Raw genomic sequence first — 288,358 nt, 5'->3', positions numbered from 1 at the left:
GTGATCTCTTGGGTGAATTTGCGTAGTGTGGCCTGTTGACGTTGTGCCCACTCTTCGTACTGTTCTTCGTAAGTCTCCGCGTCTCCTTCCTGCTGTTTTTGTTCCTTGTTTCGCTCTTGCGTGTACTTTCTCATTTTGTCCCAGTCTGTTATTCTGGCTTTGCCGAACACTGCCTTGTACTGGGGTCCGTGAACTTCCAAGCTAATTATCTTGTGGTCTGACCCGAGATCCACGTCTTCGCATCTCCACGCGATTTCCAGCGGCCCTGAAGCCCACGTGAGGTCCGGTGTTGTGTCGTTACTAACGCTGTTACCGGTGTTCCGTTAGCCGCACTGAGAGCAACACAACCAACCCAGCGGCGACGCGGCGGAGGTCGCCGTGTCTTCGCTTCATGTAGTTGAGCTCGACGAACATACGGCGTCCTGCCGTGGCGCATTTTCCGACGCGCGAACTTCGTCGTGAAAGTTCGCTAAATGTATTCTGGCCTTAATGTGTTAAAAGAAGACGTGAACTCCCCCGTCTAATGACGACAATGGTTGAGAACGTGAAGTTTCATCATGACGGATTCTTTGGTTGTCGTTTTAATTTTCCAAACCACTTCGACCATGTTGAAATGCAGCAATCGAATATACGCCGGGTTCATAACGCAAGGTGTCCAGATTCGATTCCGGCTACCGCAAGCGCTTTTTTCTTTCACTTAACCCGCAATCATTCATCCTCATCGTCAGAGAAAGTTGGCTTTCCTGCAGGGCGTTTTCGCGTTACAGACGCATCAGTGTGAACACTAAAGCTTCACTTAAATACCAAGCTAGAGTCGACAGCGCGTGCCTCGCGGGGATCGCCGAATGTCCCAGAATCACGCAGGGGCTTTAGAAAACAAACGAAGGAAGCTCCCAGTAACGCGTAAGATTTGAAGGTAGCGAAGCTGGACGCAAGCTTCAGGCCGGGTTCAGACTGTTGCCGCCACTGTCGTAATGACTTTAGGAATGACGTCATTTCACATCTCAGCGAACCGGACCGCGTAACACGTCGTTTTTTTACGTCCATAGATCATGATATGGCTTTTGCCTGGGTAATCTGAACATAGCCTCACGACCATAACGACGGTTTAAGTCTACGATTGTAGCCTATTTGCTACTTCCTCGCAGCCGCAACTACATTTACTCAATCTTGGTTGCTATAAGTTTGAGCTTCTTTCATTTTTTTTTTTGGAAGCGATAATCATTGGACATCACCTTGGAGGGGCGTACGCTATGACGTGTTTTTGTCGACCCAGCAAGCGTCGCCACAATTACGGCCAACACTGGAGTTTTTTTTTTTTTTTTGCCAATCTATGCCAATTTTCTTAAGTGGGCATGCTTGGCTTGCGCCGAGGACGCTGGGCGGTCACGCGAGGCATGCACACACGAGCGCTCGGCAGTTTCTTGGTTTTGCTAACTGCCGAATGGTCCGCGCCCACGTGCGCGCATTCGGCAATTTTTTGATACTTTTAACTGCGGAGATGAAAAATTAAGATTTGATAAACAGCTTTACTGTTTAAACAAATTGTCTCGAATCCACGCTGTGAAGATGGTTGGAAAGCAAAGCTTTAAACGACACCCACAACAATTGCCCAAGCGAGGTCACTTGAATTCAAACACGTGGCTCTACAAAGAGTGAAGCGAGAGATTCTGCCAGCCGTTACCTGGACTTGGCGTGGGCGGCGTCCCGAACGCAGCAGCAGCGTCGGCCACGGCCGGGTTAGGGCGGCGGACGTCGCTGCTTGTAGCCCGGCCGTTAGTCGGGAGAAAGAAAACGGAGAGGAGCGTCTTCCGAAGGGTGAGACAGCGGAACCTAGCCATCCTGATGTGCTAGCTTGGGACTGCACTAGCGCGCAACACAAGCGCAGACACCGAAACCATTCGGCATGTGAGCTTAGTGATTCCCATTCATACCGATTTAAACTAGTTAGTTTAGTAAGCTTGAGAATGGCGAGAAAGGTGAGGGAACTTTCATAATCGCTATTTATGAGAACCAGTTGCTACTTTCGCCTTTTGTTATACCTCTTAAGACACAACAGAATTTGTATTCACCACGGAGTTCCATTCGTGGCAAGCAGTGCGCAAAAAATACCGTTTATCCAGCGGCCGGATGTCTGCAAACCAATCATTAACGTATGTTTGCCGTACGACCACTTAATTCTGTCGGGTGCGGGTTACCCTGGAGGTGTTGTCAAATAAGTTAATCAAGCCGTGCGAAGCCCGCGCGGAATGGACGCGAAGCTGCGCCAAAACAGGCCCAAAACTTCCCTAAAGCAGACGACAAAGCCATACCACTGACGCCGCCGCCGGCAAGCGGGCACGTCCGCCGGGGAACACTGGGTAAATTCGCCGCGCCATCTACAGTGTGCTCTGTGAGTGATTTGTGATTTGTGATTTGTGATCACTGTGGTTTGTGATAGAGGGTAGAGCGTTTATACGCTTGTCCATGATCGAAAAGGGGTAAATGCGTGATGGATAAGGATGTTGAGGATACGTCAAATAGAAAGGCTAAAATGACATTGGCCGCGCATTATCAACTGCGCATGGTCAAATCCTTTCGTCGTGAAGGAATACCGGTGATTTAATTTCTCAGTTAAGCTACGGTTTATGTGGTGATTAAATTCGGGCAAAAATACGGGCTCAGTTCCGCTTATAGGTTCGAGTTCGGTTCCGGCTAAAGAATCGGATTGTTGTTAAGGCAGCTTGGCGATTTCTATACAATGAAACCGCATTTTCAAGCAAACTGTCGCGCTCAGCGTTTTGCGTACACTGCAATGCTTGTATTAGTGTTCACGACTGGCTACGTGTCACGAAGGTGCCAGCCTCATTACGCGTCTAAACATTTGTTTTTTTCTGAAGAGTATTCGCCAATTCAGAAGTCGTCACCCTCAACTTAAGTAAAACAATACTGGGATGTGGAAAGAAGGCTGTGAAGAATAGACGCCCAAATTGAGGCACACGAAATCCCCTCTATCTCAAGAGAACTGTCATTTGGGAGAGTTGGGGAACGGCCATGGTCGACTTTCATGACCAGCGCTGTCCTGTCTACTTTTCGTCCTTCTTTCTGCACTGTTTTTTTTTTCCAGCGCTTATTTTTAATCATGAACTCTCTATCTTCCAAACACTTTCATTGAAATTTGAAAAAAAAAAGAACAAATGCAGCGACGGGAGCCCATCAAATTACTACAGCATCATGCGTGTCTAACCGCATTTTCCACCGGTGTCGCGATGTTGAACATTGCTTAACAATAAAGAGCAGCAGCTAAGTATTTGCGGTTGTAAAAGCGCCCCAAACTTTACTGCTATCAGCAAAGCAATCCAGACACCAAGCGGCCTCTTCAATAAACACGGCGCACGTTGGCCGCATGCTCCTCGCTTGTTTTTTTACACGGAGCCACGCGCCGTCTACTGTAAACAGGGGTGTTTTTCTGGTCGAACGCTGCAGCACGCATAGCGTGAACCATTGCGTCTGGCGAAGGACGTGCAAGCGCATCGTCAGAACGCACCATGGCGCACCGGCACGCACAATAACTTTGCACGCCCGCAACTGTGTTGGGCTCTCCTCCGCACTAAAAAAAAAGAAAAAGAAAGGGCAAAGTAAAAGTAAACTATCGGGTGGTTAAAAGAAGGCAAAACGAAAGCCTGGTACGCTGTGGGCCCTCTCCTAGAGCTGGAAAAGACCGAAGAATCCCTTCTCCCTCCCCGGGCCGCAGATCGGCTTCCACTGCAACAGAATGTGACCGTTTTCTCTTTCCCCATTATACAGAGCGCACATGCACCTACGCGCGCACGAACAAACAGGAGCGCCGAAGAAGCGGATGGTGTAGCCCCGGCACCGCGCTCTCCCAGGATCCCGATAAGAGTTGTTACGGGCGGGCATTCCCGGGCGCCCTGAGAGCGGCGCTTTTGCTCGATCAAACGCCACGGACGACGGAGCAGGTTTTTTTTATTATTATTTTTTTCGCGCGAGCGTTACCGCTCGCGCGCAGGCGGGCAGACGGGGAGGAAGAAGAGCAAGAGAAGCGTTCAAAATGTAGATTCGGTGAACAAGCCAGCAGCGGCGGCGTCGGCGCGCGGTGTCATTACCGCAACGGGGGCCTTACCGCCATTAAACGCGGCAGCGCTCGGCATAATGCGAGCCCGACCAAAAAGCTCCCCCTCCCCGCCGCTCCCTCATGTTCTGCCGTCATCGCAACCGCCGCAACTCAACGTGTGTCCGCCGCCACCGTTCGCTGGAAGAGGCTGCGGAGGAGGAGGAAGCAGCAGCGGCGGCTGTAGGCGGCGGTTGCCGCTTTGTTTCTTCCGCCAGGCGATAACCCAGCAGCGCGCGGCGGCGCTCAGGTCGTAAACGAACCATAAAGTCGCGATATGAGACGGAGCCCTCTCAAAAACGAACGCTCGTGCGCGCTCGCACGGGGCGGCTGCTCCGACTAAACCATTTTCGCCGAAATTGCGTGCAGGGATGCACGAAATGTGCGTGTGCGTGTGTGTGCCGCGGTACGTGTGAATGGGGCAAGTGGAGCTTAACATGCCCCAGGTAACTCGCACATCAACGGTATTTGACAGTTTAGCACGATACAGCGAGATTACTAACCACGGTAACAGGGAAGTGAATGTTGATCATTCAAAACAGTTCAACTTGAAGTAGTTTCCCAGTTTCCCGCATGGCTTTCAGGTTTTCTGCAATTTGATCTGGCTGTATTGAAAGACAATCCGTTATGCTTTTGAGCCTTAATTTATCATGATGAGGTGCTTAAGAAGTTTTCAAAGGTGTCCCTATTATCTCCTTACGTGCTTTGAATGCGATTCTATTTTGACTTCCCCTGGGGAAAACAAAGACTTTGTTACTCGTACATCGTGTTTGTGTACCTTTCTTTCCTTTCCTCTGGTGAGAAAGACACAGACAGTCAGACTTGCCACACTTCACGCTTCAGTTTCCCCAGAATTGAGGTTCGCCGTGACTTGGGTGCACCTCTTCGACCAACGTGCCGTAACGTTCAACACTCACGTGGTATGACGGCAGCATCGCACGCACTAGCTAAACACTTATTCCGCCGAACGTGCTGAAAATATCGGGGTGGTTACACACTCTTCTCCTACTTCGGAGATCCGGGTTGGAATCTTACCCGATCTCCAAAGTACCCATTATCTTTTCTAAACTAATTTATTTACCTATTCACAATTGATCTACTTACTTCTGGCACACTTTTGCGAGTGCTGTTCACTCCTTGCAGCAGTGGCCATCTTTTGCATGAAAAACGCTGATTTTCCCCGCTATGAGACACTCAAGTTTCGCCGTAAAAGAAAAGAGTTGAAGTCCGCCCGTCTGGCTGCAAGAGTGATCATAGAAGAAATCATTACCCACCTGTTGATTGCATCGAACCAAGGCATGAAAACTGCCGTTATGAAACGTTTCATGCTGTAGTTGCGACCGCGGTATATTGCCTCAGTTTTATTGCAGCCATACGGAGAACATACAGTGTATATATATATATATATATATATATATATATATATATATATAGAAGAATAAAACTTCGAAGATGGTACAGACCCCAAGAAAAAGAGAACTTCGAACAAGGTAGCGACCGCGATTGTTGCCAAAGTTTCAGCAACGAGGCTTGCCTTCGTCACGGCAAACTGTTGCCCAGGTTTGCAGTTTGCCCTGACGACGGCAAGTCTCTTTGCTGAAACATTGGCAACAACCGTGGTCGCTACCTTGTTCGAAGTTTTCTTATGTATATATATATATATATATATATATATATATATATATATATATATATATATATATATATATATATATATATATATATATATATACAGAAAGATAGGGCAGCAGTCTACAACGCCAAAGGAGGCATAGGGGTGTGGTTAGGCTCTTTTCTTTTTCACTACGGGTAATGAAGTAAACATTTTTTTTAATATACAGAAGAAAGAAAGAAAGAAAAACACGCGCCCAGAGTGGGGACCGAACCCACATGTAATCGAAAGGCGTGGGTTCGGTCCCCACTCTGGGCGCGTGTTTTTCTTTCTTTCTTTCTTCTGTATATTAAAAAAAAATGTTTACTTCATTAACCGTAGTGAAAAAGAAAAGAGCCTAACCACACCCCTATGCCTCCTTTGGCGTTGTAGACTGCTGCCCTATCTTTCTGTATTTCCTCAACGAGCCCCTCATTTCCTTACTATATATATATATATATATATATATATATATATATATATATATATATATATATATATATATATATATATATATATATATATATATATATATATATATATATATATATATATATATATATATATATATATATATATATATATATATATATATATATATATATATATATATATATATATATATATATAAATATTGGCGCCACGCTGCACCAAACCTGTCTTAGCTAAAGTGCACAATGTGGCGGCAGCGGCTATTTGAGAGGCCGGGAAGCGTTAGAGCTTGTTACAGCAGCAGCAAACCCTTCGAATGTTACCGTTGCGTGATGGAAAAAACGCCGACCCTTCAAGGAGTACTGACACGAAATTTCAAAGCTGAGATAACTATGTAAAACGCTTCCTTTTCATCAGGAAATATCTCCCAGCAAGTTTCAACAGCAACCGTTCAGCGAAACATATTTAAAATCCATTTTAATCTTCGCCCGCACGAGAAAGCCCAGAGCGGGCCGACGTGACATCATCTGCTACGTGCCCCAAACTGCCGACGTCGGGGCTCCCGTGACGAAGCCGACGCGCTGGCTGTGGTTGGCGCGCGCTGCTCGGGCGTGTGTACACGTCATGGTTTTGGGACTGACGTCATGCTGCCCGGGCCTGTGGGGACGGCGAAAACCTCGGCCGGTCTGGGCGCGCGCGGGCGCTCGCTCGCGCGCGCTTCTAGAGAGGCAGCGATACGGCAAGAATGGTGACGTCATGTTATACATGCTGTCATGGCGGCCACTCGGCGTTTTTCAGTCGAAACCGAAACTGGCACGAATAAACGACGCCGTAAATGAATGTTTACGCTGCACTCGACCGTCTAATCTGTCATTCTATGATTAGTGGGCTGGTAGGCACGCATAGCAGCGAAAAAAACGTAACATAAAAATTTCGTGTCAGTACTCCTTTAAGCATGATTTTGTTCCCGTCTTCCTATTGCGCATAGGACCGGGAGAGAGCCCGGACTAACCCGGCGGCGGGGCTCTCACAGAGAAAAAAAGGAAGAATGAAGGGATAGTTGTTACGCAAGCATTCTAAGTGGGTACGAACGAGAGGAGACGTGGAGAGAATTGGCAAGAAACGCAGTTTGTGCAACGTTGCCAGTGCGTCTTGCGTCGAGGCCTAGTCCCTGTGAGGCTTGACAAGCAAAAAAAGAAAAAGAGGAAATCGGAAACGACTGGTTACGTTTAAGCAAGAGTGGCTACGGAAGCAGGCGGATAGTAATGCAACTGAATGGTTATTGCCTCCTCCAAGGATTGAACCCAATCGAAGGAATTTACTTTTCCTTTCTGAACATTTCGTTGTTGTTTCCTTTCTTTCGCCAGAAGAGCTGGGGCGATTTCGGCGAAGAGGTCTATGACCTGATGGTGTTGGCTTGGATATAACTGCAGAGCGAAGATGCTTCGCAGATTCCAAGGTTTTTTTTTTTAAGGTTGCCGACTGAAGAATCAAAAAAGTAGTCATCGTACCGTAGTTCCAATTCGGTTGCAGCAATAGTGTGGCCGAAAACGCTGAAGATGCCTGGCGCTAGTTTTTTTAGTAACCAGGAAAAATGACTGATATTGGCCATAAAACAGGAGTGCGAGTTGGTGAAACATTCTTGATAAGTAGCACCGTAAGCTTCCAATACAAATTTCGAATGCTGGCGATGATGGCCCGCGCTCAGAGCCCTTGTCACACCACAAGGACGCAAACAACCTGTATATCCCTTAGCAACGGCTCTAAAAACAGGAGGACAAAGGTGTTGCACATGGAACCTCCCATAAAGAAACTATTTTGTGCACTGAGACTTACCTTAGAAGCCCTTTGAGTAGTACCTTACCTACATGGAAAAAGTATTTACATTTTTTTAGCGAAAAGGGTGTTAAAAAATTGGCGCCAATCCACGCTGTGAAGGTGGTTGGAAAGCAAAGCTTTAAACGACGCCCACAACAATTGTCCATGCGACGTCCCTTGAATTCACACACGTGGCTCTTCAAAGAGTGAAACCAGAGATCCAGCTGGCCGTTACCTGGATTTTGCGTTAGCGGCGTCCCGAACGCTGCAGCAGCGTCGGCCACGGCCGGGCTGGGGCGGCGGACGCCTCCGCTCTAGCGACAGCGGAACCTAACCATTCTGAGGTGCTGGCTTGGGGCTACACCACCGCGCGACACAAGCGCAGACAACGAAATAATTCGGCATGTGAGCTTAGTGATTCCAATTTGTACCGATTTAAACAAGTTAGCTTAGTAAGCTTGAGAACTGCGAGAAAGCTGAGGGAACTTCTATAATCGCTATTTATGAGAACCAGTTGCTACTTTCGTCTTTTGTAATACCAGTTAAAACACAACAGAAGTGGTATTCACCAATTTCGAAAACCGAGTCCATTTGTGGCAACCAGTGCGCAAAAGGTAGCGTTTCTTTAGCGGCCAGATGTCTGTATGTGGTTTGTACGTTTTGTTTCCCCGCCCTGAAAATTATTCCTTAATGTATGTTTGCCGTAAGACCACTTAATTCCGTCGGGTGCGGGTTACCCCGGAGGTGCTGTCGATCAAGTTTATCAAGCCGTGCGAAGGCGGCGCGCAGTGGATGCGAAGCAGCGCCAAAACAGGCCCAAAACAACCGTCACTAAAGCAGACGACAAAGCGGTAACGCCGACACCACCGCCGGCGAGGAGGCACTTCCGCGCGGGGAACGCTGGGTAAATTCGCCGCGCCATCTACAGTGTGCTCCGCGAGTGAAACACATCGCCCCCCCCCCCCCCCCCCAACGGGCGAATGCTTACGCACATCTCATACCATTTTAAAAAGGCGAGAGTCTTTTTCGCGCTACTAAAACGCAAGAGATTGGCGCAGCTTGTACCAGTCGTGCAAGGCCGGAGAAACAGCGGAACTGGGGATCGACCTAGCTTCTTACCCCGTGGGATCCGCTGTCAGCGTGTGGGACCGACCGGAACAGCCCCGGAAAATAGGGCTAAACTTGGCCTCGCCCCTCAGCACTTAGCCTAGCCAGCAAGACCATCGCAAAATCTCGCAAAACTTAGAAAAATCGGAAGAAGTTAGGTCGAGCACTAGCTCCGCTGTTTATTTTGCATCTGAGCTCCCATTTCACCCCTTTTCGACACCCTACAGAAAACAGAGGGGTTTGCAGTCAATCAACGCCTTTGTTAGCACACAAAAAGGGTGTAAGGCTACAAATTAGGGTGTTTAAACCTACAAAAAAGGGTGTAATGGCTTCCCAGCACCCTTATTCCAATTGTACTACACCTTTTTTAGGCTATAAAGGTTTAAACAAATTTAGTGTGTAGTTTATATTTTATGTATATGTGAACGAAGAGCAACATCGACGCGACACTAACTCAGAAATAAGCTAGGCAATGGCCCATGTTTACATAAGCAATAAATACTACAGATGAAAGAAAATTACCGGTGAAGTCAAAAGACCTACTTTAAAGTTTACGAGACAAGAATACTATGGTTGCAGAAGTGCTAATATTTACAAGAGCCGAACAAAACACTGCTGCCAAGGCTTGAAATTACAAACAGCCGTAGACTCCCAAACATTTCATGCTTACGGTGACAAAGGAGCGTAGTGTAGAACCCCATACCGTGCTCTTCCGTTTGTGCACAACGGATCCCCGCCATGCCTCAGTGAACGCTTTAGTTTCGACCGCACAGTTTCTCGCTGTTACAGTGAGTCACCGGATAGGATTCTGCAGCAGGACCTTTTCAAGTGGGTCAAACGGAGGCCGAGTAAACGTGCCTTTTTGAACTTTCACGGCTCTCTCACTACCTTAAAAAGTGTGGCACTCTCCTAGCACTAATATATAGGTAGATCTGAGAGGAGAAAATGACTCCGTGTGGGAGAGGCCGCCGTCATCAGAATGTTGGACCTTGTAAAGTGCCGCGGGTCTTTTAAATAGCCCTGTAAATACGCCGGGAGGAAGCTGATAAGTACCACAAACTAAACAGCAAGGGGATGAGGTCTATGTAACGTAGAAGCTAGGTGGCCAGGAAGCACAGCATACAGATGCGAATCATTTATCGTGACGCGACGCTCGGGATGCGGCCTCTGCTGCCTCACCTCACCCATAGCTCACCTCCCGCTGCAGATGCAACGCCCAAATTAAAGGAGACCGAGTAGAAAGCCCGAATAAAGATTAACATACCCACCACTTGGCAGATGCTGATTGTGTCGCGGAAAAAAATGTGGGCATCGGTGCATATGCGGCTTGGATGGAGGCGACTGCTGCGCAGGCTATGAAGAATAATCTTTCGCCGTGGCCTAGGTCAAAGCATCACCTTGGTACCAATAACAAATTGAGCACAACTTTTCACATCTCAGCCTCCTGCACTCGATGCACCCTGCAGTCTACCCATCAAATCAATGCCTTCTATGCGGGCGAGAAAAAGCTATTCTTTACCACGTCACATGGCTCTGTCCCGAAACTAAGACAGCGCCCCTGAACGACAATCCAACGTCCGAACAATGAAAGCCGTGATGTCCATCTCGGCCTTGGGAGATCAGCGCAGACTGGTCGAGGGGGCACTGGCGACAGCTAAAGCTACAGGGGCTCTGGAATGAGAGCGCCTCTCGATTGGGAGGACAAAGATCTATTTTTTGCCATCAATAAAGTTCTTCCTCGTACTCCGCAAGGAAACTTTCGTGCAAACTTAAAATTCTATAACATATTTATTAATTTAAACGTTCTCAATTGGGTACGACTTCTGTCTTAGCTTAGAGTGACGTCCGAAACGGTGAAGAAAAAAAAAGAGGGGGGCGGGCGGAATCAGGCAGCAGGATTGGTATAAAAAGTTACAAAAGTCATTGTATGCCGGTGTTTCCCATACATTCCAAGAAGCCGCCCGGAATCATCTTCATATGTTCAATAGTCCCCGAACTCTTGACTCTGGAGGCCAATGATGTGGGTTGGAGCAATGGGGAGGATTCTCGCAGGGACGCTGGACAGATATTGTCAGTGGCTTGATAGCCACATATGAGGTCGAAGGTGGTGGCTGCTGATCTTGGGCTACACACTTTAGAATCGCCAGTTGGCATGCTCGTTTGGTGATCTGATTGTCCGGCATTCACGTTCTTTGCAGAATTGAACATGGCCTCTGCCGCCCGTAGTATGGCCCAACCCTTCGGAGGATGACGCAGACCCTCCTGTTATAAGTTATGGGGACCGGAGCCTCTTGTTCTTGCGGACGGGGTCTACGAGGGCGTCTCGTGGCCTTCTCCAGGGACTTCAATACATGTGGGTTTGTATCTCAAGGGGCTCACTGGGGTCACTGCGCTTTTAATCCTTCTTCATAAAACAAACCATACAAAATAATGATACAGTGCTGTTTCAGCAAAATATCGTAGTAAGCACGTAAGCATTACAATGATCTTCTAAGCGGCACACAGTGGCACATTGTACTTTACCGGAAAGTGAAATATGCCCTTTTGGGGCTTACCGTAACGCCGAGGGAAGCCAAAGTCCCCATAATAAGTGCGGCCGCTCAGCAATAGTAATACACCGTTACTCTCTTTCTTCCCGCGGAAAGCTTAGAGAAAAGAAAAAAAAAAAGTACCGTGAACGGGCTCCTTAAGCTTCATGGTGGGACTTAGCTTGTAATCTCATTTTTCACCCTTCTATGTTTATCAGTGCCATCTTCCCCGCTAAGTCGCCCGTGAACTCCACATTTACTTTTTCGGTACAGTGAACTACAAAGCTACGAAAACAAAATGGGAGCGTAGTTCCGTTCAGCGCAAGATCTTCCACGCGCATATACATCAGGAATGCGCAAATATTATCTCAAAACGCACGGTAAGTGCCGGGGCTTATGGTGAACGATGATTCCAAAATCGATGGCCTTTCTTGGCGGCAGCAAGAGACGCAAAGCACGAGCCGGGGCATGGCAAAGCAGGCTGGCTGAACGGACTGAAGGGAAAAAGGGAAGACGGCTCGATGAGGCTGCTAGATGAATGACGTATTCGCCCGACCTTATTTCCACTGTCTTGTATTCATTTATTTTGTTTCCTATATACGGGCGTGTGCCAAAGAGTTAGATAGTAGCGCGGCTGCCGGGAACTTTCCATATGGTCTAGCGAAGGCGGTGCCCCGGTGAGGCCTAAGAAGATGAAAGGTGCTCCTAAAACAGTGGGGGCTTGGCGGCGCGGCAGCGCTTTGCAGCTAATGGCTGCCTCGCTAAGCATCGCGTAGGGGGACTCGGAGCAGCGGCTGGGGTACTTTTGGGATACTGGAAGAGCCCTCCCGCTGGGCTCGCCTTCCTCGCTTCCCGCCGCCTTGATCTCGGCGCACTACAGCGATGGCTCCTTCGGGGAATATCATCGCTCAGGCATCATCTCCCACGCGACGGTCGCCTGTCACTTGGGTGGCCTGACCGTCGTGTGTGGCGATACGCCGCTGCTGGACCTTGGGCTAGTCCCGCTCGGCCATTTTCCTCGGGCTGCTGTTATAAGAATTTGAGCTCATAAAAGAAGAAGCTAGGAAGAGCTGGAATTTCGGATGGGTCTGCAGCGAGCTCGGAGTTTTTGTCTTCACTAGAACTACGAGAATGAACTTCTTGAAGAAAGACAGCTTTTTGAGGCTTGAGCTCTAGTCCGTCTGGGGCATCCCAACGCCAGAGGGTGCAGTTTTTGAAGCTATCTGACAAATTACTTGCAGGTAGCGAGTATTTAATTGCTCAGGCTGTAACGTACTGTTGTAAGATTGGCGGGCCACCATTCCGATGTATGCAGCAAGGTCTGCGCTGGCAATACGATTGAGGTTGTGTGGCATATTTGGGTTGGATAGAATTTGTTGAAAACACCTCAGCAACAGCAGTGCTTATGAGCGGTTATCTCACGAACTTGTAATACAACTGCAATGGGTGCGACGGGGCATATTTCCAAATATATGTTTTAACAAGAAGTAACCATTGGGAAGAACGCCATTGCGCAAACAAGGGGGTCAAAGTAAGATCAGTTCACTGTATTCCATGTTCAATAATAGACTGAAGCCTCTGCCTGCCGTCTGTCGTGTCAGCGCTATAAACAGCCCGAAACGAGATGCCTCTTGATTTGGTCATGCTGTCATCAGTTCTATCAAAAATATCCCGAAACAAACTGTATGAAAATTCTCCGTAATGATGACTCTTACCTTAAAGCAAGTTTCATCTACATTTTATAATTATGTAGTCCACAGCGAAGTTGTAAAAATTTAGCAGTGGCTTAGCTCGGCTATGCCAGCATATACGTAGCGTGAGCTAAGGTTCAGCTGGTTATTGTTAGCTTTCGTGGTTGTCTATGATTAGCTTGATTATCATGCTTACTGCTGCTTCAATGACACAGACACACGGTATACGGATTATGTGACACATATATATTTATAAAGCGGCTCCTGCGTAGCGTCACCAATCGCCCCAGAGCTAATCTGGTTCCACAGGTACACGCCGGTGTTGCTGCGACGCACGAGCCATCGGTTCTACACCCGGCCACCCCTCGCATGATCATCAAGTGGACCGTGCCGCCACGTGCGGAACGGAGGTCGGCGAAGATGTTGGGCGCTTTGGATGTTTGACGGACGCCGGACAGCGAGCAACGTTCTGTGCGCCGTGTGACGTCACTGCTCCTCGCGGTTGCGCAGCACCGCTCTCCAGGAGCCACGCGATACTGCTTAACTTCGGCCAGTGTAGCTCACGCTACAATATTCTGGAATTCCCTTCTGCTCTCATTACGTGGGCTCACGGGAGGGAAACGGATAGCCCCATGTTTCTTTCTAGGATAAAACTCTAGTCAATCCAGCTTTTATTCTGCTAATTAGCTAGAAAGTATTCTCAATCGCAAATTACAAACAAACGTGTTTTGTTTCATGCACTCCGTGCACTGCGTCCAGCTCCGCTGGTAACCTTCTTCACTTAGTGGAAGGGCAGTAAATGTTTCCTTAATGCTGCAGCCAGAGGGACTAACCTAATTCTCTGCTGCACAGTTTGTTATGTAACCTTCCCCTTTCTAATTCGTCCTGTTCTTCCTTAACGCAGTACCAACAACCGTGGGAGGACTGATTTTCGATCCTTCTTTATTTATCCAAACGGCTCAGCAGCCATTCCTTAAATGTCAGACTGATAAAGCGGACCCGTGTGTATTAGCTCGTTGCTGATTACCTGTGCGAGGCCGAACTAACGCCAACGCCCAACAAGCAACGCTTCGGGCTGGCGTGAGACCCTCGCACCGCGCACTCCCTCCTCTCATTCTCCTAAGCCAGCAGCATCGAAATCACACTGAATTTTCTCCCGTATAGGCGGGAGCTCGTTTTAACACCTTCGCACGAGCAGGAGTATATATATCGAGCGTGTTCGGGCAAGCCAACCCGCATGCGACGTGCTTCGCATCTATCCCGCCGACGCATATATCTTCCGCCGCGAAGAGAGAACACCGTGGCATTTATCGCGGAACGGAAATTGGCTCGATTGATTGCGCCATGGTGGGGGAAGGGCTTGCTCATACGGCGACAATGTGAAACACCTTCAAGATGAAGCAAGCGCCTCCTGGTAGACTCCCTATCTCAATTTTTCAGGAAAATTGATTATTCGTTATCTATCTTCCCGTAGTTTTCCTTTCAGAACCTCGGCTGTTACCAAGAATAGTAAGTGCATAGCTACAAGTTCGCGCGCTGAAGGCGTGCGCAGGCCTGGCATCTACCTAGAAGGTGTTCCTGCTTGCAGCAGCGCGGGCACGCGAATCAGTCGCCCTGCCAACCCATCTTCTCGTGCACGGACCCGATTAAGTTACGCCGGTGCCAGAAAGCCCGCAAACGCGCGGGGCCGCCGCCCAATTTCACGACCTTATCGGGGCCGCTCCTTCTCCCGGATAGCGCGCGTGCGGAAAATTCTCCGCCACGGTGGAAGGCGCCGGATTTGAGTCGGCTGCGGACTTAATGACCGCTTTCATTAGGCCTAAGTCAACAACGCGGGCATGCGGGGGAACAGATTGAAATGGCGCGAGGGGAGAGAACGCGCAGGACTCCCGGCAGTTCATGCGTCGCCGGTATTCCTGCAGGTCGAGAGCTCTGACAGCAATCCTGCAGGGCGCGGGGTCGCTGCGACGCGGGGTCACGACGGCTGGAACTGCGCTGTGACTGGGAGCGTAAGGTCCGTATGCAGCTCCGCAAAATGTTTGCGCTAGCAGTACCATGTCAGCAGAAATAACATCCGCTACGGAATTACCGTTTTACAACCTTTCTCCTCACAAACTTCCCAATTAAATTTAGAAAAATATTCCGATCGATCATCTGGAAAGATGTAGCCGAGATTAGTGTAACGGTTTCGCACGTTCTTACGCATGTTCCGCAAACAAAGCCAGTACAGCACGAGCGACGTGGAGAAGCCGTCGTCCCCAACCCGTTTATTTATTTATTTATTTATTTATTTATTTATTTATTTATTTATTTATTTATTTATTTATTTATTTATCAAAATACTCTGAATGTCTCGAAGGGCGTTATAAAGAGGAGTTGGTAAAGTTAATGTTTAATATGGCCGCCTTAAACGGTGATGGATTAGAGTTGGAGGTTATAGTGGCGAAAGGTGGTTCGAGTCGGTGGCTGTCTTCGGTACAAACGAAGTAAAATCCACAGTTGTTCGACAACAAGGCACGTTACCTTTAAATATGTGGTCCATGCTTTCTGAAATGTAAGTAGGTGGTTAGAGGCGGCCGTGTTTGATATCAGGATTCGTGAAGTAGAATTTGGGAAAAAGACGGACGCCAGAGAGTTTCTTCCGATCGAGAAGTGAGGACGCCCAAGCTTAGATTTAATAGTAGACACGCTTGCCGGTGCGAGAGTAGTTAGAGACAATCAAACGAGCTGAGCGGTTCGGGATCGATTCTATTAAAGAAGAAATAGGTAGCTGGAGCGGCTCCCAAATTGCAGAAGCGTATTGAAGCTTATTTCTAATGACCGTTTTATGTAAAAGTACCTTTAAGTGCACTGGAGTTAACTAAAAATTTCGACACCAGAAGCCAAGCACGCGGTTATCCGTGTTAGCTTAAGTAGGTTTGCTTATGCCATGACAAATCGTTAATAATGCCGAGCATTCTGCTAATGCGAACACCGAGGCATTTGTAAGAAAGAACGGATCCTAATTCCTTCGAATTAAGAAAATATTCAGACAGGTTACAGCGCTTAAAGTGTTAGACATCCATATCTGTTTGCACTTATTTGGGTTAAGGTTCATGGGCCAGTTGTCACACAATGACGACGCTCTACTGCGGTCACACTGCAGGAAAAAGTGTTAATAAGGGTTGGTTATTTTGGGATAGATTTCATTGTTGTCCGGAACAATCCGAATTCACGAAAAAAACGTGGTCAGCAAAGTCATTTACTTAAATCAAAGAAAGGAAGGGTCCCAAGACAGAACCTTGTGGAACCTCAGATGTTGCATTGGCCGTACGTGAATTGTAGTTATTGGCACTGGCATACTGCGCTCGGTCTGCTAAAGAAAAAAGCTTCGACCCATTTTGGTAGGCTGCGGTCTAAGTTACGCTTGCTCAATTTATGAAGAAGTTGGTGTTACACAAAATCAAAATCGAAAGATACAGTCAGTAATTGAAGCCTGATCAAAGGTAGAATACAGATCACGAGCAAAAAGTAGTATCTGTGTTCCTGATTAGTAATGCGTTCCGAACCCAAGTTGGTGGGTAGTAAAAATGGACGGAACTCGGTGCTTAACCTTGTCGAGTTCTGGTGGTCTTCTTGCGGCCTTCAGATTGGTTTCGGTTGGGCATATAAACCTGCAAAGCTGCGCGAAAAATGCGAGGCAAGAAACAGAAAAGACGCATTCATTTTTCGTCTCCTGTCTAGCGCTCATTGCGCTAATTTTAAGCATAGTCTTGAGCGAACGGCACGAGTGGCAGATACCCAGGAAAACAACATTACGCTGGCAATCAGCGCAGCCTATCGGGATTTTTTTTTCACCCTTAAACGAGCCGTAACCACGAAGCGCAATGGCAGCTTTGCGACCCGTCATTGTTGTCGTACACTCAAGCTTCAGGGCCCCAACCTACACCCTCAAAGGCTTTTGAAGTCCACTGCAGAACCGCAGCTTCCTTTTCTCGAGCCTTTATTTCGTTCGCGGGTGCGCTGCCGCTTGAGCATCCACGAGAAAAAAAAATACCGTTCCATCTTTCAAAACAAAACAAAACGTGAATCAAGAAGCAGGAGGCAGCGCACATTCTCGAATTGTGTTTTCTATTTGCTCCGAGTCGGGGCAATCGCAGGTCACTGCTCACATGGACGAGACCTCTCGCGTGCGCTGAGGCCATGCGTCTTCCCTGAAAAGGAACAGAGCAAGACGGGAAAACGTTCTTTACAGGGACAGCGCGCGATCTGGAAGCGCCCGCACCGAAACAAAGGAGTCCTTTTAGCCGACGTTCCAGGCCCAGTGAGGACGAGAGATACGGCGGCAGATGGAAAAAAAGAGAGATGGCGGTAAGGGTATGAAACGAGAGCAAACGCTGTGATGGGCTAGAGAAGCGCACAAGAAGCCTACCGTCCGGGCGACCACGCGTGGGTTAATCCGGGGGAATCAAATATTCAGGCGGAAACCGCCGCTGCCTGGCTACCTTTTTGTCCCGTGCTCCCGCCGTCAGCGGAGGAGACGCTCTCTGCGTGTTTACGTGCCCGTGTCGCGAGAAGGAGGACGGCGCCATTAGGAGGAGAACCCGCACCCCGAGCGAACCTCACCGGGTCCTCCAACGACGGCCCCGAATGTAGGGCATTTTTCAAGTCAACCGTTCGTGTCCGGAACAATGAATTCGCGAGGGCGTACCGCCGCCGCCGCCGCCACCTGGCAAATTAAGGACGCAGAGAGCGATGGCTTCGTGCGGAAGCGACCGCCCCGCCGATTGGGAATCGGAGTGCTCCGCCAGCTCCCGGCAAAAAAAGAAGCGGCGCTCACGAAACAGCACCGGCCCACTGACGCAGTAAAAAAGGAGGTACAGTACATAAGCAGCGCCTTCACCCGAGGCTCTCTATCGAATTCGCGTTAAGGCCCCCCCTCCCTCCCTGCTTAGCCCCGCTGTGTGAGTGGGGCTTAAAAGAGAGGAATGGGGAAAAAGCGAGGCATATGGAAGAAGTAATGACACATATTGACACTTGCCCCACAGAGAGGCGAGGTATACTCAGGAATTCAAGCTCCGCTGAACTATTCAGGGCCGCTCGTGTAGAAGGACGATTAAAGGTAAAAAAGAGAGCTGAATCGGACGCCAAGTGACAACGACTATGGGCTTTTTGCGGAGTTGACGCGCATCCGTGCAGCCGATGAATTCGCGACGTTCAATAATATGGTCTGATAGTCGTGCATCGACAAAGTGCATAGCAGATACTTTGATTGTCCGCGACAGAGAAGAGTGTGCTACTTGCAGCGTATGAATTGAAAAAGAAAAGTTGTTTTAAATGTAAGCGCAGTGTCTACAAAGGGCCTTATTTGCTCACAACACCCGCAACCTATAGCTACTTGTGTGCACCAGAAAAGGAATTTCCTTTCTTTAGACGCACTTATTTATGGCTACTAATGGAACCTTTCGAGGTCAAATAAGTAAGAGAAACATTAAATCCATATATACGAAGGAATACTTCAGGCGGTCAGGTGTCAAGAGTTGGCAAGAAATAACATGAGAAATTGTTTTTTCTGTAGTTCATGAACGGAAAGACCCGGATATGCAAACTTAAGCATCTGGGTATGTCCGGCTAGACAACCTGCACAAGGTTGTCCTCAAACACTGCTTAGGTCTTCATTTAGAGACCATTTCTCTACTAATTCTTGATTCCTTAGCGCACATAACAAAGAAGTACGAAAGGGGCAGCGCGACACACAAGCGCTGACTTACAACTGAAGTTTATTGCTGTGACAGCTGGCATATAAATACAGCATAAATCTTAGCAACAAAGAACACGCGACAACAAAATAACAAATCTGCCACGACATCGCCGCCGTGATGTCTCTTTACTTAAGTCGAAGACACAGTGCACTCTTAAATTTGAAATTACGAAAGAAGCACCAACGTAAAAAAAGTCGACCGTATTTTTTCAGCTACAACCCTTTTCTCTGAGATATTGCAATTTGTGACCAATAAACGTCCTTAACTTTCTTTCAATGTGTCCAATTCATTCTGCTAACATAAAACATGCCCCTTTTTTATCGACTTCAACTGAGCGAAGTTTTACTTAAACGTAACTTTTCTTCAATGCCCTCAAGATTCTTCTTCAACTGAACCTTTTTTGTACTGGACACCTAGGCCTTACGCAAGTATCTTAAGCACAACTGCTTCAGAACAAAAAGCGCAAAAAAAGGCAGTCACTGCAACTCAGGGTCTTAAAAAGGAATTGCCTCACCCATTTCAATGTTCTCTTAGCTTGTTTTGCCGTCTTTAAGCATAAAAAAGATCGCGGTAATGCATCGGGTGTTTCGAACACGCGAAGGGGCACTTTACGTATTTTCTACCGTACAGGCAAATCTGCTATTGAGCAACTTCTACTAGCGAGCAAAGCGCGGGAGAAACAAAACGAAGACCACTTGGTGCCTACATTCGCCTGTTTGCTTGTCTGCCTTTTGGGATATCCAGCTTCGCTTACTTTGCCTGAAGACGAAGAGGAGCGCTAGCTTTCGCTAGGACATCCACTGCTTCGTTCCCAAAGGCAGGTGGAAGAAGGAGACGCAGCGGAAACAAAAGCATGATCCTGACAGGCGTCGGAAATTGGAAAAACGGACTCCTTGCCCGGATGTCGGGGCGAGGCCCAGAAGATGGAGCGCAATGAACTTGAGACACAACTACACGGGCCAGAGATGCGGGTAAAAGCGTAGATGAAGCCTTAGTAGGCGAAAAAGAAGGCAAAGGAAGCGAGCGGCATGAACTCTGCTATGGATTGCACACCAAGACCCCCTTACGCCCACTCTATATTTGTTCGGTGGTCGTTGTTTTACCATTTTTGTATGAAACTGCACAAGTCATTTATTCTAGAGAAGCTGCTGATGTGCTTTTAGTGCGAAATCCCTACCAGACTGCCGACCCGGATTTCTCCTCTGTTTGTATTAGGCGTTTTCTCGGACAGTGAGAATTAAAAATAGCGGTGACCGGGCCGGCGTCGAACCTGAGACGTCTCGGTTGCGAAACCGATGGCTTACCACCTATGTCATGTTGGGCGTTATTTCTTCACGGTATTTCTCGCGTAAATGAATAGATGCTTACAAAATTATGTATAAATCGTAGCGAAAGCTGAAATCAGGCGAATAAAATAAACAGTGATATTATTACAATGTAGTAAAGGGGCAATGATGGACATCGAAGGAGAACAACATTCCACTGAGGTGGGAAATAACTTTTGTCAGAGTAACCTTTTAAACGAATTATCCTTGGACTAAAGGTGACTTCGAGGATAGCATCGATTAACGCTAAACGATTAAAAAAATCTGGTCGATCCCTCTTTTATAGGAATCAGTACAACACAAAGGTGAAATGTGCCTTCACGGGAGCAGTTGAATGTTTATTGTGCATCGATGTGAACTCGCACATCGCTATTAATATTTCATCGGTATGGCACCGTTAGACGCATCAAAATTAAACACTGGATTACAAGCGCCGAATCATTGCGTAAATCCGATTAAAACCCTCTGGTACTCGCAAACGTGCGAACGAAACCGAACTGGTTGTCAGCGAATCGTTTGGTGAAGTCACGTTCCACTGCAGCGAAAGGAGCATGATTTGCGGTTCGGCAGCTGTCTTGTGGGTGTGCTTTGACACCTAAGTCTTGCTGGCGGGTAGCTTCGGCAACGGTGCGACCACTTCAGTCATGCTGCGTGGCGCTTACGGCAGTCGTTAAGTTGCGAAGAGGTCAGCTTGTGGAACGCGAGAGGCAGAGTTCACGGCCCGCAGTAGTGGCGTCAACTATCGGCGCTCATTAGCGTCACAACCCACTACTCCGATTCACCTCTCCTAGACAACTAACTACAACACCTGAATAGAGATTCTTATAGGGAAGGATATAAGGCGCGTTCGTAGAGCTACACAGGCTTGAGTCATTGCCCAGTTGGCAGAGCGTCTCACACGTCCCGTTGCGGCCAGAGTTATCGTAGACCCGCCGCGGTGGCTCAGTGGCTAAGGCGTCGTGCTGCTGAGCACGAGGTCGTGGGTTCGATTCCCGACCGAGGTGTCCGCTGTTCTGATGGAGGTGAAAAGCGAAAACGCCCGTGTGTACGAGATTTCGGCGCATGTTTAAGATCCCCAGGTGGTCAAAATTAATCCGGAGCCCTTCACTACGGAGCGCCTCATCACCTGCGTTGCGTCGGCGTGTTTAAAACACTACAATCAATCAAGAGTTACCGTGGGCTGGAAACCTAGCGCCGCCGCGTAAGCGTAACTTTTTCTGGTGATGTCATCTCCGTGACGAATATGGCGTAGGTGAGGTCTTGCTGTACCCCGGAATAAAACACTTTCGTGTTAAAAATTAGACAGCTTGCACAACAGTGCAAGCCTGATGTCACAGCAGAGCTGTGTTCGCCTCACTAAGCTAAACTCGACGGTGCCATATAAGTCACTGAGAGCCATTTACCCTGTGTATTGTTCAGCATTGGAATTGTGAATACATTGTATTTCCAAGCTTATGCCTCGTAATGATATTATGGCTCTCGTCAGCAGAAGACCAAATGAAACGCCACTTAAATTTTTAGTGCTTTATTTGTACATCGCCCTCTTCAGTCTTAATATACTTCATCGCCCGCCTCAGCAAAGTGCTCGTCGAACGCTCCCTCGCCGTTGAAGACCTGCACTTCTCTTCTCTCATGGGCGATTGCATTCTCGCCTGGCAGCGCGGCGCGCTTCCTGATGAGCCGCCTGTTTTTCGGGCGCCCGCACATTCTTTGGTCGCCCCATGCCCCATGTGCGTGGCACAGCGTCGGAGGGAGCTCAGTCGCCGTGGCCGCCGCGTCGGTTGCGAGTTTTATGAGCACAGATGGTTGCACCTAGCAACGCCGAGTTAGTGACGTCAGGAGCAGACAACCGTCATTCTGTCACCAACGCTGTTTGCTCAATCGCTTGTGATTGTATGCTCTTTCTCATTCAAATGCTAAAGTTTCAAATTTACAGATTTGCGTAGCGGGCGCATTAGCCATCCGTACGCCCGATTCCTGGCCGGTCCCCCATGTCGGAACGTGCTACCGGGCGCACTCACGAGACGCAAAGATCATTATTTTGATCAACCTCGACTTATGATTTTTTTACCGACTCTCGCTTGTGATGATATGCTCCTTTTTCATTCAAATGTTTAAGTTTCTGAATTGATGATGATGATGGTTTGATTTTATTGGCGCAAGGCCGACATGGGCAAAGAGCGCCAAACACAAAGTTCTTTGATGAGGAGAGAACACGAAATAAAACCAGTTAAAAGACTATGAGCACGGCTGGTGTAAAGGGCCAGGGTGAAGAACAAGAGTGGTTAAAAGATAAATAAGGTGGCTGGTGTATAGGACCAGGGGTAAAACTATGAGTGGTATGAGATGAGTTGTAAAAAGTGAACTTATAATAGTAACTTAAAGGTGCGCTGAACAGAAAACATGGCATTGTCTTCTAAGAAGTATGACGGGTGTGGTAGAATATGTCGTGTGTGTAGTTGTGGGAAGTGTTTGCGTCGTGTAATGTCGAGTGCCTTACATTGTATGAGGATGTGGATCACGGTTAGGGCCTCTCCGCACGTGCTGCACAGAGGTCTTGGAGATCCTGTGAGCAGGTGGGAGTGTGTTATATGAGTGTGGCCTATCCGTAACCTAGCAAGGGCAACTTCAGTGTGTCTGTTGTGTGTGTCAGTCGTGTATGGTCCCAAGAGTGGCTTTATTATGTGTAGTTTGTTGTCTGTCTGTTGATTCCATAGTGCTTGCCATGTTTCGCGAAGGTGTTGTCTGATGTGTGGCTTGAGGTCAGTGTAGGGTACTGTTGCTATGTCCGGTGTATTTGTATGTGCAGCAGCAGCGGCCATCTGATCAGCGGTCTCATTTCCCGCAATCCCAGAGTGGCCTGGAACCCAACACAAGATCACCTCGAGATTTAATGCATACGCTGACATAATGGTTTTATACACTACATTAAGAATATGGTTTTTAGAAGACTTGTTGGATGACAATGCATGTACAACACTCGGTGAATCTGTGAAAATGATAGACTTGGGTATTTCATGTTGCACTATGTGATTTAAAACAAGCGAAACTCCATGGGCTTCCGCCGTAAAAATGCTGGTCTTCGAGTTCAGGGTCTTAGAGACTCTAAAATCGGGTCCGTGCGCCGCACACGACACAATAAGGGCAGTTTTTGATGCGTCACTGTAAAACTCTGCACATTCATACTTAGACTGCAGGGACAAGAAGTGCTGCAAAATAGCAGTTTGTGGTACCCTGGTTTTATGAATTTTCACGAAGGACAAGTCACAACACACAGGTTGAAGCTGCCAGGGTGGTAAGACGTCAGTAAAAGAAGATGTGTAAATGTCTAAAAAGGAGACGTCGAAATTTGAAGCTTCCTGTCTCACTCTAAGTGAGAACGGCAAAGGAACAGACGGGCGATTTACAAACAGTGGCGATGTGGATGTATCATTAAAACAGGTTTAAAAGGATGGTTATTCAAAGATGAAATTTTAAAAGCGTAGAGAAAGTCCACATGCGTTGGTTGGTACTCAAGGCAGCGCAGACCCAAGTGGAGTACTGGATCAAGACTTTTTAGGGTTGTTTTCGATGCTGACCCATACACGACACTGCCGTAGTCTAATCGAGACCCGACTAACGCGGTAAAGACCCGGAGAAGCAGTTCTTTGTCTGCACCATAGGATTGGTGGGAGAGGACCTTGAGAATGTTTAGTGTTTTGAGGCATTTATGTTTAAGTGCTTTGATTTGTGGGATGAACGTGAGCTTTTCGTCAAATATGACACCTAAAAACTTGTGCTCCCGTTTAACAGGAATAGGTGCACGGTTAAGCGTAATCTCAGGGTCCGCGTTAATCCCGCGCTTGCGGGAAAACACAACACAAGTACTTTTGGCCGGGTTTAGTTTAAACCCGTTAAGGTCCGCCCAGCCAGCAAGTTTCTTAACACCGAGCTGTACTTGACGTTCGCATATTGACAGGTTACAGGATTTAAAAGATATTTGCACATCGTCTACATAGATGGAACAGGAAATGGTCGGCGGCAATGCCTTTCGGAGGGAGTTCATCTTAACTATAAACAACGTGCAGCTTAGAACTCCACCTTGCGGCACACCGTCTTCCTGCAAATATACATTGGAAAGTGCACTGCCAACCCTTACTCGAAAGGTTCGTTCGGCCAAATAACTACAAAGAGTGTTCATCATGTTGCCAGAGACATCAAATGACTTAAGGTCCCTGAGGATGCCGTAGCGCCTGGCTGTATTATAAGCTTTTTCAATATCAAAAAATACAGTAAGGCAGAACTGGTTATGGACAAATGCATCTTTTATGGAGGATTCCAGTGCAACAAGTTGGTCATTGGTAGATCGCCCCACCCTGAAGCCTGCCTGGCAGCCCTCGAGAAGACCGTTGTACTCCAGAAAGTACACGAGCCTACGGTTTATCATCTTCTCGAGGAGCTTACACAGGCAGCTTGTCAGGGCGATGGGACGATAACTTGCGGGAGAGGAAGGGTCCTTCCCCTCCTTCAGAAAGGCCACAACTATGGCCTCCTTCCAAGACCTTGGAAGCTGCCCCGAAAGCCATACTCTGTTGTAGAGGTGCAGGAGTGTCTCAAGAGTGTCTGCGTGTAGGTGTTGTATCATGGTGTATGTAATGCTGTCTGCCCCTGGAGCTGAGAGCTTACAAGTGGAGAGAGCAACCTTCAGCTTATGCAGTGTGAATTCAGAGTTGTAAGCAGAATTCCACTTGTTCTTGTCTCGTAAGGGCTTCTTTTCTGCAGATGTTTTGTGTTGCATGAAAGTATTAGTGTAGTGTGCTGAGCTGGACACGTGTTGGAAGTGTTGTGCGAGTGTGTTAGCCTGGTCTTCCAGTGTGTCCCCTATTGTACTAACCAGGGGCAGGCTGTGTGTCTGTTGTCCTTTTAGTTTTCGTATTCGTGTCCAGACTTTGTGTGTATCAGTGTATGAATTGATGGAAGTGAGGATGATGATGATGATGGTTGGATGTTTATGGCGCAAGGCCAACTGGGGCAAAGAGCGCCAAAACAATAGTCATACATGATGATGATGATGATGGTTAGAGTTTTTTGGCGCAAGGCCAGCTGGGGCAAAGAGCGCCAAACAAAAGTATCTAAAATAAAATAGTAGCTACTAAAGCCAAAATAACAATAAAGTCAATTAACGGCAATGGTGATGGCTGGTGTATAGGGCCAGATATGATTATGCGTGATAGGAGATGAGGTTTAAAAACTTCACGTCTGACAAGTACTCAAACACACGTTTCACGGAAAACATGGCATCGTCACCTAGAAACAGCGATGGATGTAGTGGAATATGTTGTCTGTAGAGTTCTCTGAAGTGTTTGTGACGTGTTGTGTGAAGTGCCTTGCATGTGATTAGTATGTGCACTACGGATAGGGCCTCTCCGCACCTGCTGCACTGGGGTCTAGAAGATCCCGTCAGCAGATACGAGTGCGTCGCATGGGTGTGCCCTATCCGCAGCCTACCCAAGGCGACTTCCGCGTGTCAGTTGTGTGAGTCAGATGTGTACCGTCCCAAGTGCGGCTTTATTACATGTAGTTTGTTGTCTGTCTGTTCATTCCAGTGTGTTTGCCATGTTCTGCGCAGGTGTTGTCTTATGTGTGGCTTGAGGTCTGTGTAGGGTACCGTTGTAATGTCCACAGTGTTCCTGAGTGCAGCAGCACCGGCCCTCTCGTCTGCCAACTCGTTCCCAGAGATCCCTGCGTGTCCTGGGACCCAGCAGAGGACCAGCTCATGCTTTTGTGCATACACAGACATGATAGTGCAGAATACAAGATTAACTATGCGGTTTTTGGGGGGTGTATGCGATGACAGTGCGCGAACAACACTCAAAGAATCTGTATATATGATGGAATTGGGAATGTGATTTTCAAGGATGTGTCGTACAATCAGTAAAATTCCATACGCTTCTGCTGAAAAAATTGATGTGTGCATGTTCATGGTTCTGGCTGCATTGAAATTAGGACCATGAGCAGCGCACGACACCATACTGGAGGTTTTAGAAGCGTCACTATAAAATTCTGCACATGTGTATTTAAAATGCAAAGACAGAAAGTGCTGCAGTATTGCAGCTCGTGGTACACGATTTTTGTCAAGTCTCATAAAAGAAAGGTCGCACGACACAGGGCGAACTTGCCAAGGCGGTAAACTGTTAGAAAAGGATGACCTGTACACATCTAAAAACGAAGCACTCAAATCCGAGGCTCGCTCTCTCACTCTAAGTGAAAAGGGCAGAGGAATGGATGGGCGATTTGCAAAGAGCAGATATGTTGATGTATCGTTAAAGACAGTATAAAAAGGATGATTATTCAGTGATGAAATTTTAAAAGCATATAGCAAGTCCATGTACGTTCGTTGGTTCTCAAGGCTCCACTTATCACACTCGACATACAAACTCTCGAATGGGCTAGTGCGAAAAGCACCCGAGGCGAGACGAAGCCCCAAGTGTAGCACTGGGTCAAGCATTCGCAATGCTGTTTTAGTCGCCGACCCATATACCACACTGCCATAGTCTAAACGAGACCCACCCAAAGCAGTATAGAGCCGTAGTAGGAGTTCTTTGTCCGAACCATAAGATTGATGGGAGAGAACCTTAAGTATATTCATTGTTTTCAGACATTTATGTTTAAGTCCCTGATGTGTGGAATGAATGTGAGTTTCTGGTCAAACACAACACCTAAGAACTTGTGCTCCTTGTTCACAGGAAGTGACACGCCATTAAGAGTAATGTCTGGGTCCATATGGACCCCGCGCTTCCTGGAGAACACAACGCAGGAGCTTTTTACAGGATTTAATTTAAAACCATTCTTGTCTGCCCAGCCGGCAAGTTTCTTTACACCAAGCTGGACTTGACGTTCGCAGATTGACAGATTGCATGATTTATAGGATATCTGCACGTCATCTACATACATGGAATAAGAGATTGTAGGTGGCAGTGCCTTACCAAGAGAGTTCATTTTTACTATGAAGAGAGTGCAGCTCAACACGCCACCCTGTGGCACGCCATTTTCTTGCACGTAAACGTTTGAGAATGCAAAACCAACTCTTACTCGAAACGTTCTGTCTGACAAGTAACTAACAAGAGTGTTTAACATGTTACCCGATACACCGAATGACTTGAGGTCCCTAAGGATCCCATAACGCCAAGCGGTGTCGTATGCCTTTTCAAGGTCGAAAAAGACAGTTAAACAGTACTGCTTATGCGCGAAGGCATCCTTGATGTATGAATCAAGAGCAACCAGTTGATCGTTCGTCGATCGCCCCACCCTAAAGCCTGCCTGGCAGCCCTCGAGAAGACCGTTGTACTCGAGGAAGTACACGAGCCTGCGATTTACCATCTTCTCGAAGAGCTTGCACAGGCAGCTCGTCAGGGCTATAGGACGGTAGCTAGAGGGGGACGACGGGTCCTTTCCCTCCTTCAGGAAAGCTACAACTATAGCCTCCTTCCAAGAGTTTGGAATGTGCCCCGAAAGCCAAATCTTGTTATAGAGGTGTAAGAGTGTTAGAAGTGTGTCTGCGTGCAGGTGTTGTATCATTGTGTATGTGATGTTGTCTGGGCCTGGAGCTGAGGGTTTACACGTGCTTAGAGCAGCCCTCAGCTCATGTAGTGAAAACAGGGAGTTGTAAGAAGTCTGTGATTTGTTGCGGTCGCGTAGGGACTTCTTTTCACCACAGGCTTTATGTTTCAGGAAAGTGTTTGTGTAGTGTGCTGAACTGGACACGTGTTGGAAGTGTTGTGCGAGTGTGTCAGCCTGGTCTTCGAGTGTGTCCCCTGTAGTGCTGACCAGAGGCAGGCTGTGTGTTTGTTGTCCCTTGAGTTTACGTATTCGTGTCCATACTTTCCTTGTGTCTGTGTAAGAGTTTATTGATGTTATGAATGTACGCCAACTCTCTCGTTTTGCCCCACGGCGCACACGTTTTCCTAACGCCTTGGCCCGTTTGAACAAGAGGAGGTTTCCCGACGTGGGGTACCGACGGAGGATACCCCACGCCTTGTTCTGGGCCTCTCGCGCCCGCCTACAGTCCTCATTCCACCACGGCCTCCGCTGGTTGCGCGGGGCACCAGAGGCGTGGGGAATGGACCTTTCGGCGGCGTCGAGGATGTGCGCCGTGAGGAGTTGTGCGGCTTCATCTACGTGTAGGTGTCCTATGGATGTGTGGTGTAGTTTGGATGTCTCTGTAAATGTATTCCAGTTAGCTCGTGCTTAATTGAACCTATTATGGGAAGATGGACTGCATGGGCCTTTACTTATGTATGTAAGTGAGGTGGGGAAGTGGTCACTACCGTATGGGTCAGTTCCCACACCCCACTCCAGAAGAGGAAAGAGAACTGCGGAGCCAATAGCCAAGTCAAGACATGAGTATGTGTTGTGTCCTATGTTATGATATGTAGGCTGTTTATTGTTGAAAAGGCATGCTCCTGAAGATGTAAGGAATTTCTCTATAAGGCGACCTCGGGCATCCGTGCGAGAAGAGCCCCAAAGAGTGTTGTGAGCATTAAGGTCGCCTGTCAGGATGTATGGTTCGGGCAGCTGGTCAACCAGCGCCTCGAAGTCAGAGCTTAAAAGTGAAACATCAGGAGGAATGTATATGGAGCATACCGTTATCAACCTATTAAATATTATCAAGCGTATTGCTACAGCCTCAAGGATAGTGTTCAGAGTGACAGGGTGGCATGCTAAGGATTTCCGGACCATTAAGGCCACACCGCCAGAAGAGTGTGTGCAGCCATCCCTGTCTTTCCTGTATACCAGGTAACTATTCAAGAAATTTGTGTGTTTAGAATTCAAATGTGTTTCCTGAACACACATTACAGTTGGCTGATTGGTATGCAGAATCTCATACACGTCGTCAAGATTATTCATAAGGCTTCTGCAGTTCCATTGAACAATATTTTCTTTTCCCATTATTTAGTGTGAGAGCTACTGGAGTGTGTATGTTTATGTGTCGTCTTTCGGGGCGGTGACTCTTGGATTGGGCTTTTTGGGCGGCCTATCTGTAGGCTTGGACGACGGAGGCCGCTCCTTGCGCTGCGTTGCAGGCAAGAACGGCACGACGTCCATCTCGTCGTCCGATGTCCTGGGTGTGCCCGTCGAACCGGGCCCCCCGGACTTGGCCCCCCTTCGGGGGCCCTTCGTTTGACCCGCCACCGCCGCTGGTGTCGGGGGCACCAGAAGTGGCACGGGCGGTGCGGTGGTGGTGGGAGCCGGTCCGGGGCCCGTGGTGTCCATGGCACCCTCCAACGCACTGGACGATGGGGAGGCACGGACGGGAGCGGCACCGGTCCCGACGGAAGAGGTTGCCACCACAACCGCTGCTGGCTCAGCGAGCGGTGTGGAGGCGGGCTGGGCTGCCAGAGGCAACCCAGGGGGGGGGGGCGGCGGGGGCGGGACCAAGTCCGACTCGCGGTACTGGGTCCCCGCCGAAACCAGACGCCCCTCCGCCCCCCGGCGAGCTGCGTCGGCGTACCTCCCCAGGGGAAAAGAGGCGAACCTCTTTCGCGCCTCGGGGAAGGTGATGTTTTCTGTCACTTTTAGATGGATTATTTTCTTTTTCACTTGGAATTTCTCACACTTCCTGGAGTAGGCGGCATGAGGGCCCCTGCAGTTTGCACATGTGAGGTTGTCAGAATTGCAATTGTCAGTGGGGTGGTCCTGCGCTGCACATTTCGCACAAGTTGTTTTGCCGCGGCAAGAGGTTGTGCTGTGCCCGAACCGCTGGCACTTAAAGCAGCGGCGCGGGTTCGGTATGTACGGGCGAATAGAGCATCGAATGTAGCCTGCATTTATATATTGCGGAAGTGTCGAACGGTCGAAGGTCAGGATGATGTGTTTGGTAGGGATTATCTTATCGTCCCTGCGCATCGTGATGCGGCGCACAGCTGTGACGCCCTGGTCTTTTAACCCTCTAAGAAGGTCGGAATCTGTTTCTGTAAGGAGATCCGACTCTGAAATCACACCCTGGGAGCTGTTCAGGCTACGGTGGGTCGTGATCTTGATGTCGAGATCATGGATGCGAGTTTGGGCAAGAAGTGTGCGGGATTGTTTTTCATTGTTGAGTTCGACAAGGATTTCTCCTGTCCTGAGCTTTTTGGCTTCATACTTTTCACCTAATGTGCTTTGCAGAAATTTCGAGACAAGGAATACCGACAGTGAAGCGACGGGTCTCGTTGGGTCAGCTGACTCGATCACAAGAAAACGAGAATAACTATTCATGTTTGTTGAAAGGACAGTTGTTGACAGAGGTGGGAATGAAACTTCGGTGCGGCCCCTTTTCGGGGGCCGATCCCGTCTGGGGGGGGGGGTTTGGAAAATGCCATATGATACATTGAAAAGCAGGGAGACGGGGGTACTTTCTCCTTTGACCTTACCCTGGTAGTCAAAGAGGTCCCGGAGCTCCCTGCCTGGTAGACAGGCAGGGAGCCCATCAGCCGGAGCTTGACCAAGGCTCCGACGGCCACCGTTTACGGCTTCTACCCTTCACCTTTAAACACCTCGCCACGGTTGGACACGGCTTATGTTGGGAGCTCGGGGTCCGCGGTGTCGCTGCTCACCGTCACCATGAATACTCAAGGTGCCCCGTGCGGGGGATGGAAGTGAGGAAGGTGCGCCAACTCTCCCTATTCGCCTCACGACGCACTCGCTTCCCAAAAGCCTTTGCCCGTTTAAAAGAAATGAGGTTATCTGACGTGGGGTACCAGCGAAGGACACCCCACGCCTTGTTCTGGGCCTCTCGCGCCCGCCTACAGTCCTCATTCCACCACGGCCTGCTCTGGTTGCGCGGAGCGCTGGAGGCGTGGGGAATGGACTTTTCGGCAGCGTCGAGGATGTGCGCCGTGACCAGTTGGGCGGCTTCCTCCACGTGTAGGTGTTTTATGGATGTGTGCTGTAGTTGAGATGTTTGTGTGAATGTGCTCCAGTTTGCTTTTGATTCATTAAACTTTTTATGGGAAGATGGACTGCTCGGGCCTATACCTATATACGTTAATGAAGTGGGGAAATGGTCACTACCATATGGGTCTGTGCCCACACCCCACTCAAGACATGGAAAGAGAACTGCGGAACCAATAGCCAAGTCAAGATGCGAGTATGTATTGTGTCCTAAGTTATGGTATGTAGGCTGTTTTTTGTTGAAAAGGCATGCTCCGGAGGATGTAAGAAACTTCTCTATCAGGCGACCTCGGGCATCCGTTCTGGAGGAGCCCCAAAGAGAGTTGTGCGCATTAAGGTCGCCTGTTAGTATGTATGGTTCGGGCAGCTGGTCAACTAGTGCCTCCAAATTAGAGCTCAGAAGTGCAAAATCGGGAGAGATGTAAATGGTGCATACCGTTATTAACCTATTAAATATTATCGTACGGATTGCTACAGCCTCAAGGACAGTGTTCAGAGTGACAGGGTGGCAGGCTAAGGATTTCCGGGCGACAATTGCCACACCTCCTGAAGAGTGTGTGCAGCATACCCTGTCCTTTCTGAATACCATGTACCTATTTAAGAAATTTGTTTGTTTAGAATTGAGGTGGGTTTCCTGGAGACACATGATACTTGGCTGACTGGCATGCAGAATCTCATACACATCGTCAAGATTTTTAAGGAGGCCTCTGCAGTTCCATTGGATGATGTTTTCTGTTACCATTATTTAAGTTTAAGAATTACTGGTGTGTGTGTGTGTGTGTTTGTTCATGTGTCGTCTTTCGGGGCTGTTATTCTAGCATTTTTAGGCTTTCTGTCGGCTTGGACATCGGAGGCCGCTCCTTGCGCTGCGTTGCAGGCAGGAACGGCGTGACATCCATCTCCTCGTCGGATGCCAGAAGGGTGCCCGGCGGACCAGGCCCCCCGGACTTGGCCCCCTTTCGGGAGCCCTTCGTTTGAGCCGCCACCGCCGAGGGCGTCCGGGGCACCAGAGGTGGCACGGGAGGTGCGGTGGCGGTGGGAGCCGATGCGGGGCCCCCGGTGTCCATCCGGTCGGCACCCTCCAACGCACTGGAGGACGGGGAGGCAGAGGCGGGAGCGGCACCGGTCCCCACAGAAGAGGTTGTCACCACAACCGCTGCTGTCTCAGCAAGCGGCGTGGCAACGGATTTGGATGCCTGAGGCACCCCAGGTGGGGGGGCGGAGGGACCAGGTCAGACTCGCTGAACTGGGTCCCTGTGGACACCAGACGCCGCTCCGCCCCCCGGCGAGCCGCGTCGGCGTACCTCCCCAGGGGGAAAGAGGTGAACCTCTTCCGCGCCTCTGGTAAGGTGATGTTCTCTGTTACTTTGACATGGATTTTCTTTTCTTGTTGGAATTTCTCACAGGTGCGGGAGTACGCCGCGTGCGATCCCCCGCAGTTAACACAAGTGAAGGTGGTGGAGTTGCAGTTATCTGTCGGGTGGTCCTGTGCGGCGCATTTGGCACAGGTCGTTTTGCCGCGGCAAGAGTTGGTACCATGCCCGAACCGCTGGCATTTGAAGCAGCGGCGCGGGTTTGGTATGTACGGTCGGACTGGACATCGTATGAAGCCTGCATTGACCGACTCGGGGAGCGTTGAGCAGTCAAATGTCAAGATCAAGTGTTTTGTACGAATTTCGGTGTCATTTCGACGCATGATTATCCTTCGCACTGCCGTCCCGCCCTGATCTCGAAGGCCATCGAGCAGATCTGTCTCTGTTTCGTTCATCAGGTCAGGATCGGAGATGACGCCCTGGGAACTGTTCAGCGTACGGTGGGGTGTGATCTTTATGTCTGTATCTACCATGCGGGTTTGTTTGAGGAGGTTGATAGATTGCTGCCTGTTGTTAATTTCGATCAGGATTTCCCCTGTTCTGAGTTTCTTGGCTTTGTAGGATTTCCCTACAATGCCCTCAAGGAACTTGGAGATGAGAAAAACAGACTGTGCAGTGACGGGCTTTGACTTGTCAAGAGATTCCATTATTAGAAAGCGGGAAAAATTGTCAGGTTTTGGAAATGTCAACTCTGTCAAGGGAGGAAAGGAGACTTCGGTGCGGCCCCTTTTCGGGGGCCGATCACGTTTTTTTTCTTGAGGGGGGGGGGGGGGTTGAATTATCCATATAGCATAGGAAAAAGCAGGGAGATGGGGGTACTTTCTTCTTTGACCTTACCCTGGTAGTCAAAGAGGTCCCGGAGCTCCCTGCCTGGTAGACAGGCAGGGAGCCCATCGGCCGGAGCTTGACCACGGCTCCGACGGCCACCGTTAGAGGTTTCTACCCTTCACCTTAAAAACACATCACCACGGTAGGTCACAGCTTATGTTGGGGGGCTCGGGGTCCGCGGTATCGCCAGTACTGTCACCAAGATTTCTCAAGGTGCCCCGTGCGGGGTAAGTTTCTGAATTACTGTGTTATGTAGCGGGCGCGTTAGCCCTACTTACGCCCGATTCCAAGCCAATTACCGATGTGAGTACATGCCGCCGGGAACTCACACGGGATGCACGATCACATGCGCTGGGAATTTTCTCGCTATTTCTTTTGTTCCTAACAGCCAACGCTCTCGCCATGACGCAAACTAAAGACGAAGTAATCATCACAGATTTGCAGCAAGCGCACCGTGTTGACGCCATTGAAAGCAGTTATGGCCTATATATGACTTTATTGCCTTTTTCTGTTCTGCACAAACTACAACTAGTGCTACGCCTGTCGTACACTTTTTTCCAGTGTGTACTTTGTCATTTACATGCCAAATCGTACTGTTACGAACTTGTTCCTCACACATTACAGTATTAAGAAATATTTGTTTTTTTTTGTTTTTATCGTTCTTTGAATATTCAGCATATTTGTGTTATATGTCTAAGTTATCTCTTGTTCCTCTAGCAAAATCCATTTTACTGCTTTGTACACTCCTGCCTTTGCTGCTAAAAGGCTGCTGGCAGTATTGACCAAATAAAATAAATAAATAACTTCTCGGGCGGGCGAATTCACCGCAGAACCCACCAAATAATCTGCCAGTGTCCACCAGACAGATACACCATGATCATATGGGCATCCGTCCACTCTGCCGTACCGGGCAACGAAACCGCCCACCTGTTGGCGCGAGAGTTATACCGCCGGGTCCTGGGAAGCGAGCAGGAGAGGCGAACCCCATTGATCACGTATCGCGAAATAACTCTACAGTATACGCCTCGAGCTTCGCGATCGCTGCGCCATCTGCCGCCGCTTCTCCGCGGAGTTTACGGGATTTGCGCTGCGTGGCTGATAGGGGCTCGAACAGTGTTTTGGTTCTGTTATGCTTCTTTTCGCCTTTCCGCGCCCCAAAAAAACTTGTTATGGTGACGTATATGAGCAAAGAGTACGTTTAGTTCACTTAAAAAGCAGCTGCGTGTTCGTAGAGTACGCGATCGCCTGCAAGAGCTACCCGGGGACGCGGTTCTGCGCACTTCGTCGCCGCTCTTCCGGGCGTCGGCGACGGTATACCCGCATATCACCACTGTCACCTCCAAAGACGACAAGTACAAATGAATTCTACTGTCGCCTCGTTTAGACCTGATACTGGCGCAGTGAGAGGTTAACTTCATTTTGCAGCGAGGACAACGAATGCGGCTTCGTTTCGAATATATACGTAACAGAAAAATATGTTTTAGGGATATGATTACCCGACCCCGAACAATAACGTATGCCTTTTATAAGAATATAAACAATGCGAAGATGTTAAGTATATTCCAAGCCTGTGCGTCATTAAATATTTGCCCACACACGCCTTATAGCAAGAATCAAGGCAAGTTAATAAAACCACAGAAAAAAACGATGTGCAAGTGCGGAAGAAACATAATAGCTCTAACGTAAATGAAAAAAAAAAAAGTGCAGCTTCTGACATGCTAAAGACATTCGTCGAAACGTAAGCCAGGTAGGCTTCACCAGACCAACTATACGCGAAATGCACTGCTATTTCGCGAAACATAGGTGGGGGGGTGAGGAGGGGGACGCTGTGTACAAATGCGGAGCGGAATCAAGCAATGAACGCTTTAGTAATCACACACAGAAATCTCGCGTTCACCGTCCTTTTGTTTTTCGACTTAAACGAACAGCTGATCGTACGACGGACGCATTTTTGGAAGTATACCGGGTAGGTAGTTCAACAAGCGATGAAAGGGGTCGTTGGAAGATTGTGGCATGTGATAAGGCCCTCTGATTTCCGTTTCTGCTTTATTCACAGGCTCCCTGTGCCATATGACGATATTTCGAAGAAGCATTTAGTCGCGGACGGGGATTATATTCTAAGCCCGTCTCCGCGCTGCTCGCAGAGAATATATGTAGCAGATGAATGTTTGCGGGCGCTCACCTCACGACAAGATGGTTCTGTCGTGTGCAGATCCCCGCGTATAATTATGCATTGTCCATCGTACTTTTGTTGAATATTCCCGGAATTCACACAGACTGGCTTGTAAATGGTGTTGATCAATATCATAGGTATAATATTGGCAAACGTAACTGGCTTACTGTCAGGTATGAGTGCTCCACTGAATATGTAAGCGCACAAAACTGATTTACATCGTAGTGTATACCCGTAGCATGAACATCTGAGGAACCGGTTGTTACGGAGACAATCCTAGTAAATTCAGGGCAGTGTAGCTACGATCGGCTCCATCATACGCCGGTTCCGCGACGCTGGCCTGTGACACACACCTGGCGCTTACACAGACCGAATAAACCACACTAAGATCGCGTCAGAAAGATTTACACTCACTTAAACACACCCCATTTGCGAACAGAGTGACTGCTCCACATAAACATAGATTTCAAACGCCCGCAAACGGTAAATCTCGGTCGTGAACGTGCCACAAACGCAGCGGCGACAGTGGGGAGCGGGACGCGGACTCCCGCGGCTGCTTTCGAAACGGGCCGCTAGGGGGATTTCAGTGGCGCCCCTACAGGCCGCGCTCGAGGCGTATAAGCGTCATCTATCCAGCACCGCATTAACACCTAACGAAAGAGGAGGAATGGCAGCTCCGTGCACTCCAGACGAATACCTTTCCCCATCCCACCAAAATGCCATATATTGCACCCCAGCGTATATTCCCCACTACGCCTCTTCTTTGAAGCCCCAGGGACGCTCTTTCACATGGTAGTGGCTGCGCCCACGCCCCACTACATTCGCGTAACCCCTCGCTTTTTTCTTACGAGTTTTTGGAAAGAGATCTGACCAGCTCCGACCTCAATGACCAGCGTCTGCTGGTGTTGAGGGCTGTTGAGGCTGGGAAAGCTCAAGGGGTCTTGGACTGAGGACTCCTCCCCATTGGTTTTCGTCCACGCATATTGCTGAGGAACTGGCCATCGCACTCGCACTTGTTCACACCAAGAGCGCGGTCATCTTAACCGACTCCCAAGCTGCCTGTCGGAGTTTCTTGGCGGGGAGGGTGGCCCCACCAACTTTCCGCCTCCTCTCGCAACATCAGCCACAAAGAAACGTCGCCCTCGTCTGGACACCCGCCCACTGTACATTGACAGGCAATTATTTTGCCCATCATCAAGCCTCCCAGGCCCCAGAAGAACAAGCGGAGTCCACACCCCTGGTTACGTTTCAGGACATCACACAGTACTATCGACTCGACAGGCAACAATTCCCTCAACCTCACTCCAAGCTGTCCAAATCAGAAGAAACGACTCTTCGTCGCATCCAAACGAATACCTTCGTTCATCCAACTCGCTTACACCACATGTTTCCTAATCAATTTACCGCCCAATGCACTTTTTGCTCCAAGCCTGGCACACTCGTCCACATTTTATTAGAGTGTACGCATAACCCTGACCTCCCACCCTTTCCTTCCCCCCCCCCCCCTCCATGAGCTGTGGGAGAACCTGATCACCAGCGACCACCTCGACGTCCAGCAACTACTGGCATCTAGGGCATCGGTCGCCCGGTCGTCACTTGGATTCCCGGACTAGGGAACCACTCCTACTTTATAAGGCTCATTAAAGTTTCATACTACTACTACTACTACTCACTTGACGGCACAACCAACAGCTTAAACAGCTCTGCTGTTAAAAATCAGGTTATAAGGCGCATCATGTAACAAAACTATAAATTAGTAAAGCTGTTGACTGGGCTATTATTTGGTTATTAATTGTGGTGGTATGTAGCGCAGAAAAAAACACGCGGGGACCAAAAGTATACACACAGACACGCGCTAACTTCTGATTCTTTAGTCTCTAGTCACGTTACGGTAAATATATATGCATTTGCCTTTGCAGGAACTATAAAAACAGGAAAAAATACTGACAGATAAAGAGCGCCGAAATTTTTTTATAGTCTGCGAAACTATAAAGTTTCGCAGACTGGAGGGTGCAAATTATAGTACTTTTGGGGTGTTGTGGCTAGTTGGGAAACTTGGTACGTATTCATAGCATACATTCAGCGGGACAGAGAAGACATAGAGGAAAATAGAGAAGATGCCGAGCTCGGCTTGTGCATCTTTCCGTGTGTCTTGCCCTTTGCGCTGGATTTATACAATGGATACTTTTGTGGTATCATGTGATGGAGACTTCTGAGCAGTATAACATATTTAAACTAATGACACCGTGTTCAGTCATTTCCGAGATAACACAAGGCCTACAATTTCCAGATGACAAGAAAACTTTGCTACTATCCTGTCATGTCTCAACGGGCATCATTCCAGTATGAAGCTTGAAAAAGGTGGTTTTGAACATGATGAAAGATGCACTTTCACAAACACGCATGAGAACGACCTGTCCGGCTAGACCGTCGTAAAGAGATCTATGATGGAAGAAGAAGACAGAAGAAGGGTGGCGAATCGCAAGCTGCTTTTCTGGACTGAACATGCGACAATATTTACACTGGCACGACTGCCGGCTGATGTCATGCAAAATTGAAACAGTTTACGGAATTACAGCGTTAGTTCATAATGTTTAAAATAAAACTATTGTTATGTTGTACGATAATACGATTAACAAGTGGCTACAGTGAAACAACGCCAGAGGATTCAACGGGAAGTTTTAGCAAACTCTTTGAGGGGCTCTCCAAGGCAGGGTGACACTGCGCCATCATTTAAGCGGCTTTCGCTCGCAACGGCCTAATAAGTTTTCAAGTGTAAAGAATTGCAAACAAATTGTGTTCTCTGTTTGCTTCCAGGTGCACTAAATGTTTAGGTGGGCTCAAGTGGTCCAGCTCTAGTCATTTTCATAGCTCGAAGTAAGAACAAAGTCTACACTGCACTGTTATGGGGCTCTATGCTGAATCGGCCTACTATGTCGGCTGCACACTCATCCCTTCGCGGCAATCGAGCGGCGCACGGTCACGCGCGAGAACTTGCTCGCCGGGCACCGCAAGATGATGGCGAGAGGACCAGTCACCGACGCGTCACATACGACGACATCACCCAACACTACATGCTCACACGACGCACCTTCCCATCACCCGCTGACCAGCTAACAAAAGAATAACAAGTCACCCTTCCAGGGCTTCAAACTAACACATTTCCACACCCCACGCGGCTACACACCATCCACCCCACATTATACTAAACCCTATGCAGGCACTGCGGCTGCGCAGCTACGCTCTACCATATGGATTGGGCACGCCAGTCAAACCCAGTCCTTGATCCAATCCCTAATGCAGCTCACGAGCAGTGGGAGAGTGAGCTTGCCAGCTCAGACCTGAGTAAGCACCTTTGGCTCGCCGAAAGGGTGAAGACGGCCAGCCGGAACAACGGTGTCTTGGACTGAGGACCCCGCCCATGAACCCACTCGTCTTCACTGTATATAAAGTTTTGCTCCTTCTCCTTCCCATCCTATGTTTTTTTACTGGTTGTACTGACTATTTCCAAACTTCCCGTTTCTTCACGACGGTGCTGAGTCAGTCACTGGTCAACTCTTTTTCTCTGCTCCCCGACGTACGTCACAGGGCGTTTGTGACGTCGTAGAATGGTCTAGAAAGCGGGTAACTTGAAACCTACTCCGCTAAACACTGATTCCCGGTTGATGGCAGACACATTTCCTGCGGAAGGAGATTCTGGCGATGTAGCTGCGCCACTTTTAGAACAAATGAACTTATGTGCTGTCTTCATGGCAGTTGTACCTGTGTTGACAAACCAAGGGATAATTGAAGGATTGATTAGGTCTTTTTTCCGCACCACGGATTGTTATTGCCGACTTTCATACAGAATACGGGATTGTTGATGGCGAAGACAAGACTAGATACTTTCGTCTCGGAACAAAAGGGTTTTCTGCTGTACGAATACTCTGTGTCCATATCGACGATGATGGCTCGGGCATATCGTCTGAGGAGCGGGACGCAAAGGACGTACGTTCAGTCAGTTGAAAATAACTTCTGTTCCTTTCGGGCTGCATACGGCTACAGCTCATACCAACTCAGCGGGAGTAACATGAAACTCTAAACCACGAGGTAATGTGGCTTAGTGGCTAATCTTCCTAAACTCAGATGGTAAGTTGAAACGTAACTGACAGCAGACGCTAACCATCTTTCCCATCTAGCCCTCTGGCAGTCGCTGTCCTAGTAACGCACCGCTTGCGCTTCTTTGTCACTTTTTAAAACGAAAATGTTTTATGCTCGGGTACACCAAGATCTCACTCCCGTCATATCCGTCACTGAAGTGACGCCACCTGAAAATGTGAAATTGACGCTGCGGCGCCCGGATTCGAGCCCATGCTCTCTCGAGCCCTCTAGCCGCAACGGGAGGTACGTGGCGCTCTACCGGCTGCCCTATGAGCAGAGACGTGAGCACTCTACCAACGCGCCTTCTGTCCTTCCCTATGACTCATTCAGATGGTGCTGCCGTCTAGGAGAGGCGAATCATGAGGGTAATGAGCGCCGACAGCCTTCGTGTACCGGGGACACGCATGAACTGACGCACCCACCGCTGTGGCGTTGTTCCCACGACCGTCGTGTTCAAAGCTGCTGTTTCTGTGCACGTCACTTTTGGTTTTGTTGTGCGGAATAAACCGCTTATTTTTTGTTGTTGTTTCTTGCGAGCCGGCGTAACTTAACCCGGTGGGGTCAGGCTCATGAACCCTTCGCACATGAAAGAGGTTCCTTTAACATTCAACCGCTCCTGTGAAAGCACCTTTTAATTTCGTGTTCTACCGATTCCTATCAAAGAGGGATCAAACACATTTTTTGCGACCACCCCACCAACGTATTACTTGAGGCGCGTACAGGGATGTGCGTTCTTGACAGGATTCATGGCTGCACCGCGTAACACTCCAGTGCCCAATCCTTCTCGGCAGATGAAATAGATAACGCAGGCCTCCTACTAGTGCAAGACATCTATATCTACGCCGTTCTCTCAAACTATCCATTCGTTCATCCATTTATTGCCAAGACGCTGGCCCATGTAGAAGCGGCAATGCATAATGAATGACTCACAAAGCGCATTATCAGGTTGCTTCTACAGCCTGTCACTAAAACGCTTAAACGCTAACCTAGTAGAACAACCATAAAACCATACAACAGCCACCGCAGGATGCATCTGTGGCGGGATACTGCTGCCTGTCAATGTCCATACAGACGTATTCCGCCGTGTGGCCTCCGTATGCTGCCATATGGCACCTCCTCGTGTCCGGCCCGGAGCCCGTAACACCTAAATTAGAAGCAATACGCTGCGCCTCCGAGGGGATTTGATTAGGGCCGTTTGACAAGCGTGCAACCGACTCTACGCATACGGACAGTCGAGCAGCAACAATGGTTGAGACAGTATAGGCTCCCACAACACGATTTTCATCGGCCGTCGCAGAATTCGTGCAGCTTAAATACGGCGCCACATTCTCAACCTTTGCACGACGCCATGCTGTTCCGTTATTCAAGCAATGGTGGGCTGCAACAGTATTGCTGCGTGGGTGACTCACACAACAAGGCAACTATACGATTGACTCGCTGACAATGGAGCTTTTTTCCTGCGCCTCAGCGAGCCAGCCAGCCATTCCTGAACTCTCCCCTATCAACACGAACCCCAACAAATACAGCGATGAATAGCAAACCCAAAGGTGGGCGTGTTCCGTAGCGAAACGCAAGAGAATTCGCACCAGTGCTTGAAAACTTTCTAGAGAATCTGCAAAAAGGTCGGTGTGTATTATCAAAGGAACTGTATGCACACCAGCCAGTTGTGGAATAAGAATGACCCCGGCTTTGCGTGTACGCTGCACGCCTTCTGTAAGCTCTCTAGGAATAGTGTGAATTGCACTCTCTGTCTATGCCATGGCCGATCCCGCCACCGAAAATAAATAGTTTACACACTTTTTTTTTTCTCGTCAACCATAAAACCACTCTGATTGTCGCCACATGCGGTACCACCGGATGAAATATCATAGTTTTTCTGATGGAATTTTACCGTTTCTCAGCTGTGCACACCTCACCAGTCTAAGCTGGCTAAGCTCAGTATAACGAACACGTGCGGTTACACCCCCACAAAGTCTACATTAGCCTGGCCCTATAATTATTTCAACAAGAAAACCGGTGGCCTGGCAGCACCGAAAAGGAAGCTCCTCGTAGATTTTTTTCTACACTTACGCGTTTGGTAATCGCGAAGGAAAGTTTGACATCCACCTAAATGCAGCCGTACAACTACAAAGGAAAGCTATACAGCTTCCTCAGAAATTTCGCAGTTGAAAAAACAGGATTCGAACCCCGGAACCACCGCTTAATCGGAGCAGTCGCTCTACCAACGGAGCTAACCAGGAGGCTAGTTGTTTGTAGCGCGAAAGCGAATTGATCAACAACTCGAAGTGAAGGAAAGGTGTTAATCGACTTTCAAACTTTGCTGGTTAAAGAAAAGTCGAAGGAAGGCGAAACTTTCTTTCGCAGAAACCTACTTCACCTTGGGGATTTCTCCTAGATCTGGTCGATTAACGCGTTTGGTAATCGTAACTGACTGATAATGACGTTTAACGCGCCGAAACTTCACAGGCGATGAGGCGCGCCATGTTCCGGATGAATTTTGACCACCTGGCGATCTTTAACTTCGCCGAAATCTGGAACACGTTTGACAGTCCTCTTACTCGCGAGAAACATGACGGCAGTTAGCCGACCTTCTGAACACGAGGCCGGCCTCTGACCCCTGCTGGAGTGCCACCAAAGTTGGGCGATCCGCCAAACCTGTCTGCGCTCAGTTTCTGTCATCTTAGGCCCAAAATAAACCCTCTACCGTGAGCGCAGCAGGACATCTTAGTCTTCAGCTACCCACGCAAGTAATCCGTGTTGACACCGACGCTGCGAAGTTCGATTCGGGTTAAAGGCAGGGAGAGGGAAGCACGTGAAGATTCGCTTCCTTCTCAGATTTTGTACCAGCGGTGGCACGTCAGGTAGGCGTGCAGTTTCAATTTGCTCGGGGGTGAAAAGCCGCACGCGGTAATGTACACAGACATCCCTTCGGTAAACTACCACACGTGCCGGGCCAATCTCTTGCCTCAGACATCGCCAGCATGCAAAAAAGCCGAGTTTGCTGGCGCGTGCCCCGCGGGCTTATAGTTCTTTTTTTTTTATTTCTTCTACGAAGGCATGCCTTCTCAACTTTCAAGCCAGGAACACAAGCAGCCTAAACACACATTTCCAGATAGAAGGCGGGAGACAGTTTGCTTCTGCCCCCTGGAAAACCTCCGCGCATTTTTAATGTTTACACGCAAGTCTTCCTTTCAGCAGCAAAATGTGCTTCCAGGAAGAAATAGAACACGGTATCGGCTTTGTCAGAATAAAAGCACTTCAAAGGGGTTTCCTGTTGTGCGCAAATCTAAAAAGAAAGAGTGAGACACGAATTGGAAGCCCGGAGCGAAAGAGACCAGATACGGGCGCGGCGGTGTTTACGTCCGCAAGGCAATCCCGGAACCAATTGCTCTTTTTCTGCGTTTTAGGCTTCAGTAGGTATAAGTAGAAGGACCAGCACATGCAAACAAGAAAAATACCAAGGAAAGAGGAAGAACTTTGTAAACAACCACGATAAGAGTTGCTTTGCTTGCTCTCTATTGCACACGAAGAGGGACCTCGAATCAACATGCACGCCAAACTTTCTTATTCTGGGCTGTTTCTTGCGCTGTCGGCTCTGGCAGCTCAAAAAAGAAAGCACTTGATCTGGTTAGCTTGAAGGTACCGCTACAAGTTCGTTGGCTGTGTACAACCGAGGATTTAGATTGGAAACGTACAGTTGCATCAAGAGACGAAGTGGAAAAAAGAAAGCAGATGAAGGAGGCGATTCAGTCGAAATCTCTTTTTTTCCCTAAATCCTGCTCTAAGAATCTTTGTCAAGCGCTGGGAAGGCTCAATATTTTTCGTACTACACTGCAGAAACAATATACATTGTCAATGTGCCAATTTAGTTATATGCTAACTTGGGAATATCGCTGTCTGCAATGCACGTCGGGGAAGAAACTGAATTTCCACAGTTGTGTATGAATTCTATTTTCTTAAGTCTCCAGATGTAGCTAGCTACTTTGAGTATGGAAGTGTACTGCAACGTAAGTAACTACACACGCGTAACGGTGGCCACAGCCTACAAAGAAAGAGAGCGAGATAATATGATCATGCGCAAAAAAGTTTCCGAGGACATCAGCGGTAATGTGTTAGGATGTCAGATGCTATCACGTTACTTTGTCGTTGAAAGAGACTCCTAAAACGAAGCTGGTGCTTTCACCATTCACGCACTCCAAGCGCCGTGGGTTAACCGATTTACCGAGATATCCAAACATGTTTTTTTTTTTGCCTTCATGCGTAATGGGCGCGGTTTCACAACGTTTCGCCATACCGCACATTTGCCTCCCAATGACCGAACGCTTTTCCAGAGGCCGCCGAATGCCAGCCATTCAGCTAGTTAAAAGTCTGGCCTGGTGTGATCACTGCACCAACAGGATGTGCTTCGCGTCTCTTGACGAGTCCTAGGAGTGACCTCTTAGAATGTACCGTTTATTTATTTGAGAATATTTACAACTAAATTTAATATCAACTTCATCTCCCGCTGAATCGTTTAGCCTCAATAAGTGGAAGTCCTCAATATTAAAGCGAAGCTTTCAGCTTACTCCTGATGTTGTTTTAAGTCCACCCAAAACGTACTGCGCAAGGCCAACTTTCCCTGACGCTGAAGATGATTGTGGGTGAACTGAAGAAAACATTAAAACGCTTCCCGTGGTCGGATCGAACCCGGGTCCTTCGCGTTCTGAAGCCAATGTCTATCTGACTGTGACATTCCGGAACGGTCGAAGCAGTTTGAACTTGGAGAGGGGTGCATGGACACAAAAATTAGATAGAAAATACACACCTCCGTCTAACGAGAACAATGGTTGAACGCCTGGAAAAGCCAGCAATGCCCGTATTAATAAAGCATTAGAGAGCCCAACCGCAGTACAGTAAACTGTCCCGATAAGAAATTCCTTGTGTGTATTGTAAGGGGGCCTGATGTGGGTTCGCTCGCTACTGGGTAGGTTCGTTTGGTGTTGGAATTGAGTTTAGAAAGCTTCGAGTCCCCCATCGTTGTCGGTTCGACAGAAGGGTAGTTGAATTTGTTTTGTCTAAACAAGAATAACCAAGTGCGGCTGGACCTTCCCCATTGTGTTTCCCTCGGCTTTAAAATTCGATATCGGAGGTGTTCGCCTGGACCTACACACTACTGTTTAGCGGGAAATAGTTAACAAGCAGCGAGAACATCTGGCGTTCGCATAGAAATTGCCATTTCTGTTGGGCATGAGCTATGACCTCCAGCAGTCCTCCGTAAGCGCTTTCCTTCACACGCTTAAAACACCGGGCTCTCTTTGTGTCTTGAATTTCTTTTCTGCACTTCATTCGCGTACGTGAAACAACTAAACTTTTTTGTAGACGCAAGTCCCATCTCTATCTATGGCGGTGTCAACGTTGAGCACATGAGTAAGAATAAAAATTCTTCTTGCGTACGAATCTTCTTTGGCATTACTGAGTGCTTTTTTTGCCATTATATTCATCTTTACAAAAAAAAAAAAACTAAACACAAAAATAGTGTAAACAACTCTTTATACCTGCATAACAATATTGTGCATTTGCCGTCCTCATATCTATTTTGTCCGGCAACCACTTGCCCCACTCTCAGCTACATTTACTGCGTCACATTTTCCTCAATCGAGCCACCAAAAGCGAATAATCGTATCTCCTCGCGCTGCTGCTAATTCGTGGAAGCCCGCAGAATCCACAGAGCAGTAGGCGCGTTGCGGCGGTTCTGGCACGCGCGAATTACGCCACTTCCGTAAAATGCCGACTTTCGCGTACGACCGAAGCAATAACGAAGTAAGGAGCTGGTGCGCTGCCCAATTTCTGCCCGAGAGCTGTCAGGAATTCGTGCCGTGTTTGAGTGCCGTGCTTTGGAGCGCTGCCTGCAGCCGGCGTTTCCATTTGTCTTCGGTAACGCCGACAGCGCACGCCACGGACGACCGTAAACTCAATTGAAGACACGCCCACCTTCCTGTGCCACGCGTAGAAAAAAAAAAAAAAAAGAAAATGATTTCTGCACGCTAGCGACACGTTCTGAAGTCATTTGTCACAATGGTTTCTCTCTGCGGTGTGATTGATCCAAGCTCCATTCGCAGGCTTGCGTAGCTTTGGTCATAAAGATTTGCGACCTTCAACGCGTAGTTGTTAGTACCGCTTACGGCCTTCTACAGTAGAGCTTGAGAAAACGTTCGTTAGCGCTCGTTCATGGCATGCAAAGCCTATAACTGAGTGCATCCACGCGCCAATGAGAGATATATGCGTTTGGTGGGCGGCACGATACGCATGTCTTGGTTTAACCGAAATTCCACTCTCTTTCTCTGCTTCTCAACGGCGGGAGATACAAACGGTCCCCGCGCCGTCACTATGACCACATGGGCACTGAACACCTTTGGAGTATAGGCATGGTTTATGGTGGTCTTTTTGCAGAAGTTTTTTTTTTTTTTTTCAGAATACGCGGAACTTTTTTTACAAATGTCGGACCTGAATGCCCCTTCAAGTCATGACGTGCAGAAAACATTTTACACCCAAAGAACTTTGAGGTGCGTTGGCCTGGACCTTAAATTATTAAGGAACACTGCCTTGCCCGTGCCTCCAGTGCGCTTTTTCGAAGCTGTCGACACAAGCCGATTTCCCAATCGGCCTGTCTGATACGTACAGGGTGTAGCAGAAATAAAGAGGAATTCGCGCAGCGAAGAACACGCAAACCCCCAAGCGCCTAAGTCGATGAGCCAGCAGATTGGCTAGTAGCGCCATCTCGCGGCGCTCAGAGGAGTTGTTCAGTCAACAGAGCTTGAGAACCACAAGTCTGAGCATACGGCCTCGGCGACGGTCTCCTGCGGGGATAATAGCGCAAAGAATTTAGCATCGTGTTTGTTTACTTATTTGGGTATAAGGTCGTAACCGCCGCCAAGCCATGGCCTTCTTCATTCCTCTCTAACGCCCACCCGGCACGAAGTTACCCGTGCAATCCGCCCTAAGCCATGCCAAACAAGGAAACAGGCTCGCTTAATTTTGTTGCCAGTAAATCATTTCGCCTTGGCATCGGGTCGATGTATATATAGAGACGGTGAATGGTGTGAGATAGAATTATGTGCCAATTATACCCAGTTTCCCGTTCGCCGTGACCATTGCCGGAAGGTAGGAGGGCGGGGGTGAAAGAATAGCAGGAATGGTAGCGAGAAGAACTCATTGTTCTGCGTCCGGAAACTGAGAAAATCTGGCAACAAGATAAACCATAAACCGAAAGGCGGAAAAGACAGAAAAGCCTACTTTCTTTAGGCTAGACATGAGTGTCAAGAGAATCTGGTAATGTGATTCGGTGCCAACGCGTTTACGGTCTCTACCTGCTCGTTCTAGCCTTTCTTCGGCCCCAGTATCTATCTGATTCTCACCCGCTGCTGCTTCACTGCCATAAGCTGCGTTTAAATCATGGTTGTTGACGCAACTCTAGTAAAAGTGGAGTCGCTATCCGAAATAACATTAAACTCACCCACGGCACCCACGGCGCTAGCAGTACCGTTATTTCAGCTTGTTGTGATGTTACTTCATGGAATTGCATGTGGGTTCTTTATCTGCACAACCATGGCGTGTCATATGGCAGACTCGGACACGTCGATTACGGACGCACATACAGACGCGCGCGTGTTGCTTCGCCATTTCTATCGTTGGGTTAAATCTAATTTTAGGTAGAATGTTGGCGTGCGTTCAGTCGATATCCACCTTCCTGTCCACGCCTTGAAATTATCTGCACCGATGAGCTCCAGGACACGTTATTGGTGAGCGCGAGAGCACCGGTTGTATTTGTTTTTGTTGTTGACAGACAACGCCGAAGAGACCAACTAAATCGCAATGGGATCCCAAAAAATCGTCTATAAAAAGATAATAAAAGAAAAGAAATGGTAGGCGGAGCGAAATATGCGCAGCAGACACTACTGTAAGTTAAAGTGTAGTGAGCGCCACCACTTGCGCGCCATTCCATTATTGGGGGGAAGCTTCTGAGCGCCTTCGCTGCCTTGGACTCTGAAGACGCAAGATGCAAATTCCCAAGATCTCCGAAAACTTCCGTCGAGAGTACAGAATCGGCCGATTCGGCGGGCGTTCTCGTTCTTGTGGCAAAAAAACGGGGGCACCCACCCCCAAAAATGCGGCGTTAAGGCGAAATTTGTGGAGCATTCACTCTATCTCGTTTCATGCTTCCGGGAAAGACTGCGCAGTAAAATCACCTCCAGCTGATGATATACCGTGTCTATACACACCCTTCTTTGTTAATAAATGCTTCTTCAGCGCGTGCTTCTTTTGAGTGCTTATATCAGAGAGCGCAGGTTTGCTGGATCGTGTATAATATGACCATCCAAGTTCTTCAAAGATAAAGTATAGATAACACAGTACTTAGTGGACACGGATCACGTAGATGAGCGCGAGTTGCGGTAGTACAAGGTCAAAGCACCCCAAGCATCTAGAGCGGGCTTATCAGCGCATGCAGGCTCTTTTGCTACCTCTCGTTCCCACGCAAAGTGAGCGTAAGCAGGGGAAAACAGCGAACTAGAGCGAGTAGAGCCCCTAAAAGCAATACAGGCAGGTTCAGCTAATCTGCTTTCCCTTCAAACCGACCCTCACCGCGGGGCGGCCCGCATCGAGCTCTGGCGCGTAGTTTATCAAGACGTTAGCGTGCAAAGGGCGGCCTGAGGAAACCTGGGCGGTATCCCCTGGCCGGGCTGTTTCCGCGCGCGCGGGTAATTAGCCCCGTCTTTAATCGATTCGCCTGATCGATGGAGCTTGTTCCCGGACATTGAACACAACCCAACGAAATCCCCAACAAGGCACGCGGGCTTTATGGCCGCCACTAGAGATGGCGGCGCAACTACAGCGCGCGGCAGGAAAGGGGTGAGGGGGCGCGCTGACTCCCTTTCCGGCCGGAGGTCGAGGCCACCCGGGGATTGAAGTCGCGACGCCGCGACGAAGGCCACGCGGGGAGGAAGAAATAAGGGAAGCGGGTTAAATGCGAGAGGGAGAGAGAGAGAGCCTTTGTTTGACAGCCCTTTGTTTTCACAAAACCCGCGCGAAGGAGCACCAAGCCGTCTCTTTACGGCCTAATTTCTAGCCTGGTCGGAGCAAAGCGAGAGTGATTAATGACGCCTATGCTTCCGCCGGAGACCCGCTATGGGGCCTTTTTAGGGGCTTGTAAAGGAGGAGAAGTGGATGAGTGTGTGCATGTCTAATAGATAGTCGCCGGTCCAACCAGCGCCGTTGTTGGGATAAAAATTGATGGCTTCTTGGAAAAAATCCCCGCACTCCCGCGTTGTTATCGTCATTGAAGATACTACACGGAGGGGCAATTTTTTACGCTAAGCCTCGTTGAAGCGGCGTTTTCATTTTCAGCAAAAGAAGTTGAGCGTCGAGCATTTTTGGTTGTTAGTGGCAAACCATTCTGGGTCCTCCGTTGCGGTTCCTTACGTCAGTAGTGCCATAATAGAATTTTTTTTTTAACTCTATATAGTAGCAGTCTGGAGTGAACCGTACTGCTTGTGCACGGTTAGCTATGCCCGTCGTATTAAAGTTATAGTACGGTCTAAATAAAACGTGAAAGAGAAGGCCCCGAAAAAGTGACGGCAGAGGAGTAACACGACGGCCGGCAGATCTAAAAGCGCTGGCACCCTGTGTCTGGTGGAGCACACAGGAGGCGATGTATTTGTTACTGTAAAAAATTATAGTTTCTCGCCCTAGTTAAGCCATTCGATTATGTATCCAGGCGTGAGATTGTCGACGCCACTGCGGCTCCGAAGAAAAGCCCCGGTGAAGAACTTGACTCAGTCTAACGTTCCCTACAGGCGGTAAGCTACAGTCTCGCGAACACAGGAGGACGCAGAGATCGGTCGGACGACGGGGCGACGCTGCACTTCGCCCCACGTTTCCTAGATGTACTAAATAGCCCAACCAGCGCCCCCACCGGAGACTGAAACACCATGCTCCAGCTACGCTGGGAAGGGGAAGGGGGTGGGCGGTGGGTGCACAATTCCGGTTAACATTCCCTAAACTTCCGAGTCTAAAGTGCCTAGTGGGTATCCACCTAACAAACTCTACAGAGTGCAGTGCTAACCTGAACCTCGCTCCAGCCGCACCAACTTCTTTCCAAAGATGGCAACGAACACAGGAGGATATAGAAAGTGAGGGTGTTATCAGGAATCACTATCTATGCATCGTGCAAAGGGCTCAAGTGGCAGAGTACTCACACTGCAGATTAGAAATGTTACGACAAAGAATGCATTTAACCAGAGTGGAGCGCAAGTATGCGCCTAACCAAAGACAAATATATCCAGATGGCAGTACTCGCCGCCCTAAATCCCCAAAGTTGCACGCATTGTACATTTCTGAGAAGCCCGGACCTCTTTTTAGTATGCGGGCAGCAACGCAAAAGCTGCCACCGCATCCGCACACAATTATACCCACCATGAAATTTTGACAATCAGCCTGCAACCAAGTGAAGCGCACACCGACAACTTCCAAGACATGCCATTTTGTGAAAGCACTGAAGAACCCGCATGCAACGCAAACAATGACTCAGTGTAGGATTCAGAATATGGTGCAGGCTTCGGCGTGTTGATATTCCACGATGTACTTCCCTTGCGGAAAATGACTAAGATAGATGAGAGACGACGGTTTAACATTGCAAAACGTCGTGTAACGATACAAAGCGTTTTGTGTCCCCTCAGTCGTAGTCTTTTTGCGCGCGTGATGTACAGGATTCACAAGCCCGTTAAGCAATACGCTGATTCTCATGCAATTCCTCGAAGTACACAACGCATATAAGACTTCTTGTTTTAACAGCAACACGCGTACAGAGACCGCTAAAACTCTGCACACAGATATCTAGATTTGAAGCCCATGATGAAAGAACGCTAGCTTGTTCATTTGAGTGTAAAGGCATCAAAGCGCTAGGAGCAGTCGGAATAGCATAGACTAGTCCCAGAAACCTGTACACCATGAACAAAATCACTCTTTTCCCAGCAACAACAACACCTCTATGAAACAGTCACTCAGCCAACTTCTGGAATAATGCAATATGGTCTCCTACAGAAATCGGCCAAATTAGTACAACTCTACAATGTACTCCCCGTGACGCTCACATCTCACGTAGAATAGCTGTTGAAGTGCATGGCCTTACGCCGCCTCTGCGCCAATTTAGAGTATGTTGGAGACATTGCATAATTCACGGTTGAATATTAGCAGCACCTTTACATACAAGACGCACTGCTACAGATCTACGAGGACAGTCACAAGACATAAGCAAGTCTTAACTTAGGAACGCTTATCCATCGATCTCAGGAAACCCTTCGATCACGCTCATTATGACGTCATGCTCTAAGAGCTGGCGAGTAATGTAATTGCATACAGGGCTTTCTACTGCTCCATGAAGTAGAGGGCTGTTAATCGTAATCCTCCTCCCCCCCCCCCTTTATCTAGAACAAGAAATTTCACTGCAGTTCATAGAACATTCACTCCAATAAATTCAGCGACGTGCAAAGTCCACCCCAGCTTGGTCTCAATACCGGCATTCCTTTTGTCTACACATTGAAAACACGATGTTCGCATAACTTCGGAAAATTACGGACATATCCGAATTACCCTGCATGAAACGCTCGGAGCAGGGAACATGCCTGCGCGGGCTATCGGCCTAGAATGCCGCACAAACAAAAAAAATTGATCCTACTAGCGCACAGCCACGGCCCGAAAGCATCGAATATAAATCTTGTCCATCGTTACAGCTTCATCGGGCTGCTGCAACATTCCAACAAAATGCCTGGTCTTTATGCCCAAAAGGCCGGTGTAGGCTACGCGGCAGCCAGCAATATACTTCAACAAGCTGAGCAAGTCATATTATGTTATGCGTCGTTTTAAAACGCGGCCCAACGGAGCCAGACCTGCTGTGTAGGTGGGTCCCCCTAGCCCATTCCATGTCAGTGCGAGGCCTTCCAAAAGGCATCCAATGCACAAATGCGAGAGTACGTACGGGTGTAGGTGCGGACATGAACATGCTGTAATAATAGTTACGCAACATCTGGCAAATAAACTCGGGAGTTTGTACAACTGTTTACCTATAATTACGCCGAACAGCACATTTACTTGGTACGTTTCGCAATCAGAAAGTTTATGTGGTTTCGTCGTACCGAAATGAGACAATTGATTTCTCCTATACAGCGTGCTTTACCTGCATCGCGGGCAGGCAATACAGGAAAATTACTTAAAGGAGCAAAAAAAAAATTAAGGTTATTCTATTAGGTTGCAGAGTACGCTCTAAGAAATCGGCGCAGGTGGGCTTGACGACAACGCCCCAGAACGACGATTCAGCGTGCTTAAATGTGCGAATTTGGCGAATAACGAGGCCCAGCATGCGATTAAAGTAAAAGCTTGGATCTGCGATGGGACAACTGCGTAAGGCGTGCGTGTGCGCCGTTGTCCCAGCGCAGATCCTAGTTTTTGCTTTAATCGCATGCTGGGTCTCGTCATTCGCCTAATTCACACATTTAAGCACGCTGAATCGTCGTTCTCGGGTGTTGTCGTCAAGCCCACCTGCGCCGATTTCTTGGAGTGTAGGTAGGATTTAGTTAAAAAAAACATCTCCCAGTCTAAAGAAAGTATACAGATATATCAGGAATCGCGCAAGGCGTTTTTGCGAAAAAGAAGGACAAGATAAAGGGCCAAGATTTATGACGGAAACAAAGACCCAAAAGCAAGAGAAAGCTATTGGCGAATGTTTTCTCGTCTCACAAGAAACGAGCATTTTAATAAAGGCAAATGTATAATGAAAACAACTGTTTTGATACCACTGGGTTTGAGAGAAGTTTTATTTCTGAGCGTCTAATCACCAAAACCACCGTGAACTTATCAAGCCGAGGCTTGCTAAGAGAGATTTTACGATATATGGATACCAATTTTCGGTAGAGAAACCATAAAAAGCTCAAGACAGATAACTACAAACAGCTTATAACACAATCTCCCGCATTGTAAACATTGCTGCTTTTGGCAAAAAAAGTCCCCGTCATGTAAAACCACGAACTACTACTGTGAGAATTTCGCAGATGTGGAATCAATCCCGGTTGAAAAACTACTCATAACCGATATTGTCAGGCTACAAAGCGTCGGGCTCATTATGTTCAATCAAACGTAACTATACAACGAAGGTTGTTTAGTTGCCCCTTGATTATCCTCATCGTGGGTCAAAATCTCGATCGTTCAGATGCTTTTTGTTCATTTGCAACATAAAAGAAACCGACGAGGCTGAGCATACAACCGCCGACCTCGGAAAAAGGTGCACGACGCATTAGCCTCTAAGTTTCCGCTGCGGGTAGCCGAGAGATCTGCTCCACATCTACCAATGCTGCGTGCTTTCTGTGCCATTTTTTCATTCCCATTTCCAAGCACGGCGTTTTCATTCCGCATGAGGTACAAGCATATACTCAATTGTTCACGTAGTGCAAACACCGCCACAGCCGATGGGATCAATTTTTTTTTTTACTTTCAGATTAGTTCCACACCCGAAACCAATTTTACCGCAAAAGTCTCCGAATTTTCCGCAAAGAAAAAAAATTGTCGCTCCAGCTCAGGCTTCAACATGCAAGGCCGAAGACGAGGCTGAACGACAGGACCTGAAAGTGGGTGCCTGCTACCAGGTAGCATCGAATATCCCAACGAGAGAAGGGGGTGCAGACCCCGAGGCTACGCCTGCCGCACACAAGGACGACTCAGAAGCTGAAGTCCAAACAGACAACGAAAACCCTGGAGATTTCAAGGATGAGAGAGAGAAGGCAGAGCCACCACCGTGCGATATCGAGTGTATCTTCCTTTCAGACAAAGTGAAGAGCAAACGCTTACTGGAAGTAATGAAAAGCCGACGAACTCTAGCCAACGGAGGATTGCGACACGTTGTACCCAGGCCTGAATCTGAGGTGTTCCGTCTCAGCGAAGTTAGGATAGCCGAGAAACCTTGGCGTGTTACGTCTGCCCCATGCGAGGAGGCAGCAAGGCCCTGTGGAGAACCATCATAACCGTACAATGAGCTGACAAGAAGCAGGAAAACGATCTCGTTAGGAGAGGAAAAACAAACGGAAGGCAAGAACGAAGCCGGCATGAGAACACCACTAGACTCCCTGCGCAACAGCTACCATTTCACCAAAATATTAGGACTTGCAAGACATCGAATTCGCCACAATAACTGCAAGGCTAAAGGACTGCAACCTTCTGAGGCAGCTGGACCCACAGTCTGGTTGTCGTCGGCATTACATTGTCGGCCCTTGGCTGTCGTGAGATCTGCTCGACGGCGCAAGCACCGGTGGAAACGAAAGATGGGATAGCATTCCCCGACCGCGTCGCAAGGATTGACCTTATGGACAGAAAAAACAAAATGTTGGGATTACAGATTTATTGTGCACCCATCGATTATCTCGGGCGCGGGAGGATGTTAAATCTCCAGCTGGGTATGCACCATTCATCATAATCATCATGAAAGCACCCCTGTCATTAAATCTTTCGTCCCCGCTAAGGGAAGCCATGGCCCAGGTCTGCCTTGCGTCGTTCTTCCGTAACAGGGGGTTCAAGGGATAAAAGAGGGGAAAGGCGAGGAGGAGGAGATAGGTGGGGGAACGTGGGCACTCATGAGCCTTTTCTGTCACACTAAATGCGTTCGTATGAACATGTGTCATTCAAAAAACGGAGAAAGGTTTGAGCCGCCTTCTGTGTATTTGGCGGAGGGGACCGATGTCCTAGGATTGTCTTTACCGTGAACGGACGGTCGTGCAATCGGCTGAGTTTGGTGAACAATGATGTTACTATCCGGTGAATATTTGGGGCTATAGGCTCCGTGCAGTCAAGTTTGCCGAGCGGGCGTAGCGCCATCTACCGCGCCTCCGCGCAACACTGGGTAGGCCGAGCCGCACCATCCTGGCCGGCCGCCCGCTTTAGGCACTATTCAAGTCTATCAAGGCGTCTATCAAGTGGTTAGGTGCGCTTAAGTGGCTCAAGTTTGCGGAATACGCTGCAACGGCGACAGGATAGAGTGTTATCGACCGAGAGGCTTTAAAAAGAAACAAAGCACAGAAGGAAAGCTACTGCCTTCGCTGCCCTGAATCGTCCGAGTTAGGAAGGCTGGTCACAGCCTCACAGGCGGCACAATTCCGTGAAATTTTTAGAAAATACAATGGCGATGACTAACAAACAGATTACATGCTGCTGTCAAAGTATAGTATATCGGTTTGCCAGCTGTTAATACTCGTGAGCTTACAATAAATTTCCCCTCTTAGCGAATACCGCGCGCATTGGCAGTATTTGCACGAAGGTTGGTTTTTCTGCTTTGTGCATGTGTCTTCCGCGGCGTTTATAATGAAAATTCATGCGGCACGTAACACTCAGCTTTCGTTTTAACGGGGCTCACAACAGCAACTTCAGAGAACAATAAAAAATAAACGGAGTTTATGTTGATTCTAATATTTAGAGGCCCTGCTTACCCCGTAAAAAGGAAGAGGTAGTCTTGCAGCGAAACCCGTGTACATTGTGAATGTATTCACGGAAAAGGCGACGGAAGGCACAGAGGTTGTAGGCTTTCGCTCCTGAGGCGATAATTGACTTCGTGCACGGAGCAAGGATACGTGCTCCTCCGTGTTCTCGGGGTGGGACGAACTGGCACCAGCGGAAACGAACTGTCAGGGGCGAGGAGCAAGACGCATTCTGGGAATGTTTGGCAATAATTCAAGCCGTGAAATTGAAAATCGTCGTCAGGTTCATTTCCCGGCCGCAGCGGCCGCTTTTCTGATATAGGCGAAAAGCGAAAACGCCCGCGTGTTCGAGATTCTGGCCACGTGAAAGATGTCCAGGTGGTCAAAATTAATCCCGATCCCTCCACTACGGCGCGCCTCATCGCCTGTCTGGTGTCGGCGAGTCGAACCGCACAATCAATCGAAAATCTCCGCCATTTGGTGCGCAGTTCTCTATGATTCCCACCGGCATGATCCACACTGGAGCCCGCGTATTTAAGGTAGTTATACTTGCTTTGAACTCAATGCTACTAGCACGTAGCGCAGCGTACACACCGCACTAACAATCGATCCTGTGAGACGGGCGCCGTACTCGCGAAACCACGGCTGTCCGATTTCAAGTATGCGAACAAAACGGCTTCTTCTCAATGTTGTGAACAGCTAATTAATTTGTGCTTTCTAGTGGAAACACAAATTCACTGAAAAAACTATGTGGAAACGTGAAAACGTGCGCACAAAAGGCTCCACCTGCATTCTGGCTATGCATGGCAAAGTCAATGTAACTTGCCCTCCTCCTCCGTAAGCGTAGTCAACAGTTCAGTCCTTCAGTCTATTCCTAGCCCGGTGCGGTGGAATTACTGTAGTATGTTTTAATTAATATAAAACTCAAAAATTGCGTATACTACATTTGATCCGGTGCCGCCAAGCAGGAGCGCAACCGAAACCCGAGCACGCTGGCGAGCGGTGGCCGACCCAGTGTTTTTCTTATTCCCCGATGGCGGCGCTGGGTGTCTCGGCTCAGTGTCGCCATCTGTTCACTGCACGGCGCCTATGAGAACTTCTGGATAATCTAAGATGAAGTTTTCTTTCTGCCGTAAACTATTGGGGCACACTTTACGACTGGTTCTTGCTACGACTCTGTTACAAAAACCTTTTTGCGTCTTTGAGAGCGTATGCGATATGTAAAATGCATACTTGCAAGAAAATAGAGTTACGAACCGGTGCACAATACCAGCGCCACTGATCTCAGGAACTAGGTCAAAGATATACCAGCTTTAATGTTTGTTGGTAGTTCACACTAACAATTCGTTTTCATGAGCGAAGCGTTGTGAAAAAACACGATGTAATCCGGGCCCTCTACGGATATCACTCATACCCTTGATAACCACACTGGTCAAAATTATTACGAAAAAACTTCGACTACTGCTTGGTATGTTTGGAATCAGTAGTAAGGCGTTTATTGCCCCCAGCTCACAAAATAGTACCCTAATTGACCATTCTTCAAAGAACTTTCCGATTGCGTTATCCGACAAGTTTCATGCGCAGTAGTTTCGCAGAAGGGGTGTTTTCGCAACTGGATGGCGAGCACGTGCACCAATTTGAGGTCATAAATTGCTGACTCCCTCGCACGTAGCAAGCAGCTAAGTAAGATCATTTGTCCCACGTTTAACTTTTAAGTGCAGGTTCGCGCAGAGAGGCAGCACCTGGGCCACAAAATAAGAGCATTCGAAGGTAGAGAAACGGCTGTCTGCGTAGTGCGGATCGGGAGATTAAGCAACACCACAAACAAAAAAGGGCAACGCGCCGCTACGCAACAATGGAGGCGAAGGAAGTGGAGGCGCCTTGCCACACGCAGTAAAACCCGTTTAACTTCATCGTATTGAAGATAGAAAGAAAAACTTTTGCGCCGGGACTCGCTCATTTCAGCATGCGAAACCACAGCCTCCCGCCAGTCTGCTGTATTTCGTAGTTGCCGACAATGTGCAATACTTTCATAGCATAAACATGTGTTACGATATCTTGGAGACCGCCTCCGGCTGCAGTGCAGCTGTGCACCCGGGAATGAGTAAGAAAACGGTGAAAGTGTGTTGCCGAAACCGCCCCCATACGGGGGCCGTATGCCAAAGGCTCTTCGTTTGTAGACCGCCATCTGTCGTCTCCCATAAGTTGTCGCTAAGGCGAAATCAGTGGGTCTCTCGGAGTTTTTTGGTTATCTTGAGGTTTGTGAGATGACACCCGGTCAGGAAGTGACGCGGAAGTTAGCGGGTGTGGTAAGCACAGTGGTTGGCACTCCCAGTAGACGCGGTGTGCTGAAAAGGGGGTGAGGTAGTCAGGTTTGTTAGCAAGTGGGACGTGACAGGATCCATGTATATCAGTGGAAAAAATGAGTACGGATTGTTTGAGCTTGTAACAGAGATGTGTCACGGGGATAGCCCAATGATAACCCAGTGAATGATAGCCCAGTACTGGTACTTTAAACTCGTACACGTTCATTTGTTTTGAAGGTGTTTTATCGGCCAAACCTAGCCATATCTAACCAAATCTAGCCGAATCTGCCCACTTGGATGCAGCCATATCCGCAATGTCTGTGAGTGCTTTAGCACTGCGATGGCGCAGCTGAACCCGTTGGGCGTGCGGCCAAACGGCAACACGGATAAAAAATAGGGTGCACGTTTTCACACCAAAAGACGCCACCATGCTCCTACTTCTGTCGCGTAATAGGTCATATATACAAGTAAACGGCGGAGTTCTCGTTTACACAGCGTGGGCTTATTACGACGAAAGTAACGTCGTGAATATGATATGTCTTGCCCCCACTGTAGAACTACCAGCGGCCAGCCCTTGTTCTAAGCCAAGGACCTACCTTTAACAAACAGGACTCCATGATCGTAAATTGCAAGGTCTGTAATCATTTCTGCTTACATCTCGCGTTACCTGAAGCCATCACTACAAGCTCAATTTTTCTATTACATCATGTGTTTACGATATAAAAAAAGATTTGCTTACCTTGGCTGTTGTGATGTATTGCGTCATCTCTGCAAAATAAAAGAGAGAAAAAGAAATTTGAGCACTACAAGTATATTACAAGTATTTTATGGCCCAGTGCTAATCCTATGACCCTTTATTACAGCATTTTATAGATTGACCAAAACTAAGAATAAACTTCATAGACAAATCATAGGAGGTGTACGTGCGCCCGGCATGCTGCACAAATCACATCAAACAGTGGATAACGCGAAGCGTGGGAGCTTCTGTTGGTCTACGAAAAACGACCAGACGTTCGCCGACGATAGCAGCTAGGAGAGTGAGGAGAAGTTTGACGAAAAGGCTCACGATAAATGTGGCGAATGTATTTTAGTTGACACGGGGAAGCGTCTGGGGTGAGTCGAAAACGACGCACACCACAGACAGCCAGTAGCAAAAAAACGCGAGGGCTGGAATACCTCGTCTAGGCTATCGCATTGAGATGTTCGTGTTTCGTATAAAACAAACCTGTCCTGTTTACCGGAAAACACAACAGCAAGCAAAACAAATTTACTACAACGGTTTTCTCCGGAATCACATGCAAAAACGCCATAACTATAGCGACTGCTTCTAACAAAAAGGAAAGCCAAGCATAGGTCGCTACATTTCTGACGAAGAAACTAAAAAGTGTCCAGAAACACAAACTGCGCACCGCGAACAACATGCACCTTCTGTTAACATTAGTATCCCTTTCGCAGGAAAACATTACAAAATAGCCGTAAATTGCAAAGCCCACATACTCGTACGCTTTACTAAAACAATACAAGAACAGAGACTTGCACGGAAGTCACGCTGACTCGAAACATCCGGTTCCCCCGTACGTGACTAACCGGTAGCGCAACTTTACGACCATCAAGGGGAAAGCCACCCCAGCTTTCTTGGAAGCCAGCAAGAATCAGAAGAAAATAAAACTAGAAGCATAAGAAGACAGGTTGAAGAGGAAAGAGAGAGGTTGGAAAAAGCAGTTGGCCAACAGCTACCAAAAGACTGTTCTCTTTATACCTTTTAACACGTTCCCTCACGTGCAGTTTTAAGTCACCTGCGCGACCGTCCCGTCCAAAGAGACCCATTTTACGCGTTCGCTTGCATTGTTTAGTTTCATTGCAGAATAAAAGACAAAAGCGCAATGCGTTTGAGTATAGACATTCCTTGGGGAAAGGACGGGCGCCGTTGCTTCGTCACCGGACGGAAAAAGAAGTCAGGAACGGCAGCGAAAACATGTCGCTTCGAGAGCGGCGAGTCACAAACACGTCTACTCGTGCTCCTTCTAGACAAAGAAGCCACTGAGACAAAGATAAACGTACAAAACAGGAAGCAAAAAATGGGAAGAATAAGCGAACAGGCTGCAGGCACAAACACACCGCGAACGCCGTCGCGCGCTTTTTTTGTTTGCCAGCAGTCGTGGAAGAGACGACAGAAACCAACCATCTTCTATTTAAAAATAATAAATACGAAAAAGCGCAAAGGCTGAGAAAAACGCTGATCGGGGGTCGGTGTATTTAGGACAAAAGGGCAACGATTCCCGTTTCTCTTCTCAAGCAGGCCGTGAAGAAGAACAACGAAAACAGGAAGAAGGAATAAAAAGCCGTAACCTTTGGAACGAAAATTCGGAATAGCAAAAGAGGAGCTGCAGCCCAAAAGCAGGAGGACGATCGGACGGTTTCCCCATAAAAAGGGCGGCCGAGAGGAATACGGCCTCCCCTGGGACTGTCCCCAAGTGTAAAGAACGAGCCGGCCACGTGATTTTTGCGCGGCGGTGAAGAATCGAAAGCTAAATAGCGCGCGCCTAAACGCGGCTTGAGAGAGTGAAATATTTTTTTCTGCTCTGTGCTCCTCTCATCTACGGCTTCTTTCTGTTTCGGCCTTTTTTAAGGGCCGAGGAATGAGGCCTTTTTTTTTAAGAAATAAGGAAATTCGAGATACGCCGGCCAAGCCATGCGGTGCTCAAAATGGTGCCAGCAGCCGCAGGAGCTCAGAGACGCAGCGAGAAACTTGCTAGCCGGCCAAGCGAGAAAAAGTGTGGAGAGGGTAAGAGTAGAGAGACAGGAAAGCGAGTGAGGGAGAGAATGGAAAAAAAATTCGGGAAGAAAAAGATTCGAGATAAAGCGAAAAGAAGAGTGGATGGTGCGAAAGGAAGACAGCTTGATTTTTCGCCACCGATACGGCTGGGAGGTCACAAGTAGTGCACGAAATGCTAAAAGGTAGCTTTTCAGGTCAGAAGAAGAGGGAATGTATTGCGAGCACTGCAGGGAAAGCCACATAAAACAAAAGGCGGCCCGATGGAAATGTAATTCGAGGCTGGTTGCTCGTATCTGGAACCGAATCGACCCTGTCCCGCGGGAATGTCACGGCGCTACCGGTGAGGTCATGCAGGGAGAGTCCTGCTTCCGGCGCTTTCTGTTTTCTTTTTTTTTAATCGCTCACCCTTTCTTTCTGAGTGGCAATCGAAGCCTAAAAGAAGGTTTGGTGACGCTGCCGCTTTTTAGTTGGCATCTTTGTAAACTGATTTACTTGTATTTGCTTCATACCCCGTCGCACACAGGACCTGTGGAATGTGCCGATGTTTGCGGTCGTCGGTAGCCACCATCTTCTGCCGTTGTATTCTCAGGGTTCCTTACTTGGTAAGATGAAGCGTTAGCGTTGAAATTTAGCCAGCTCAACGAGATGGCTCGACCTTAAACGGAAGACATTACAAATGGTTTAGTATATGGTAGCTTGGAGGCAGAAATTGTCAGCATGTCAGCTCAGAAAAATTACTAAAATAAAAAAAACTATTCATCGGGATCATTTCAGTATGCTTGCGCGCTTTGAATGCAAAAGCAGTACAGCTTCAACTGGCAATACGCTTCCTAGCTTCTTCATCCTGTGGGCCCTTCTTTCCTTCCCTTTGCCGTCCTCATTGGCCACCGAACCCCGGGCCGTTTCGAACTCTCTACTAAGAAATTTCGATTCTGTCTTATGATACCTTAATAAAACTGGCACGACACCCGCGATGTAGAAGTACAGTACTGACAAAGAATTCATAATGCATTAGCACTTGAAGCACGTAAGCAGACTTAGGTTCAACGAGGTGCATTGCTTCATCCAGGCAGCCAATAAAAAATTGGCCGCGTATCTGCTCCTTTCGTTGCAAATGTCATCAAAAGACGAGTCTTTATCGACTTTTGTCAAGTAAATGCCTCCCTTCGCTTTCCCGCTCACCTCTCATGCTCCTCTTGCGTCGCGCTCCTCCCAAGGTAAAGACGTCAAAGGTTTGCTTAAATCATTTTAAATTTCCCGCGTTCCACTGCTCTAAACCGCGTGTCCTGATGCCAACGCTGCCGTACGGCGAAGACGCGCGTAAATTGAGGCGCCCTACTTCAACGTTTATAGAACCGCGTTTCTCTACTCCACGTGCGTTGCAAGCAGAGCGTGGAATCTATCTAGTGGAACCTTTGGTAACTGTTGCCGGTTGATTTCTTAAATTCCGCCAGAAGCTGTAGTGGCGCGGGCGAGAGCAGGCGACGGCAGAGGGATTTTTTTCTGCAGTTGATGGAGTATTTAATCTCGCACAAATAGAACAGGTACAATTTTTTTTAAAGGAACGCTGCAAATATCACTTCTGTATAACTTTATTGCCTTATATTTGCGTAATATCTTGTTGTTCTTCACCAATATTGACAAGTATGAACATTACACCGGACTTAGACGGGCACATTTAGCTGTGACTATATAAGACGATTGCGCAGGCCTTGTTTTATTTTGGCCGGGTCGCTGAATCGGGTCACAGACAGACAGACTGACAGACATACAGACAGACCAAAATTTCTGGGTTGAAGTGGCCCAAGAAGGGCTATCGTCTTTAATAAATGTTCTGGGCTATGGAGGGCAACCCGGCTGCAGTGCGACGGAAAACCAAAACTTGTGCAGTTGTTTCAGAAGCAGCCAGAGATCACCATACGAGGAAGTCGGGAGGTGGAGTGCGGGAAGCGGCACAACAGAGATCTACAGAAACAGATATTTTGGGGATTTCGCTTTATTTTAGCCCGTTTCCACACTGTTTTTTTTTTTCTTTCTTTGGCTTCGCCAAGGAGGTCACTGGAGGGTAGCTTTATGGCATTTTCCTTTTTTTCCTTCTAGTTGGCGAAGACGAACATCAGCTTTCTGCCAAATATTTTATTCCCTGTCGAGTGGATTACCGGGTAATTTTGCAGCGTTTTGGCAGGTTTCGCGATTTGAAGGGCTTCCATGAGGGACGTTTTAGGAGGCCCACGGTTTGATTGGGGGAATGGACCTTTTCCGCAACCTTCCACTGCGCATGCGCTTGCAGGCGCCGCCATTACTTTTTTGGTGGCTCGCTGTTATCCGATTTCCGCTTCTTACAAATGCGGTGGGCACGACCGGTGTTAACTTCAAACAGTGTAAGATTGGAATTCGGTGGTCACTGCCTAATCGCCAAGTCACTGCGCGGCCAAATACATATCGACACCGGGAAATGTGCTAAACCTCGCTAACAGCGCACACAAAGGACAACGTCAGCGCAAGCAGTTAAGAAACCGCAGCGAGATGTACGCGTAAAGCAGCTGGATCAAGCTTGACCAAGGGCCCGACGGACATATTTTGTGGTTTCTACCCGTCATAGCTAAATACACCGCCCGTGTTAGACACAGCCTATAGACCTTTTTATTTTCTTCGTCCTGGGAGCTTCCATTTCGTCAGTGGGCTGTGCCAGCGGGCCTACAATTGGCGCAGTCGACAGGAAGATGAAGGTGCGCATGCGCAACACAGCCCAGAACATGCTCTGATCTTAAATAAAGATTAACGAATGAAAACGTTTATATTTTGGTCATGGGATGCGTGGCCTCACCACCCTCCTTCAACATTACGAGGGAGTTTCCGCCCCCCACCCCCTTCCCGGAATTTGGTGACGCTGTCATGCACGGCGACCAAGACAACTACGTGCGCCTGAAACTACCCTAGGATAGGGACGTGTTCCTTTGCATCCTATTTCTACCTTTCCAGTGATTTTAGGAGGTCCGTTGCATTTGTATTGCCTTTTGTAGGTGGCCAGTTGACGCGGCCAATGAATGAAATCTGTGACTTCCTTGAGCGTGTCCCGTCTAGAAACGATAACTCAATCGGAGACCAAAGCCTGACGACTCCTAGATAACTGGTGCAAACTCGCGGCACGTGAACATATTTAGCAGGCACGCTGTCAACCAGCCACGCTTGTGCGGCTCTTCCGAACCACCCCGCGCGCGAAAGGAATAAGCCCTCGTATTTACCGACAGCGCCGTAAAATGAGTTTAGTATTTTGAGCCTGGTCAGGGATTAGCGCCTCTTTGCACGCGCCGCTGCTTGCACAGGTGCTACGGCATCAATGTGTTTGTTTGTGTGTGTGTGTTTCTGGCTGCGCCCCAACATTACTCTAACCATTCATCAATACCTTTGCTATCTTATTTGGCCCAGTGACTTCGACTATCGCCTGTCCAAAGATTCGTTAATACTTATTTTTCACCAGCTGGGTGCCTTCCTGGCCTGGGCGTTGTGCGAGATAACACGAGGAGAGAGCTTATACGAACGAACGAACGAACGAACGAACGAACGAACGAATGAATGAATGAATGAATGAATGAATGAATGAATGAATGAATGAATGTGAGTAAAATATACCACCGCACATGGTTACAATGATTAAGGTCAATATAATGAATCTATTTAATGTGATTGCTCGATTCTTTGTTGGTCATGACTCATGACAACATCGAAAGGTGTGGCTGCATTTTATTGCTTCTTAAAAGAGAAAACAACACTTCCTTCTTCTCTCTTTCCCTGTAAGCAAGTGAGAACGAGTATTCGAGAAAGTCGAAGCGAACGCACTGGGAAGATCGGGCAGGTGAAATGCCTCTACGGGATGCTTTTTTGTGTATATTTGATGTGTGAGCTTTCTTGCTTGTGTAAAACTTGCGAAACAAAACCAAACCCGGAGAAAACACAGAGCACACAAGTGCTGTCTTTTGCCATTCACGACACGCCGAGAGGCCGGTTGTTAAGGAGGCATGAACGACGCTTTCAGCGCCGCCTACCGGGGCAATAACACCAGTAGGCTGACAATGCTTTTGCCTATGGAGGACACTTCCCAATAGCATCCAAGACAAGGATGAGAGCGCGTGATGCGAGCGGGTTCACGCCGAGTTTGTTCACTTCTGCTGGAAGCCCTTTCGGAGCCTAAGGCTGGCTCTACAAAATAACAGGGAAGAGGTGGTTACCAGTGATGTGCGCCTACACGCTTTGATGGAGAACTGTCGCTGGTTCCGGCGTGCCTAAATAATAGGCTTTCAAACGCGCTTGAGTTCAGATCTCCCGCACGGCTTGCACAAAAAAATTGTGACCGCGTTTGTTTGAAGTTTCTTTCTCTTGTGATCGTAGTACTCTGTGCTGCCGGAACGGAACGCTTTCGGATATGTTTCTACGGGTTAGCCTGGAAATCGCACAGCAAGCGTTTAACGCATGTGAAACAACATCAACTTGCACCCTCTTTTTTACAAATGTAATTAAAAAGGGATTAGCATTTCTGGCTCTTGATCTCACGTCGTCGGTCGCTTCAGTCGGTGTACGTGAATAGTGGGAGCTGGCATCCATTTTTTTTTTTTAAATTATGACTGAATTAGGACATTACTTTTTTCTAGTATCCTTATTATTGTACACTCACATATGTCATTACTTTTTCAATCCACGTCTGACGTGTATGTATTTAAGCGTTTATAAAATATAGAAGAGACCCTGCCGATTCTGCTAACTGCAACGTCCGAAGCAGAACTCGAGCCAAAGCGTAAACAGTTTAGATGAATGCCCTTCGATGCACTTTACACATATCATTGGAGCAAGTGAGGCATATGCTGCAACGAGCAGTGCAATGCGTCCCCCTTTATAGATTTCATGCAGGATTTTACCAACAAATTCGTAATTAGGAATTTGAGCAATAATCAAACTAGCGCCATTTTTATCGCCAGGCCGTTTTGCATTGAAATTATTTTGAGACATTGCCAAGCACGACACAACAAAGTATCTTTTTTGCGTTCCTTCTAGCACATTCGGAGCAGGCGTATCTTAATAATATCTCCATAATTAGGAAATGATGATAGCGATAATGCTAGATGTAGGCCTTAAATCTCAGTTGTCGAAACAAAAAAACGTTACGCGTCAGTATTTGGAGATGCACTGCATGCAGCAATGACAAAAATGAATAACAAGAACAACCGCGTGTGGAAAGGATTACTAGTCCAAATTTCTTTTTGCGCGGTACCGTACATTGTAAAACATAATTACCTCGTTGTGGCGCCATATTTCGAGCGTACGACATAGTTAGGCGCTCTTAAAAACCAGTACAGCTATACGCCTCTCCTACAGAAACTGCACGTGTTAAGCAAACACCCACTCCAGTCGAATGCGAACTGGTACACACAAAGCATTCCCGCATTCTTTCAAGAGTCACCACTTCATTGTTTATTAAAAAGATATGAAAGCGGCGCTGTCACGCTATCCAATGATCTCCCTTCAATCCACGTCATGCCTTAAGTCGACTGAACGAAACAGCGCAGCGGAACAGGTAAAAGGGGGGAGGAGCACGTTTCGGTGAAATGGCAGAGATTGATAGTCACACAAAAATAACAACCCCCTATTGCGAATTTTTGGGGAGTGGAAGCTCAGGCCGTACCTCTTCCAAGAAAGGCGCTTCGAAGGAGAGGAAACTCGAAGCAGTAGTAAGGATTTCAAAATGCACGAAACATGAAGCGCCAGTACATTGTAAGATGACACACTTCACATTTTTCACGTTTGGGAGAAACTCTTCACCACTGAGAGATGCTATGAAATATCCAGAGCATTACACCCTTCGAAGAATAAAAAAAAACATAGACCCATGCATGCAGTCTTTGACAAGTCTTTGTGGCACAAAGCTGCAAGCACGATTGGTCGCAAAATCTTACGAAAATACTTTATTTCGAGGAGTCAGAAGCCTTGTTCGCCACGAAAGTTTGTAGTTCGTTTTCTAACATTATCTTTGCTTTTTCTTCAAGTACTAATTCAGTCTATTCAGCGGAAACTCGCTGCATTAAAAACAATCCTAGCAGCAGTGTAAAGCACAGTGGGTGACAAATTTCAGGAGGTGACTGTACAGGTTCTAGCTGCACTGATTTTAGGGGCTCGGGATATCGGTGTCTCCTGTCGTCGTGATCGTTTCATGTAGTCACCGGGGCACTCGTTTTCCAACGCATCGCGCTACAACGTTTCAGCTCCGTGGGCAGAAACGCCAAGGCGAGAATAAGGCACTTATACACTACATGCTTCACCCCTGCCCAGGTTTAACGTTTGTGGAGATGGCCCGGGATTTCTTTTAATATCGAGAGCAGCAGCTGGTAGAGACTGGATTAAGACACTCTGCAAGCTTTTATACGTTCGCGGTTGCTTCAACTTCAGAAAGCAACGAGAAAAGCCTTCGCGCCATGCTTTACCTGACTTCCTCGAGTGATTACGGTCAAGCTGTCTGTGGCCAATATCCAGTACAAAGCGTAGACTAACAACTTTAAGGGTATAAAATATCGTAAAAAGATAAAATACCTCCTAGGGCTACCATACTTTGATACACGAACAACTATATTGCCTTAAAAAAATGTATTCCAAGCTGGACATTTGTGTCCGGAGGTGAAGCCAAATTAAAGGATAAGCTTGGTCTTTGGAAGCTGGCATTCCCCAATCGTGGGTGCACTTGGAGCGTGGCCATCCACGAAGGCAGAATGGTTACAGACCCACGTTTACCGCTCTGCGCCCCCTCCGATTCTTTCCAAGTTGTGTATTATCCTCGCCACGCACGGCGTCTCCCGCCCTCCTCACCGACATTGCGCCATGCCGCGCGGCCTTCGGCGGCTAGCTGTGCGGCGCACAAGAGCCTGCGCCACAATTGTCGTAGTGCGCTATAATAAAACCTCAGTGTCTGTAACCACCAACCATGTGTGTCCTCAGTCTCTGACGCAGAGATAACGCCACTGTCCTTACAATTCAACATAACAAATCAATGTTGTTTACTCCAACATAGCAAATCCCTCTAGAGCCCCAGCTTCGCTGTACTTCCCTCTTGACAGAGTATACAAGCTCTGTACCACACGGTATGGGAATGCCAAGTTAACCCCCACATCGACCCTATCCCAAACTCCTGCCGAGAGCAGTGGGAGAGAGAACTCGCTAGCTCCTACCCCAGCAGACAGCTGCAGCTGACCGGACGGGCGAAGATGACGCGTTGCTCCAATGGTGCCCTGGACTAAGGGCTCCACCCACAAGAATTTTCGAAACAATAAAAGCTGCACTCCTCCTTCTCCTGCGCTTTAGCAGCGTAGCTGTTGTAGGTCGAGCCTTTATGTAACTGTGCTGAAGAGCGTGCGTTACGCAGCGGTAGGAGCAGGTACCCAGACCCCCCGGCGGCCTTGAAGAGAACTATTAACAGGCCCACCGATAGAGGGCGCAGTGGTGTCGCAGGACCGGGTTCCTGTCCCGCCTTCTAGGGGAGGTAGCCGCCCGCTGCTGACGTTTAGCTGGCGATTCCTCTGCGGGAACCGTAGAATTTTTGCGGCACCGCACTGCCGTTCGAACCGACGCAAGAGAACCACAGCTTCCAAGTTTCAGCCGATTTCAATCTGGGTGGAACTGAGTTTGATTTGCTCGAACGTATTATCCCATACATATAGTATCCGTCCTCAGTACCACAATAAATCATAAAGATTTCGGTTGGGAAACCCAATTTGTTGGCTGGACCACGCAACTCGCTGCAACGCATAGCTCCATATCAAGTTTGACACCATACTAGGTCTTTCAGCCTCATCCGGAATCTCAAACATACCTGCGCGTATAAACAATGCCACCGTGCAAAATGCAGCCGCAGCGGACGGGAAAATGACCCGCTACATAGCAGAGCACCTTAGCCGCTGTGCGACCTTGGCAGGATTTCTGGTTTCTGCATTGACCCTTCTGAAAAGACGGCTTTTAGCAGAGCCCCTGAATTAACTGATATGCAACCATGACAGGCTTTAACGTGCACCGTTATGAGCACAGTGTCACAGAAACGCCGGTGTCGTCGGGGACGTTGACCGTAAGTAAAAAATTGGCGGGAGCAAGAAATCCCGTAGCGCCACCTTGCGGCGCCACACTTAAGCATTCGGGATCGTAAGGCGTTGTCCCTACAGATCGCGTGCAAGCAGGAGCAGAAAGTTACCACTCCTCGTAGACACCACTAAAGGGTACGATGACGTCAGCGCTAAGGTGTAATACGCCGTAGTGCGCGCTCGTTCTTGATACAACTGTGGAGGATGCCCTGTGATATATTTGTTCTGTTGCGGGCGTTCTACGGACTCCTCCTCAACGCCGAGTACGATAGCGCTATCGTATTCCATGCCTAAGGGCAAAATTTGAGCGTCCTCTGTATTTTAACGGCGAAACTGTTCTTGGTCTAGGCTCTTATGGGAAGAAACGTGGTAACGTGGTCGCAGCGATGTAGAGAGGGCATAGCCTTGCGAGGAGGAGAGCAAGCGCCACTTGAACCAGACACTTATATAGGTAAAACGTTGTTAAGCTACTAAATCTGGTGGCACTATTTATACTCGTGCACATTGTTGAGCAAAAAGAAAACATTAAACCTATTTAATGCAAGAGATGAATACATAAGCGATATTTGCAGTTTTAATTTAATTAAAAATACACGGCTGTTTGATTTTTGCGATAGCAAGTAAAAAATACGCCGTGAAAAAACAAAAAGCTCTCGCGGCGCCCCTTCGTGGCAGTGTTTCAAGTTCAAAATAAAAAAAAGGCTCTGGTAGATGGCGCGAGCAGTGAAACACGGCAAAAATGAACTGGCGTGCACTGGAATCGATATGCTTGTTTTGAGAAGTTTATGAAACTTAAGCCTCGCGATAAGGGAACGCCAGGTAGCCCCCCCTGTGTACAGCAGCGTTCGCGACCTTCAGCCACGGAGGGTGGGCTAATTTTTTTTAATCTGCATTGAACCCATACCCAAAAGCAAGCTCGAACTAGACCATTTTACCGGCTATGTTACCAGGACGTGTTTTAGTTTACGTTGATGCCCTAGCGAAACCAAAGCTGGCAGCAACCAGGCATCGCTCGAATATGTTTGTGTGTTTGTGCTCACAACAATCTGGCCTACACAGGACGCCTATCGTACCCTGAGTGAATTTACAAGACCCTTCAGAGAAGCACTGTTGCAAAAAAAAAAAAAAAAAAAAATGGCGGCACCGCACAAATTATACGTTTCTGGAGTATTCTAGATCCAGGCCCTAGAGAGACGAGTCGGGCTTGGCTGGTGTTTTACAGTGAAGCTGCTAGCCTCTCGTTGGTCGGAAAATTTTGTGTCGTAAACAAAAAAAAAATATTGGTCGCCATGCCGCCCCGAGAAAATAAAAGCGCAGAAAAGCTGTTACAGACCACCGCAAATGGTGGTGGAGGAGGGTATGAAATGTTTCTCCCCGTCTCGGCGGGCTTGTTGGTCGCATTCGGCTACTGTCACTAGATAAGGGCACACAGATTGTCACTCCACTCTTTTCTCCTGTTGTTCCGTGCCGCCACCCTGATCATTGGCCAGTTCGCATAACGTGACATTGGTTTACACTACCACAGTGCATGGGCGCGGCCATTTTATTGTTGATGCATTTTGGTGGGTGAACTCTGGTAGGCTTACCTTGGCCTCCCTTCTCTGTGGCTTCGCGCGACTGCCGTCGTTCCGAATGCCAATCAAAGAAACAGCGTGTAACAAACAGCCTTTCAGCATCATAAGCGTGTCCAAAGAGGCGGCAAATGCTGGGCCCTGCCTAACTTGACGCATGCGCTCGGCGTATTGGGCACGCACTGCTCTATTTAGTGACACTAGTCCTGCCTAGTCTTCAAAGATAATCTGAAAACGTAATCTTTACCAGGGGCGGTATTCCCGTGTTCTGTCCCTTTTGTGTCCCTTTCAAAAGTGTCCCTTTTGAGCGAGCCCTGATTGGCTAAAAGCGAACACCCGGATGTGACGCCATGCAAGCACGGCGGAGCTATGAGCCGTGGCTACTCGGAGCAGACGATTTGGAGCAGACGATTTTTCGTCGCGGTTCGCTCGCGGCACAATAAACACATAAAAGATACTCTGATACGTTTTCAGCTCTTTAAAATGCGTTTGCGAGAACAGTTACGCAATTTGAATAAAAGGCCCACTGCTTAACCGGAAGTACGTCACGATGAAAGGGACGTAAAAGGGACGTTTTCGAAAGGGACAGTTACGAGAATACCGCCCCAGGAACACATGGGGGGGGGAGGGCAGTCACATTGTTCATAGGCGCGTTATCATCCATAACACGGTTTTGATGGTTCTTTTGTGGTTCCCTTGAACGCATTTTCGGCTCTATGTTGCATGCCTGATTAGCCTGACGCCTGCACTCAACTCCTTGGCGTTTTCGCCCTCCTGGGCCACTTTTGCCCACAGGACCCAACATTTCTCGCCCAGGACGCCGACGGCATGCGCCAACCTAATCAGTATTCGTGTAAAGAAAAAAAAACGCACGAAACATGCATCGAAACCACATGATGGATAATGAGACGCCGGTGAACAATGGGAACCCCCTCCATGCGTTACGATAAATTTTTGTTTGCAGCTGCTGTCGAAAGGGGAAGTGGTTGACGTCATTCGAGAGCTAGCGTACGCGACATGCCAGCACAGGACGCAACAGTTCTCGTTCAAGACGCCGAGCTTGTGCGTCAGGACACAGCATTCGCCGCCAGAGAGGCCGAGCGCAAGCAACAAGCCCGCTTAGACAGCGAGGAACATTTTATACCCACCACCATAAGCATGTTGGCGACTTGAAGCGACTCTCGCATGACATTTCGCTCAGACTTTATTAACAAAAGACATTGTCTGTTAACAAGCCCAAAAACTGGCTTATTCATTGCACTTTTATTGTCGAAAAGAGCATTAGATATGAGTAAAAAAGCATGAATACTCCAGTTAGTTTCGTGCTTTGCACCCTTTGCGTTTCTTTTCAGAGCTTAATCTGTTTCGTAGCAAAGTGCAGTGGCACTCAAAACATTAGCAGACGATCCAATTAGATTTCCTTTTGTGCGAGCGTGTGTGGGCGTGCGACGAATTCAAGGCTATTTCTGCTGCTTTTGGAAAAGGTTAAGCTATTCTTCAAACCGCCGTCAGCACTTCCGCCGCGTAGACAATGACGGAAGGACATCATAAAAAGAAAATCTCTCTCTGCTCCGAACGGAGAATAATTTATTAGAGCAGTACGCCGAAAGATTCATTAGTGCGGACGGCCGCCGTTTAGCTTCAAAAGCGCCCGGCGCGCACGGAACAAATAGTTGACAAAGCACTTCAAAGACAACGGGCAAAAATACGATGAACTGTTTAAGAGCGCAAAAAAAAAAAAGGTTTCTATCTTTCTAATTTTGTTTGTCACCGTGAACATTTTTACTCTGCTGACAGGTCCCCTGGACGGGAGACTAATGAACTTACTTTTCAGTCGTACTTTGAGAGGGTATGGGGAAGTGACGCCACTCGTGGGATTATTAAACTAGCATTAGCGCTATTTCCAAATACCGCTTCCGACAAAGGAACACTATTCCCTTCAAAATATTACCGGAAATCGTTTAAAACAGGGACGAAAAAATTCCTCGTGGCCCTGAAGTCCGCCTACGTGCTTTGAAGGCGACAGCCTGGCGGTATTTTATTAACAACTGCTTTACTGCTACATGGTATGTTGTATCTTTCCTCGCTTTTATTTCTTCTTCCTCGGGCACTAATTAGTTCGATAGGGTGCTTTTCGGCAACATTTTGTTTGCGTCGCTTTCTAGGCTTTCGTTTCTTCGTCTTCCGGCTCCAAGTTCGTCAGCAAGCAGGCTGGCGCATGCCACAGCTTCCCTAGAATCAGGGTCCTGCGTTGCTGGTGTCCACCTGGTCTACTCACGCGCCATCACGTTCATGTGTCACGTGGCACGCACTGTTCTTCAACTTTGCGTTTCCCATTCCTACATTTGTAAATTTTTGAAGCGCGTGCATTGGTTCCTCAGAGCTGCCGATCCCTGACCAATCTCCACACCTGGCAACGTGCAATGGTATAGCCCATCGAACTGCTATTGAGGAAGCCGAGTTAAATGTTATGGGACTATATATTAAAGACGATGGACTTTCTTGGGCTATTTAAACGCAGAAATTTTGGTCTGTCTGGATGTCTGTCTGCACGTCTGTGACTCGATTCAGCCACCCGGCCAAAGGGAAACAGAAACTGCGCAATAGTCATATATACCCACCGGGAAATCTAAACTTCTAAGTCCCATGTTAATGTTAATACGTGTCAACGCTGTCGGACAAACGCAAGACGTTGCGCAAATATAAGGCAGAAAATCAATAAATAAAGCATACTTGTAAGGTTCCTGTATTTAAAAATTTGTGGATGCTTGGTTTTTGGGATAGCAAATGAAATACTACATTAACTGCAGAAAACCGTCGCCTGCTGTTGCCAGCGCTACTATTGCTCCTGGCGGCATTTAAAGGGGCCCTGAAAGGCGTTTTGAGCACACTAAATTGACTAGCGCAATCGTTAGATTGGGTCATCAACATCATCTGTGCCACGTATTACTCTTTTACGCGCAGCGGAAAGCTCACACTTTTGTTGCAAAGTGTGTCGCTTTTTTCTCACCCTTTCCTTCGTGTTTTTGGACGCCGCCATCTTCACATGTCTACATCATCGATTCCCAGATGTTCGTCATGAGCTAGACATCCTGCTATTGGGCGGCTTTTTCACGCACTTCCGGCAAAGAGATGAGTCGTCTGCTTAGCGTCGGCTCGCCGGCTGATCTGCCAGCGGAGTGCCGGAGTGCTTGGACATTTTACGACAAACGAAACAAGTGTAAACAAACGCTTAACCGTTTGTATTGAATGCAACAGGGCCATAACACGACATGAATATTCTCTTACTTGAGTACGTTCCATAAAGAAAGCGTTGAAGTCCCGTGGCACTTCTTTCTTGCAATCGCAGAGAACGCCCTGAGCCGAATGCCCGGGTTTGACGCATTTTTATTCAACTTCCAAACAATCCAGAGATGCGTTTCGAACGAACACAACGTCACAACATGCGTTGAAAGTCTGAACCGCGATTGACAGACGATGGGTTGACTCCTCCTGCCCCTCGTAAATTCGGCACTCACCTCGCGCGCGGTTTGCGGGGACGAACAGCAAGTCACTTAACTCTGGCGCACAAGCCAAGATGGCTTTTAGCCACGCACACTGCACATACCCCATGCGAGGTTGAGTCGTACGCCGCTTGAGAAAGATAATCCAGACCATAGGAAGCACTATCCACCCGCAGAAGCACAACGTCGCATTTCATCGCGAAACAAAGGCGTCCACAACACACACACCATCGCCTCCTGTAATGCCAAACACATCTCGCACTTCCCAATGAGAGTGAGTGGTACGCCTACAGTGCCCACATGTCGCGAAGTGGAGCCCCAAGCTGAACCGGGATCACGCAACTGTAACTGACTTCTGGAGCGGTTTGTGCCTTGTTGCCAAGGCAAACAATGTTTGAGATTGTCAAAGAAATGGTGCTCACTCCAGCGCTAGAAAGCTCAGAGCCGTGGCGGAGCATGTTTTGCCAACGTTGCCGCACTCCACCACGCGTCGCCCCAAGCTGAACTGGCGTTTCGTGCACGGGTTCTGTATCGGTTTAAAATGTCTTTTTCACATGCCGCCGGCAGGAATTACCACCGCCACAAAATAAGACCCGGCACCACCGGGGCCACATCTGATACGGCGCTTTTTGAATAAACAGTGCGCTGTGCATCCAAGGGAGCGAGGGCAGGATCCTCCCCGTGCGGCTGCGAGTTCGCCGCCGATAAAAAGTCGCGTGCCGCCGATAGCAAAGTTCTGCAGCAACGTACACCGCGAAAGGGCAAGGCCAGGCCGCCGCACACATGGGGCCAGATTTTTCGTTCGCTTTTCCAGCCTTGAGCGGATTGCGGGATTCATGGTGTCAACAAAGCTTGCCTGTAGCAGACGGCTGTGTGAGCAGCGCCATAGCGGAAGTACGTCACCGCCGAGGAGCGCAGCATCATGGGAGGGAAGGTTCGCTCGCCGTCAACAGCGGAGAGTAAGTTGAAAGGAGGAGGAAACGCGGCGCGACGATAATGCGCGGTTTTTGATTTACGATTTCTCAGCTAATACTGATCGCTTCAACAAAATTCTTGCGGGAGGAGATTGCTAATACATTGCTTTATTTGGTTACATGTACATCCACGCATCGGCGGAAGGTATTTCAGGACCCCTTTAAGAAATCAAACTGCAAACGCAACGAAATGTCCACTAGATATGTTCCGCGTTCCGCTTGGCACGCCCATGGAGTAGAGCACCGTGGTTCAATAAAGGTTGCAGTAAGGGGCCTCGATTCACTCGCGTCTCCACCGTACGACAGTGCTGGCACCGAGGCACACGACTTGGAGCAGTAGAACGCGGTGAATTTAAATTGACTTGAGGAAACCTCCAGCGCGTTGTCTTGGGAGTAACGAGACCGGAGAAGAACAGCATGAGATGTCAGTGCGAAAGAGAAGGGAGGCAGTTACTTGGAAGGGGCACCAGTGGACTATCGTCTTTCGTCAACATTTGCAAAGCGAGGAGAAGATACGAGGCCTTTTTTACTATTTTACACCGAAGGCCATTTGATCGAATAGAGAACTTAATGCGTTCGCCCTAAAAGACGTTACTGCCAACCTGAATGTTCTCCTTTTAAACGTAGGACCATTTACGGAGCTGCGCTACAATAAACAGGTGCGATTGAGAATTTAATGCTGTGTGGAAAAGAGGACAAATAGAGAATCGTACTGAATCTTGTGCACAGTACAATTAACTCCCCAAGTAGATATCACAGACACCAATCGTAGTGCTTGTGGAGTGTAATTATTGACATATGCACTGCTTGTATTTACACGGGCGTTTATTTTCGTGGCATCACAGTTCTAAGAACACTTTCGTTAGCGTATTTTTGCTCTTCCCCTTGCGTTTCGGTTATGGCAGCGAGGGGAAATGAGTTATTTGGAAAAACAGGGGACTCACCAACTAATATATTTTAAATACCTAGTTAACGAGTCCAACTTATTAGTTAAGGTTGCAACTACCAAAGGGATTATGATTGGTCAAGAACACGGACACCACGGAATAAGCAAGAAAATGTCGCAGACATTTCGGGATCAATAATCTCGCACAATCTATCTTGTAAACAAATAATGTTGTGGAAAAAGAGCGATAGTGAAGTGATGTCAGTGTCCCCGCTTACCGTTATGCATAACTAGCGTTATCAATGTTTAGAGTTTTTTCTGTCCCATTTCTGAATGAGCTTTATATCTACGGATCTGTGGTAGACACCAGTTCTGCTTTGTGGTATGTGATGGTGGCAACAGTATCAACCTCGCCTACCCTATGAATACCGTGGTTCTTTTTTTTAAGCTTTTGAAGTTTTTTTTTTCTTTTTCATTACTCGGCCGGTGCCCTCTTTCTCTCTCAAGTGTGGTTCTTACGCTTTTCTTTCAGCAAGTTTAATTTCTGGATGAATTGTTTTGTTTTTAACACCGGGCCCACGTTATCTAGCGCGTCAGTACTGGTGGCAGGTGAATAAAACTATTCCTGAAAATGTTCTTTTACGTAATCACAAGAAAGATGGCAAGAGATATTTCTCTCCCCTTAATCAGGCATTTATGATCTCCGGAGGGAAAAGCAAACACAGATTGGTAACTTCTAAGAACCTCTTTCTGCTCTGCTTAGGAGCACTTAAGTTATCTCTGTCTTCGAATACTATACATAAGACAGCGCACTCATTTAATTTCGTTGGCACGTCGACAACAACGCGAACTTCGAACAAACAAAAAGCAAGGAGCCTTGCTCCTTCCTTTTAACCAAATGTCCCAAAAATGTCAACGCGTTTACGGGCCATGAGTGTGGTTCAAGAGCAGCCATGCCTTAAGATTAGAGTGCGGCTAAATGACCCATCTGCGGCCCTCCAAGAATAATAAGCCTGATGCATTCATAACGACGAGTGTTCATTTTCTGCTTTTTTGACAAGTTAAATTCTCAGACGTTTAACGCCTTTATGCGCACACATTTGGGCCCCGTGTTCTTTGTTTTTTAGGCAATACATGACTATACTGCTAATTTAAATAGAGCTCTTCACTGACCTATATGACAAATTGTTCCTTCTCAAGAAAACGAAACGAGAAACAAGTAAACTAAAGCGGGAAACATATTCTAGAGCGCACAATGCCCAGTTTTACATCTCCCTCGTGCGTTTCTTTTCTTCCAGCAGCCGAAACAACAACCCCAAACACCGCGAATAAATTCGGTACAACCTTGGGTGCATGGAAAGACAGGATTTAGCTATCCAAGAATGCAGATATGTTCGCAAAGAAAATTTCATTTCTAACGGCGACACTGTCCCAACGATTAAACTGATGAACAGTTCTTGACGCCTTAATGTTTATTTTCCTTCCGACAATTGCAACGGTGCTTCCCCTCTTAGCATAAACAAACTGTAGAATGTTCAAAGACGATTTGAATCAACGTGTAACGCCTCCTGAGTAGTAACAAAGGGCAGCTCATCCCAGGCGATATTGTTTCGTTGCATTTATGGCGGAGCAGAAAACAAAGCGTCTTTGTCTTTCAATACCCCTGTTTGTGTTTTAAACAGGGGGATTACCCCTTTGTTTAAAACACTAACTGAGGAAGCAGAAAATACCTGAGGTGTCGTAGTTCCTGCATGCCACAAAAACTGCGCCGAGAGTGGGAGGGCGGAATATTGTCTGATTCTCTTCGAAGCGTTTTAGTGGGATCGAAACCCCGTTGCGACGCTGTACCGATGGGAACGAAGTTAATCCAAAGCCATGTGTTTTATCATACTTAGAAAGAGGCTCGAAATGTGATCTTAAAACGGTCGCATTGGTGGGCTTCCAAGGTGCCAGGCGTTGCCACTTTTAGTGCGACCGCCAATTCGTATTTGTGAAATACCTAACTGATAACTCGGTCCCCAACTCACTACAGTTTGACCGATGTGACCGAACCTCGAAGAGAAGCTTATATGGCTAGGTTTCATGACTTTTTTCCTGTCCGCCACCAAAAACTCACGAAGTTCACGCTCCTTTGACGCGTAAGGCATTCGACGGCGCGAAGCGTTGCAAAATGAACGTCTTGGTGTGTGTGCTATTAGCGCGCGGTCACACGTCGTTCAAAACGGAACTTACACCTCAGGCTGATGCGTCTAATCATGTGTAGATGCATTTCGAGTAGACACCACTTTAAAGATCAGCATAGTCAAAATAAAACGGTATGCGCGTCTGTACGTGTCTTTCTTAGGGATGACAGCCGTCAACGCCAAAGATAGAGAGAGAGAGAGAGAGAGAGAGAGAGAGAGAGAGAGAGAGAGAGAGAGAGAGAGAGAGAGAGAGAGAGAGAGAGAGAGAGAGAGAGAGAGAGAGAGAGAAAACGTTTATTGAAAAGCAGGGACGGGGTAGGGGAGAAAAAGAGTTAGGAGCTGTGGGCGGCCATCCTATGATAAAAAAAATATTTTTTCATACTTTCCATCGAAATTCTGCGCCACCCCTTGGAAGTGAGCAAAAAAGGGCCCATCTCCCCGCGAGGGCGACTCGAGTAAATGCGTCGCATAGGGGGTGGGTGTATTGCGTTAACGTTTAGTGTTTGGGGAGTTGGTGGTAGTGAATGCGTTGTATCAGCAGCTTCTTGACGTAGTTTGAATGAGTCAAGGGTATAAGGCGCGTTCGTAGCCTTTCATTCTGTGTCGGTTTTGTGGCGCAGTGGGAAGAGCACATGTACCTCGCGTTCCGCCCACAGGTAGTGAATGCGTTGTATCAGCAGCTTCTTGACGTAGTTTGAATGAGTCAAGGATATAAGGCGCGTTCGTAGCCTTCCATTCTGTGTCGGCTTTGTGGCGCAGTGGGTAGAGCACCATGTACCTTGCGTTCCGCCCGCAGGGTCGTGGGATCGAAACCAGGCGCCGGTAAGTATTATTTTTTTATATAGTGTAGGGGGAGGGGTGCGGACTGTTGTTGAGAGCGAGGAGGGTAGCGTGATGCGGGAGAGGAGGAGTGGGGGAGAGGGCGCACCTGAAACGGCTGTTGCGGACGCCGAGGCATGCCGACAACGCCGGGTGACATCGTGAGTTAAAGAAATGCTCTGCATTTAAAAGCTTAGCCGGTCATCCGGCTTCACAGGGTGGAATGGCTCGGGATCTTTTTAATTAAGGAAGTGTGGTCGCTGCCGTTCTTTACCGCCTCCGCCAACGTGTTATCAGGGTTTCTTTCCAGATCCCAAGAAAGTGGCCGGCGCAAAGTGGGTCCTCATCTCCGAGAGTCACTACGGCTGACCTGAAGAATATGCGTCGCACGAATACACGGAAACCATGCATGGTCACGTCTCGAGTCTTAAAGAGTACATACACAGTGTGTCTTGTTTCGGGTCAAATATTCGAAGCATGCGTGCTGTACAAAACCTCTGAGCGAATTGGCTAAAATCGCTACCAGAGAGACGAAAGATGTATTCTCGCCAGTGCGCCTATTACAGAGCCCAGCAAATTACAAAAACAAAATAAAACGGGAGCTGGGCACTGTTTCAGGCTTGCGGGGCGTTATTCTGTTGTCTCCTATGAAGAGACGAAGTTTTTCAGGAGCACAAAAAGGGAACACTACTTGATTTCCTTGAAGGGAACATTACGGACTGATTTCCTTAGTCACACAAGTTTTTCTTTTCCTTTTCTCCAGAAAGAGCAGATTACTGATAAATTGCCAGAATATAAATAAGAACGTTGTCGTCTACCCGACGATAGCTCGTTTCGCTCAAAATTTATTCTCGACTCCCGTATGGATTTGCCACGCCTAGAGGGACCGTTAAGGCAAATACAAGCATGCACGCACGCGTGCGTGCCCGATGCGCGTTTGACGCTACCGGCAGCTTCTATGACATATTCAAACGAACTGTGCATGCTTTTGCAGCCAGGAGGGAAGCGGTAGCCGGAGGATGCTTAAAATTTAAATTAGGCTCCCACTGACACTGGGCGGGGAGCATGCAGGTTGTTTTGATCAATGGTTCTTACCGCGGGCAGGGTTAAGCGGCGTAGCGTTAGGTAGTTAGTCTGGGTGGGATCGTGTGCCACTTCAGACAGACGCCAGCAGCGTGGGTCTACGGCAGCGCGAGAAAATCGTGCTTTTTATTGATGGGGGGGGGGGGGGGGGGATTTTGTGGTTCACGGTGCATCCCATCCCTTTTTACGTGCAGAACACTTTAGGCGCTCGCCTTGTCGTCGTAGCTCGCTCGCTGTATCCAAGTAGAGCAACAGGGCGTTCCGCTATAGCACTGTCGTCGCGGCGTACCCCAGAGGCTATATAGTCCTATGCGTTCAAAACTCGTGAACCGCTGGCGCTTGTCCTACATCTCCCCGTTGTTTCAAGCAAACAAAACTATAGGTACATTTGAGATTTGAGGCAAAATACACGTACCTAACCGGCAGCGACCGCGTTCATTTAGTTAGCAACGCTGGTTGGGTTGCTTTTTACGATACGCGAGAAAAGCGGCCGTGCAAGAAAAAAATGGCGTGCTCGAAGTGACGCAGACAGGCTTCACGCGCAAGAAGAAAATGGCGCGTTCGAGATGATGAAAAACAGCTTCAGCATACGAAATCAAAGCAAGCACAAAAATAGCAGAACTCCCGTTGGCGTCGTTTCAGGCAGGGGGTGCGTGACTTCAGCGAAGGCGGGATATTTGAATTGCATGGGGTGGTAGCAGCGAGCGGATAACGGTGGTACAGCCCATTATGGCTAATCACTGCTCTGCACTTCTAGCAGCTTTCACATTGAGTGGAACGGCTTTCATTTTTCTGTTTGTGCTTTGTCTCCCGTGTGGTCTATTTTACAGTTCACCCTTTCTTTAAAGAATGTTGACATGCATGTACTGTGCGAACAGTGCTAGTAGTTTGCAAACGTCCCTTAATATATATACTCCCTATTAGATGCGACTGCATCTCATTCACTCGTATTGTCCCTCTATACGTCGTCGTTGTCCGTCCACCCCCCTCCCCCATTCTCCTCGCCGCGCGAGCTGCGCTCTCCGCCGCTCACCCCCTCTCCTCTCTGATAGCGAACACTCTCTCGCGAGGGGCATTGGATTGGATTCGATTGGATTGGCTTGGCTTGGCTTGGATTGGATTGGATTTGGATTGGATTGGATTAAAGTGGATTGTGTTGCGTCATAGCCGCGCCACGTTGCGTCATAGCCGCGGCAGGGGGTTCAAGGCACGTTTCACGCGATGGGAGAATCAACCTAACGGAAGCAACAACGGAACCCCCTATGCGTCGCATCTACACAGGGTTCCCGCGAGGGGAGGTGGGAGTAATTTTTGTTACCTCAATGGTGATGCTTACGAGGCTAGACATTTCAGATCAGAAAAGTAAGCAGGAATGGGGTACAGAAAGAGCGCTTCGCTCTGAAATATTGCGGTGCATCCTCGCTAGGTGAAAGGTGCTTACACGCCCGAAAATTACACTCACGCATCCACCATCGGGGACTCGCTACGAAGCGCGCCTTGGTTACAGCGAAACAGTAAAAACGCAAGAGCCCCCGCACGGCGAACTTGAAATACAAATTGCATTGGATTCTCTGCGCTAGACGTGTGTGACTTGAGCCTACCTAGAAACTTTTGCAAGCATGACCCAACGCTACCGTAGAAATACTCTCCCCAGGGTACGAAAGCCGCCACAATGTGAGTTCAGCGGGTCCGTGTCGCAACGTGTCAAGCCGAGTTTCGCTGACGGCGCCACAGTGCCAAGCGCAAGATCTCGTTCCCGACAAACGCGCAACTTTTTCGAAAACCGAGGCGCCGCGCGTGTTGTTGACATTGTCTCAATTGGCGCTTTTCTCCTACAGGCTGAATTTACCCTGTGCCTTGTTGGTGATATTGCCTGCAAACAGCAGGGCGCAAGTTTGCCCTGCGCAGAGCCGTGAATTGCGCGTTTAGGTAACACGAGTGTATGTGTATGATGAAAGTCAGGTAGACTGCGCAATGTTTAAAAAAATACTCGACCTTGAGCGGGGTGGAAAGGTTGCTGCCGATAATGCGATAGCGGGAAAAAAATTCATACTAACAACGTCCCCACCGAGACAGAAAGCAAACGCAATGCTTTTAACTGCAACTGGGTGTGAAACATTTCCGTACGCCAACTAAGCAATCCAGGCTAGAAGCCTCCTGAATAGAAATATCATGCAAAAGGAAAATAAATTTTATGTATTCTTAGCCCCTTAAGTTTCCTGACCTCAAGATGTGAAAACTTCAGACATCTGGCTTAAAGCCGCTTGATACGCCCTTGGATCCAAGCTCTACGTGGAACGTGTGTGACATACGTTTGCTAGTTTTATCTTTACATTTAAAATTTGACCGTGGGTGTGTGTGAGAGAGTTAAGCGTACGAATGCGCACTTCGGTTTTATTAATGATGAAATCGCCCGTTAGGAGGATTGTCACGAAACGCTCCCTCGGTTTTCTCGTCGAACTTGAATGAATTTGCAGCCCAAAGGAATTTGCAGCGCTCGCTGCGAAATAAAAGCAGCAAAAGACGAATGGTTGGCGCAAACCAACGAAAAAAGTATAACATATAGACTGTCTTGACCAATCCCCGCGGCAAACAGGACGAAAAAAAGAATACGAATTTTGTGGGCACATACTGGAAAAAAGTCTACATCGAGGCTGCATGCGGTCAGTTTGGGAACTACATTTGACAATGCAGCAGGCGGGGTGATACAACGTTAGGCACAGAGTAGCATGCTTCAAGCGTACACCATCGACGACCAAATAACCCACAATCAATCAATCAATCAATCAATCAATCAATCAATCAATCAATCAATCAATCAATCAATCAATCAATCAATCAATCAATCAATCAATCAATCAATCAATCAATCAATCAATCAATCTCATTTTCCATTTTGAAATGTACCAATCATGGCAAAGGCTTACTCTTGTCGCTATTTTTTAGTGTAATTAGATTTCAAGCTGCTGCACAGCCTTAAATTTAGCCGAGGTCTGCTGTTGTTGAGCATGTATTCTTTAAACAGACAGACAGACAAACGTTTTTATTTGGATGGCTCGAGGCCGCAGGCTTAAGGGAGGGGGTTAATAATGTCCGGCCATGGCTGCCTCGCAAACGAAGTGCCACAACGCAGCCAACGTAGCTTGGTGTCGATCACGTGGCCTGATCCAGTCCTCATAGGAGAGGACCCAGGCGGGACGATATTTGGCGCGAAGCCGATCGAATGCCCCACACTCCCAGACGAGATGGCGGATTGTGGGGGTCACTTCTGTGTTGCAGGCAAAGCAACGGACTGGTCTAGGAAACGTTGCAGCGGAACCACTGTTAGAGAGGTTTCCATCGTGGGATGCAGGTTGGGGAGCGCAATTCCGCCATCGAGAAACCACGTCATCTGTATATGCGTACCCCGACCGCGCCCGGTTGAGGAACACCTGAGCACCTCGGGGTAGACCAGGGGGTGTGGGGTCGTCACATGGGGGAATAGTAGTGGCCAATTCCTGCCTCCTTCGATTACGGCGACGGCGGCGCTCCACATCTGGATCAGTAAGCAGCGTATATGGTCTTACAGGCAGCATGAACTGGGAACGGTGTAAAGAAGCCTCGCTCGCAAGTTCATGAGCCTTCTCGTTTCCTGGGTGCCCTTGATGGGCAGGAATCCAGCGTACCGTTACCAGTACTCCAGAGTCAGCCCTAAGTTCCTCGCATTTCTGCTTGATAGCGTGGGCGGTGCTGTTTTGCCTGGGTGGACCAATGAGGCATTTCAGTGCCTCAGTGCAGTCAGTCAATATTTCCACCCGGTCGTGACGCCGTTCTGGATGGTCGGTGACAACCTGGAGTGCAAGGTGAATACCTTCCTCGATGGCAAAAAGCTCAAGTTCCGTTATATCGGGGTCGTCGTCCAGCGAAATTAGTCGAATGCTTTGGAGTTCATCGGAGTTGGACACAGCGGCTACTGCCGCCATACAGGACTCGGCCCGCAAAGACGCGTCCACAGCTATCTCGAGTGTTAAACTGCTCCGAGAAGTTGCACCGGCTACAACCAGCGAGGTCCGCTGCGATGTGTGCCTCCGACGCTGAGTTTTAGAGGGTGCAGGTTGTTGCGATGTAACAAGCGTGTCCTCCCATGGCGGGATATGCTTCTTGATAAGCGGCGTGTCCGCCGGTGCAATATGGCCATCAGCGGTCAGTAATCGGCGCCCTTGCGGTGTGAGCTCGTGGCGATCCGAGACTCCTCGGGACCGGGCAAGGACCGTTTCTTCGAGAGTAGGAAGGCCAGCATAGCGGTACAGTTCAGTGACCTTCGTGTGTCGGGGAAGCCCCGTGATGACACGAAGGGCTGCCCTGTAAAGCGTCTCGAGCTGTTCCGTCTCACGTTTCGTGAGACGGAAGCACAGAGCCCCGTAGCAGGCTTTGCTCACCAGAATGGCTTGAACTAGTCGGCGGGCGATGTTTTGGGACGCTCCACCGAAGGTATTAGAAATTCTTCGGATTACACTTAGTAGAGGAGTCCATTGCGCCTTCAACTGTCGAAGCCATTCTGAAGCTCCTCCGGACTCGTGGATTGGAACGCCCAGCACTCTGATCCACCGTTCTGGGGCCCGCTGAAGTGTCTGACCTCCCATGGTGAGAGCAACTAGGGCTCGCTCTTCTGGTCTACCTCTAATTATAATAAAGTTGCTTTTTGCCAAGGAAACCTCCATTCCTGTAGCGGGAAGGAGACTGGTGAACGTATCAAGAGCTTGTTGCAGACTGTGCACAGCGCTTTCTGTTGAGGAATGATCCGCAGCTTCGGTCCATATAGTGACATCATCGGCATATGCCGTGACGTGGACGCCGGGGATAGCTGCAACCCCTCGCACAAGCTTAGTCATGACCAAATTGAACAGAGTTGGAGATAGGATGGCCCCCTGTGGAACTCCTGAACGGTTGTCAAAGTGTAGAGTGTCGTGGCGTCCAGAGCGGATTTCAAAAGTCCGGTTAGCCAGGAAACTCCGAACAAAATTGTTCAGTCTCTTGCCCGGGTAGGCGTCCGCCAGCGCTTCAAGAACAGCTACGTGAGTGACTGTGTCATAAGCTTTGCGGAGATCCAACGCAACCATGACGTGCGGGCGCTTGTGATTTCTTTTCCGTAGAATACGCCGCAGGAGAAACAGGGAATCATGCGTCCCCAGATTCTGCCGGAACCCAGTTTGACAGGGGTGGAAATACTCAGCTTCCTCCTCGAGGTGGTGATTCAGTCTGGTCACTGCCATCCGTTCTATTAGCTTACAGAGGGTAGACGTAAGTGAGATAGGTCGAAGATTGGCCATATCTGACGGGTCTTTCCCTGGTTTTGGAATGGGAGCTATTACAGCATGTTTTAGAGCTGCCGGCACCTGTCCGCTGATCCAGATTTCGTTTATCTTCTCAAGAAGCTCTCCCCGTAAAGGTGCGGGAAGGTTCCGAAGCATTGTCCACGTGACGCCATCCTTTCCAGGTGCACTACGAACATTGATTTGCTCCAAAGCCGCCGTAAGTTCGGCAATAGTGAACAAAGACTCGATAGGCTGTGATTCGTCCACCTCGAGAGGGGCGTATATATCCGGAGGAGGCAGGGTTACTGGTTGCGGGAAAAAGATAGAAGCCGATTCCCTTTCGAAGTGCTCCTGATCCATCCCGGTGCGGAGCATCACCGCCTGCACCGTTCCTTGGAGCTTACCGCGTCCACAAAGAGACCGGAACGTTGACCAAAGCTTTCCTGCTCCTGTATGGCGTGAAAACGTTTCACAATACTCTTCCCAGCGCTGGCGAGCGAGTAGTTTTGCATGACGGCGAATCTTCGCAGTTTGTTGCCGTATTTTCACCAAGTCGTATACGTGCGGCCACCGGCAATGTACATCTCCTCCAGTTCATCCCTGTGCTTCCAAAGGTTAACCAGGTGACGATCCGGTGGTGGGGAGTCTCCTTCAACCTCTGAAATGCTGGTAGCGGCTTTCGCCGCCCCCAGAATGCGATCTATTAATTCTGGGCAGGGTTTGTCTGGTCCGTCGTGTTCCGTCGGCTGGATAAGTAGGTCTCTGAAACGCTGCCAGTTCGTGTAGAGCACGTGTTTCCGACACTTCTTGTCTATACCGGAGAGCTGGATCCAGATGGGGTAATGGTCGCTGCTCCACGGTGTCGGCTCGCGAGACCAGGTGGCCACAGCATTGGCTGTTGCCCATGTCAAGTCTGGAACGGTATCACGCTGTGCAGGGTTCTGTCTTCGTCGAGTTGCCTGACTAAGGTCGTTTACAAGGTGTAGCTCTGCCTCGTCAGCCTCTATTCTTTAAACTGACCATTTCATTCTGAATGACACGTTTTCTGGCGTTTCCACAGTTTTCACATCTGCTTCAGAGGTACATTTTTTGGATATTTATTCCTACTTTTGCTCTTAAATTTTTATTAATGGCAAAGCGCACACACAGCACACCTTGTTAAGATTATGGGGTTTAATGCACCGATGTTACACCGGGGGGATAAGGCGCGTCGTAGTGGAGGGCTCCGGACAAATTTTGACCACCTGGGGAGCTTTAAGGTGTGCCTAATTTTTTTCACACGGGTGTTTTCGCTGTTCGCTTGCATCAGAAAAGCAGCCGCCGCTGCCAGTACCCTTTATACCTCGGTGGAACGGGAAGGGTTTCAGTTCATGAGCCCGTTTAATAAAGTCAAGTATCGAACTCGCGTCCTTGAGCTCAGCAGCCAAACGCCTTAGCCACTGAGCCACCGCAGCGGGTGACACACCTCGTTGCCAGTCCCGATCAAGGTTGGTGTCCCTCATCCATTATAACAAACACGAGAACAAACCATAAAATTCCCAAGCATTTCCCAAGTGAGAGGGAAGATGGCAAAGTGCGAATACCCGAGTTTGCCCGAAGTTACCCGAAGTTACCCGATTTGATCCGGAGGGGCGCTATGTTAAAGTCTTTTTTCACTCGTTGTTTGAGGTTCCGTTGCTTGCGGAGTTGACTGCGAAGCCCGCGAAGGATCCATCTAGAACGACGGAACCGGACGTTAGCGGCGCGCCGTCGCGCGAGCGCCCTCGAGCGTCGGAATGCGGAGCCGACGAGCGAGCGCCCTCACGCGGACGGAACGCGAAGCGAACCGGCGCAGCGGCGCGCCGCCCGGAGCTACGCCGAGCAGGAGACCGTTGCTACGCCGAGACCGTTGCTACGCACGCTCTCTCTCCTCCTCCGCGCCGTTGCTAGGGGAGAGGGGGAGCGCGGACGGCTGACGAGTGATTCAGGGTCGCTTATAAAGTGCATTCGCACTTAAAAAATTCAGAGCCCTTCCACCCCGTGAAGAGGGATGGCCAGCAAAGCTGCGGCGACAAGCTTCAACGTGAGGTTTGACTGGGTCGTATTCCAAGGGGTGCACGAAGCAAAACACGTTTGTTTGTAATTTTTGATTCAGCATTGTTCCTGTTTATTAACTGAAAGTCGAGTCCTGTCTAGTCACTGCTCCTCGCGCATGCCCAGCATGGATCTTCCCGAGCCACGTGAAACGGTTATCAAAGGGCTCCGACGCAGAGTCAGACTTGGCTACTGCGCAACTGAGGCGCACACCTGGGCACCCGCCGGCGCGTCTGCCGCGGCTATGGCGCAACACAATCCAACACAACCCACTTAATCCAATCCAATCCAAATCCAAGCCAAACCAATTCAATCCAATCCAGTCCAATGAACTTCGCGCTTGCTCAAAACGGCCCTTCACGGCACACGCGAAACTGCTCAGCCTCGGCCAGTGTAGCTTACGCTACAAAACACACAGGAATCGTGGGTAGAACTTTATTAACCGCGGGTATGGTAATCACGACGCATGCTTTATGAAGGTCCTAGGACCTTTTTAATTTTGTATGATTTTTTTCATGCCCCGGGGGTGTGGCGCGCAGTTTTACGATTCCGGGGATTTGAGTGAGCTCCGCAACATGGCGCTACGCTCGCTAGCGATTACTGTCTACATCGCTCTGGGACCGGAGACGATCTGCTGGATCCTAGCCATTTACAGCTTTGCTGTAATTCAGGCGGCAAACTGCGTTTCCCTGTTTGGATCCTCGGTTCACTCTTTCATTTCAATAGGCTCAATTAACCTTCCCTTTTCATGGCCTTCCACTGCCTGCTTCTGTACCGGTGTTGCTCGTTACGACGAATACATTATTTCCGCTGCTGAAACAATGTGGATTGGCAGAGGGAAACAAAATGAATGCTATCCAGCAACCGAAGGGAAATATTACATGAAGAAAGAAAATCACAGAAGAACACAAATACAGACGCTGCCAGGGCCTTGTCCTATACGTTTACATGCGCGGGATAATCTCGTAAATGCTTGAATTAGTTTACTCAGATGAGGAAAAGACATGTACTAACAGAGTGTAACGTTCTGTTTAACCTTTTGCTGTGAAGGGGGTCAAACGCCAGAAAAAAGGGGGAAAACAATTCGCCTTAGACAGGCTCAAAAATCAATCACCGTTGTTACCCGACGCTAATTGTTTTGACGCCTTCTTTGTAACTGCAGTCGCGCCGCTAGAACGTTTCACGGAGCTTATGCAGCGCCTTCCATTCCGTGCATCTCGTGACCAGTTTCTGCGTTGATGGCGACTTCATTTCACACTCTTCCGTACCTCACTCACGCGCAGAACTGACACATCCACCGGCAGTCGTTCATGTCGTCCATAGCTGATGACTAGAGGCCGGATTTTTAGGCACTAAAAAAGCACGTTTTAGGCGCCAAAAATAGGCGATAAAAACAACGTTTTAGGCACTAAAAAGAATAAAAAAGGCGCAATAAATTTTTAGATAAACGCTAATAATTTCAAGTGAAGACGTGAGCGAACTGTAAGCACGACAGGAAATCCAAAAATGACATTGCTATGAGCCCACAATGGCTGTAACAGTTCAATTCAATTCAATTCCACTTTTTTATTTTTCTCTCATAACAAGTTCTATACATTGACCTTAGATGTGGAATTGCCCCGTAATACCTCTGGGCTAATGGCGATCAATTCGCTTAATTTCACAAGCGCATTGCTTACATACATGTTCAGATGCGAAAGTCACTCAAGCGTCGCATATTGTGAAACAGGCAGAAGAAACAATACTTGAAATATGGTAATACTGATTTATAAAAGCGCAAAGCTATGTCTGCCTGACGCAATTAAATTACGATAAAGCAAGAAAATAATAAATTCAAGATAGACAAGGTTTGTTAAGAAATTAACATGTTGTTACGTGAGAACTTACGTACAAACTTTAGCAATTTTCTACAGGTACGCTAATTATACAGGCAAGACCTTTCAACACTGCCAAATACACATACGCTCATTCGAAATATAAATATTAAGAATTGTGTTTGGACAGAACGCGGAACCTAATTTAAGAATCACTATGAAAATTATAGAAACAATAGGTAACTACCAGCATCTCCAGATTTCCGGGTTCAAAAAATTCCCCGCATTTCCCCGAGGGGAAGAATGTGAAAGTGCGAATGCACGAGTTGAATTTGCGCGGTTCGGTAATGTTCGCGAAAGAGAGATCACACACACACACACAACTACAAAGAAAGAAAGATGCATTTATTCACAGACACCTATTTGTGTTGTCGTTGTACTTGATTGCTAGAGCGGATCTCAGCTTTGAAATTTCGTGTCAGTACTCCTTTAAGCAGGTGCATTAGCCCTTCTCACGCCCGATTCTTGGCCAATCCCCCACGTGGGTATTGTCCATGTCAGCGGCCAGGCAGCGCGCGCCCATCTCACCCCGTTGCCAAGGAAGACGAGGAGATTCCTGGCCAATCCCCCACGTGGGTATGTGCCATGTCAGAGGCCAGGCTGCGCGCGCCCATCTCCACTTGCGCGGACATCGCCGGTGGACGCAGGTTCAGGGTCGCTTAAGAAGTGCATTGCACTTAAAATTGTGTCCCTTGTCGCTGAGAATGAGTTTGAACGCGGAGAACGAACGCTCGACGTCGACAGATGTGATTGGTGCGTACTTACACTTGGGAAGATTCGATGGGTTAATTGACACTGGGATCCTACAGTGCTCACCAGCAAGGACTTCTGAAGCTTCTTTGTGGACAGAAAACCCCTTGTTTTTGTCCAAGACCGATTGCAGCTTCGCACGTGCCTTTTCGGCGACGGGTCCTTCGGGAACGGTGGCGATTCTTTCCTGTGCGTGGAGAATTAGCGCAACATTCGTAACAAGAGTTTCTCCCGCACTTTCAAGTTTTTTGATAGAATCCGCTAAGAACGTGAGGTTGGCGCAAAGGTACGCGAGGTCTCCTGGAAGGCTATTCACAGAGAGGACAGCTTGAGCCTTTGTGACTGCAACACTCTCGTCAATTGGAAGGCCGTTGATCACGGCCTTGATGTCCGAAAAGTAGCAGTTGTAGTACTCAACAGCTTCTAGCCACGTTCCCCATCGTGTGACGACGGGTTCTGGCGGAAGGGGCACATCAGGCAGCATCTCCTTGAAGACGCGCACGCGAGAGGGTGCTTTCAGGAACACGGCCTTGGCTGAACCAATAAGCTCGTTGACGTCAGGGAAGTGCTTCCTCAGTTCCTCGCAAACACGATGAAGCGCATGCGCTAGGCAGGTGACATGGAGCATCTGCGGGTAGAAGGCCTTCAGGAGATGAGCGGCTTTGTGCATGTAGGCTGCAGCGTCTGTGTCGAGCAACAGAACCTTGGTGGACTCGACTCCTGTAGGGTAAAGAACCTTTAGGGATTCGTTTACAAAGAATGCTACAGACTCCCCATATGTTCTCTCCAAAGGTTTCGAACACGCGAGGAAAGCCCTTGTCTTCTCGTGCGCTGCAAGCTTCCCAGCAAGACAGTGAGCGACAAAGCGCCCTTTGACGTCTGTTGTTTCGTCTACGGAAATCCAAATGCAGGAGTCGCCAAGCTCTTCTCTGATTCTTGCTAATGTCTGTTCATACAAAGGCCGGAGGTAGTTCTTCCTCAAAGTAGACTCAGACGGCACGTTGTGATTGCAGTATTTCTGTAGAAATTGTTTCAGCACGGGATTTTCAATTTTGGTCCAAGGGATGTTTGCGGCCACCAGGGCCTCGCACAAATCAACGTTGAAAGCGTTCGTCCTGTCGTCCTTGAAGGCTGTTGTCAAAAAAGACTGTTTGGATGTTGAGGGCTTGTCCCGCTTAAGGTTTGCCAGGTGACGTGCCGTTTTCTCATGCTGAGCCAGGTGGTACTTCTTCTCGCAAGGAATCTGCGCAAATGCGTTAGGATTTCTCAAATACGAAGCGTATATTCAACATCAAAGCGCAGATAAACATGCTAGCATACTAAGCGTCTTGACATGCTAACAGAAGACAAATAAATACGATAAGCATCAATAAACATTCTACCTTTTGCAGGGAAGCGCTCGAACACCCCTGCTGCGTCCTATTTGATGGTGTAACTGCACTTGAGCGCCACGCTGCTACGCGTGTCATACCACCAAAACGTACTTGAAAAACAAGAAGGAGAGATTCCATTGACGTTCTGTTCAACTGACTCGGCGCGTGCCATCAATACCCTAAATTTCACGGTGGCATGGCGGGGGAGTAAGATACCAGATTCAATTCCGCGTTAACTTAGCGTGGCGTACTTCGGTAATTCTAGCTAGCGTCTGCTTGTAATTAACCGAGTACCTACGAGGTGGACTTCGATTTAACGGATGTCCAGTGCATATCTTAAAAACACGCTTCGTTCATCAGCGCTAGTTTTGAAACATCATCCTTCACTACCAACCGATCAATTGCTCGTTTGATTAAGAAATTTCTGGATTTTCACTTAACGCAGCACACAGGGACGGTACATAAAAATGTGAATCTCCTTCTCAAGGTATCTAAAATATTTCATTTCAATAATCTCAATGGTATTGAAAGTTTAGAACTTATAAACAACGCTAGCAATCAAAATAGCCAACGTTTGAAAAAATGCAGGCACCGAAAGGAACGCTGTCTGCCGTATTCAAAATACATAGGTGCCTCCTTTCTTTTCTCAGAAGAAGGGGCAGTATAAACAAAAAGCAATAACAGCGAATCGCGGCCATGACGCCCAGGCGCCAACCAATGCGGCGCAATGGACAACTTTGCATAGTTTCGAGTTCGACCACGGCCCCTGGATCAAGCGCACTTGATCGAGGGGCCGTGGTTTCGAATAACACATGAAACACTCACGCCACGTAAAAACTCGTCGGCTCACCTTTTTTCCGCACGGTTGGCAGAACACGGTCTCTGCGTCTATTCTGTACCATGGTGAGTTAAGTGTCCACTGTCGGATCAACGCACTTCTGGGCGTCTTCCGTTTCGGCATGGCTGAAAAGGGCAGCGGGGAAAGCCAGTCCGTGCACGTTGAAAGACCGGACCAGAAGGGAAGGGTGCCTCCTATTGGTCGGGTCCAATCGCCTAGACCCAATTTCTCCCCTGGTGGTGAACCTTTCAACTAGTAAATTACAAACAAGATAAGGGCGTGTACGTCACAGTGTTTTTAGATGCAACGCATCTCTTGCTCGGGCTATGTTACTCCTGCGTCTGTCCGGTGGTGGCGTCCGTCTCTCCTCCACTCTCCTCCTCTCCTCTCTCCGATAGCGAACGCTCTCGCCTAACAGCGGCGGCGGCGGCGGCGGCGGCGGCGTCGGCACAGGTGCGTCTCTCCTCCCCTCTCCTCCTCTCCTCTCTCCGATAGCGAACGCGGTCTCAGTCGACGGTCGTCCGTGCTCCGTTTGCACTCTCTCGCAGTACTCGACGATTGCTTCATGCGACGGTTCCTTTAGAGAATCAACCCAACGGAAACACCAATGGAACCACCAAGATGCGTTGCATCACACCAGGGTTCCCGCGAGGGGAGGTGGGCGTAATTTTTCCCCATCACTTTCTTTGCCCCTGACGGTATCATAGTTCCCCTGGGGAGTAGAGTTGTGCGTCCACCGCCAAGTCCTGCGGGAAAGCCACCCGTAAAGCATGCAGAAGCCGCCGCTCCGGTTGCACCGGCGCAAAGGGAGGGGGGGGGGGAGTGTTAAAAAGAGGACCAGGTTCAAACCCATAGAATTCAGAACAGTAAATATTTCCAGGTAGAATGAATAAAGGTATCAAATTGCACTCGAAAGCGAAACTTGACGCTACATAGTCCTGAATTAGGCGCCGATTTGAGAAAAAAGGCATTTATAGGCATTTATCGGAGTTTAGGCACCAACACCCAAAATAGGCACTTATAGGCACTATAAAACCACCATAAAAGCCATCCTTGACCTCCAATTCGTGCTCATATATCGAAATGGGGCGATAGGAACGTAAGGAAAAAAATAGGCATTTGCCTAAAATCCGGTCTCTACTGATGCCGTACGCAGGGCTGTAATCAAACACTGCAGATGGTTCGCTCGGCTTCCCTACCCTGCCGTGAGTAGAGAAGCCCAGCAACGCGTAAGTGTTTAATAGGGAGATGTGAGGCAGCAACATTCAGTTTTACTGCGAAGTAGTGTATGTCTACCCCCCCCCCCCCCCGTCCCTCCGTTTTCATTCCGGTAAAGCCGCATTATCCTTCATTCACACAGCCGTCACTTCCTCCGTCAAGGCACCGTCACGTCAAAAAAAAAAAAAAAAAAAACGCGACGGAGCTGTGACGGAGTAGCGTCCGTCAGAGTGCACGGTCGTCTGCCTATAGTAATCAGTTTAGCCTGGAATTGAGCGTGCTTAATCTGAAAAGTAAAGAAAATGGCTTAGAGTTTTACGTTTGCTCACATTTGGCTAAATTTGACCGTAAAAATTTGTTTTCTGATTGGCTGGTTTACCGCGCGGCGTAGTCCTGTCGTGTTAACGGAACGGAAACGTAGAGTTCTGCTTCCCGTCACCGTCGCACCATTTTCGGCGAGAAATCGTCTGAGAAACCGTCGCCCACGACGGAAGACAGTGACGTGACGGTGACGTGAGGGGGTTAAAAACGGCTGTGTGAATGATGCCTTACTCAGCGCCGCTCCCGCGCTCCTCCTCGCCATCCCCGGCCCCTCTATCACTACTATTATTTCGCTCACCACCAATGATGCCTCTTTCACAAGTTGCTAAATCGACGGAAAACGGCGGTAGCGCCTTTATCAGACGATACTTTGCTGCTCGACTAGTTGGTACATTATTACTTATACAACTCTGCGCTAAGTTGACATTAACGAAGACGACAGGCGGCAGGACAGAAGATGCACACATGAGCTTTCCTATGTGTGCATCTTCTGTCTCGCCGCCCGTCGTCTTCGTCAATGTCAACTTCGGGCAGAGCTTTGCAAGTAGCAATTTTATCAGATGATTGCGGAGAATCAACAGAAGCGCGAATGGGCGTAAAAACTACCGAAAGCCGCTGCCACAAAAGATGTAGCCGCCGCCGTTGCCTCCTCAATTTAAACCTCGCCGAGCAGCGGCGAATCCCATCCGGTGGAAAAGAAATTTGCCCGGTTGGAACACCGGTGTGAGCCCAAAATTCTTCCTCAGCTTGAAGGGCTTTCCGAGCGAAATTTTCGCCGGTGTATATCACGCCGGTTTAGGCGTGCAGGGGTTGGGGGTTGTAGGTGAGACGTGCATGCGCAGCTTGGCCTCATGCCGCTACCGATGACTTCCCCGTTGTGCTGGTGGAAGATTTAAATGTAGAAGATGCATGGTTCAGTGCGCCCTGCCAGCTTTCCTCCGCAATCGAGCAGTTTGGTTCTGGCTTGGGTGTTACACGATGCCTACGACACGTCGCCTACAACGAGGAAGAGAAACGGACAGCCGCATTTTTTTCGGCTGGAATAACGCTAGAGGTCTTCCAGGTTTCAATTCGCTATGAGACGAAGGCGTGTTGCTGTCTTGGAGGAAGAAAAGCGGGAGCTGAAGAAACGTCGGCCCGAACCGAAGCGCGAATGGGCGCGAAAATAACAAAACGCCGCTGCCGCAGCAGTTTCCGCCTCAGGTTCCAGCTTGTCGAGTACCTGCGAATTCCTCCCAGATGGACAGCAAGATCCCGCGACGAACGCCGATGTGAGCCAAAATTGTTTATCTTGAAGGGCTTTCAGAGTGACATTTTCGACGGTGTCTTTCCCTTCTGAGCACCCGCATATAGCCGCTTGCTGGATTATGCGCGCAAGGGTTGGAAATGGAGGTAGGGGGGGGCGTGCAAGCGCAGCTATTGGTTTCATGTCCAAACTGACATGTTCGTTGTGCTGGCGGGAGGTTTAAACGTAGACGTCAAACGGCCCCAATACGACCTTTTTTGTTGTCCTCAGTGGTCGAGCGGATGGAGTTGGTGTGTTCCACAAACAGCAGAATGTCTTTGACGGGGTAGGAAAACATATAGCTGCATGTTTGTCTGCTAGAATAAAGCTTGGGAGCTTCCATGCTTCATTCAGCTGATTGGCTACGATGTATGCTTAATCGCAAATTACAAAGAAACGTGTTTTCTTTCGTGCACTCCGCGGACTGCGTCCAGCTTCGCAGGTCATCTTCCTTCACAGAGTGGAAGGGCCCTCATTTTTCTCCTGGGTAACGTTTTCCCTGCAGACATGTCGCACGTACCCTAGCCCGGAGAATACAGCAATCCCAGTAGCCTGAGGCAGCATGTATCCCGAGACTGCAGCATTCGCTGTACCTTGAGGGTAAATTTATCTTGAAGCGACGGCATTCACTGTATTCTGAGGCAACATGTGGGCCTGAGGCGACATCTACATTACACTGGGGCCCCTACCTTGGGGGAACAACATTTCACTGCACCTTCAACCAACCCAGCTGCCGCCTGGGGCAACCTGTATCCTGAGGCAACCTGCATCCTCAAGCCACAGTATTCACTCTACCCTGACGCAGGACGTATCTTGGGTGGTAGCGTTTGCTGTAAGGCAGCATCTATCCTTGGGTGACGGCATTCACAGAGATAACTTTTCTACCTACTTGTGCGAAATCAACAACATGATATTGAAGATACATCTACCATGCGAACTAGGTGACACCGCAAAAAAACAAAAAGGACAGAAAGGGCGCAGGCCGCCAACTAGAACGAGAGAACACCAGGGCATGATACATCGTCTCCTCTGGGATGGGATGACTGTCCCACTACGCCGGTTAACATGCTGTCAACGGTACGAAACAAGTTACCAAAACTTAGGGAATTAAGAACGACGGTGAGATAGGGGTGTTTTAAAAAAGAAAGCTCTGTAATGTGAAACTATTTCGCCGGGGCGAATGAGATGCTTGCTAGACGAGCGTGGAGAGCCGAGAACGCAAAATGATCGGAAATGCAATCACGGGGATGCGCAGCTGATTCGATAAAAAAATGAATCATATGATGCGTGCAAACTATCAATTTGCAAACGGAAGGAGTGCGGCCACAGTAAATAAAAAAGTTAATGCGCACTCTGAAACTTCCGAGCACAGGAGAGTAATACCTTGTTCGTAATTATCTGTCCAAAAACTGACTGAAAAATTAATAGGTGCCCAGGGCCGTATTACGGAAAAGGGAACTTCTTACCCGACTCTCAGGAACCGTTACGCGGGAATTCGCATTAATCCGAGAAGCGCCTCATCATCGAACGCGTCAAGAAGGACGTGGAGAAACCCGAGAGCGAGAAATCCCGGTAGTGAACAGAAGAAAAAAACTAAGGCAAAAAGAGTAACGTAGAGGGCGGACAAAATATCTCAAGGTTAGCACGCCAGGGAGGCGACAAAATTACGATTATCAAGTTTACGAGACTAACGACTGGAAAAAGAAAACGCCGGGAAAGGCAGAAAACCCCATTTACATTCCCCGTTCCCCTCCTTTCCCGTCCCACTAGCTAGGAACGCGGGTTCTTTCTGTTGCCGCCCAATGAAAGTGCGAAGCGGGGTGCGGAGAAGAGCTTCGGAGTGCGTTTCTCCCACGTCGCATGCGGGCACGTTCTTCGAACACCACGGGAAGCTATATGCGCACGACTCGATGCGCTCTCTCTTTTCTACTGCACCGAGCGAGGTCGCGAGTGGCACGAAATTAAATTCTGTCTCCGATTCACGCTGTCCTCTTCCCTCCGCCTCCCTTCTCCCCGTCTCCCTTATCCTCCCCCCTCTCCCGAACATTCTTCGCAGGCGTGAGGCTCGCATGGAGGCTCGCCTTTTGGCGTCCTCGAGTCGCGAGCTCGGCAAAAGCGCGTGCGTATTGATTCCCACGCGCGCACTCGCTTCAATACGCGCCATTTGCGTCGGCTTACAAGCGCTCTCTCCAAAGTATTGCGTCCCATGTTTTGAAACGCTCGCTCGCGTGTCTAAGCGCGTCGGAAAACGTGGGCGTGCGCACCATCGGAAAGCAAAGAGAGGCTTCAACTGCGGGGCTGAGTGGCGCGCGGGAAAGAAAATAGAAATGACTGCCATTGCAGCGAATGAGAGGCGCGGGCAACATCTTTTTGTGTAACAGGCAGCCGGCGCACACTGCATCATCCGGTCAGATCCTTTACATAGCGATGCGATTCGCCATTTCGATTGCACTCGATTTTCTTGTTTATTTTGGACACTGGGACCGATTGAAATCCCGCTGTCAGTGGCGCAACCGAAATGAGGCTTACTCGCGTAGAAGGTGTTGGGACAGGGAACGTGCTAGCGAGGGCAGAGACTTTTTATAGGAAGCTGAATGCAAATGCGCCTGTACCGTGACGAGGCATAAAAGGGAGATTGCACACGGCGAGGGCGATTGATCTTACCGTAATGATGACGCCAACCCATCCCCGCCCCTTCGCCCCATATACAGAGAAAAATAAGTAAAAGGTTGCCACGCAGTCATACAAGAGGGAGACAGTGACAGCGTCAGAGTACCTCAGGAGACGCATCGCAATGGCGCCGTGTCGATTCGTGCTTCTGTGGACCCAGATGATGTTACCTCGCGTTGGTGTGTACCCGCATGGAGACGATTTGGGCGTCTTTAGTGAACAAGGTCAATCCTTCCGAGAAATCAACGCGTGATGTGGCTTCCACTCTACGTACATGCATCTTCAGATAGTGAAATAACGCGGCTGTGGATCCACATAAACCCGCTGCGACCTGCGTGACTTCACAGACTTGAACGTAACAGGTTAAAACATGCTATATATTGAACTGGCGACTCAGTTACTTCATGTGAAGGGGAAGAAGCAGCCTGTTCGTATTAATTTTTGGAACATCCGTTTTGTAGCAATAAGAGAAACTGTGTTTTCGTACCAACAGGTGCTAAACAAGATTTTCGCTGCTCCTAATGAATAAGTACATACTCACACAAAATATAACGAGAGCATTTGTGAACACGCTTTACACCCACTTTCCGTTAGTCTCTTATGCCTAATCTCATTGTTACTGAATATTGTATTGAATGTGTCCGTTGCCCCTGCGTATTTGACTGCAGCGTTTACATAGGTTGTGTTAACGTTAGCATTAGCAACCATTATTTGCTGCATATTATACATCTTTTACTAATTCACAGAATACTAGGGGGTCTGCCCGACAATTATGACTTCAGCCACCTCCTCAAATACGCACATTTCTTCATCCTTGATGTATGCTCACTCTTGAATAGATTTCCATTGAAGAGCCATGGACGCACGTCTCTTTTACCAGGTCAGATTGAAGAGCCATGGAATTTTAAACGGTAGTAAATATGTACAGAAATATTCTGTTTCAGCGACATGTCAAAAAAAGATAAGGCTAATTGATAGATGCTGAGATGCTATAACAATAAACTTAAGCAAGGTCTGTTGAAGATATGTTGTAAGTGTGCAAGCAGTGCTACGCTCCTTTACATAGCGCACCGACGTGAGAACTAACGCTCCGAACGCAATGAAAGCCATGTGGCGTCATACACACACCTAAACTACGTCCTCTGCAGATAGCCTAGCCATCGCTGGTAACACATATTGTGCAGATACACGAACGAACGAACGAACGAACGAACGAACGAACATCCGTCCGTCCGTCCGTCCGTCCGTCCGTCCGTCCGTCCGTCCGTCCGTCCGTCTGTTTGTCTGTCTGTCTGTCTGTCTGTCTGTCTGTCTGTCTGTCTGTCTGTCTGTCTGTCTGTCTGTCTGTCTGTCTGTCACTGCATCCGTCCATCCGTTCGTCTGTCTGTCTGTCTGTCTATCGGTATGTCCCTCGATTCAGCCTTCCGACCAAGAGTTAAAAGAATACCTAATCAGGAGGTTTATATTACGGAGAGAGAGAGAGAGAGACAACTTTATTACGCAATAATGCGAGAGTGGTTCCTCAGTCCAGGAGCCCATGTGCTGTCCAGGCTGCCGTAGCCCTGGTCACAAGCAGGAGCTGGTCCTCAGGTCGACAGCTGGACAGCAGTATCTCCCACTGCTCAGGGGAAGGGGACGGGTTCAGAGGCGGAAGGTCCGAGTTTTTTGTGCAGTCGAATATTATGTGTGCCAGAGTTCCTGGTTCGTGGCAGAATTTACATTTATCAGAGTACTGTGTAGGGAAGAGTAAATGCATACGGATAGGGTGGGGAAAAGTACCTCCTTGAATTTGTCTGAGTGTGGTTTCTTGGCTTTTGGTCAAAGATGTGTGAGGACTAGGGAAGGTCTGTCTCGTGGTTCGGTAGTATTGGGTGATTTCTTGGTAGGTGAGGAGAGGTGCGGAAACGGAAAATGTTTCGAAAACAGTAAATCTGGAAACACTTCATACTTGTGAACAATGCCAGTAAAAAGTACACATTGAGCAGGCATATTTAATGCGAAACATCAATGCACAACCGGTACTCGCAGTGTTTGTTTAATTGAAAGTAATTGTGTGCTTGATATTTCAAATTGTAAATAAAAAGTACTCGTTGAAAACAATATTTTGACCCAATATAAAGCTCGTAGACCCCGCGGCAGTATTTTAAGTTGAACAGTAACAAAATCTTCCAGTAGACGTCGTGGGCGGTGGAAAGCCAGAAAGTTGAATTGAATTTTAGCAAAGTAGTTTTCTACTCTATTTTTACAACAAATTTGTACACAACAACGATATGCGCAGCATAACAAGGGCGTGGAAATGTAGCCCATTTTATAGAATGTTTCAGTATAGAAGAATTGGAGCCAGTTCGACACAGAAGCTCTTTGTACAGCGGACACGTTTCTATCTAGACAAGACAAAACGATCGTCGTCATCTCTTAGAGTAGTGTATAATTCTCAAGTATTGAAATTAATCGCTGCTGCTTGCCGCAGGTCAGTGTGTTAAATCCAAAAACAACGAGATAGCTCGGCAAAAAGTATCGGAAACAGTTAAATAACGATTCGCCTGGACATTAGAAGGCCGTGACTTCTTTCCGGCTCTCCCTGCCGGAATGGGAACAGTGATACTGCCAGAAGCGTCGGAGTACCGAGTAACACCATTTTGAAGAGCAGCGACGTAGTGCGGCGTATCCCACTGATGCCGTTGCTTGCATAAGGATCGAAGGACGGGCATGCGAATTTCTGTTGCCATGACTAGCTATATGTCCGCCGAGTCCCGCTCTTAGTACGTTCCTTATGTTTAAAATTAATAATAATACCATAATACATATACTAGCAGTAATAACAACAAAAATAGTAGCAAACGCCGTCATAGTCGCCAAATTTACCACTAGCGTTTTAGTCTGTTGTCGGCTGTAAGATGATGAAGCCCTCCGCAGGTGCTAACCGAACCCTCCGAAGCTTCGCTTATAAAGTCACGTGAGCTAACGCTTCCCCTAACCACGAACCAATATTCGCAAGCACGTGTGACCTTTTAACCTTTACCTTACCTCCGCCGTCAGGCTCTAGAAGCGCGCATGCAACTGCATGGATGTTCTCGATACCCCAACTAAACGCGGTTCTCTACCTTCTTTCAGCCGTGTATGCTAGCAAAGAATTTCGCATACGTGGTGGCGTTCTCCGTGCCGTGTTTCTTGGAATTGACTGGAATTGACGATAGCGCGAACCACGCGTAAAGACGTTTTCTCATGTTTTAATGCACATAGTCAGGTTTACTCTTCTCAAAGCCTCAGGCGCGCGCCTGCTTTACCACGGCTACATCCTGTGAGCAGTGCGGGCACGTGCGAGACGTCTGACGCTGGGATACGCTTGAGAACACTTGCGCAAGAGTCTGCCTTTCGTCTCGGTGAAAGTCTGCAGTGCAGCCTGCGGTTGCTTAACCAACCGAAGTGTTGCTTTGGGGCTATGTATCAATATTACATGTGAGTCCTCGTCAGTTTTACGATGCTAGCGCCCACCGCCCCTCGTGGAGACACTCTCGTAATGCATTGTTGAAGCTTCGACGCATTGCTGTAGAATAATGCACGAAGAAGGGCACACAAATAGTCGCAATATCTTACTCCGTTTCAGTGAAGACGTGCCCATTTGTTTCATGGCAAATTAAAATTGTATAGTTTCCACAGTACAAATTAAGCCAAATTACTGCCTTTTCAACATCATATCGCAGGAAGGGAAAAACATCTATAACACACATTAAATATTAACGTTCATAATCAACTTGCTGCTCCCTCCCCCTCATTTCTCTCTCTCTCTCTCTCTCTCTCTCTCTCTCTCTCTCTCTCTCTCTCTCTCTCTCTCTCTCCTCCCTCTCTCTCTCTGAGTCTGCTCGTCCTCAATGTTTTTTTATATTTGGTCGATTCCCTTTCCTCAAGAGAAAAACACAAAAACAAACAAAAATGTAACACCGCAAGTACTTGGCCTTCAGCAAATGGAGGCAATATTTCGAAATTACTCTACAGAACACACCTTCCGCCAAACATAGCTGCGGCGTAGGAATATATTACAACCGCTGAAGCGAAAACCGTGTGTCTGGGATAAAGTCATCACCGAGCTATATAAGCGGCGTGCCACAACCCTTCACGACCGAACGGCTTTTAGCCGGCACATGAGCGCGCAATAACCATGTTAATAAAACAAGAACGAAAACGCGTACCAGCCGCAATAGGTCGCAGAAGCAAAAACAGAAAAAAATACCAGTCCGGAAGTTCGGTGTATGTGGCAGCCTTCGTAAGCCATTCATTCAACACCTGCCAGCAGAAACCCCAAAGCCGCGTGTGTATGAACGGCGTACCGCGCGGAGAGGAAAGAGAAATAAAGGTGCGGGCGAACGTATAAATATCGTTACCAGCGAGTATTTTGTTCCGCTACGGGCCGTGCCGAGCACACCTGAACGAATAGCTCTCTTTGCTGGTGGCGCAGTTCGGAGCTCACGTCCTGCCTTAGCACGTAAGAAGGCCCCCTGCCGCAAGACACCTTTACCTCCCGTCCCACCCCCCTTTTTCTCCCCTGTAAAAGATGACACCGAGAGGCAGCAAATTACAGAAACGGCCGTGCGTGCCGGCTGACCCCTCTACAGACAGTGCCTCGAAGCCACGGCCGGACAGTGGTCATAAACTGCTGGGGATAGCAGTGCGACTTGCAAGAACTCCATCCGTTTCGGTCGTCTTCTTTTTCCACTTTCGCTTCTTTTCTTACTGATTTACAGCTTCGTATTTCCCTCCCGCCAAAGTTTACTGTCTTTTGATTACTGGTACGCCGCTCGTTCCCCCATTTACGCCCCACTTTTCTTCCCAGTTTGTTCTTTTATTGCCCTAACTTGGGAACGGCTGCTTCCGTTCTCTCGTCTTTAAATTGCTTCGTGATGCTTTCTTCTGGGAAGATTGGAGTAGTTTTCGAGTAAGGATTTTGAAGCAGGAGCAGAAGGTGCGGCACATCGACGCAATAGTTATTGGTTGCTTCAGTTATTGAGGAACCGCCAACAGTAGGTGCTGGAAATTTGTACACGTAGCTTCAGCAAAATGGGGCGCAAAGGCGGTTTCTTGCTCGGCCGCAGGCATGGCAGTAGTGTAGCGCTGTGGCAGCGCCCTGAGCTTCAAGGATACCAGGGTGTTATTACCGTATTTACTCGCGTAATGATCGCACTTTTTTTTCCAAAATAATGATGCAAATTTAGAGGTGCGTTCATTACACGAGGTAAATTTTTCGCGAAAGAAGTTTCAGCGCAGAAAACGCAAGTTCCAGGTCAGAATGTTTGCGATACGTCTCATGAACACACTAAATACAACAAATAAAAACATAAGAAGAACTTCACCGACCACTGGATGACCACCGAGTGACGAAAATGCAGTTTTCATTGCGGAACGCGCCGAATTACGGAATTACGGAACGCGCCGGAACGAGTTTGCTGCGAGGTGAGAACAGGTCGACGAATAAGTGGCTGCTGCTGTCGCAGTGTGGGACATCAAGACAGGGCTGCCGACGCAGCAAGCCGAGCGCGTTTTTTTATCTGTCTTGTGAGAACTTTAGGTGCATTTAGTGAGAGTTTCTTCCGCCCCAATAATGAACTCATGCTTGCCGATATCGGTAATGTCAGCAAAAGTCCGCGGCAATAACGTAGCCATGTCCGCTTTGAAAGAGGAGGAAACTAAGGTAAGCACGACCATCGTCATCTAGACTTGGCACACATACGACATATGGCTGCGGCAAGTTCAGGGTGCGATCATTGCGCGGGAAATAAAAAAAAGTCGAGTTTTGAGGAGCGAACTTCAGGGGTGCGATCATTACGCGTGTTCGATCGTTATGCGAGTAAATACGGTATTGTACGAACTCCAAAGTATTCGATTTTCTTTTGCGCATTCACAAGAATATTTATGCGATAGGTGATAACGACCAGTTTTGGGGAATATAGCCCGAACACGAGACAAATAAGGCTTCCGCATAATCAAGGGGAGCCTCCCGAAAGAGGAATCACGAGTTTCTAGCGGAACCAGCCACGATGTCTTGACAGTGCTTTAGCACTAAAACAGCAATAAAAGCACAGTTCATAGTACCCGATTGGGGCCCAGCGCCGGTCAAGAGCAACGTACGGAACTTCATTTACGAATTTTCGTTCGACTGCTACAATAACCGAAAAAGAAATTAAAACGACAAGAAGTACATGTAATAACCGGTTTTTCTGGGACATTCTCGGTGTGACAGAACAAAGCGTGCAAATTTTGCACGCGTGACGATTGAACGGAGTATCATTTGTACTGTGTTGCATCCTTAACCTAGTTCATTAATCAATCAACTTAGTTCATTAATCAATACCGTTTGTCTGCGTTACGTGAAGCATACTACGAATTTAAGTGGCCTGCTACCGGGAACCGGGTGGCGGGATGAAAAGGATCACAAAGGAAAGATGGCCCAAAATCAAATGGTATTTCCGGCGACGTGCCACAACGAGAGGCAATCCCTTTTGATAGGCTGCTGAGCAATTTCGAAAGGGTTGGTGGTGGCTAAGCTCTACGATATGTTATGCGCTCGGTGTGGAATGCGCGCGCTTCGGCCCACTCAGCCTACCGGCAGCGCCTGCTTTTAGCTTCTGGCGACTGACGCGGAATGTGGCATAAACGGAGTGATAGCGAATGCGCATACCAAAAGCTTTTTGTATTTGTTGTATTTTAATGTTCGCATCACTACAGGCCCGCGCCGACGGGAACATCTCGCTCCATTTATTTCGCGCTGCCGTATGGAGCAGCAAAGCCTCGGCTCGTTCTACCCCGTACACGTCGGATGGAAATGTTGGGAGACCGTTCCACAATACAGCAACTCTTTTTTTCTGCTGCGAGCACTCTGTTGAAAAGTGGGAGCGGTATTACAGTCACAATGCTCCTGGAGTCATGCAAACAATAAGTTATCGCAGAAATGCGGATTTCCCGAATCGGTTTTATTTCCCTCATCGTAACATTTGCGGTCCAAGACCGAGCGCGTCGATTTCTCAGGTCCGAAGCGTTTAAAAGGTGCAATGCCGAAGCAATGCACCTTCGGCAATGCTCCGTGCAATGCCGAAGCGAAGCATAAAGAGCCACAGTACACAGGTGCCTTGATATCTAGGAATTCGGGAGCGCGGTGCCTACCTCGGTGTTTGTTTGCTCTTATGCCGTCCGCCCGCAGAGGTAGCAGCGGGGAAATTCCTGGCAATACAAACGGCTGGTGCCAATACAGCTGCAGTTGTCAAATGCGCTCGAAGCGCCAAATGAGATGAGCAGATAGAAAGAAGGAGACCATGGAGTAACTGCGGACATATCTGGTAAAGAACGCCGTTCCACCATGAAGTAGATAACCATTCGTTTCTCGCTAGGCTGTGCAGTGCACCCTGTTGCTAGGCGCCCTTTGTGCTATCATCAGTCAGGCACACGCAGGTAAAGTAAGCCAGGTTAGGAATGCCGTTGCATCGCTCGTTATCTAACACCGTTAGAGCGTGACTGTTCTTTGCATCTTGGTCAGCCGAAAGGGCGTAATAAAAGGACTCCGGAGGATGAACCTGAATTACTTTTGTCGGGTAATCATTACTTAGGAATAAGATCGCATCGTTACCGTGAGCGGCCAATCCTGTCAGCGAGTTACTAAAGCGGCTCGGTGGACAATTCTTGTTAGCGCCCTAACGAATGAGTAACGGCTATGGCGGTGCGCTAACTATACTGGTTAGTGCTGTTCAACTAACGGCAACCGTTAGAAGGAGCCTCATTACTAGTTGCGCTAACGATGCCCATGGTCAACATTAGCTAACTAGTGGCCAACCTTGTCTCTCCTGTCACGTGGCTGTCTAGGGTGTTCACGGGTTGCCTTCTTTCACTGGGATCCTGCTCGCTACGCAGTTTCTCACGGTACCGCAGGTATGTCGGCGACCAAGGTTTTCTACCAAGCGAAAATAGCGAAAGTCATTTCATGGCAACGCGTGCAAATCGCCCCGGGGCCAGACGAGGGTATGGACTGAAGCTCAAGGTGCTGCAGAGTGTTCCGAACAGCACCCTCTTTTAATTATACGAGAGCAACTACTTTTCTACTGGTAATCGTGAGATTGATTAAAATTTTCGATCCACCCTGAAAGGTGTGCTGCCGTCTAAAATGTCATTGATTGGGTTGTCCCAAAAGCGTGCAGCGTTTGAACGGGCTCACTGGCGGGCGTTTTTAACAACGCCACAGTTATATTCACTGGAACAGTTAGTTTTTGCTAAGCAAGGGCTAACTTATCCCTGTGGCGGCGCTTACACGATAGCATTATGCCCTGACTAATGTTTCAACTTCTAACGCACAGGAGTTCCCATGGCGGTCACACGAAAACTCTAACTCGCGTTGTGAGCGGCCGCGGCTAAAGCGACAGCCGGTGTCAACATGAAATAAAAATTCACTGGGTTTTGAATGTGCTTCTAACGTGCTTGAAATGCGATTGGCGATGTAAGTGAATAATGCTTACTTTATAAGAAACATAATGTTGGGTTAACAGATTGAATACTAAATGTAAGGTTGCAAGTGAGGGAATCGCAAGACACCAACGGCTCGAGGAGTACGGGAGAGGCCTTCGTCATGGTGTAGACACAAGCATGCTGATGATGATGGTGATTAGGATGATAATGATGATTACAGCCCGGCAACCTTGACTATCTCTTTTCCGTTACTAGGATGTCCATTCACTGCACATTCTATACATTTTTATAGGAGCAGCTAGCATTAACGGACTTTCTCTCAGCTCTATGTTTCCCCTAGAACTAACCCTTGTGCACCCACTAACTTCACTGCTGTGCACGGCCCTATCATCTCTCAGGTGACGTCAAAACCACTAACTTCATTCATGGTCTCACTGCTAAAAGCGCTCCACGTGTGACGTGACATTTCGCTATGATCTCTCGCATGTCATCAATTATCAGCCTCCTCAGCCACAATAGACGCTTCTTCCAGACGGGAACTATAAAGTGACCTTCAATGGATCTGAGTGACCTTTTCATTGATCTGCACAACTGAGGTTTCCCGCGAGCCGCTTGTAGGGACGATAAATTTAAACCAAGTTTAGAAGCAGCTTGTACACATTCGAGCACCCTGAAAAATATACCAGGAGTGGTCCTTACCGGAAAACTACACATTTAGGTGGCACAACTTATTGCTCCAAGAGACGTCGACAACGCTTCCCTAGGAACTACAAAAGAAGGTTTTGCTGGCTAGTCTGCTTGTTCTAATTGCTTGTTCTAATATGAAACTGTGCTGCTGTTAACTACATCGGTGCCACCAAGAAAGCACCAAGTAAACGAAACAAATGCACACCGAAGAAGAAAGAAGGGCGCGAGATAATGGCCGCGAGGAGCTTGAACCAACCTTTCACTCAAGCTGCTGTTGAAAGAAGAATGGCACGTCCACGAGGGCTACGTATAATACCAGGTTAGCAACAAACCGTGCTCAACAAAGTCGTGCACGTTCGTTGCTTCGTTCTTGTCTCTTTTCCTCTGCTTTCTGGAGGTGAGGCAAGCTCTTCAGAGGCCAGCGTTCTGGTCCTCCTCGTGGGCCGGGGTTCGTTAGCTCAAGGCTGTAGCCTTCGGCGGGATGTTATAACGAATATGGCCCGGGAGAGGCCTGCGCCGGCATGAAGGCGAGACCCTCTGTTCGGGGCGGCAATTAAGGGCCGTGCTTACAAGAGCTGCTGCTGCTGCTGCTGCGATGCGGCAGTCTCCCGCTGGGGAGTCTCCGAGGGGGCTCTTGGTAAATGGACCTCTCACGAGCTCACTTAGCCGGTCCATCAATAAGCTGCTGGGACGAGGGCCCTTTCAAGCTGGGGTGCGAGTTGACGAAAGCGAGATAGGCACGATTATAGTTCTCTCTTATTATTAATTATCCGGGAACTTAGCCTATTGTGATTGCCAGAAGAGCGACCCCAGTCGCGTCTACCCGCCTTCACGCACCTGTCAATCAGAACTTGTTGCAGCGGCGCCCAGTTATGTAAGCCGCCTGAATGCGCGCTTGGCGCTTCGATTGCACAAATACCTCTTTCGTTAAGTGCTGCTATTACAAAGGGAGTCGCCCATTATGCGTTGCGTCAAAAGCGGCCACCTGCATGGCCTCCAGGTAAGGTAGCCCGACAGCTAAATGGCATCCCATGAAAAGAAAGCGTTAACAATAAACCCAATTCGCTCCCCTTGCCCACCCCCTAAAAACTTTAAATAGAGAAGTTGTGTTTAACTCAGAAAATGTGTAAAACCTATTAAACGTTTTTATTTCCACTCAACAAGCACTCTAAGTTGAATGAGCTGCACGATGCGAATTGTGTAATGTCAGATGGTGTTAACAGCAAAGCTGTTCAATAATTAGTTGATTCTGGCGTTTCACAAAACTCAGTTTAATAGTATACACAAAAAAATTCCCCGGCACCGGCAGGATTCGAACTTGTTAGGCGTACACGTTGCACCTGCGGGCGCGTAGTTAAAGTGTGCCCGTTGCGTTCATTCGCTCTGCGTCTTCGATTTGCTTCTTCTTCGCCGCTATAGCAACAGACATGGAGTAAAGGTCGTTGCGGCAGTGAAGAAGAAGCAACTCGGCTGCAATCGTGCCCTCAAACCGTCGCGATAGTTGGGAAGTTTGCGTACAGCTTCCCTACGTTCACGTCTTGCACGTTAGTGTGAGCTTCCTTCATTTTGTATGTTATCCAATAAAAATGGTGTTATGGGGAAACGCGGTGTATTTACAGTATTTATAGTATAACACACTATTTACAGACAATGTCTAAGCTCCGAATAAGGTCAGTAGAGAGCGCTTGCCCGACTATCTCAGGACAACCTCTTCCCAGTAATCTTTAAGGCTATCCACCAACAACCACGTTCCTTGCGGGAGCCCATCTATTTCTTTGCTGCTTCAAAATACACTCATGCATTTCCGTGACTCAATTCCCTCTGCACGAGGCACCGTTCTAGAATTCACCCCTTAAAATGAGTATCAGGAAAATGCTACGTTTAATGCTATACACGTGGGCAACGTCCGTCGGCTGGATTCTCCCGGATGATGACGAAGGTAGGGATGGGAAAATCATTCCCGGGAAAGCAGTTCAGTATAGCAGTGAAACAGACTTTCAAATAGCTCAGTGTAGTAGAGTTGCTTACACGTCTATCCGACAATGTCCACGAGAGCCTTCTGTTTCAAATATTGAAGAAACTGCCATTACTCCAAATACAGACCTTGAAACTGCTTTGCCCCGTCCATTCGCCGTAGCGTCAATCTGACTTTCAAGCTCAGCCAAGGTAAAGCCAGTGCCTGGTGCAGTTTTACGAAGTGAAAGGGTCTTATCGCTCTTTTATTACATGGGAAGGGGTGCGGAGAGGAGGATAGGGGGACAGTGTAAGAGCGCGTGTCAAGAGAAAATGATGCAAGGAGACACTGGCTGCATCCAAGTTCACTGTGCGTTCGCTCCTAGGCCGGTAACTGGACTGTTCAGCGTTGCGGTGCAAATTTGTGCGCCTTTGTTGTGCGCTCTCGGCGTAAAAACGTATCATTACTTGACAAACTGTGCTTAACCACTTTCAACAACGACGACTGTTTTTCAAGCGAAGCTTGTATTTGATGACTCGGGTCGCCGTCCGTGTTGCTGGTGGCGTCGTAAGCCAAAACTGCATCCTCACTCCTCTCCCTTCCCACAGCTGAAGGCCCAAAACCCTTCGCCCAACAAGTGGTGCGCCGGATCACGCCATACTCCTAGCCAATTACAGGCCCTCCTTCCTTCCCTCCGGACAAGAGAAAGGGATGTTTGCTCGCTCCGCGCTCGCAGTTTCTCGACAGTTTAAAGCCAAATTCGGCATGGGTAGGCCACGCTTGGTCCGCTCCACGCTTGGTCCGCTCCACCGAAAAGCATGCAGCCCTGGAAGTACAACAATGGGAGCGGGCTTCAACGTGCGCCTGATCGCCCATCTTGTTCTGAGTTTCGGCTACTGGAAAGCCAGACGAAACGACAATGGCGGGCTGCTGAAGGGGCTCGGAAAGCATGCACTGGGCTTGGGGTCGAGAGGTGTTCCACAAGGGTTTTATTTACGGCTTCGCAGGGTTGTACGAGCTTCGCGTGCACCTTTGTTCCCGGTAAGGGAGGAGAGGGTGAGATAGAGAGAGAGAAATAAACGTTTATTGTCTGAAAAGAGTAGCCAGGACTTGTTCCTTGCCGGTCCGAGGTGGTAGGTCTCATCAGTCCAAGAAAGCTCTGACGGTGGATGCCGTCTTCGCCCGGTTCACCAGATTGTTCTGGTTCTCCTAATCCTCATAGACGAGCAGTGCCTCCCACTTTTCAGCAATGTCGTGTTGACCGGTGGAGGCTTTTTTTTTCACTTAAGTCTGTGTTCAGGCGGTGCAACAACTATTGGCTTTCTTAATGAGCAGCTGGAAGAGTTACTAAACGATGGGCAGAAAAAAAAAGAAAATATTCATACTCTCTACATGCTCCACAAGACAAACTCAAAGTTTTCTTTACAGCTCTCACCGTTCACTATATGCGTCGACACTGTACAGCAAGTGTACCAACGTTAATGCATATCACGGTTTGGGGGCTGTTGGTTTCCTTTTTAACAATCAATCTCGTAGACTTAATACTGCTCCCATCATACCGAATTCAGATTATTAAGATAGATACAATGATACTGATACCTCTAGGATTTATTTTTGTGTGAAGGGAGAAATGATGTGGCCACCTATCTTCAATCACGAAAAAATCTTCGTAGTCTCCTCAACGTAAGTAATAAAGGTCATGGTGTCTTTATTTGCATCGAAAAACGTGGGTTTCCAGCAAAAAATCTAACTCTGAGCTCTTCTCGAAATTTCCAAGCTAAATTGGGACGCCACACTCAAACCAATAAATATTTACATAGAACTTTTAGTGATTTTCGCTTCACATGTTATGCTCTCTCATCCGACCTTCGTCCTCTGCTCACAAAACGTCCGTACGGCACATGCGGTCACGTGTTCTTTTTTGCTTGCGTTTTATTGTGCCCACCAAGGCCTCACAAAAAGATGTGCCGAAGTATTTGAATAGGATTTAGCTGTTATGCAGAACGGAGGATGTTATGAACAGCAGCATTGGACGGTGGTACCTCTGTTTGCTCTCAGCTCATGACGCCGTACGGATGGGCAAATAAAAGTGCGACCTTACCGAAAACAGCTACCCTACGTCCTTCTATTGACTCTAGAGCACCGTCAAAGGCTTTAAGGACTTGGCGTCTTTCTTGTTGACGCTACTTAAATTTGCAGGAGGGCGCTTATCCGAGGTCAATGCCGTAAATGCAAAATGAAGGTGTCAATGGGGATGGGAGGCAACAGCCTCGACAAATATTGTACGTACGGCATAATCAGCCTTACAGAAACGAAAAGATTTTTTACATGGCTGAAAAAGTAATGCTGCTGAAACCAGCAGGGCTGCTGTAAATTTCACGTAAAGTATAACTGGTCGCAACGTCTATATTGAATCTTAGAGTAGAGCTGCTGGCGCCAAGCAATTATGAACTTCTGTGGAACGTGGCACGTTGTGCGCTGTGGGTCGTCCTCTGCTGGTGTACACGAAACATGAGCCACGTGTACCTACCGAACGCATTTTATTAGAGAAGGCTTATGGGCCTTTTGTGGCGCGAGTATAATGATCGACGTTACGGACGGACGTGCGGATTTCTGGGAGGAGTCGCGGCAAATTCTTACACATTAAAAATATCACTGCCTGCAGCTGTTCACACCCCTGGTGCCAGGTTAGGCTCATCCAAGGAGGTTAAAAAAATCCTACGATAGAAATCAATACGGAGACGTCGGACATGGCTCGCCTCATAGTACACAGTGTTGAAGTAGCGCTTGAGAATCCGTTGCGTAATTTAAAACCGCTGGGAAAGCAGGCAAAGACAGCTGCAAGGCACTTGGCATGTTGTTTCTTGCCCCCAGCAAGATGGCCGCGGCCGGCTTCATCCGAGCCGATTGGTTGGTACAACGCCGCCTGTATAAACATTGCCTAACGCGTGAGCGAAAAATGGCCAAACAGCCACTCTCCTGTTGCTCTCTCCCACTTTTCCCCGCTCCGCAGCCTTCCAGCGTGCTTTCGTGTCCGCCAGCCAGCGCCGCTTCTCGGAAACTATTCAAAATAGTGGAAAGTTTGTTTAGCGTTCCCGAGGCGGCGCTCCTACGCCTTCTTGTTTTTCACCATGCCTGTCTGTCTTGGTCTGTTATTATTTATTTATTATTATTTACAAGATACCTACATCGCCACGAGGGCATTTTTGTAGGGGGGACATGCAACATGTACAGAACAGAGTATACAAATACATTTATACATCCATACACTTTTTCAAAAGCACTTATTCGTAGTGATTAAAAAAAAAACGAACACCACACTGATCATAAGCGGGAGAAAAAAAGATCGTTATTTTGAAGACTAACCAAATCCTCTGACAACATATTCCAGTCACTTATTGTTTTAGGGAAAAAAGAATTTGCAAGAATATTTGTACTGTGGGAATACTCTCGCACTTTTTTTGGATTATCATGACGAAGTGATATGTAATTTGGCTCGAGGAGATACCGTTTTTTGTCGATACCTGTACGATTGTAGTAAATGCAGTGGAAAAATTTTAACCTTAACTTTTTACGTCTGAACTGCAGTGGTTCCCAGTTCAGGGTAGCTTTAATCGCCGAGATGCTAGCAAAAGGGTCGTACTTGTTGGTAACAAAACGCGCTGCCTGGTTTTGCAGCTTTTCTAATCTTTCTATAAGGTACTCTTGGTGTGGGTCCCACACTACGCATGCATAATCAAGTATAGATCGGACATGCATAAAATACAGTGTTTCTTTCACTTCTGTGGATGCATCCTTAAAGTTTCTACGGATAAAATATAACATTCTACTGGCCTTTGTAATTATGTACTCTACATGTTTAATCCACTTGAGTGACTGAGTTAAGTATACAGTATTTGTACTCTGTAACGCTAGTGATTATTGTATCTTTTATTTTATAACTTTCTTGGGTTATAGCTGATTTTCGTGTAAACCGGAGGTGATTACATTTCTCGATGTTTAGGTTCATGCCCCATCCGTCACACCACCAAGCTACTGTTTCTAGGTCTTTTTGTAGCGCGTATGTGTCGCTTAGTGAATTTATCTGCCTATAAATAACACAGTCGTCAGCAAATAATTTAATTTCGGACTTAATGTTTTCTGTTATATCATTTATATAAATTAAAAACAATAATGGTCCTAATACGCTACCTTGTGGTACGCCAGAACACACCGCAATAGAACTAGATTTGTGACTATTTAAAACCACACATTGCTCGCGGCCATGCAGGTAGTTACGTATCCAAGAATGAATTTTATAGTTAATATTCAGGGATGCAAGTTTATTGTCCAGAAGGTTATGAGGAACGGTATCAAAAGCCTTCCTGAAATCGAGAAAGATTGCATCTACTGGCGTATTATTATCGAGGGCCTGTGATATGTAATGCTGAAATTCTACTAATTGAGTATTGCATGAAAATCCACTCCGAAAGCCATGCTGAGAAGGTGTAAGGTAGTTGATGGAGTTGAGATATCGAAATATTGCACTATATATAATATGTTCTAAAATTTTACAGCAAATTGAAGTCAAAGAAATCGGTCTATAATTTTTCACATTTTTTCTATCCCCGGACTTAAAAAAAGGCGTTACATTTGCAAATTTCCAGTCTTTGGGAACAATGCCTGACTCAAGTGACATTTTGTAAATAATAGCTAAATACCTTGCAATAACGTCATGGCACTCCTTCAGTACAAATGGCGATAGCCCATCTGGACCACATGCCTTAGAAGTGTCCAGTTCGCGTAAGAGGCTGACAAAACTTCCTTTGTCACGAAGCAAAATCCCTTGCGCTGCCGCAGGCTGATGCCGGCTTTGCGCGCTTATCTACTCGGATCACAGGCCCTGAAATTTTCCGAGTGGGGCATCCCACCTCTATCCCCTCTGCATTTAGGTATTGTTTTGACCCCGCTGTTCGCACTCCGCATCGGTACGCACTTCTAAAATTGAGAACTGTACTGTAGAAGCGCCCGCACAGCGTGGCGGGATCCCAGCTGCTTATCCTTTTGTTTCTTATAATCTTCTGAAGTTTACAAGCACGTCATAGTATTGGAAAGTAATCGTAGAAGTGAGCGCCTGAACAAAAAAAGTGCACGCAATTTTTTCTTCTCTAAATACTCCAGAAAGAAAAATGTCAGTAAAATAATGGCTGCCCATCCGAAAATATCGTTTTTCTGTTAGCTATATGTCTACCCGACAATCAGTATGTTCTTACACTTTCAGTCCGCCTCCGTCTTCATCTTTGGAAAAATGCAGCAAGTATGAAGCGAGCGACACGTTGAACGAGATCCCCCAGTGCGCCACAGAACTAGCGCCCCGTCGCGGCTAAGATGTAAGCGAAACGGCCCTTGAAGCCCAACAGGCAAGCTGACAGACACACGTCGTAGAAGTGGGTGCAGCGTTCGCGACTCGCGAGCAGTGACGTAAGGCGAGATGTCCGCCGGCACGCGTCACATAGCGGATCAGTGCCTGAACTAAGCGTCCCTACCCTTCCCATTGAAAAGCGCCCGACGCGTCAGGCAATGTTAATACAGGCGGCGTTGGTTGGTAAAAGCGACTTCCACTCCAGCAATTTTTAAGTGCGAATGCACTTTATAAGCGACCCTGAATTCCGTTGACCGCCGTCCGTCCACATAGCAACAGTTCCGGGTGCGCACGCTCCTCGTCTTCCTTGGCAACGGGGGGAGATGGCACATACCCACGTGGGGGATTGGCCAGGAATCTCCTCGTCTTCCTTGGCAACGGGGGGAGATGGGCGCGCGCTGCCTGGCCGCTGACATGGCACATACCCACGTGGGGGATTGGCCAGGAATCGGGCGTGAGAAGGGCTAATGCACCCGCTTAAAGGAGTACTGACACGAAATTTCAAAGCTGAGATCCGCTCTAGCAATCAAGTACAACGACAACACAAATAGGTGTCTGTGAATAAATGCATCTTTCTTTCTTTGTAGTTGTGTGTGTGTGTGATCTCTCTTTCGCGAACATTACCGAACCGCGCAAATTCAACTCCTGCATTCGCACTTTCACATTCTTCCCCTCGGGGAAATGCGGGGAAATTTTTAAACCTCCTTGAGCTCGTCCAAACTCAACTGTCAGATCATAGGTCCTTACCACGTGACGTTTTACGTTGCGCGTGAGTGGACGAGTGGGTGAGCGAGTGGGTGAGGCTGTCAGTGAGTGGGTGAGGCTGTCAGTGAGTGAGTGAGTGAGTGAGTGAGTGAGTGAGTGAGTGAGTGAGTGAGTGAGTGAGTGAGTGAGTGAGTGAGTGAGTGAGTGAGTGAGTGAGTGAGTGAGTGAGTGAGTGAGTGAGTGAGTGAGTGCGCCACTTGCATGAAAGTGGCGCAGTTGCTTCACTTTGTGACATCCTTCCCTATAATAAACACGCGAAGCCAGGGCTGAAGTGTGCGGCCCGCAAAAATACCTACCGGGTCTTGAGACCAAAGTCTCCTCACTGCCCAACGCCAAATTAGAATAATATCCCTCGTTGAAGAACTTATAGGGCTTAAACTATTTAGATAACACAAGAAATGTTCCGCCTCTCCCGACTGTGGTCGGAATAGTTTCATAATAAATTGAGGTTATCACCACGCATGCCCTGCACCCGACCCAAAAGGGACGAAGCACGGCTGAACTTGAGCAACCAAGCTGGTGTATATTCTGAGGCTGTTCTCACGCGATGGAGCAAGCAGAATTCGACTCCTCACAATCTTGACGTCCGTGACTACTGACACGGAACAGCCGCCAATCCTTCTTCAGACACTACTGTTTCATCCTTATTCCACTCCTACACCCTGCTCTATGTTGCCGCGCCCGGCAACATGCCATGTCCCTCCCCACTGCTGCTGGAAGTGGCGTTTCTACTCTAAAAAGGCGGCACAAACATAAGACAAGCTGGGCGAAGATCCGCAATGCCCATAGGGGCTAGCGCAGTCGAGTAATCCTCCGGGTCTGCCGTGTGTTATGGGTTGGAAGACACTGGCTCGTATATCCCCTTTTACGATCCTCGATTTGCTTCTCGGGCGGCAGTTGATTCGGTACACCCCTCAATGCCTTCTCCCCTCCTCTCGCTTGTGTATATTGTTACAGTGTCTTACGTCTTCTACGTAACAATATATATGCACGGCACGAAAAAGGGCGCCGCGTAGGTGCCACCAGCTTAACTTCCCGACATCCGCGCAGGAGATTGTCCTCGTGAGCTGATCCCAACAGGCTGTCACAACAAAGACACACTGCAAGCGAAAAAAAGAGCGGGATTTCACGGGGAATTTATGCCGGACGAACAAAGCAGTTGCTCGGTGGAGGAGCAATTGCGCTGTACGGTCGACCACGTGTTCGCTACCCCTAAACGATGCGTAAACGTCGTCCCGAATACCGATTTCGTCGCAGAAGAGACGATCTCCCTCGACATTGTACGTGCCTCTCTCTGTTCCACTGGCAACGAGTAAACTCCCCCACAGAAGCGTCTGATCGGCCGACTTTTAATACCGGTACGTCAGCGGGGTTGAAGATAGCGCAATGCGCAGGGCTTACGGTTGCGCCACGGGGTCGGGTGAGGGTTCAGACCCGCATGCCTCACACGGTGTGTGTTGTTTCTTTCTCGTTCCCTCTGCGGAGCGCCCTCTGTGCGCCAAGGGGCCAATCCCGGTGGCGAGCAAGTTCAGCGCCCTCGTAAAGTTTATAGGGTGTTATGTCAGGGTTAAGCCAATATACATATCGGTTCTGGCGATTGGGTAGACGTTGCTGCCCGCGCCTCTCCCCAGTCTATAAATAACATCGAACGTGCCGGCTTTGATCGACAATACATGTGAGAGAGTTGTCGGTAATACTCGATGTCAACAAGCGTTCAGGGGCGCCTTGCAGGTGCTTTCGGGGAGTGCAGTGGAAGGAAGAAGGATCTTTTGTTCTTCCGATAAATGTACGTTGAGACCAAGTCTCTGCAATAATGCGGGGTCCAAAGAAACAGTGAGAGGAAGCTTGTGAGCCAGCGGGCTTTACTAAACAGGAGTTTACGACAGAAAATAAGGGTAGAACGCGGCGGCAACTCGGAATGTATTGATGCGACGTCCTCGAAAACACATTAGATCAAGGAAGCTATGCTTTAAGGCATGTAGACACGCAAAATATATTATTTATAACCGCAATATACTGTGTAAAGGTGATTCGGAAATAGCTGCCTGTAATAAATACCACAAATAATAAAATATAAAGCCTTTGTGGGATTTATTGAAGGTAGGCGAAGAAACGTTTGCTCGACAACTGTCGAATGAACTTGTTTCTGAGCTCCACGAGATGACTAATTTATTATGACTTCAGTGAAACACCGGGAAAAGCAGTTACTGGGGTAATTACTCAAATGTAAATGGTAATGATCAGCTTTTCTAATGCTTTCAGATTTGCCATTGGCCGAAACTTACACGCCCTTGGCATTTCCCCTGATCTTGTCAAATAGCACTTCACCCTCACTTGGGTTGTTAATATATTTGCTATAGGTATGCCACACTCATATTATATGTAACAAATTTTGGAAACACCCCGTGTGTGCAATATTGTCTGAGCTATTAAATAAAACTGCCGCCGTTCCACTACAGAGCCAAGCGTTCTCGGGTTCAATACCCATCCCTCATATAATCATTCCTTTCTTTTATCACGCTGTCGAAAGCCTTAGAAAACGTAACGCGAAATTCGTAATGTGTGAAAATTTTCAAAAGTAAATTAAAACTGTACTGATTCGAAAAATACCCCGTTTTTGTCTATCTCGCGGCCGCATAAATTTGGCTTCGGCTCCAGCAAAAACCTTTCCTTTATTGGTGTTAATAGCGACGGATGTCGCCGTCGGTACATGTCTGAAGCAGCCACCCATTCGTGCATCGCGTTCGTGACGTGCACCGGACGTTAACGACTCGTAAGAGCAACAGTTGGTGGAAAAAAAAAATGTTCTGGTGAATACCACCGCCATTGGGAAGTCGCCTTTTCTCGTAATACCAAGAGACCGTGTTGCCATCTATGACTCACAAGAAGAATGCCAAAACTGCGGGCAAGGTTGTATCTCCCCGACTGCCCACCACCTCCTTTTCCTAAACCAACACTCCCCACCAGTCCGTCGGATTTGGACACCTGGCCATGCGTGTCTTTCTAGCAATGAGCGCCGCCATGCAACTACCCGAGGCTTCCCCCGTCGAGCATCAGTGGGAGGCCAACTTTACAGATACGCCAGACAGAAGGCACCCCACTCACACACACACACGTTACAACACCGCAGATAATACCATAGAATAGTTCCTCCAGGTTCCATTGCACACGCAACTCCCCTACCAAGAAGCCGCCCCAAGGCGTTCCGAACTAATACGTTCTGCAGCCTCGCACTTTTACAACTTTCACCGCTCCACATAGGAGATCCCCCACTGGCCCCTCTAACCACTAAAGCTCCCACGCCCAACCCCCCTGCCTGCGAATGGGAAGTCGTTCTTTCCTGAAGAATTTTGGATGACCAGAACAGACGGGAAGAAAACGAAGCTCTGAACTACGGGCACCGTACTGTCAGAGCTAAATGCACCAACTAAGTCAAATATTTTTTTGCTGCTGCTCTGTCCCTTTCCCGTAGCCTCCACAATCGAACTCTTGCAAGACAAAATAACAAAAGTAGTAGATTTGAAATTTATTTTTCCAGCTCAAAAGAAGAAAAGATATTGAACAGACTCTTATATTCTTTTTTCGTTTTTCTCTACAAGTTGTACTTCCCGCCTCTCCCAGCGGAACAAAGCGGGGCTGCCAGGCGGCTGGCTTGTGTCAGAGGGGCTTGAACGATAACATCAGGAGAGGCTCTAATTAAATTCGTCAGACAAAGCAGCTTCTCCCTCTCTTTCTACCTCTGCCCTCTGCGAGTTCACAAAGGACTTCGCAACTAAGGTAAACCTCTCTGCGTGACGGCGTGCTCGCAGTGCGCGAGTATTGCGAGGCGCACAAAACGCGCGGGGCGCGAGTTGGTGGTGCAGCGGTGGCGACAGTAGTGGCGGCCTGGAGTTCGTAAACTGTGTCGCAATTAGCCTGCCCCCCCCCCCCTACAGCTACAGGGGTAGACCCGAGAATCGATCCCAATTTGCATGCTAACGAACGCACTGCTTTTCGCAAGCCGGGCGACCACTCTGACCCGCCCTGGGCGGCGATGGCGTGCCGCGACATACGGCGCACAATCGCCCGCTCTGCGCCCATTTTTCAAACGCTGGGTCACATTTGCTTCTTTCGATTTACGGTCGCTGTGCGCTGAAGTCAGCGGTCGAATTGCGGCTGGAGACCTGAACCAGCATTTGTACTGAATGTTGAGCTAAACAACGGGCGGGGGAGAAGAGGAAGGGGGGGGGGGGGTGAAATAAACAAATTCTAAGAGTAGTGCTTAGCCAAGTCGTATTGAGCCATTGCCAGTTGGTTTCACCTTTGGTCGCTTGCGATAGCCCGTGACAGTTCCCGCGATGCAAAATATTGAGCGCTCTGTTTGCTGCCACCGCACATAAAGCTTAGCCTCAAGGCAGCAGTTGAAAGCAGATGAATGACTATAGGTATACTTACGTATGCACGCACGTATAGTGCACGGTGGAATGTTAATGTATATATGTATTGCATATATGTATACGTGTGCTTCATCGTAGACCAGAGATAAACATACTGACAGATCAGGGCGCTGATAAAAAAACGGAAGTACTGACAGCAAATTTTTTATGGAACTATGAGGCAAAATAAAGGTTGGATTCAATCAAAAGGCTGCTTTCTCTCAATAAAAATGACGCCAGTTTTAACGTGAACGTGAAACGTCAGGGATCGTGCTTAAAAGGAAAGCACATGGAGAAATGGCGATTCGCCAGCAACTGTCTCGCCCAGCTCTTATTGCGTCGCAGTTAGTTCATTGCGCTGAGACTACCGGCTGCCGACCAACGTTAACGCCAAAGGTATGACTGTTCGATTGTAGTCCGGCGTCAAGTTTCACTTGAATGCCCCACGTAAATGTTAACATGAAATTAACAAAGCGATCACTCTCTTTTGCTGACGTTGCGTAGTGTGAGATTTCAAAGCTCTTAATGCTTTTATCTTAGCTATTTTGAGAAAAACAACATCTTTCTGGGCCATAACGGCGTTCAGTGAGTTACAAGAGCCTAGTTTCTTTATTTATGCAACATTTATGTTTCTTTCTTCAAGGCACCTCATATATCATTTGAATGTGTTTGAAATGCAATTATCATTCTATTTTGTATGTCTATTTTGAGTGCAGACAACTTATCGAAATCAGATATTGCAAAATTAAATCGTGTAGTTACCAATTTTTGAATTACCTATTGGCACTTTAATAATCCGTAGCACTGATGTCGCCTGTGCACCTAAGTCCACCGCTCCACTAAATGACTAATCTGCATCAATCAAACAAATAGTCTTCACAATTGCATTTTAGTATAATGTCATTGCGTTACAGCCTGTGAAGAGGCTGTGAAGAAATATACAGCCATTTTTAGTATGATGCTGGGCCATTTTTAAGGCACACTTAAATACTTTGATAAGAAAGCTAGCAAGTGCCAGGCAAATGTTTGCTAAAAAGTTAGTTTAATACCCAAAAATACGGTCTCTATAAGAAGTCCTGACGTTCAATTTACTTTCGGATTAAGTGACGAAGTGCTACTCTGCCGGCAAACTGTCCATCCTCAGGAATAAAATGATATAGTAGGGCACTTCCAGCTTGCTCTGTTGGTGGTTGTGCTTTCAGCCCTTGAAAATCGAACGGGCTAACATTTATGCTGAAGTAACAAATAAAAGTGCGCTGACAGAGAATATTGGGCATAGGAGTGCCAAGTAGAACACGAACAAAGTTAAATTGTGTGCGCGGCATAAGTTTGCGTGACGCTTGATATTTCCGCGACGTGGCCTGGTGGATTGGAGCATTGAAAAAAAAAAAAAAAAGGAAACTGACCGAGTTTTTTATTTCTGTTGTTTTCATGTTAACACCGGCAATAATTGGAAACGACCGTCGGCAGAGGCGACACCCCAAAAATGCCAGTGACGCAAAATGCATGCTCAACCACAAAACTACCTAAACAAAAAGAAAAAAAAAACCCATTCACTTACGTGAAGAACCATCCATTCACTTAAGCTCTAATCTACACGACTGCTGTTTATCGAGCACAGCGTTTCGAAAGAATGAAGCATGTCATATCTCTTCATCGCTCGGGAAACACGTGTAAACGAACGCGACGTCCCGAGGGCTTGTCTCCACTGCCGGCCCCCGTTGTTTCAGTCTAATGACGCGAGGCGGGCGGTTTTATCAGCTACAAACGACGCGGCGCTGTTCCCTTACCTTTCGTTCGTCGTACATCGGTGGCCGTGGAGCGCTAAACTTGGACGTGACGGCCGCTCCTCTGAACGTTAAGCACCGAAGCAGGGCGTCGTATCGAGGGACCGCGCGTCGGAAATAAACGCTCCCCGTTACGCCGGCGAGCAGGCTCAAAGATAAGGTGAAAGTATCGCGTGCTCCGCAACCCGCGTATACAGCGCCCATACCCGCTAGCGTTTCAGTCTCCGAGGTAATGTACGGTGAATATCGCGACGACGAGCGTATAACCATCGCGTCAAGTACGTGGCGGCGCCGTCGCATCTCAAACCGGCGAGTAGCTTCGTGACGCGTCGTTGACGGCGCTGCGACGTCGTTCCCATCCCCAGCCCTAACAGCTCTTGTGTATACAGCGCTGCGCGCCCTACAGCAGCAAGCGCTCCATCCTTCTCGTTGCGCGCTGATAAGGGCTCCTTTTACTGTCTGACGTTTTGCTGCTAAGTCAGAAAAGAGTGCGAGGAGGAAAAGAAAAGAATGATGCCTGGACTCGTTCGGAGGTTGATGTATGAACCCACAGAAGGAGGAGCTTGAAGAGGATGGAGAAATGAACAACGAGGTGGTGTTTGTAAATGAAACAAACCGCGAACCCAACGACAGAAGGCGGACGAAGTGAAGTCTGATAATTTCCGCGCTACGCTCCCACGAGCCTCGTTCTGTCCTTGTCATTCGGTCGTCCGTATTCATAGGGCGTCAGTTGTCGTGACCACGCCTGCGAGCGTGCGCGCTTGATCGAGAGGATCCGCAGAGGCGGTTTAAGAGAAAGCAGCGAAGTGGCGCGCGCGCGCGGCAACGCCGTCACGCGGCTGCACTTTGCCGCCCCTTTCGCGATGCCGTGCCTACCAGGGGTTGAGTGCTTCCCGCACGCCTGGCTTTTTCAGCGCAATCGCTCAGTTTCGCCTGGAAGCGGACGCAGCCCGCTCGGCAGCGTTTGCCGAGCGTGATTGATGAGCGCCGCGGGCGAGGCCTCGCCACCCCTGCGTGCTCCTCCAATCAGCCGCGGGGCGCCTCCACATGCATGCAACGGTTGTGATGCATCGACGATATCGCGCGATTGTCGGCTTTTGTTTCTGAGAGACGTGGCTCTGGCTTTTGGTGTTCGTCGGTGCGCTTTTTGTTTCTTGAGGGCGCCAAGTATTACTCCTCCTCAGGGAACAAAAAATGTGTTGGTGAAAGCAACAACCAGTGGTGCACCGTTGCTTGAGACCCCGATGTTTCCCGGTGTTAACCGGCTGATGTCTATGAATATCAAGTAGCATAGCTTAACTACTTCTGAACGTTCGCGGGAAATGAAGCAGAAGCTTCTTTTGACAAGCACCGTTAAGTGGGTAATCGACCGGCCAACCGCTCTGTGCTTTTAGTCAGAGCCTCACGGCGGAATTGCAGAAGCACATAATTGATTAAAGGGACCTGATCTTACGAAATAAATTCTCGGTGCAGATTGATACACGAAGAGAGAACATGGAATGGGAGGTTGAAAGAGAAGTAAAATGTCATGGCAGGATTCGACGGTGTCATCTCGTGCCCACAAGGGCAACGTGCGGCAATGCAGATGGAAATGAAGTGCAACAAAGATACAAACACGACGTGAGAGAGGAAAGAATTGGGTTATCTGGGCTACAAACTCTTAGAAAGCAGCAGGAATAATGCCTTGATTATTATAACTACTTTACAATCCATGGTGGACAAGAAACACAAATTTCTACAGTTTGCTGTGGCGTGGTGCTCTGTTTATTTTGACACTGTGTCAGAAGTTTACGATTTTGAATAACGCCCGTTGTTTTTTTTTTTTTTGTGCTCGAAACGATAGGCGGCAGGAATTTCAGAGCTAACGGCGGGGTTTGGGGTATTAAAATGTGCCTAAAAGGTGCATCGTGTCTTGCGTAATGTTATCCAGTCATATTTTTTTTTTTTTTTGCAGCCGTATACGTACTTACTGGCATTCAGCACGGTGAGGTTTGATGTGCACATTCATCGTGTAGTCCTCGTGAAGCCGAAGCAGCAGCTATGTCACCGTTCGGTTCCCGGCGGCTTTGACGGTGACTATTAGTACTTGTATGCCAAACAGGTCCTCTCCGTGTTTACTCACAGCAATCTCCGAAAACTACATAAAAGGAATCATTGGTGAAACAACCCGCTGAGTGACCGCGTTGGGACGCGGCACGCCTTCGGTAAGCAGGTTCGAGAAACCGTTACTTGTAAAAAGACCGCTACTTTTACCCTCCATCGGCGGCACACTGCTCAGAATAACCTGAAAAGTGGGCTTCCAGAGAAAATTCGTCAGGGAGCAGGGACACCCACAAGGCTTGAACGTTCAAGCCGTGTAGACGCCCTTTCTCGCTGACCTTCTTTCCCAGAAAGCCCGCCTTTCAGGTTATTCTGAGCAGCGTGCTCAGATATCATGGGCGAACCGCATACACTAGCAGGTGAGTACAGTGCTCCCAATGAGGGTCGCCGAGCTTTTCTTCAAGGAGGTGCTGGACGGCTGCACGAGGACAGATAGCGCCGATGTGCTCGCTACGAGCGATTGTATTACTCTGCGGCACGTGCCAAATTTGGAAATGCGCACACGCTGTGTTACAGCACGCATTTTCTACTGGGCAGAGTCTTTGAGTAGTGCCCGGCCCTCGCAATCAAGCTTCCCCCATACCGTCTGTCAAAGTTCAAAAAAGAGAAGAGGGAGTCTTCAGGTGGTTAAAGGAGCCATGAAGACAAAATACAAGTTGGGTTTATTAGAAAGACTGCTTAGTCCCGATAACAGTGATACCAATATCATCGCAATCTTCGAACAAATAACCGAGATATTAAATAAAACGTGTTAAGCCGTGGCGACCCCCTAGCCAATTTCCCGCAACTTTTCTATGACGTCACGGAACCTTGTCTGTGCGACTGGCGGCCGCCTAACTGACCTGTCGCGACGACACATGACTGGACGTCTGTAATGGGGCCTCTAGTTCCATTTGACCGCATCACTTGAATGCTAACATGCAGTTAACGCACTGAAAATTATATTTTATTGTTGGTACGTATGACGTCATTCTTGCCATTAAACGTCACTGTGGCGCAAAATTTGAAAGTTTTTAAATACTTCTTGCTTTTTTTTCGTTAAAAAACATCCTTTGTGGCTCTAATGGAGCTGAGTGAGATACTGAATCCTAGTTCTTTCAAATTAAGCGAAGTTGTATTTTCTCTTCATGGCTCCTTAAGCTGCACCTGGATGCGCCCCGCGCCCCAGTGGAAGGTTCTGGATTGCATTGCATTACCCGGGGGTGAAAATATGCACCAAACCGTTTAGAAATACCGGCGGTTTCGTGTTCCACCTCCGTCTGATATACAACCTGCGCTACCGTTCTGAGTAACAGTGAGAATTTCAGCGAACGTTTTTCACGCTTCACAACTTCTTAAGTCTGAACTTTCAACCTTTCGCGCGCAGATAGCCTGCCTCCAACCGGTGCGAAAGAGCGCCGGAGAAGCCCAACTCGCGTTGAAAGGGCAGTGACGTGGTAGTTTCCACGCAGATATGAGAGGCCATGTTCCGGGCTGAAACACGCCCAGTTGGGAAAGCGGATGAGGAAGGCGCCAGAAGGTCTGCAGGAAGCGTTGTTGCGGCCGCACTTGACCACACCGCCAAGCGAGTGCAGCCACTGCCGAGCCGAGAACGAGGCAAAGGGTGTTTCCTTCCCGTGCCCGAAGTCCCGCTACGCCATCGCTCTCGATCCTTGGGCGCACGGCTCGCCAGGGAGCGCGTGTTACGACCCCGTGCCCTCACGAGATTCCCCGCGTCCCCTCCTTCGAGGATTGCAGCTCCCTCTTCTGGGAAGATTGAGGGAGCCGGCTGGCGAGATAACGGTGCAGCCACCGCGCCGCCGAGCATCGGGCCCCGCAAGCCTGGGCCGCCGGGTTCTGCTTCGCTGCGGTCGTGTTGCGAAATGGAACTCGTCTTGCGGCGCCTGGGCCTCGCGGTTGCCCCACCGGGCTTCGAGAGTAGTGCGGCCCCGTGCGCGCTCGCTGGACCGTGAAACCGCCGGAACCCTCCTCGCCGCCGAAGCTCTCGCTGCCCGCTTTCTTTTCAATCAGGGGAAGACGAGCGCCGCCACTCTTGCTTGCTCGCGCGGGGCGCGTTTTCGTCGCTGTGCCGAAGCCGCCGCCTCTTCGGCACCCTTTCTGCCGTTTCTGGGCCGAGGAGCAAGAGGTGGTTGTTGCAGTCACCAACAAGGGTGAAAGAGCAGTACGGGACTTCGGCTCAGTTCGGAGCAAATGGCGTAGTTGGGGCCTGGCTTGTACTAACAAAAAGTCACAAAACATCACTCAGACTCCGGAAAAAAGCATAACTTAAGAGACAAAAGTGAAATCGTCTTAGTGAAGCCTACATACTTTTTCTTCTGGGGTGGCTGGCGGCGTGAAGAGCCTCAACTTGGATAGCAACTCCGGTGTTAACACTTAATCCTGTTACGGGTTTAGGAAGTCTGGTTAGACTTGATTCTTACCGAGATATGACTGTGTTTTACTTTTTGTTTTGCGTCTTCTCTGTTATTAATTCACGAAAGGAAATGTTTCAGGGTTGAGAGGACTTTGTCGAAACTTTCCGCGATATTTTCGAAAAAGTTCAGCTAGATATCGATTAATGTTTATTGTCCTGGTTAAGCTGTCCTTGCCTCTAAAACGGAGTTTAGAGCTGATAAAGCGAAAATTTGTGTTATAGAGTAGTATAAGTCATCGTACAAGTTTTCAGTGAGCAGTTCAGCTTCATTTTTAGTGCGAGAGCACTTGGTGGTCTGTTTCTATAAAAGACCGTGGTTCCATAGCAGGCGAATCTTTCGAGTCCTCATGAGGGAACGAACGCGAAACCAGCAAAAAAAGTAGAGAGCTTCGCTCTGTTGCTAGGCTACGCCCGCGCGCAGTGGGTATTTGAGAGCGGCTGGCCTGGTGCCAACAAAGGCCCGTCGTCCTGTTTTTTTTCGTAATATTTTTGTTGTTTTTGTAGTTGTTTTCTCTGTCTTTCGCTTCTTTCGGCTGGATTTGCTGGCTCCTCTCGGTTTCCATGGACGCGTGTTCGCACGTTAAATAACTTTCAAGTTGAGCCGCCTGACGACGGGCGTGCCAAGCAGCTTCATACTCAGTGTATCATGGGCTGCGGGTAGCGTTTGATGATGTTTCATTTCAAAACCTGGTGTATAGGCGTAAAGTCGGACCGTCGCGTACCAGCGTTGCCGCAACCCCCACCCCTCTCAAGCATACACTATCGCAAGCGACGTTTAAACTGCGGAAGACACGAAAGGCGCCACGAAACGAGCTTTAGGAATGAACCTTCACAAAGAAGTCTTCACAAAACACGCTTCACGAAGCAGGCTTCATGAATTTGGCGTAAAACTGGCACAACCTGGGAAGTCGCGTTTTCACACACACGCACTAAAACACGAATAATTGGGAGAAGTAAGAAATGAAAAGTGAGAACTACTCTTAACTGGGAGTAATGCGCCTCAAAGGTCAGCCGTCATACGCTGTTATGCGAGGCTTATTTTTTAAACATGTTATAAAGGCGCAACGTTCTCTGGTTATCCGCCCAGCACTTTTTTCTGTGGCACGTGGTATGTGCACGGAGGAGCAGGAGGAGGGGAGCTAAACTTTGCTTAGCCAAGCTTTGTTACGGGGACGTCCCTCCGCTGTACATATAGTCAATTCGAGTCTAGAGGAGAGTAAAGTGATGGGGGAGAGAGAGTAACAGAGAGAGAGGGGAAAGAAAAGAAATGAAGGATATATATATATATATATATATATATATATATATATATATATATATATATATATATATATATATATATATATATATATATATATATATATATATATATAAAGAGTAAAGAGACAGAGAGAGAGAGAGAGAGAGACGCTCAGAGGGAGTTCCATTAACTACTGTGTAAAACATTCGCGCCTGGGACTTCAGCATCCCATCCGCAGCATGCTGTGCACTCGATGTTGCTTGGACGCAGTGCACGCGGGAGTATGAGCGTGTATTTTGAAGTTCCTTTAATTCAGTGGGCGTGTACTCAAAGAAAAAAGGGTTGAAAAAGTAAAACTTCTCTATTTTGAAATTCTACATCACTGAGTGTCTTCGTCTTTCAGACGAAAATTTACATCATCTTCCCGCGAGGGGAACGAACCGTGGGTAGATGCGACGCATCGTGGGGTTTCCGTTGCGTTTCCGTTATGTTGTTTCCATTTAGCGTGTCAATTTGTTGTTGTTTCTATTATATTACGTACGGTTGTGCCGACCATCGCGATAGCAGGCCTGTTAGTCTCCATTCAAATCATCGGTGGTCATCGGATGTCATCGGAGCGGCGGAACGACTGAGCGGAGCGGCGCAGTTACCGCGTTTATATGTACCGCGCGTTAACGGTGAGGGGAATGAGAGAGAGCAGCGCATGCGCATGTGTTGGATGTTTAACCGAGCGCTACCGCGCGCTGACGCACAGCTGGCACGGCGGCGGGAGCGAGCGCTAACACGGAGATGGCGCTGCGGTGAGAGCGGCGTTAGCGCGCAGCTGGCGCGGCGAGGAGAATGGGGGAGGGATGCGGACTACGGACGACGGAAGACACCGGAGGGACAAGGCGAGTTAAAGAGATGCGTCGCATCTAAAAGGGAGGAAATCGAGGGTTTTCTCCCCCGGACCAGCGAGCTTCTCCCTTTAGCTAATTACACGTAGCGCCCTCTGTACGGCCTCTACGAAACACCGAAACGGGGTAGGAAATATTCTCCCCTGTCCTCTGCAATCTGCCGTCGGCGCCGACGCCGAAAACGAAACCGTTCATCGTGGCACGGTGGCTTTCGCCGATCGGGCGTATACGACGACTATGAGCAACACCTCCCCTGCCGTGTGCTGCTTGCTTGTTTTCTCGCTGTCTTTCTTTTTTATTATTACCATGTGCCCGCCACGCTAACGCACGGCTCGCCAGTCGTGTGTTTGAAGCACATTCTGTGGGCACCGCTGCATGCTTGCTGCGTACGACTCGACTGCGCCCTGTTCAACGTTACCGCTGCATTTGTGGACGTTTTATACTGACGCCCAAGGGTAAAAGAAGTCAGCGATGATAGCAAACTCCCCTTTTTTCGTCAACGAGCACGGACCGCAGGATATTGACGCATCAGTTACCAACAACAAAAGGCCCCCATTCGGTAACATCTTGGCTGCATGGTTGCCAGACCAGTGGTGCGCTCTACGCTAAAAGAGCGAAGGCGAGGAAATGAGTGTCATTACCCAAACATACCTGCCGTACTGTTTCGTGAAACGTTTTTTTTCTTTTTTGAACTATTTTACTTCTTCTTACAAAATCTCAAATTAATACAATTTTGCAATTGCACGGGTTATATTTGATGAAATAACAAAACCCACCTAAGGCTTACGCACTGCCGTGGGTTATCGAAACAAGCAACATGTCACTGTTCCTACCTGCATTCTCGGCGATCAGGGTTATATATACTTTCTCGCCGTTTCAATGTTTAGTTGTGGCTTGTGATCATGCGGACATGTGAAAAGTGTACTATATGTTGTGGTGTATACGTGTGTATACGTGTGTATGTTGTGGGTTGCGTGTATTGTGCGTTGCCAGTGTCTTTAATGAAGTGTATGTCGCTGTGTTGTGCTATGTTTCTTCCCAATATGTGGCCGCCCCGCATGCGGCCTCCGTGATGTTGGCTATAATAATATACGTTATCCATAAAGTAAACCAAGGAAACGCCTTGATGTAAGTGCTCACTGATGGTGATGCTTAGTAGCTGACCCTCCCCACCCCTACTTTTTTTTGCGTCATTTATCAGTCATTTTAAAACGTTTACAATTGCTTCACTTCGAGCACGCTAGAGGGCGAGCATTGTCGAGGATGCGACAGCGACGGATGCGTTTTTTGTAATGCCTGCATTGCCTTTGCGCTGAGATTTACGATTGCAGATGATCCGCGTTTTGATGCATCGGTTGTAGCAAGGTGAGGCGACTAACAACAACTGGTTGTTCTCAAACGGCCGCAATGGTTGCTTGTGATCTCGTGTGCGGTGAACGGCGGGGTTACGAGCCTTTCGGAAATAAAGGCGGCATTTTGAAAGCAATCGGTATGACGTCTACTGTGTTTACGGCGGCGCGTTCGCTCTGAACGCGTAGGCGGGGCGCGCAGCGAGACGAATGCAAGAAGTCGCGCATATACGATTGACGACATCGCTTGCTAACCGCAGTTCTGGTGCTCGGTAGGTAATTTCTTGGTTATTTTAGCGCATTTTAAGCGCGCACAACCACAGTTATCTACGTATTTGTACTTCCTCGATCCTCAAACCGATCAGCTCGCTAGGCCTTTCTCGCATGACAAGCCTTGCTTGGGTGACGCTGCCAGGGGAGGAACGCTCCTCCATTAGCTCACGAAAGGGGGAAATCTTCCTCCACTCCTAGAGGTAGAAACGCGCTCCTCCTTCTTAAAGGGAGAATCTGTCTACCTCTTAGGGAGCAATATATGATACATTCCTGTTTCACCCTTAAGGGAGAAACTACCACACCCTTTTTTCTTAGAGTGTGGCGCCGCTGTAGACACCGTTGGTGTTACAATATGTCAGCGCGTCGCTGTGAGCACCGTGGTTGCAAAGCAGCAATGCATGCTGTGGAACGCGTAGAAGTTTGCTTGAATAGAATTCGACCGAATGTAGCGCCAGGTGGAATGACATCACGATGTAAGCGGGAGCTACTAAAGACTGGTAAATCCACACGAGTTACGGTAATTGGTTTTTTTTATATATTTCACCTGTCGCAAGCAGGTGCCTAGCGGTAATTAGCCCACGGTTTTTAAAACTGAATTCCTCAGATCTGACCCATGCAAGACTGTACTTCTACCAACCAGCAAAGTGAGAAGCTTTCCAGGTGAACTTGCTTGCAATGCCTTACTTTTACACATTGTCTCAGGCGTTTTTGTATAGGCGGTGTAGCTAAATTGCATTACGCTGTCGCATTGGGGTTCTAGTAGTGCAATAGCCTAAATACAAGTGTTTACTGCTTCCTCGACCCGACCTGTATAACACCGTCACCGTCCTTTTTAGCGTGTTTTGTTTACACAATGTCCGCACCAGCCTGCTGTAGGAGTCCGCCCCCATACAAGCACGTCTGCGAAATGTTTTGCCCGCTAGCTAGCGTTCCCCCTTGTCAGAAGACTTGTTCAGCATTCCAGGGGTTGTAACGCTTCGCTAGGTTCACAAAGGGTCTTCGCAAAGTATCCAAAAGGTTCTAATAGGTCACCAAGGGCGACACGAAAGCTGTCACTAAACTTACTTTATCTATACGTGTTCCTGTAATTATCTGGAGAATTCTGCGGGCTTCTATGGATTTCGCTTTTAGCAAGATTCAAGCGAATGCCTTGCAGTGCGATGGTATGCTTCCAAGAGAATCCTTTGGGGATATAATAGAAAAGGGAAGAGTTTGTTACGCTTTTTGTAGTTTTATTCACACCCACTCGCTGTCTCCTTTTTCGTGGAACATAATGGCACAAACGCTTTCTTCGGGCCACGGCAGACCCAACGACCAGCGGTGGAGAACATCAAGCCCGCGTCAAATCTTGTTGTCCCATCAAAACTCCTGCAAGGCCCCCTTCACGGACGATTATGATACGGCGAATGTGCATAGCAACTGCGACGGTCGTCTTTAGCGGTAATCGGGGGCCATCAAACGAAAAAGCCACTCAAATCGCCGGTCGGGTACTCCAAAAACAGGGGAGTGAGATAGAAGAAGTGTAAAGCAACAACAACAACAACAAAAACAGACACACACAAGGGGGCGGGGCAGGGCCAAGGCGGCTCGAAACGGCGAAACAAACCGACAAAAACGAGCGGCCCTCCGTTCTCGCGTTGCTCCCACGCACGAGTGAGTCGGGAGACACGTATCGAGTTCGCAGGAACAGCGGCCGAAAAGAGAGATACAAATGTCTTTGTGCCGCCCAAGAATTCTCCCGCGGCGGCTGTGGCAAGGCGGGTTCATGCGCGGGAGAAACTGGTAGAGCACACAACAGCAGCGCGAGCGGTACAAGTACCTCTGGGAAGGAAGGGGCTGAGGAGGATGAGAGGCAGCATCAACTGCGCCACCGAAGAAGCGCAAGAGAAACCGTGCTCTACGCGAGGTCGGGATGCGACGCGCAACGCGGCACACACGCTCCCGCACTCGACGCGCGGCGCCGGTTCACCGTAAACACGCAAGTGTTGGATATGGATCGAGTGGGGAGCATCACGCATAAACGGAGTTGCGAGCGCACTACGGTTCCGCGAATGCTTTTCGTCGCTGGAAAGAAGTGGTGGGAGCCAGCTGTGCATCGGAAGCCGCCGGAATGTATCCTCGCACGCAGCGCATGAGGGCGTCAGCTTGCCGCCAGCGCCCCCGTCGCCACCGCCACTGCGACCTCCTCCAACAACATCCTCTCCTTTTTTGTTAGTTTCAACAACCAAACCCCCATTTGTGTTATTTTTCTCCTAGACCAGTTTCTCCGGCGCACCTCTCACTCGTTGGCATCACTGCACTGTTCCTGGGATCTCTTGTTTTGTACGCATCGATTCTTGTTCGATTCGTCTAAGCTTCGGCATTTCACTCGAAGTACTTTCCACAGGTTTATTTGTTCCCTTTGGCATTCGTAGCGCGAAACTGCGACGAGAGAGGAGTTCCCGCAAAGTGAACGCACGTGCCTACTCTGGCGTGGTTGTGGCTGTAAGTGCTGCGAAAGTGAGGAGCTTTCCGCTTTTTGAAACAGTAGAGCCCAGCTCTATTTTTACGACTTGGACGGGATTGTTCCATGCAGATCTTCAGACCGGCTGCCGGAAAATCGCCGCAGATGCCGACATCTGCGCTAGATATTCGACCCTGTGTGTTCCCCATCCGCGTCCGCTTTTTCGTTTACTTTCGTCCGTTGAGACGATCACACGTCCGCATTGTTTGCGCTACCTCCCATTTCAGCTCGCTTTTTATTTATTTACTTTCTTTACACTCTGAATGTCGAGACATGTGATCCAGATTCAACCAAAGAAAACCCGGGTTGTTGTTTACTTCTACTGCACATTTCAGTAAACAACATTTAAATTTTCGCTCTGTGTTTTTTCGCACTTGTGTCAAAGCAGGAGGCTCCCCCTCCTTGCGGTCGTACCCAGGGAAGTGCAAGAGATGGCCCAGCAAAAAATCCACAGCTGCCAACGATTACGGCTGCTCTTCCTCTTCGAAATGAAATACAAATTGCCTGAAAGTGCGAGAATTCGCACAAGATGCTATAAATGCTCTCCGGTAAACATGACTCCAAGTGTCAAGTTTTCGGCTAACTAGTCGGGAGAGGTACAACAAGTGATTCGGAATATTTTGCATTTTTTGTTTTTGGGGAAGGAGAACTTTCACGTTGGTTCAACACGGTCCGACGCTTTTACAACACCTGTGTATTCAGTTTAGAAATCGATAGCTTCCTTTTTGCGCTTGAAGAAGCCCGATAAACCGCGAAGCCAGACAACTTGTGCAAGAAATGGCTGGCGACTCGATGTTATTGAAAGTTGGCTCCACAGGTCGCGACCTAATGGGAACGACTCGACTGGACTTTAGGTGGCTTCAATAGGAATTTACTGTGTTGAAGTGGTAATACGAACGTATACCCACAAAATGTAAGGACAATGTTTTTGAAGGCGATGAGCCCTCGTGCTAGAATACGACTTTTCGAGTTCTGCGCCATCAGCAGCAGCAAAAATAATAATGAAAAATAAAGGTAACTGCTAAGCAGGATAGCACGAGGAGAAGTTAGAGGGCGCTCCCTTAAAGGGACACTGAAGACGAAATTCCGGGCCATCTCCACTAACGTGAAACCTGTGGCTCGGCGAAGCATGCAGTGTATAAATGTTTTTGAAGCACGAAGCGTTGTAGGGCCAGGTGTAAACGAGTGTCCTGGTGCTTTTTGAGTGCCTGTTACGAAGCGTTCAAGCGCGAGGCGTAAACGAGTGTCCTGGTGTTTTAGTACCGTGACTACATAGACGACGGCTACGGCGACGACATGAGACACCGACATCCCGAGCCCCTAGGCGGCTTCGCCTAAAAAAAAAAGAAACACCGCGTCCCCTTATTACTAAACGTCCTTCATTTCATCCCCTACAGATCCCTCGTCACGTACGAATGCAACATTAGACACGCAAAAGAAATTACCATTCAAAATAATTTCCCAAACGAATCTCGGCATAGTACCTTTGGACCCCTGTCCTCCTTGCATTTGGAAATTTTCTTCCAATTCTTACTTAATATTTTTGAAACGACCTTAACGTCCAATACCTTTCAGCCTGCGGGCCTTCAGCTGGACAGCTTCTGCCAAGTGACACAACTTGAGAGCACAAGCTCGTCTAACATTCTTCAGAGGACTTATCACAGAATATGTTTGTCGACGCCCTTCACAGATGACGACTCAACCTTTCAAGCAACAGAAAGGCCATCAATAATTTGTTACTTTGAGGCGGCTTCGGTCTTCGAGTGCATTAAAACCAAGATGCCGCATCTGTTCACCCATCATGTTTGTTTGCTCTTACGACGTGTATCTGATAAAGCCTTAAGCCTCTGAAACTCCCCCACACACTGAATAGAAGGCAGCCTTACCTTACGTCTCAAACGCGGTAATCTTCCACAAGAGTCAAAATCATACAGGATAATTTGTCTAAGCTTTTTTTTTTTGTTAATTCTAAAAAGGGCATGCTAACTGCCAGTATTTATTTTCCTTTTCTTGGGCTGGTCGTGTCTCTTCCGCTGTAATAAATGCGGATGTACTCAACCAAGAACCACCCTCGGCTCTATGGCCTCATAGAACCCGATTTAAGCAATCTGCACATGAGGGTTCTATTGAACTAATAATATCGAAGCCGAGGTCACGAGGCGTTCACAATTATTTCCACAAAAATCCACAGTTATTGCAGACTATGACAGTGGTGCACCTCAACTCGGGTGCAAGGCTTGCGGTGCGAGGTTTAGTTCGCACTTGACTTGCACGGAATAACTTTTACTGTCATCGTAACTGGTGACTGCAATTGCTAGGGACAATCGGGGGGGGGGGGGGGAGGGGGGGGGAGGAGAGACGAAGTAGCGTGTGTGCATGCATTGACATGTTCAAAACCTGCGGCACTGTTCTGGTACTATGACAAAACAGTTAAAAAAATAGCTGCAAATTTTTTTCTTCTTCGGAAGGGGGCGCGGGTGTTTCCACAACGAGGCGCAGCTGCATCCAACGGGGTTGAGTGGATAAAAATGGCAGACAGTGGACCGAGGCAGATAAAGAACAAAAGAAGCCCCAGTTACGCCATTACGGCTTTAATCGGCGAATCTAAGCGCTACGGGAAGTGCATGAAACTTTCGGTGACTCAGTTAACGAAATGTTCACTTTTCAGCAATAGTTTCTAACAGGCTACCGGCTGAGTCCAAACGTTAATTGTTGAGCGTGATCATTTTGGCTCAGCGAGGAAAATGGCCAAAATAAACCAGGAACCGACACTTAACCCCTTTGATTCATTCTAGGAACGCTGCAGCTAGAATTCACGAGAGCCACTGTGTCGCTTATAATGCGATACATTCTTCTGACACATCAAACGCTTCCTGGTGTCTGGTTGGAGCGTTGGCTCTCAGGGTGTGAGACTGGCGGCTAACACCAGTAGCCTCACTTGCCCGTAAAGCGTGCACCACCGCACATAGAGAGACTTGGCGGCGAAGCAAACGTCAGTACTACTGCGAAGTAAATTCCAAATATTCGCACAACTCGCTCGCACTTTTCACAACCGCAGTACTCCCGCTGCAGAAATTCTTTTATATAAAGATCGAGAGATCATTACTTGTCGATGCCTGTGAGGGAATAGAAATGAATTCTCCTAATCCAGAAAGCTCTTCGCATTTAAAGCCAGTCAAGGGAAATGAATTCCTCCTGTAACTTTTTTCTCGAGGACGTTAACATTTACAAATAGTGCAGGACCGCCACTTTTTCTGTACTGCATCCCGGTCTTTTAAAAAACTTCATCGTCTTCACCACATCTGAACAATGTTTGACGGAGAAATTTATCCGGGAAGAATAACAAACAGGACTCTCATACTTATATCGTTCGGATAACAGGCCACAGGCGTTCAACACGTTTGTTTCAGTGATTTGCCAGCGTACCCTCAATCAGTCTGTGCAAAAGCGCGCATCAACATTACGTCCTAGATAACGGCTGAATGGACACAGTTGTCGGTAAGTCGCTGTGGGTGCAATCAAAACGGCGGAAGGCAAAAACAAAACCTTCTTGTGATTTTTGTGGCAAACGCTCTGCAATAGCGCGTTGCATGTTCATGTCGTTATTCGTCGAAATTATGAAGGTTCAGAATTAAATATTTGTTTTCTGTTTGACGTAGCCAGCAGTGCTTACCACGTGCATTAAAGCAGAAAAAGAGAAAAATTATCCAGAGACATAACAACTTGGCTATAACATATAAAAATAGTAGCGTAAAAATGACAGCCAAACAGTTAAAACACCTCGGGATGTAAACACTGGGAGCGCTGATTACGTTATGACGTGGAGGAAGGTGAAAGTAGAAGAAACAAAATTACAGTTGCGGGCAGGCAGATAGTAGCCTTAATCTCTTATTTGCTGTAAGATGCCCATCACCGTACACGGACGCCCATTAATACTACTTCAGACACCACGACAGACCGCTGGCGTATGGTTATTTTAGCGAGCTAGCGCGGAACCGTGGAGCAGTTACATATTAGCCTTGCGCCACCGCTAACCACAACGCAGCGTTGCAACAGCTGTTTATTAGCATTTAGAGGCGGGGACTCGTGAGATGCATACCAGTAGTTGCCCTTCAGAAAAACGCAGCCATCAACTGTAGCAAGCCCGTTCAAGTACGTGTCAAGTTGTCTTGGAGCCGTGCGTGTTATGAAACGCGTGATAAATGGCCACACAGCCACTCGGGAAGTGCATATGATGACAGCGTTTCGTAAGAACCCACGTACTTGCTGAAATATTTCGGTGCTCACTGGGTTCTCTTTTGATGACTACATAAAGGTAATGGGCTTCATGACTCGTCTATTCACCTTTTGTGTTTCGTTGTAGTGCATAACACCCCGAGGCAGTTTTTTTATCATTTCATTTGGCTTCAGCAAAAACTTTGTTGTTTTCAAGGCGACGGAGGCGTAACCAGAAGCACCCAAATTCAGCACCCCAGGTTACTCGGCGCAACACTGGGAGCGGAGTTTTCGTCGCGCTCCACATGTACATAAGCTGTTGGAGGTGACGCCTTGGTAGATTTTATTGGCAGGTGATCATTAATCTGTGAACACCCGAAATAATTCCGCGAAACGGTGAATAACTGAGTCGCTATAGTGGGCGTAGGCTCATGAACTCTGTTTTGTCGGCCGCGGAGCTACCCACACTTTGTTCCCGGTGGTTACCTAAAACGCACAGAATGAATTGCAGCAGGTTACAGTGTCATTTATTGCCACGGCGCCCATCTTTGCAACCTAATATTGTTTAGTGAATTTTCACAACTTCTAAAGTGCTAGTCTTTCCACTGGGAGTTGCACCGACAGAATCCGCAAAATGAAGCAATAAGTAGGCCATTTTTCGAAACCGTACCTTTTTTAAAATCACAATTTGTCTTTATTCTAAAGAAACCTCCACAGGCTGTTATGCAATTCCCACGCCGTCTTCGCACTCGGAAGGACCTCGAACGCAACAAGTGACTTTTCCGGAGGATCATACTTTCTGGACCTGCATAAAGCGCTTATTATCTGCATATGAGGAGTGGGTAATGCAGCTGACCAGCTCCGAGCTCTCGGACCAGCGCCGACTGGTGGAACGGGCCCCGACGGCCAGCCAGCTCCAAGGCATCTTGGAATAAGGATGCCTCTCACTTGGTGGTGGCCCTAAGAACATCCTCCTGCTCATTACTAAAATAAATGTTTGTCTCTCTCTCTCTCTCTCCCGGAAGTACACATTTACTAGACAGTGTGGAATTGCACGAGTTCCCAGAGATCTCTGCGTTTGAAGAGGGCAAGGCAAATGTTTGCCCTTATCTTCTCTCGCCGTGAAAAATCACAAGAAAAGTGCGGCGGCAACAATGTCTTCAAGCAACTTAACCTAAAATATTTAGAGCCCAGGTTTCGAGGAGACAGAGGGCATGGTTGTATACCGATGATAATAAGGATGTGCGATTGGCTATGTGTGACCATGGAGCGTACCCCTTGGTGACCTCAATAGATGGTGATGATACCGTGCCCAAACTTGAATATCCCGAAAGCACATTTCTGATTCTCACAATATTTATATCCATGAAATGAACATTGATAACCTTACAAATGTAGTGTTCAATGTCACCGCACCCTCACTGCATAGGCTTATGTAAATTTCGCTATGCAGGCACAATCTTCTGAAGGAAAGCCAGCGCTGTAGTTCATGTCATTATTCCGAAACCAAAACGCCAGATCCACAGACGCAAACGCAAAAAAAAAGATCACACAGTCAATGCGTCCCTACAGTTGAAGTGTCGATTGACCTCATGCATTGCACTCCTATCTTCAAAAATCAGGATCCGTCACTACAAGTAGAAAGCAGTCACAGTTTGGCCTGCCCAGTCCACCCAAAGCTAATGCAATATATCAAATAGGAAGCAGTCGTACAAAAGGCGCCCCTCATTTCCATGCAAATTCCCCTATTAAGAAGCGCTCTTTTTCGTATTGTCAACATTGCACATCTTCGTCACAGCCTCGCAACCACCGATCGTTGTCTGGCGTAGTAGGCACAAACTCGTTAGCGGGGTTTCCGCCCACAGACGCTAAAACGCACCAATCGAGTTTGTTTCTGTAACAGAATTAAATGGTGCGTATAATTTCGCTTTCATTGCCGGAAGCTCTCCACGAATTTGCGCGGTTCGTCGAACCATGAAATTAGGTCGTTAGCGAAGTTTCGCTAGCACCGATCAGGCTGCCTGCTACGTCGCCCTGTTAACTGAAACCACTGAGATAAAATATCAAGCTTGTTTCCTGAACAATCGTGGCAAATGCGATGGCAGCACAGAACGTACCGCTCATTGTCTGCAGTAGAGGATGGCTGCTGCTTAAACGATTTGTTTAGAGTCCTAGTTTCGCGTAAAGAAAGCTTGTACCACATTTGCTTTGAATTGTCTCGCCTGGGCCAGAGCTAAATGCGGTGGCGAGTGTAGCGTTATCGCAAGGTGTATTTTGACCTACACCAGTACACGAAAGGCGTTAGATTTCAATTCCAGCCCTCAAGTGGAGGTGACGTTATCGCAGCGCATCGTTTGACGACATAGCCGCAGCGTTGCGTAGCACGTGACTATTTGATAACCAGAGCAATCTCTAAGCGTACGCAGAGTTTTCAGTTGGCCAGCGAAGAATAGGCGTGTGTGAACGGAAGTTGCGCACTTCATTACGCAAGCCACTTTTTCCGACCAAGAAGCCTTGAAGTCCACTAACAAGCATTCCATATAAAGCACGTCACTGAAATGGCTGATTTTTATAAAATTTGAGCACTGGGTACGAACGTTTTGGGGAGATTTCCTGCAACAACGCCCGCAAAAACTAACAGCCTTTAATGATTATAACAGAGCTCTTCTCCTTATCAGTGCACACAGATGAACTATATGGCTCAAAGTCACTTCCGTTACTTCATCGGCACTTCCGTTATTTCATCGAAACTAGAGATGTTGCAGCACCAGAGAAAGCACATTTATTGCTGAAAAAACACGTGGCGCCGAGAAAGATAACGTAATTTATGGATGCTAAGACGTGTTGGACAGTGCTTTAAATGTTTGTAACTACGCCTATAAATAACGTGACAGCAAAAACAAGGCAGAGTTAAAGCTAGAATTTAGCAAAACAATTTTATTCTCTTACGGCTCTTTCAGAACATCTTCCACCAAACCGGAATAGACCGCTTTCACTTAGTAGGTCCCAAAATGTACTTGAAAATATTTAGCCCGAGAGCATATATGGCTACTAGCTCGCTCAATACAGAACGCCAAATAAGTCGACGGTATAAAAATTACGATCCCATTTCCGGTGTCACGTGACGCAATGTTCCAATGATATTATCGATGTTGCGATGTGATAATGTAAATTATTTTCCTACGGCTTGAAATAGGTGTTCACTTCGAAAGTGACAACATGTCCACGGCAGCCTATACGGACGTTATGTGGTCCGTTGCCGGCGAAGTCGCTAGTAAGATGAGTAATTCAGTAAAATTTTTTAGTTCGCAACACGAAGTTACAAACATCGTCGTTCTAGTTTTTTTTTTTTTTTTTGCGGTGTATTTGTCTTCGAAGTTCAGTTTTTTGGCGGTGCTGTTTTCGATCCAGTTCAGCGTACCGCTTCCGTTTATACCCTTAACCTAACGAAGATGTGGTACCATGGCTACAACTCCCGTCTGGAGGCACGTTTCTGTCCCGCACAACCTGTCTGTTGCTTATTGTCTTTAAACGTGCTGTGTAGTGCACGTTAGCTACCCATACTACCGATGAATCCAACAAATGCCGCCACTAGAGCTGGCTGGTTTGTTTTTCGCATCTATTTGGAATGTCTGCACATGTGCGAAACCTCGGAGTTGTGTTAGCGCAGAATTGCAAGTAATTAATACTGAATCTGGCTGCCATCAAACGAAGATGTATAGCTTATTAGCTTTTCGCGCCTAAATGTGATAGCAATATTCAGAGAATCCGTATACCTCCCGTGGCACACTAATTTTGCATCTCCGCTCCTTTCTCATACACACCAGTCTTGCAGAAAAGCAAGCTTTAAAATTTGGATGCACAAAATTGGTTTGCATGTAATTTCGATGGACACGAAGGATGACAACTGCAATATCATTAAAATGGTCGCTATAAAACAGGGCATTTCAGGGTTATGGGAAACAAGCAAGGAGGGCGAAAGAAGGCCAGAGTGGCGCACCGATCCTCAGGGTCTGGTAGATGCAGTGCAATTTCGAACGAGGAATGGGGAGGAAGTTTGACGAGTGAAAGCAAGCTTTATTGTTGACCGCGACTGCAACACCCGCTTCCATGTAAAAATTTATTGCCAATTTAAAGCAAAGGTCTCGGTAAGCTTGCAAAAATACAGAATGAGCTTGTTCGCAGTAGACAAAGTGCTCAGGTTTGTACAGGAACGTTAGAAGAACCGTAAACTATGCCTGCAATAAAAAATCTTGAAAACGGCGAACATGACCGAGAAGAACAAGAAAAAAAAAGACCCAAAACCTGAACTTTGCGAACTTTATGGCACTGTTAGTTATCAGTTTCACCAACCACACTCGAAGAAAAAGAATCTGCTTGAGCTTCACCCCAATGCTACAGTTTGACCAGTCCATGCTGCCAAGAATAGAATTTCGGCAAATGGCATTGTCAAACTAATCATTTGACTAAAAAGTAATGTATGCGCTGGGGCATGGCGTAATGTGAGTTCGACATTCTGCACTTCGCACTGCTACCCGCAGATCACCTTTTTTGAGTCACATGGTGTTCCCGTTGATTGACACACCTCAGGATGTGATTTCACGTGTTTTGTTAAACATTCATTTCATTATTCCCATCTCGTGCACCGCCCCCGCGAGTGTCTTCGCATGACCTCTTGCGCCGTCTTGTGGGTTGACGTATTGGGCAAGTGCATGTTTGTTATTGGCGAACAAACAGGGACTTGTAGGTTGCAGCTCACATAGCATTACGTCAGATTCCTGGCTTTGCTTCTAACCCACCGCGGTGGCTCTGTGGCCAAGGCGTTGTGCTGCTGATCCCAAGAAGGCGGGTTTGACTTGCGGCCACGGCGGCCGCTTTTCTGATGGCGGCGAAAAGCAAAAACGCCCGTGTGTTCAAGATTTCGGCGCACGTTAAAGATCCCCCGGTGCTCAAAATTAATCTGGAGCCCTCCGCTACGGTGCGCATCAGAACCTGTGAAGTTTCGGCCCCTTATATCTCATAATCAGTAAACTTTGCCTCTAAGTAACCTTTCTTTTGTCTTTAAGTTGAATTTATCGGAAAGCCTGATTTTTGCTGACTTACGACACGACGATGCAGAAAATTGTGACCGCTTTTTTCAGACGCCCAGCTTTCGCTGTAAAAAAATTTATTTATTTGATGTGGTGTCAAAAAATAGTTCGCCGGAGTTGCTGACGGATTGAACTCAACGTCGAATACGGAGAGAACGGCGGGTAAAGTAAGTGGCAACATTCGCGCCAGAAAATCCGGTGACGATTTCATAACTAGAACCTTACGCGGCTACTACGCTGTGATATACGGTATAATTAAACTAGTCAGTCAGCGAGTAGTCGCTCTCAACTCGACCGTATAATTTCAGACGTATATCTCAAAAAAACAACTTTTTATTCAATCGTTACGCGCCAAAATTCATTTTCCCATTAGCGTGACGAAACCCATTTCTCGTAGCGCTCTTGTAATGCGACTACTGTCCGATGCCCAGTAAATTTAGGAAACAGCATTACTCAAAGTAGCTTTGAAATAAAGCTGAAAATCGTGGCCGAACGGATCTTTAAAAGAACACTCCTCTGTGAACTGAACTGTTGTCGCGGATCTAAGTTAAATTAATGAAACTAAATCTGCCGAAATGAAGGCTGTGATCCTCCACGTGCAAGTTCAAGACTGAGAGACTAATTTAATCAAACTGCGAGTAAGCCTCCTCCTGAAAAGAATCGCAGCCAGTTCAGTCATTTCGTGAAGCAGAAGTTGTTTGTACTTTATGAATAAGCTACAGAAAGAAATGTTCTGGCTACTAAACCAACGGGTCTATTTCCCCAAGGCAATTGACGATGGCCGAGGACGGACAGCCGTGGAACGAAAATGGCCCAGATAGATTTCGGGGACCGTTCTCCGTCGTCGAAGCGAGCCCAGCCGAGCGGGAGATACTGCGGCGTAATGTGCCGAAAGCGTCTCGTCCATTTAGCTTACAATGGGTCCCTCCCGGCCCAGGCGGGGCCGAACTGACTTTCGCCGTTCCCGTCCAATACGAAGGAGCACAAAAAGAGACGAAATTCTCTCTCGCTTCGTTTACCCCATCACACCCTTGAGACGATCATGCTTGGTGGTGATCACTTTAACGTGAAGCGTCCTACGCTATAGCCTGTCGAAACTTACGTGAAACCAGCGCCTGCTTGACCCAAGAGAAAACAAGGTCGTTTTGTACGAACACGGGTAACTTTGCAGTCAGTTATTTTCGGCGTTTCAAAAGCGAGAAGCTTTGGCAATGGTACTGGGTCAGCTTGAGCCTGAAAAAAAGGAACTACTGATCGAAGGCCACCTTGTGTAACAAATAAAATATTGACGTCATACTCATCCAGCGAAGGTAAGCAGAAATTGTTACTCCTTGTTTCCTTTCCGAGGGGCATACTGTTTAGTCAGCTGGCGCCGAGTGAGAGAATGTGCAGCGTAGAAATCATGTAATCGTTGCGTTGTTTCTGCTGGAGGATGTAGACGAACGCGTCCACAGAAACACAAAATTTGCAGCAGGTTTTAAATTCTGAGCTAGTCCAGATTTGCCCATAGCAATGGTGAGCAACGGTGCGTTTTTCTTCAGCCGTTGCACCGGCGCGAAAGTCTGTCAATTTAGTTTGTATACATCATGGCCTCTTTTGATCACTGCGCGTAAAAAAACGTAGGTTAAGGTTAACAAAAACAAACTAATTCAGCATACTTGAAATATCGACACAGAGAAGAACTACACTTAGAAGACACAAAACTAGAATGTTTTTACCCGAAAAAGACCGCCCAACGTAGCTATGGTGACTTCCAGAAAGCGAATATGTTTGTCTCTGTGCGTTTATTGCAATGAGATTTCAAATACAGCTGCGCGAGAAGAAAAGCCGCACACGGTTCAATATTCTCGTACCAGTTAGTTTTGTACAGCCATGTTTAGTTTTCTTAGACACATGAAGTAAACAACACACTGTTGGAGTGTTCACCCACAACCCAAGAGTCTTCATCGATACGTATACGCCTAAGTACGATAGCCGACATTAGTTCCCCCTGATGACGTACGGATGCTATGTGTGTCGGGACCTGTAAAATCTCATGACAGTAGCTATATTGCCCCAAAAAAGCTCAGGACAACTGAAACGTTAACGCTTGGACTTAGCATTTAAAGTCAAAAAATATTTTACACAGAAACTAAAGCTAAGCGGACTTCAGTGGGAATTTCCTCGGCTGCGCTCTTGTCAGCTTAGGCGTTGCAAGCAGCACAGAGTAAGCAGTTAAGCATTTATGTGTTGAAAAATACACAGAGTGATTTTACGTTTAAACATATAAAGATGTCTTACGGGAGTGTGGTCACGGTGGTTGCACGATTGAGATCCACCCGTAAACTCTGTATTTTCCTTTGCGACTCCTGACGTGTTTCCCTTCAACAGACCTTCTTTTACTTAGTAAAGCATGTTGTTGGGCTCGTTGGTTCATCATACTTATACGTAAAACTGCGGATACGACGGGACAAGGACAAGAAGAGACAGGACGAACGCAGACTCAAAATTAGGTTATTGAAAAATTGAACGCTCTAATATACCCACACTAGCACATGCGTACACGTGTCATCATCCTTATCACATGATATAACGGTTTAAAAATTCATGCTAATTTCAATACAAAGATATGGATGGTTCACTCTCACACTGTTCACCATGCTTTCGAACGAAGAAGGCCTCGATTAATTCTATTCTTTTTCCGTTTTACTTTCCACGATATATATATATTGTTTTCCAAAGTAAAGCAAACGCTTGGACCAAAATGTGTTGCATGGAGTATCCTTTCGTTGTTTTTTTCCATATGAACACAAGGCGCTCCAAGGAGAACACTCAAGAGCTATAAAAAAAGAGGAAAACCTCTATGAAGGGTGGCTTGCTCCCTCGTCCCAAGATGTACAAATGACGCCTACACCACGCCACTCATCGCTTACCAGGAAGAAAACAGGCTACTCTGAGAAAAAGCTTCTCCTAAAGCCAGCTTTCAGATAGTCCGACTCTTAAGAGTGACGGCTTATCACGGCAGCGCACCACATCAGCTCGGAGCGACGCTTGAACTGAAGTGATTGGGGCAACATCCCTACGGACGTCAGAAACTCCGGCTTAAGAGCTTCTCTTTTCTTTCTAAGATTTACATCGTGAACTCAGTGTGAAACAACCCGGGAAGAAACGGCGACTGCAGGAGGGAAACAGAGTTAAAATAAAGAAACCCGTTGAAAAAAGGGGAATTTCAACAAGTTCGCGCAGAACTGCGAGCGCAGCCTACAGATACACAAGCCGAGAAATACAGAGAACGTACGGATTGAAAGGAGAATGGACACAGTAGGGCGAGGGAACTCGGTGGTACATTCTGGCCACGTTCGAAGCAGGCGCGGAGTTCGCTAGCGTCGCCGTCGGCGCGGAGAGCACCGAGTGAGGTTCGTTTAGCGCGCCGCACACGTCCGGGCGCAGTATAGCTCGAGTCGCCGCAACCTCCTCCACAGCGCCGCCAGTTTAGCCAGCAATATAGCCCCGTCTCTCCCGCCCTCTCCTTCGAAAGAAAAGCGTTCTCCTCAGCTTCACTATAGGCTTCGCCACCGCGCAGAGCCGACGCTGCAAAGGCGGGGACACTTTGCAGCGATGAGAACAGCCACTCTCGGCGAATTTCTTTGCTTCGTCGTCACAACCGCCCGTCCCTCTCCACCCGCAGCTCGCCTTCTTCCGAGTCTTTACGGCGGGCAACTTACGTCTCCCCTGTGGCCCGACGAGCCGGACGCTTATTGCCGAGCCGTTGGCCGCTCTTCTTCCGAGCTTTTACGACGCCGAGTGATCTCAAGAGTGGCACCCGCAGCAAGACCACGCTTTCGCGCCTGGCCTACGGCCGCGGACCGTATACAAGCGATATCAAGATGAAACGGCTCCAAAGTTGTTACTCCGACCAATACAAGGAAGGAAAACAAAAAAAAAGTGGGAAGGGCCTTGATAGCACTGGAGGCCAAATAGATGCTACGAATGAAGATCAGTTCCTGCCTACGCCGGAGGAAAGTCTGGGCTGGCAGAACAGCAGAACGCACTGGTGCCGCAAGCCAAACAAACGTGCGGGAATGCACTTAGGCTTGTCGAAGGCCCGAGGCTTAGCGGGCATTGTGCTTGAGACAGCAGGGTCGTTTAATAAGTCTTCTTAGTATTGATAACCTGGCGCCAGAATCTCTGTGGTGATGTCGTGGCTGACAAGCCTCACTGTTTAACCTCGCTCAGGCCACATAATATCTATTAGCGTGGTAATATTTCGTCTGGCATGCGTTGTCATTGCTGACGACCGTTAATAAGTGTAACCACCAGATATAGGGGCGTGAGACGCGCATTGAAAGTGAAAGTGAATGTGCCCAAAATTGTGAAAATTTCCCTGCATTTGAGCGTACTGCACCGTGGTACGTGGTTCAATGAAACCTCCAAATTCCATGTCACCTATTTTTCTCTGTCCCCAACCGCCATTTTGTTTGGTAACCAAAGCTTCACCTCTGTGCAGATTGCCCATAATTGTTTAGTAGCCCCCTAATTTTTTACGCAATAAGATTTCCGTAGTTTTGTGGGGCCCCCTGGGGCAACACTGCTACTGTCTTTGCCGCTGCTGTTGCATATGCATAAAGTTTTTCGTGAATGTTTAGTGATTTCTACGAAAATAGACGTGTGCCTCGCGAGCACGTAGTCGAGGCCCCCTTCGAACATACGTTACGCTCAGAGTCGTAACTAGTGCACGGACGTCATGCCTGTCCCAGACGATGACTCTGAGCTTTAAGAGTTCCGGGAGGAACCGTTAATGCTCTGATGAGTACCGACTGCCCGAGAGCGCGCCGACCGGCGCCAGTGGTCATCATGAACTAGGAGTCGAACCTCGGAGGCCTGGTTTCAGTCTGGGCAGCGAAGTAAGAGCATACAAAGTTAGCCCTCGTGCCCAGTTAACATAAAGGCGACCAACGGCAACCTCTATGCAAAGGCAGAGTTTTCGAATTTATATCACAGTATCTTAACCGGGAGGTTTTTTTCTACATTGGTCGTCCTCTACACGGTGTTCGGCTGGACAGGTAAAGCGCAGGATAAACGCTAGTTGTACCGCATCTGTATCAGAACACATGCTAAGAGGCAGACGAGAATGGGAGGGAGGCAATAGACTTTAGTAAAGGGCAGGATTGATGGGGTGGAAATGATGAATGCCGGTCACGATATCTGCAATGGGAGGCTTTCAACACGCAAACAAAAGCGACGCTTGGGGATGATGAATGTTTTGATACAACTTACGGATACTCTTACAATATCCAACAAGCCAGTTCTGCCTTGAAACCTGGCAAATGTTTTCAGCATTTTTTGGGAAACTGAGGGTTGGTGGTATCGATTAACTGCTTTGGTTTCCTCTCTGGGTTATAAAAAGTTGCATGCCGCTGCAGTTACACTTCCGGTTGATATGAGAGAAATGTAGCCATGAAACAAAATTACGGTGCTGATATGCTTCTGCTTACTAACACAGTGTTGTTCTTTGCCACTAGGAGGCGTGGGAAGGTCTACGTAGCTAACAGTAACACTTCTGGATTTCTCGAAAATTCGCGTCCAGCGTCATGGCATGATGTCAAGCTGTTCCAGGGAGCCGCTACATCTCGTGTTCGGCAGCGTGCGGTACGAAATGACCACATCCACTGCTTTACTTTTTCAACGAGGTATTAGATGAAGAATGAGGGAAACTCCGGCCGAAGTCACCTTCTCTCTTATGACTTTCGTCAGGCCAAGAAGGTATCCCCTCCCCGGCGCATGTTTCCAAAAAACGCAATCCACTGACGACAGCTCCGATGTGATCCAGCCTACGGCCACAGCTATCGACGTACACTTGCGTGAGTGTGATGATTACCCAAGGGTGATATTGCATAGGGTACATCCTGAATCTGTGGGTACCAAGCGAGATGACGTAATTCCGGGTATGGGTTTGTGCCATTGTGGACACATTACTCGCTGGATGTACTAGTACGGCATTGGCTTCTGTTTTTAGGCAACCACCCATATTAGCGTAGGTGGTGGGTCAGAAGGAGTAACGGCGTGTATTTCTGGTGTTTCTCTTTCCAAATGCGGGCAAGTCCGTAAGCCACAAAAAATTTTTACATCCTCTTTAAGGGGACAAAAAAACTTGACTACAATACCGGTCAGTAGAAGTTTCTACCAGCGGACACCCGCGGCCTAGTAGGTAAACTTGCAGACCTAGAAACAGAAGTGCCGGCGCTCAATCCTGAAAATTCCCGAACGAGGGTGAGCAGTTTTTTTAAAGATCCGTGTTTGGCGGCACGCACGCGACGATAGGGGTGGCACCCTCACTGTACTTCCCACACGGCTGCGTACACAAGCCGAAAAAAATACCATCTGGCATGAGCTACTACCGCTGTGAGCAGTACGCTATTGCTGTGGGCTATCACTGTAAGATGTCAGATTAACAAATATTAATATCGCTGTAAATTTGCACCTCTAATTAAGCGACATTTTTATGCGCCTTTCAATGCTGCTGTCACAAGCACTCGCGAAAATTTTGAAAGTTCTGAAAGCGCCAGCCTTCTAAACGTGCTAATTTTCACCGTTAATACACTCGCGGACAGAGTGCTACGCTAGGCACAGACCTACAAAGCTGAATGGAAAGATTATAAAAACTCGCTTAAGGCGAAGGGAATACATCGCGACACAGATTTTTACAAATTTATTATTCATAAACGTTCACTGGGAACCCAGCTAAACGAAAGAATCCCTGCACGCAACAATATCATAACACCCGCGTTTCTGCCAAGGCCAAAGCAGGTTGGGAACTCGGTGACGGCTGTAGTTGGAAGCGTTTTTCCCGTCTCCCTCTTTGTTTTCTTTTCCAGGACGCGATGATGAAATCGCTTGGGGGAAAACGGGGCGGCACAAAAAAGTAAAGTCAGGAAGAACGGCTTGAACCTGCGTTCTTTTTTTACTTCACGCTATCTGCGCTGAGCAGTAGTCCTGCAAAATGGCACGGCTGAAATCTACGCCACAGCCGTTGCGGGCCGAGCCGGCTGCACACCCGAGGCCAGCGTGGATGGCGCCTACACCGAACATGTTCCTGCCGTCCAATTTCACTGGTTTTGAATGCGCGCGTGCGCGCGTTGAAGTGACGCGGGCGAGCCCGACTACGTGGCCCCACACGCGACATGTTCTCGGTGTGCGTTTCGGACGCACAATTTCACTGCAACCATTCCCCTTCCTCGGCGAAAAGAAAAAGAAAAGAAAAGCGGAATTCCCCCCAGCGTGGATATGGAGGCAACGTTACAGTTGCTCTTTCAACGCTAAAGCTGCCCACGTTCTTTTTTGCCTCCCCCGATCAATGAAGCCTCATAAATTTTTCCTTCACAACGTCCATTTCTGTCAAAGCATACGCGGGAGAAAAAAGTATGCTTAACGTAATTTTTTAACAGCGCAGAATTGGTGTATCACTATTACTCTTATAAGCCGTGAAAAAACAGCACTTTCATCAAAAATAATTCGCTATCTAGATAACTATTATTAAGTAAATGGCACTTCGTGACTTCAGTTGCTAAGTGCGCATTTCTAAGGAAATTCAGGCAACATTTCCACAATTGATGTGAGGGCTCGATGGCATGAAGTGTATCTAAATATACAACACCTATTGTTGAGGAAAGAAGACGCAGACGAGCTTGTATAGGTTTTAGAGAACAGAAAGTGGAATAAAAGGCGTTCGGAGCGGTGCCATGGCCAGGGGCCCAGTTCCTCAACATCTGGTGCCGAAACCCGGGAGACTGAGGCCACGAGCAGACCTGACCTGACGTGGCGCAGACGTCCAGGATTCAAGGCCTGGGTTACCGGGAGGCTGCGCGATTCTACGGGCCTCGTCGTCGAATACTTTCCGCCGCTGCTGTTTGTGCCGAGGACACCCGGTCGCCTGGTTTTGGCGAGTCTCCAGCCATGGACAAGGTCCGCCGCCACCGTGGTGCGGTTCGTGCCGCTATAACGAGGGGAATTGCCGCCATTGAATCCCCGCTGCTGGATCCGGCCACGCCTGCTGTTGCTCTTCAAGGGCCGCTGAACCTCGTCAACATGAGGTATGAAGAGATGAAGGCTCTTGACCAGAGGATACAGGAGGGCCTCAGCGGGGAGGACTTCGAGGCAGACTGGGTTGCATCGTGGGATTATGACGCCAAGGTGGTGGACATTCGGACGCGTGTCGAGTTTACCACAAGGCCCGCGGGTACTTCACACGCTGTCGCTGGGGATTCTGGAACGGGAAATCGCCCGAACGAGGCCTCGGGCGCCACCCTGCGTCAGCCGGCGGTCTCTCCTGTTGTCACCAGCACGCGCTTCGCCGCGCTGCCCAAGCTGCACATCCCGACATTTTCGGTTGACAGGCGGAGCTGGCAGGCATTTTGGGGCCGTTTCGATGCGACCATTAACAGCAGTTCCGCCTTGCCTCGAATTGAGAAATTCAAGTATTTTACATCTTACTTGACGGGCATGGCGAAGGCAGCAATCGTAGGGATCCGACTCGCGGAGGCCAACTACGATGTGGCGATAAGCACTCTCACCGCCCGATTTGGCCGGGCCGACCTGCTCGTTGAGGTCCATATTGACAGCTTGCTCGCCTTGGCCCCTGTTCGGAGCTCTGCAGAGGTCGAAAAACTCCGAGACCTCTACGACCAGATATCCTTCCGTGCAGACGCGCTCAAGGGTCTGGGGGTGGCGGCGACGGAGTACGCGGTGGTCCTCCATCGTGTACTACTGAAGGCCCTGCCACCCGACCTCGGGATCCTGTACCGGCAGAGGGTTAAGGAGGCATCCTCGTCGGACGGAGCAGACAGCTCGTCCGGAAGTGCGAGGCAAGGAAGCGCGAGAGCCGGCTCGTCGGAAGGGGCGAAGCAAGTGGATGAGATACTGGAATTCCTGCGCATTCAGGTAGAAGTCCGCGAGGAAGGCCACTTCGACCATCCCAGGGTTCCAGAGTGGCGCCCTCACGAAATGCGCGAGCCCCCAACTTCCAACTCGGGTCCACCACCCTCCATGGCCTTGCCTGCTGTGTTTGCGTAGCCGCTCTTGCCGACAGCACCTCAAACTCCACGCCGGTTGTCGTGTCGGTTTTGAGCTGCATAGGACCACGAGCTGGCCGAGTGTACAGCGCCTTTGACAACGGGGGGAAAATGGGAAGGTTGCTAGCTGCCAGGCTCTGCTTCCGCTGCGGGAAGCGCAACCATGTCGCCCCTGTTTGCCGCACCGCTAGAAGGCTTGTTTGCGCTCGGTGCTTACGACGGCACCTGATGTCCCTGTGCGGCGTTACGCATGGAGACGCAGTAGGCGAAGGACGGGTTTCATTTTTGGTTGGCGGTTTGGACGGTGGAGTGTCGAGGGCGGCGCCCGCAGTCACTTCCGCATCGGCCAGCGCCACCGCGCTCACCCCCGTATACCTGCAGACTGCACGTGCCTGGGCGAAGGGACCTACAGGTCAGCTGCTGCTGTGTGTCCTTCTCGACACGGGAAACCAGCGCACGTTCATTCGCCGTGATGTTTCCCGCGCCCTGGCCTGTCCCATCAAGGGAGCCGAGCTGCTCTCCCTTATCACGTTTGGAAATACCGGTCCAACGGAAACCCTTCAGTGCAATCTCGTCTCACTGACCCTGAAGAGTCAGCATGGTGACCTGGTCGTGACGATCGACGCTTTAGAAGTTCCAGAAATCTGTATCGTCACCAGTCCACCCGTCAACGACGAGCTTCTGCGCTCATTGGAGTCCCGCGGACCGTTACCTGTCCGACACGTTCTCGAACGACCGAGTTAGCGTCTTGATAGGCTCTGACTTCTATTGAAAAAAGTCGCCCGGAAGAATCTGGCGCTTGACTCCCAATCTCACTGCCTCAGAGACATTGTTTGGTTGGACGCTGCAAGGAACAGGGGATGTCAGCGACAGGACCGTAAGAGAGTTCGGTTACACTTCGATACAAGCCTGCACGGCCTTGCAGCCTACCGCAAGGACGGCCAGGAATGTCGTGGCCTGTGGCGGAAGTCAGGACAGATACCCGAGCACAGGTTCCGGATGTTACACCCGACGCGGTACTCGTACGGTGCCGAACCAGCCACGCAAGTTAAGGCGTCACCCAGCCAGAAAAGCTACTCCAGCGAGTTGTGAGAAGAGGAGCTCGACGCGAACTCAAGCGCCGAGAAGTCAAACCCCACTCACGTTTTCGACATCGCCGAAGCCTCTGCAGGGGTCGCACAGCACCGCGCGTACGTTAACGGCTACCGACAGTTCAACGCATGCATCACAAGTTTCGATGCCTTCCAACCCAGTACCGCTGGCTCCGAAGAGTTCCTGGCGTGAGCCTCTAGCCCTCGAGAGTGCTTCGCATGAATCGCAGCTCAGTGGGAGTGCCTCAGGAATAGCACCTGCCGGCAGGGCAGCATGAGGGGAACGAAAAGCATTGTGCCGTCGAATAACGACAATTCGCTCTTGAACACCGGCATGGCCCTGCAAGTATTTCCGGCCGCTGCTCTTCAAAACTGCGTTCTTCGTTCCGGCCGCTGTTCCTTAAAACAGCGCTCTCCGTCGCTCGGTCCTTCCGTCAAACATTATGTGGTGCAGCCCGAGACCGAAGAAATTTAGAGATGCCGCAAGGTGATTCTGTTTAACCGGCGCCATGGTGTTACGGGGCACAGCATGGGATGCTTCGCCTTTCAGGGCAGCTCCATGGACGGCGCACCGGCGCCAAGTGCTCTGCGATAAACTCAGTCGGAGGATGCAACGAGATGTTCGCGCTCCACATGCAACTTTCGTCACCTTTGGCTGCATTTTTATGGCATTTCTCCTCCTGAACCTCCGAGTTCTGCGCCTAACTGGCTGTTTTATCTATTGAACATGAGTGGGTGCATTTGTCTGATCAGCTACCGCCTATCAGCTGTTTCCTCGCGCTTGACCTGCGAACTTTGGCGGCGGGGGAGTGTATTGATGATTATAACAAAGAAGCGGCTCACACGGGCAGGAGGGCACGGGGCCTAGCTCGCCCCTCGCACTCGTGGCAGTTCTGCATGACGAGCCCATCGAACGGGCGACCGGCACTCGGGCTCCTTTCTTACGTCGCGATCCGCGACACATATTACCCTGGTTGGTGTGCATATTCCGTGACACAAGTACTTTTATTTTAAGTTATATTAGTTGGTTTATGAGAATTAGTACTCTATGAAGCTTCCATACTGCCTAGTGACAAAGCATGCGAATTAAAACCTGTAGGACGCTCTACTACCGTGTCAATGTTGCGCAGTTTTTACTTGGCTCAGTTTTAACACAACATACAAAGCTCTGCCTAAACGTTTATCCCATTAATCGCACACGTTATACACACTACCGGCTGGGCTATTACGACCAATCGTTAAGGAATGCTAGGCTCCGCAAATACTTCGGGGTTCTACTCTATGGAGGTAACGTGGGCAAATGTCTTGGCGCGGCGCTCGGCAAGAGCACGCAAAAATTAATCAGTAGCATAACAAAATAAACTATCAGTCTCTGCTGACACAATAAAGTGTATCAATTTTCCCTAGGCGGCCTCATTCAATCGCACGAACCGAACTGAATTCTTCGAAACATCCACACCAGTGAGCTACGCGGGAGCGCCACTCTATGGGCGGCAGAGTCTTTGATAACTAACGATAGAACGATCATCGAGCATCCTACCTCGTACTGACTTACACTTCTGCCTGAAGATCAAAGGGATGGCCCATGCAAGGCATCATGTTTAATTACAGCTGCGCGAGGTAGACGGGGAGTGCATCCTCCATGCTAAATTGCGGCCCAAATGTATATCTCATCTGCCCTGTGTTCCAGACGTTCATTCAACTCGGCTAATGGAACCGCCAACTCTATAGCGTCAGCAGAAACTTTGCCTTCGAAAGCGGACCGGTCTTGTGGATGGATCAACGACCACTCGGACCGGCATAGCTCAATTTTCGCGGAAGACTCTTTCACCAGAACTCGGGCTCGGCAGTAGGAGCACTTCGTCTTGTCGATCTGTGGACATACTCGTAAGCGAAAAAATCTACCGGAGAAACATTAGCTCTCAGAATTTTCTTTTCGTCTTTTGATTCCTGCGACGTGGTTTCAGGAATTCGGTACCGCTTAGGGGCCCCTAGGGTAATGGCAAGTAAAATCAAGTCAGCCAACTCGTAGGCCATAAAAAGAAATCCCTCGTCCAGTGGTAGCAGGGGCTCCATTTCATCGGGCTTATAACTTCGTTGGCCGAGAAGTTAGGTGCGTCGTTTTCTTGCTTTTTTTTTCTTCCAAATTGTAGGCACGCTCACTACATACATTAGGAAGGCCGACGAGTTTTACTGCTCGGAATGTCCGTTCACTGAGAAGAAAAAAATACATAAGCACAAGCACTGGCCGCTCGCCGAACGCTGCCTAGCTCGTGATGGTGTAATCTGGGACTTCCAAATGGCAAAAACGGACGGGGCACGTCCAAAACATATCTTACAAGGCGGTGGGTAGTGGGACCTAATCCTGGGAAGCACGGCTACCGCATAAGTGCTCGGGTACTTTGGAGTGAAGCTGGCGCGAGTCCGGGCTCAAAGACCGATGGCCACGCTTGCGTCTGGCACGTGACAGCCGCGAAACATAAAGTAGCGCTGACATAAATCATAGTGCATGAGTAGAAGTATGCCGGGATATAAATGAACCGATGAGAGGTTGCAAATATAAAATGATCAAGTATTGTGGGTACATAAACGGGGCGCTACAAAGCAAAAGCCGTGAACTGTGTTTGAAAACATTGCTCATATGAATAAGTGTGCTTGACGTCAAGATTTTTTTCAACCTAAGCTTTTTTGCTATATCCCCGCATTACACCTAGTACTTATATTTTCCAATATTTTTATGCAGAAAGAACCTCTCTAGAAAAAAAAAACACGAAAAAATACCGACAACCTTTTCCGTACTAGGACGTTTAAAAAAAAGCAAGTAACGCTTTCCTACACGGACAGCAATGTACAGTAATGGACAAATAAAATGCGAACACGAAAATAAAAAACCCGAGCACGCAAAATTAACAAAAACTGTTAGCGGAAGTGTAATAAGGGAATACTATTGGTATATTTGAAAAGCCACATTTTCCCATTTTATTACTGTGATGTGGCGATGCGTATATTTATTTGACTTCCATGGAAAAAACCGCTCTGTTTCTGTGTCCCGTTGATATTTTCCTATTCAGATTTCATTTCTCCACGATTGCACTATGTAATGTATCAAAACAAGGTTGCTGATCAGTTCCTGGGTAAAATTGATACGGGCAGAAAGAAACTAAAAAAGGCATAACAGTAAAAATTACCGAGCGTAGAGATGCGAGCGGTGGGAATAAAACAAGAACCTTAAAAACAGTTTTTGTTTTTAACACAATTACATAAAAAAATGGGGAAATTCGTCATGATGCGACCGACCTGCTATGAGGGAAACACTTTCTGAAATCAATGCCTAGACGTGAGATCGTGCGCGGGCCAACAGGAGACACGCTTAGACCTCCTTGTAACACGACGTCCTTGGCGACATCGCTCTGTCCGCTATGTCTGCCGACACCATGTTTCCCCTCTGTCTTCGTTTTGTGCTCTTCTGTCGCCCACCCGTTGACGGAGTGACTGGCCTCTCGTGACGGAGCGACGTGAAATTTTGCCGATATGCTCCATTCATAGCCCACGGAATAAGAATAATGAGAAAGAAAGAAACCTTGATAAAGCTACCACAAAAAGGAGACTACCGCAATAAAATGTTTGGGGAACTACTGCTTCATCGCTCAGCGTTGTGTGTCTGCAAACATTTTCGTCTCATGTATCAGCCGTAAACTGCGATTTATCGTTCGCACTTGCTCCGCACAGGCAGTATTCACCTTTTTTTTCGCAAGTATTGGGCTGTTAAGTGATCGCCCACTGGATGCCGGCATAGTCCGTCACACAGGTTAGGATTCTTCAACCGAACGCTGATTGGAATACCAGTAGCAAACATTATGGAACATTGGTTAGCCGCACGCCCTTAAGACGTACGGTATACTGCTCCTCTAACACCATTGCAAGTGCCACAAAACATCGCAACGTGTTTATCACTCCGTCGCAGCTAGTGCGTTCCACACAGAATCGACCCTTGCGCCAACAGTGTCATTCATACGCGGACTAGACAGACAGCGGAAAACCTTACGTCACGCCGGCATGGTGCTTCTCACGTCGCGATGTCGGAACCAGGGAACGGAAAAGAGGCTCGTGCGATGCCCTGAAACAAAAAAAGAAGGAGGGCACAGATGCAATTATCAGCAATAGGTACCAAGAGTACCACAAATCAGAACACAGCAAACTTGCCTGGATTAAGACGATTATACCTTACTCCGCGTAACAAAATTACGTTCCTTATTGGTAGCTGCGTTGAACGTCAAGTATTTCTTTCCATGCTCTTTAAACCAAGATGCATCAGGGTCTTTTTGTTGTGTTAAGGTAGGCAATCTTCTCCGCCACCTGCTTCATTAACCCATGCGAAGGATGCAAGGTTAATTACTATTTGAAGGGGATTGGTGAGCACACCGAATATTGCCCCAGGGACGACGAGGACGCTATAGGTATGAGTAATAAGCCAAATTTAACGCAGTAAAAGTTTCCTCCAAACTAAACTGACAAAATGGCAAATATCGAGCAAGCAGTTGCAAAAAACTCGAAATCTGGTAGTTTCTGTGAAAATTTTATTCTATGTGAGGACACTTTCACGCTTTTTTTTTGTAAAATGTTTCGCATGCTGGCCCCTTCTAATACAGCCAAGTTCGCAACGTGTTGAACAACGGTGTGCTCCATCGACGCCAAAGCTCAATGCTTGGAGCTATATTACAAGCCGTGCGAAACGTTTTCTTTTAGTGAGAGAGCCGGTTTTTCAAGAGGCATAAATATATCGGCTAGGAAGCACCGACGAGGGCAAAAAATTGGTTTCATTTTATTTCGACGTAAACATACTAGAGCGATCACACATCCTCCTCCGAAGCTAAACAGGTGCCAAATTGAGAGTGTTTTAGAAAATAATGTTCTTTTTGGGTGGGGAGTACTTCCTAATAGTACGTTTGTAATACCTCATTTAGTTAAGGCATTAGTAAAGAACAAGAACATTCTAACAACTAAGTCCACACTGGAATTCTCAAGTACAAGTATGTGGAGCGTGATAAGAAGTTCCGAAAGCGAGGGTTTTAGCGAAGTATTAACTTAAAACGTTCTTCAAAAGATTACTTCAAATGCGCCAAACTGGGGCACGTTGTGGCCATTATTCGAGCAACGTCAAACTCGTTGTCATAACCTGCCGGGTTCTTTTGTCTCCTTTAGACCGTAAAGCGTAAAGTTAGGCCTAACGCCAGGCCATTGCATGCACGTATTCCCGATTTCTTTGGGACGCAAGCACGGCACAAAAATCCTAGGGGAGAGCGTTGGTCAGCGCACCTCTGATTGATTGTAGGGTTTAACGCGCCGACGCGCCGCAGGCGATGAGGCGCGGCGCTGTAGTGGAGGGCTCCGGATTGATTTTGACCACCTGGAGATCTTTCACGTGCGCCGAAATCTCGTACACACGGGCGTTTTTGCTTTTCGCCTCCATGGAAAAAGCGGCGGCATTCGAACCCGCGATCTCGTGTTCAGGAGCACAACACCTTCGCCACTGAGCCACCACGGCCGGTGGCCAGCGCATCTCTGCTAGTATGTTCTGCTCTGAGCCGTGATGACGAGAGTATTGGGAGTCACACCGACAAAACGAAACATCATGAATGAAGAAACAGCAGCAGCAAGCATCCTAAAAGGAGGCTCGAGTGCCTCGCTGGTGTAAAAAAAAGGCTCTTCGCCACCTCCTCCCCCCTCCCCCCCATCTTGGTGCGATTAGACAAGTCATGACGCCAAAGCAGCAAATTAAGACTGGCTGCATTGGTCCAAAGCGCGAGGCTTAAAATAACCGGATGATTTTGCTACAGCAGAGGCCTTGTCCGCGAATGCTAATTGTTTTTTTTTAATTCCCCATTCGCCATATCTATTTTCGTCTTATAACTTAATTGTTACTGACAGCTTACTATCATTTGAGTTCTGCTGTTCCTAAAAGTGGGCGTAAATGCCTTCCTCCCCGTAATTGTATTCACGATGTCAATTGTATCGCTCGCGAAGATGCTTGCATGTGAATTTAGAGTGCCACTCGCAGAGTACAATTGTTCTTCTCTAACGGAACAAACAATTCCCTGAATTATCGTTACATTATGTAGGATGGGTAAAGTACATAAAATCTCGCACTTCACACATCCTACATAATATAACAATAATTAAGGCAATTATTCTTTTTTCCGTTAGGGTAGAAAGGCTGCGTTTTAAGGGCACTACAATTTATTTTATCTACTGATAAAATAAATTGTGTTTCATCAAAATTTGATTGGAAAAGGCAAAAACAACCTCTGAAAAAAAAAAAAACTGTTCAGACGCCGAAAGAAAGCGCCATCTGGTTTCTAGAACCACAAATTGAAATTTAAAAAAAAAAGTTGAATGCTGACGCACATACTATCGAAGTACTAAGAAAATGGGAATCAAGCTTAAAAATCCTCATCGTCGTGATCATAATCGCTGATGTTGTTGTTACTAATAATATCAGTATTATAATTATTATCATCTGCATCAGCGATTCGCTTGGCCAACCCCCCAGCTCTTCAAAAAGCTTCAGAAGCCTCTGAACAACATCCCAAGGCGTCACCTGCATGTCGCTAACGCGGTAAAAACGACCAGTAAAATGCCCGATGCGGTGGCTTAGTCACTAAAGAGTTGCGCTGCTGACCCCAACAGCGCCGGTTCGATTCCGGCTGCGGTGGCTCCTTTGCTGATTGAGGCGAACAGCGAAAACAGCCGCGTGTAGAGATTTCGGTACACGTTAAAGATCCCAATGTATCAAAATTAATAAAGAGCCTACGTGCCTCATGGGCCTGGTGTGGCTTAGGCGCGTAAAACTCCGCAATCAGTCAATCAACGCGCAATAAAATGAAGAAGCGTGTTGACAGTAATAGGAAAAAAATTGCAAAGAATTGCAATATTGCAAAAAATTGCGAAAAAATATTTAGGTTAACAGCACACAAAGTTGGTGCAAGAATACAAAAAACAAAGCCGCGTGAACTAGTCGACTAAAAGTTGCACGGCATCTGTTTAAGCAGCCTTCTTCCACGTCCGAATACATAAATCTTATATGAGGAGCTCGCGAGAGTTCCCCATAAGCACCATCACGGAAGCAGGACGTTAGCATGCGGAATAAATTAAAAGAAATGAGACGTTTGTGGCTTGGGCGTTTGAGAACTGTCTCTCTGTTTTGTTTTTTAATTCAGCGCTTTCATTTTTCAAAATAGAACATAACTTAAAGCACTTGCTCTCCAGTTTACGGCAGTAAGTCATGCTCTCTTTAAGGGTACTGCGTTTGAAACATGTATATCTGGTTTAAAAAAAAAAAAAACGTTAACCTGAAGGCCTTGAGCTGTAAGGTTTCGGAATATTTTTATAGCATAACTAGCTTACCAGGCGTGTGTGGCTATAACACAAGTTTGAGGTGCTACTAACAGCAAAATAAAAAGAACACTTGCCACGTGGAACGAACGCTAAAAAAAAGATAAAGCACCGCGTGAAAATGTCAGAGTACAATCGAGTAGGTCGCGCACAGGCTCAAACGACCAACACAAATAAATTGTAGAGCGATGTGGCGAATATTCGAGTGTCATGAGGCGAGCTCCGTATTTTCTGGGACAGTTTTCTTTTCGTACGAAGATTAATCACTGGCGCGGGGAAGTTTTCACCAGAAAAAAGGCCCCGTTACGGAGAGGAATTCAGTCACTTCATCACCATAATGACTATACACTACCAGAGGATTGCCTGAACATGGCGTGGAAGCTGAATGCGGTGTCCTCGTATTACGAGACCATGCGCGCATTTTGCTGGCTCTTTCCTTTGCAATTGCCGTGGGCGACGTTTTGAAGTTGTTGGAACTCACCACGGAGACATTTTTCGAGGCGCTTTCAAAAGTGTCACTGTTGCACTATGCGGAAGCGTGGGTCATTTCTTATCGCGCCAAGCCATTCATCTTCATCTTTCTCACCGCATAATGTGTAACAGCTGGCCTTGGTCAGAACGGAAGTTTTAATGATTCTACGAAGAAAGGACACAGAAAGTTCCCTTCTTCGGTCTTGCCTTTGAAATTCCAGGATAAGTAGTAGCCACAAGGGCGTCGCACATCAAAAGTGCCAATTTCACATGTTCCTTTATTTTTTACCTTCTTCAAAAGTTTTCCCTTCCATGTACGCTAAAAGAAGTTCTTTTCAACTAGTATCCAGATGAAAACTGTTCCACGTACGTTTAGAGTCACTCATTGTAATCTGAACTGCGTATGTATGATGGGTACACTTGTATACTTTTACCGCGGAAAACAGCGAGAAAGCGAGTCTTTCAGAATCAGAGACTTCACAATTGAGATGGCTTTTCGGTATGCCGTCTGACTTGCTTTCCCTCCGGCTACGGAAGCTTGCAAGTAAGGGCCATCTACAACTTAGAGCAGTGGTCACAGTAGACATGACATAGGGCTGGCGCCAAAAGTTTATGCGATGTACGAGTAGCGACCGAGTTGCGTAATTTCGCTATAGAGACTGAAGATTCGGTCGAGACTGACGGTTTGGAATAGGCGTGCTTGTTCGGCAGTACGGATTACGTGAACTGCCATGGCACTGTTGCCTCACTGTTGCCTTCGAAGTGAATGACACATTTGCTCCAAGTGAATAAGCAAGCATTATGAAAGCTTTAGCCAACCTTCATAAACGATAAACGTGATCTTTTTAGACAACGCATACACTTCAGTAAAACGCGTGTGCTTAATCACATCTATTGTATTAGTTTGTTGGTCAGAAAAATAAGAAACAGGAGTACGTCCTGTCCTGTTGTGTTTAGTTAGGGTAGCGGTGAACCTTTAACAGATGGGGCAGGAGGGTAAAGTGTTATTTCAGTTTAAATATGTGCCCAGGTGGTCGGTATCTCCTTAGGTTAGTGTCCTTAGACCAGGACTCCAAAGGCTGTCGCTACCCGGCGCACCCTTTCAGTAAGCCGTTGCTAGTCTTACGGGCCCGAGCTGGACAAAGCAGCCTTTCAGGAGGACAACGTGGGAAAAGAGATGGGTGGCTGATGCCCAGGTGGGTCGGCCCACTCCCATACCGAGCATTCCCGCAGGTCTGCTGCATATCCGGCAGATCTTACGGTGTTGTGTGTGGATTGAAGTGGTTGCAACTTTCTTATTTTTACGGGCTGTTAGTTGTCGTTATTTCTGCTTATAAAACAGTAGCAACAACGAACCTTCTACCTTTATAACACTTTTTTGTAAGGAATGAACGCCAATGCGTCACATGAAGTACGAAGTTTACATGATTGCATGTATACATTCGATTTCTGTGCAATGGTGACGTAAGCGCCAGCTTCTAACGTATTTTGTGCGCCAAGTGTTGCGTCTTATACAGACGTCCTGTGAGCAGAACACGTCCTGCAGACATCCTAAAGACACAGGGAAAGCAACATCGCAAAAAAAAAAACTACACATCGTTCACATCACCTTCGCCTTATAATTTCGGCGGTTCTACACCATATACGTGTACCTCCACCCGGCGATTCCTGAAATCCACAGCACGTCGTTATCGGATAAGTAACAGCACATTTCTTGCAGAAATAGAAACAGTACAACGCTGAAACTGTATGCCGTGTGAAAACATTTTCCTCCCAGTCGGCAATGGAAGAAACTAAAAAAAAAAAAAACTGCTATTAGATAGAACGGCACGAATTAATAGAACAGTTTAGGGAATAACCTCAAGTTGGAGTGAGTTTCGGCGAGAGGGAAATTTTCACATACGCCTAAAACGCAGCCGTATGGCTACAAAGGAAAGCTATACAGGCCCTCTCAGAAACTTCGAAGTTGAAGAACAATTATTCTTGGTCCAGGACGAATTTTTCTTCAACTGCGAAGTTTCTGAGAAAGCTATATAGCCTTCATCTGAAGCCTTACGGCTGCCATTTAGGTGGATGTGAAAATTTCCCTCGCAGCAACGGAACACCATGTGCGGGCAAAGCTGCTTCTTCCCATATTATGCAACCATTTCTGCTCTTTTGAATCCAAGTTGCCTCCACTGGCGAGAAGAAAATTAAGGGATAGTGCGACCGTTTGCCGTAATTCAAGGGTAGCGAAAGAAACCACATCCGACTTTCTAATGCAACACGGTACTACCAGCTCGAAGGTAAAACCCGACCGAACCCTTTTCTCAAGAAACAAACGTCGTAGCAGGCCTGGTGACCTTGAGGCAGTACCACTGACCCTGGAATCTGACCGTCCCCCTATAACCACAACTATTCAGCCCGAATTCAAAGGCGATGGAATATGGAAGATTCATAAAATTAATTAGGTGCTCTCAGCTGTGAAACCACGTGTGCACCCAAACCACGTGGCTTACGCGCACGATGAGATTCCCAGGCGGTCTTATTAACCTTCATCCCTCAAGTACGGTGTGCCTTATTTGCCAGGCGTAACTTCGGCTAGTAAAATACCACTTTAGCCTTTGTATTTTCATACTTTGGCCGTTTTACTGACTAACCTGGAGCTTTTCGCTAGCAAACAGTGTCATTTCACTGTTGCCAACAAATTTCGGAAATATGCACCACTCAATAGTAAAAACTACTCCATTTCACTGTATAAGAATATTTTACCCTACACCTCGCGATCTAGGTTTCACATTGTTCACACATATACTGTTGCAAGAACATTAAATAACCATTGAAGGCAGAGTGAGTGTTCGTATTACCTGTAGGATCACACCTTCCGAAGCTATTGCGGCTTTAGTACCACGCAAAACGATGCCTTGTTTGTATAGAAATAAATAAAGCGGAAAAGTTTTCTTTATTGCTTCCCTTAAATTTTTGTGACGCAAAATAGCATATGCAAATAGCGAAAAGGGACCACCTGCAATGACATTAAAGCAATAGGATGTGGTTTAACCCAGGAGAAGCGATGGGAAGCCAGCGGACAACCACAAAGACGAAAAAAAAAGCAAGTCGTGAAACGGCAGGCGAAGTAGGTCGTAGTTGCTAGTATTAAGTCATCAGGTTCAATAAAAAAGTGTGTCAAAAAATCGTGGCTCGAAAATAAAATAATAAGGCCGCGTATCCGCACCCTTCCGTGCAAATGTGGTAGAAAGACGACAGTTTTTTGCCGCACCTGACAAGTAAATGCCGCTCCTCTCACTCCCGCCAACCTCTCATGCTCTTCCACTTCATTTCGCTCCTCCCACGATAACACGGGGCAGGTTTACTGAACTCAATTTTCCCGCGTTCCACTGCTCGTGCCATATACTGGAACCTTTTGGAACTGTTGAACTTGGAACACTGCCGCGAGGTCCAGTTTCGAGCGAGCTCTTTTTTATGTTGGGGTCAAAATATTGTATTCAACGCGTATGTTTTTATTTGGTCTCGCAAATATCAAGCATAAATTTATTTTCAATTAACAGAACACGGTGAGTAACAGTTGTGCATTGATGTTTTGCCTCAAATATGCATAATATTATCTGTTTGCTCAATAATGTTGACACGTATGACGTATGCTTCCAGACTTAGTGGTTCGGAAAGGTTTTGGCAAGGTAAACCTTTCGTTCAAGTATTCTTTTATCGTGCGGAGACAGACAGACAGACAGACAGACAGACAGACAGACAGACAGACAGACAGACAGACAGACAGACAGACAGACAGACAGACAGACAGACAGACAGACAGACAGACAGACAGACAGACAGACAGACAGACAGACAGACAGACAGACAGACAGACAGACAGACAGACAGACAGACAGGCAGACAGACAGACAGGCAGACAGACAGACAGACAGACAATTATTTTCTGCTCAAGTATCCCAAGAAAGACTATCGTGTTTAAAACAATGAACCGGCTAGAGTGGTCCAAAGCGCGAGACTGAATACGACTGGGTCATTTCTCTGCAACACAAGTCCTGTCTGCAAGGTACACTATTTTTAATGACCCATACCCCTTGTGTATTTTTCTTATAACTTGTTACCCACATATTTGATTTGGCATGACTGGAAGCTGGGCTACTTCTCTTAAATATCTCTTCCACAAACAAACAACAACAACAAAAAAAACAAGAAAATTTGTGAGGTTGCGCTAACGAAATCTCAGTATCAATGACATGACCGCAACAATCACTCTCAGAATCAATCCTGATTACCTTCGCCCATTATTTTGAGCCCCCCCCCCCCCCCCCCCCCCGCTCAAAACACTTCAAAAGCCTCTGATCGCTCAAAAAATTAAAGCAGCCGTTCCACTCAATGTGAAAGCTGCCGGAAGGGCAGAGCAGTGATTCGCCATAATGGGCTGTAGCGCCGTTATCCGCTCACTGCTACCAGCCAATGCATTTCAAATTTCCCGCCTTCGCAGTGCTTGCGCTCCCCCTGCCTGAAACCTCTCCAGCACGAGTTCTGTTCTTTTTGTGCTTGTATTCCTCCCGCACGAGCCGGCGTTGCACTGCCACTTTTTCTTTCGCTTACAATCGTAAAACCCAACCCAACGAGCATTCCTAACTAAATGAACGCGGGCGCTGCCGGTTAATTACGTATATGTTGCCTCTAATGTACCTGCAGCTTTTTTTGCGCTAAACAACGGGGAGATATAGGGCAAGCACCAGTGGTTCACGAGTTTCGAACGCTTATGACTATATAAACCGCGTGGCTTTCGAAGCCTCTGGGTTACGCCCCGACGGCATCCGCTACGACGTTACGCCGTATGGCTCTCCTTGGGTCCAACGAGCGAGCTACGACGACAAGGCGAGCCCCTAAACTGTTCTGCCCTCAAAACGTACAAGTTGAGTTACCCGCGCGTTTGGGCACGAACTATACATTGCCGCCAGGAAGCAGAAAAGCAATACTGGTCAAAAGTTGCCTGTTTTCGCATTTGAGGAAATGTGGAAGTGCCTTCTCGACTGGTGGCTTTCCCGAAACCCGAAATGAACTTCTTTTTATCTGCGTGTCAACGGGATGATTGCGCCGCCGACCAGTTCAGACAAAAAATTGTCCGGGTATCTGCTTGCTCCGCCGCTCTCATCTGTCCCCTCCCACCTGTCAGGCTCTTCCCCTCCCCTTTTGCTCCTCCCGTGGTTAATGCAATGCCAACTTCCTCTGTTCAATTCAATTTTCCCTCGCTGATGATAATGATGATGGATGTTGGTTAACGGTCCCCACCCACTTTGTTTCGGAGCTTCGGTCGTCCCCAACCGACACTCGTACCGATCTCGCGCCATTTGGTGCGAAAGCGTGCAACTTGCTTTTCTTTTGCGTTTTTAACGCCTGTTTTTTTTTTCATTTGTTATCGAGAAAATCAGCCACCGTGTATTCTCAATGTAAGCAGCACGTTGTTTCTGTCGGCATGTACTGAAATCTTGCCGCAAACATGCCTGAGGTTTTCTTGACGGCACGTAGAGTGCAAATATATGGCCCACACCAGTGGTTTCAATAGTGGTCTTGCCGATATATACTCCTTTTTGAACAATGTTTCTTGCTTTTGACCTGCTCAATAAATCGAGTGAGACACGGGCAAAGAAACGAGATTATTCGCGTTTGCGTAGCCCAAAATGACTAGCGTCTTTATTATTCCGAGGTCACCTAAACACTCTACGTTGTAGTAACTGCTCTTTTGTTGTTGTTGTTTGTTCGTTTATTTAATAGCCTCAAGGCTTAGTAGACACCAAGCGGGTCTGATCTATATCCAGGAAACTGCCACCAGCGCACTCAACCGACCTCTTATGGAATAAAGTATTTTCCTTGTTCTGTGCTTAGTAGACACCAAGCGGGTCCGATCTATATCCAGGAAACTGCGACCAGCGCACTCAACCGACCTCTTATGGAATAAAGTATTTTCCTTGTTCTGCACAGTCGCAACTAAAATGAGCCCTAGCTATGATAAAGCACGTCGTGTGCTAAAACTGATTTACGCTCACAACTCCTCATCCCTTACGGCACAGGATAGGTAATCCTAGTATGGTTTTTAGCTTTTTCAGATCATTTACGATGGCGATTGCAGCTCAGCGCTTGAATATCTTCGATGCTCTTAAAAACCGCATACAGCGCCACCAACGGAGAGCGCTCCGATCGAAGAGCATCGCAGCGAAGCCAACATTACAGGCAGAGCCCAAAGCGGACTTGGGTCGCCATCTGGGAGCAGACGCAACCACTAACGGAGGACTCAACAGAGAGAGGCAGACATCCTATGAGCGAAATGGGAAGCAGCGATCGAAACTTCGCAACGAGCACACGCGATGGCGCCCTCAGTCTGCGTTGGTTAGGGTGCCTTGATGTTCCCCCTCGCCGCCTTTCCGTCACACGGAGCGAAGGCGAGGAGGAACATCCAGGCGCCTTTTCGTTGGTAAATGAATGTGAGGTCGCCATCAGCAGGCATAGCATATTCACTGTCAATCGCCATGACTAGGAAGTGCGGGGTTATTTTGCGGAGATAGTTGTGGGCGGAATCCTCGAGTACGCTGTTAATTCTACAAGATTTCCTGTTGGTCGACTAAGTTTCTCGAATTTTAGCATTCTTACGGTTGCGTGCTAAGGACGAGGTTGTCCAACCCATTGTAGACATGTAAGTTTTCATGAAATTTTGGGAAACGTAAAAAAAAATACACGTTTTTTTTCATGTTAGTTCAGAAAAATATAAAAAAATTCAAGAAGGACGATTCCGGCCAGATGCATAAAAATTTCACATACCTTTTCAGGTAAAGTCCTTAGATGTCTAATTAAACGCGAAAAGTGACCGTTGTTGCTGGCGACTACACGAATGAAAAAAAAAAAAACGTTTTTTTCCCTGGTGCTTTTTTGTTTGTTCCATCCACCCACATCTCTAAGCCAGAGGACAAAAAGGTAAAACAGTATTCAAAATATTTGAGCCAGTTATTACGCGTCGACACTTTCAACAAATGTTTTCATGCGCAATCCTTGTATCCTTGGCTGCTAAACTGCTGTTGTGGGTGGTTCGGGCGGCGGAAAACCCAATAAAGGCGATGTATATATACATATATTGTACTGGGGATAGTATTATTCCCCTGAACGCCATGATTGTTTGATGGTATACGCCAAGTTCCCGTGCAGCCGACAGGGTATGCCGCAGTGAAAACATGATAATTGATGATGATGATAGTTGGATGTTTATGGCGCAAGGCCAACTGGGGCAAAGAGCGCCAAAACATGATAATTACCCAGGTGGAAATTATATGTTAGAGCTGCAGGTAAAAGAAGACCGAGCACGATAAGCATGACTTGTCTTGGAACGAGCTCGTGAACTGGCAGGACGCCGCGGGAATCGGCGACCGCCTTGATGCCCTCCGCCTATAAACCGCCGTTATATATCCACCAATTTTACTTTTAAGTGCTGGTCTAGTCGTGTATCTTAAAAGTGAAATATTCACCAATATTAGCAAGAATTTTGCAGTTGCGTGATGTCTTTTAAATAAGAAGTGTGAAGCCACGCCTTCGGAAAAAATTTTCGCTTTATTTTCTTCGCGTAAGTTTTGGGACATTTTCAGTTGGCACAGTGTTAAGAGGCAATATTTTTGAGATTGATACCGAATACTGTGGCGACGAATTTCACGAGGCCTGACACCTCTTACAGGGAAATGCTTATGTACGCTATGACACCAGTGCAGCTACAACAAAGTCAAGTCCTTATTCTGATTGGAAGTCGACTTAAGAAATATATGCTTTACAAAAATAATATATAAGACTATTAACGCTGCTCATGTTCTATAAAGTGCCTCCATATGAAGTCAGATTTCCCCCAAGGTATAGATATCTTTGTTAAAAACCATTTATTAGAGCCCGTGCAAGCCTTCTTTGGTGAAAAGAAACATATCAGAGCGAATATTGAAACGCCGCTTCTTCTATTGGAATTAACTTCTAAGAATACTACTAAAAGTAATATAAAGGGAACTGATTTATGATTAAAAGATTTCTTCCAGCTACCCCAGATAATAGTTTGTCAATTACGGAGCTCATTAATCAATGCATTATAAAAAATTGGCTCCAATACACGCTGTGAATGTGAAGTGAAGCAAATCTGTGAAGCAAATCTTTAAACGACACCCACAACAATTGCCCATGTGACGGCACTTGAATTCACACACGTGGCTGTACAAAAAGTGAAATCAGAGATTCAGCTAGCCGTTACCTGGAATTCGCGGGGTGGCGTCCCGAAGGCTGCAGCGGCGTCGGCCATGGCCGTGCTAGAGCGGCGGACGCCGCCGTTGTAGCCCGGCCGCGCGATACAAGCGCAGACACCGAAACAATTCGGCATGTAAACTTAGTAATTCCCATTTATACCGATTTAAACAAGTTTAGCAAGTTTGAGAATTGCGAGGAAGCTGTTGGAACTTTTATATGCGCTATTTACCAGAACTAGTTGCTACTTTCGCCTTTTATAATACATCTTAAAACACAGTCGATTGGTATTTATCAATTTAGAAAACGGAGTCCCATTCGTGGCAAGCAGTGCGCAGAAGGTAGCGTTTCTCTAGCGGCCAAATGTGTGTATGTGGTATCGGCATATTCTTTTCCCACCCTGCAAACCAATCCTTAACGTATCTTTGCCGTACGACCACTTAATTCTTAACTTAACTACGAACACTTAACTTAACGTACGAAGACTTAATTCCGTCAGGTGGGGGTTACCCTGGAGGCGCTGTCGAATAAGTTATTGAAGCCGTGCGAAGGCAGCGCGCGATGGACGCGAAGCTGCACCAAAACAGGTCAAAAACAACGTCGCTAAAGCAGACGACAAAGCCATACCGCAGACGCCGCCGCCGGCAGGCACACACTTTCGCGCCGGGAATGCTGGCTAAATTCGCCGCGCCATCTACAGTGTGCTCCGTGAGTAAAACCCTCCGCACCCTCCCCCCCCCCCCCCCTTTTCCTCCGCCACCGCTTCCGGCACGTTGGGAGTTCGTTGTCACGCGCGCCCTGAAAGAACCGTTGGCTGGTAGAGCTAGAAAGCTTTGCTTTAAAAGAGCCACGTGATAGTTGCGGTCAAAAATGTGTAGCGTGAAAACAGACAAGAGATTCAAACATGTACTTAACCTTCCAAAAAAAACTCTTGTCGTGGTGGTTCAGTGGCTATTGGCGGTGAGCGCGACCACGGGCGGCGCTGCGGAGCGCGCCTCCGTGACGTCGGCTTAGGGATTCTCGCATTTGTCGTCTGCTTCACTCGGGCTCGCTCTCTATGCTGTTTCTTTGCGCGCGGTTGAGATTTTGTGCTTGTCTGCAGCAGATCTCGCGAATGTGCAACTTTTTTTTCGTAACAAAAGATTTAAAACAGCGTAAACTAGCTCAAGGCGTGATTTTAAGTATAGTTTTTGATACCGCTCCGGAAAAAAACATTGCCGGCGTCGCCCATGCATTGCTGCGAAGCTGGTCCTGTGCGGAGCGCGAAGAGTCGGAGCTAGGCGTCAGCCTCTGTGTTCAGCAGTCTTTCGAACAAAGGTAACAGCCGCAGGATGACAACCGACAACAGCGAAAATGGAAGACCAAAACAAATTCCAGGTCTTCGGGGCTGTCGGCTTTGGCAGAAGGCATTACGACTCCAGCTAATCGTATGTAAGGTAAAACAGATTTGGCAATATTGCCTAACACTCTAAACTATTGTATCAAGTCACTTTACGTTGTCACGGCATGAAAGTGTGCCGACATGCACTATGGGGCGCAAATAATGTAGGTTGATTTCCAAATAACCTGCTGTGTGTATAGGCGCGTGCTGGTTTTATACCAGGCTTCTAACCAGAGGCTTATTGAGCAAAACGAGTAACCTGTAAGGCAAACATACAGTAAGGCTATGTTTGTTCAGATTTGGAGGGATATTTCGGTACATTTACCACAGCCATATCATCCCAATATTCAGATAGGCGTTATAGTAAAACTGCACTCAAGAGATGGAGGACCAGGAGGAGGAGAAAACTTTAATAGTAAAATCGAGCTGGTTAGTGGGCAGGCTCCTCAGTCCAAGACGAGAGAGTAAGATTCATTCTTCAATTCACCGAACGTCATCCCGAGTAGGCCAGGATTTGTTCTTTGCGACTAAATGGGTTGGAAAACAATAAAGAGCTGTCTGGACATATTCATTGGTTTCGAATTGTGTTATACTGAAAATTGGCATGTATACTATTTATTGCGTTAGTTAGCAAGTATATCAAGTTTTCAACAGCGTAATCATGTCATAACTTTTCGGGTTGAGATCGAGTTCGTTTGATATCGATGGTTCGATAGAAATTAGGTGCACAAAAGCCGCCTTCGAGTACTGTGGACAACGTTATCTGCGCCGTAGCAGAGATCTTATTGCATTGAATATTCACACGAACTTTGTGAGCCTCGCAAATATCCCCAAACCTCCTAGGACGTTTAGGACGGTGCAGAAAAATGAATGCGTTGGGCACAGAAAAAAAAAAACGTTCATCTATTAACAACGAAAGAAAAACACCCGTTTTATTTCCTGCTGTGCGACCCGCTGCTTGATGCGTAGCATTAGACTGTTGAGTCTTCATAAGAGCATCTCAGAAATAGTTAAGGGAAGCATACGCATTTTGAATACTTATCGAGGAGCTCTGAGCGCTGAAACTCGCAAATACGCTAGATAGGACGAGGGCGAGTTACACACGATTGTCTGAGCGATGCTCTCTGAAAGTCGTTCTCTCTCTCCTCGTGTGTTGTAAAATTGTGCGGGACAAAGCTTGAAATTATTCAGAGCCGTCAGAATCTGATTGAAAACACGCTTTTTAAAGCACCAAAGCATCAAAGCGGGCGATTTCTAGCAAAGGCACTGCTGCCAGTCAGAACCGGACGACCGCGGCGCGGGTGTAGCAGCGGGGCGAGTGTAGCAGACGACAGCGGAGCGGGTCCCTAAGCTGACGTCATATCCAGGGGGCGCCACTCAAACATCTCACCGCCAATAGGAGCGTACGGCTGGGCCCGGTGGCGCGCCGGAGCGATACTAGCAGCGCTGCGTGCGGCGGAGAACCGCCCTAGATTGCCGTACGCGCACCGAGCTGCCGTGTGGCCGCTGCTGGTTTTCAATGGCGACTAACACGTTGGCATTCTACTGCGGCTTCCTTCCTCTAGAAAACTGTGAGCTATTTTTAAGGGAGGCGACCCTGAAGAAAGGAAAGCTACTCGTGAAACATGTGTTCGCGGTGGAGGAGATAATACAAGCAGACGAGCATCAGCTGAACGCCAAGTGCGTTTCACAAATGCAAGACAACGTCGTCTACGATGTGCGTGTGAAGGTAAACGCTCTTTCTCTTTTTTGTGTTCTTTCTACCGCTCTTGTCGGATGTATTCGCGCTCAGAGGCTAAGTACACAAAGGTGGTGATACTAAATTGACTTTTCGCATGCAGATCCTCGCTCACACACGGTCCGTAGCCTCCGGGACGTGCTCTTGCAAGGCGGGAATAACCTGCCGCTGTAAGCATGCCGCGGCTGTGTGCGCCTACGTGAATGAGGCAACTGACGATACCTGCACAATCAGACTCCAGCAGTGGGGAAAACCGTCGAAAAAACCCAAGCGGGACGTGAACAAGACCATCTCGGACCTGTTCCCAGGTATTTTGATTAGGAATGCATTCGCTCGATTCCTCTTTTCACCGTGGTTTCGTGATTGATTGATTATGAGGTTTAACGCGCCGACGCTACACAGACGACGAGGCGCGCCGTAGTGCAGGGTTCCGGATTAATTTTGACCACCTGAGGATCTTTAACGTGTGCAGAAATCTCGAACACACGGGCGTTTTTGCTTTTCGCCTGCGTCATAAAAGCGGCCGCCGCGGCCGGGAACCGAACCCGCTTTCTTGGCATACCCTGGTTTCGTGAACTTGAAAACTTATCCTCCTCATATTTCTACTGTTAAACCGAGTGAAAGCTGATTAGTTTCATGCTAGCAGCGTTGCATTCTTCGACGCATTCGACGCGTTCGGCCTCCGACGCGTTCGACAGCACGTCCACGGGTGAGGATTCCTCGGGCGGATGATGCGACGTCAAATTTCTAGCAGCTGATCGATTCCGCTTTGCCCACCTGCGGTAAAAGCAGGGCGAGTATAAGTCAGTGCGAAATCTGGCTGATTCTACCCTTCATCTTACCTTTCGTGTCTTTCACGGCTTACCCGCCGCTTTTTGTAAACATCCGGAAATAGAGTCGGCAGGTAAGCTGGGTTGGCCTGGCTCTCGCTCTTTGAATTGTTCACGAAGTGCCTGCTGCATATGCGTGTGTTTTTGGGGGGAAGCCACGGGGAGCCATCAGAGCTATTAGAAAGTAAGGTAATTTAGTGCAGTTCAGCTACTGAATGACAGGAGAAAGGCAGAGAAACGGTCACTCACTTTTTCCGCCGCACAGCCCTAATCCAGGCTTCTCGGCGGTCTGTCTCGTAACACTTGCCGGGAAACGAATAGAATTTGACGATGGGCTCTTTTCCCTTCGTGTTTGCGACGCTGTTGTGGCACCCAACTAAACAACAATATTTAGAGCCCTGTCTTTTTCTCTTAGGCGCGCTAGTTTTCATCACGGCGAAGCAGCAAGCAGCGTATTCCAAGCGAATCTGCGGAAGAGAGCACCCCGTGTGCGGCAATGAAATGGGAGCAAAGGCCGCCAGGGGAGGAAACGGCGCTGCATGCGCGTGGCGAAACTTGAGCCATACGCCCCTATAAGGAGCTCTAGTGCTGAACCCGAAGGAACAGGTTCGAGCTCGCACACAGGTTAATTTTATGATGGTGGCGAAAAGCGAAAAAAATTTGTCGCCATCCCACCCTGCGAGAGTGGATGTCCAGTAAAGCTATCTTTAACAACTCCAAATACTGATGGAGAAGGGTATTAAATATTTCTCATCTTCTCGGCGTTGTCGCTTGCGCTTGGTTAGTGTCAGCAGATAAGGATACAAAGTATCGGCGCTCTTTTCTCCTATTGTTCCGTGCCGCCGTCATGATCATTGGTCTGCTCGCATTACGTGGCATTTGTTTACACTGCGACGGTTCATGGGCGCCGCCATTTTGTTGTGTATCCGTTTTAGTAGGCCAACTCTGTTTGGCTTAGCTTGTCCTCCCTGCTCTGTGACTGCGCGCGACTGACATCGTTCCGAATGCGAGTCAAAGATAACGCGTGTAACAGCATTTCGGCAACAGAAGCGTGTCCAAAGATGCGGCAAATGCTGGGTCCTGCCTATCCTGAAACATGCGCTCGCCGTGTTGGACAAGAACTGCTCTGTTTAGTGATACTAGTCCTACCTAGCCTTCAAAGATAATCTGCAAACAGTCTGTACCAAGAACACATTTTGGGGAGGGGAGAGGAGTGGTCCCATTGCTCACAGGTGCCTTATCATCTATTATGCGGTTTCGATGCTTGTTTTGTGGTCTTCTAAAACAAATACTGAGCTGTATGCACTATTCCTCATTAGCTACGCATGCGCTCGGCGTCTTAGGGCTTGGCGCCTTAGCGTTCTTGCCCACGGCGATTTGAAACTGTTGGGGGCGGAGGTATATAGGTTCGTTGTAGGGTGCAATGCGCCGGAGCAACGCAGGCGATGAGGCGCGCCGTAGTGGAGGGCTCGAGATTAATTTTCACCACCTGGGGATCTTTAACGTGCGCCGAAATCTCGTACACACGGGCTTTTTTGCTTTTTTTCGCCTCCACCAGAAAAGCAGCCGCCGCGGCTGGGACTAGAACCCGCGTCCTCGGGTCAGCAGCAAAACGCTTAGCGACTGAGCAACCGCGGCGGGTGCAGAGGTATATAGCTTTGCTGCAAGAACCTGTGCGTTGAGATTACAGCGCACGGTAAAGATGCTCAGATGGTCAAAATCGGCCACCAGCCATGGCTTGCCTCATATCCCGGAGATGCAGCTTCACCTTGGAACTCCCGAATTTCAAACTACCCGTAAATAAAGGGAAGATGACGAAAAGCTTTGCGAGTTTTACGCAAAAGAGATTGATAGTTTTGAAAGAAGCACTTTTCCTTAGTTATTGTTTGAAGCTTTGTTTGGCTGAAGTAAGCTAGAAAGATATCAGGGACCGCATAAACTAGAAGTTGGGCTTACTACAAAACGTGAACAAACCCTTTGAAATTAAAAAAAAAAAATGAAGGAAGCTCACAATAACGCGTAAGACTTGAAGGTAGCAAAGCTGTATGCAACCTTCACGACCATCAAGACGGTTTAGGTGGACGATTGCGATTTGCTTCTTATGCGCTGCTGCAACGACCTTTACTCCATCATTGTTGCTATAAGTGTGAGCTTCCTTCATTTTTTTGGAAGTGATAACCATTGGACATCACCTTCGAGGGGCGTACGCTATGACGTGTATTTCTCGTTCCAAACAAGTGTTGCTCCGATTACGGATAACGCTGCAGATTTATTATTTTTTTTTTTGCAAATCTTGGCCAATCTCCCGAAGTGGGTAACAAACGTGGCCGGGGACGCCGTGCGGTCGCTTTGAGACACGAACACAAGAGCCCTCGGCATTTTCTTGGTATTTTTAATTGCGTACAAAAAGAAATTACGTTCTGCTAAACAGCTTCTTTGTTAAAAGTATGTTCCACCGAGAAATGATTACGAAACACAGTACGGAGTCCCATCATCTTCTTCATACTTAGCTACGACAGCCCCTAAACTGGTGAAAAAGGTAACAGAAACTCAAACAGCCCGCTGTCACGTATCACATCAGTATTCAGCCAGCGTTGATCATGGAGTATAATCAAACTCGCGGATAGAACTATGTTCGTAAATTTCCGGAAGCCGGAAGCATTTCGCTCGGAGCACTTCATGATTGAGTCGCATTTCCTAAAGTTTGGTAACACTATCACTGAGGAACGGAATGCCTTTGCAGAAAATCGCTGACATTGGGCAAGGCTTTCAACCCGTTCACAAAGCCTTTTCAGAGCTCTATTTCCTAAAAGCTTTCTAAGAAACGAGAACCCATCTCAAGCACCAATGGTGGACTCACTTACGTAGCAAAAAAATGCAGAGGGAAGAGTGTGGGGTTATATGGAGTTCAATGGGTGCGACGCGAGCCGTTTCTTGAATGCCAAGTTTTTAAAGAGATCGTTCAGGGCAATGGAAACGCTTGCATTGAGTGCGTCCTGCCGGGGTCGTACACAGCGCTCCGGAATTTCAATAGCCTGTCGTGCGCCAAGCGAATATTACTGAGCTGAATAGATGCAGGAAAGGAGGCATTCCTCGTATATCCGGAGAGCTTTACTTATTCTTCGAGTGTTAAGTATTGAACAAAAGGTACTCGCAGTCGAGGTAATCATGACCGAACAACATAGAACACCCATGCGGAGAAGAAGACGAAGACGAACGCAGTAGGCTGTCTGTTGAATCTTCTCTGAGTTTTGGTTTATTACTGCGATGCATTATATCTCACCCCTCCTCGCCAGTTTTCATTCCGGTGAAGCCGATGTACTCGGCGCCGATCCGGGGCTCGTCCTCGTCACGGCCGACCCCTATTTCACAACGGTTATAACAACAGTTATTTCCCTCGCCATCACCGATGCCTCTTTAACAAGTTGCGCAGTCGGCTGACGACGGTGGTAGCGCCATTATCAAATGATTGTGGAGGGTCAACAGCAGCGCGAATGGGTGCAAAAACGCCCCAAAGCAACCGCCACCACCGCCGCCGAGAATGCAGCCGCGGCCGTGGCCGCCTGAACTAACACCTCACCCACTAACTGTGGGTCCCTGCCGGTTGAAAGCGACTTGCCCAGTTGGAACGCCGGCGTGAGCACTTTTAGATGCGACGGCATCTCATTCACTCGCCTTGTCCCTCCATACGGCGTTGTCGTTGCCCGTCCACACCCCTCCCCCATTCTCCTCGCCGCGCGAGCTGCGTTCTCCGCCGCTCACCCCCTCTCCTCTCCGATAGCGAACACTCTCTCGCGAGGGGCATTGGATTGGATTCAATTGGATTGGCTTGGCTTGGATTGGATTGGATTGGATTTGGATTGGATTGGATTAAAGTGGATTGTGTTGGATTGTGTTGTGTCATAGCCGCGCCACGTTGCGTCATAGCTGCGGCAGGGGGTTCACGGCACGTTTCACGCAATGGGAGAATCAACCTAACGGGAACAATAACGGAACCCCCTATGCGTCGCATCTACACAGGGGTTCCCGCGAGGGGAGGTGGGAGTAATTTTTAGCTTGAAAGCCATTCAGAGTCGGAGTCGGAATCAGAAAGGATTTTATTAGGCAATTGATAAATTGCCAAAATGTTTGTATTCAAAAGGCGCTCCCATAGTCAGAGACAGAATGGGGACCTCCCATACTAGTGAACAAAAAGAATCTAATTGAAGTAGCAAACAGCAGCAGCGAAAAACAAATAAGATGGATCGTAGGCAACACAACGTATTCGACAACAGGACAGCAAAAAGAGAAAAAAAAAAGCAAAAATTACGCAGGAAAAAGACAAGGGTAATTCAACATTCCTAAGTAATTGAGATTGTTCCAAGTCGAAGCATAGCAAAAATGCAAACGCAAAAAGAAACCACACCTACGTGCAGCAATATACAACAACCACCGGTGGAGAGCTTCATCGGCAGGAGCTTGTGGAAAGCTTGGCATAAAAGAGAAAGGGAGAAAAAAGTAGAAATGTAAAAAACGCTCAAAAAACCAAAACCAATCGAAATTATGCTGAATGTTGCATGGACGTGAGGAAATTTTTCAGCTCCTTTTTAAATTTGCCAATTGATTGGGAAATTTTTATTTCCGGTGGTATGGTGTTCCATACCCGGATTGCGGTGGAAAAGGCTGTTTGTTTTCCGTAGTTGGGCTGTTTGTTTCCCGAGGGCCGCCGAGCGCTACTGTCGCGTGGGCGGCCCTCGTTGACCAGCTGGTCACAGTTTTTCTGGCAGAAGAATAATAATAGATCTCAGTATGGCCGCATATAAAGTATTTCTCTCTCCCTTCGCCGGTGTATTTCACGCCTAATTATGCACCCATTCCCCGGTTGCCGGTTTAGGTGTGCACGGGCTATAGGTGTGCTATAGGTTTAGGTGTGCACGGGGGGGATGAGGGGGCATGCACGCACAGCAGGGCTTAATGCCGCCTTCGATGACATAGCCATTGGGGCGGTGGGAGATATAAAGTGGGAGTCTCATGGCTCAATGCACCCTCTAAGCTGCCCTCCGCAATAGATTAATTGACTGATTGTAGTGTTTAACGCGCCGACGCAACGTAGGCGATGAGGCGCGCCGTAGTGGAGGGCTCGGGATTATATTTTACTACCTGATGATCTTCAACGTGCGCCGAAATCTCGTACACACTGGCGTTTTCGCCCTTCACCTACATCAGAAAAGCGGCCGCCGCCGCAGGGAATTGAACCCGCGTCCTCGTAATCAGCAGCACAACGCCTTAGCCACTGAGCCACCGCGGCGGGTGCGCCTACGCTGACTGGCCGCGGAGGTTCGACTATTTCGATGGCCGCCCTGTAATGTGTAACGCCCTGCGTTTCCACAATAATCCAGATTTCGCGAAATTTCCACCTGTAATCGTTATAATAGCGTGAAAGAAGATAATTGATAGGAAGAAATATTGAAAAACGAAAAAAATAAGAAAAATATAAAATAATTACGGATACTGGCAAGCCGTGTAACGTGCTGCATTTCCACAATTATAGAGATTTTGGAAAAGTTCCAAATGTAATCGGTATAATAACGTAAATGGGGATAATTCGTCGGATGAAATTTCAGAAAACTAAAAAATAACAAAAATATGAAAAAAATACGGAAAATGGCAAAACGTATAACGCTAGGCATTTTCGCAACAATGGAGAATCCAGAAAATTCCACCTTTAATCGTTATAATAGCGTAAATAGAGATAATTGGTCGGATGAAATTTTCAAAAACAAAAAATGAAAAATATAACATAATTACGCAAGCTGGCGAACCGTGTAACGTCCTGCATTTCCACAATAATGCAGATTTCGGGAAAGTTTCAAATGTAATCGTTATATAAACGTGATTGGAGATAATTTGTCGGGCAGGATTTAGAAAAACAAAAAAAAGTGGCTGTAAAAAACTCAGATTCAGGGCAAGCTGCATAAGAATGGTACGCAGTAGGTAATTCTCTTAATTTTTGCAGAATTTTTAATTAGTTTGTCAAAATTTTGTTTGACTACTTACCTTCATTTACGGTGTTATGGTGATTGCAGGTGGAGCTCGCGCTAAATCTGCATTACTGTGGATATACAGGGCGTTACACGTGTCGCCCTTTCACATAATTTTGTTATATTTTTCTTTTTTTTAGCGTTTCAAAATTTTGTTCGACCAATTATCGCCATTTACGCTATTATAACGATTACAGGTGGAACTTCCGCTATATCTGCCTTTTTGTTTAAATGCGGGGCGTTATACGATTTCCCATTTTGCGTACTTTTTAACATTTTTCCTATTTTTTATTTTTTCAAAATTTTGTTTGACAAATGACTTCTTTTACGCGATTATAACGATTCCAGGTGGAGCTTTTGCGAAATCTGCATTTTTGTGAAAATGCAGGGCGTTGCGCGTTTTGCCGTTTGCCGTAATGTCTTCTTATATCTTTTTTATTTGTTTAGTTTTTCAAAGCTTCATTCGACAGATTATCTTCATTTGCTCTATTTTACCGATTACAGGTGGAACTTCCGCGAATTCTTCATTATTGGGGAAATGCGGCGCATCACACGGTTATGGCTCTGGCTTTGTCTGGGTACTGAGCCGAGAATGCTACACATGAAAAAAAGTCGTTGCATTTTTGCTGCCATCCCATTCGATAGGGGCGATTTCCCGTTCAAGCCGGGTCCACTTCCCTACAGGAGGACCGAGCGCCAGGCCGGGGAGTCGCTTGTACCTATTTAAAAGGGAGGTGCCCGGCGCCACCAACGCACACGAATGCACATGGTGAGTTCCACAGCTACCGTGGACTTGTAACCGCCTTCTTCCCGACATGTGGCAAGACTCTTTCACCACCGCATAGCGGTGTTGTAGAAGGCCGGGGGGGGGGGGGGGGCTGTGGCTTACCAGATGGTCTACATAAAACGTTTGTTGTATTCCTCATTTAATGCCGCCACTAGTTTGCGTCAGAACGTTGCAAAATACAGGTACAAGAAAAGCAAGAACGAGAGAGGCGTTGCCTCGCGCCGTCGGCTCGAGCGGCAGCGACAACTACTACCGTGTAGTTTAATACGCCCAGACTTCGTCAAGTCCGCCCGCTTGATGCTTAATTCGGCACAAGAGAGATACAGACAGAGGGAGGGAGGGAGGGAGGGAGGGAGGGAAGGGGGAAAAACGGACAAATACACTTGCACGCGTACACGCACGCACACATACACACACACACATGCACACGCACACACACGCACGCACGCGCGCACACAACACACGTACGCACACATACAGAAAGCTATCCGCAAAAGTCACCAGTGTGCCTTCGTTTCATCTTATTTGGCTGGCGTATACAAAGCCAGTACGCTTGCCAGGAACAATGACTCAAACGAGCGATTTTGTTGGAGAGTAAGAGGCAGGGGATGCCTCGGACGAACAAATTCCTTCGAAAGGTCTTTACTCCCTGGATTGTGCAAAGAAGAACGCTAGAGCAAAGAAGAAAGAATGCGCCAAGAAGGAATGCGAACGTATAGGGGAAAAGAAAACCTGGAAGCGCTTCATCGGCCTTAAACAAAGGGAACGCGCGAAGTGGGGTCCGCACGCAGCGACGGCAAGAAAAGTGATAGAGAGGAAACACGCGAAGATGTAGACAGAAGCAAGAGGAGCAAGAGAGAAGGCAGAGTAGCCGGATAAGAAGTTCGGCGGCAATGTCATGTTACCGACCTTCTGTTTATCCGGTCCCTTCGTATTCTTCATCAGCATCCTGTTCCTGACGCGCAAGCAAATATAAAGAGTCATGCGGAAGACGGAACGCGTCTCCCTTTCGCTCTCTCTCCTTACCGGTGTCTCTGCAAGCTAGCGTTGCATCGAGGTATAAAGGAAAGATTCGGGGATGCCGCCGTCTAATATGACGGTGGGAGGTCTGCGAGAACAAGCGCGGGGGTTCTCGACCCGTCCTCTCGGATTCGAGGATCACCGGCGATACCTCGCATTTTGCTCAGCAGATGGCTATATTCTAGCATTTTAGGAACGCTGTTCTTTTTTTTTTTTTGAATAATTGAAACTTGAGTGAATCGACAGCAATCGCTCCTTTCTCTTGAACTTGGAAAGTGGCAAAAAAGCATTATATTTTTTACACCTCATTGAAAGGCTTCCACGCACGCAAAAAAAATGAATATATAGACTGGTTATATAGACTGGTTATATAAATGAACATATAGACTGTTAAAACACTTTCAGGTCTAAGATATAACAGTTACGTTGCAAGAAGCGTCCTCGGATATAGCGCCATACTGGAGATATTAACATTGCTCTGTACATGAATATTTCGTGGCGGTACACGGTATTTCATCAGCTGTGGCATGGCCTTTTGTCACCAGTCATGTGGGCTTTATCGTTTCTTGGCGCGCTACTGAAGTAAATTTCATAGGATGGGGGCCTTTTTTTTAAGTTAAAACAAAGTACGCGACATTGGCAACGAATTAATGGACCCACATGCTACATCGGTTACCACCGCGTCTGAATCAGCGCAATATAGAGTAGCTTGTTTTAGCAATTCCTAGCATGAACCCACAGCAAGTGTTTCTTTCATGAAATCATACTGCTAATTAGCAATGCTTCAATTAAGTAGAAAACTGTCCTGCCTAAACTTTTTTGCTGGCATCCCTACCTGCTCCTCAAACCTGCCGAAACCAAGAGACTGGACATTCCCGTTATTCAAACCTACAAAATAGCTCTCGGCCTCACAACCGCCATATCGATGAAGAAACTCTTTTCGCTGGACATCCGCAACACAACTCCAATTCGTCGCCTCTACCTCACAACCACCGGACGAGAATTCTTTCTATGACTAGAGTATCAAGCTCAAGCCCGGTCAGTCATCAAAAACTTCTCCCACCACACATTCATCAAGAGCTCAAAATAGCCCCAACGCTGCCTGACATGCACCCAACTATACACGCCGCTCTCAGTCTAGTCCACACAAGAGGACTTCAAGCAAGTTAAGGCCACCAAGGCACTGTGAGATACATCGTCGCCTCGCCCTACTGTCAACACAACGCATATGTTGCCACTGTGACTGTCACCGTTTCGACTGCAAAGCCCGAGACAGCAGAAGCCGCCTAACCCTCTCCCTCACCACACATCAAGAGTACTTTATAATCATCGCGGACTCTCAAGCAGCCTGCCGTAAATTATCTCATTCGCCGTATCTCATCTCAGGCACTCCAAATTCTCCGACGACTGCCCGGAGTACTGCCCGTCGAGATGGTACGTGCCTCCGGCCACACGGACCAGTTAGGCACTAAAAGGGCACTTGCCGCTGCCCGAGACTGCGTACACCGGGAAGTGCACCCCCCCACCCACGGCACCCCTATCTTCCCTCATCCCCACCCACTGCTTTCCTCCTCACTTATACCGTTATTAGGAACCACTACCGACTATCCCGCCCAAATTCACCACCTTCACAACTACAACTCCTCCGTCATAGCAAGCTACGATACTCCGAAAACCGCGGACCAACACACACCCTTGCCACACCTTTTCCACACCAGCCTCCAACAGAAAAGCAGCCGCCGTGGCCGGGAATCCAACCCGCGACTTCCTATAACCTTATATTAACGCATATGCAAGGGTGCTACTGGTGCATACCAGCGACAAACTGTGCAGCTATCGACAAAAAATGTAGCACTGTGCTACCCATACGGAGAGCATACCAGACGACCACCATGCGCCTATCAATACATTACGTAACGAAATTGCGGGCTGATAAAGCTTCCCGGCCCCCTGAGAGTTTTTGATGGATGTGCAGAAGAAAAAAAAAAAAAAAAACAAGGAAATGTTCAATTCTGTTTTCGTCACTAACCACCGACGAAGCGGCCGCAAAGTGTCGACCCTCAATGCCTGGTACCTCGCGGTTTTTCTTCGTATGCTTCTGGTTTGATAGAAAGAAGGTTTCCACCGGACAAAAACGTAGGGTTCGTGGTAGTTGTGTGATAGATACACAAGCGGGCGCCAGAGGTCAGCCTTGCACGGCGTATATAGCCGCATCGGCTGGCAGATTCGTCCCACGCTGAGACAGGCCAACCATCGATTGCGCCAGCTCCATCAATCAAGGCGTTGTGCGCGGTAATTACGTGCCGGAGAACGTCGACCCCATGTTTAAGTGCCACGCCGAGAAGCTGTTGCGGCAAGAGCCCTGATCACTTGCAGCACTATGGCACACACATGCGCGTACGGTGTATCACACAAGAAAGAAATGTTACCCACGTACTCACACACGAACAAATTTTGGGCTGCGGACATCACATTACGTGATAATAATAACAGCTGCAGTATGTGGAGCTTGTTTAAAAGCCTTAAAACAGTATGTCCTTTTATACGGGAAACCGGGCGAGTTCGACAACCCCCACATTCAACAACACAACAGAAATGGCTGATGACAAAAGCTGGAAAACACAGCCATCAACTGAGATTACCGTTCCTTCTTTCGTGGACTTAAGACGATATCAGCACGATTGATGCTATCTACAGGATTTTCCACGCGTAAGTATATTTATTCAATGTCATACTTTGCAGTTAGTCTTGTGCCCGTATCCAAGAGACCTTCACAACAAAAACAAAATAACAGATGATCACTCCACGTTGACACTAAGACAGCTGTTAATGAATTACCGCGTTCCGCACCATAGAACACTGACAAATCAACAGCTTAATACTGACCTTCTTGCATCGATAGAATCCGTTCTTTCCCCCGGGTCTCAATTCCTCTTTTCTATGAACGTAAGTACTGGTTGCCTCTGCTGTATGCCAGGGAAGTGTTTCTGGACCCCACTTTGCTCGTTTATATGAGCGATCTTCCCAATATGTAATACCTCGTCCCATGTACGCCTTACTGCGGACGCTTTCGAAATTTATCCCAACATTTCCTCTAAGTCTGCCTGCTTAAGCCTGTAATCTGGCTTTGATACAATATTTACGTAGTGTTCAGGTCGGATTATGTCTCTAAATGATTCTAAAACAAAGATTCTTTTGTTTACTAACTCTACTACTCATTTGTTTAGTCATTACTCACTAAAAAACCAGAGATTTGAGCCCATATCTACATTCGGGTAGTTCGGTCTTCGCTTTTACTCATACCCAAACGGCAGCATCATATCGAACTCAGTCTTGTAATCACGAACCGGTCTTCTGGGTTGTAAAACGGAATCTAAAACTAGCTTCATCAGAGATGAAGTGGTAGCTTTTTCCACTTTAATTCGTCTTAAAACAGACTCCACTCAAGCAATCTGCGACCCCCATCAAGTTTACAACGTAAGTACGTAACAAAGATTGAATCCCTGGCAGAACGCGCTGCAGGTTTGAGCTACGCAGAAAACTCTTCCCGATACAGTATCATCAATTAAAAAAAAACATACTAAACTAGAGGCTCTGGCTTTTAGAAGGAAATGTGCACGTTTATCACTCTTCCACATACTTTACAATCACCCACCCTCACTCAACAGTTTCTTTTTTCAATACCCCTTTTCAATTTTTCCACCCCATGAGTACCGTAACAAAGTGGAACCCCGAATATGCCATTCACTCCATTTATCGCAATAATTCACACCACGCTTCAGTGTGGACTAAAATAATTTGGTGACAAATATTGCCACCGAAAAATATTTCAAATAAATTTAAGGAGCTTACACGCGCCAATGCTACTAATTATTTTCATGGTTGCAAAACACAATGCAATCGTGGGTTGCACACATAATTTTCTATTTTATTACAGCTGGGTTCTGGTTGCATTTTATCATGCTGTATTGCATTGCTTTGTACCATGTTGTCTTCCCACATGCCGCCTACGCAGTACCCTCGTCCAGAAGGCCTATACGAGTGCGGTGCATAAATAGTTAAGCAAACACAACGCAGTAAAGACGAAACAGGGACCATGCGCTGGTCCTTCGTCGTCTCTCCTTTTTGTCTTGTCTTTACTGCGCTTTCTAGTACGTTTTCTTGCTGTAGTGCAAGCTCTAAGCACTTCCTGTAATTCAACGGTCCCATGAATCCCGAGCTAAGTAGCTACGCCCCAGCGACTATATACTGCGCTCGCAGTTAAAGTAAATGAAGCAGGAAAGTGCCGGCCGAAGGAATGGCAGTTTCTTCCAAACCATCGGTGGTGCGTCAGGCTTTAAGAGGTCACATATATCGTGCCGAGAGCGTCGAGGCCCATGCATCGAAAGGAATAAAAATTCCAAAGAGATGTCAGCCTTAGGGTTCCGCTAAACGCCCTAGGCAGCGGCTGAGTAGTTAGGAGTAGGGACAAAAGAACAGCACCCTAGGGAAAAGAAAGAAAATAGGGGATAGTCTTGGAGGTGGAAATAACTGCGCTGACGTGGGACGGTGATTATGCCTGCAGAATAGCTATTGTTCTAAAAACTTAGGTAAGGGCGAGAGTTTTCCACTTTTCTGAAACAACCAAGCGGACAGCATTAAACAAAAAGAGCCAGGCAGTCTACCTTACGTCTGGTGATATTTCTAGGTTGTGTGCTGCACACCCTTAATTAAAAACGACAGGATGTCGTCTTGACAGGACCTTTATTATTGCTTTGTTTCTTCAATGCCTTGTTTCAATTGAACAAGTATTTACTTCACAGCCTCTTTAGTTTTACTTTCTTCTTCGCGGTACTGAACGCATTGACAAAGGAAGTCTAAAGTGATTAAATTTTTTTAAGGTTCGTCGATCGGGGTTAAATTTAATTTGGGTCGAAAGAAACAATCTGGCTACAGATTACGTGCACAGGAGGAAACAAAGGAGAAAAAAGTAATCGCTGAACGGGAGATGCTATGATCGGGAGGAAAAGTTGGTCATCCCGATCAAGTGACTAGAAGGTAAGAGAGTTAAAGCGTTTCAATAAGAAAATAGAGCTCTGGGGTTCGTACTGTCCTGCGTAGCCACTGCCCCCAACAGCCTACCCAATTAACGTGCCTCTTCCTCGAATAATCTGAGCGTCAGAGCGCCAGATAAGGTTATCGCAGTCGCTTTCTCCCCCGCGCAACCAAGCATGCGCCCACAACTGGTCATCAGCGGTATAGGTACACGTATACGTGACTGTTCAGAAGCGCTCGCGCAACCGTACTTTCACACCTTGCATCGGCAAGTTTACTACGGCATCTTCTCGTGTTTGCTCTACAGAGCTCACAATAAAGTAAGCACTGACACATGATCTGTTTTCGGTGCGCAGTCAAACTAGGTTCTTTTGCATGAAAAAATCAGGACGGACGTCGGCTTACTCCATCCCGTGTAAGCAGGCAAGCTAGTGAGCTGCCCCTCATGTCTGGAGCCCTACCCGTCCCTATAAGAGGTACTAGAGGAAAAGAAAAAAAAAAAAACGAGCGCCACGATGCAAATATTCATTACTGCTAAGGAAATCGCGTTGCCCACAGTGGTCCCGAGTTCGTTTTCAGAAATATTTCTATTTTTCTACCAGTTGCCTATTAGCAGTTGTTCACATGAAAAGCGCTACCGGGACTTCGAGGCTTCCTCAACGTAAGATGTGGCAAATCGGCCTCTTTCCTCTGCTGCAGAGCGCGAAATTCTGACGTGGTAAAGCGCACTTTCCTCGATGCCGACAGATTGGAGGGCAGAATAAGGTAGCTCTCAAAAGCGGCTCTTTACGTGCAGTGGGATTACTTCCCCAGAAATTCGGTTATTTCTTTCTACTAACCAAAACCGCGAAGTCCACGGCAGTTGAATGAGCGACGAATGGATACGCATTAAAACGTGAGGAGATGGAGATTGCATCTAATAGTGCTATGAATATCAAAAGGAAATAGTTGGCGAACCCTTAATGTTCACTAGACATTTAACACGCGCATTTGTCTTTGTAACTGGTTTCATTAGGTGCGTGTGTGCTCACAGATCGGCCCCTATACGTTGTTGTTACTATATCCATACCCAGCTACTATACTATATCCATATCCATAGTTACTATATCCATATCCATACCCAGCACCTCCACCAAATGATACAAGGTAAAGCTGTGTTTAGAATGGTGTATTTACGATACTCATTCAGAAGCTAGTTATAACAAACCACGATGGAAGAGAGCACCGCGCAAGCCAGGGAACGAATGCGCTTCACCGTTAGCGTCCTCTTCATCTCTCTTCTTGATGATCCCGGCTAGCACAGTACACGAATGCCGTCCTATTTGTGGGGAATTTAATTAATGGCCCGTAACAATATTACTATTACCCAATTCCATGCCGCCATTATAACAAATATAAAATTTTCCTGAATACATTTACAACATTCAGTGTTAATACTATAGCACAATGGGAAACTGTTCTGATCCACTTCACACCGGAGACACTACTCACCGTAGTCCGGATGTGTTAATACCATAGAACAATGGGAGGCTGTTCTGATCCACTTCACACCGGAGATACTACTCACAGTAGTCCGGAGGGACAAAACCGCCGCTAGGATCCAAGGTATCCTCTATGACGGCCGAGGGGGGAGACCGTAAAAGACGTCTATCTTCAGCATCCGTTTGGGCATTCAATAAAGTCCCTCCGTCCCTCCCTCTAACTGTCTCTCTCTCTCTATCTCTCTCTCTCTCTCCATCCCAAGATCACCCTAACATCAGACGCTGGGTAAACAGCCTTTCTGCCAGCAGCACTGGCTTGCCAGAATACAATAATTCTAAGTCAAAACCGAATGACTATCTTACGAAGTTTTACTTTCTCTCTACAAAGTGAGACAGATCGTAATTACTGTTGAGGTGGCACCTAACATATTTTCGCATTTTTCTTCAAAGTAATGGTTCTAACGAAAAACGAAACACTAAGATATGTGTATAGCAAAGTTCTGCTGCACCAAACATTACTTGGCACTTGGAGTGCGCCTTTGCGTGAAGACGTTGGTGTGACTCCGTCTCAATTGTGCGTAACCAGCGGGTCATCCATCACCTTTAGATGAGCTCATGACACACCACTCGTACACACTAACGAGAGTTAGGGTGTATGGCAGATGTCCCTGATAACGGGGAGAGGGTTAAGCTTCATTGATGACGTCATAGACAAGTTGGATGAAATTTCGCTGAGCTCCACGAAGAACGGAGTCATCAAAACGACCCTCAGGCCACTCTTCCTTATAGTTTCCGGGTTGTGTGTGAAGCGATGTGTGAAACGTACGGAATGAAATGAGGGTTGAAATGGACCCGGGTGCCGTACGACGCACATTTCGTTTCTACAAGGGTGCCGGGAAAGGATCGCTCAAGCGATTCTTGCTCCACTTCCAATCTTCGTTGTCCTTCATGGCCTCCGCAAAGACATTTCCGGCTGCATTGCTCCATATAAAAAATCGCACCAATTGCGAGTCTCGTCTTGGCAACAGCACCGAAAAGTATGGATAACCGGTGTCTGGGGAACAGTCCGATCGAAGGGAACCAGGCGGGAAAAAATCGCGTCTACGTTAAAACATCAATCACAAATGCGGCAGGCTTCGCACATGCAAGAACGTGGCTTCCACGTTACTGGCACAAAAATATAAAATAGATAGCATGCGAGAACTTAAGAAAACTTTGAATGACTCTCGGCCCATTTCTGGGCCCTCTTTTAGGATTTCCATGCTTTCCACGCTCATGCGGCAAGTGATTTCAGCCTCCTGTCTCCGGAACGGCCACGGCCATTACAAAAAAACTCCAGCTGGAATTTCGGTGTTAAATGAATGGTAATACGGCTCATAAGAGAAAAGTGAACTGGGCACCTTAAAGTTGCTCAAGCGACTGCTTTTCCGGTTAGCGGGCGTCATTTGTAACGTTGCATTATGAAATGTATTAAGCTGAATCTTCTGTGTTTCTCGGCTCGTCTATTCCTGTGTTACTGTCGCTTTGTCAAAGACAGTTTTCGCAAGAAACATATGGTCGGACACGTTAAAGCAAAAATAAGGGGTACACGTTGTTGCAGAAATGAGTTTGCGTAATGTAGAATAAATTGTAGACTCCGCGAGACTGTAGATGTACCAGAGGATGTATCCGAAAGAAAGTAGGCACGAGAAACTCAATACCTGAATACGTTTTGCACGATGAACGCGGCGAAGCAAATGTCCTCCTCCAGCAGTCCTGTCTGCACAATGTTGAGAAATAACCCAACGGGAAGGCTCTCTTTACCGGCGTCTCCGTGGGAATTCGCTCCTTACTTTTCTGCTCACCTACGCCCGATAGTCGGTTCAGTGCGGGAATAATGGCGAAAAAAAAAACAAAAAAAAAAAACGGGCAAACGTCGTTGTCTATTTACCAGGAAACTGGTCTTGCAGGTATTTTCGGACACAATCCCCCAGGGTGCGTTTGTGCGCGCATTGGGGGGGTTCGGAATTTTGTTTCTCTCAGTGGAGAGAGAGAGAGAGAAAGGACTTTATTGAGATTCCTGCAGTCGGGGACGGATAAGCCGCGCAGGGCTTCCCCGTCCCGTAGTCTTCTCCGCTCACCGCGGCGTCGGGCCGACCCCGAGGACTGCGTCCGGTCGGCGCGGGCTACTCGGAGTGCCACCGCGATCGCCCCTAGCCCTCGCTCCCGCGGGAGGAGGCCGAGAGGAGTGCGGGTTCCCCTTTCGCCGTTGCTTGCCCAGGGCAGCCTCGAGCCGCTGGATGGCCCTCAGCTGGCTTTCGCGCTCCGAGGAGCGGATCGAGTTCGTAACGTCCGGAGGGAGGATCGGCCTCCCGTCACTCGGGTCGTGCTCGTCGCATCCCCACATCAAGTGGGCCAAGTCCGCATTCACACGCGCACAAACACTGCACACCGCGTCTTCGTACATGTCCGGGCACACGTGGCGCGCGAGCGCCGGCGTTAGCACCGTCCCGGTTTGCAACTGTCGTAGAAGCACTGCCTCCCTCCTCACGAGCCCCGGGTGGGGCGGAGGGTAGGCCTGCCTCTCTGTCCTGTACCAGCACAGCGTCGCACCGTACGTAGTCAGGGGTTCTGCGTCGTTGTCCTCTTCGTCGTTGCTCGAGTCTTCGTCGTCGTCGGCGTCCGTCGCTGGCGCGGCCCGGCACGCGGCGAGATCACGGGCCGCAGCGTCGGCTGCCTCGTTGACGTTTCGGTGGCCGTTGCGGAGCTCCCGTCCCATGTGGGCCGGGAACCACCGTACGGTCGTTGCGATGTTCGTGCGAGCTCCCTCCCCGATGCCGGAAAGGATGCGCATCGTCGTCCTGCAGACCGTGCCCCTGGCGAAGTTGGCGATGGCCGACTTGGAGTCGCTGAACACCGTCCTCGTCACGGGGTGGAGCAGGGCCAGCGCGATCGCCGCCTCCTCCGCCTGTCTGGCGGACTTGGCGCGCACGCTGCCCGAGCTCAGCAGTTCTCCCGTGGCGGCACGCACCGCCACCACCGCGTAGGTGTCTTCCTTGTCGCGACATTTGGAAGCGTCCACGTACACGGCGTCGCTCCTCTCGTTGTACTCTTTGGCGAGCGCGCACGCCCGCGCCATTCTCCGTTCCGGGTTCCGTCCCGGCGCGACGTTCTTCGGGAGCGGCGGCACCACCAAGCTGTTGGCGATATCGTCGCGCAGCGGGACCAGCTCGTCCTCCTCGTCGAAGGGGCAGCTCAGTCCCACGCGCTGCAGCAGCCTTCTGCCCGTCCGGGTCGACCCCAGGCGTTCCAGTTGCGACGTTCTCTGCGCCTCGCTGATCTCCGAGAGCGTGTTGGGCACTCCCAGAGACGCGAGGGCCGCGTTGCTCGTGCTGTTGAGTAGGCCCAGGGCCGCCCGGTACGACTTGCGGATCGCCGCGTCGATCTTGGCTCGCTCCGGGGTCCGCCAGTCGTGGAATGCTCCCACGTAGGCCACCTGGCTTACCACGAACGCCTGCAGCAGGCGCAGCAGGCTCGCCTCTCTCATGCCGCGCGCGCGCGTTGCGAGTCGCTTGACGAGGCGCGTGGCGATGCCCATCTTCGTTACCAGTCGTTCTACCGTGGTGTTGTTGAAGCGGCGGCTCGCGTCGACGTGCATGCCGAGGACGCGGATGCTCGTCGCTTCGGGAATCGCCAAGCCGTCGCTCCCGCGCACCACGATGCTGCGCTCCGCTTCGGCCGACGTCTTCTTGCGGTAACGTCCCGTTGGGGGCAGGATCAGGAGCTGCGACTTTTGTGGGGCGCACCGCAGACCCGTGCCGCGCAGGCTCTCCTCAATGCCGTCCACCGCCTCCTGCAGCGCCGACTCGATGTGGCCGTCGCTGCCGCCCGGCACCCACAGCGTGATGTCGTCGGCGTAGACGGTGTAGCGCACATCGGGCAGCTCGTCCAGGCGACGGGCCACGCCGATCATTACCAAGTTGAATAGCAGCGGCGAGATCACCGAGCCCTGCGGCGTGCCGACGCTGCCCAGCTCTCGCTCCTCGAGTTGAGTTTGGCCCACCTCCAGCCGGGCCGTGCGACCGGTCAGGAAGGTCCGGATGTAATTGTAGGAACGCTGTCCCAGGCCGAGCCGAGACACTTGGGCCAGGATTGCCGAGTGCTTCACCTTGTCGAAGGCGCTCTGCAGGTCCAGGCCCAGGATGGCGCGGTTGTCCGAGGTCGGTCTCGTCGGCGGAGCCAGCACCTCGCGCTGCAGCAGCAACATCGCGTCCTGCGTTCCCAGCCGCGAGCGGAAGCCCAGCATCGGGTCGGGGTACAGGCCGTTGGTCTCGAGATACCGCTGCCACCGGTCGTTGAGGACGTGCTCCAGCACCTTCCCCACGCACGACGTGAGAGAGATGGGGCGCAGGTTCTTTATGCCTGGCGGCTTGTTGGGCTTGGGTATGAGTATTGTCTTGGCCGTCTTCCACTGCCGCGGGAGGCTGCCGGCTCGCCAGTGCTCGTTGAAGTACTTCGTGAGCGATGTTATGGCCGCGTCGCTCAGGTTGCGCAGCGCCTTGTTCGTGACGCGGTCCGGGCCCGCCGCCGACCGGCAGTTGAGGGCCTGGGTGGCGCGCCGGACCTCCCACTCCTCGATGTCGCGGTCGAGCGAGGGGTTGGGCTGGCCGGCGTACTCTCCGTGCTGTTCTCTCGCGGTCTCGGGAAGGTAGCGCTCGTTGAGGCGTTTGTGCACTTCCCGCTCCCCGAGCTCTTTCGTCGCCGCGTACATGATCTGCGCGAGCCGGTGTCGTTGGTATTCCTTGCTTTGGCTTTCGTCCATCAGGTGGCGGAGGAGTTTCCACGTGCCCCCTCGGTGGAGCTGGCCGTCGGCCTCGTTGCACAGCTCGAACCACTGCTGCGCGCACAGCTGGCGGCTGTACTTCTCGATCTCTCGGCCGAGCGTAGCGATTCGCTTGCGGAGGGCGCGGTTGTGCCGCTGCCGCTTCCACCGTCGCTGTAGCGAGCTTCGAGCCTCCAGCATGTGCGCGAGCCGGGGGTCCATGCGCGTGGCCTCCTCAGACGTCTCCGTAACGGACGTCGCCTTCTCCGCGGCCGCGACGATATTGCGCGACCACTCCTCGATGTCCTTAATCTCGCCCAGGTCTTCGGTGCGAAACTCGTGCCAATTCGTGAGTCGGTGCTTGATGCGCCCGTCTCCGGCGTCGCCGCCGTTTCTGCCGTTGGGTCGGAGTGGGACGACGACTTCGACGATGTAGTGGTCGCTACCCAGGTTCACTCCCGTGTTCCTCCAGCTCGCCGACCGGTCGTCGGGCAGGTGGAGAAACGCCAGGTCCGGAGTGGTGTCTTTGACGACGGACGTGCCGATGCGCGTGGGATGTGCCGGGTCCGTTAGGAGAACGTAGTCAGCCTCGGCGGCGTCCTCCAGCAGTTCTCGGCCCTTGACCGTCGTGGCGGCGTGGCCGAGTTCCTTGTGTCGTGCGTTGAAGTCCCCGCACGCGACGACGATGGCGCCGTCGCATGCGGAGACCGCCCCGCGTGCTCTGTGCAGTAACGTCTTGAACCTTTGTTGGTTGTGCTGCGGATTACTGTACACGTTGACCACCATCACGGTCGTGCTCATGCTCTTGTCCTTGTGCTTGCCCGTGGCCACGGTCAGCTCGGTCGCGCACAGTTCGATCGCGCTGCCGCGGCTGCCCATGAGCGAGTCGTGTTTGATGAACGCGATGCCCTTCCGGACGAAGGTGCACACGCCCTGCGCCGCTCCGCGCCCGCAGGTGCGAGCGCTCGGCGGGCTGGCGTGCGACCTGTAGCCCGGCAGGGACACCGCGCCGGCGTCTTCGGCGTGGGTCTCCTGCACCATGATGACGTCGGGTTGTTCCGCCGGCGTCAGGGTGCGAAGGTGTTGCTGCAGGACCGCCCTCCGGCACCGAAAGCCGTTGGCGTTCCAGTGCCAGATGCGTAGCGAAGTGCGGTGGCGGGTCGTCGTCATCATGGTGGCGATACAGTGACGGTGACTTGGCTGCCGTGCTCTTGTACGACTCCTCTCGCGGGTGCCGTCAGTTGACTGAGTTGTTGTATGGCTTGTTGGAAGACTTGCTGCTGCTGCTGCTGGAAGGCTGGCACCTGCCGCTGCATGACTTGCATCAGCCTGTTAGTGAGTCGTTTCTCCAGGACCTCGAGGTCTCGCCCCCAACGGTTCATCTGGCTTTCGAGTTTGCGGTAGCGGTTGTTCAGGCCGGCGTAGCCCACCGACTTGCTGCGGTCGCCGTCGATGTCCTCGTCGCACTCGTCTTCGGCGTCGTGTTCGTGTGCCGGGGATTCCCGGCGCTCGGCCACCTGCTTCGGCGGCGGTGCTGGGCGTTCCGTCGGCTTGACGGCGGCCGTCTCTGCGGGCGCAGGCTTGGACCACGTGGTCGCTCTCGGTCCCCACAGTTCTTCGAGCTTTAGGGTTAGCTGTTCGATGGTTACTCGCTGAGCCTGCACGGTGGCCTGCAGCTCTTTCACCATTTTCCTCAGTTCCACGGTCTCCGGGGAGGCACTCGCTTGCTTCGTGTCGTTGTTGCTGCGTCGCGGCGGCGGGCGGCTCGCGCTCCTCCGTCTGGATTCCGAGCGCTCGCGGCGAGCGGACTTTGAGCGCCGGCGACTCGGCGCGGCAGCTACTCCGCCAACTGCGCCGGTCGTGATCGCCGCCCAGGAGGCGGGGCCTCTCGACGTGGCACGACGACCGCCCGATGCGCTCCTGCTCTGCGCGTCCCCTCGCGACGCACTCCTCCGCGCCGCGCTCCGGCGCGACGCGCTCCTGCCGCGGCTGCTGCCGCGTGGCGAGGCGAGTTTGGGGAATTCGTCTCTTCGAGAAAGTCGGATCTTGGGCGCCGGCGTGGCCGTTCGCGCTCGTTCCTCTTCTAGCTTCCGTTCCCACTGCCGCTTGCGGACTTGATACGGGGTCTTGAACTTATGTTTGCACGAGCCCTCGCCCGTGGGGTGCGGGCCGCCGCACAGGCGACACTGCGGCTTGCACTGGCTCTCGTGCCCGTCGCCGGGGTTCTTCAGTCCGCACGCGAAGCACACGCGAGCGTTCGGCGTGGGGCACACGTCTTTCCTGTGGCCGATTTGTCCGCAGATCTTACAGACTTCCTTGTGCTGCCGGTATAGGTAGCACCGCGCGACTACGCCGCCGTACCACACGTAGGACGGCACCTTGCTCCCGTGAAACAGGATGACGACCGCCGTCGACTGGCCGAGGCGGTGTGCGTCACCGGCGGTGGGGTTATGCCTGTTTACCACGTGGCGATAGATGTCGTCCGCGGTGTCTTCTAAGCCTACTCCACGTATCACGCCGCGAGAGGTGTCCTCCGGCGCCGCGCGGTACGTGTAGGTCTCGTATTTTCTGCCGCCAATGGTGATCCTCTTCACGACTTCGTACTGTAGCATTCTTTCCCAGCTCGGGGTACTGATGACCAGAATATTCTGAGCGAGGTTCGGGAGCATGGTGTCTTCGCGCCCGGCTTCCTCGCCCGCCTTGGCCGCCTCGAATACGGCTCGGCGCAGGTCGGTTATCGGCGTTTTGCCTATCTCTAGGCCGCCACGTGGCCGCACGACCACACGGAATTCGTCTCTCGGCGCAAAGTTGGGCATGCGCGCCGTCTTCGCCATGCCGGCGTTGACTTTACTCGCGATCTGGGCTCGCGTGAGGGTGACGTGGCGTTGTGAAGCGTTAGGCTTACCGGCGTGTGGCGAGGCTAACTGCGTGGAAGCTTCGAGAACACTCACTGTCTTCTTGCGACGACGCTGATGGGATACGCGGGTCCACCCGGCGTGGTCATCGTCTTCCTCCGGCTCGTCGTCGGCGCGCGGACGCTCGTTGCCGTCGACTACGTGGCCGTCGATGCCGGAGCACGTGGAAACAGTTCTCACCGTCGCACAGTCTAACACAGTCTGCACTCGCTAAGAAGAGTCCGCAGTAGACACATCCATCTCGCAGGATTCGTGGAAGAATTCCTCACCGGAGCGCCGAAGATCCGCCCGCTGGGCAGGTCCGGGCACGCCCGCGGCGGCGGCGGCGGCCGTCGACGTGGCCGACGCCATGCCCGTACTCGTCGGTTCCCTCGTTAGGCTTAGCTGGGCCGCCTCGCCTCGCCGAAGGAAAATGCTCGTAAAATCGCCAAAAATGGGCTAATCGGCCCAAATTTGGTACCTACGGGATCCTCTCGACGTTAGGAAACTCGTACGTACGATTTGGACATCAGGGGCGGGATGGTCCTCCCAAAAATCGTGGCGACGACGGAGCCGACGTGGAGTGCGTCCGCTCTGCTCGGCGATCGCAGCGCCCCCCTCTCTCAGTGGAAGGGACGTACTATCCAAACAAGCCATTAAAACACCCAGTAAGCAAATTAAAGCAGTTCCAAATACGGGACTGGACAGAAAATGTGTTCGGAATTCTTTGTTACTGTCCGGCAAAGCAATTATGTTTGCGTATCTATTACTTTTCTGAGGCATGAGAGGATGATGGAGGGGTAAGGGTGAGGGGAAGGTCATTGGTAACATAAGCAAGAGTTATGGCGGTGTTTTGTAGCAGCTAATAACGGCAGCCAATAACAGCAGCCTTCTAACCATCGAAAAACTCTGGTTACACCGTAATTGACTGTCAGCCCGTTATGGATGACAGACTCACGTAAGGGAAAACGACGCATTAATGTAACTTGGCGAAACCATACATCATTGTATGTTTACCTGAATCGTAACTCTATCAGGGTCGGTAGACACTAAAAATGTTCATTTGGGCACTTTAGTCTCGTTATGTGCGTTGAAGGAAAAGCTTAGCCATACTTATTGATAACTCGTCCCGCTACACCGTATTTGCGTCTCTTTATTGGCTTTAGGTTCTGTGTATTTAGAACGCATTACATCGACCGGCTTCATTCCTTCTAGTCGTTCTGGTTCTGGTACGTTCTGGCTTCACGCGGCACGCACTATCCTACAGCTTTTACGTTCCTGATGCGCAGTTTTGTGAATTTTCTGAAGCGGTCACATTAACCTCCTCAATCCTCAAAGCTCCCGATTCCTGCCCAATACCACAAGTGGGTACGTCGCGCTCCTCCCAAGGCAAACACACTAAAGGTTTGCTCAAGTCAATTTCGCTACTGAGCACGAGGTCTCTGTTCGATTCCCGGCCGCGGCGGCCGCTTTTCTGATGGAGGCGAAAAGCAAAAACACCCGGGTGTACGAGATTTTGGCGCACGTTAAAGATCCGCAGGTGGGCAAAATTAATCCGGAGCCCTCCACTACGGCGCGCCTCATCGCCTGCGTTGCGTGGGCGCGTTAAACCCCACAATCAATCAATCAATCAATCAATCAATCAATCAATCAATCAATCAATCAATCAATCAATCAATCAATCAATCAATCAATCAATCAATCAATCAATCAATCAATCTGTCAAGTCAATTTAAATTTACCGCGTTCCATTGCTAGAGGCCGCGTTCCTCGGTGCCAGCGCTGCAGTACGGAGGCGACGCGCGCGAACTGAGGCAATTGACCAGAACCTGGAGTTTGCCGCGCGACACTAGCGCCACTTTTTTGGCGTGGTGGCGGAAAACGGAAGTTGTGGACGGAAGTCGTCGGGTCTACAACTGGCGGCACGTTTTTCTTTTCTTTTTCTTTTTTTTTTGCACGAGCGCGGTGTTCGCTAGCCCGGAGTTTGTCCCGCGGCAGTTGGGCCCAAACATTAATTAATTATCCAATTTAGGTTAATTAGTGAATTATTGATTCGTCAGATTCGGTTAAAAGTCAAAGTTTAAGAAGGCAAGCACGGGAAGGAGACAATCGCATCTCTATGGACTTGGATAAAGACTTTCCTGCCCTACCATCCCTACCACGTAAAGCACCGCCAAAAGCTGAAACTGCAGCTACCACGGCGGCACCTACTCCTGCGGGAACACCCCCTCTGGCTTCAGTAGAAGCCCTTTCACCAGCTTCGAGAGCAGCACCAATGTCCACGGCTACGAGGGCGCCGGCGTCAACACTAGTTGTCACTCTAACCCCTGCTGCTCGGTCTTCTAGGGCTCCTTCCCATGCTTCCCTGGAAAGTCAACGCGAGTCGCAAGCCGAACGTAACTCGGCAGGCCTCGGTTCTGCAATCTACCCTATCGTGGAAGCTGTGCGCCTCTTTCTCTGCTCTCTTGCATCCCCAGTGACCAAAGCTGCCGTGACGCTCCTCAACTTTGCTTCGCCTCTACTAGTACAATGGCGGTAGCGGCAACCATCACTGCCCGTTCCCCCACTGTGCAGCAAATTCGGCAGAAGGCAACAATTTTTCAATGGAACGCATGTGCACTAGGTCAGCGGCTTCCAGACTTCCGCAGATTTGTGCAAAAACACCAGTTCCCCGTTGTTGCCATTTCGGAGTCCCGCCTCACCATGGATATACGGCTATCCGGGTACGCAGTCCTCCGTTCAACAACTGGTGTTGCAAAGACGAAATTCCTGCTATGCGTGAGAAACGGCCTCACATTCATGCAACACAATCTGCCACCTAACGCGTTGAACGAATTCGCAGCTATTCCCGAGCGACACGCAGGCGTTTCTTTTACTGTCATCGCTGCGTATATTCCGCCCCACGCATCGCTGAACACTCAGCGCCTGGAGGACATAAATTTTTTAAACACCACCTGCCCACAGTCTCACGGGGGACTTCAATGCTCATCATCCGCATGGGGAAGCAAGAAAACGACGGCCAAATGACGTCGCCTGTTGGACATTGAAGACCGCTTCAGTTTTTTCTGTTATTAACAGTGGTAACCATCGTTTTATCGTGGACGAATGAATACCAAGTGCCATCGACGTCACGATGGTTTCCTCAGCATGGTCAACGACCCCAAGCTGGTATGCAGACATTGAGTCTAATGGAAGCGACCATGTACCAACTTACATTATTGTCGACGGTTTGCCTGCTGGTCGCCGTAAATCTGCCGTTCCATTTGTCAACTGGGGTAACTTCACCACAGACGTCGAGACAAGCGCTGGTGATTTCTCGTCATGCGACGACGCTATTAACAGCATCGAAAATACGCGGAGGTTGTGCAGAAAAACCTTAGCCTGCCAAAGGAGTATACAGTGGCTGACGTCGAGTATGAAAATCTCAGGGCGATTCGTAGAAGGGCAGAAAGGCGCGCACGGAAGACTTCCGCGGTAGAAGATACACGAGCAGCCAGACGCACGCAAAAGCTCATTCAGAGGCATCTCAAGAAGCTCGCCAAACGTGAATGGGCGTCCTTTTGTTCGAAGCTAGACCCTTGGAAGCCGCTAACAAGGATATGGAGTTTAGTACGTGGTCTCCGTGCACCGCAAACTCAGTTGTACCCTTTTAACTCCATTTCTCTGAGAATGAAGGTAAGCGACTTAGATGTCGCTGAAGCCTTCTGTGCCAAAATTACTGCCGCACCAGAGTCTTCACCAACGACCATTTCCAGGGCTGCGAACCCATCACCGAACACACCCTACGTGGACGAACCATTCTCTATGGCAGAACTTGAAGCTGTTCCGTGCTCATTTAACAAAGCCTCTTCTCGGGGCCCAGACGAGATAAGTTATGCGCTTTTATGTCATCTAGGCGACAACGCGAAGCGGTGGCTCTTGTCAATAATCAACCACTCCTGGCAGACCAGCCGTCTTGAGCATGGGTGGAAGCGAGCTCGTATGGTGCCAGTTCTGAAACGTAACAAAGACCCCACGGATATTGATTTGCATCGCCCTATTCCGCTTCTAAGCTGCATTGGGAAGCTCATGGAGAAGACCGTACTGCTTCGCCTAGACTGGGATCTGAATGACAGAAGCGTTTATCCGTCGCAGATGACAGGCTTCCTCAAGGGCCGGAGCAGCATTGACAATGTCATTGTGCTTGCAACACATGCGAAGCACGCAAAGATCGGACGTCAAATTACCATTGCAGTCTTCATTGACATTAAATCAGCGTACGACTGTGTTCTCCACGAATCTGTCCGGACAGCAATGAGGTCTGTAGGCATCGCGGGACAAATTTACGACTGGATGTCTGACTACCTCTCTGATAGGACCGTCTACATGTCTGTTGCGGATGGTGAGACATCCCTCCATAACGTGACCCGTGCTGTCCTTCAGGGTGGGGTATTGAGCCCGACTCTTTTTAATATTTCAATGATTGTTCTTGAGAGATGTCTGCCGAAATCGGTTGAAATCTCCATGTACGCTGATGATATCTGTATCTGGTGCTCGGGCCGCAACAGGCGTGTGCTCCAATCGAGACTTCAGCGGGCAGTAAGCTCGATTGAAAATTTGCTCCCGACACGTGGCCTTGCGATATCACCGGCCAAGTGCGCTGCTATGGCCTTTACAAAGCGGGACGTCTCAAACTACCAGTTAACGGCCGCAGGCGTGCCGATATCGTATGTCACCCATCACAGGTTTTTGGGTACTACCTTCGACCGCCATCTGACATGGACGCCGCACATCCGAAGCCTAAAAGAGAAGTTAACGTCATTCGCGCACATTTTCAGCATGCTTTCCAACAGCACTGATGAATGTAGCGTCAGCTCTCTTTTATGGCTATACGACGCCCTCTGTGAAGGGTTACTGCGCTATAACATCCCAGCCCCGACTTCTCTTTCCAAAGGGAATTCTAAAATACTAGAGGGGTTGCAGGCCCGAATACTGAGGATATGCCTTGGTGTCGCGAAGACCACCTTCACAATGGGAACCATGACAGAGAGCAGACGGCTTCCGCCCACTGCTTTGCAGGCAATGGAACAACTTTGCCCGCGCCTGCACGTTGTGGCAAGGCAACATGGGCATCTTCTTGCTGCAGCCTGGGCATATATGATGTGCAGCACGCTATGCCCTCCCAGTGACAGCCTTCAGCCTCTTCTCCTCACCCTCCGTGGCTATTCCCTCCAATAAAAATTGTCACCACGGTACCTGGATTTAAGCGGAAGGCGGATATACCAGCTCCGGCTCTAAAGTTCTTTGCCTTGGAGCATATTACAGAGGCCACACTCATGTGCACACTGATGGCTGAGTGACGGCTACATCGTCGGAGATAGGGATATCGATTCCTTCGTCGCTCACTACCATCTGCGTCCTACTTAGCCACAAGTCCTCGACGACAGTTACTGAGCTGGCTGGACTGCGCGCTGCTTTTCAGTATATTCTAAAGCAGCCGACCAATCAATGGGCTGTATTTACAGACTCCAGGTCAGCACTCGAGAGCTTAAAGTCGCTTCCAAAAGAACAGCTGGCTTGGGAAATCAATCTTTTGCAGTCACAAGCCATACAAAGGGGACACAGCGTAGGTGTGCAGTGGCTTGCTGCCCTACTGCGGAGCTGCCAGCAACGACGCAGCTGACAAAGCCGCCTCATCTGCCCATCTCTGCACTCAAGCTGTGCCGATACCATTTACGAGAAAGGATGCGGTAATACTTGCCTCATCAATTGCATAGTAAGCGCAGATGTCTATCTGGACTGATGCAAGGCAGCAATACGCACCTCTTCAAGCGATTGATCACAAGTGCACCTTCAGAATGCCACCTGCACTTCCAGCAGGCATCTTCACCTCTTTGTTCAAGATGTGGCTCACGAGAAGACATTCATCATGTTATATGCGTGTGTCCAAAGTACACCGTGCAGAGACAGAAACTTTGCGCAGGCAGCTTGGTGTGGGACTTGAGCTGAGAGCTTTTTTGGGTCCTTGGTCGGGTCCCAGTCAGGCTGTACGTGCAATCAAAGCTCTCTTGGAGTTTGTTCGCAGCACAGAACTGGACAGAGTTTTGTGATTGCAAATTTTGGGCGCGTCAAATGTCATCTTTTCGTTTTCACAATTTTTTCGCTTTTTTGGTTTTCTTTTTCTTCTCTCATCTAGCGTAGCAAGCGAGTCCGACGGCTCGGCTAACATCGTTGGTCAACATAAAGTTATTCTCTCTCTCTCTCTCTCTGATACCACTAGGGCTTGTGAGGTATCAAGTTAAATGTCTCGATTAGGGGAATCACGTAGGCAAAGTAAAAATTGCTTCCTAGTTTTAGTCATGAGATCGCCACGTGAGTCATAGATTAAATAAAAGTCAGTGTGATGGCAGTAGGGCTTGTGAGGTATCAAATTAATGGTCTCGATGAGGGGAATCACTTTGGACGAATTAAAAATCCCCTAATAGTTGTAGTCATGCGATTGTTACGTGAGTCATGGATTCAGTAAAAAGTCAAAGTGATGAAACTAGGGCTTGTCAGGTATCAAATTGAATGCCTCAGTGAGTGGAATCACGATGGACAAATTAAAAATTGCTTCCTGGTTATACAGTCACGTGTGTCATAGATTGGGTTAAAAGTCAACATGATGCCACTAGAGCTTGTGAGGAATTAAATTCAAGATCTTAATGAGGGGAATCACGTGAGGCAAATTAAAAATTGCTCCCTGAGCATAGTCATGAGATAGCACGTGAGTCATAGATTTGTTTAAAAGTCAAAGTGATGAAATTAGTGCTTGTGAGGTATCAAATTGAAGGTCTCAATGAGGGGAATCAAGTGGGTCAAATTAAAAATTGCTTCCTAGTTATAGTCATTAAATAGTGACGTGAGTCATAGACTGGGTTTAAAATCAAAGTGTTGCACTAGGTCTTGTGAGGTATCAAATGAAAGGTTTCGATGAGGTTAATCACTTTGGACGAATTAAAAATCGCTTAATAGTTATAGTCATGAGATAGTCACGTGAGTTATCGATTCGGTTAAAAGTCAACGCGATGCCACTAGGGCTTGGGAGGTATCAAATTGAAGTTCTCGATGTGGTTAATCATTTAGAAAAAATTGAAAATCGCTTCCTAGTTATAGTCATGAGATGGTCACGTGAGTCATACATTGGGTGAAAAGTCAACACGATGCCACTACAGCTTGTGAGGTATCAAATTAAAGATTTCGATGAGGGGAATGACGTGGGAGAAACTAAAAATTGCTTCCTACTTATAATCAAGAGATTGCACGTGAGTCATAGATTGGGTTAAAAGTCAAAGTGATGAAACTAGTGCTTGTGAGGTATCAAATTGAAGGTCTCAGTGAGGGGAATCAAGTGGGACAAATTAAAAATTGTTTCCTAGTTATAGTCATGAAATAGTGACGTGAGTCATAGATTGGGTTTAAAATCAAAGTGTTGCACTAGGTCTTGTGAGGTATAAAATTAAAGATCTCGATGAGGTGAATGACATGTGACAAATTAAAAATTGCTTCCTAGTTATAGTCATGAGATAGTTACGTGAGTCATAGATTGGGTTAAAAGTAAAGTGATGCCACTAGGGCTTGTGAGGTATCAAATTAAGGTGTCTTTGGGGGGAATCACGGGGGAGAAATTAAAAATTACTTCCTAGTATATGCATGAGATAGTTAAGTGAGTAATAGATTAGGTTAAAAGTTAAAGTGATGCCAGTAGGGCTTGTGAGGTATCAAATTAAAGGTCTCGATGAGAGGAATCGTGGGGGACAAATTAAAAATCGCTTAAAAATGGCCAACTTTCCGTCCACAATTTCCGTTTTCCGCTGCTACGGCAAAAAATAGCGCTTGTGTAGCGCGGCAAATTCCAGGTTCCGATCCCTACAGCGGGGAAGCAATTTTTAATTTGTCGCACGTGATTCCCCTCATCGAGACCTTTAATTTGATAGCTCGCAAGACATACTGACAGCAATTTGACTTTTAACTTCAACAGTGAGTAATTAATAATTAATTAACCTAAAATGGTAATTAATTATTTGAACGAGCGTCACCCAGACCTAAGTTATGGCAAAAAAATGTGCGTGCTGTATGAATAACATTATCACGGTAACGAGCGGTTGCACTTTTAAACAACATGGAAACGCGCGTGTTCCACATGCACACGCCAGGGCCTGTCCCCACCATTTTTGCGATTTTCTTCCGTGTTTGGCGCTGTTGGACGGTGCCAGCAGCGCTACCTGTCCCACGTTCGGGCCGCTTAATGCCCTACTCCATGTGCGTTCCAAGCAGAACGTGGAACCTATCTAGTAGAAGCGTTCGTTGCTGTTGCGGCGTGATTTCTCAAATGCCGCCAGGAGCGCGGGCAACAACAGCAGGCGACGGTTTTATGCAGTAGATGTAGTATATAATTTGCTATCGCAAAAACCAAGCATCATTGAATTTTTAATAAAAGAACACTGCAAATATTACTTAAGTATTGATGTTCTGTCTTATGTTTGCGTAATGACTTGTTCTTGTTCAACAATGTTGGCAAGTATGAACATTTACACCGGTCTTGGACGTATAGATTTGGCTGTGAGCATATAAGACTATTGCGCAAATTTTATTTTACTTTGGCCGGGTGGCTGAATCGAGTCACAGACAGACAGACAGACAGACAGACAGACATACAGACCAAAATTTCTGAGTTTAAAGGGCCCCTGAGATGGGGGTTTTTGGGGGGTCGATGGTATCGGAGCGCAACGGCTATTTCTTGAACTAATCGTGACGTGTTTGTGCGCTCTTGATTTAATCAATTTTTTACGAGCGTAAAAACATCAGAAAGCTACAAAAACATCTTTTGTGTGTGTGTGCTTTTACACAGTCGCACATATTTGTTTTATACCGGAGTATAAAGCACTTACACACCGGGCCAAACCGGGCTTGACGCTCCTCCGTTCTCGGCGGAAGGATACAGTGAGCGCAGGAGCAACGACGCTTGCAGCCAGCGTGATCGCTCAGCGCTCCGTGTCTGGTGTTAGAGTATCATCACCTTTCTTTGCATTTGCTTTTTTGGACGCTGTACCCGAAAGGATTCTTTGCACCATCTGTGTTTCGAGCGTAGCCTCGACGTTGTTTCAGAGGTGGTAACGAACGGCGCGCCAAGGGAGCGCCGCGCCGACGACGAAGGCGGAGCTCCGCACGCAGCGCTTGGACGACGCCGGGCACTGCTCGTGATCACGAGGCGCACGCTCAAGTGCGCTCACACGGGCTGAATAAATCAGTTCAAGCCCAAACGCTGTCGCAGCTGATTCTCTGCGGTGGTCGCGACAAGGGCAACAGCATGCTCAAACCGTAACAACAACTGCCAAAGAGTTTCATTTCATTGCTTCCCATCAAGTCATGATCGCAGGAAAGTGTGGTTTGCTGCACCGGCCTTCTGAATGAACCTGTTGCCTAGTGTCCTTAGCGCGCTTTACCGTTTACCGTGTTAAATGAAGCAAGAGTAGTCGTTTGCCGCTGAAAACGAAATGATTGCACTCTGCGGTTTCTGCATTCCGGCTTACCGGCTCTGCCGAGTAGCGACATCTGGCGTATTTGTCTCAAAGCAAATGACACAAACCGTGGCCTCCGCGATCGGCTGCCGGCGCGCCGCCGGCAGCCGATCGCGGAGGCCACGCACAAACCACGGCCTTCGCGATCGGCTGCCGGCGGCGCGCCGTTGCTGCAACGGCGCGCCGCCGGCAGCCGATCGCGGAGGCCGTGCACAAACGTTTGTTGCCCAGAACTGTTCGCTTACGCTTGAAATGACTTGAATCTTGGACGTCTTAGATTGAACTCTCACAATCCAATAATTTTTTTTTAAAAGAGCCGTATACTTCTACTGTAGAGCTTAAAAAATCGAAAACATGACGTTGATGCCGCCATCTAGTGGGAACAATTAGAACCAAGTATTGCATTAACCAGAATTCACGCCAACGCTAAATATTTCGATATAAAATGAGTAAGACATATTGTAATGATTCCGCAGTTACCTATATTACCTTGCCCAAGACGATTTTGAAAGCATAAAAGAGCTGTGCTAGTTCATAAAGGCATCTGAACCATTGGAAGCGTGGGAAGCTGGAGTAGGGGCGAAAATTTTGCTCGCTCATTCTAAAAAAAAATTGTCATTTATCGTGCTCCTGATTATCATTTAGCAATAATGTAGTAAACTACATCAACTAAGATTGCTTGCATGAAGCGCCGAGCACAGCGCATTTGCTGTGCCGTAAAGTTCCGGAAGAACGCCCACCCAAATTTAAGTACAGTGATATCAAGTGAAAAATACGAGATGGGCGAAATTTCGGGTCAAGCGCGGAAAGGACGAATAAGTGGCCGCATCTACACATGAAGAGATGATTCGGGTTTGTTTTGTTCGGGAACGAGCCCACTCGTCACAAGCCTACTCGTCACCGGAAAACTCGTCGTAGGCCAACTCGTCACGCCGGCCTTTTCGTACAGTGCCATCTCGAGATAGGAACTCTCGTGGGAGGTGCCTTCTCGTCGCATGGATTTCGTTACACCGCGGCCGTGTGAACAAAAGCCTAGAAGCCCTGACCGCACATTGGCGTTTACAGCCGGTCTGAGGCTGGTTTCTACAATGGTAAATTCGTTACGGCTGTTTAGGAGGGCGTGCCGAGGTCTGTGTGACCAGCAGGTGTGCATAAATAGCTGTTTTTTTTCTTTTGCTGGGGAGGGGGGAGAGGAGAGGTCAGCGCGATTTGCACTTCTTCGAGAGCTGATCGTCAGCGGTGTCGAGGTGGTGTACGTCCGTATTTTCGCGCGTATAACTTCCCTTTCATACAACCCGCACCCCCACTTTCAGTCTGTGAATAAAAAAAAAATGAAAATTGGCGAAGCTTGCACTAACTCGCGCAAGGCTTGAACCATAGCTAAGCTGGAAGATTTCTATGTAAACACTGAAGGACACACCACCAGGTTTGAAATTGTTTGAAATTAGGTTTGAAATTGTTTATTTGTTGATTTGATTGATTGTGGGGGTTTAACGTGCCGACGCTACACAAGTGACGAGGCGCGCCGTAGTGGAGGGTTCCGAAATCATATTGACCACCTGGGGATGTTCAATATGCGTGCGTCGAAATCTCGAACACACGGACGTTTTCGTTTTTCGCCTCCATCAGAAAAGCGTCCGCCGCGGCCGGGAACCGAACGCGCTTCCTTGGGCTCAACAGCACAGGGTCATATCCAGCTGCGCCACCGCGGCGGGCAATTATTTGTTAAATAATAATAATCTTTATTTCACTGCACTGAATACATATTCGGGGCAGCCCAAGCCAAAAAAACTTGTGGGCCCCCCACGGCTCGCTCGCAAATACCAAGATGTCAACGATCGCATTGCAAGAATCCTGGCTGATCACGACGGCTGAGCCACGTCAATACGCTTCGGAATATTGCCCGCAACTTCCGCTTCCGGTACTGATGAAGTGAACAACGTCACAACCCAGCGTTGAAGACGCCTACACAGCGAGACAGCTAGACAACAGTGCAATAGTACAAATAGTACAACAGTACAAAGCGAGTGCAATAAACATTTTTTATTTCATGTACAACCTCTTCACTGCGTCATTTATAACAATTTGTTTTACTTTTTTTTGCGTGCCATGTAATACAAATTTGCATGCTATTATCATTTTAATATACCTCGGTATGGCGGCATATTTACCTAACTTCCTGCGTTAAAAACTTTGAAAGAACACTCGCTCGCCTACATCATTTTGAAATGGGCGACGTATACATAGCAGGCGGAAACATCGCTTTACAAAACAAGCTCGTAATGCGAGTTTTCCGTGTGACGAATATTCCGGTGATACGAGAATTCCTCGTACGAAATGCCCTGTGACGAGTTGGCATTCCTGACCAGTTTACCTGTGACGAGTTGGCCTATGACGAGTGGACTTGTGACGAGTGGGCCTAGACCCGTTTTGTTCACTCATCGCGCGGCGCTAAAGCCATGGATTTTACGGGGTGGGCGCGCGTCTTTCAGTAAATTGAATATTTCACCCGTAAAAGGGGGTGGGCGATGTTTCGGGGGAGGGCGTTCACTCGGAACTTTCCGGTAATCTAATCAAAACGCGAGCGTACATTTCGCCGGCGCAGGGGGCTCGCTACTACAGTCGGTAGAAATTCTATAGCCTCTGTATCGCTATGTAGCGACGGTAAAAATAAGTTACCGTTCACGGAAACTCTCGCGCATGCAAGGTCGACTTCCGCAATCACCAGTATCTCCTGCTCAAAGTCCGTAAGGACTGAAAAGGTAGCTTAAAAAAAAAAAAAGGACGTCGTCGTCTCATGTGCGACCCACTCGCTGAAGTAACCATGGTAACGACGACGCTCTAAACCAAACCGCCGCCGTCAAAAATCGCGGACATTCCGGCGGCCAACCATGAAATGAGTGCTTCTCCTCGGACGATGTCGGACTATGTCGTCATCGCAAGCCGCCGAACCAACAAATAGTTCTGTCTCGTCGGGGTAATAACTTTTGTTAGCGTGAGCGAATATGCTTACTATTTTTGGACTTGTTTCTACAAGAACTATAGAGTAGTTTTCTGACACAAACAAAAGCACTTTGAAATCCATCTCAGGCCCCCTTTAAGTAGCTCAAAAAATACTATCGTCTGTAATAGATACAGCTTTATTTGCAGCACATAATGCATGTTAGCTAACCCACCACTTCGACGACTGCGCTGCATTCGTAGGAGGTGATGAGCTTATAGCTACCGGATCGCTTCGAAGCTTTTGGCTTTTCCCGAATTCAAAAAGGCACGAAACAAGGAATAGAGACAGCAAAGAAAGAACGATTAAGAAATAAGTGAATGCTTCGTTTGTACGCGTGCATTTCGTGCATTTCGTTGCCGTCTGTAGCACGGGTCGCAGGACGTTGCAAACAGCAGATGGCGGCAATTTGTGGGCACAAGATTCCAGTGCGCGATCCCTACTGTCTGAAGTCATTAAGGGCGCATGGCTGCTTCCTACCCGCTTGTAATCACCCCGGAACTCTCGCGCCCGACTCTATATCCCCTCGGCGTGGCAAGGTTTGCATAACCTCATTATTAGAACTTTTCCCTTCGCACTTCTTCCTTGCACGCTGCCGGAGCGGCAGCAGCAGCGACGGGCTTCGCGCGGTGTGCACTTCGTTTCATGGTGCGCATCAGATGCGCGGCACCAAATGGCTCTCTATTCGTGCTTCGTAGAAATTCGAAAGGCCAGGGAGAATGAACACGAACAACAAGAAAGAACAAGCATATTAAATGGGGAGAAGTCATTGCAGGAAGGGAACTCGGTCCTCTCAAACCGCGCTCTATCGTTCGCACCTCAATTATGCAGCTCTGATTCACTCCCCCTTTTCAACATGTCCCCTCCCTCCTTCCCGCCTTCCCTCCCATCACAATCCACTGCGTTTAGAATGATCCAAACGGGTACATTCCCCTCGAGAAGCGTATTTAGCCACTTCGCACACGACATTCAACCAACCGCATTGCACACAATGTAGTACCACCACATGCTCCTTAAACCACATGCTCTGGCAATGCCCTGCATTACCGCCCGGTGACTGTATAACATAAGAAGAGTGGGAAGAAGCCCTACAAAGTGAAGAGTACGTGACTCAACTCCGGGAAGTGCAGATTGCTTGCGAGGGAGCGGAGGAACAAGGACTTCCGCCCCCTGCGCAAGTGCGGCCCGCGTCCGCAGGATGCAGTCAGTAAGAGTGCCACGGATTTTATGGACCTCAATAAAGTTCTCTGTCTGTCTGTCTGTCTGTCTGTCTGTCTGTCTGTCCCTCGGTAATTTTCTTTTTCTTCCGCTGACCTGTCACCAACACCAGCTCCTTCCGTTCTCCATTTCAGCATATACACCGTGATTCGCTCGTACCGAGTGTGCGATTTCGTTCGTCGGGGCCATTTTTTCCTAATCAGGTTGCACAGCTTTCGGATATTTTTAATTTGAAGCACGAATTGGGGTCATAAAAAAAAAATGTCATCTCCATCAGCGCATGGAAGGAGTCCAAGTGCATCGAAATACGCGAACTGCTTAGGGAAAAGGACAGCATTGAGGTTGATGGGCAAGAATGGGTGTAGGATGACGGATTGAGATACCTGTTGAGAGGAACAGGAAGTACATATTGGGGATCGACATCACTCGGTACAAATCAAGAGAGCCCATAGTCTACAGGGCCCAGTATGAACAATTTTCTCAGGGGCATCTTCAAGCCAACACGTATTGAAGGTAGCCATTTGAGCGTGGTGCGTATATCTCCCTTCTCTGCTTGTTTAAACTTGTCTGATCCTATCCTCCATAAGTGCCGAACGATGGATAGCCCGAAAAACAGTTGGACGAGGTTCCAGTGTAATTAAAGTTGCTGTTCAACTGGATGTTATGTTTGTAAAAACAAGACCCTGCAACTGCTCCAAGTAAAACCAGGCTATCGCACGTGGCCAACATTGCTTCGAGCCCAGTTCCACTCGCAGCTCCTCGTCCCTTTGAAAAGATAAAAGGCACCAGTCGGGCGTGCAACCCCGACGAATACGGACGCGAGTCATCCATTTAGCGCATTAGGGGACCACGCCGCCTGCGGGGAGACTGCCCTCCTCTTGGAACACCGGGAGCTTTCACTCGGGGGATGGCTGAACCCGTGCGCGGGGAGCCCCCCGTCTTTAAGCCCGACACCGAAATGGTTTTACATATTAGCGCCCGACATGCGACCCTGTCAACCACGGCTGCCTAGCTAGCTGCGCAGATGAAAGCGCTGCAAAGACCGTGCTTCTAAGACGGGCCTGTGCAGGAATTGTTTGTATCACGCGGCTGCGAGAAGGAAGATTAGGGACACGGGCCAGAGACCCGAGCAGGAGGAAAGCAGGGCCGACTGGAAGACTCGTCAGCCTCCGGAGGGAAATAATTGTTGCCGCCGTGCAAAATCCCTGATGTAGAAAGCGTCGCTGCGCGGACGGCCTTTGGAGGCGACTTCCCCATTTGATTTAATCCTTTCTGCTAAGTCCCATTCGCCTGCATCATCTCAGTCGCTGCAGGCTGGGAGGGATCCACGGCTACGGTGATAGCGCCTCGGCCTCATTCGGCTCGTCATGCGGCAACGCTCGGGCTGAGCCACACCCATGTGACAAGACCTTGCGAAGTGTCATGCCCCGTGGGAGGCCTGCGCGAGAGGGTCGCCGAAAATTATCGCCAGAAGTTACGTTGGATGTAGTAACGCTTGCACCGGTGGGGTGCTGAGTGTGCGGTAGAAAATTAATATCGGAAGCCTTCGCTTGCTCATCTACTTTTTCTTGACGCTCTGCTTCAGTGAGTAGGCATAGGAGGATCTATAGATATCGGGTCTAAATAGAAGCGATGGTCTGGCGGCCGCAGTTTCCCGAGGGAAAGCCTTACATCGGTTACATGAACTATGAATGGGGAAATCCCAAGGCTTAGTTTCGTACACATATGTCGGCTGCCAATGGATGCTGTATAAATATAGGGTATTGGACGCTTACTTTGAATACAATACTAAGTGGTAAAAGTCCGGCTAACCTATGCTACCACTTCCGTTGTAGCCCGAAAAGACTAGTATTTCAAGCGAATGAAGTTGGATACGCGCTATGTGTTCTGCGGCAGGTTCGCCATTCCTTGACAGAGTGAAGCATGTCCGGAAAACCGTACTTCCGTCAGATAATGTGATACACATTTAAATAAAAACGATATATAGAAAACCTCACGCGTACAGTACATACGCGATGCATGCAAATGTATCGCATATGTACTGCACACCTTTATCTCCAGCTCCCCCGGAGTTTTCATCAGTGACCGCAATTGCAACATTTATCCGCTAAAATGTTTCAATCATAGATTATTCAATGCTTACGTTTTATGGTCATTATCATCATAATAATCAGCCTATTTGTGTCCATTGCAGGATGAGAGCTTCTCCTATTGATTGGGGGCGTCGGTCGAAGACCACACCAAGAAACCCAGGGCTACCGTCTTCTTTATGTCTAATAAGTAGCGCTTGTTGTAAAGCACTGAATCCTTCGTTCATACGAGAAATAAGAAAAAATATACATCACGCAAACAAGTAACCCTGTAAATGCACATTGGTCTTCCTGTAAACTTTTGTTTTTCGTTCTATTTCAGCCGCTTACCCTTTTTCTTCCCAAATAACAAACACAAAATAATTAAAGGTGTACGAATGGCCGTTAAAAATGGCTAAGGTTTAAAACTTTCGCAGCCGGCCGTCTAGCTATCTTTACTGGGTGATGAGATTCATCCTTCCACTTTCGCTCAAGGGCATGCTCACGCAACAAAGCCCCGGTGCCATCGATAGCGATATTAAGAACCATTTTGCCTCAAAGCAGCGGCAAAGCAGCGCATTCGCTTGCGTGCAGCCCGTGTTTCTCTAGACTTCGTTCCCGCAAACTCAATGGGCCCAGTGTTTTCATATATCTATCCTTAAACCCTGGCCTAGCCATGCGGTTCGCTTGTGCTGAACCGCATGCACTGACAGCCCAATCGCCGCTGAGCGTAAGATCTAGACAAAGCAGCCGCTCCACCTTCTTCGACGAAACTCCGAGCAGGCGAAGCGATAAGAAGGTTCTGCTTGCGCGTCGACAGCTGATTATCATTGCGACGCGATTAATGACCTAGAAAGAGTTAGCGTAATACAACTTTCTCTCTAAAACTGCCCTCCGTTTATCTCTGTACTTGGAAAACGCCTGAAAGTTTAGAATTATATTTACAACCTGAAGCTACTGTAGATCATCTTTCCTATTGAGATTCATATTGATAAAATGTTCTGGTTTATTTTTTAAACTACACTACGAACATTATTTCTTTGGAAAACGAATCCAGCATGCTCAGCGCCTTGCATATGCATCCACGTTGCGGCCAAGATAACGCGAAATAAGTGTTGTCCTAAGACGCGGCGGTGGGAATCATCCGTAGCCTTCTTGCACTGAGCTCATAATTACTTCCGAGGAACTCATTATACTCCCATAAGCGACACTCGTACTTAAATTCCCTAGGGTTTAATGAGTACGAGTTAGGAGTGGGCAGGACGAAACATCACTGTACCTCAGAAAGACTTCCCTCGTACGCCTCGTCTGTCATCCTCGTTGCGGGATTAGAGCCAGCGAACTCATGAAGGGAAGAATAAGGATCACCCTCCTGGGTCCACTCCATCCGCCAGTGAGGAACAGGGCGAAACGGCCCCGTTTCTCACGTCAAAGCACGCCTTTGTCTTTGTCTCGAAGCTTAGTGTAATATGCATCCGGCATTAGGTAATCGCAGTTACCAGAATGACGTAAGGGGTTTCTGTCGTATGCTCACGACAAATATGAGATTTTAAAGTGTGTGGACTTAACGGGTGCTATATAACAGCAAATTAATTGTAGAGTAATACATTATGTGGGCATTGGCAAAGTGGCTGTGAATCCTTCGTCACAATCCTACACTTCTTGAATTAGGGCTCACATGCAAAATTAATCTAGTGCACACAAAGAAACTCAATTTCGATAAGAGCATACCTATTTGAATAGGCTTAATTAGTTCTCCTATTTTATTTTTTCTCATTTCATTTTCTCATTTCCCATACAACAAGTAGGAAAAAAAAGCAGCTGAACATGACATTGGCCGTTCAAGAAAATAAAGCAGGTTCATGCGATGACTCACCTATGGCTGGTCAGTAACTGGGTGGGTGAAAGTTCCTTCAGATAAAGAGCTTTCTAAAGCTTGGTTGCGAGCAATTTCTCTGACACACAATCCCAAACGGTAACTTCAGCAGTGTCTAAACGCTTCGACTGTTGCATTCTAAAACTCGTGATGCGCGTTTATATCCAATGCACTCAGAGCACGCGACAGCACTACGTCGTTGGTCGCAGACATAACAAAGCGCTGCTTTGTCTGTTTGGCGATACGGCCGTGACGCAACACGAGACACCTCGAACCTGAGAAAAGTGAGTATGAATAGTTCTGGAATGAGCGCGGCCGCCTTTGATCCCCGGATTGGGAAAGCTCGCTGTTTTTCTGTTGTACTTACTTCTGAACTTACACGCGCCTCTTCTCTGGTCTTCTTACTTTTCTCAACGTATATAGCTAATGACAGATAGGGGTGAAAAGCAACCCAAAGTCATTTTATATCAGACGATCTTCTTCCAATCTATCAGAACACCTAACGCGCGATAGAAAATCTAATCGCAATGTCGGTCAAACCAACTTGCATTTCACTGATTTCATTTTTTTTGGCATATTTTAGGGGCTTTACAAGGTGGTGTTACACATGCCTATAAGGCGCGTTGTAGTGGAGGGTGGCAGATTAATTTCAACCACCTGTTGACCCTTAACTTGCGCTCAAATAACGACACACGTTTAGTGCCTCCGGCACAACAAATGACTGTGCGAAAGGGATCGAAACCATGTCCTTGGGCTCAGCAGCACAGCATCTTGTCACTGCGCCATGAATCATGGTGGGTAATTGAAATTTAGATTCTAATTTTCTGAAGTCAAACACTCAGCCTTGATTGAGTAAATCTTCAGCCTTATCAGGTTGGCCACTTATTACCAACTCCCCCGCTGTAAAGTTCCCACCGCACATCTAGAACTCGCCCATTCATAATAACCCAACCGGATACTTCTGCAAACCCACACTCCCCCTTGCAGGGCAGTTCTTGACCACATTCATCCCTCCCTGTACCTATCACCTAACTGCCCCGCACGTGGTATCCGTACTACAGTCCCCCACTCCATAGGGGGCAAGTCCCCCCCTCCATTACAACAAAGTACACTTCGTCGCCATCTTTTCTCTCTCTCTTTCTCTCTCTCTCTCTCTCTTGCCACCAGGCGTCTCCTTCCTATGCGCTGCGTACAGGAACGACAAAGCATGCAATGCCAAAGTCGTATTTTGCGTTTATAATGCCAAATGCCAATTTGCTCTGGTCTCGACGATTATTCAGTTCGCCTTATTTTTATCGGTATAGCAGTAGAAGTCCTCCCAAGACGCGCATAACTTTCACCATCGCCGTGACCGTTGCCGAGGCAGTGGTACTGAAGTGCATGTGTCGAGCACCTGCGGTCGTACCCAGTAGCCTTATCAGGCGTTCCAAAAGAAATAACGTGCAACCCAAAGGGCAGAACTTGATAGAAATGCGGTAATAATTTCGTTCCTCCATTCTGAAGAGGATCGACGGCAGTGTGGATCACCTCGTCCAGTCTAGTCCTAACACCGGGGAAGAAGACCCGAACGAAAGTGATTGATCTCTGGAGGGAATGCTCTTGTCAGTCCTACCCATTGCGGGCGACGAAATGAGCTGCAGGACAGGCCACGGGTTGCGACGGTAATAAATCTCATCGCATACTTTCCGAATAGAATTTCTATATCTCATTCTTCGAAGGGCTAAAACAGAGTTCATAAAAAACTACTCTCGCGTCTTTTCTTGATCAGCAGACGCTATTACGTATCGGGAATGTTAATGGAACAATATCCTGTACACATGACAGGAGTGGCCCGGCGCTCTGCGTGTTCGTTTTTACATTCAATCTCCGCTGGCGGCTGAACATATAGAGTTGCATTGCACGCCAGGCACGGCGGAGCTTGCGGTGCGAAAGGAAAAGTGAGTGCAGTGTAGTTAGTATGGGAATCGAATACGGGACTCGGAATACGAGCGGAGGGTGTTATACACAGTGATATTTCACTATTTTGCCTGCGGCCGAACAAGACTTCGCCAAGTGTGCACGCCGCGGTCCCGGTTGCTTTCTACAGGACTAAGTCAAAAGGGATTAGGAGAAATCGTTACGAAAAATTTTTGGCTCCTCAATCTCTCATATTCACTTCACTGCATTGCAATTACCCCCATCTGGCGTACCAAGCACTGCCGCTAGCAGAGCTGACTTTTACAGCCCACATTAAAGAGCTCTCTATCTCTCTCTCTATCTTTCTCTCTCTCTCACACACACACGCACGCACACACACACGCACACACAGTGGTATAAATTTTATCAAGGGGAATGGATTACAAAGAATGACTGAGCGTATAAAGAGGATGACTAAGCGAATTATTATGGATGTCTAATTGAGAAAAGTAGATGACTCAATAACACGAGGGGGCTGAATACGCTAAATACAAGGATTGGATTCGCTGACTAAGCCAATTAATGAATACGATGAACCAGGAAATTAACATGCCTAATAAAGCCGATAATTTTACGTTAAAACTGTGGATAACAAACCGAATTTGTCTGGACGTTAATTCTCAAGCCGGAAGAGGAAAAAGATATGGGGACGGTGGACGTTGAAACAGCACCGCCAGAGGGAGTACACGTGTACAAATGCGTCAACGGGTCCAAACTGGTTCGCGCGTCATGGCATGCGTCTGTCTTTATTTCATCACCACTAAGGCTTTCGCTTTCAAGTCGTGTTAGGGATAACATAAGAAACCCTGTGAAGTTTTATTTCATTTTCTAGTGAGCGCTTCAAGCTGGCGTTCTCTGAAAATCTTTAATTAAACAGCCTTGCATATTCAAGCTATGCTTTCGAAGCTGCTGCAAGAAGAATTCCTCAGAGGGACACCACCCGTGCCTTCGTTAAACTTACATCTTAATGATGAAAGAACCAAGATTTAATGAAGCCCGGAGAACCTAAAGGTGGGCTTGAATCAAAAATTAGAACCATAAAGAAGGTTAATTGGTTAAGAGCCCTGGAAATTAGATCCCGCCCTTAGCCCGGCGCACAGCCGTTGACTTGATGGCCATTAGCCATAATGTAGCTTTAGTAAAGCCGAGCAGGTGTACAACGTCTTAATCGTTCATTATGTTCACTGCGGTAATTGAAACTTGCTCCTTTTACAAGAAATTCTCATTAATAACCCCGCTGCTTTCATTAAACAAGTGTTCTTTTTTTCTTTCATGACAAGAGAATTGGGCCGTGTTTCCTTACACGTAGTTGTAGGGATGCTGTAAGGGGAACGTTACTCCTTGCAATATGGATAACTAAACTCTAACCACTGTACGTTGAACGGTATACCCAGCAGCTATTATGCGAAAACGAGGCACAAAATGCAAACTTAAAGCAGGTAATTTTTTTCTTCTTCAGGTTGTAGCGGGAACGGATAAAGTTACGCTAATCACAACGCTGGCACAGGAATGCTTTGAAGTGTCGCTGAGGCATGCAAACCTGATCTTGTTCGTTTTTAGCCTAACTTCATTGCAAAAACAAGCCCAGCCTCTTCTTGTGCTAAAAATACCGACGCGACTTTTGTAATGCAGCAACATTAAATGGCCTCTTGAGCAGACATGTCATCGTCCAGCGCCTGAATCAGTAAAACGAATCCTAAAATGCCTGACAGCGTAACGAGAATGATGGTAACGTAATAGGGCGGTAGAAAAAATATGAAAAGTTGGGAGCGATAGAAATTGATAGTGGGGCATCTTGGAAAAAATGTTGAGCTCGCATATCCGACATCACTGAAGTTTCATGGTACTTTCGCTGGCTAAAGGTGGACCTAGTAACCGTTTCGTGGGTTTCGACCTAGGAGATCTCGAGAGTCGGTACACGCAGCTTGACTTACAATGCATTTGACCAACTTTACCAACTTTAAGGAGCATTCTGCGGCGTCAAGTTGGACTTTAGGTCTTTTGCATTCACAGCTCATATGAAGTCCCCAATTGTCCTAGCAGTCTTTATTAATTTATGTACTTATTATTTTTCTGGACACCTCGAAATCTGCACGGCGACTAAGAGGTAACCTTAGCTTGGCTCTTTCTGTGGGCACGGTCTTGGACACACCGCAAAGATAGACTGAGTTTCACCCAACCGCACTCATGCACAAAATATCGTACGCACGCACGAAAGCACGCACGGGTACCACCGCCATCCCCACCCTACCTAGGCGCACGCTCGGTATATGTACAAATGACGAAATCATCATGAAATACGAATGACAGACGACACAAAGCGGAAACCTTAAAAGTACCGAGTAATTGTTAGCTAAGACACGGAAATCACGGGAAGCGACTGGGAGGGACGTGCTGTATGGCTACACATCCTCAGCCTAACGATAATAATTACCATATTTTGCAAGAGCCGGGGCCATTGCAGGTCCCTGGAGCAAAGCCTCAGGTTCGTTCGTTCGGCTTGGAGCACAAGCCAACGTACTCAAACTCACTGAGCGCACAACACGTGCTGCAGCTGTTACTCGGCGACGAATATTTAATTCAGGCCGTTCGCCAGTACGCAGTGCCGCACTTTTTTTTTCCACGGATTACCCCGAATGTCTTCTCTGGTTGCACGCCTCGGTTCGCTTTTACTCTGCGTTCTCTTACGTCGGGAGCGCAGTTCTTTGTGCCGCCTAATACTGTGCAACTTTCCATAATGTAAGGTTAATGCACCTGTTATTTATATTTGGAACAGCCTACGTTTAAAAAAAAACATGGTATATCTTCATTTTAGGCAATAACACTGTGGATGGATAGCAAAAGTGCCGGCACACCTCGCAGCAAGCCTTAACGTTTTCTACGCGCAACCGCGTGGATTTAAGAAGTAATGTTTCACTACATGTCTACGATTACTCGGTACGGAGTTCTAACACATACTCGCGTTTGCAAGTGAGCAAGAAACAAGAGCAGATGTACCGAGAGCTCAGTTTTGTTAGAGGCGAGCTTTTTCCTATACATGCCGCATGACCTTGACGCTGAGTTAGCAAGAGCGGCCAAATGTTTCCCTTACAAAGAGGATAAAAACGTTGCGGAGCTGAGGGAAATCACCTCCCTCGCATTGACCGTACCATTGCAATGTTCTGACTTCTACCTGCTAACGCCGGTACTGCAGTGTCGGCATAGGCTATATTTTCGAAGGGGCCTCATCAATGACGATACCGACGCAAATACTAGTTTTATGCATCCGCAGCCAATGCAAACCTTGACCCTTTTATACTTTATTCTGCCTCAGCTTTCAAAAGGCCACAAATACACTGCTGCTTTCTTTAGGACACAGACAGGGTTTAAATCATGTACATGACGTGTATGAGACAGCGACGGCACAATCAGAACAGAAAATGGTTAACAAACAGGCGGTACAATCATGAAAAACTCGCTTGATGCAGTGTTCCTCAGAGCAAGTAATGGGGAGCGAAACAATTTTTAGCAAGGAAACAGGCTCTGCATTTTTTGTCGGAGTGCTCAACCTCTATGCCAACAGAGGTTCAACCAACTTAATCCCACCCTCTGTTATAAAACATAGCAGATTTAGTCTTGGATTTTAAAGATCCGTTTCAGTGGGCTGAGCCAAGTAAGTGAAAGAGAATTGTATTAAGCTTTCCTTGAAGTCATTATCATCACTCCCTGCCTACGCCCACTGCAGGGAAAATTCCTCTCCCCTAAATCTCGAATTATACCGGTCCTGTGCTAACTGCGACCAATTTATCCCCGCATTGAACTTCTTTGTTCCCAGAAGTAACAAAAAACAATAAGAGTGAAATATTTGGCGGCAGAAAGAAAGCTGCCCTTTTTATTCAACGTAGAAGTTAATATATTGTTGATTATAGGGTTTAACGCGCCGACGTAACGCAGGCGATGTGGCTCGCAGTAGTGGAGGGCTCCGGATTTAATTTGGACCACCTGGCGATGTTTAACGTGCGTCTAAATCGCGCACACATGCGCGTAAGTTAATATTTGGGATTACGATTGGTGTAACGAACCATATAACGACCGTATTACGCCAGGATATTCGGACGCCATCTAGGAATATGCGCCACGTTTATTTGTGGGTTCGTATCAAACCGCGAACTTGCGGACGTCGTGTGTTTTTCTGGCTCGTAACCGTCCAAAAAAAATCTAACAACGTTTATATTCTTCCGCTCCCAGCTGACCAGTATAGCTCTAATATTCGAATAATGTCACGTACGGGCAGTCCCAGAACAGGTAAAAGAATATTGGCTGCGTGTCTGCTCGCTTTGCTGAAAATCTCGTCTAAAGACGGTAGTCTTCTGCTGCCCTTGCACTCAGGCTCTTCCCATCCTTTCTCGCTCCTTCCACGGTTAATGCAGTGGACCCGTTCTCAACTGAATTATTTTTTTCGGGCTTGCAACGCTTGCATGCATCTGGAGCGATAGCGCCCAACTTGCCGTCTTTCTTAGGGCGCTGTTCTTTTTCTTTCATTTGCTGTCATCAATACCAATCCAGCGTGTGCTTTTATTGATTGAACATGGCCTTTCCTGGCTTAATACTGATATCTTGCTCCAAACCCGCCTTAGAATTTTCGGGGCTACGTAAAACGAACGTGTGTGACCCATGTCAGTTATTTCTGTAGTGTGGAACAGTGTTCTTTCAAACGTTTCAGCTTTTGTCCGGGCGGTTGGATCGAGTGACCTACATACATACCAGTGCTGGGCAGACATACTTAAACATGTATTCTGGAGTACAAATATCTAAATGCATGCGATCGGCGCCTAAAATGGAGATATTAAGGTATAATAAGTTTGACGTAACAAGATATTTTAGAGATACATTTGCAGGCACAAAAAAGTATTCCGGAATACAAATACAGAATACAGATATGGATAGTGAAATACTCTTTTTATTCCGCTGACTTCATGTTGTACATGACATGTTTGTACAGCGTTATTTATTTCAAAACGAATACATGGACAAAATTGAATCACTAATACAATTGAAATTTGAAGAGAATTGCACAACTTATCATCAACAAATTGCAGCGGCAGCGAGGACTTTACAATGAAGTTCTGCAGGAGCTCATGAAATTTATTTTGTTCTGTGTTGTTTTTAGTTGCACTGAATTAATTATCCAGCCTCAGGTGTGTCTGTAACTGCATTGAACAGTTACAGCAAAAAGCAGGCGGTATGCTTCCAACCAAACAAAAAAAAAACGCACGTCTTCTACGTCACGAAAATAAATGTAACAAGATGCTCATACTTGCCAGAGTGTCGCGATATATTCGAAACACAGTAAATGTATTTCACTTGTGAGATACAAGTAAATTTTTCAAATGTATTTCGATGCTGAAATACCGATACTCAAAAGTATCTCTGAGGCAGTATCGCGATAGCCCAATACGCCCAGCCCTGACATACATACATACATACATACATACATACATACATACATACATACATACATACATACATACATACATACATACATACATACATACATACATACATACATACATACATACATACATACATACATACATACATACATACATACATACATACATACATACATACATACATACATACATACATACATACATACATGCATACATGCATGCATACATACATACATACATACATACATACATACATACATACATACATACACACACATACATACATACATACATACATACATACATACAGGCAGACAGACAGACAGACCGACAGACACATACAAAAGGCATTTGAGAGTTTTGGTGGCTGATAGTCTTCTTTTATAGAGCCATAAATACAAAACACAAGTCCAGTTTATTAAAAAAAAATTTGTCTTCATCCCACCGTGCGAACTTGGATGTCCAGCAACGCTGTTGTAAACAACTACGAATGATGATGGAGGAGGGCACGAAACATTTCTCGTCGTCCCGCCGAGCCTGTCGCTTGCGCTCAGCTAGTGTCACTGGATAACGGTCAGAGAATCGGCAATTTTTTTCTCCCATTGTTTCCTGCCGCCGCCATGATCATTGGTCAGTTAGCGTTACGTGACATTTGTTTACACTGGCGCAGTGTATGGGTGCCGCCATTATTTATTTATGTGTTTTAATCGGTCAACTCTGGTAGGCTTTGCTTATCCTCCTTGTTGTGCTGCTGCGCGCGACTGACGTCGTTCCGCATGCGAATCAAAGATAACGCGTGTAACAGCATTTCAGCAGCAGAAGTGTGTTCAAAGATGCGGCAAGTGCTGGTTCCTGCGTACCTGACGCAGACGCTCGGTGTCTTGGGCCCGAGATGCTCTATTTAGTGACGCTAGTCCTGCATAGCCTCCAAAGCCTTCTGCAAACCTATTCTTTACGAGGAATACGCTGTTGGGGGGGGGGGGGGTCCCATTGCTCAAATGTGCCTTATCATCCATAATGCAGTATCGGTGCTTGTCTTGTGGTTTCATTAAAGGAATTCTGAGATTTTTGCTGTATGCCTGATTAGCCTGACGGATGCGCTCGGGGTCTTAGGTCTTGGAGCCTGGGCATTTTTGCCCGCGGCCATCGCTTTTGCCCACGGCGAGGAAACCGTTTAGGGTCGAGGTATACAGCTTTTTCTTAAAAGGCTTCTTTGTCCCGATAGCAGTGATACCACTTTTATTGCTAACTTCAAAGAAATAATCGAGCTATTACAGAAAATGTATCGAACAGCGGCGACTCCCTATCCACTTCCCAACAATTTTTCTACGACGTCACAAAATCTTTTTTGTTAGATTGCCGGCCTCGGACCTAAGCCACCGAAAATAAAACAGACTGGGCGATTGCAGAGGCGCATCTAATTCTGTTTTATCCCGTCACTGGAGTGCTAACGCGCAGTCAACACGCTGATAAAAATTCTTTTAGTCACTGTCGCCCTTATTTGTCGCTATGGCGGAAACTATGAAAGTTGATCAATATTTATTCTGTTTTTTTTTAGGTTAAAAAAGCGTTTTTCGCTGCTGGAATGGAGCTGAGTAAGCTGACAATGTCCACTTCTGTCAAATAGAACAATGTTGTAATTTGTCTTCATGGCCCCTTTGAGGGAGACGAAAGGCTGAGTAACGTTTCGCTTCAAATGAAATATTACGCATTCCGTATCTCTCTTAGCTTTTTTTTCACTGCCCAAGATGCCTTTATCGCCTAGAATTAAATAATTACGGCTGCCATGTCTCTGTGCCGTTTGTCTTCCTCTTTTTCGAGACAATTACGAGAACGTCACAAAGCGGCCACAGCGAACCGACACCGGTATTTCTCTATCGCCTCCATCTCCCTGAAAGCCTGTCCTCCTCCGCTTGCAATTTCGTCGCACATTCACGAAGGGTGTATTGGGTACCATCTTGGTGTGGCGGCGCACAGCAAAATTGACCGTCAAGCGTTTGCTCTTTTTTGGACGGAGAAAGAGGACGTCTGCGAGGCTTTCCTAGAAGGCCCAGCACATGGTACCACCTGGGAGAAGGTGTTGAAAATACGCGCACACTTAAATAAACAATTTCACAGTCGTCTCGTTTCTAGTCTATCGCGATAATAATATCCGGCTTTGCCATTTGATGCTTCATATATATATATATGGTAGTGGTTAGTAGGTGCGATATGCTCTCGCGTTCACCCACATGCAGGTATCTTTTGACCGAACAGACACATTTCATTGAAATCGAAACTGAACACAGCCTACCGCCTGATCTACGGCATTATGTTTTATAATTTGTGCTTGCTTTGGTTTGCGTTTTTTGAAAAGCGCGTGGCCATCAAAAGCTTATGACGATCAAAAGCTCACGTATAGATTTATTTTACATTTGCTCGTCCCTGCTACCTCCGTGTTTCGTTTCGAAAAACGCTTAGGCTAGATCCACTAATCCCGTTTCAGTACGTATTCGCGGTTTGAAATGTCACGAAGTGTAGCGGGGGAAAATGGATAGGGCGTCGATACCGGTTTTTGCGCTTTCATTATTTTCTCTTTATGAGCAACTACTGCTGCGGCGAATTCTATATTTGAATTCACAACACTATAATATACCGACATAGGCAAACTTGCTTTTACACTTAATGGCCTCTTTCGAAGAGGTGCAAAACGCCCACAGAATAAAAAAAAACAGTTCGGTGGTTTGCTTTTTCTCGCGTCATTCATAAAATCAGCTGTCTTTTGGTAGCCGGAGCCCCCGAAGGTGTTTTAACAACACATGAATACTTAACCGTATTTGACCGTGATTACAGCAGCAATCTTAACGTGAAATATTCTAGTTCCAGTATTCCGTGGAGCTGAAGTCCTAGAAAAAAACAGTGTGGCATAAATTCTCGACGATGATTGGCTAGTTAACAGCCCACGCGAACACACATTCCCTCATATCACGCCTCACAGATAACACGCTCGGGCGATTTTGTGGCGGAGAACCGAAGGCCACACGAGCAGCACTGGTCAGAATTTTCTCAGAAAAGTCCAACGGCACATATATATAGCACCGAGAACGTAGGCAAATATGTACCGCCCACAACACAACTGCCTAGCTATCTGACATAGTTCTTTGAGCTTGAACGACCTTTGTGCACTTTGGAATGCCTTTTTGGACCTCGAATAAATGGTAAGATCACCACGTGTAAGGATAAAATGTTTCCTTCGTACTTTTCTACTAAAGAAATACCCCCGCAGGTTAAATCTAAGCTTGGAACAGCTACTTCAACGCAAACTGCCACGATAAATTCGGAGGCATGCTTGTGCAAAAGGCAACGTGCATGCACTGCGGCTTCGCTTTGACAATGCCGAAAAACGAAATGGGCTCCACGTGTCAGGAAACTTAGTTATTCAATTACCGCGCAACACGACCCCCGGTGGTGGAATTTAGCTTTTTTATAAGCCGCATGTTCTCCACGTGCCACGGAAAATACGAGTGATACTGAGACGGATGACCGAACCTCCTCGCGAGTTCTAAGCCACTATTAAATGTCAGGGCTTCCACTGCGGAGAATTGCTATTTTGTTGTTTCTTGTTACTTTTAGTCAATATAGAGCGAAGTGATCACACCGGCTATTGCTCGGAATTGAATGTTAAGGTTGCGAAACGGCACGTGGCTTGGACTGCAAAGTCTTCAAAGGGTGTCAAAATTCACTGTTTCAGTCATACTCTTTCATTTCCCGGCAGCTTGATATTACTGAGTTGCTATTGCGCTACCGAAACTTCACTAAGTTGTGGCAATTTCCATGCAATTGCAGGAAAGAGAAGAGATTAGCATATACAACATCCATATGTTCACCGTTGTATTAAATATCTCTGCCTTTTTTTGCAACTGACAAACGCTTTTAGCCCACGCGAATTCCTGCGGAATAAAAAAATGATCAATAATCTGGCTTCTATTTACATTTTATTAAAATTTGCAGCGCTTCGAAGCAGTTTAATATGAAGGATGTATATTCGTACTTGGGCGTGTGCTTTTGATGTTCAAGGGCTGCCGGTGAGCCTTTTGAAAAGTTGAAAAGCCAGAAACAAACAAACAAAACAAAAACGCCACGGGGAATCATACCCAGGCCTCGTGCGTGTGTCGCTCAAAAGTGCATTTTCGACATCGACACCGCCAGAGTTCGCTAGTTTTTGGCCGTTTCAATGAACCATTAGATTGGTGGATACCGAAATAAAAAAAAAAGCAACATGAGCGATCCCAAAAGAAATCGGAGTCGGACGAGGGACGTTGGAAAGGCACTGGAGACATTTAAGTGATAGTCGGTAAGATGAAGTCTACTCTCGAAATATCACCGTTACTGACCCCGACGTAGGAGAAAAAAAATGCTTGGACTGCCCACACCTTCCACATATCGGCTACTCTTCGCAAAAAAAAAAAAAAAACGATTTGCTTTTGTCGTACCCTTTTTCCTCTGAGCCTTTGTCTCGGCAGACTCTCCACTTTCCTAGGTACAGTCCTTTCATTGTTCGGAGCTTGATTCCGACCAAGTCTTGTTTCCAGCCTTTCCTCTTCTCTGTGGCGTGCTCTTTCTTTCAAGCGAGTTGCGCGGCACAAGTACTTTTGCGAGTTCAGCTGCCGCCGTAAGTGTCAGTATGCCAGGTCGATCTTAAACCCAGTATGTATTTATCTTTGACAGTACGCGATAGAATTCTTCGAGACCGAAACACACTGGGTCACTTTGCTGTGCTCCCCAAACGTTTTGGCTTCTTTCAGCCCCTTTTGCATGTCGGCGGTCAGATTATCCGCAAACCCATAATAGGATTAATTGCTGCTACTTGGCTTCTTGAAAACGCCTCAGGAAAGCCTCCGCCGACAGTCATCCGCTTCCCATGTGGTCGTGCGAGCTATCGCGCCTGCAGCTTTCAATGGCAGCACAGTCGGGGAGTGCTGCGGAGTACGTTCCGTATAAAAAAATGATACCTATCCATTTTACTCGTCTCTCATCTTTCTCCTTGTAAAAAACGGGCCGCGTATCTGCTCCATTCGTTGCAAATATCGTCAAAGACGATAGTCTTTGTAGTCGTCTGCAATGGAAATGCCCCCCTTTGCTTTCCCGCTCACCTCTCATGCGGTTCCTGTTCTGTCCCGCTCACACCAAGGTAAACACAGTACAGGTTTGCTCAAGGCGATTTGAATTTACCGCGTTCCACTGCTACAGCCCAGGTTCCTCGATGCCAGCGCTACAGTACGGCGGAGACGCGCGTGAATCGAGTCGGCGACTTCAAGGTCTATAGAACCGCGTTGCCGCGCTCCACTTACGTTCCAAGCTCGACATGGAACCTAGCTAGTAGAACATTTTGTTGCTGTTGCCGCGTGATTTCTCATATACAGCCAGGAGGTGGCGCGGGCAACAGCAGGCGGCGGTTTTCTGCAGTAGATGTAGAATATCAATTGGTATCGAAAGACCACGCATCCATGAATTTTTAAATAAAGGAACACTGCAAATATCCCTTGCGTATTAATTTTTGGTCTTATATTTGCATAATGTCTTGTTCATTTTCAACAAAGTTAACAAGTATGAACATATAAACCGGGCTTAGACACTCACATTTGGCTGTGAGTATATAAGACTTGCCTTCTCTAGGGATCCACTCTGTTACCCTTAATGACCTCCCTAGAGAAGGCAAGCGGTCCAGGGGGCGGCAGAAAGTTAGATGGGCAGATGAGATCAAGAAGTTTGCGGGGATAAATTGGTCACAGTTGGCACAGTACCGAGGTAATTGGAGAATAATGCGAGAGGCCTTTGCCCTGCAGTGGGCGTAGATAGGCTGATGATGATGATGATGATATAAGACTATTGAGCAATATCAATTTTACTTTGGCCGGGTGGCTGAATCGAGCCACAGAGAGACAGACGGACGGACAGACAGACAGAGCAAAAGTTCTGGTTTAAGTAGCCCAAGAAAGACTATCGTCTTTAATAAACGTCTGCTTCGTAAGGAGCTCTGTCCCTTACATCGGCTCCGGCTAGTGCCCCGCTCGCCCTTGAAACCGGCGACAAATACCAGCTGACGCTACACCGTAAAACCCTCTCGGCGAGATGAACAGTGCGTTTTATTTTACTCACTGTGTGTTCAGTGGACCCCGCCTCTTAGAAGACGCGGGTTGCCTCGCCGTAATCTATTACGAGCGGCAACATTGTGTTCGTACTTTCAATTACGTTCCTAGAGGAACGGTGTTGATAATGGGGATGACGACTTCAACGACGACGATGGGGCATATTTTGACGTAAGAAAGACAAACTTTAGAAGGAAACCAAACAGACATATCATTTTTTTTTATAAAAACCACTTGCGAAAAGGTGAGATGGAATAAATTACCTGTAGCCCCAGAGAGCACATAGACGGGCCGGCCCGCCCAATGTTCACTGAAATTGTTGAGTGCCGTAAAAGGGCACCATGCTACCCCGAGTTGGTAAGCTATGTAGTTCGAACACACCACCAGGTCGACCCAGCTTGAAATAACAATGGCTTTAAGTAAACGCCATACTTGAGACAGTTTAACTTGAGAGTTCGTGGCAAAGCCAGCGTCGCCTTAACTGAAGACAATGCGTCCGGCTTATCGCGCACGGGGACAATGTTTTTTGTTTATTTTTTCGGATAAGTTTGCTCAGAGACCTAAATCCCTTAACAACCTCTTCAACTACAAAGTATACCAAGTTAACTACAATAATAACCCCCGTAACCTGGCAGCGAGTGTTTCTTCTAAATAGGTGCTTTATAATCAAAGCGCCAGACGGCGCTTCACGGCTGCAACGTCTGAGTAGCGCATGGGAACAAGCGTTGCACGGTAACGCCTGGCGCCAGACGGTTCATTATTTGCGATTGTCGCTTGCGCGGAGCCCATTACGGCACCAGGGGCAACGTTCTGGTAATAAGCTGCGGCTGAATCTTGTAAGGAAGCAGCTCCGTTCATGGCGAACACTCTCGTTTGCATACGAAGACTGGCTCTGCCAGCATTCTGGGAGCCGCGCACACGTGGTATAAAAGCGCGAGTGCATATATTCTACTCCCTCGGCGCTTCTTACCGATTTTCATCGTTCCTGATTGCGCCGGTAAGCCCTTCCGTTCATCCTTCCGTGTTCCTCTCTGTCAGAAGGCGAAGAACCAAATTAACGTCCGTGGCGCCGTCGCTCTGGAGTGGGCGTACGTGCGTGTGCCAGAAGAGAACAAAAATAAATACCAGCTGCAGCTGGAACTTTGTGAGAAATGGTGCTTTCGTAAGATAATTTAGCGCTAACTTTCACAGCACTCTAGAGAACCCGGAGTGAGGGAGGCGCTAAAGTAGAAGTTCCTTTGCACCCGGGAAAAAGTTTAATTTAGAACGCCCTTCTCCTCTAAGGCGCTGATCTTGGACGATTTCTGAAATCGTGAAAAAGTGCTAGCCTGGACTCGGTGCGAGTGAAACGCCTAACAGTGAAACGTTTCTCTGCTGTTTTGCTTCGGCGAAATGTGGCCGAGAAATTGGGACACCCGCTGCTCTGAAGGGCGAAATTTCTTAATCTGAGCCTTCGTATGCAAAGTACGAGTAAAATGCTGCAGTCTCTTCAAAGTTTTCCGAACTCCGCAATTAGCGGCGTACTGTTCATGTTCGAGGAGATATAACTCTTAGGGTAATGTAAAATGGTTCTTGCCGCTCGCAAACCACCGTGTCTACTATATGCAAAGCCTCTTTCAGCAAATTGAGACAGGCATTTTGCCGTTTTCCCTAGATCCGCACCGCCCCTCCCTCCACTCAGCACCAACTTTTGCCCAAGCGCGTTATCAACTGAAATAAAATCAAGACCTTTATTAGGACACGGATGACACGGTGGAGTGCGCGAAAAAAGGTGAGAGGGGGTTGAGAGGAGTTACATGCGACGGTTAACACCTGTGGAGCGGGTAAACTCCTACAGCGATAGCAGCCTCCGCCATGTATTGAAGAACTGCACCGGGTTGGTCCAGTCGGAAAGACGCCGAAGACCTGGCGGAACGTATTTGAGCCGTTGCATTTGTAGAGCCGGGCATTCCCACAGGATTTGATGCACCGTGGGTTTGGCCCCTGTGCAGCATAAGGCGCAGCTAACGGATGTTGCAGGCGGTAGATCCTGGTCAGCAGGCAGATGGTGGTTCGGTGAGTGCGGATCCCGCGCGTACCTTGTGAAAGAGAACTTTGCCGCTTACGTGGAAGTCCTGCCGGCAATGGAGCAGGTTTATGCGGTATCAGAGTCCGCAGTACCCGCGCTTGGATACTTCCTTGGCTGAGGCTTTGATCTATACTGGGTGGGGACTGCAATTTGAGAATGGGAAGGGGTAGCCGAGGTTGGAAAGGAGTGTACCCATGCTCGCTCGTCAACGCGTAAGCAGTCTCGTTACCAGTCCCGCCTTTGTGGCCTGGTACCCAGTCAACCCGCACATCTGTATTCCTGGTGTCCTTCAATTGACTACAGATGGCCTCGATTTCGGCACACGTAGTTCCCACATGTGGGGTCCAACCAAGCCGAGCCAAGGCCTCACGCTTGGCGTAAATATTGTAAACTTTACCGTGTTATCAGCGCTGTGGATAGAATCGATGTATTTTACAGCGAAGAGGATGGCTTCAAGACTGGTGCGACACCTTCTGGCGCGGTTGGGAACTGAACTGTGCGGGACTTTCGTGTAACGCCATCAATAAACCCCAGTGTTGCACGCAGTGTTCTTTCATTAAGCACTGCAGTAGTAAAGAATGCCCCTTCGTGACGATCGGCACGTGCGGCTGCGGCTGCGGCCTCTTGTTGGTGATATTCTGTGCTGCATGAGAGTGGCAGTGGATTTTGGCCTAGAACTGAGACGTCGTCCCACGGTGCAACAACGGGCCGTAGTTGCGTGGGAAGCCCATCGAGGTGAAGGGCAGCCAAATTATGCCCAAGGTGTACCACGCGGGTGGCTTCACCCCTTGTGTCGTATGCCTCGGTCCTCTTGATAATAGCTTCAAGTGAGGGCAGACGAACGTAACGATGAAGTTCCTCCACGCCTGTTCGCTTAGGTAGGCCGGTAACATTTCTGAGTCGTGCACGGTGGAGAACTTCCAGCTGTTGGAGTTGGACCTTTTCAAGGACGAAGCATTCTGCACCATAACAGGCCTTAGAGGTTAGAACAGCCTGTGTGATGGTGCGTAATACTTTCGTTGTCGCGCCTCCGAAGCGGCTTCCGATTTTCTGAATAATGTGAAGCTGTTTCTTCCAAAGAATTTTCCGCTGTCGGAGCCACTCGGTTGCTACTCCTTCATGCATCGGCACGCTAAGTATGCGTACCCATCTGTCGGCAGCCCGCTCGATTGGTTGCCCGTTCAACATTAAATGCATTTGTGCTTGCAGGCGGTCCAGGACCCCAATGACGAGGAATTTCGCGTTATCAGGTGATGACCTTATTCCGGTGGGCATCAGTGAACTATACTGGAGCGTTTATCAACGGTTTCAGCTCCTACATACGCGAACTCGGCCGAACAGACAAATAGGGCTTTCGTCCTAACGCGCCTACGTCATTTCATTTGTGACCAGTACAAGTGCGTGTCACGCGGTTGAAGACTTGTCAAGGGCGTGCTGCTGAGTGACTCTCTCAGTTGGTTTTGTCTACGGAGAGGGAAATGTTACGTGACTGGACAACGTGACAATTGTGGTTTCCGAGTACATGGAAAGGGCTGCATATTAGACAAATTGTCTGCGAGCATCCCGAAAGACGAAGGAAAAAAAGAGGCACCGTTGATGAACATCGCGCACCCACTTCACCCTAAAGAAATATCGCCCCCTGGGCCCTGTAAACAAACCCGGCTTTATCGCCTCAATGGTATGAGCATCCCCGTAAGAGTATATAATTAACAGAGTGTGGATGGGATGTAACCCCGTCACCGAGATTAACAGCAACAAAAAACTTCGGCAGTGGAGAACGTCTCAACAGTACTTCTAGCTAACTTCCAGCTAATGGCGTTACTCCTCTATTGGGCTAAGTACATAGAACCAGAAACCAGGCTTACGAAAAGAGGAGGTCTGTTATATAGACTATCCCACCACCACAACAATGGACTGTCGGGAAACCTCCAATTCCTCTGCGATAAGGCAGGGTGGCTGGTTCCTTGAAGGGACCATGCAGACAAAACACTAGTTTGATACATTCGAAACATTGTCTCGTTAGAATCATACTGACAGCAATTTTAACGTAGACTTTACTCAAATAAGCTATATAATTAGAAAAGAAGCGAATGGCCATGAGACCCACTAGCTCATTTCCAGCAACAGAACCTATGATGTCATATGCCTAGCTGTGCGATTGGCTGAGGCCGGCAAAAGCAAACGCAGATTAATTAGGCAGAGCTCATATGCTTGCCAAACGAGCTTTTTGCGCTTAAGTTTAGGGCACATTGTATTAAAGAAGCAAGAATTGCGTGGTGAACAGTTAAAGTTACAAACCAACACGTAAACGCCGAGGCAGTTAGTGCGGCACTTTTCCGGCTGACAGTGGCACCCATCGGACGCGTTGGACTTCTCTAAGACTCACCAACAGACATAAACGGCCCGGTCACCTAAATGACCATATTTGTCCAGCCATAACTTACGTTTCAGGAAACTATTACTATGAACCCTAATAAAAATACGGCAGATTTAGAATTCCGGCCAGAAGGAAAGTACAAACGCTCGCGCTTCAGCGGTATTGTAGCGTCATCTGGGAACTGGGCGATAAACAAGATGACCAAACGACCGTCTGTGAAATGGTAGCAGCCCTGGTCAGATGGCTGCCATTAGTTCTAACACCCTGCTCTGGACACGTCATTGTCGACGTCCCGGAAAGACGATTTAGCTGGATAATTAAAATTTCGGCTTAAAATGTTAATTTCTATCTAAACAAACCGTCTTTTGCTATAAAATACTAAATCTTTCAAATAAAGCAAACTTGTATTTTGAATGTGTGGCCTATTTGAGGCAAAGCAGCTGATCTCGTTAGAGTGTGTCTAAGGCCACACAACCCACGACGTTAGGACAAGCCAGTTGCCGGTAGGACGGGAAAGACTCATGATTGCCCTAGCGCAGGGGAGAGGCACAAGTTAGTTCCATTGATATTTCCTGACTTCCCAAAAGGTGCCTGGACAATATAGACGCTGCTATATTGTCACTGCTATGTGCCGTGTTTGGTTGCGGCGCTCGCTAGGGTCACACGAAGAGTTCTGGATAGTGATGTCAGACGCGATGTTGCAGCTGCTATCAAGGTAGGAAGTCCAGAGAGAGGGGAACGGGGTACGCTATTCACCACAGGCCATTTTTGCGTGTAGGCTGCCGACAAGACACTGTGGCTGAGCGAACGTTTATTGAGGTTGCGACGGCTGTGACATTGTAGCGTGAAGCATTGCAAAGGAGGATGCCACTACAGGCCGTGTGCCAAGCGAGTTCTGGCGCAATTTCGTTCATAATGATGATTGTGACGCAGACGAAGACGATGAGGATGGCGTCGCTACATGCGTGTAGAAGTTGTGTCTTGTATTACTGAACAGGTTCGGTGGAAGATGTTCCACGTCTAAGTGAACGGAGATTTAATGTTGGGCAGGTCACATAAAGCAAATGGCATGCAACCAGTGTACCGTCGGGTTACGGAGGAGCGCCAACTGCTGGAAAGGGAAATGTATAAGACAGAAGACCCGACGGTAGTACGAAATAGGAAGGCTCGATGGCAAACACTAATAAACCTGCGATAGAACTATATGAAAAAAATTAGTGCCCTGTAGTGTCCTGCGAAGCAGGGTGCAGCCGAAGGACTGCATAAAACAGAAGCCCTGTCTAGAGTTCCGTCCGACGGTATTATACTCACCCCACTAATCGACGTCCACCGGCGTATTGTAACAAAATTGGCGCTTCTGGCACTACATACCCCTAGATAACGTAAAGCTAGGCAACCTAACCTAAACATAACATAACATGACCTAACGCAGACAAATAAATTATTGAAAACACCAAAACTAACCTAAGCCATAAAAATTATAGCTCAATTTAAAGATGAGACAAAAACTGAGGCAAGAGTCGGTCCTGAACCCCCGCCCTTGGAATCAAGAAGCTAAGACTGGTTCTCTACACTACTACCCCAAACGATTTGGCCGGTGCTAGCGTAGTCTTAAATATTCGAATGTCGTCGGACGGCACTCTATCAATGCCTGCAGCGATCAGTTGGAGTGCCGTGGGACGACATTCTAGACCCTGCGCAAAAAAAAAAAAAATAAACGTTTGTTCGTAATTTGCGATTTTTTGTATTTCCTAGCAAATTACCTAATGAAACTCGGAGGGACCCCAGCGTTAGTCTGACAGACAAACATTGAGCTGTCTGTTACACTCCCGCATAACAGGCATCATATTATATGTGTAACACATTAACCCAACCCAACTGATAACTGAGGACACCGGACATTGGGAATTTGGCAGTATGACGTCCGCGTTTAAACTTCACGGCAGCGCAACGGACTGATCATCGCCGGCAACCAATTATGCGCGCGTGCTTAGAAGGGAAAGACTCCGCAAAAAAATGTCTCTCTGAAAGACCTTTCAGCTGAAGAAATAATATTTGCGCACTTCAGCGTTCCAAGCGGGCAAGTTGCCGTTCTTCGGGGAGGGATTTGCAGCTACTCGAAGAGCTGGAACGTAAGCAGGCAACCGCGGCAGCAGCGGCTTTTCGATGTTTTCGCGCCTATTCCTCCTTCTGTTCAGGCCGACGCTTCTACAATTTCAGCTCTTCCTACAAGCGAACAACAAGCGTCCGTCCCATAGCGAGCTAAACCTGGAAGGCCTAGAGGTTTATTCTAGTGTGGACAAATGTGACTGTTCTTTGCCGTCCCCCGTCGTAGGCACGTCACCATCTGTGTAACACACCAGCCCAGACCCAAACCTCTCGATTACAGACAGCTGACAGGGCACATTGAGCCATCAGACTTACACGTTTAGATCTCCAAACAGCACCACGGGCACGTCATCGGTACTGAAAAGAAGCGCCTCTGTGCATGAACGCTTTACTCCTTCCACTAACCCGTGCACGCATACACCGGCAAGTGGTGATGGGCGCACACTTAGGCGTGAAATACACCTGCGAAAATGTCGCTGGGACAGCCTTTCAAGGTGAAGTAGGATTACGGGCTCACGCCGGCGTTGCAACCGGACAAGTGGCTCTCCAACAGGGAGGTATTCGCACCTATGACTATGCGAGGGGAAATTTGAAGCGGCCACGGCGGCTGCGGCGGCTTTCGGTTGTTTTATGCAGAAATGCATTATAGTCGGGGGTTGTCGTGCGTCCCTTGGCCGGCGTGCGCAGCGCGTCTGATGATGATTCTGGCATGATGCTCCTAGGGATTGGGCAACCAAACAATTCATCACGAGATAGCTTCGCGTTCAACCACCATCGTCATCTTCCCGTAGGGGAACCGCTGAAGAAGAAGAAGGAGAAGAAGACAAAGCCGCTTTGCAGTTTGGGGATATCACTAACAGGGCCGGCTATACATTCGTTCGGGGCATCCGAAACGGGGTTTTGCCGCCGGGATGTATGCTCTGCTCTCCTGCGCTACATTGAAAATTCTAAACGATTCTCTTTATGATTGAGATTGGCCATCCTCGCTTTAATTTTCCAGTTTTTTTTCTTCTTCTCAAAACCAACTGATCTAAATTATCCTTCCTAGGCGTGTCGTGAATTGATAAGAGTACCATTCATTTTTACAATCCTCTGTTGTTTGGCCGATCCCCTGATTGGGTATGCGCCATTAATTATCAGGATCAACAACAACAACAACAAAGCTGCGAAGAGGAGGGCTGCGTGAGTTTTGGCTACCGTTATCCTCCTCGGCTGGCGCATCTTCCCGATCTGAACCCGGTCGAAGAGCGGCTCATCGCGCCTCGACTCCCCTTCATGAGCATCAGGCGGCTGACTCGAGGCAACGGGCAGTTTGGAATCAAGGGACAGGCGGTGAATGTGCCCATCGACGTATCGAAGGTTGTGCGGTCCCTTCTTCGCATGGTACCCGAGGACGTTGCGTTCGACGTTCACATCAAGCGGAGGCTGATGAGTCCGGCAACGTACAAGCGCGGGTTGGTGAAGCGCGGCAACATCCTGGCTTGGCTCAAGCACATGGAACACACCCCGCTGTATCGCGCCATCAACGTTCGGGTCGATTGGAGTCGGCTCGATCACTTCGATGACGGCGGCGAACGAGAGGAACTGCAGGAAGACGACGTCGATGATGCTGACGGTGAGTTCGAAACGATTCCCGACGACTTTGACGTGAACGATCCTCTGCAGTTGGCGGTTGCGTTCAACGCGGTCTCGAAGACGCTTCTCTATAACGAAGCGGAAATGACGGGTGTGGGAAAAGAAAAAAATAAATGGTTACACTCACACTCTCGCGTCTCTCTTCGCCATTAATCGCATCACACTCATCGGTGCACCCAATGCATTTCTGCATCCTCACAATCCCCCTCGGGGAGGTGCGGGTTTTTTTTTTTTACGTCCATTCGCGCTTATGTGTAATTCTTTGCAATCGTCTGATAACGGCGCTACCGCCGTTGTCAGCCGATTGCGGAATTTGTGAAAGAGGCATGAGTGTTGGCGAGGGGAATAACGGTGTGAGAGGGGGATCAGCGGTGGCGAGTAGTGGCCACGAAGCGGCGCCGAGTAATAAAAAATGGGGAAGGGGGGGGGGGGGTAGTAGACATATACTGCTTCATAGTAATATATGGAGGAGGCCTTTGTGCCACACTGCTAATAAATTGTGGTGGTGGTGGTACGCACGGTAAAATTTGAGCTGAAACCATGCACGCATCTTATTCTGTGACGAACGCTTTTGTAGCACCCCGATTGCATCCCATAAGCCAAATGCGAGGCACTATGCTAACGGTTTATGTAGCCAACAACATGCAGGACGTACGCAAGGGATGCAGCTGCTGCTTCTGAAGCTGCGGTAATTGGTCACGCACTCCGGTGCCTTGATTAAACAGTGAATCATATGGGGGCGCTTGAAGACCATCCAAAACTTCGAAATTGCATTTTGGAGGGAGCAGACGATGCCTCAGAAGGTGATGCATAATGTTGTAAGTTGCATTTTTATCAAAATAATTGGCATGCACAAATGATTCTAGTCAATTGCGCGTCCACAACGTGCTCTGAAACCTGCCCTCTGCCAGTTCCGGTACTTGCGAGAACAATGAACAGCCGTACTTCTGACTTTACATCATGACAACCACGCAGATTGTGTTTTTTTCCTTCCCCTAGCCGGTGTGTTGCGGCATTAGAACGCCGTAGTTGAATAGGTTCGATCAGAAGCGTCTGCGGAAAGCACCATTAAGAGAAGAAGCAGCGCGACCTGAAGGGTTAAAATGTTCTTGTCGCCGCGTGAAATGGCAAATACCTTCCTTCTCCGGTTTCTTCTACCTTCTGCACCTGCTGCGTCCTGCCGACTAGCAGTGTCCACGTAGTCGGAGGCTAGCTGTGCACGTGGTCGTGGCCCGGCCTAGAAGCGTTTTGTTTGACATGTGAACGTGGAACCGGCACGTGAGCAGCTGTGCCACGTTCATTCTATTTTCGGTTTATCGTTAAAGATCATAGACATTGTTGGGCTGTCTCAGCGCAACAAACTTGCTCCGTCTGTCCATGCCTGCGGGGCTTCCTGTGTATTTGTCTGTCTGTCACTCGATTGAGCCTGCGGCCAATGCGGAAGAATGCTTGAACATGGGTACATATTGGCAAGACGGTCCAAACAACCAAAACTTGTGGTAATGGGCGGCTCGTACATGTCAGTTACTCAGTGCGAATAAAATATGAGGCACCCTGGAGGCAAGATCTTAATAAAGAAACGAGACTGCAACTGTTCTTGTAGTTAGGAATGCACGTTGTATTGTTTTGCACTAAAAACTGTGCGTCCTGTCGCATAGAGGCGAGATGAGAGCCTACGAGCATAAAAGCTCTAAAACACCTCTTCCTACCATTTAGTTCACATAGTTTGCCAGAAACGGCCGCGGGAAATAGAGCAGCACCGACGCACCCCTGGTAGAAAAAGCCACGCGGCATGGAGGTTAGCGTGCTATCGACAACAGGTAAAACTGCGAATAATTTCCGTGTACCGCTTCTTCAACCTGCCGCAGCGGCTGCGTCTTGCCGGCTAGCATGGCCGCCAAGACGCCACGTTTATTAGGGCGCTTTTTGCTCTAATAAACAAATGTAGCGGGGAAATATTCGCCTTCACTTTTTTTGAAAACTGAGGAAGAGGCACGTGGCATTCCATCCGGCCATGACTTCTCAGCGGGCGGGAGCCCTATGCTTCGTCGTGGTCCTCCTGGTCATCACTGGCAGTCACAGGTTAGGCTCTGCCCTTCTGGACTCAGACATAATGACTTTATCTGTCAGCACACCACATACACTACCGCGACCTCACCGATCGATGTAGTCTGCAAAGAATGCGTCTTTCAAAATTTCCACCATGCGGTATTAAGATTGATTGTACTTTATCTTGCCTTCTCCGTAATACGCAACTTAGTGCTGTGGCGATGCTCTTACGCAAGCCGGCTTCAGCGCTTGGGTAAACCAACAAAAACCTGCTGCCGGTCTTCCCTCAGCGACTTTCCACGACCCGGCGTGTTTACAGTGCCGAACTATGCAACTGCTTGACAATAACCTTTCAGCGACCTCGAGGCCCCTCAAGCGCCTACCGGCCAGCGGCGGTGCTGACAATCCTTGCTGCGCCCCGCACTGCAAGCTTCGGCGGCGTGCCCGCGCATAGTTATCATGCCCTTTTCGTGGCATGACAATGATGCGCGTGCGTGCGTGCGTGCGTGTGTGTGTGTGTGTGTGTATGTGCGTGTGCGTGTGCGGGTGCGTCTGTGCGTCTGTGCGTCTGTGCGTCTGTGCATGTGCATGTGCATGTGCGTGTGCGCGTGTGCATGTGCGTGTGCGTGTGCGCGTGCGCGTGCGCGTGTGCACGTGCACGTGCGCGTGTGCGTGTGCGTCTGTGCATGTGCGTGTGCGTGCGTGTGCGTGTGTGCGTGTGTGTGCGTGCGTGTGCGTATCTGTGTGTGTGCGTGTGCGTGTGTGTGTGTGTGTGTGCGCGTGCGTGTGCGTGTGTGTGTGCATGTGTGTGTGTGCGTGCGTGTGTGTGTGCGTGTGCGTGTGCGTGGGCGTGTGTGTGTGTGTGTGTATGTGTGCGCGCGCGCGTGTGGGGGGGGGGGCACTACTATCAGTGCCATGAATTTTGTGATTGGTGCGTCCTGACGTCAGCCGAAAAGAAGGGTGAAGGGGAACGGACCCAACGCGCCTATTTAATCTCTCGCTCGCAGGAGCGCACTGCCCGTTCTCTGATAGCGAGATGTAAATACTTGTATATGAAGTTTTCTTCTCCTTCAACTTCGTCATCATGACTTCCCCGGCACGACACCAACCACGGTCCACTTCGACCACGCTACCCTGGCTCGCAACACTGCGTAGGCACAGAGTGCGTTTCTATGGCCGTGTGCCAGGCGCCAGGGCTCAGGCGGGCTGGCGCGTGTGTTCGATTTATCCGTGGTGGAACCAACTCCGGTTCGAATTAACGGGCTTCTTTATAACTATACTTCTGTGGAGACTTGGCGAACAAATCGTACACTTTGAACTATGCATAAATTTGAATCATTAAAGCTTGAATTCAAGAGCTTTCACTGAGTGTATATCTAATCTGGACCGTCCCAAACAACTGAAACTGCTCCCACGGCCGGCTCGTAAATGTCCGCAAAGTCGAAGGTATATTTATTTTCAAGCAAAATGTAAACGCATACCCAAGACTACCAGTGTTTTATTTAAGTAGCGATACACGTTGGACTTATTTTTATTATATAGCAAATCAGACAAAACTGGTCGTAAAATAAAAAAGTTCTCGAAGAGAGGCGAGATAAAAAAAAAAAAAGCCTATGCGCTCAAACGCTCCAACTCCATCCCCGTTCCCTTTCCCGTTTCGTTCATATAGTTCATCTTAGGCAGCTACATTGGCGTTGTTTTAGCTGCGGAATAGGTAATCGCATGGTTAACCTCAAGCAGGCCTCCTCGCATGTCTCTCATTTTAATGGTGTTCGTCCTCCTGTCATTTTTAAAGGTTTTAGCTACACAAACCTCTCAGGCCAATGTAAAACAATCTGAAGAAATTCAGAGAATTGTCTACTATTACTTAGCATTGTTATGCCGCCTGTCTAGAGTGTGAGTTCTTTATAGCCAAGTTTTTTTGGTATGTATAAATTCTTTCCGACAAATTATTTCCATTTGCGCTGTTATAGCCGCTACAGGTGTTACTTCAGCCAAATCGGCATTTTTTTTATGCAAACACGGTTCGTAATGTTGGACATTTTTTTTTAATTCTCGTCGATCAATTATTTTCATTTACGCAATTTTAACAAATAAAGGTGTTACTTCGTTCCAATCTGCATTTATGTGGAAATAGAGGGCGTAACACGGTCCTGGCTGCGGGGTTGGAGTAGGAGGGTGGGGTTTGTGGTCGTCAAACAATGCTTCGAATTCTTCAGCGAACCTAAGGACACATGCATTAGCATAGCGCCGCCACGTCGTTACAAAACGACGGCCCTTTTTAAATAGATTTAGGCCCCTGCAGTGTACATCCCGTTGTAGTGCTAGCAGGGCGAACAAAGAAAACAAAATTGAAAGCAACATCGAACAAGTTTCTTTGATTATGCGATCTGGACCCTGCCTGGGAAAAAAACTGCGCCGTAAAACCTGCGAAAAGTATCCCCTCCATGATTTTCCCCTCTTTCCCCGCAGTTTAGGCTTCACATGGTCGCTTTTATATTTAGCACAAATCCTAATTGCCAACAGAACAATAACTTGCATCTTTTAAGCGCCTAGTGGGAGCACAGAAGAATGGCTCGAGCAATTAGGGGTGAACTAGGGGGCCATACCAAATGCCAGGATGAGTTCTCGGAGGGAAAAAGAAAAAAAAAAAAAACAAGAACGATCACCGCGGTAGGAAACGCTGCACAATGCAAGCAAGGGGCATTGTAGGAACGGCCAATGGTTTTCAGTTGAGCTTGTATCCAGGAGTAAGCGTTTTCTCTATGCGCATTCCCAACGAACTGCCGCGCGGCAGTTAGGGGCGATGTCGAAAGGCAGTCGACCTATTAATGCAAGTACCGCTGCAGAACGAAGCGCGGAGGACGTCACTGGGCCTTACAGAATCACGAAGAAAGTTAGGAAAGAGGCGTAGAAACGAAATCAGAAGCAGCAGAAGATGGGCAGCCCATTTGGCAAGGGAGCATTAGTGCCAAACTGGGCGGTATCGGGATCTGCATAAAGACCCCTAAACAGCCGCTTGAAGGAAGTTCTACAGACGGCTCTTCCCCCGTCGCAAAGCGAGCGATCGAAGACAGCCACAGCCATTGCATAGCTTGCGTACAATTAAGTGCCGTGCAGCTTTGCTTCCTCGTGATTTGCTTCCGGAAATGGCCGCGCGACATCCCACTGATCCTGTAAATGCCGTTGGTAGAAAATATTCGCTAGGGTTTTAAAGACAACAGCGGCTTAGGCTTAGCAAGCTAGGCATGTTAACCGCTTTAAAGGTCAGTCGCGAGGATATCCGACCACTGCTTCTTTCAGGTTTGAACGTTAGTCCCTACACGTCCTTCACTGAGACTTAATTTAGAGTACGCGGCTCGCCATAAATACCACAAATTCCGACAGTTACGGCCTGCGTTGCGGTAATCTGGGACAATAAATATAATTCTGCGTTTAGAGCGTTCCCCATGGTCAGGATATTAGCTGCACCATGAAGCACAGTTGAAATACCCGGAATTTAAATCTCCAGAGAGAGAGAGAGAGAGAGAGAGAGAGAGAGAGAGAGAGAGAGAGAGAGAGAGAGAGAGAGAGAGAGAGAGAGAGAGAGATTCAATCACTAACATATAGCGTGCCCTTCGAAGAGGGTATTCCACCGCAACTGAACTGGTATTTACCGTCTACCAGGCGGCAACGGTGCTAGACGATGGTTGTCGGGTCGGCGCGCCTCGCGATACTGGCAACGAACACTCACCGGGCTGGAGGCGCTGAACACACTGTGCCGCGCTAAGAGAAGGTATTCCTTGTAATGGAATAGTAAAACTCTCGTAGCTTTTTTTCTATTCTTTGAAGCACTGAAACAGCTAAGCCATCGGTGAAAGTGAGCAGCACTGCTTGGCTAGCTATACGCAGTTGGTACGGCATGCGCATTCCTCTTCCCTTCTCTCGTCTTATATACACAGGATTGAAAAGGAATCATTTATTTTTTTATCTTTTACCGGCGGCCTGCAAAAAAAAAAGGATGAAACTGGCCTGAAATTAGCGACCTTCCAACAATGAAATCAGGACATACGACAAACGGTGCCATCCCATCCCGCTTCTACCTAGACCGAGAAACTGCATTAAGGGCGGAATGACATTCAATGATTTCATTCGCCGCAGGGACACGCCCGAAGAGCACACCCGCAGACACCAAATATTTGACCAGTATCCCGATAACGCTTGCTCCGCTGGAACGCAAAGGCAGCCCCTGTTGCGTAAGCCTAAAACCTAATCACACGTCCCTCGAAGACTGCAACACACATGCCCGGAATAACCGCACGTGGCACTGCGGGTATTAGGAAAGAAGGCAAACTGAGGGATATATAAACTAAACCAACTAAACTGAAGGTAAAACATGAGCGCACACGCACCGCTCCTTGAGCAAGCAAGAGCGTCGCTGTTATGGGCAAACAGTCTGAGGTTCACGCATGATGCGGTTTCGAGTGCAAAAAATATACAAGAAGGGCTAGCTCCCGGCTTATTTTCGACTGGTGCCTAGGACAACATAATCGTGGCAGCGGCGATACGATACCATTTGCAAGGGAACGCAAGCTTCGCAATAAGCCCTCGACGCAAAATTCAACGCAAATATAGCGGGAAGTGACAGCCTGCCAAAGCAGGCGGCACCTTTCAGTTCAGGGTTAAGACTTGAATTGAAAGAGTGAAGCAGGAGTCAGGTCATGTGAAAAAAAAACAAGAGAAGTGTTTCGGGGTTGCGGGTGCGTCGATAGCGGGTTGGGATTGAGTAGAGGGGAGCATGTAAAGAATTTAAAATGTCCTTCTAGATGCTCCGGATAGATACAAGGCTGTCATATCAGGCACGCTCAGGAAGAAGTAAGTTCTTTTGGGTTATCGCTAGGGTGGCTCCGAGTAGTTGGCCGCGCAGAGGCACGTGTTTATTGCGCAAGAAAAAGGTGCAACAGACAGGTGACATGTACTATGAGGTGACAGCTGCGGCGCTGGTAGGTGAACCGACTCAATTAAAAAAGAACATATTGGGGCTGGTAAGGGGTCATAAACAACGCACCGGTGAGCTGTATCGAGGGGTTAGAGCGACCTCGCCTTTTCCATATGTCTTCTTGCCTTAAACAAATCTGTGGTTATGCCTCCCTTGACTTCTCGCGTTATACTTAGTTTTTTATACTTAGTTTTTTTTTATAGCGCTCGAGTTTTTCTGCGAAATGTCACTACAAGCTTTTTTCATTCGGATGGGGGCTTGCCAAATATGCCTTGCAAGGCAATATTTTTTCTCTAAGTTTCTTCTCTTTGATGCAGTTGCACGCCAATACACCTCGCAGGAAAGCCAACTTTCTCTGACAATGATGATGAACGATCGTGCGTGAAGTGAAGAAAAAAACACTTCCCGTGTCAGGAATCGAACCTGTGTCCCTCCCGTTACGAAGCCGGTATCTATCGATTGCTCCAATTCGACATGGTCGAAGCGAACGCCAAGCAGCAGGTACCGATTCGCGCCGTGTACCCCAAACCCAAGCGTTGCGCCTACGGAGCGTACACCTCAGACTTGCGGTGGGTATTCTAGAAAAGTGGTGCGTACCTGGTGCGTAAAAAACTCACCGCGAGGACGCTTCGCGTTCAACCATCGTCGTCGTTAGGCGGAGGGGTGCATGATTTTTAAGTTCAGAACACTTTAGGCGCTCGCCTTGCCGTCGCAGCTCGCTGTAACGGTCGATGTCAAACGACTGCCGGAATCAGGCGGTGCCGCCAGTTGAACGGAACCAAAAACATTAAAAAGAGCGCAATGGGCGACGACTGTGCAACATAGTAGACTGGACGAGCGCTCGTCTAGTCTACTGTCTTTCTCTTTCCTTGTCCATTGCGCTCTTTTTAATTTTTTTGGAAACATGAACCAACTCACCCAACATAGCATTCTATTAACGGAAACAAGTAGAGCCCGGCGCTTTGTCGTAGGACGTACCGCAGAGGCTTCGAAAACCAAGCGGTTTAAAAAGTCATAACCGTTCGAAACTCGTGAAACTCTGGCGCTTGTCATACATCTCGCCGTTGTTTAGCGCAAAAAAAAAAAATCTACAGGTACATTTGACGCAAGATATATGTAATTAACCAGCAGCACCCGCGTTGATTTAGTTCGGAACTCTCGTTCGGTTGTTTTTTAAGTGCAATGCACTTCTTAAGCGACCGTGAACCTGCGTCCACCGGCGATGTCCGCATCACATACCCACGTGGGGGATTGGCCAGGAATCTCCTCGTCTTCCTTGGCAACGGGGGGAGATGGGCGCGCGCTGCCTGGCCGCTGACATGGCACATACCCACGTGGGGGATTGGCCAGGAATTGGGCGTGAGAAGGGCTAATGCACCCGCGTAAAGGAGTACTGACACAAAATTTCAAAGCTGAGATCCGCTCTAGCAATCAAGTACAACGACAACACAAATAGGTGTCTGTGAATAAATGCATCTTTCTTTCTTTGTAGTTGTGTGTGTGTGTGTGATCTCTCTTTCGCGAACATTACCGAACCGCGCAAATTCAACTCGTGCATTCGCACTTTCACATTCTTCCCCTCGGGGAAATGCGGGGAATTTTTACGACAGTAAACGAAACAAAGTGGCAGTGCAACGCGGCACGTGCGGGAGGAAAAACAAGCACAAAAAGAAGAACCCCCGCTGGAGCAGTTTCAGGCAGGGGTCGCGCGAGCACTACGGTGGCGGGAAATTTGAATTGCTTCGGTAGTAGCAGTGAGCAGATAACGGCGCTACAGCCCATTATGGGAAATCACTTTCTCGGCACTTCCGTCAGCTTTCACGTTGAGTGGAACGGCCTGAGTAGTTCTTATCTGCCGCATTTTTGTTTAATAAACAAACTAAACTAAACTAGCAACTACCCTCATCCCACATTTCGCATTAAGCACGTTCATTTGAATTCCCTATTGTGCCAATTGTGATTACGAGGCAAGAAGAAAATAAAGTTAGCTTAAAATTCAAAGTTGCCTACCTGCGCGTTCACTGCGACCTTATCTATAAAGTGCTTATACAAGGTGTTTTAGGGAAGATTTTAAGTAATTCTAAAAAAATAGGATTTCGGAGGTAAAATAAAGGCCTTCCTTCTAAATATTTCTACTGACGGTCATAAAAAAACTCTTTTTTGCTTTGTATTTCGTAGTTTCTACAGCGTCAGTAGAAAAAGGTTTATTACTTGTCACACATTGTATTGGTTCTGTGACGTGGTGTGAAAGACGGCGTTCCAGGAAAGACAACGACGTGACGAGTGCAAGATTTAATTAGTCAACTGATATCAGCTGACAAAGATGAACATTGACAATAATTAGTCCGAATGTTTGGTTTCTGCAGTCCGGGTTGCTTTAACTAAGCCTTTGCTAATAAAGAATGCAAAAACGTTGCGCCGCTTGCAAATAAATTTTAGAGCTAATTTAAATTCGGAATGCTAGACAAAATACGGGAACTGTTGGCTTCGCTGACCGCCGTTGTTGCAAATATGAACGGTCTACGTTGAATCCAGTCTGTAAAACTCGACGCCGAATAAATTCTTCGGGGCTTCGCCAAACTATGCTCCGCCGATGAAAATAATTGTTTCGCTGCGCTATTCGAGATAGGATTGCGAAAGAAGACTTACTTGATGGTCAAATGGTATAAAATGGGCTTCGAGGCAGAGTGATAACTAAACACGTTGGTTGGAATGTGCATATATCACGTGTATAATGTGACGTTACTGTCAGTGTCTCTACTCTCTAGGTAGCAAACCACCCAGGACGTTTCGGGTGCAAACGGCCGAGAAAGTCTGTTTGATCAAAAGAGTAAGGTCGGACAACGATGGGTCAGTCGCCGTCGCACTGGCATCAGTGCGACGGGGGCTGGTTTGGCTTTGCCTCGGATGGTGACTATTGACTTAGCGTGCATTTATGTCTAGACACCAAAAGGGCTGAATACGCCATGGGTATACCGGTGGCTGCGTCTTTGAGAGTAATGGGCTGGAGAATATCGAATATTTTGTCCAAAGAATATCGGACGTGATGCCAACATTTGACCTGGGTCGATGAAAAGCACCTTTGAGGCTGCTCATAGTAATGCTGCCACAGAGCACCAGACTTGCAGGTTCCTTTATTCCGAAGGTGTAATGTTTATACTTCGTTTGTCCAGTCCGCAAGGGTTCTATGAATATCTGTAGAGAGGGCTGTGTTCAGAGTAGGTCCAGTGTAAACTAATGATGAATTCCAGTATATCTCCTAACCGCTTGCCGCATGACCTTTTCGGCATCGATGAGCCCAGCGGAAGATATGTGCGAAGGCACAAACAGCCAGTGTTGTGCAAATAATATGAGCAGCAGTTATGCATTAGCAATTTATATCTACTGGATATGAACGAAATTTTGGTTGTACTGCGCGAGGGATTAAGGCAGAACGCAAATCAGATTCTACTTTTATAGATTCTTTGAGAAATGACATCAGCATCCATTTTTATGCCGCGACAAGATATTTCTTCCCTTGAATGCCCCGCGCGCATCCTGTAGGGTAATCCAGGACGACCTGTTTACGTTCCTCAATACGGGTCACCCTGACGACAAAAGTGAGTAAAAAAGACTTTCGCGCTTGAATAAGCGAACGTTTGAAGCTACACACAACATTGGCATCTAGAAATCAAAATATTTTCTACAGTATCCTTCATAAAACTGCACGTTCGGCCAATTAGCTGACGTCATCAACTGTTGGAATAAGATAAGGCACATTGAAAGAAAAGAAAAGCACATTGTCGGATGAAGCGGGCTTAGAGCCTACAATACCCATGTGCACTTCAAGATTAGAAATTTTCTAACAGGTGCGCTAAGTAAAAATAATATTTTTTTTTACGCATGCAGATCTCGGCTTGTGCAAACAATCCACACAACAAAATTAAAAAGGCGCCACACAGGCCCTTTGTCTAAAACACATTGCACAACAATCCTTGAGAGTACTTGGAAGCTATCGTGCAACGTTAAACTGTAAATTCAACTCCACTCAGATGTAAGTGAGCGGTTTCTTAAGCGTGGCACCCAAATTTATTGCTCGCACGGCGTCTCCGTTAAACATGCGCGTAAAAGTACACTGTCAGGTAATTAGAATAAAGCACCGCAATTTTTTTCACTACTTGCGAAAGCCCGTTTACTTTACGTGTCCCCCTTGAGCCAGACAGGAAGATGAGGCTGTAAATATCACGATACAGACCCAGAAGTGCCCGCTGTGGAAAGAAGTCGCTCTCTTCGCTTTACGCGCTTTACTAACGGAACGTCGTACGCCATCGTCCAACGATTGCAACGTGGTACTAACACTCTTATTTTTTAGTTCCGCGGATAATATGCGACCTAACGTCTGGTTTTTTGCACGTGCGGCTTATAAAGATAGCACCAAGAGTCGTATACTCACGAGGATAATGACGCTAGAACGTAGGGGACGATCCTTTTGGCGAAATCTGCAGGTAGAGAGAGGAAGATGTACATATTTAATACAGGCAAAGTGGTAGCAGCGTGTTGAGAAACTCCGGAATGCTGCCTTTATGTGGCGCGTAAAATTCAACAACAGCATGTTAGCTACAAAAACAGGTAACAGAATGTTATATGCGTTAAGACCGATTTACGGCTTATCATTTGAAGATAAAAAGACAGAGAAAAACATTACAGAAACCCTTCCATCGTCCCGTATAAAATGTTCCTCGTATGTATATTCCTTATGGTGGTTCTGTACTACTTGTGCGTGGCAAACTGCCTGGTGGCGTCACACTGTGATTGCAACACCATGCAAGCTATGTACCATTAAGGCCACATAGAGGCGTTGAATACCTGTTTACTGTCTGCACTTACTTTTATAACTTTTATACCAAGGGCAATAGAATGCCTGCATTATTTTAACGGTGTGAAGAAAACAATGAATACGTGCGAGTGTCCTTCTCCACCTTATCCCGCGGATTTTCGAGCGGATGTAGATACTTTCAAGCCGCACTTCTCACCTCGAAAATTGATGCGGCTACGTAAATCATTAAATGAGGTGCAACGGACAACTCGAACCCCTCCCCCCCCCCCCCCCCCCAAACCTGGGAACGTACATTTTCGATGAATTTGGTGAATTGCTTAGACCACTGGGATACTTTGCCCTGACATCTTTCTGTGCGTGGAAGAAAGTATGGAAGTCCTCAGGCTCAATTAGTAAACTCTGCTTAAAAAATAAAGACGCCAACTCAGTATACAGGGGCACAAGTTGTCGATAATAACGAGATGAAGGCTTCCAGGGGACGGCCAACCATTTGGAGCTCCCGTTTACAACTTTACTCAAGAGGCAGTGATATTTGTGGAAGCAATGGGTTTTCTAACCCGGATAATTTCTCGAACCGATATCCCAGAAAAAAAAAACAGAACAACGATAATACAACCGGATAGGAAAACGAAGGATGGGATAAGCAAGAACAAAAATATTTCGAGGCACTTGAGCCTTCGTGTTTTGAAGGCGATGCCTGGAATACCATTTCGACGAGTATTGCTCATCCACACGTCGGCATATCAGCGACGCAGTTTTGCAGTCTTTAATTCCTAGTAATCCATCTTAATCTACTATAATTTATGTAAATCTCCTCTTGTCTCCTTAATTCACCTACCATATTCACGCTAGTTCTTGTTGATATATCCTAACCCATCTTCATCCACTTAAATCTCTTAATTCACGTTAATCTGCCATAATTTCTCTTCCACTCTAATAACACCTTAATAATCATTACTCTCAACAAATAATCAATCATTATTAACGTATCATTACCTAGAGTACATTTTATTAGTTTACATTAACTGTGTCCCGGCACATATTCATCAAAGGCATGAGCCAGGCTATCTCTTCTCCCCGAGCGGTACACAATGCAAGAAAAACCGGACGGCAAGAGAACAGCCCTGTGTCTGTGAGCTCTGCTGATGTCCTGTTGTTTCGCCCTGTGTATCGCACAGATATGTAGCAACTGTGTCTGTGGGCTCTCCTGATGTCCGTTTTTTTTAAAATGAGAGTGTTTTATTCCCGGTCACAAGAAGATTTCCCTGACGTCGTATTCCTCATGGAAGTGACGCCGGTACAACGAAATAAGCGCCCTGTAAAGGGTGCACCCCTGCGCACATGGTCTTCTTGCGGGGAAGCAACCTTTAGTACTAAAGAGTACGTTATACTTAGGGTTCGTTTTCAGGTTTTATATTTTAACACGAAAGTGATTCATGCCGTGATACCACAAGATTTCACTGACGCCATATCCGTCACGGAAATGACGCCAGCACACCTTAGCCGAAGTGAACCGCCAGCAGGACATCGCTCGCCACGCACACCCGCAAGACAGCCGCCCATCCTCCAACCATGCTCAGCTGCAGATTTCGCTGTACATTTCACTTTCATATTTTACTGATCCCTATGACACAAGAATCAACCATAGTTTTTTTAACTGTGTATCACTCAGACATGTTCCAACTGTGTCTGCGTACTCTCCTGTCGTCTTGTTTTTTCGCGCTGTGTATCGCTCATATCGTTTGTCAGCCGTGTGTCGTTTGTCAGCCGTGCGAAACGCAAGGCTGGGCTCGACACGGCCTTCAAAAAGCGCATTTCCGCTGAAGAGCTTGACAACGCCACTTCAGCGACCGTATACATAAATGAGCATCTCTGCCCGGCGCTGAAGAAGCTGCTTGGCATGACGGTGGCAAAGAAACGGGAAGCTGGATGGCGGTTTGCAAGGAAGTCCGAGACTACTAGAACCCTTCACGTTTCTTCTTCCAACGACCTAGCTAAGATGGTGTAAAGTCAGAAAGCAATGAACGATTAACTTTTGAAAGAAAAACACTATGGCTCAAAACAATCTTCCTGTAGCTGATTTTGTAGCTCTTTCACGAGGGTGCAGAAGGTGCACTTCTTTCATTTGTATGAATGCGTAGTCAGCAAGAGATGAGGAAGACGAAATAAACGCGCTGATAACTAACCTAGAACTTGAATTCGACATGATAATCATAACGAAGACATGGTATCGCGACGAATCTGAAGTTATCAAGCTCCCAAAGTACACTTCGTACTCTTTGAATCGGAAGCTAAAAAAGGAGGGCGGTGTCAATGGCAAAAAACAAGAAAAACTATGCTCTCGTTGATAATTTCTCTAAATCAACCGCTGATTACGAAATAACAGCTGTGCAAATTGGTAGTGACGTATAAACTGTGATATATCGACTACCAATCGGTAATATTTCTTCGTTTCTGGCATTTTGCGAAACATACATATGCTGTATTAATGAGCACCAGCACTCGTTAGTGTTAGCGGGAGCTTTAAACATTGATTTTTAGCGGACGTCACCAACACAGGCCGATTTCAGCAGACTTTTGGAAGCCAACGCACGTGCAAATGTTATACGCACTCCAACATGTGTTAAGGTTACCACAGCTACAAGCACCGATATTAGATGCGACGGCATCAAATTAATTAATTCGCCCTCTCCTCTCCGATAGCGAACACTCTCTCGCGAGGGGAATTGGATTGGCTTGGCTTGCCTTGGCTTGGCTTGGCTTGGCTTGGCATGAATTGGATTGGATTGGATTTGGATTGGATTGGATTCGATTAAAGTGGATTGTGTTGGATTGTGTTGCGTCATAGCCGCGCCACGTTGCGTCATAGCCGCGGCAGGGGGTTCACGGCACGTTTCACGCGATGGGAGAATCAACCTAACGGAAACAACAACGGAACCCCCTGTGCGTCGCATCTACACAGGGGTTCCCGCGAGGGGAGGTGGGAGTAATTTTTTTCATAACAAACATTATCACCGATAATGTGACTGCTGGAGCTATTACTGCGCCCATAAGTGACCACCTTCCAATATTTCTGCTACAAAGTTCCAAAACCACCAATGAATTTACACAAGCAGACCCTCCAGAAGCATAAATCCGCACCATGTCGTCTGGTACGCTGGATCACTTTGCTGGTAAACTGCCCCGCGTTGACTGGACGCCGGTCCTTCAATGCGTAGATGCGAACGAATCTTCCAATAAATTTATGCACGCTTTCGAAACATCCATGAACAATGCTTTCCCTTGAAGTTGAGAAGAAGGGCCAAAAAGGCACAGAAACAATGCATCACGCAAGAACACCTTATTGCAATACGGGAAGAAAACAAATTATACCATACATTTATCCCGACACTAGGACCAAACGATTTACGCGCATTCAAGTGTCAAGGAAATAGGATAAATAGTTTTCTCCAGAAGCGAAACGGGAATATCTAAATAACTTGTTTCATGGAGACGTAATGGGAAGACCCTACTTTCTGCGAAAACAGATAAACTGTTTCGTCGTCAACACGTAATAGTTACAAACTTCACATCTAAAATAATGTCTATGAACGCTGGAGTACCACAAGGTAGCACCCTCGGGACATTGTTATTCAATCTGAACATTGACCACGTCGTAAATATTGATAATGGCACCAAGCTTACAATTTACTCATATGACACCAGCATTTTTTTGACCGACAAAAACATTGCAAAATTAATAAACAAAGCCAACCACTCGCTAAATGAAATTAATTCCTGGAGCGCGGTTAACTCTCTTACAATAAACACAACTAAAACGAAGGCAGTTTTGTTTCGACCGCGACAGAAATGCTTTCGGGGTCAAGGTAATCTTAAACTCGGTTCAAGAGCTGTAGAAGTTGTGCCTATTATTAAAAGATTTGGTGTACTCTTTGAAAGACACGTGTCCTGGAACAATCATGTAGAAGTTGTCCTAAATAAGCTTGCCAGAATAGTCGGCGTTTTATCTAGGCTACGATTCTTTCTTCAACAAAACAAGGAGTATAATTTATAAATCTTTTTATGGAAACTTGGCTATTGTTACTTGGTGTGGAGAACAACGACAAAAAAGAACATAACAAAGTTACACATGATGAAAAAAAAGAGTACGCCTGATAGCAAATGTTTCCTATGACGCCCACGCAGAGCCTGTCTTCCGGCATTTAAAACTGCATCCTGTGCATGAACTTCACAACATGATCCTCCTCAAACGATATAAGATTGGTATAAAAGACAGTGATGCCTTTTTGACAAAGTTGTCCTATCTTACATTAAAAGAAAACGTGCGCAACTTACGTAAATTTCACGAACACGGACTAACATGTTAATCGACCAGATTTAGGGGAAATCCCCAAGGTGGAGTAAGTAACGAACTATGGTCACCAGATTCTGTATTATCAATTGCCTGTTTTACTAAATACCACCTCAATTTGTTAGTGCACAAATAATATGGCACAGGAATTTACTGCCTGTAGTGTCGCTCTGAAATTTTTCTTGGTGCCCAAGTGATTTGTTGCGCCCTTGCGCTTGCGGTGTTACTATATTTTTGCACTTCTGTATATTTCACTGCAGCATAATCTTCTTTGGGGAGAGTTAATTTCTTTTTTTTTTCGGGGGGGGGGGGGGGGCGGGGGGGGGTGCTGTGTCTTTTCTGCGTTTTTTCAGTGCTATAGCGTTATCGCGTTCTTGCTTTGGTGAAATTGTGACTTCTCGTATGCGTTTCTTCCCTTTTCTTGCTTGCTTTCAGTGCACAGAGGAAACCTGAAGACGGTGCACAATTTTTATCTTTACAATCTTTTTTGTTAGCACGGGCTGCCATATGTCTGAATATATTGACTGTACGCTATTGTTAAAGGGGCGCAGTCCTTGTCAAGCCTTAGTGGTTTTCTTTCTGTGTTCACTTCAGGGTCATTTGGATACTGGATTATAAATGATTTGATTTGATTGATTGATATGTACCGACTGCGTCTGTGTGCTCTCCTGTCGTTCTGTTTCTTTTTCTCGCGCTATGTATCGCTGAGATGTGCACAAAGTGGCCCGCCTACAATCCGTGGCAGGGGGAGTTAGCGCACTGGTGACGCACTCTGTTCCTGCTCCGAAGACCAGCGGTTCACATCCCACACGAACTCAAATGTGTTCTTTTTTTATTTTCACAGCGGAGGACATTTTAGTTTCCCTTTTCTGTTGACGCCGACGGAGTTTCTGCGTTTGTTGAGACACAAAAAGCTTTCGCCTAAACAACGAAAGCTGCGGAACTGGTTGGCGCAAGAACGGCAACACGATGGTTACAACCTTTACGCGTATCGCATTAAGGCAAAGCACAGCGGTAGAGCTGAAAGGGACGTCCAGACACCAGAAGAGGCCGACAGAGACGAATTTCCATGCACGACTTGACTTGTGGGAATAACTTGGTGTACGTTAGGAAACTAGACCAAGAAAAAAAAACGGGGTAAAATCAATAATAAAGGTGTGTCCATGCGCAGTTAAATTTATTCTACTCAGCCAAGAAAGATCTCAGCTGTCTTCCGACATACTCTCAACTGTACTTCTTGACTTTCTGCGCGAAATGGGGCAGTGATGAAAAAATATATACACCAAACGACATGGTCTAGAGGTTCATTCCCTCTTGTTATTATGGCTTCAGTAATAAGGGGCGCAGTCATTACGTCGTCTGCGTGGGCTCCGTTGACAGCTTTCGTGCACCGTTACAAGTCCGCGGCAAAGGAAAAGCTGGTGCTCATGTGTTTTGTTGTTTGTGCGCCCGTAATTGAAGCAGCGGTGTAGCCCAAACATCACCTGCTAAAAGAAGCCCGTGGATCAACAGATCGGGTTTCACTGACAGCGGCCAATTGGCTAGGAATACAGCCATCGCCTGGGCATTACGAAAGGAAATATCGTGATTCTACGGAAGAAAGAATGGCGTAGAAAACAATAAAAAAGAACCATTCAAGAATGGTTGACTAGTGAACACTGATTCGTCTTCTTAACTTGACGTCAGTGCATGGAGCCGGTTCACTTAACTTGTGGATAGGCTGCCTGTCCTTCCGCAAGTCTCATTTTCGAGCCGCAGTAGGAGGCATTATGTAGGAAGCAGGATATTCTTTGTCTCGTGTAAAGTTTTTTTTTATTGTTTCCGCGTGAGCGCAATACTTTATTCTTAAGCGTTCACGCTCAAAAATCTCCTTAGGTGTGATTTAAACTTGGCGCCACGCCTGAAGCGTTCGGTTTCTGACGACACGGACGCCCTTTGGACTGCTGATCGATTGGAGGGTCTGCAGTTAGATGGGCAACTGCTAAGCTTTCACCATGGGAAGAGATTTCTAAGTTTACTTCCGACGCGAGCTCAGCGCATGTGGCCCTGACCACCACACTGATATTTTACAACAGCAAGACGGTGGTTGCTGCATCTATCAAGTGATCAGGCTGGTGAACCTGATGCCGTTACCATACTTCGCTTGTTTCTTGCGGATTTGGATTAACGGCACGGGAAAAGCAAGCAGCTGCAACTGAAGTCATAGGCCTGTAAATAACGCTGAGGATGATTGGTTGCTCCTCTAGGTTAAGTTTCAAAGCGAGTTTTCCGAGCAAGAGCGTGTATAATTTAGAAGGGACTGACAAATATGGCAATGGAACTCCTCGCCTTTGGTATAAAAGACGAGAAAGCATTCCCAAAACCCCGCCGCTCGATGACTACAGCTGTCTATAACGGGGCTCGGATGATGCTTTGTGGCCTTCAACTTGGAAACCTGTCAAGCCTAACGTTAACGTTAAGGTTAGCAATAAGCCTAACAAGGGCGATCGGCCAAGGGCGAATAGCCATGGGCAACAAGCCACAGGCAGTTAGCCATGGGCGAATGGCCAACTCGTAGTAATATAACGAAGAAAAATAGGCAACGAGAAAAGTATATGTGACGGTAATTAGGGATGCTTTCTCAAAGTCAATGCTAACGCTTTCGCAATCAAGGGAGTGTAGGTGTCATTGCTACTCTTTTGAATTTAGTAGAATGAATTATTGTATTCGCATGCCTTATTCGGGTTTTAGCCAAATGCCGAAATCGACAGCGACATTTGCATAACTGGTGAAGCGGCGAGAAAATGCACTCCAGATACTAAGATACTAGACTCTAAAATCGGTACACGAAGTCGCTACAGAGCTTTTTCCTAGCTCAGTCGGGCCTCACAAAATCAAAGCGAGTCCATCTGGACGCGCGGGTGGCCGGATCATCGATAAAGGGAATCGCGAAAACAGCTGTTGAAACCGTGCCCTTGGAAAAGAAAATTGATTGATTGATTGATTGATTGATTGATTGATTGATTGATTGATTGATTGATTGATTGATTGATTGATTGATTGATTGATTGATTGATTGATTGATTGATTGATTGATTGATTGATTGATTGATTGATTGATTGTAGGGTTTAACGCGCCCATGCAACGCAGGCGATGAGGCGCGCCGTAGTGGAGGGCTCCAGGTTTGGACCTCCTGGGGATCTAAATTTAACGTGCGCTGAAATCTCGTACACACGGGCGCTTTTGCTCTTCGCCTCCACCAGAAAGCGGCTGCCGCGACCTTGTGCTCAGCAGCACGACGCCTTAGCCTCTGAGCCACCACGGCGGGTAAGAAAAGAAAATGAAGTTTCTTAAACTCTTAAAACGTTTTAGAAATGCGGAATTGCTAAGAGCGAAATCACCACAGATGACATAACTTTGAAGTTACAGACTCCAAATTTTCGACAAAAATCTTCGCATTCTAACAAAATCAACTCATCGCGAGAACGTGAAGCTCAAATCTACACACACACTAAAAAAAAAGAAAAAAAAAACACGTGACAACTAGGACAGCTCCGAATTCGTTTGTTTTTTGTTTGCTTTCTCCCCTGTCCACTCGCTACGTTGGAGTGATGCTTTTTCGACAAACTTGACCGTTGAAGGAAGAGTGAAGCGTAAAAAAAAAAAACTCCAAGTGACCCTTACTTGAATGGACGACGCAGCACACGTACAAAGACCAGATCCACAAGAGACGTCAGCCCGAATTGACGACCGTCGAAGTGGGGACGTTTGCCAATGATCGTCGAAAACTCTCAACCGTCAAGGACCAATCCCCACCGGACCAGTCAGCGGAATTCGGGTGTGGGTCGCGCGGTGCTTGCGTCTCCGGCGAGTAGACAAGCACAGAGGCCTGAATAATTCAATTCTTTTGTTGCCAGCTCGGCGTCTTGGCGGCTTCTTCGCTTCTGAACTGCCCTCACTTTGTGTGCTTTTGTTTGGTGCCACCTTCGGCGGTTTTTAACGTCAAAGCACCCACTTTCGCTGCTGAGTTGGGGACATTCAGCAGCGTCCCGTCCTTTCGCCTATTTGTCAGGCACGTCAGTCAGCGTCTCTGTGAAAGCCAATAAAAAAGAACGAAATAGCCAGGCATGTCCTACGCCATGCTCGAAGCCGTAAGCGGTGCAGAAATTGAAATCAAAGCATACGATTCCTAAATGCAAACGAAAACAGAAAACCACGCGCCGAGCCAACCCCAACATCGAAAAGGTCAGCTACTATGTTTAAGACTACGAAAGACTGGGTCAGAAGAACTTGGGAAACGTATAATCGGGATAGCCACATTTCGACTACGTACGACTTCGGCATTCCCCTTTTTATATTCTCGAACGAAAAAAGAAAGACGCGAGTAGGCCTTGAAGACTCGGGTTTTATTCCTTTGTAAAAGCGACAGAGGCTGGGCGGAAATATCAGCAGCATAGGAGTAAACTAAGTCTGGTGCCCAGCAGGCCCACCACGCATGCTCCAATCTCGCACGGCCTGCTAGACGTTAATATCCAATGTTTGCGCATTTCGGGGTGCATCCTTGGGATGGAGTTATTTTGTTTCTTTCTTAAGTTCCAACAAAGCTGCTGCTGTTTTTTTTTTTTCATTCAGCTTGAAGAGTAGACTGCCTTGCTGAAATGAGTTTCTCAACTTCGACTGGAGAAGATTCAACGCCGGAAGTGGCGCCCGCTCGACTATAGGAAGCAAAAGACAGGCAGCCGCAGCGCCAAGTGAACGGATTAAATGGGGTGGTAACTGTTACGAGGGCGCTAAATTTGAAAAGAAAAAAAAACAAGAGGAAGAAACTGTTGAGCGCTTATGGTCTTATTCTGGATGGGACGTGACAAAGAATAAATTTCATTTCTAAATACTGGTTCCAGGTCAGGTTCTCACAATACGCACAAAATTATCGTCGTCTTGTCATCATCGCTCATATTGAGGAGAGGTTGGCCAACAAGGTAAATTTGTCCAACCTCTACTGAGATTACCGGTGTTCGGATTCAATTCCCTTGCGAACGCTGATGTTTACCCACCGATAACTCCAGCGGCCCACTCTCCTACTGGCTCTAAAGATTGGCCGTGAAGTGCGCTGGTCCACCTCGGCGGTGTGCACGGAATACCATTTGTCATCATTGCAATCGTCGTCTTGACGCCAACATGAGACTGCCGGACAGGCCCAAACCGCCTCCTCTTTGCAAGACCTGGTGGTACTGGATCTTGCACCGCATCGCTGAATAAGCATATTTATCCTCAAGTTAAACACACCCATATGAAAGAAAATATGCACCGATGAGCATTGGTTGCGGCATAATAAAACGGCTAATCACAAATACTCTCAAGGAATTTAAAAATATATTAGTTTCTGTGTTACATAAGTGTATGTAATGTCACGCAGAAATGAATGTAAAATAATGATGCCATTCTGTCGTACTACTTGGAAAGGTCTGTTACTGGCTTTCTTATTGCAACTTCGCCATGTGGGAATTTGACCCAAATAGGAACAAATTTCTCCGTGCGACGCTTCTGGCTCAAATATGCGCGTTCCCGGCTTATTTATCCATCAGTATCCGTCGTCAATCCTACCCACCCTTAATTGTGACGTGGTCAATGGTATACAGGTGCTCTGGTCCTGAGGGGAGATGGGGAAGGCGTTAAAGCGTTCGTCATTTATTCAAGATGAGCCCCTGAAAACAAATGTAATCGGCTAGCCAGTCATGACGCTCCAGCTGCACGCTGAACTTGCCGTGATCGCCGACAAGTGCGCCTTGCTACCTCCTGCCCTGTCCCAAGAGGTCGGCGCTATTTATTTATTTATTTATTTATTTATTTATTAGGTGCGACGGCATCATCTCATTCACTCACCTTGTCCCTCCATACGGTGTTGTCGTTGTCCGTCCACACCCCTCCCCCATTCTCCTCGCCGCGCGAGCTGCGCTCTCCGCCGCTCACCCCCTCTCCTCTCCGATAGCGAACACTCTCTCGCGAGGGGCATTGGATTGGATTCGATTGGATTGGCTTGGCTTGGCTTGGCTTGGCTTGGCTTGGCTTGGCTTGGATTGCATTGGATTGGATTGGATTGGATTGGATTTGGATTGGATTTGGATTGGATTTGGATTAAAGTGGATTGTGTTTGATTGTGTTGCGTCATAGCCGCGCCACGTTGCGTCATAGCCGCGGCAGGGGGTTCACGGCACGTTTCACGCGATGGGAGAATCAACCTAACGAAAACAACAACGGAACCCCCTATGCGTCGCATCTACACAGGGGTTCCCGCGAGGGGAGGTGGGAGTAATTTTAAGTGCGAATGCACTTCTTAAGCGACCCTGAATCACGCGTCCACCGCCGTCCGTCCATCCGCACCACATACTCACTGAGGGCGATTGGCCAAGAAGAGTTCCTAATTTCTTCAGCACATACCCACTTAGGGCGATTGGCCTAGTCCTCCAGCGCGCCACCGCGCCCGCCGCCCCGCCCCGAGCCTGCCCGCAGGCCACCGACGCCATCGACGACTGCTGTTTCGCCAGGAGCGGAAGTCGGGGCGAGTACTGCGGCGTCTACCTCGTCGGTCACGTCTACGTGAACCTCGTGTCGCACGCCGTGTCCACCTCGCCGGTCAGGGACGAGTCGCCATACAGTGCCGTCTACACCGACGCGTACTCGGGCGACGGAATCGTGGTCGTCACCCTCTACCTCGCGCCAAACATCTCGCGCGACGACGTCGTCGAATACGTGTACGCGGCGATGGAGAGTGTGGCCAGGCGCGTAAAGCCCTCGGACCCGGTCGTGGTTGTTGGGGACTTTAACGTGGACGTGCGAAAGGGCGGCGAGTGGTTGATGGAATACATGCTCGCCAACCACTCCATGACGTGCCTACCGCTAGAGGCTCCCACCACCATCAACGGCAGCTACATCGACCTGGCCTTTGCGAGGAACTGTCTGATACTGTCTGTGTGTGTGATCTCCTCGAACATACACTTTAATTCACCAAGATTTCCAGAGAACGACTAACGGGGTGTGTGAATCCCCACTTGATCACGCGGGGGTGTTAAATGCAACTAACGGGCGAATGCCAACACAGTTCAACATAACTCCCCCTCATAGCATCACCCGTGCATTCGCACTTCCCCATGCTCCCCTTCGAGGAATAATCGGGTGAATTATTTATTTATTTATTTATTTATTTATTTATTTATTTATTGTAATAATACTCTCTGGGACCGTTGGGCGTTACAGAGGGGGTGGGTAAGAGAATTTTATAACGCTTAAAGGAAAAAAGGAAATAAAAGACAAAAAAAAGAAATATCAAAACCACGAAAACGAGAACTACACAAATCAACTACGAAAGGAAGATTGGACGCGTAGAATGCAACCAAGCAAACAAAAGAGAAGAACAAAAAACAAGCACTGCTTATGGTTACAAAGAGTGCTAGTAATTTCAGTGTTAAACAATGAAGGGTCTTGAATGGTTACAATGGGAGAGGGAAGGCACATCCAGTCGGCACATGTTCTCGGTGAAAAGGCAGCAAAAATAATTTTGTACGGCAAAAAGGAATGGCAACCTTATGCTGGTTTCTCTAGTTTCGCTCTTTGTAGAGCCACGTGTGTGAATTCAAGTGACGTCGCATGGGCAATTGTTGTGGGTGTCGTTTAAAGCTTTGCTTTCCAACCACCTTCACAGCGCGGATTGGAGCCATTTTTTCCGCGGAGGTACGAAAAGTGCACAACCCGCCTTCAGCTGGCGTGCAGATAAATAAATCAAACAATTATTAACTTAATCCAAAGAATAATAAAATGATAAATTTATCATTCAGTGAGCCTTTCCCCATATCAAAAAAAGATGGAAACAAATCCACTGTAGCAGTCTACAAAACAGCCCACGATAGAGCTTCAGTCACTCGATTAGTCGGTAACAATTTAAATCAATCTCTTGCAGCCAATAATTGAAAAACCCAATAATGCCTTCGGCTGACACAGAAGTTCGCGAGAACCTCGCGTGCTCGTCTTCAATTTTTTTTCTTCCTGACGCATATTGTAATTTGGACAGCATGACTCCCCTTAACTGCTGAAATTGGATCACGCAAAGCATGCTGTGCTTTGGCTCGACCTACGACATGTTCTACTCGCCACTGATGCATGGATGCCGGTTGCGCCCTCACTAAGGGGAGAGAAGCTGAACGTACCTGCATTTTCTAGCAATGCCCGAGTGGAACCTTACATCTAGGTTATTTAACTGTGGCGAACTATTTTTACATTCGGTGTTGATCATGGTTGCATCCAGTGTCGTACCCCTGGCCATTCCCATCGGCGCTGAAATTATATTGTGATATTTCTTCATAAAACACCTATATCCGGTCTATATTTGCTTTAGCAGTCGGTATCTATTAAAATATCACACATCTCGAAACTCTGAGCTTATCCTGGACAGAGGCGACGTTCTTTCTCCCCTAGATACCTAACGGACGGGCGATGCCCGCTGACAGGTGGAGGCACTGTCGACAGCTTTCATTTTGCTGAAACAATTGCCTTCGGGGGTCATTGGTGATCCAGGATCCCGTGAGTCTAGCTACATGCTGCACAACGCCACCCCCCCTTCTACCCCCCCCCCCCCCCACCCAATCCCACAACCCGGAAGCGGTGAACAATAAAGCAGAATGTTTACATCAGCGATACCATCACTGCATCTACGGCTCTAGTTTTTTTTCGCAACTTGGTATGTTCAGCGGCTACTTCATCGCCCATTCTGTGCTTCCGACAGCAGTGGTTTTTACTGGCCAGTTCAGACTGTGCCGATAATCGAGAACACCATTCTGCATGGCAGACGGGGGCTGCGCAGTGCCAAGCACTGGTGCTATCTCAGTTTCGGCGGAGAGCAGAGCAATTGATTGATTTATTGATCTTGGGGTTTAACCCGCCGACGCTTCACAGGCGGTAAGATGCGCCGTAGTGGAGGGCTCCGGGTTAATTTTGACCACCTAGGGATCTTTAACGTGCGCCGAAATATCGTACACAGAGGTGTTGTCGCTTTTCTACTCCATCAGAAAGAGGCCACCACGGCAGGGAATCAAGCCCGCGTCCTCATGTTCAGCAGCACAACGCCATAGCCACTGAGCCACCGTGGCGGGCAAGAGCAGAGCGATATAACTTCCAATACTCTCACTAGCGCAATGGAAGGACAAGCAATTTTCTGGCAGGAGCAGCGCTTTAGGCGCAACCAATTGCGCCCACGAGACCCACGCCTCGTGTTAAAGGCCCGGTGGGCAGCAAGCACCTGTGCCCCTTTTGATTTCTTCCTTTATTATTCATGCCGTTTTCGCCGATCACTTAACTCATCTTTGTTCTGCATAGTAAAAGCGCAGATAGTGTGCGTAGCACTTCGTTATAAAAATGCCTACGTGGCGCCATGTACTCGAGGCATGTCGCAAAGAATTCTTTCTGGCATGATGTGTTAATGCTCAACAAATTAGGTAACTCGGAAGGTTCAAAGTCGAGCTTCACCGTAAGCAAGAAATTACACTCAAAGTGGCCGGCGTTGCAAAGAGAAATGCAGCAGTGAGTTGGAAAAACACAGTGCTTACATATTGTCACGGGACATAGCGGTGGGCAATACCCCTCAGCGACATTACAAAGCACTAGCGACGACGACGACGCCGAAGAAGGTGCTGGCCATAGAGTTTCATACTAATATGCACTCGAGGGAAATCTGGCGCCACTGTCTAGGGGAGGCGCGCTTCGGCGAGCGTTCCGTCATGTACCGGGCGGGCACGTTCCACATGTCCTTGGCATGGCTCCTGAACAGGCTGAAAAGTTGGCCCCGGCTGCGAAAAAGCAACAATATTAGCGCAGGAGGCCTTTCGGCTCCAGCGCTAAAGACCGTGCTTCAATTCCCGTACGAAGTTAAAAGCAGTTTTAGATGCGACGGCATCTCATTCACTCGCCTTGTCCCTCCATACGGCGCTGTCGTTGTCCGTCCACACCCCTCCCCCATTTTCCTCGCCGCGCGAGCTGCGCTCTCCGCCGCTCACCCCCTCTCCTCTCCGATAGCGAACACTCTCTCGCGAGAGGCATTGGAGTGGATTCGATTGGATATGCTTGGCTTGGCTTGGCTTGGCTTGGCTTGGCTTGGATTGGATTTGGATTTGGATTTGGATTTGGATTTGGATTGGATTGGATTGGATTGGATTGGATTGGATTTGGATTGGATTGGATTAAAGTGGATTGTGTTGGATTGTGTTGCGTCATAGCCGCGCCACGTTGCGTCATAGCCGCGGCAGGGGGTTCACGGCACGTTCCACGCGATGGGGGAATCAACCTAACGGAAACAACAACGGAACCCCCTATGTGTCGCATCTACACAGGGGTTCCCGCGCGGGGAGGTGGGAGTAATTTTTTTATTCTTTACGTCGGCGACCATCTTCTGTAGAGGGAAACAACACCAACCACGGTTGTTCGCATGCATCATAAAATGGGCAAAATTGGGCCCGGAAGGGAATAGAGCCCACACCTTGTTGAATACGAGTTGAGCCTACATCTCCAACGCTGCTACGGCACCATGGCTCTACCTGGCTAGAGGGAGCTGTAGAAATATACCACCTTTGTGGGGGAAGAAATTAGAGAACCCTGTAGTTTGCCTCAGGGCGCTGAAAATCAAGAGAAGAGAAAAAACGAAAACCATAATGCGCGTTGCGAGCAATTTCATCAAAGATACTGCCAGCAGACATGTTCCGTAGGTAGTTACCAGTAGTAGATTCCACCTCCTTTGCATTATGGGCCACCCGGCGCTTCATGTGGGAATCAAAGAAACAGTATTGAAAGGCACGCGCCTCGCAAAGCCTGTCCGAGTTATTTCTGCTGCTGATCAGAATACAGCAATCACGTCTGGAGATCCAAACTAATTTCACATGTGGTTTGTTACAGCAGTCACGCAAGAACACGATTAGGCTGCGGCCTAGTGCCGACGGCACGGGACCATTCGCGGCCATTTGTGCGTACATAGTAATGCGCCATAAAAGCCCTCGTGTGCTAATTCGAGCCTTCATAACTAAATTAAAAAAACACTATCCTGTCCTGCATAAATGGGTGGTCAACTAAACCGTTGGAAACAACACCCGTCAGTAAGCAGACATTACCTACAGAGTAACAGAGCCAAACTTCCCTCAACAATCACTGCAATTAATCATTAGAGCTATGTTTTAAACTTCCTTGGAACGTTTCCTGGCAAGGAACACGACAGGCGCAGAGACTAGATTACTTGTGAGTTGCTGAGTTCCTCTCCCGTTCCCTTTTTTAAAGCAAGAGCGTTAATTGAGCGATTTTTTGGGGGGGTATAGGCGTCAACAGCTGCCCTGGGCCTCAGCAGCCTTTATCATCAGTGCTTACGAGGCTTGTGCCATTCGTACCCATTTGCCAGGTGTACCCTTCTTTCTAGAGAGGCGAAATGTGATTTGGTTGGCGACAGGCGTGAGTTCAGAAATTCTAGCCAGCTCTTTCCGAAGCACCACTGTGAGCCTCTGTGCCATTGTGGTAAACAGTGAACGCAACTATTGCTTAAAATCATTTCTGACGGGCTCGATAGGTGCTGAAAATTGTTTTGTTGTACTAACGTTCTTTCCTACATTGGAAATACGAGAACCCTATTACGCTTCTGCTGCGAAAGGATTTCGCGTTCTCCTCATCTCAAAATAGCTAAAATCGCAATTTGTTACCTTGCGTTTCTGTTGCTACTAAAGGTAATACACACCCAACCAACAAGTGGTGTTAAAGCAGTCACAGGGGAGCGGCCACCATCAAATAAATAAAGTCAGCAACCAGAGTGTAAATTGCATGGTGCAAAATCGAAGTACCGTTCAGTTAGCGTCGAGCGCAAAATGACTACTAAATCCTGTTTACTGCCCGATCAGCAGAACATTTGAATGTAATAAGACAAAAACTTTACAACTTCTCTGGACATGTGCGATCGACAAACGAATAACGCCGATAAATACATGCTACAGCCCCACGGGCGAGACGACGTGCTCGCAGCTGTGGCAAAGGCGGAGTGGATATGGAAGAGCCAGTATCTTCCACAATCAATAGCCTCTCGTTCGTTTTCTTGTGTGTTAGACGATTGCTGTTATAAAGGTCGAGGAATTGCTCGGGTTGGCGACGAAGTAGTTGTAGGCAAAAGAAAAGTCCTTGCTCCTTTTCCCTAGTTTTGAAGACGAGTGTTTTTTGGTCTGCTTAAACTCAAAAATTTTGGTCTGTCCGTAGGTCTGTCTGTCCCTTGAGTTAGTCGCCCGTTTAAAATTTAAAATAAATTCTTGCACTAGAAGTTTATATGAGCACATTTTCTTCAAACCACTAAATCCGGGAACACACTTCATACCTGTCCACATCGTTAAAAAAAGCATTAGGCGTGCGTGAGGCAAACCATCAAGTACATAAGTGATATATGCAGTGTTCGTTTATTTAAATATACATGGCTGCTTGTTTTTTGGGATAGCAAATAAAAATCAAAGCGCTTTTCTTAATAGAAAGGAGGTGAAAACGCGAAGCTTCTTCCATGCAACCGGAGTAAAAAAAAGTGGCCGCGTATCTGCTCCTTTCGTTGCAAATGACGTCAAAAGACGATAGTCTTTATCAACTTTTGCGAAGTAAATGCCTCCCTTCACTTTACCGCTCACCTCTCATGTTCTTCCTCTTGCGTCGCGCTCCTCCCAAGGTAAAGACGCCAAATGTTTGCTTAAATCATTTTAAATTTCCCGCGTTACACTGCTCCAAATCGGGTGTCTCGATGCGAACGCTGCCGTACGGCGAAGACGCGCGTTAATCGAGGCAACCTACTTCAACGTTTATAGAACCGCGTTTCCCTACTCCACGTGCGTTGCAAGCATGATGATGATGATGGTTGGATGTTTATGGCGCAAGGTCAACTGGGGCAAAGAGCGCCAAAACAATAGTCATATATGAGGGGTGAAACCTTAAACACTAAGTAAAGTCAGTAAAAACAAAAGTGAAATCACAAAACTACAATGAGCATGGCTGGTGTATAGGGCCAGATTTCATGATGCGTGATAGGAAATGAGGTTTAAAAACTTGACGTCTGACAAATACTCAAACACACGTTTCACAGAAACAATGGCATCGTCACCTAGAAAAAACAGTGGATGTAGGGGAAGATGTTGTCTGTAGAGTTCTCTGAAGTGTTTGTGTCGTGTTGTGTGAAGTGCCTTGCATGTGATTAGTATGTGCACTACGGATAGGGCCTCTCCGCACCTTCTGCACTGGGGTCTAGAAGATCCCGTCAGCAGATACGAGTGCGTCGCATGGGTGTGCCCTATCCGCAGCCTACCCAAGGCGACTTCCGTGTGTCTGTTGCGTGAGTCAGCTGTGTACCGTCCCAAGTGTGGCTTTATTACGTGTAGTTTGTTGTCTGTCTGTTCGTCCCAGTGTGTTTGCCATGTTCTTCGCAGGTGTTGTCTTATGTGTGGCTTGAGGTCTGTGTAGGGTACGGTTGTTATGTCTACAGTGTTCCTGAGTGCAGCAGCAGCAGCCCTCTCGTCTGCCAACTCATTCCCAGCGATCCCAGCGTGTCCTGGAACCCAGCAGGCGTTGCAAGCAGAACGTGGAAACTATCTAGTGGAACCTTGCGTAACTGTTTCCGGTTGATTTCTTAAAATGGCGCCAGAAGCTATAGTGGCGCGGGCGACAGCAGGCGATGGCGGAGGGAATTCTTTTTCTGTAGTTGATGAAGTATTTAATTTCGCAAAAGTCAAGCATGTTTGAATTTTTATAAAGGAACACTGCAAATATTACTTGGCGCAATCGGATAGATGGCGGCTTATAACGCGAGAAACCTAGGCTCGATTCCCTACACGGGAAGAATTTTTAAAGCGACGCTTTACATGCGCCACTGAAGGCATTTGATGTCGCGCAAGAACGCAGAGCAGAAAGGCCAACTTTACACGATGGGTATCACGGAACTATGATGATGATAAGCGAAGACCCATCAATCGCCTCAAGAAAAGATAAACTTTTCCCGTGATTGGAATCGAACCTATGGGCCTCGCAGTATGCAGCCTATGTCTATCCGATTGCGCCATTTCGACATGGTCAAAGCAGATTGGATTCTTGACTTTCATTCAGGTTGGATAGGGGAAAGCTCTGCGTTCTTTTTTTATATTTAAGAAATACTGCAGATGGTTTTTCACCGTCCTAGCAAGAGGGAGTACATCATGTTTCTAACGCAAATGTCAAACCTTTGAGATGTAGTAGAATGCACGCAGTCGGAAGGCAGTGAATTCCACTCGTCCACAGTTCGTACAAGAATGAGTACTTGAATGTGTTATTTTTAGGAACATATGGTCTAACATTTCCTAACTGATTTAACCGTGCTGATCGTTGGAGAGGTGGTGGAATATGCTTTTTTTGTTTAAACCCGATTCGTTATGATACACTTTATGCAAAAAAGTTTAACCTTGCAATTGTTGGCCTGCTTTTAAGCAATAAAAATAAATCTGGTCATTAGTCGCTGGATCCTCTCCACTTTCTCTACATCTTTTTTTAGGTAGGGATCCAGTACTATTGACGCATATTCCATTACTGGTCCAATTAATGTTTTGTAGGCTGAACGTTTCCCTGTTCAATCCCACGTCCCCAGTTTCCTTGTGAAGAAACACCCCTTTAACAATGTGTTTCTTCGTAAAGGGCCCTTCATTCGCAATTTAAAGTAGATGGCGGTTAAAGTAGATGGCGAGCGAGCAGTGGAACGCAGTAAAATTTAATTGACTTGAGGAAACCTCCACCTTGTTTATCGTGGAGGAACCGAGGCCGGAGGGGAGGAGCGTGAGAGGTAGACGGGAGAGAGACGAAAGAGAGACATTTACGAGGCAGGGGCGGCAGAACACTACGTCTTTCGACGACATTTCCAGCGGAGTGAGCAGATACGCGGCGAATGTTTCTTTAAAACGTTTACTACGTGAAGAAGAGGGGTCAACAGCTATCTCGGAGAAGCTTGCACTAATGACAGCCCCGCAAAGGAAGCAGGCCAAACTTAAGACAGATTAGGATGATGGCGTCACCATAGATGCTTCTCCGGCATGTCCTACCTTAAGCCGTTGATACAAGGGAGCACCACGATGATTTTGCGGTCAGAATAAATGTGCTGTCACAGACGATGCCTTTCTCAACCTAGCTCTGTGAGCACTTGATCCTAGCGTCTACTGCGACGTTGCTTTCGCACCGGCTTTCACAACCGGGCTGTTGCGACAGCTTTCTTCAGGAAGACTGAAAAGGTCAAGAAAATGACTGGGAACGATCCCTGCGGTAGGGTTAGGGGTGGGGTTCAGTGACCTACCCTTCAGACTCTATTGGAATTATAGAAGGCAAGTAAACGCCATAGAGAAGTGTCAACTCACATTTTTCGGTCTTTTATATTAACACCTCCCGGCACTGTCCCCCTCTCCACCCCAGATGTGCTCCAGGTTGCAATTTTTATACAAACACAAAGAAAAAATTCGCTCCCGCAGAAAGTTCAATGGTAAACGTGTTACACGAGGCAACATAATGTGGTTTCTTGTATTCTTTGTTTTAAAGACAACATACTTTCGCACACTTTCACTAAATGGTAGAGCAAGCGCTCCTAGCGGAAAGGGGTTGATGACGTGTCAATACTTACCTTTTCTGAGAAAAATATTTGAATGCTGAGTTAGTTGGTCAAATATTTGCAAATTAAAGTTTTCCGTTTTTGTAAGCATCTCCTTTTCAGCGCCAATAAGTTTGTCATAAACAGGTAAAAAAAACAAGAAAGGTCTGCATAACAGTTTCCAAAAATAACCGGTATCATAGGTTTTATATATGTATATACCAGCTGTAGATGACTATATTGACATTGGGTGATTGCAAGATGTGGGGCGCCTATAGTGAGTTGAAAAATAAAAGGGAACATACAAAAATATAGCAGAAAAAAAACACAAGAAAAATACAAAGAAAATATTCGAATGAGAGCACGCGAAAAAGGGTGAGCGCGGAAGAAAGATACTCAAACAGGCAATTCCCTCAAAAAAATGGTACGGCACAAGCAAAAATACAACAAATCTTGCGTTTCTTCATGGCTACATAATGAACACATTTTGGCTGGACACCGATGGTGTTGTCTTTAAGCCTCCCGCCGTGCTAAGGGTGATACGTTCACTACCCGTCTTCTGTCAGGATTTTTTGATAGAAACAGATGCGCCCGAGACCCGCAGAAACGCCTGTCACGGGCCGCTTCTTACACCCTTCCTCTCTGCCTCTTCTGTCTCCCCAGACGACCTCCTTTTGATCGTATTGAGGAGCTGGATAGGGTCGGACAAAGTATAAGGGCGCCTGGACAAGCGCGGCGATATTGCTTGGGGGATTAAGTATGCGAAGACACCTTCGGCACTGAGGCCCTGGTGCGGAGACGTCGAGGCCATAATGAGAGCCGCGCCAAGAGCGAAGGAGGAGAGCCACGTTTTTACCCGTTCGCGCATCGTGCAATCTTATTCATCGCGTGCTCTGGGGCAGTAACGTGCAGCAGTATCGACGCCGCCCGCACGGGCGATATTGTTAAGCACGCGATCGATCTAATTATTGTTGCGTCAGAAGACTGAGTTTCAACATTTTGCTTCTTAATATGCTGATGTTACACCACACACGGGTCAAAAAATTGTAATGGCGCAAGTATTGAGGCTGCGATGAGTTCTCCGAACTAATGAGACAATGTGTGTAAAGGTTCGAAAACTAAAATAAATGTCGCGAGAACATCGCAGTTGATTACGCAATGAAAACTCTAGAACGGCATAATATCTGAAGACTGCAGGCCCCAATGATTCACGGTACTCTCATAGTTATTCTGGTAACAAAAAATGGAGAACGTAAAGAGTTAAAGTCCGCTTTTAGTGCGAGTAAGTTTTGCTTGGGTGATGTGTAAGGTCCTAAAGGAATGCTGCTGCTTTTTGTTCAGACCAACTCGGGTTCTTTGGCATGCGTCAAAATTCCATACGCCGAGGGGGCTTTGAAATACACTGCCTTGTCCGATAATACAGCTTCCGCTACGAGGAATTGAAGGTGCAGCGCCGTTGTGCATAGAATCGCAACCCCCATAGCGAGTACACACTCATATCTGACAAGACTGCGGGAACTTGGAGAAACGGGTTCACACACAGTAGGTGTTCATGATTGGGATAATTTCCAGGGAAAACCCAGCCGCGCGTAAGAGCTTTAGGAATGTTCTTACGCAGATATGCAGAATTTTAATTTTTGAGCATAACACAGTAAGCTGGAAAATGCGAGAAAATAGGCGCCTAAATATAGACGACCCTGTGTAACTACTCCACCCCAGTGACCAGAGCAAAATGTTGTTACCTTCACACTTGCCCTAGGAACTGCGGCGCACTGTCCTCCTAGCCTTTGGCATGCACACGGGCAAACAGAGAGTAGTAACCTTTGAAGTTTGAAGTTGGAAGTTGGAAGCTCATTTTTGGCAGAATGGTGTACATGGTGCCGAGGCTACAGGCGACGTAAATGTCGCCTGACTTGACCTCTGGCTCCCGATAACACTGGTAGCACAGACAGCGTTTAAGGTTGAAAACGTTTGACATAAAAAAGGGAATAAAGCGAAGGAAAGAAAATAAAGAAAAATGCGATAATCAGATAGCAACACAGAATTATACAACAGCCAACATTTGACACGAGAAATAGCAAGATTACACTAATACATACATTGTAGCCAGCAAACAAAAGGGAGTACATAGTTTAGAATCCGAATAAACACTAAATAAACAGATGCAAGAAAAGCATGACGGTAGCAAATCAGGTCAATGTAAGTGATGATAAATTCATAAAGTAACGCTTAATTCACTTTTTAAATTAATACAAACACCTACAATAATCAATAAGGCTTATTACGTCGGGGTGATAGTTTAAAAGGTATGGTATCTGCCATTCTAACAACTGGGTACCGTAATTCGTCCTGGTGTTGTTTTTCTTGAAAACAGTATGCCGAAAGCTGTAGTGTGGATGAGTGTCTGTGTACTTTAAGAAAAAGTATTCGCGGTCACTTGCATAGGTTAGGTGTAAGATCTATGCATAACTTAAATGCTTTGCAAACGTAGTAATCACACGTTTTCCTATACCTCCGCAAGCTAGGTCCGACTTCTCACGTGCTGTGAACTGCTCATTCTGCACTTCCTTATCTTACATTGACAAGCGAGTCGTGTTTGGTTTTGCCACCGCGTCGTTTTTTTCGGGCAACAGTTATCCTAATACATTCAATAAGCAGCCCGAACAGGATTGTACATAGTTTAGTGTCCAGCGAAGCAGCACGCCCATTACTGTCACGGCACTCTCCGGAATGGCCTAAAGGATAAACTGAAAAGAAAGAGCGTTCGAATATTTTTGCATGCGTGAGGGGGAGAGGGCAAAAAATTTGCCCGGTTCCAAGATTCTCACATCGCCGTTGCCGTTAATTGTATTACCTACCCTGGTATCCTAATCGCTTTTATTCTGAATTCTTGTTTCGTAAATATGTTCGGCGCGGCTACTTACTCAACTGATGAGCACCCTAAACTACGATTGATCACCGAGGTGTGCTTGGGGCGGCCTGTGAAGCAAAGCTCTGTCGAATGGAGCGTACTTCGTTTAGGAGCTCCGTTAGACGCTAAGAATGGTAACATGGAGGGAAGACAAGTGATCATTCAGTCTTGCGCAAGCTAACGTCAAAATGCAGCTTCGGAGCACTCCACTGACACATTGTGAAGATTTTGCTTCCGCAGCTGTCATATTGTTGAAGTGCATAATGGGCTAAGATTAACTGCTACCTCTCTCTCTCACTCTATTTCACCCTCTCTCTCTTCTTCCCTCCTTACGCCTGGTTAGTTTCGTTTCTTCCTTGCGTTTCTTTTCGTATATTTTCTCGCAAACACATACATCCACGCGTGCAAGCGCTTAAATATATTTCTAGACTAGAAAGGTCCCACCTAAGACGGCGCGGAGAATGAAGCGTTTGATCGTGTTATTCCCCAGTGATTGAGTTTTTTTTTCACCTTGGCAGCACCAGGGCTGCAGGATTATTAGAGACGTTTTGTGACAAATTGAAGGCTTATCTCTAAATTAGTACACTGTATAAAAAAAACTGGCGAAGCCTGCACTCAGTCGCTCAAGGCTTGAACCATAGCGAAGCTGAAGCATTTCTTTCTACGTGAACAATGAAGGCCACATCAGTGACATCACCACGCGTTCGTACAAGTTTGAAATTGTTTAGTGACATGTTCTGCCGTCACTTTGCACTGTGCTAGTAGTGGTGATCGTCATATGTATCGATACCATCTCGTTCCTCATGCCAAGCATTACATGCGTGGTAGGGCTTGACGTCAGCTGGAGCTCAGCGGTGGCGCGTACTTGCACGGCGCATGAGCGGCGTTCCCTGGGTCGCATCGAAGTTCCGTGTAGCAGGCCTTGCTGGTTGCTAGGCAACGCGAGGTGCTCCTTGGGCTTTTCGCCAGTTTTCTTTATTTCTTTTGCTAAAGCCGAGACCGCTAGAGGGCTGCCAACAAGAACGGCCACCTTTTGTCAGCGTTCCTGCCACGTTATCGATTTTTGCTGAACGACGCCAAACATAAATGCCAAATCTGAGACAGTAGGCCATCAACACGTCGCGAAACAATGAGTCGAACTTTAGCTCGATCTGAGCCTTTTTGCCGACCGCCTTAGTGAATCGAAACACTCGTGTTTCCAACCGAACGTAAGCCTAACAGGCCGCGCCCGCGGCCATCAGGCCTATCAATGCACAAGGCCGCCGGGTCTGGCATCAAAAAGGATCGTCAGGCCTACCGAAGAGTAAGGGTCAACGGAGATCACCCACGCCTCGCGCACAGTGATTGTTGCTCCGAGGGAACTACAGCTCCCAGGGGAGACTGCAGAAACGAGCAACGAATAAATGGAACAAGATGCACCAGCAACGGCCAAGCGTAAATGCGCGACAAAAGACGCGGCAGCAGGGAGCTAGAAAGCCGTTTGGTAAACATGTGATCCAACATAAGAGGATAAGGACCCGTGGGAGCGCGCTACCACGAGAGCACGACTAAGGGAGCAGATAAAGGAAACCGGCGCGCCAGAACCGACCACAATCAAGCGTGATGGAGAAACCATAGGAACGCATGTAATCCGGCTGCAACCCACTGAAGGGTGCTGACCCGGCTGAACTACAGGACGTGATCTGCGCTACCATGGACGACCAGAGTCTAGCAGCCTACCTCGTCCTCAAGGTGAGCGCTGGTTCCAACACCCTTATAGTTTCGACCTGTGACACCAAGCAATCAGCGCGGCTACTTCGCATGCCGCTACACCCGCGACGTTACCGACTTCGTTACCACTACGCCCGCGACCACCGCTGTGATCAAGGCGCACCTGGTTCCCGCCACCGACATGTCGCGCGGAGTCATCTGAGGCTGCCGCGGGAGTGAGACCTCTGAAACGCTTTCGAAAGCTGTAGTGTCGGACGGCGTCTACATACTAATGGCCAGGCGTATCGGCAAAAATGGTACCGTGCTGATCAACTTCTCAGAGCCCAAACTACCGAGATAAATTTTGTACTAGAGCTTCCTGAAGCGCGTCGAGAGATACGAACAATGATCGCTGGTGCGTGTACTATGCCATAAGCCAGAGCATAAAAGGGCAACGTGACCTTCGGAGCACGCAATCTGCGAAAAGTGTGAGAGGGAGCATGGGCAGATACCTGAAAATTGTCTGAATATAAAAGAAAAATGTTGCGCAAGCTGCGGCAAGAAAGGGTAACCTGGTTACGGAGCAGTCCTACTCCACAAGAGCGGGATACCGAAAGAAGACCAAAGAAAGACGGCAGCCAAGCATTGCCAATCCCGGAGCCGATCCAAGCGACGCACCAACAGCACTGTTGGCAGCGAAGCGTCCAGATTAGCATTTACCGATATGACTAAATGCATGTAGAGCAGCGTATGCGTAGTGGAATCGACCCGAGAGCACGCAAACCACAGCACCCACTGCGCATCTCGCGAGCGCCCTCCAAGCAAATTGCGCATTGCTGAGGTCGACTTCAAGGACATGTTTTCCAATACCCAGCCGCAGTATCGCGATACGCATGCGCGCACGTCGAGCACGGCAGGCGTCATGTAGACGGGAAAGAGTTCGTCTCACGACAACCAAGACGCGGAATGCACCAGGGCCCAGCGTGAATACGATGCCATCTTCGCACAGTACACACGCAAGCGTGATTCCTTCAAGAAATATGTGACTCAGCTTGAAGATCAAATGCGACAACTCAAGGAGGAATACGCGAAGCGAGAGAAGACGCACGGCTACAAGCTGCGCGATGCTCGCAAAAGAGTAGAACCTTTAAGGCTCGCAAAAGAGTAGAATAAGGCTCGCCACGTTCTTGAGGGTCGATGAGTTTGAGAAAGACGCGCGACTACACGCCGACAGGCAGGCCTCTAGCACCTAATCCACGCCGCACTCACGCGTGAAAATGCGGGATAATTTGCGGTGTGGTCAAAATACGCCAAATTCTAGCAGATTCTTCAAAAAAAGTGCAAACCACCGTGAATCCTCAGCGTAGTAAAGTCGTTACGTCAAGGTTAGCCGTCGCAACACCTCCGCTACATAGACGTCACAAACACAATGTTCAATGTGGCCGGAAGATAGGAAATGGGAAAACTTTGTTAAATACAGGAATTCGTGACACAGAGGTTCGTTACATCCAGGTTTAACTGTAATAAGATTAATTAACATGGCGTACAACACAGATCGTTCAATTTGGCAACGACTAAGACCATATACGCTATATTTGGCAACACAAATTCGAAGTGTGCATAATTACAGTCATATTGGGAGATAATAAAGGCAAACGATCCAAAAAAAACATGGTGGTAGCTTTTATTTTCCAGAAAGACTGCGAAAGTGTTTAGATAGGCATAGCCCGTAATATTGCATTTCTTGGTTTCTAGATGCTGCGTATAATGACAGCGCAGTGGTGGAGCCAGAAGTGTGGTGTTTTGCCTGCCCGGGCAACAACCACGGGAGCTGAATGCCGACAGTCGTCCGTTCATGAGTGAAACTTAAGCGCAAACAGACACAGGGACTAGAAAGGGAAACGACACCAGCGCTTACTCGTCCCGGTGTGTCGTCCCTGTGTCTTGTTGCGCTTAAGTTTCACTCATGGTTGTTCACCAACAAGCTCGTCTCTCCATTTTGCTTCAATCCTCCGTTGTGTAGTTTCCGTCCCCAAACAACCGGCTAGAAATGCATAAACTGAGCGTATTCTCCTTCCTTTCCCAGGTTAGGCTCATGTTACTTATGTCATTGGAGTGCTGTGTTGTTAGAACGCCCCCTAAAATTTACGAAGTCATGTAGTATTCAGCTTGAAGAGGAGCCGACAGAAGTTTCATACATATTGCTGCGACGATTGTTCAGCAGCGCTCTTTTTCCTTACCCCACAGTGTCACTTTATACATCGGCCGTTACTTTTGCGTTTCAGTGATTATACAGGAATCTGCTCGTACGGTTTCTTTCTTCTTCCTGCCTTCCTTCTACATCCTACCTTCCTTCCTTCGTACGAATGTTTCTTGTGCAAGAAATTGAATGTCCTTTCCTAATGAAGTCCTGGAATACCCGTGTTCACTCTCATTTTATGTAGAAATTACAGTGAACGTAAACACTAACATTTCGGCTTTATTACAAGAGAAAAAAAAGTACCAAGATATTTTTTGAGCGTTGGCTGTGCTATTGTTTTTTTTTTTCATTTTGTACCGGCTTGTCATAACACGACACGAAAAAACAATTTTTTGGTACGCCACATTGTCTTGGTATCTGCGTGGTTTGCTGAGAGCTGCTTGCTAGGTTTGTCGAGGCGGAGGATTTGCCTACGTTATCGTACCAAGAAGGACGGCTGAGGACGTCTCCTATTCGGTGTGGTATACGCTTCCGCTTCTCTTCGTCACTCTCCATTGTGCAATCAGCACCGGTTCGCCAGAGGACCCTAGGCGCGTGCATAGGACGGCACTAAACAAAGCCAGTAGAATGAGCGAAAAATACTGGACACCAACTTTTGATGGCGGTGAGCCCAGCCGGAAACATCGGGACGAGACAGAGATTAGGGTCCGTAACGGAAACCGCATGACACTGAGCGTGGGCTCGATTGTGTCCAGCGCAATCGAGGCGCACGCATGTCCGACGGCTACGGTTTGTTGTTTCAAAAGGGTCTGGTTACCTCATGCCTGCCAGCTGTCGCAGATAAGGCACCGTCAGAATGTGGGCCGAATTCAGGCGCGACAGCATTGTCGGGATGCAGCAGCGTTAACCAGGTGTGAACGGCCAGTTAGGCAATACTGTTGTCGCGCAATCGGCACGTGGAAGCCTTGTGTTGTGATTGCTGACTTGAAGGCGATACGTATGCAGGTGGAAGGAATAGAAGGGAACTTTTAACGAACGTTTAAGGTGTGTAAATGTGTTAAAATATAGACATCAGCTTTTTACGTAGTGGTTATTACTGGTGAGTGCACCACAGCCGCTCGTGCAAGGCAACGCTCGTGCTCCACAGACCACTGTAAGATAGTCGCAACAGACGCTCGTTGTCGCTCGGCCCCAACATTCTAAGCCCGGTAATTCTAAGCTGGCAAGTTGTCTAACTTTCTAGCCTCACTGTAACATCCAAGCTTTTCGACGAAGGTTATTTCTTACTCTAGAGTGCGATTCTTACTTTGGTGGTCATAAAGTTAGCAGCAACAACAGCTAATAATATTCTTAATAATATTATTATTACATTTATCAATAATATTATTACTATCGCCATTTCATAAACCTAGGTAAGAAATAGTTAGAAAGCGATGATTAGACCTGACACTTAAGGGCAACGATGTGTTTCGCAGTTCACAAAACAACCCTTTGCCTCTCGACACCCACCGATATTGCCACAGCCGTGATCGAAAGTGACTTCAAGCCACGCCTATACCTCTTTGCTGCGTGAGAGCTTTCCCTACAATTACTTCGTCACAGTTTCCCATCACTCTGTACAATTTCCCGGCGCTGTACTCGCTGGACATTTGCAAGCTCGGCCTGTCCGCTTTAATTGCCGCCGGCCGGCTCTTGAGGCAGCACGACGACCGACGTCATTTGCCATTAAGCGGCGTTATATATTCAAGGTCACGAGACCGGCATTGCAGTCCTTTCTTTAATAAAAATCAATATTCGCACAAGGCGGGCGCGCCATAAAGTACAGTCTAACAGCAAATCGGCTCGACTAAAAGAATGGACGTTTACAGCACAGCGTGCTGCCTTGGTCTCCGCTAGAGCCCCAATTACGCAATGACGGTGGTGGGCCGCACCCGGTGTGGTCTGCGTTCGGGTCTTTCGTTAATTGGCACCACATTTCTAAAGAACTGAGGTTCAAATGGGCTCATTCGCTATTTTTTCTATGCGTGTGATTTTATTCACTGCTGGAAGCGGCCCCTGTGGTATGCTGGAAGTGGCTGCAAGCGAGGGTTCCCTGATTGGTCGTTCCCCGAACGGTGATTGCTTAACGCGGGACTAAACCAGTCGTTAAGTGCTGAAGCATTGAGTGTGCAACCTCTTTTTGCGCGTTCACAGCGTACTTCAAATTCACGCATTAAAACTATGGACACAGCTCGGATGCCTTTGTCATTGAAAGAGCTACGCCGCAGGTGCTTTCTCAACCCACGTTCGGCCCGTCGCCAGCCCGGCATTTCCAGGGCTAGTAGACCATTGCAGAATCTGTTGCGTAAGTGAAGTGGAAGACCTAGTTAACTCGTTTTATGCGCCTAAATACCCCACAGGTCCCAAATAGGTTCTCCCTTTTACATAATAGTGCACGGCGTGCTTCCGTCTACGACTACCAGTTAATTAGTCCTTCGCTGAACTTTCTTACCCGCATTTTCAGAAGTGGCCGCCGTGTTATTTTTATTGGCGCGAAAGCGTTACAGGGTTAGGTTCCCAAAAGCGCGCACCCAGCTGGCATTCACAAAGGACGTCTACAAAAGCTTTGTATGGAAAGGACGCGACCTCTCCCACATGAACTGATGCACGGGATAATACCTCCGGGACGTAAATTGTCCTTTAGGCAAAAAAAAAAAATGTGCCAGAGAGGGGAATCAAAACCAGGGCACGCTACTTTACGCTACGCCGCTACTTTACGCAAACCGTTACTTTACGCAACGCCAATGGGAACATGTCGTTCGAGGTACATTCAATGTTAACGGAAGGACGCCAAGAAGAGAAATAAAACATAAAGAAAAGGCACGCCCTTCCAGTTTTAATCCAAGGTATAGAAATGAAGTACTGCGAACTGTTAAGGCACCGCCTCGCAGGTGATTCAGCGACAACTTTCCTAAGGCGCGGATAGTTTGAACTTGACGTTTAAAATTGCATCGCTTGATAGTTGATCCTCCAATCAGCACTATGAGGAGGCTTTATCGTCCGAAGTACAATCACTCGTGCGCTTTGGCATTCTTATATAAGAATATACTGAGGGATCCCGGGCAATCTTATGAATTTCAGATTGAGGGATCTTTTTTGGGGCCCCTTCATTACGAAGTCTTGATCGTAGGTAGCTTCCATGGACGTTACTGTCGCTGCCATGTCGGTGCACACGTGCGCATTGAGAGGATGTGAGCTTATCTGCTGATCTCTCATCTCAAACAGCGCTGGAAAGCTGTAAGAAATGCACCAGAAAGGTGGTGACGTCGTGTTCAAGCCGAGGATTGATACATTGAACGTCGTGTTCAATGTATAGCTGAGATTTTTATCTCTTAAATGTCTTTGTATAGACATTCATCGTTGGTATCAACCCTTTTATAGCTTCCGTGCAAGCGTGTGGATGAATCGGTTTCAACACGAGGTCATAAAGAACAAAACAGGGACCGCGACTTATGTCCGAATAGAGAAAACACCCATTCAAATGTCATAAATGCTATTCATTAGAGCGAGCCTGCATTACGGATTCCCAGCCAGAGAGAGCTGCGGTAGCGTGGACCGAAATATGGTCGTGGCGCCCCAATTACCGACTTTCACGAATGCCGACCCTTTTGTTTTATCCTGGGCCTTCCCCGTTCGTCCTTTGTTTCCAAACGCACAAAGGCCGATCAAATGCCCGAAGACGTCACGGTTCTGGGACGCGCAGTAATCACGCAGGCCCAGATAATCTACTTACGCTCGCTCGCCAACCAGGCGCAGCCGCAGAGGCGCAAAGACAAGCGTCGCCTTCCCTTTTGTCCCGACTGCCCTTTGTGTACTTTTGTTTCCGCCAGCAGGGCACCATTGGCCCAACTGCGTGAAATTCCCCCTCGGCTCGTAACAACGGTCCCCCTCCAATGCAGGTGGGGTGTGTCCTCGGGGATGTGGCCTCAAAATAGGCGCGACTGAAGGGCCCCGGTCGACAAGCGCACCTGAGGTCGCGGTGCATTTCTACGGTAACTGGAGGGAGGGAAGCGAGGGCGTTGGCTCCAATCTTGCGGCTCCGAACTCGGAACAACGACGATGGCCGACGCGTTTGTTTCGCCGCCTTGCGCCGAGACCGTCTCCTCTGGAACGCCGATAGCTATGGATGGGAAAAAAGGGTTATCGCCTCGCCAATAACCCCTTATACTTTCCAAGTGAAGTTGATAACGCGGATCAATATCGATCAGGGCAGCCAAGATGTCAATAAGGCGCCTGTCCCCCGCATTGAAAAAAGCGTCACCTTGCGAACTCGTTATCTTCATGGCACTCTAGCACTTGGAAGTCTACAACTGCGTCGGATGGAGTCACTCATATAATTGATTGATTGATTGATTGATTGATTGATTGATTGATTGATTGATTGATTGATTGATTGATTGATTGATTGATTGATTGATTGATTGATTGATTGATTGATTGATTGATTGATTGATTGATTGATTGATTGATTGATTGATTGAGCATAATTACCCGAATAAAGTTTTAGTAATTTTCATAGGTTCATTTGTGGATTGACTGATTATGAGGTTTAACGCGCCTACGCTACACAGGTGGTGAGGCACGCTGTAGTGGAGTACTCCGGATTAAATTTGACCACCTGGAGCTATTCAACATACGCTGAAATCTCGAACACACGAGCGTTTTCTCTTTTCGCCTCCATCGGAAAAGCGGCCGCCGCGACCGGGAATCGAAGTTCGTTTGTTCCACTGCGTGGAAAAGAATTAGATGAACACTGGGCTATTACACCTTGTCTGCTGTACCTCTATCAATACACAATAAAATAAATTAATTAACAAAGACACTAACAAGTTCACGAAGACACCAGTCCTTCCTTCTTAGTTAATTTGCCTTTACAAGAAATGACAACGAAGTACATTCTCTCTCTCTCTCATTCTCCCGCTCACCATAGTGGTGTCCGCCTGGTCTATTATTTTTCTACCCATATTATATAACGCAGGTGTTAGTACTGCCGTTTTAAGGTTTTGTAATAGAAAACAGATTCCTCAAGATATCAACGATGCGGAGGCAGGAGCAACCGCACGTAACTGCTGAAGGAAGATATTTGAATCCGCATTATGTCACGTTGTACTGTCTTCGAGGACATCACTTCAAGAAATGAAAACGAGGGAGCCTGAGCGGAGACCGCGAACTTGAGGAAGGAAAGAACGTGTGGGAAACACTATTTGCGGAATGACACGAGAGAAAAAAGCCAACTTCGTATATCGATAATACCTCTTCATAACAACATTTACTGGTGCCGTTGAAGACCGACGTTAACCGTGGTGTCTGCCAGTGTGCGTTACGCCTAAAACCAACTGGTTGTATAGTTAAAACCAGGAAATTACACCCATAACCACAGGTAAAATCCGTCCTTCAAACTAAAGGGTTGCGCGTACGTGCACAATAAAAAACAGGCACGATGTCTCCGGCTCCACACATACTAATACATTGACATTTTCATACTCAGGTACGAATAATGTTAGGAATGACACTTAGGGACAGGGAGCGAGCTACACGGATCAGAGAACGACCTAGAGTAGAAGATATCGTAGTTAAAATAACGAACAAGAAATAGACTTGGGCTTGTCGTGTTTTGAGACAAGCCTACAAACGATGTAAAATTAGGGCAACAGATTTGATACCAACAAATGGGCCTAGAAGAAGGGAAAGACCATTAACGCGATGGGGGTGTGAAATAAGGAAACTGGGAGGTAAACTGTGGACTCGAGCAGCGCAGCACAGGAGCGGTTGAAGGGCGATCGGAGAGGCTTTCGTCCTGCAGAAGACCTGAGTATGCTGACGACGGCGACGACGATGACGACGATGATGATGTAAGCTCTGTGATTAGCTACGCCGATGTGATTGAGTGATTTCTTTTGTAAAAGGTTTCTGTTTTTTTCTGAGTGACAACAGCACTCTAGCGAGTTTCGCTGCCCGTCAGATGATCAAGCAAAATACGTGCTGCCGCATATCATCTGCAAATTAGGAACGTTTTAGACTCCAAGGAGCTCTAGAACAAACGCGTAAATTTTGAGCATTCTTGGGACATTTTAAAACCCGCTTTTAAACCATTGATAAAACGCTGAATAAAACGTACCTGCAAACTTTCTAGGGTAATAAAAAAACTGCCACTCACTTATTAGCTGCATCTTGATGATTTCGAGCATACCATATCGGCGCATATAGAAATGTAAGGTTGTTTACACACGACGCTTCACCGTTGTGTAAACAGAAAACTGCCCAGAGCCGTATAAAATAAGACAGAAAGTGAGAATAGAGTAAGTACAGAAGGATTCGCAATGTATATATTTTACTTCAATATAGCTTTGTATGTGCCGAAGGCGCATACGTGCACGCGAATTTTAGAACTTCCGGAAAAACATTCAGTTGGAAATGGCGTTGGCGGGAGATGAAAGCTTTCATTCTATTCTTGGAAACAAAACTTTCATTTGAAAAAAAAAAAAAAAACAAGGGAGCACTGAATGGGTGTGATGGAGCGAAAATTTCTCTTAGCCCGTTTGAATTCAATTTCTTGGGGATTCTATCTAAATGTTGCCCTGCGAACAACGCAAACTCCCCGAGGGCCTGGCCCCTGGTCACTGTGTGTACGTTCGTCTTGAAGATTGCCTTGGTTATAGCTTCAACCTGTTTTGAAAACAGGAACACATCAGTTCTCTCCCGTCAGAGGGAACGCTATGTATCGTACAGCCATGTTATTGCCGTTGAAAAAAATTCCCCCTGGATGTTATTGATCCGCCCTTAAAGTTAAAACTACATCTTCTGTATTGTGAAGTGGTGCGGGCGAACTAACGAGAAGAAGGAATAAAAAGAAATAAGTGAGAGAATCAGCCGTTCGGCGATTTAATAAGTGATATTGCTTTTGTGTGAACCATTCCAGAAAAAAAAACGAAACTCCAATGATCAGCCTTTGCGTTCGGAAGAAAGAATCCAGCAAGAAATGATTTTTTAATAACGCTAGAATTAATTTCTACACCGCGGACTCGAAACATGCAGGATTCAGACCTTTGTGGCATGTTGTGCTTACAGGTTTCAATTTTACAAGAAATGGGAGTAAAACCCCATTTATATCAGGATTTAAAGACCTACTTGCAGCAGGGGCCCTAAGGCCGGTGTTACAATAGTTTGGACGTCAGTGCATCTTAGAAACAATTGACTCCACCTGCAGGTACGGATGAAACGAATGGGGCAATCGAGGGCTTGTCCCAAGCTTGCACATTTTTGAGCTGGAAAAGTTTCCTGAAATATAAGATGATGTGGAAACAGCAGAAGCAGAGTGAATTCAGGGTGACCCTATTGTGGTTCGCTCTGTAGGTGGGGGGGTCGGCCCCTTAGAGCAAGGAGAGGGTTGGAGAGTCGCATACGTCATACTGGAGGCTTGCTGGTACTACTCCCCGAAGCGATTAGGTGTAGGGAAAAAGAAATACTCTCCCCCTCCTCCCTCTCACTTCCTTTACTGAATACACGCCTGGCCACGAGCAGAATACGCGTGTAAACAAACCAAAGTAGTGATCTATATCACGTCCTCTATAGAATCTCATATAGCAGGGTTACAATAAAAAGATTTATGTCACTACGAAACCCACCCCAACTGCATTGCAAAATAAACTGTTCATGCGTTGCGGATTAAAGGAAACGCGACAAGTAAACCTATCGTCAAGAATAAACAAAAGGGTCGTGATGACCAGTCGGGTAAACATTTAAAGGTGCTCTGGGTTGTAGTTCAGAAGCCATATCACCCTTTATACTAGAAGTTCTAACTATGGGTGCGATAGTGTCTGCTCACCACTCCCACGTGTTCAGTACCTCGGACCTTGGAACGGCGCGACATGCACGGTAAGATTGCAATTCTGCGACGCGCTTCTAGTCGTCTACCAAAAGCGCTTCGAAGAGGTTTCTCACTTTACCCTATCACCATGCAAAAAGAGTTGTTGCGATAATGTTGTCACCATAATGTCCAAGAAATCACACACGGGATATCTCCCACAACGTGAGAAGCGTACGTTCGCCTATTCCTTACAGCAGCGATGGCAGCGGTGACCGTTATCACCATGGGGGATGGGTATCGCGCATGCGCGCCCCTTGTCACGCTGGGGAGAGGCCGAGAGAGAAAAAGTGCGAGGAGGAGTGTTTCCCCAGGGCTCCAACGTTTAGGAGCGCCGTAATTTAACCGAAACTAACAAAAAGTAACACCGGCCTCCTCGATTTCAAAGTGTTAGGGTGATCTTTCTACTGCGCCCTTGCCACGCAGGCCACCGTTGCTAGGCCGCAAATACGTACACGATAATACGAAATACAAAAACGTCATGAATTAATGCATTAATTGCTCCAAAATAATGAAAACTAATGCAAGTGTCTCTTTATAACCCTTTTCAGGGACAGCGGCTTCCTCTCTTGACTACTTTCGGTATCAGCGCCAGACTGATACCGAAAGTAGTCAAGAGAGGGTGCCACAGGCGCTTTGGCGAATAACTGCTCCGCACTTGACAGTAGTCACGTCGAGTGTAACTGCCTTAATTATTTTATTATGCCGTTTGCATTGAAAAAACACGAAGTTAAGACACAACGCACGTGAATGCACAAGCGCAGGAAATGCGATGGGCTAGAATACGTCACAGCATTTTAACGGTTACGTCACGCACATGGGGCCCATTATGTCCCCAAGGCTACGTCGGTCCAAAAGGCAATGGGGGGCGTAGATTTAGGTAGGTGGGCTGGACAGGAAACTTAAAATACATACGGTTGAGGCTTGATCCTTCTAGCTCATGTAGCATAATTGTGGTTACAACTAGAGCAAGAAGCGTTACACTTTTACGGGGATCTGAATGACAGATGCCAATGGCAGTAATAATGGTGAATAGAAGTTGGGCACTTTTCGGTTAGCGAACAACGCAGTAGAGACCACATCCCTAAAGTAAGATTTGTCTCTTTGTCCTTCCAGCAACAAACATTCCTGCAACTTTAACAGCTTCCAGCCACGGCGTATTCTTCAGCTCACGGGAGAAAAAAGTAACGGTTGTTTTGCAAGTAAAACGCCAAATAGCAACACAACAGCATCAAAACGCCTTTAGATTTGGCCACGTGAAACAGACCGAGCCAATGCGGCTAGCAAGAAGGCCGCTGCGCGTTATCCTTTCGAACTTTGAAAGGCAGAGACAGATGCTCAAGAAACACAAATTCTATCGTGCCACGGCGTGAAGCCTTCTCATGGACAGCAACAGTTGTAAGCTGAGCGCGACGCCTTGGCTAAATTAAGTGACGTTGCGCTTGAAAGAATGGCGCAGAAGAAGGACACCGGAAAACGGAAGCAGTTGTTTACTGACGCCACAGAAAACAAGGCTTTGCAGCCTTCCAGGCAACTCGAGCCAGGCGAGAACCCGCCGCCCTTCTGACACCGCTCCCCGAATTCTCCTATGCACACAGGTCAGACACTTGTGACAAGCAAAATTTAAGAGAGCAAAGCACTGCTACGTTCCTGTTTTATTTTTCTCTGGAGAGAAAGGGGAGTGTTGTGGCATCTCGTGCTGTCCTGTTAGTCGAGGGAAGGACGGCATCGAATTCGGCACGAAGCCTTATTTTTTTTCATATGAGGTTCAAACGCGCTAAAAGATAGAGAACAATATATGGGGGATAACTGGAGAGTGTCTCGTGTCCCGTATTGAAGCGCATTTGGACTTCTTGCGTGAAAACCACAAGACCAGTGCGTTAAGTGTTTTGTTTGTCTGCATCACTGGGCAGCATAAAATCCACCCCGACCGAACTTGCTCGGGCTTTAATGCCAAGTAAAGCGGAGGCATTGGCAAAACGCACTCAGGGTACCATATAAGCTCATTACGAGCCCTAAAGTGTCTTGGTATACATAAGCACAGACATCATGAAGACTTCGTTTGTTGGACAGCGGCTGCTCTCACATCCCGAAGTAAGCTAAGAAAATTGAAGAGATGCACCTGAATAGGCGGAAAGGTGGATTCTGACATTACTCGAGTATTTTGGAAAATCGCGCTGACAGCGCCTGTTTACTTCCGTCGAGCTATCGTTATTGCAGGAGGTTTTCGCATACATCCAAAGTTACTTCATAGAAATAAATACCCCAATAGATCCTCCAGGGGGGTTTTCTCTTCCAGAACCGTGTCGGCTTTTCAGACGATCCCTTATTCTGCTTCATTCCGCTGCTGCCTTTTCCACTGTCCGCCGCTGTTCTTCCTCTGAAATAAGCTTTAAGCATTCCCTGGCTCGCACTTCTGAAAAAAACCCTGGGCTACGCCAGGATAGATAAGCGGAAAGAACAGCATAATACCGTAGCAGATTGCTTGCGAAGCATGACGCCAAATGCGGCCAACTTCACGGCAGCCTGAGGCCGACTAGCAGTAACCCAGGCCCCTTTGATCCCGACGCTTCCTTGCATCCTTTCAGGGTTTATTTGTCCACACACACAAAAAGAGAAATGGTGGCTTTCGCGAGCCCTTTCAGTGTATATCACCCCGCTCTCAAATACAAAGAGCGACAAATGAGAACACGCCACGACCCGGGAGTTAAAGAGGTGTTAGAAGGAACAGAACAGGCTATCAGATACTGAAAAAAAAAAATCAAAACGACCAGAGCAAGGAATAACAGCGAATCATGCTAATGGCAGGAATGAAGAAAAAGGACCCTAAGCTTCATTGAGACTTCGCATTAGGAAGCAACGTACGAGTGAAGTGGACGTGCTTAAAACACAGACAATCAGACGGGGCATTGCGCAAGCAGAGGTAAGGTGAAGGGGAACGCGCATTGCTACACCAAGAGGCAAGGCGCGAGCAGCGTCTCAGGAATCTGTGGCAGGGGTCTTACTGGGTCGACGAGGATCCAAGCTACAGACAGAAGCTCCCGGCCGGATTAACTTGACACCGCTATCTTTACAAGAGATCACAAACAAAGAAAAAAGATGCAAGCTTATAGGACTCCGGAATGTCTTACCGCGCGTGTGTTGTTCCTTTTTTTTTTTTTGGCTGCCATTTCACTGCCCCGCGTGTGCTGAGTGCATTTTTATTTCTTGTTTTTTTGGGGGCTGCGTTCGAGGTTATTGCGCAAACACGCAAAATTCTAAGCGAGGTGACTGGAGACACGTATTTTTTCCAATGCAAGCTGCGTTTTTTACGTGATGTAAGCGATGTGAATCATGAAGTACGTTCTTGAGCCAGTGAATCGCAAAGGAACATTGACCTTTGCTATTCATAGAAAATTTTGAAATACAGAGAGGAAAAAGGAAAACTTTACCCCGTCGGATCCTCACAACTGATCATGGTACAAAAGTCATCCGCCGGCTCAATTTACCGGACAGGATAGGACCAATAAAGAAAAATGTGCATTCTGGCTCTGCTCGCGTTTTCGCAACAGGAACGTTGCGGCCTTGAGCAACTGAGGGACACAAAATGTCGCTGCTCGCTTTCAATGACGTCCCTACTTCGCGTTTTTCGCAACGGGGCACCAGAACGAATACTAACGGCTAGAAAAAAAGAATGAAAAACCCGCGGTCATGTGTTACCCCAAATAGGGTGGAATAAAGCGCTGTCAGTGACCGGAATTTTCAATTAGCATTATTATAATTAGTGTGAACTATTTTAATTACCCAGGCCTATTCAAAATGACGAAAGCGTTTTCGGCATGTCGTAACCGACATATCGTAGCGTCTCCTGAAAAATGTCACGGTACTGATAGTGCAAGGGCCCACGGTAGACAGTGTACTCAGAGACTTCTGAACTCTTATAGAACGTAAAATACCTTCCGAACCTGAGTTTGCCGCATATTTTTAAATGGCGCTAATTTGGGAACCAAAATGTTTTGCCGATCTACCACGCATATCTTAGGTGAAGTATATTTTGTCAGCCTCCAGAAGATAGACTGTCTCCATGAAGATAGTTCTCCATGAAAGTTCTCCATGAAAGTTCGTTCCCTAATAGGCGCCTATTCTAGAACACATTTCCAAAACTTGTAGGCTCTAGGACAGAAAAACCACCTGTTCTCGCGAAGTCCACAAGAGGCTCAAACTCTTTTTCTAAAGAAGAAGCAATTGAAGCTGCAGACAATTGCCTGTTCATATTATTGCTTCAGGGCACAGCCCACGTTATATTCATCGTCTCAAGCTGCATATTCTCACATTTTCAAAAAATACGGTTCTTTTTCTTGTGCGACTACTCCCTAAAAACCCTCGTTTAGGTCTCTGCCGAATAGCTCGTCGAATGAGCCCAAGATAGAAATTCAAATAACAGAAAAGAAACGAAAATAGTCGGGCGCACTTTCAATTGCTACATAACGTGTTTTCACGATTCTAACGCCCACCTTTCTTTTTATAAAAATAGGCCTGCAAAAATGCACCCGAGTTACAATCGGACTCAAAACTCGAAAACTTCAAAGCTAAAACCACCAACTGTAAACACATACAAAGCGGCTAAATAAATGATGGAGGCTTCGTTTAAACGCAAAGTAATCGTCCTGGCGGGAGCGCTAGATAACCGGACAGCGTCCCGTGTATAAGGCGTCCCGGAGTCATGTGTTCGCGATGGTGAAAACAGAGGGACAACATTTTTAACTGGAAAGCATTGCCGAATAGCTTTAGCTGCCAACTGCGTGTATGGATATAATTTCTGCAAAAAGTTTTAGGCAATTTTGAGGCGTATGGTAACATTATTTTGTGTGCTCGATAGAATCGTCGCCAAGTTGCTCTTGTGGTGCGCGGGTGTTGAATGCGACTGTGCGTTACAATCGGCGGCGCGCTATAATCCTGCAAATACGGTATATGTTCACCCAACGCTAGACAGCGCATTCTTTATCCGTTTGGTGGGTTGTCCACGTAGTGCTATGCGCAATATGTGCATAACTTTTGTTCAGATGAAATTCAAAGAATTGGTACGAAATAGAAGGGAGCGAATCAAGCTAAAGTGCTACGTCGGTGACGCACCAACTGGTCAATGGAGGACACAAAATACGCCAATGGCAATCGGTCAAAGATGCGTGACGTCACAAGAAGCAAAAAGTAATACGAAAAACATGTTATTATCTTCGGCGTAGATTCCACAGAGATCAGCAAAGACAACATAAGCTTTGGGTCCCTTGGATAGTAGAACCCACTTTCCGGCAGCCTAACCAAGCCAGTGCAGCGTTCACACATATTCATGTGCACGGGGGGGGGGGGGGGGGGGGGGGGGTCACGTAGTAACAGCGGCGTCGAAGTCCTTTAGACAGGCTTTGTGCCCACAAAAGAGATTGTTACTGAATTTAGAAGCAGTGTACTTTATTGAGAAGAAGACATCTCATACAACAGTGACGTAGAAGATGGGGTCAGCAAATTACGAAGCGTCTCGAGGGGATGTCAGGAATTCTGTGAAGCCCTAGTCAACCTCACACGCATCCTTTTTTCTTGATCGAACTTTTGAGTTTTACTAAAAATTCCCCAGGATCTAAGCTCAATGCGAACTACTAAGGCAGTGAAGTCTATCACATAAGCGCAAAAACAAAATGCTGTACTAAAGAATTCAAATACAACGACGAATTTCCATTACACAAGCATATTCGCGCTAGTTCGTGAAACTTATTTTGAAGGAGTACCACGCTAGAACGGAGGTAAAACTGAGCAATAACCACCTAAACACTGACCCGAGTACGGAACACGACACGGGCGTACGTCACGCACCAATACATCCAGCGTCGCCCCCCTCCCTCTGTCTCTCCCTTGCAAGCAAGGCAGTTTCCCCGACCAACGAAGCATTGTTGACTTATGGCTTAGAAAGAAATTTTTGAGACAAGTCCGCACAAGCCAAAGCGACCAGGTGTGTATGTTAAATTTTCGCTTGTGAGTATGAGACATTCCCATGTGTAGTTATCAGAATTTTTAGCAGTAGAAATTTCCCCACTTGTCTTAAACACGGCATTGAAGTAGTTTTCCGTATTGTTTTATTAATTTCGCTCCAGCAGAATTTAGTTACGTAAAGGTAATTGACACAATTGCTTGCTCCATATCTTCTCATCTTTATAATTTCTGTATTAAGGGAACATTCTGAGCTTGCGTTACATGTATATCGTTCGAAATAATTATCTGACATGCTAGCATGTACACCCGAGCATTTAGTTACCCGTTATAATATTACAACGTTATATTACGTATGTAAAGGTATCTAATAATAATAATAATAATAATGTAATGCGCCGTGTATCGGGCCTCTGCGCTCGCACTGACTACTACTTTTTTCTGCCGCACCTGCACATAGTAGCAAAACTTAGTAGCAAACCTAGGGAGCCGAGGTACGCTTTATATAAGCGACGTGAATGGCATATAGTTAGGTCAGTTTATTTGAAAATGTTCAATTTCTCTTTTCCTTTCACTCTTGACACAACTCTCAAGCCTCAAGACTAAATTACGCTAAATATAAAAATTCGCAAATGAGATGCGAAGGCTGAGGAAACAGTGAAGCTGGTTGTTTGTACTAGCTTTAACTTGGCTTTTTTAGGTTCGGCAGTTCTCGCCCGGAATTCCGTATCTTCGCGACGCCTCTTGAGGATGACACACACGCTCGCTCACGATCGGCTTCATGCTTCCTTCGCCGAAGCTCCACCTCTTTCTAGGGAGAGAGCACTTTCCTAGGTCTTCCCATCTTATCGGTAGATCGGACACTCATCCCGCCGAGGGCCCGCCGTCTCTCTCAACTAGGACAACACCTGACCGTCAGAGCTCACGTCATCACTAGGCGGAGCCAATCCACGACGCCTCCACGCCATCCGAACTCCGCGCTCCGCGACACGCACTCCCCACACCGGGTCGTCAGCTCTTTGCCTCCTCGCCACTTCCCCTCACACTTCTTGGCCCTGCATTTTTCCTCCTCTTTGCTGCGCCGATTTCTGTGCGACGCCTGTCACGGCTGTAACTCAGGTTTAAACAACTCCGCTGTTTATAGAAAAAAGTTGGCGCAGCTTACACTAATGGTGCAAGGCCGGAGAAACAGCAGAGCTGGCGGCCCGTCTCCCTTCGTTGGAGACCCAGCTGTTGCACCTAAAACTTGTTTCCGAACTTGCCGCTGAAAGTTGTCCATGACTGGCAGGCCCGGATCGTTTCGTCCGCAGGATTTCACATCTCTCGCAAAGTGGACCGCGTACGTACGCGCTAGATCCCGCGGCTAAGTTTAAAGATAACACCCGCGCTACGGCCCGAAAGTAAATGCTGTGCGCCCGAAAAAATTGACATCATTTGATGATTATAGTAGTTTCCGCCAGCCAAAACAAGGCAGGTGCTTTTTATTACATCGTTGACTGGTAAAAATGTAAAAAAAAGGAAATAAAGACAAAAAAAAGGTAGCTCAATGGTATAGACAACGGTTATATAACGCAAGGTACCCCGGTTCGATTCAAACCACAGGATGCGTTTTTTTTCCAATTGGCTGCACTTGGTATTATCCCACCTGCCCCTCCTGCTGTGAACCCCGTACCCCTCAAGCCTTTGGGGTGGCCCTCTGGTTAGGTTCCCAATTTCACGGAGTAAAAGTCCCGGTTTTGATTCCAGGGACCTCCCTAACCGCATTTTCTTCTTGAGACGCTGTCCCAGCACCTGCTCGTGGGCATTGCTCGCCACTTTTCCTCATACCTCGGAGATTTATTTGGTTACACGGACAGATAATGCTCGACCAAAACAGCTCCGCACTTTATAGGGAATAAAATGCCGAATACACCATAAAAATGTTGCACAGCGCAAGAGTAATCCCAAGAGCATGTGCAGTCTTCGGCGGTGATTGCAAAGTGGTTTCCGTACATTTACCGAGTGATTCCTCTAAACCCAGCATGCCTACCCAGTGCCGGAAAACTGCTTTTGTGAATCCACCCTTGGCAACTGTCCCTGAAGCTACCCGACGGTCGCATTACTCTAAAGGCCAAACAGATTTTGGGGACAAATGATAGGACGAATGCAGAACGAAATAAAGAATATAGATCTGAGATGGCCCCAACCCGCGAAGAACAAAGTGCGTGTTGTGCTCTTCTAGGAAGGGGATCATTCTGTCTTGCTTTCCGTCCCACAGTGCCCGGACCATTCGTATAAATTTTGAGCACCGTAATGTAATGGCATGTTTTGCTTTCTTGTGCACTCTTGACTTTTCACGTTTGATGCAAGAAACAAACGTGGAGCAAGGCCAGGCCAGTCTCCGCGTTGTCAGGGAAAAATAAAATGACTTTGGAGTACTCAAGGTCATCCTATCTAGTCTGAATGCCCTGCACTTTTTTTCGTTTCGAAGCCCAGCACCCAAAAGAAAACAACTTGCTTTCCCTTTCACCTATATGACACTTTCCTGTTGGCCGTCTATTTTCTCACCAGGCTCCAGCGGAGTGTTAGCGTGTAGTCTCAGGTCATGGTCGCATTTGTACCAATATGTAGTTTTAGTTCACATGTGCCCGTTTGACCCTCATGCATAGGCCGCGTTGACATGCAGCGCGTATCTTTTACACTAGCAATAACTAATAGATTGCAATGTATCGTACTATTATACTATATAATCTCACAGTATAGATCATTGCACTTTTACAGGAAGTACGTTTTCCCAGCAAGTTCCTGCCACCACGGCTCCATCACCTCACGCCCGACGGCAGCATCATGGCTCATGCAGTGTCAAACCCAGACCTGAAAAACACATTTTTCTGAAATTTCAGCCCCCGGACTTTTGTCCACAGCCAGCGCTGTTAGTATGTTTTAATTGCGAAGTGTTTTTTCCAGTTTTGCGCCCTGTTTTAAAGCCTGACAGCAAGAAGTGAAATTCATCGTGGCCTGTACAATAAAGCGCAAGCAGAAATGGAAACACAGGCATACATTCTCTTGTGCTGCAAAGCCACTCCATCGCATTGATGACACAAGAGAGAGAGAGAGAGAGAGAGAGAGAGAGAGAGAGAGAGAGAGAGAGAGAGAGAGAGAGAGAGAGAGAGAGAGAGAGAGAGAGAGAGAGAGAGAGAGAGAGAGAGAGAGAAACATGTATTTCAGCTTTTTGAAGTGGGAGTGGTTTCCTAGTCCGGGAATCCATGAGTGTTAGCGGAGAGCCTTCGCTCTGGATGCCAGGAGTTGCTTTGCGTCCAGATGGCCGCTGGTCACCAGGTCCTCCCACAGCTCAGGGGTGGGAGGAGTGGATCGGGGAGGTGGAATTTTGGGATGCGCCTACACTGTTTCATGAACCGCTACGCATATTCGTACGATCACTGAGCAGAAATGGCAAATTCAGTAACTTGATAGTAGCTTTAGAGGATC

General features: G+C 47.9%; 1 long non-coding RNA gene across 1 annotated transcript; it reads right to left on the bottom strand.

The window, feature by feature from the left end:
* Nucleotides 1-58,356: 58,356 nt before the first annotated feature.
* LOC144180414 (uncharacterized) lies at nt 58,357-243,923 on the bottom strand. The gene is made up of 3 exons (XR_013324408.1): nt 243,875-243,923; nt 154,945-155,016; nt 58,357-58,391 (listed from the first exon to the last, which is right to left on the bottom strand). It is a non-coding gene; the product is annotated as an uncharacterized LOC144180414 (long non-coding RNA).
* Nucleotides 243,924-288,358: the final 44,435 nt, after the last annotated feature.

Source organism: Haemaphysalis longicornis, unplaced genomic scaffold (assembly GCF_048455015.1).
Source record: "Haemaphysalis longicornis isolate Haplotype H1 unplaced genomic scaffold, Haemaphysalis longicornis Haplotype H1 scaffold_4, whole genome shotgun sequence".
NCBI classification, from domain to species: Eukaryota; Metazoa; Arthropoda; class Arachnida; order Ixodida; family Ixodidae; genus Haemaphysalis; species Haemaphysalis longicornis.
The sequence above is the reverse complement of the archived record's forward strand: the minus strand, read 5'-3'. Positions and strand labels throughout refer to the sequence as shown.